The sequence below is a fragment of the Panthera leo genome, chromosome B2 (assembly GCF_018350215.1).
Source record: "Panthera leo isolate Ple1 chromosome B2, P.leo_Ple1_pat1.1, whole genome shotgun sequence".
NCBI classification, from domain to species: domain Eukaryota; kingdom Metazoa; phylum Chordata; class Mammalia; order Carnivora; family Felidae; genus Panthera; species Panthera leo.
Genome location: NC_056683.1, coordinates 40,436,177 through 40,639,858, shown reverse-complemented (window position 1 = coordinate 40,639,858; position 203,682 = coordinate 40,436,177). Strand labels below are relative to the sequence as shown.

Below are 203,682 nucleotides of genomic sequence, written 5' to 3'. Positions count from 1 at the left end.
CAACATTAAAAAGAAACAAAACACAACACAACTTCAGCGGCCAAGATGAAGGCCAGGAGCTGATTAAGGCACTCTCAAAACATCCAATTCCTACTGCCTTCTCTTTATGTAGATATCCTTTATTACTACATTTGTGGAATTTTCATTAAATGATTCCCAGTCTTAAAAAGGGAGCTACCCACTCTTTTAACACTCTTTGGTGCAAGTATAATTACCACCCGTTTTTAATCTCAAATCTCAAACTGTCGAGACGTCTCCATAAACCATCTAGCCTTCAGAGCGTTTATGTAAATGTTAATTATGATAGTGTGGATTGGGAAGGGGTGCCTTTGTGTCTAGGTTAATTATATTTACTTTTCCTGTAAATGCCCACAAAAATACAGTGGGGGTCTCGTTCTCTTTTAAATAAACATCAAGGGCAGGTAAACGATGGATTGGACGAGAATGGTGATTTGGATTTTTAAAAACTCCATATGTAAGCCCCAGAAATGTTCCAAATTCTTTTAAGTTAGTTTGTAATACATAGAGCAGTGGGAGTCCTGCGGATAAACAGAATATTCAGACCCATGTCCCCCAGATATTTGGTGAGTTTCAAATAACAATTATCTCTAGATTTAAATTAAGGGAAACTGTTTAGTTTCTATACCCCCTTAGGATTAAAAAACATAACACTAGTGCACCTTGCTTGCTTTTATAAGGATACTGTAACTAACCTATATTGCACAAGATAAAAATGTAAAGGTTGGCATACAATGTTGTCATATTCAAGATACAAAATCTTTTTAAAAAACAAACCACATCTTGCCCTAGTAACTGCTGTTCTGTCATTCACAATGTATGCTTTGTATTTGGACATGCCTTAAAAATATATTCAGTGATTTAGTATCACATAGTATCACCGAGGTGTTTTCTCAGAAAATGTGCTTCACATTCAGTCAGGGCCTTCCTGGAACAGTAGTCTTTGCATAAATTAGCATATTTCTCTACACTCGACAGTTGGACCAACCAGTTTTCTAATTGGCTTGGGAAATTTTTAAACATGTTTTAAAGTGCCCTTGGATTGGCTGGAATTTAATTATAATACCCATTCCGAAGAATTACATTTCAAAAGAGTTCATGGATTATTCATGGCAATTAGGGCCTACCAAGCAAGTTCTACAGCTGTTGCTCTACAGTTCCAATGAAATATTAATGGATTTCGGGAAGCTATTCCCCCGAGTCACCCAAAACCCCAAAGAAACACAACTTTGACTTTAAAAGATCGCCAAACAGAACTGAATTTATACACTTATAAAGAGTGTGGGGCATTGCAGGATTTTTAAAGAATGTCCAAAGTGTAAGAGCACCGACATTTCCTGGGAGCCTACTAAGTACCACCTACACACTTATATACATCATTGGCTAAACCTTCACACAAGCCTGTACAGTAAGGTTTAATCGTCCTGGTTTTGCAGCTAAGGCTCCCAATGATTTCAGTAATTTGCCTGGGGTCATCAATCTCATAAGGGCTGGTGGGGGACCCCAAGTCAGGTTGATGCTAAAACTCCCCCCTCTTCAAGGCCTGAAAAAGGATCTTGGGAACAAACCCTCCTTCCTGTTTTAAACAGAGTTCAATACTGTGGCACAGGCAGAGGGGACAGCCCTCTAATTTGTGACAACATACTTTGAGAATGTCAGCTGTCAAATCTAATTTTAAATTTTGGGGTGTGTTGCAAAATCCCAGAACAGCAGTGGGGAGAATCTCAGATTCACCAGATCACCACCAAAATGGACATCGTTAAATAATACAACAAAATAAAAACTTTATTTTTTCCCATGTGATTAAAAAAAAAAAACATTTTAAAATAAGGGATATGCCTTTATACATAAAATTTTAAACTGTGGTTTATATCAACAGGATTTTGGTATCTGAATGTACGATTTGGAAGCTTTTTAAGAGGAAAGTTCTTAGTGGCTTGACTATATACAAATCACTTTAATAGTACTGCCTGCAAAGTATGTACAATTTAAATGGTCATTCCTGTGATTCCCATCTCTGTGTGTGATTTAGAAAGAAGGGCAAGTGGACATAGGAAAAAAAAAAAGGAAGAAATTAAATTATAATTGAAATGTTCTAGCATGTGTTTGTGCCTCCAAATACATGTCATAAATAAAGGCTCCATGTCCACATAATACAAGGTGAAATACATGTCGTCGTCGTTGTTGTTTGTCTTTTCTCTCCAAATGTTCCCCTTGGTTGGTGGGCCATTCTCAGAAGGGGAAGAGTGCAAATGCTGAGAGTAAGTAGCGATATGCATGACCAGATGTGTCCTGATCACAGAAATACCAAAATATATCAGATGAGTAAGTGCTCTATAAAGTGTTTGTGAAATAAAAATTTTTAAATGGTCAATGTGTATAAATAAGGCATATACCTTTATTTGTACCTCTAGAAGTACTTATACTCTGGGGCTTAAGTGCGTTGGCTCTGTACTCAGGCTGACCTGGGTTCAAATTCTACCTTTGTCACATCCGAGGTATGTGGCTCTGGGCAACTCACGTCACCATTCAGAGCCTCTACTTCCTCATCTATAAAATGGAACAATTATAATCATGTCTGAGAGTTATTTTAGGGATTCAGGAACTAGTGCATGCAAAATGTGTAGCATGGTAGCTGAAAGGTATGAGAGGTCACAATATTTAGCTAATACCATGTTGCCTTATTTTAATTATGTATCAGTGATTTATTTTAGTACGTACCATGTAATTTCCCAACGGCCGTCTCCTATGATTCAACCTAATCTCTCTCTCATGTTCCTTCCTAGACGGGGAGCTCCTCAAGGGCTTACTATTTATTCTCTGAGGGCCTAGCAGAGTACTTTGTACGTAGTTAGCTCACAATCGGTACTTGTGGGATAAAAGAAAAACAGCCCAGTCTACAAGATGCATTAGAACACATGAAATCAATCTATAACTAGAGACCATATACATATCAAGGGAGTGCAGTAAGTCTCCTAGAACCACATAAAACCACTGCCCAATGGATCACAGGCAAAAGAAGCCAATGGTTCTTCCTCTCCCTCCTCCCACTCCCCACCACTCTCAAGAGTTAGAGCTCTATCACTGCCACTTTTTAGCCAAGTGATCTCTTTGCCTACTTTTCAAACTTCTCCTACCTTTGTTTCTTCATCTGTAACATGAAGGTAACATACCTATATCTCAGGTTGGTGGAGGGACAGTTAAATGATGTCAGGTGTACAAAATCCTTGCTTTAGAACCGGATATGTAGTGGGGCTCCTGGGTGGCTCAGTGGTTAAGCATCCGGCTTGGCTCCTGATTTTGGCGTAGGTCATGATCTCATGGTGCTTGAGATCGAGCCCCGTGCCAGGCTCTGCACTGACAGCTCAGAGCCTTCTTGGGATTTTGTCTCTCCCTCTCTCTACCCCTTCCCTGCTCATGCATGTGCACACACTGTCTCAAAATAGATAAACTTTGAAAAAGAACCTGATATATAGTAATATCCAATAATAGTTACCATTATTCTTGTGACTGTTAATACTATCATTAGAAGTAACGTGGAACTGTTTTCAAAGCAATCCCAAAACAAGCAATTTATTGGATTACAACTGTTTTCAAAACCTTGCCTACATTATTTGATACATGAATATAAACACTTTAAATCATCTTTGTAGAGACTAAGGCTATTCTAGTCATGACATATTTCAAGCTGGTTATTTTCCTTGACAGATTTTAAAAAGTCTGAACTCCTACAAGCTTCTAGTACAAGGATAAGGAGTATAACAGAACTGTAAAAAAAAAAAAAAAAAAAGGCATTCAGCACTCCCACTGGCCTTGCTGTCTTACACATCTAGCCTGCTTCCCCACAGAGTATGTGAGGGGGAGGACAGTCATCAGGTTAAGGAGGACATCACACGTGGCTGGAAGGCATGGCTGGGATGTGTCAGTCACCAACTCCCCAGCCTCTCTGGTGCTCTGCCGGCACTCCTAACCTCTCCTAAACAGAGCATTCTTTCCCCACCACCAGGCCCAGGAGGATGGTGAACTAGAGAGGCAGTAGAAGAGGAGTCTCATAGGCTTTAAGTTCCTGCTTTAAAGCACCCTCAGTGGGGCACCTGGGTGGCTCAGTCAGGTCATGATCTCACAGTTCGTGAGTTCCAGCCCTGCGTCTGGCTCTGTGCTGACAGCTCAGAACCTGGAGCCTGCTTCGGATTCTGTGTCTCCCTTTCTCTCTGTCCTTCCCCCCCCCCCCACCAAATATATAAGCGTTAAAAAAAATTAAAGCACCCTCAGAATCTGATGAGAAAGTCAGCCTCTAAGATAGAGGGAGTGTAGACACTGTAACCTCCACAAAGTATTTTGATCACTGAAGAGCCACATTCGTATTTGAGCACAGCAAAGTTAATCAGGCATTTTTAGAGCCCACATGCAACACTCTGCAAACCATACAATTCTCTCTCGCCTAAATCTTTTAAATACTGCTTCCATTCTCCAGGTATTTTGATACCCTGAACAAAGGCGTAAGTACTTTTACACCTGCAAATGTGTATACATCCCTCACTGTAAATCATACCGGTCAACCAGCAGTTGGGTGTGTATGTATCAGTCCCTTGTGAGTTAGATTAACCTGAGTCCACTCTAAGACAATCAGAAGGTTGTTCAGAGACAGGCAATCAGAGCAAAGGACGGATATGCTCTGAAGGTTCACATGGGGCATGGTGAAAACTGAATTGTTCCTGCCCTGCCATGGGCACAAACCAAAACTCCAGTAATCCTCTCCCCTTCTGAATGTGGTCTCTCTAGTCTCTGTGTTCATAGACCAACCCCCTAGATATTTTAGGATTATTTACGATTCCTTCTCATTCTCTTACTTCCCTTAGCTCATGCAACCCACCTCCAAAATCTCCCTCAAATGCAGCCCTTCTTCTCCAACTGCCTTCACCTCACTTCAGGTCCTCATCTCTGTCTCGCTTGGCCTCCCCATGTTACTTCCTTCCATTCAACCTTCTATCTAAATTACTACAAAAATCACCTCTGCAAACCTAGCGCTGGTTTCGTCACACCCCCATCAGCACCTCACTGCCCAGGGAAGCGTATTAGAAATACAGATTCCCAAGGCCAAACCCATTACCAGAGACTTGGAATTTCTGGGGAGGGCTGGGGTGCCAACATTTATATTGCCAAGTGGTCCATTAGTTACTCCACCTGCCTCCCAGAAGCACCTGCAGCCTCTCATCTCCCAGGACCCTGCGGTGCAGTCACGGGGAACATCCTGCCCCGGAACAGACTTGCCCAGTGTGGGCGTATGCTTTTCCCTCTGTAAGGAATGCCCTTCCTCTTTGGGGGCACGTCCACCATTCTCCAAAGCCCAGCTCAAATGCCACCTCCTCTGGGGGTGCCTTCTTCCATCCCCTACAAGCAGTGGTTTTCAAACATCTGTGCCTGACACTCCGAAGAAATAGATCTCACATTACCATGCAATAAATATGTAACTAAAACAAAGGTTTTGGGAAAAAATATCTAAATTTACCATGGAGGATGCAACTTGATACACAGTGGATCCCTGAACCACAAGGGTTTGAAGAGCATGCACGGGTCTACCGATATGCAGATTGTTTTATTGTACAGCACTGTAAACGGGTTTTCTCTTCCTGATGAATCTCTTTTCTTCCTTCCTTCCTTCCTTCCTTCCTTCCTTCCTTCCTTCCTTTCTTTCTTTCTTTTTCTTTCTTTCCTTTCTCTTTCCTTCCTCCCTCCTTCTTTCTTTCTTTCTTTCTTTCTTTCTTTCTTTCTTTCTTTCTTTCCTTCTTTCTTTCTTTCTTTCTCTTTCCTTCCTTCCTTCCTTCCTTTCTTTTATTTTTAAGTGGGGCTTGACCTAACAACCCCGAAATCAGATCAAGAGTCACATGCTCTACAGACTGAGCCAGCTGGGTGCCCCTCTTTCATATGAATTTTTTTTTGTTATTATTATTATTTTTTTAGAGAGAATGTGAGCAGAGGAGAGAGAGAGAGGAATCTTTAAAAAAATTTTTTTTAATGTTTATTTATTTTTGAGAGAGAAAGACAGAGCATGAGCAGGGGAGGAGCAGAGAGAGGGAGACACAGGATCCAGAGCAGGCTCCAGGCTCTGAGCTGTCAACACAAGCCTGACAGAGGCTTGAACCTACAAACTGTGAGATCATGACCCGAGCTGAAGTTGGACGCTCAACCGACTGAGCCACACAGGTACCCACTTTTTTTTTTTTAAGTTTATTTTATTTTGATAGAGTCAGAGTTAGCGGGGGACGGGCAGAGGGAGGAGGGGGCGGAGGATCCCAAGCAGGCTCAGGGCAAAGACAGCACAGAGTTGGATGCAGGGTTCGAACCTGAGAACTGCCAGATCATGACCTGATCCAAAATTCGACACTTAACCGACTGAGCCACCCCGGCACCCCCCCTTGTAGATTTCTTTATAAGATTTTCTTTTCTCTAGCTTACTTTACTGTCAGAATACAGCACGGTAAGGGACCCCTGGGTGGCTATCGGTTAAGTGGCTCACTTCTGCTCAGGTCACGATCTCACTGGTTCATGAGTTCGAGCCCTATATCGGGGTCTCTGATGTCTGCACAGAGCCCTCTTTGGATCCTCGGTCTCTCTCTCTCTCTCTCCCCTCACCCCCACCCCCCACTTGCTCTCTCTTTCTCTCTCTCAAAAATAAACATTAAAAAAAAAAACACCTTAAAAGAATACAGCACGTAATACATATAACATACCAAGTATGTGTTAATTGGCCATTTATGTTATCAGCAAGGCTTCCCATCAACAGTATGCTGTTAGTGGCTACGTTTTGGGGGAATCAGAAGTTATGCATGGATTTTTGACTACACATTGAAGGGTGTGGGGGAATTGGTGCCCCTAACCCCTGTGTTGTCAACTGTATTTCAGTCTAGTCTCTTTTAGAAATGTTATTAGCTACCAGGGCGCCTGGGTGGCTCCAACTTCAGCTCAGGACATGATCTCACAGTTCGTGGGTGCGAGCCCCGCATTGGGCTCTGTGCTGACAGCTCAGAGCCCGGAGCCTGCTTCAGATTCTGTGTCACCCACTCTCTCTGCTCCCCCCCCCCACCCCGCCCACTCTCTCTCTCTCTCCTAAAGATGAATAAACATTAAAAAAAAATTTTTTAAATACATAGAAATGCTATTAGCTACCTTGTAAATGGATTTCATGATCTACTAATAGAGGTGACCCTCATTTGAAAAATATTGCTGGGAGTAAATGACTCCCTTCTCTCTGCATGCAATACATACCTCTATTATTCTACTTCTCATACTCTACAGTAATAATCTGTTTACAGTCTGTCTTCACCCCTCACTTCCCTCCCCCAAATATGCACACACCATAACCAAGTCAACATATCCTTGGGCAGTTACAGCCGTTGGCAAATGCAGAAATGAGAATACTGGAGAAGGAATAATTTAATTGCTTTTGCTTATGTCTTTTTTTTTTTTTTTTTCTGGTTATGGCTCACAGAATGGTCTATCAGCAGCTCCCAAGAGGCTGGACCTAGGCATCTTACTGGCATCAACCCTTAAGTCAAAAGAAAACAGCCACTGTGTTTCAGTAGAATTTAACCAAGGTGTAGATTCTTTTCCCCCTCAAAAAAATAAAAACCACGTAAAGGCAAAACCAACCAGAAAATATTTTGTCAGGTTGCTACCCTGCCAAGATAGTGTAAATGTGGGCAAACAAATCTCTTTCTTAGATACTTAGAAGAAAATATTCAAAAACCTCAAAACCCTCCTTCCATACCACTTCAGAAAGGAAACCCTCCCCGCCCCCACCCCGCAGGGCGGGTGCAGATAGAGAGATCTTTCTATCTGTGCTGCCTGAAGCTCCATTTCTCACCAGGCTGTCCCTATCAACACAAACAAATGAAAAAAGCATATATTAAAAAAAAAGAAAGAAAGAGACCTGAGCAGCTAAAATGAACCGCGGCAATGAACCCCAGCGGCAAGTTCCGGTGCGACTTGTACCTGAGATGGACGCGCGGGCGAGACTGTGGCCCTCAGGGGGAGGGATCCTGTTTCTGCAAGCACGCGGCTCCATCAACAGGAAACCCACGTGCGCGACACCCTCCACCTGCACATCGCTCATTTGCAACATCATCATTTGTGTGATGCTAATTTGCTCCATGTCTTTCTACCTAAACATACTTTGGAGAGACTCCATGAAAATACATTGTAGACTCCGGGGCTGGCCCTAAAGCCGGACGGATAGTTACCAAGTGAAATGCTCTAGGGGCCAGAGGAGGGAGCAGGCAATTCTATCCAAGAAGAGAGGGGAAGAGGAGACACTTTCAAGCCTGGTTTTAAAGGATGAGTAAGAGCTCTCTAAATAGGAGAGAACTCCAGGGAGAGGAGCTTTATGCTGGGGGGCTTTGTAGCTCCTGGCAGGGAGTCTGGACGACTTTTTAGCCTGTTGCTTTCCACACTGCAGGTCACAATTCAGTAGGTTGTAAAATTCATGAGATTGTGACTCGCTTTCAGAAAAAAATGAAACAGCCTGGAATCGAAAATACCTGAATATATCACAGGTAGCGAGGTAAACTTTTTTTGTGAAATTTGTTTTCATTATAAATGCATCTATTATATGTGTTGGTTTGTGATAAAAAATAAATACGACATGAGAGTACAATGTACAGCATAGGAATATAGTTAATAATATGTAACAACTTTCTACGAGGACAGATGGTAGCTAGATTTACCCTGGTGATCGCTTCATAATGTATATAAATGGTGAATCACTGTGTTGTGCACCTGAAACTAATATAATACCATATGTCAACTACACTTCAATTAAAAATATATACAGTAAAACCTTGGGTTGCGAGTATCCTGTTCTGCGAGTGTTCCGCAAGACGAGCAAACATTTCTAATAAGTTTTAACTTGATAAATGAGCGAGGTCTTGCAATACGATTAGTACATGACGGCGAACATCACATGATCACAACTGAGCCAATGGTTCTTGAAATTCACGTTGATATACGAGTGCTTTGGATTACAAAGCATGTTTCCAGAATGAATTGTGCTCACGAACCAAGGTTTTACTGTGTATATTTCTTCTTGTGGCAATGATTAAAATTTCTCATTATTGGGGCGCCTGGGTGGCGCAGTCGGTTAAGCGTCCGACTTCAGCCAGGTCACGATCTCGCGGTCCGTGAGTTCGAGCCCCACGTCAGGCTCTGGGCTGATGGCTCGGAGCCTGGAGCCTGTTTCCGATTCTGTGTCTCCCTCTCTCTCTGCCCCTCCCCCGTTCATGCTCTGTCTCTCTCTGTCCCAAAAATAAATAAAAAACGTTGAAAAAAAAATTTAAAAAAAATTTTCTCATTTTTATTGCAGTATAGTTGACACAGTGTTACATTAATTTTAGGTGCACAACACAGTGATTTAACAACCGTGTATGTTATGCTATGCTCACCACAAGCGTAGCTCCTACCTCACCATACAATGCTCTTATGGTGACCATTGACTGTATTCCCTACGCTGTGTCCTTCATCCCTGTGACTTATTCTTTCTATAACTGGAAGCCGGTATCACCCACTCTTCTTCACCCATTTTGCCCATCCCTCCGTCCCCTTCCCCTCTGGCAACCCCCAGTTTGTTCTCTGTATTTATGGTTGTGTTTCTGTTTTTTGTTTCTTCATTTGTTTTGTTTTTTTAGATTCCACTCATAAGTGAAATCATATGGTATTTTGTCTTCCTACAGAAAAAAAAAAGTATTTGTTACTGTGGTGGTGATTAAAATCGAAAACAAAAACAAAACCTGTTTAGGCAAAAAGGGGACCCACTTGAGGATGCTTTCAATAAGAGGCTGATATGAACAGATTTGAATTTTATGAGGATAAGTATGCTGGCAGTGTGAAAGATGACTGGACAGCGGGGAGAGCTCAGGGGACACATGGTGGTCTGTTTTTCTAAGGCTTCCCCACACTAGACAGAGAGCCCCTCATGGATAGAAACTGTGTCACACAGCTCTGAATTCTTAGCACCTGGCACACAAGTAGATACTGAATAAGTGTCTGTTGACTGAGTGTGGTAACTAATCTTCAAGATGTCCCCAGGTAGACTCACCTCTTAGTATTCTCACCTTTATGCACCCCACCCACCTTGTACCGCGGTGACCAACAGAATAGGGCAGAAGTGATTGTTTACCACTTCTGAGGTGAGAATATAAAGGCAGCAGCTTCTATCTGAGGTGCTCTCTCTGGATCACACATTCTGGGGGAAGCCAGCTGCCATGTCCTAAGGACACTCAGTCTATGGAGAGACCCACATGGCCAGGAACTGGGGTCTCTAGCCAACAGTCAGTGAGGCACCAAGGCTTTCTGCCTATTGTGTAGGTAGATCGTCTCCCAGCCCGCACTTAATGTTACTGCAACCCCAGAGACCAGCTTGACTACAACCTCATGAGAGACCCTGAGGCAGAAACTCCCAGCTAAATGGTTCCCGGGGGTTCACTGGGATATAATAAATGCTTGTTGTTTTAAACTGCTAAATTTTGGGGGGGTCCTGGCTGACTCAGTTGGCAGAGCATGTGACTCTTGATTGTGGGGTTGAGTTTGAGCCCCATATTGGGTGTACAGATTGCTTAAAAAAATTTTTAAAAATTGCTAAATTTTGAGGTATTTTGTTATACAGCAATAGACAACTAATACACAGAGTCATTCATAAAGTCTGGCAGAGCTGAACATTAATACCAGAAATACTAGAGTTATCCATTATTTACCATCATTTTGTTTTTTGTCAAAGAATCTATCACATCACATCTTCAGCCTAACTAGATTGGGGAAAGACCCAGGACCAAACCTGGACCAATCGGATCCTCTCTGCTTGTATTAATACTTGGGACACAGAAACTGACTCAGCTGTGGGGAACAGACTACATGGCTGGAAAGACTAAGGGTCAAGGCCACAATTTTGGAGCAATTGTAATGGGGCCCATGCAAGGGGACGGGAATAGGAAGGTCGGTGTGTCAGGGAGAAGAAGAGATTCTCACTGGGTGTGGAGGGAGGGAAGAGGGCTGGAGAAAGTGCCTGATGATATTCTTTCTTCATTTTTTTAAATGTTTATTTATTTTGAGAGAGAGAGAGAGAGAGAGAGAGAGAGAGAGAGAGAGTGTGTGTGTGTGTGTGTGTGTGTGTGTGTGTGTGTGTGCAAGCTGGGGAGGAGCAGAGAGAGAGAATCCCAAGCAGGTTCCGTGCTGTTATCACAGAGCCTGATGTGGGGCTCGATCTCATGAACCATGAGACTGTGACCTGAGCCGAAAAGAAGAGTCAGATGCTTAAACGACTGAGCCCCCCAGGCACCCCTGCCTGATGATATTCTAAGCCCCACGAGACCTGGTTGCCTTTCTAGCATTTGGGTTAGAAGACTTTCCTTCCTTATAATTATTCCTCATTTTCCTTGCGCGCCTATGAGTGAGTTTCCTTTTTTGCAACCAAAAGATCCTGGTGGCTACCCACCAGCCTCTCTGCAGTGCTGGCCAGGAGAGCAGTGCCTCCGGCTGCAGCGGGCCAAGTATCTCTCCAGAGAAGAGTAACAACCCGCTGGAGACTGAGCTTTATTATTATTACTATACAAGAACTGCTATAGATTGAGTGAAAGGTCATTGCAGACCATCCAGCTCCTTTCGCCTTACCTCCATTTTCACCAAGTAATCCTTTGATTATTAATGTACTTCAATTTTAAAAGGTGTGCTCTGGCCAGCTGACCTAACCACTCCAGTGCCTGGGTAGGCTCGCGCCCATTATAAATTCACAGGTTGGCTGTGGAGTACAAATCATTCTTGAGTACCCTCCACTGCATTTCCACTGGCCTCGGTCAAGCCCTGTCACTCACCCAACGAACCATTGCAGTGGCCTCTGGCAGGTAATCTCCCCTGCTCCAATCCATTCTCATCAACTTCTCTTCCTAAAACACAAAGTGGATGCCTCGCTCCCTGCTCGAAACCTCCGAAGGGGCCCCAGTGACTTCGGGATGATGAAGGTGGGCTTCGGCCCATCATCCACCACATCCCTCTACCTTCCCTCCGACTACTCTCCACTCTTGCCACGTGGTGTTACTCCAAGCTCCTCAAATACTGCCGGTGCCTCTCCGGCTCTGCTCATGTTCTTGCCATGGCCCGGCACCCTTCCGTCTTTCCTTTGTACTTCCATGGAACTTCCTCTCTCCTTTGTAACGCACACTGCAGTTGGCTTGACTTATAATTAGTTGTCCTCATGTCCATCCCTTGGTCATGAGCCTCAAGGAGGCAAGGACTATGCTTTGGTCAATTAAGAAAAAAATTTTTTTAATGTTTATTTACATTTGAGAGGAGACAGAGCATGAGCTGGGGAGGGGCAGAGAGAGAGAGGGAGACACAGAACCCGAAGCAGGCTCCAGGCTCCGAGCTGTCAGCACAGAGCCCGATGCGGGGCTCAAACCCACTAGCTGTGAGATCATGACCTGGGCCAAAGTTAGACGCTTAATGGACTGAGCAGCTCAGCCGCCCCCTGTTTTGTTCATTTTTATACACACCCTCATCCCAGGGCCAACTATAGCATCTTGCGTCATTATATTATAGGAACATTTACTAAGTGTTTGCTGTTATTGGGGCGCCTGGGTGGCTCAGTCCATCAAGAGTTAAGGGTCGGTTAAGGTCCCACTTCGGATCCTGTCTCCCTTGCTCCCTGCCCCTCCCTTACTAGTGCTCACGCTCTCTCTCTCTCTCTCAAAAATAAATAAACATTTAAAATGAAAAAATAATGTCCTGTGTTACTGTACCAAGGTGCCTGGCTGGCGTTGGAGGCAGGAGGCACTCAACACATGGCCACAGGTGGTTGGGACGGTAGGGACAAGTTCTCCCTGGACCTAATCAATTTAGGTGAGGCGCCCACTCAGCCTCTGCATATGCAGAGCTGAGAAAGCAGAGGTGGACTCCTGGTGACATCTAAGGTACAGCATGACTGAATCTCAGCCCAACTTTTTTTTTTTTTTTTTTTTTTAATTTTTTTTAATGTTTTTATTTTTGAGACAGAGAGAGACAGAGCATGAGCAGGGGAGGAGCAGAGAGAGAGGGGGAGACACAGACTGGGAAGCAGGCTCTAGGCTCTGAGCTGTCAGCACAGAGCCCGACACGGGGCTCGAACTCACAAACCTTGAGATCGTGACCTGAGCCGAAGTCGGATGCTTAACCGACTGAGCCACCCAGGCCGCCCCCCCTTTTTTTTTAATAAAAAAGGAGGCACAATTTCTCATATCCTGATAAACCAACATGCTTCTCTCCTCTTCCTCTCTTTCCCCCTGCCTACGTTCCAACTGTGACTCATAGGCACATTATGGAATGCCAGCTTCAGGTCAACCAATACTGGAGAATGGGCAGTTACCCGGTTTATGTGTTTTCGAGGAAGGGCACGTGAGTCAACCCAGGAGTGACTTTATTGCAATGCTCTCAAAAGAGTCAGCATCTACATGTGAAGGTCCTGATTTGTCCACTGACGATCCCTGTCCTGTCCCCAACTGCTCCTCTCCCCTCCGGAGTGGCGGGAAGGCCTCAACTCTCAGCCAACCCGAGACAGGGAACACAGAATCCTAAAGAGCGTAACGACTTCAGGTACTATCCGAGAGCTTTACACACTCGTTCCCAAAGCAATCGATCCAGAAGCGCCGGCCAGTAAGCAGAAACCAAACAAAACCTATACACAAAACATACAATCTCTCCTCTTTTTAAACAAACATGAAAATTTCCACACACGAAGTTTCTATCTTTTAGAGGCTATACAGGAAATGAATACTGACTGGCTTAACCCCCCAGGTTCTAAAGAGGCAGGAAAGCATATGGCACAGCTTCCTCCTGAGACCTGGGGGGAATGACCAGCTTGTAGAACACAAGGATACCTGCAGCAGCTGTGGCTTTCTGGACACCCACACCTTTGTCAAGAAGCTGTCTTTCTTGACATGTCTTCACATCACAAGCTTCTCCTTTCACTTCATGGTCATTGTTCAGATGGAAACACCCCTTATTACCTGAAGGGAGTTATGCTCTTAAAAACAAAGACTAGAGGGGCGCCTGGGTGGCTCAGTGAGTTAAGCATCTGACTTCAGCTTCGGATTCTGTGTCTCCCTCTATCTCTGCCCCTCCCCTGCTCACATTCTGTCTCTCTCTCTCTCTCTCTCAAAAATAAATAAACATTAAAAAATCTTTTTTGAAATAATAAAACAATAGAAAAAATGGAGATGAAGGGCAGGGGGTGGGGCTCACTCATGAGTGAAATCACTATCTCCCTACCCATAGGCCTCCTAGGATGTACTCAGATTCGTGCCTCAGCAAATTTCGAGTTACTACATGGCAGGGACCCCTGGGTTCCCTTCCAGAGAGTAGAATTCACAACTGTTAGAGCCACAAAACCTCTCGCTGTAGCCTGTTACATATGCACATTCCTAAACTTTATATGCCATTGGTCCCTCATCCAAATCTTTCACTTTTTATGAGCAAACCTTCAGTATTTTTACAAATGAAAGGAGGAGAAAAGTATGTGCAGCACAAACAGGTCCCCACTTGACAAGACGTTCTGCAGGAAATTAGCTCAGCACCCATATTTCCTTATTGCCATCACTTGATAATGACACAAAAAAATGTCCCTTCATCCTTGCCAATGAATGCTTTTGAACACCATAATGTCAAGGCGTCATTCACAAAACCATTTTTTTCAAACTTTTTTGACTATAACCTATAAAAAGAAATACATTTTATCTGGCAAGTCATGTATATGTATACATAAAACATATATACATAATATAAACCCGTTTCTGCAACACAATGCATTCTGACATCTTCTGTTTCTTTTCCCTTTTTAAAGATTTTATTAAACACGTTTTTTAAGTTTATTTATTCTGAGAGACAGAGAAAGCATGGGGGAAGGGGGGGAAGAGAGAGAGAGAGAGAGAGAGAGAGAGAGAGAGAGAGAGAGAGAGAATCCCAACCAGGCTCTGTGCTTCCCAGCACAGAGACTGATGCGGGGCTCAATCCCGTAAACTGTGAGATCATGACCTGAGCCGAAATCAAGAGTTGGAGGCTTAACCAACTGAGCCACCCAGGTGCCCCTAAAGATTTTATTTTTAAGTAATCTCTACACCCAATGTGGGGCTCAAACTGATAACCCTGAGATCAAGAGTTGCATGGTCTACTGACTGAGTCAGCTAGGCAGCCTTCTTTTGCCATTTTTTTAACAATGCAGACCGCCATCTACTAAATGGATTTCATGACCTTATTGGGTTGGAACTTATGTCTTAATATAGTAGTTTGTAGCATTTCCCAGCAAAGTGGCATTTTACAGCAAATCATTAAGTCCTACTTAAGACCTTAAAAGTTCTAGGCAGAAGAGTTTTAGAGGAGTAAAACAAAAGCCTTTAAATTATCTCAAAACCTTGTGGGTCACTATTCCCTTCACACTGAAGAAGAAATGGAAGTAGAAAAGATACCCCCACCACCTCCGCCCCCCTCAATCTGTATTAAAAACTCAGATCTGTTTGGGAGTTAAAATTCAGCAATATCTTTTAAAAGAATCTTAAAACTGAGGGGCCTGGGTGGCTCAGTTGGTTAAGTATTGGACTCTTGATAGTGGCTCTGGTCATGATCTCAAGGTTCCTGAGATAGAGCCCTGTGTCAGGTCTGTGCTGACAGTATGAAGCCTGCTTGAGATTCTCTTTCTCTCTCTCTCTCTCTCTCTCTCTCTCTCTCTCTGCCCCTCCGTGAGTGCACACACTCTCTCTCTCAAAATAAATAAGTAAGCAAAACAACAACAAAAAAATGAATCTTAAAGTTGCTGTTGCTTCAAATTATTACCCTCCTGGCAAGGTTACCATGGAGATCAAATGAGATAATACAAGGGAAGTACCTGATGGCTCCTCCCTATCATTCAGGTTCCTGGGTTATCCTCTCTTGGATATGTCTCATCTCTGCATGACCAGGAGGCTCATTCACTTGCTGAGCACCTGCCCTGCTGGGCATTAGAGGAACAGAGTCCCTCAAGGAGTTTACTGGCTCCATCAATGAAAATAAATGTCATTAAAAACTAGGGTTCTATGCAAACTGGTGCAGCCACTCTGGGAAACAGTATGGAGATTCCTCAAAAAGTTAAAAATAGAACTACCCTACAATCCAGCAATCACGCTGCTAGATATTTACCCAAAGAGCACAAAAATACGAATTCAAAGGGATATATGCACCCTGACGTTTATAGCAGCATTATTCACAATAGCCAAATTATGGAAACAGCCCAAGTTGCCATTGACTGATGAATGGATGAAGAAGATGAGGTATATGTACAATGGAATATGTATGATTCAGCCGTAAAAAGAATGAAATCTTGGCATTTGCAGTGACATGGATGGAGCCAGAGAGTGCAATGCTGAGTCAGTTAGAAAGAGACAAATACCGTATCATTTCACTCATATGCGGAAATTCAGAAACAAACGAATGAGTAAAGGGACAAAAAAAGAAGAGAGAGCGGCAAACCAAGAAACAGACCCTTCACGGCAGAGAACAAACTGATGGTTACCAGAGGGGGGGTGGGCAGGGGGATGGGTAAAGTAAGTGATGGGGATTAAAGCGTGCACTTGTTGTGATGAGCACCAGATGTGGTACGAAGTGTTGAATCACTATATTGTACACCTGAAACGAATGTTACACTGTATGTTAACTAACTGGAATTTAAATAAAAACATTATAGGGGCGCCTGGATGGCTCAGTCGGTTAAGCATCCGACTTCAGCTCAGGTCACGATCTCGCGGTCCGTGGGTTCAAGCCCCGTGTCGGGCTCTGGGCTGACAGCTCGGAGCCTGGAGCCTGCTTCGGATTCTGTGTCTCCCTCTATCTCTGCCCCTCCCCCGTTCATGCTCTGTCTCTCTCTGTCTCAAAAATAAATAAACGTTAAAAAAAAATTTTTTTTAAATAAATAAATAAAAACATTATATACACACATATGTAATTTAAAAAGAAACTGGTTTTTGGATCTTGAAAAAAACACAAACAAAACCAAAAAACTAGGATTCTGAAGTGCCCGGGCTGAATAATTAATTTATTCCTCTGACAGATAATTATTGTGAGCCTTTCATGCCAAGCATGATGGGATTATGGAATAGAGAAAACGGTAGACACAACCGCAGCCCTTACGGTGTCTACAGAGAGTTTAGTGTTTGAGAAAATAGCCATTAATATTACATAACGTACAACAGTTTTACACTCCCTGTAAGGTGAGGTAAGATTAGATCAGTGGTTTCCCCAAAGTAAAGATTTCAGGTAGGTGATCGTAAAAGAAATACTTAAAAAACAGAGAGAGAAAAAAATGATATGATCTCTCAGTATAGTTCTTCAAACTGAATTAATTGTCATAAAAAAAAAAAAATCACCGTGGGGGTGCCTGGGTGGCTCAGTCGGTTAAGCAGCCGACTTCAGCTCAGGTCACGATCTCGCGCTCCGTGAGTTCGAGCCCCGCGTCGGGCTCTGGGCTGATGGCTCAGAGCCTGGAGCCTGCTTCCGATTCTGTGTCTCCCTCTCTCTCTGCTCCTTCCCCGTTCATGCTCTGTCTCTCTCTGTCTCAAAAATAAATAAAAAACGTTAAAAAAAAAATTAAAAAAAAAAATCACCGTGTATCCTTATTTTTTCCTTAAACTATAAGCTAGCTTTTGTCCTGGGTTTAAAGGGTCCAGCAGACCTTGTCCGGCTCCCTCTTTCTAGATTTCTCTGGTTTTCTTTTGCAGCACTATTTGCATGCAAAATCTGCCTAAACATGCCCCAGAATTGCAGAAAGGCTGGACATTAAAGGGCCCTTTCTGAGAAGGTCACATGCACATAGCACATTCTGGTCCCACTGCTCATCTAGAGGGCTGGGAAGTAGGTGCTAAGGAACAAAGGTCAGCAACCGGAAGGCAGAAAGGAACCTGGCAATTGTCGGGGGCCTACTACAGGCCTGGCCCAATACTTGGTACTTTTCCCACACATTATTTTATTACCTCATTTCACATCACGACAATCCTGGGAGAAATAGATCTTTCTTTCCCCCCACTTTACCGTTGGGGGAAATTGAGCTCAGAGAGGTTACGTACCACGCTCAACGTCACACAGCTAGTAATCAGAACTTAAACTCGGATCTGTCTACTTTTTACCATCACCCTACTTTACTGAGAGGAAGACACATAAGAGAAAGAACAGATGCAGGGAAGCTTTAAAAGATTGACATGCCTTTGCCACAAAAGGAATTCGAAATTATATTCAAAAGATAATTTTTTCCCCGAATTTTTATTTCAATTTCAGTTAGTTAACATATAGTGTAATATTGGTTTCAGGAGTAGAATTTAGTGATTCATCATTTACACAGAACACTCAATGCTCATCACAACAAGTACCCTCCTTTTTTCTTTTTTTTTTTTTTAAGTTTATTTATTTTGAGAAAGAGACAGAGCATGAGTGGGGGAGGGATAGAGAGAGAGAGGGAGAGAGAGAATCCCAAGCAGGCTCCACACCATCAGCACAGAGCCTGATGCCAGGCTGGAAGTCACAAACTGTGAGATCATGACATGAGCTGAAATCAGGAGTCGGATGCTTAACCGACTGAGCCACCCCGGCGCCCCAACAAGTGCCCTTCTTAATACCCATCCTGCATTTATTAAAAGACAATTTAGATAGCTGATTATATGTCTCTCTATTTTATAGTCAACAGTTTTGGTGCTTCTAACTCAGCCTCTTTACTGATCAGCTCAGCAAATACCCTCTTTTGCCCCTGGACTCTGTCTGTCTGTGCCTTACCCTAGAAATGAGAACCAGAAGCCCCTGACCCACTTCTAATCACAGTCCTAGGAGAACTCCTGTTTCTGACCCAGCTCTTTAGCCATCAACTCATCTATTTGACATCTATTTATCGTGCACTTCCTGTGTCCTGGGCACTCTGCTACGCAGACAGCATGGAATAAAACACTTCTGTGCTTGGAGAAGCCCAAGCTGTAGAATACATATCTGTAAATAGATACTGACTTCACAACCTGATAAACATTCATCCAGAGCCAATGGAAGGAATAATCCTGATAGGCTTCCTGGAAGAGGTGTGTAAAATAGGTCTCGTAGGAGGCGAGTGCTGTCAAATAGAGATTAAGCATAGGATCACAGGCAGCAGGACAAGAAAGCAAGCAGCAGGTCGCAAACGGACGTACCAGCTCTTTCCAAACATGATCTTCCCGGTTCACTGTCTCTTGTACTAGGATCACCATGGACCCAGCTCCTCAAGCCAGTACCTTCCACAATTCTCTGCCCTCCTTTATCCCTCACTTCCAGTGAGTCAGAGTCCTGTGTAGTCTCTTACATCTCTCACACGTTACCCCTTCCTTCTCTGTCCTCATCCATCACCATAGTCCCGTATCTCTACTTCTCCTGGGCTCCTGCAACAGCCTCCAAACTCATACTGTTACTTTTGCTCCAAGTGAATCTATTCCACACAGAGGATCCAGCCTGATCCTTGGTTAAAGAAAGAAAAAGAATCTGATTCTGCCATTACCCTGCTGAAATCCTTCACCAGTTCCCAGTGCTTTCAAGATTAAGCCAAAACAGCCTGACGGGATTTACAAGACCCTTGGCGGTCTGGCCCCTGCTCACTACTCTAACCTCAACTCTGATCTCCGCTTCCAGCTTCCATGGGCCACATGTAACGCGGTGGCTTACAACCCTGGCTGCCCACTAGAACCACATGGGGAGCTTCAAAAAATACCAGTGTATGGAGTGCCTGGGCGGCTCAGTCGGTTAAGCCTCAGCATCAGCTCAGGTCACGATCTCACGGCTCGTGGGTTCAAGCCCCGCGTCGGGCTCTGTGCTGACAGCTCAGAGCCTGGAGCCTGCTTTGGGTTCCATGTCTCCCTCTCTCTCTGTCCCTCCCCAGCTCGCACTCTATCTCTTTAAAAATAAAGCAACGTTAGAAAAAAAAGAAAAAAAACAGTGCCCATGTCTCACTCCCAGGGGTTACGACTGAACTATTCATGGGAAGGCCGTGGGCATCAGGATTTTGTAAAGCCTTCCATAGGTGCTAACGGGCAACCAGGGTTGAGGACGTTGCTCTTTTTCTCACGTCCAGGTTTGTTACACATGCCCTGTCTCTGTTGCTAGAGGCACTGGAGCTCTTCTAGCTTCCTGGCCATCAAGCCGGGGACTTTCTTTTTCACTGCTGTATTCCTAGTACCTAGAACGGTGCCCAGATCATAGTTGGCGCTCTATGAGTACCTGCGGAAAGGCATGCACGAGTGACTGCTTTCTCCCTTCTTCTGGCTGGAGATCACTCATTTTGCAGGATGCAGCTGCGGTTTACTAAAAGACATCCCCCCACCCCATTCCCCTGGTCTGGGTTAGGTTACTGTGTGTGATCTTAGTGCGCCCAAGATTTCCCGTTTTAGTATGTATCACACGACATTGTCTGTGTCCCTCGTTTAGGCTGTAAGCTCCAAGGGAGCCGTGTGTGTGTGTTCGGCACCTAGCAAAGGGCCAAGCCTACGGTCGGTGTTGATTAAGTAAGTGCGGCAGGTACAAATGGAAGCAGCGGGCATGGTGTGTAGGTGTCCTGGCAGGGTCTGGTGTGGCTGGAGTAAAGGCGACGGTGGGAGATGTGGCTGGGGAGGTACAGGGCTCGGAAGCCTACTGACGCGCTGTCAGTACAATCGGGTGTGGTATCATGATCAGACGGGTGGTGTTAAAAAGCTTGGACCCAGGAACCAGGCTGACCCACTTCGAATCTTAGCTCTACCACTTAGTAGCTCTTGGTCCCGAGGAAGTCACTGTCGCTTCTTCAGTTATCCATCTGTTAAATGGGGATAACAATAGTACCTACATCACGGGCATGTTTCAACTGAATGAGGTAATACATGCAGGTGTGCAGCCATCACCTGGCACACGGTAAATGCCATGTAAGATTTAACAAAACGACTTATATGTTTATACACACACACACAGCACGGTGGGTCGTCTGCAAAGATGGCTGCCAATCCCTTCCACCTGACCGACTGCTGTTCCACCCATCAAGAGGCGGAGTCTGTTTCTCCTCCTGTGGAATTGCGCTGGCCTTGTGATTTGCTTTGACCCCATGACTGCACTAGAAGTGACACGGTACCAATTCCGGTCCGAGCCTTAAGAGGCTCGTGGCATCTGCCTGTGCTCCCTTGGAAGCCAGCCAGCACGCAAAGCTTAAGCTCGAACTACCGCGTGCTAAGAGACCAAGCGTGAGAGAGAAGCCGAGCAGTGAGTTGCACCAGGCGACAGCCAGCACCAAGGCCCCAGACTTGGGAGTGAGGCAGTCTTGGGGCCTCCAGCCCCAGCTGAGCCCACAGAACTGTGAAAAATAATAAATTACTGTTAAGCCGGTGAGTTTGGGGATGGTCATGCAGCAAAATAGGATTGAAACTTACACACAGAAGAAAAAGGACACCACTGGGGCAATAAGGACTTCATTTTAGGCCATCTACTTAAGATGAGGTATTTTGGATAGAAGACAGTTACAAGGATAGTAAATGGTTACATGGCAATATCTAGAAAGGTACTGGCAGTTCAGGCTTGGGTTCAGGAGAGAGGTGGAGGAGGAGGTAAGCATCAGAGAGGTGGTCAGCACATGGACAGCAGGCCAAGGAGATGGTAAACTGGTCAAGGAGGTGAGACGAGTGAGAAGAGGGGTACTGGTAGAGAAACCTGGCTCAGTCGGTCTGACTCTTGATTTCAGCTGAGGTCAAGATCTCACTGTCCTTGAGAGATCCAGCCCCGCCTCTGGCTCCATGCTGCACTGGGCATGGAGCCTGCTTGGGATTCTGTTTCTCTCTCTCTCTCTCTCTGTCTGTCTCTCAGTCTGTCAGGGAGACAAGAAGCAGCAGTGATGTGGGGTGGACAGGGGACTAAGACAGAACCAGAGGCCGTGCTTCAAGAAGGGGTATTCGAGTGCTTTGAGCTACAAACAGCAATGGATTTGAAGGTAGGAGGGAGGTGGGCACTCTCACTTTCAAATAAAGTGGCAGAGGCAGAAGTCGTAGGGGAAGGGGCTGAGGAGGGAATGATAACTGAGAAACCAGTCATAGCAAATGTAGATAATGCTTTTAAAAGTCAGGGGGTGGAGGGATGGGTGAAGATGCTCAAAGGGTGCAAACTTCCAGGTATAAGATGGGTAAGTTCTGGAGACGTGATGTACAGCATGCTGATTATAGTTAATTGTATCATCTATTGAAAGTTGCTATGAGAGTAGATCTTTTGTTTTTATTATTTTAAAATTTTAAAATGTTTATTCATTTTTTGAGAGAAGGAGAGTGCGTGTGCACGGCGGGGGCTGGGGGAGTAGGAGGGAGACACAGAATCCGAAGCAGGCTCCAGGCTCTGAGCTGTCAGCACAGAGCCCAATGTGGCGCTCGAACCCACCCAACTGTGAGATCGTGACCTGAGCAGAAGTCAGATGCTTAATTGACTAAGTCACCCAGGCGCCTCGAGAGTAGATTTTAAAAGTTCTCACCAGACACATACACAAAAGGTAACTACGTGAGGTGATAGATATGTTAACTAAACTTATTGTGGTGATCACTTTGCAATATATATATTTCAAACCATCACGTTGTATATCTTAAATTCACACAGTGTTATTTATCAAATTATATGTCAATAAAGCTGGGGGGGGGGAATAAACCTAATTACCTATTACTCCCCCAATTTTGTTTCTTTTATAGACAGAGAGAAAGAAGGGGAGGGGCAGAGAGAGGGAGGGAGAGAGAGAATCCCAAGCAGGCTCCGAGCTGTCAGCGCAGAGCCCAAAGCGGGTTTCGAACTCAAGAACCTCAAGAACCATGAGATCATCACCTGAGCTATTTGGACACTTAACTGACTGAGCCACACAGGCGCCCCTCACTGCCCACTTTTACAGAGAACCCAGAAACCATCTGACTTATCTGCCAATTACCAAACATACAAATTTCCCTATAGCTGCACCCTCCCTGCTAATGTGGCATGTTTAAACTGCAGTTTAGGAGGTAGTGGGTGGCTTAGTTGGTCTGACTCTTGATTTCAGCTCAAGATCTCACTGTCTTTGAGAGACTGAGCCCACCTCTGGCTCCACGCTGCGCTGGGCATGGAGCCTGCTTGGGATTCTCTCCCCCCTGCCCTCCCCCAACCCCCCACCCCTTCCCTGCTCATGCTCTCTCTCTCAAAATAAATACATAAACCTTACAAAAGAAAAAACGCTGCAGTTTAATGTAGGGGGCCTTGATCAGCATTTTTGAAATGCAGTAAGTAGGACAGAAAATAGTATCTATTGCACACAGTAAGAGTATTTACTGTTTCTTAAAGCTTCTGTTTCAGTTACCATGTATCTGTGACTGTGGGTTGAGGTCAAAAAGTTTGTGTGTGTTGGGAAACATGCACAATAAAAAGTTAAAACAGCCTTGCAATAGAGAATCTGCCCCAGCTCTCTATCTAGGGCTGATCCTTGCACCTGTGCTTTGAATCCGACAGCCCCCACTCCCCACCCCAGCCCCCCTCTCCCCCCACCCCCGGCCCCCCTTCCCCCTGCCTCCACCAGCCTTTTCAGGATCCTTGTATTATGAACCTATGTTTTCTCTGTAAAAAGAACACCTCACTGGCTTCCTCCCAACCCCCAGCTAGTGGCCCTTCCCCCTCATGGTCAAACTTCTCCAAAGACTTATCTGTGTGTCACTAGCTCAGTTACGGCGTTCCATCCCTGCTCACACTCGTGTGGTATGCCTCCTGCCCACAGCAGTCCTCTGGCACAGCTCTCCACAAGGTCACCAGTGACTCCATGAGCCCGTACATCTAGAAGACACTTTCCAGTGTTCACTCACTTCTCCTTATCGATTCCTGGTCACCCTTCCAGCCTCAGCTCAACCCCCAAGGAAGCCTTCACCGACCTCCCCAGCAAGGTCAAACCTCCCCCTGGAGGCACTCACTGTTCTTCTTTTCCTCTGTAACACTGTCACTGTTACAATTTTACAATTTTACAATTTGTGCCTTTATCTGCCCAGGTTAGGCCTCCCCAAGAGGAAAGAGGCTATGCCTGTCTTTATTCACCTTGGCAGCCTGAGGGCCTTCCTGGGCTCGGTGGGGGAGGCGTGGGGCACAGTAAGTGCTTCATAAACTGATGCTGGCTTAATAAACGGTGCTAAAAGGTGCCAGCCTCTGGGCGAGGCATTAGATGCACAATGATGCAAAAAGTTCCAGAAAGAGAAGGGTTTTGAAGAGCATATGAGAGCCAGGGGCAAAGGTGGAAGGAAGGGGCCTGCTCCTGTCCTGCTTCCCGGACCAACGAGGTGTCTTTTCAAGGACAGCACATGCCTTCACACGGTCATCTTTCATGGTCCAGAAAGTTGGAAAATTTGCCTAACATTTGACACTTGCATGGAGAGCTCTTTAATGAGTGCTTTATATCCAATAGTCAACGTCTGCTGAAAGATACCACCTCTTTTGGAACTGAGCTACCAAAAAACGGCCTGGAACTGTTTATTTGCCTGGTATCTCTCATCCACACAGGGTCTCTGATAAACTCCACAGAACAGCAAAAGGACTTACTCCTGGCTGCCTAGACACCCAAAAACTGTTTTCTGTACGGAGATACTTTCATTTCCTGCAGCATAAATACATAAACATTCACTTTATGACATTACAAGATCAAATGAATACGACAAATACTTAACATCTAACACAGTATGGAGACATAACCAGCAAAATCCAGACTTGGGAAACTCTACTGAACTAATAACAATCAGGTTTTTCTAACAAAACAATTGGTAGGGGGGCAGGATTTAAAAGTGATTAAAAGTGATTTAAGGAACATATCAGCTAGACACATTATATGGAACTTTTTTGGCTCCTTACTCAATAAATAAGTTAAAATGGGGAAATTATAGGATAATCAAGGAAATATGAATATAGACTGGAGCTCTGATGATAAGGAAATATCACTACTTTTTTGGAGTGTGGTGATATGCGGTTATGGTTTTTTTTAATTTTTTTTTTTTAAATTTTTTTTTTTTAACTTTTATTTATTTTTCAGACAGAGAGAGAGAGACACAGCATGAACGGGGGAGGGGCAGAGAGAGAGGGAAACACAGAATCGGAAGCAGGCTCCAGGCTCTGAGCCATCAGCCCCAGAGCCCGACGCGGGGCATGAACCCGCGGACCGCGAGATCGTGACCTGAGCCGAAGTCCGACGCCTAACCGACTGATCCACCCAGGTGCCCCTTTTTAAATTATTTTTGAAAATGTTTTATTTATTTTTGAGAAACAGACAGAGTATGAGCAGGGGAGGCGCAGAGGGAGAGGGAGACACAGAATCCGAAGCAGGCTCCAGGCTCTGAGCTGTCAGCACAGAGCCCGATGCGGGGCTCGAACCCACGAACCATGAGATCATGGCCTGAGCTGACGTTAGACATTTAACCGACTGAGCCACCCACGCACTCCATATGTGGTTATGTTTTAAAAAGGTAGGGGCGCCTGAGTGGCTCAGTTGCTTTAAGCATCTGACTCTCAACTTCAGCTCAGGCCACGATCTCACTGTTCACAAGGTGAAGCCCCGCATTGGGTTCCACACTGCATGGAGCCTGCCTAGGATTCTCTCTCCCTCTGTCTCTGCCCCTTCCTGTGCGCACTCTCTTTCACTCTCTCAAAATAAATAAGTAAACTTTGAAAAGGTAGTCCTCATCATTTTGAGAGACATATTGAAATATTTATAGATTATGAAATATGAAATAATATAATGTTCGGGATTTGCTGTAAAATAATCAGGGTGATGGGGTGTGTAAGTGGTCAGAGATTCAGAAGAAATGGGACTGTCAGTTGGTAATTGTTGAAGCTTGGGTGATACATACACATCACCTCTACTGTCCCCTTTCCTATGCTTGAAAATTCCAGGATCTTCTTTTTTTTTTTTTTTTTTTTTTTTTTTTTTGAGAATAGTGGTTCTTTTTTTTTATTTTTTTTAATGTTTATTTATTTTTGAGACAGAGAGAGACAGAGCATGAACGGGGGAGGGGCAGAGAGAGAGGGAGACACAGAATCGGAAGCAGGCTCCAGGCTCTGACCCATCAGCCCAGAGCCTGACGCGGGGCTCGAACTCACGAACCGCGAGATCGTGACCTGAGCCGAAGTCGGACGCTCAACCGACTGAGCCACCCAGGCGCCCCCAGGATCTTCTTATAAAGTAAATCTAACAAATAGAACCATAAACCATAAATTTTTGTTAAATAATTTTTAAAGTCTGTAATACCTTAGAATTCTTTCAAGATGTCTAGAAGAGGGGTAGTACTTGATTCACAAACTCCTGAAGGTTATGAAAGTAGGATTCAGAACTCTCAAGCTGCTTGCCTTTTGCCACATTTCACATCGTTGTAATACATCACCCTCTTTCCTTCCACTCAACAGGCACTTACCTCCCAGGAGCTGGGATCCATTTCAAGGATGCACACTGAATTGTCTGCCCTCAAATGTCAGAAAAAAGACACAAATACAGTCTGGCACTGCTGGCAGTTTTATAACCCTCCTATTGCTTTTGAACATAGAAACGTAGCTTTATATTCATGTTCTGACCACCTACCTACCTTGGCTTGCAGCTGTGCTGGGGTCTGTAAAGAACAGTCAAGCCAATCCTTCATGATGACCACGCCACTGACCACGCAGGCCCAACATCGGTCTTTGAAACTGCCTCCAACAACCTGTCCCTTTTTGTCCTTTACCTCTTCTCATAAAAGTTTGAACTGCCCAACTTAAAATATTCAGAAACTTCCAAAGTCTCTTGGCCTCTATGCCAAAACCTGTTTGGGGGCAGAAATGAAGCTCTTGGGAAGGCTTAATGACATTCAATTCCACGTCTGATACAGACACTAACGACCACCCATAGTCCACTATGGCTAATGCAGAAATGTTGCCTCACTGCACCTGCAGCTCCAGTAAACCTCGGTTGGCTCCAAACTTGAGTGGGACAGATTCAATTGCTGAAAAACTTAAGGGAGGCAGGTCAGGTTTTTGTTTTTGGGGTCGTTCCCCCTAGCAAAATAAATCCTCTTTAAACCTTCCTTGGTTAAATCAACTCTTCATAAAATGAAGCAGCTATTGTACGCCTCCGTATGGCTTAGACAAGTTAACCAGCTATATTTCTTTCACCAGCCTCATAACCAAACCACACAAAAAGCCTCGTCTAGTCTGCACATGAAACAAAGCGAAGGAAAACGAAGAATATATACTACAAGCGTTAAGCACCGGATTTTTTCAGCACCCCGGTTCCCATCTGCTGCACACACAAACACCCGGGACCCCCACCCCTGTCCCCCGGGGCGCACAATTTGCCAAACAGTGCGATGTGTGCTTGCTTTCAGTGGAAAAATACGGGAATTTACGTGTGTTTTGCTGTTTTAAGTGGGAACGGAAAGAGGAGAGTGGGGCGTGAAAAACTGGAAATAAGTCGTAATTCTCTCGTTTCCTCCCATCTTTCTATGCATCAAAATGCAGGTGTATCAGTGAAATTTCAACGGACAGTTTCTTGGGCAAATACGCCAATTAGCAACGATGGGAGGCTGCGAACGGGGGTGGAGATCAGGGTGAAACCGAAGCCTGGGCAGGCGGGCGCGGTCAAAGGCGCGCCCTGCGCTCCCCGGGCTGCCCCGAGCACGCGAGGTTGCCGTGCGCCCGCAGCCCGCGGCGTCCCGGCTCTCAGCCGGCCGGTGGCCCTGCGTTTTGCTAGTGACTGCGCCGGCTTGGCTGCCCACTCACACCTCCGGCTGATCCCGACTTTAGGCTAGGCTCATTCACTTCCGGTGACAAATCCCTCCCACCACCCTAGAAATAATGTAACATTTCCCCCAACGCTTTCCTAAAGACCGACGGTCCCACGGGAGAGCAGCAGAACCCCGGGCTCGGGTCTCACCCCCGCGCGGCCAGCGGCGCGCAGCTGCAGAGCGACTGACCTCGAAGGGGGGGCGGACGTGGGAGGAAGAGGAAGGGGGTGTGGAATCTCACCCTCCCCCGCCCCCACCCCTCCGACTGCAGCAATTGGCCAAAAAAAATAGTAATCCGTTTTTAGACTGCCCCTGGGCCCCCGGAACCCGGTTGCAGTGAGAAACCCAGTCTCTCCCATCCCAGTGCCCCTCGCCTACTCCCGCCCCCGTAAGTGCCTGCGGGAATCCAGGAGACCCAGGCCACGCGGAACTGCAGCGGCTGAGGGGGGAAGGCGGGTAGAATGAGGGTTTGGGGGTGGCAGGAATGGGTTGGGGGAGGGGGTGGTGGAAGGGAAAAGAAAAAACCAGAGGCATGCAAGCGGCTCCCTAGCCAGCTGTTCCAGCTGCCGCTTCCTCCGACGCGGGCCGGGCGGTGCAATATTCCACCCCCCCCTCCATCTTTCTCACCACTACCTGTCCCCCCACCCACCATACGCACACATTCCCCCCACCAGTAGCGGATCTCCGGCCTGTAAGGGGGTAGTAGGGAGGAGCTGGGGGGAGGGGGAGGCCTGCGAGTTTCTAACCTTGTTCTTATAAACAAACCCACATGTGCAGCTGCCGCTGCTGCAACTCACCCCACAATCCCGGATATAAGTCCTGCCCCTTTAAGAGGAAAAAAAGCTTCCCCCTCCTGTCTCCCACCCCACCCATCCGCAAGGACCTTTGTCTCCCCACCCCCCTTGTCAATCGGCCCCGCCTCATATCCCCGCCCTCTCCGACGCGGAGGAGCCAATGGGCTAAGAAAATAAGGCCGGGGCTGACGTAAGCATGTCCGGCCAATCACAGGACGCGTTGGTGGGAGGCCTCTCGCAGGGCGCGCCAGGAGGAAGCAAGGCAGGAGAAAGGAAGCTTGAAGTCAAGATGGAGACTGCTAGTTGCTCCGCCGCTGCGGCGAATGGGGCCGTGGGGTCGCAGCGGGACCGGAGCCTGGTGCCTGAGCGGCTTCAGAGACGAGAGCAAGAGCGTCAACTGGAGGTGGAAAGGCGGAAGCAAAAGCGGCAGAACCAGGAGGTGGAGGAGGAGAAGAGCGACTTTTTCGCTGCCGCCTTCGCTCGGGAGCGAGCGGCCGTGGAAGAACTTCTGGAGGGCGGAGAATCCATGGAGCGGCTGGAGGAGGCGGCCGCTCGGCTCCAGGGCCTGCAGAAACTTGTCAACGACTCGGTTTTGTTCCTGGCCGCCTACGACCTGCGGCAGGGACAGGAGGCGCTGACGCGGCTACAGACGACCCTGGCCGAGCGGCGCCAGGAGCTGCAGCCCAAGAAGCGTTTCGCTTTCAAGACCCGGAGGAAGGACGCTGCTTCGGCCGCCAAAGTAGACTCCGCTCCTGGAGCCCCGGCGGCGGAAGGCATCCTGGCCTCCCCGCCGCCCTTGAAGGAGGAGGGAGGCATCGGCTCCAGCTGGGTCTTCGGCTTCTCCAACGTGGAGTCCCAAGTCTTGGAGAAGAGGGCAGAGGAGCTGCACCAGCGTGACGTTCTTTTGGCCGAACTGAGCAAATGCACAGTCAGACTGTATGGCAATCCCAACACCCTGCGGCTGGCCAAAGCCCGAAGTTGCACGGTGCTCTGCGGCCCGGTGTCCACCTCTGTGTTCCTGGAGGACTGCAGTGATTGCGTGCTGGCCGTGGCCTGCCAACAGCTGCGCGTACACACTACGAGAGACACCCGCATCTTCTTGCAGGTGACCAGCAGGGCCATCGTGGAAGACTGTAGCGGGATCCAGTTCGCCCCTTATACCTGGAGCTACCCGGGTATCGACAAGGACTTCGAGGGCTCTGGTTTAGATAGGAGCAAAAATAACTGGAACGACGTCGACGATTTTAACTGGCTGGCCCGGGATATGGCCTCCCCAAACTGGAGTATTCTTCCTGAAGAAGAGCGAATGGTCCAGTGGGACTAAGCAGTTGTCGCTATATTCTTCACTCCTACCAAAAACTTCCCATGTGGGACCGACTCCTGCTACTGGGATTTCAAAGTTTACTTACTGTTATCACGCTTTGTATGTTTTCGGTATTTTAAGGCTTGAGATTGTGTTAGGCTCCTACTTGTGATTTCCATTAAATTCACAACAGGTCTAACACTTCGAAGCATTTTTGCTCTTTTGGTAATGTGTAGTAGCTTTAATTAATTGACTATCATAGTTTGAAACAGTAAGAGGTAAAGAGTGTCCGTGTATGTTGGTTATTAATGCTTTGTGTATTTAAAACTTACTGCATGATAAAGTAGACCCTCAATAAATACTTAATAAATGAATTTGTAGGGCTCTAGTAGGAGGCAGTTAATGTGGAAGTATGTTATCAAACCTTAAAACACTAGCCCTTGAGAGCTCTTGACTTGAAACTTTCACTTCCATAGGTATTACTCAGCAGGGCGGTGGAAGGACTCTGGTCTTCAGGTACACATTAGCTTGGGCTTCCGGAATCCAGCTACTCATCGACTTGTTTGGATCCAAAGTTTTGGCATTGACCCCAGGAGACTCATGAGTCTTACCAACTGTGAAACCAAAATAATTCTAGCTACCAAATTTTTTGTTCACTTAAAAGGTTGTAGACACTGTTCTAAGCACCTTACTCATGTAAACATGACGTTTAGTCCAGAAAATCTTAGGTAGGTTCTGTTAACACCATTTTTCAAGCGAGGTAGGTGAGTTGCCAGAGTCACACAGCTCAAGGGGACTGGGAAACCAGGTGGTCTGGCTCCAGAGCCCACCTTCTCAGCCACTGGAACGTACTGATTTTGAATAGCGTTAGTTGGAAAGAGCTTTCCGGAGTCATTAAAGAGGGCAAATTGCTTTTCCTGAATTCTCAGGAATAAATGTTACATATCTTCACACAGAAACATATATAGCCGAGTCTTAATTTTTTCCACTCAAATTTTGCTGTGATTGTGTACTATTATAAATTTGGTTTTTGCTCTATGTTCTCACCCATATTCTTAAATGGAAAGTTCTAAGAGTTTCGAAAAGCTTTTTGGGGTCTAGTGCCTTGTATCTGTAGACATGATTTGAATTTAATAATGACCATACGTATTAAAGTGCTTATAGTACCTTAAGTATATGTTTAATGTTTATATGTTCTGGCTTGTTCCAAAAAAGGACTTAAGGTGGCTTTTTGGATGTGTGAAATGTAACAAGATAACAAATGAGAAGGAGCAACAAGGGTAGAGTCAATGAGGCAGAAATGAAGCCAGTAAAAAAATGTGGCCTGCCAAGCTCTATTCTTTAGATGGAGGTGAAACCAGAATTTTTTCCCCTCTCGGCTATTAGCTGACTTGAAACAGAATCCTAATCAGTTTCACAGTTTGCAACATCTCCAAAGAGGAGAGATTTAAAAAATCTATTGCTCAGGAGAATTAATGCTGGTAAGAAAAAGAGACAACATGTAATGAAATTCTCAAACATGTCTTCACATTAGAAAGAAACAGGGACTAGGAAAACTACGCTCCTAAAGACTGATAGTTTAACACCAGGTGCCCTTCAGGAAAAGCCATGCTTCTGGCACTAACGGGCTTGCGATTCATTTTTGTGGACTGCACTTTTATAGGACCGTTAACTAGTTGCATCTAAAAAAAATCCATGCAGTTTGTAATAGATAATAAAATCACAAAATCATGGCAGTTTGAGCCATAGTTAATGCTAGCTAATCTCAGCTGGGCTTTCCTGTATCTTTTCGAAGTTCTCTCTTTCCGACCTCCATAGCCTTGCTCCACACTGTTTCTCTTGCATTTTCCCCCGTCATTGTGATTCTGGTGACTTACAGCCCTTACTTGAGAGATGCCCAGGATTGTCGTTAGCTTCTTTGTGTCCATGCTCTCTAGAGCCTCAACTCTCAACCTACGTGGACAGTTCTGTCAGTGGGTTCATCAGCCTTTCAAATTCATATATTCTTAAAATCTCCATTTTCACTTCTTTCTTTCCCAAGTTCTGTTATTTCTTTTAATGATGTCGCCATTCTCCAGGCATTTGATGCTTACTAGGGCCCAGCAGGTAAAGTCAATGAGTAAGGCAGTTGGGAGAAAGTCAATAGGGAATGGGGGACCTGTGACTTGGAAGATAAATTTAGGCATTTTAAAAACATTGGACAAGCCAAGCAAAACTTTTTTGCAGTCTGCATCTGATCCTTGAGCTGGCCAGTTTGTAACATCAGACTTCCAGATCACGTCCATTCTATGCTTAGCAGGTCTTGCCTGTTCTTGTCCTCTCTAGTCTTTATGCCATTTCAGAAAGTTAGACTTTATTGTTTTCCCTAAACTTAAACTATGATGATTTCCTTAACTTTATTTATTTATTTTGAGAGATATAAAGACTGGGCAAGCGGGGGGTGGGTGCAGAGAGGGAGGGAGAGAGAATCCCAAGCAGGCTCTGCGCTGACAAGACACGAAACTCAAACTCACGAACCATGAGATCATGACCTAAGTCAAAATCAAGAGTTGGTCGCTTAATCAGCTGGGCCATCCAGGCGCCCTGGTTGTTTGTTTGTTTGTTTGTTTGTTTGTTTTGACAAAAAAATTATAGTCACACCTCTGAATTAAAAGCATTAATTAGAGGGTGCCTGGCTGGCTCAGTCACTAGAGCATGGTGACCCTTGATCTTGGGTGGTGAGTTCAATCCTGATGCTGGGTGTACAGATTACTTTTTTATTTTTAAAAAGATTTTTAAGTTTATTTATTTTTGAGAAAGAAAGCAAGAGCATAAAGGAGGGCAGGGGCAGAGAGAGGGAGAGAGAATCCCAAGCAGGTTCCATGCTGTCAGCACAAAGCCTGATGCAGGGCTCAAACCCACAAACCGTGAGGTCATGACCTGAGCCAAAATCAAGAGTCAGACACTTAACTAGCTAAGCTACCCAGGTGCCCCAAGATTACTTTTCAGAAAAGCATTAATTAGAGTTATTTTAGTAAGTTTTTTATTAAGCAAACGTAATGGTCATTACAATGAGAGCATATTGCACCAGTAAGTGTAAATACCATATATTTTCGTTAAAATCAACTCTAGGAAAGCAGTAAAACTGCACATTAGTTAAGCAATCAGAGTTTATTAAATTTCATTTATGATTGGCTTTGTTAGGCATAATTTAGTACAGTATTCCATCGTATCACTTCAGTCTCAACCCCTCTTAAATGAATAAGAGAAATGGCCAATATACATATAAATTCTAACGTTCAAGTTCTGATTGCAATGCAGAAGTTATTATTGCCAAAAAAGTTTTATTTGTATTAGGAAATGCACTAAAGCAGGACAATAAAAAGATTCAGCTTTGTAGGGTAATGTTACACGGTAATACAATGTGTTAGAAACAACATGCAATTACTCTAGCATCACAGAGGTTAAATTACATTGCGTTAAATTAAAAAGTCTCATCACCAACTCAAAAACTTCATCACATTATTTGACTATTTTTCTTCTCTTATGAAGAAAATAACTTGGCCACTGCAAGTAAGATGAGGGGAAATGAAGGGTCAATTATTTACCCAGCTTTAAGTTTCAAGAGGTGCAGGGGCAACATGACCGAAAGCCACGTTCAATTCAACTGAACACATATTTGAGCATCTACTATGCACCTGTTCAGCGCTGGGCACTAAGAATGCCATGGTAAACAAGCATGTGGTCTTCCTTTCTCAAGTGTACAGTCCAGATGAAGGTCAAATGAACGAAAGAACAATCACGAGAGAGAAATTCCGAGGACCCTGGTGGAGTAGTGCCCTATAACCTCTCCAGTTTAGAAGAGACCTGAAGTGGGGCACCTGGGTGGCTCAGTCGGCTGGGCAGCTGACTTCGGCTCAGGTCATAATCTCACAGCTCGTGAGTTCCAGCCCTGCGTCGGGCTCTGTGCTGACAGCTCAGAGCCTGGAGCCTGCTTCGGATTCTGTGTCTCCCTCTCTCTCTGCCCCTCCTCCACTCACACTCTGTCTCTCCCTCCTTCAAAAATAAATACACATTAAAAAAAAAAAATAAAAAGAAAAGAAAAGACAAGACCTGAAGTAAGGCATTTGTATCAACCACCCATCCAGGGTTTGAATTCCCTGACATCTCTGCCCACCACCTACTTGCATTAGCAACAGTCACAGAAGGAAGCAGTTATTGTTCAAAGGCCTGCCTTCCAATTTTGCAGATACTATTTACTCTGAACTTTAAGAACTGACAAGACCAAGGAAGACAATTCGAGTCCATTTACTTACCCGGTAAACAAGCTCAACATTCTGCTCAGGAATTCAAATGTTCTATTATAAAGTGTTTTTTAGTCGAATGCCTTTCAGTTGTGTGTTATTTCACCAAGGAAGCTATTCATGGTCTGGTTTTTAGAACTAATATTAAAACCTAGATACTTTATGCAGGGGTACAAAAAGATTAGAATAAAAAGTAAATCTTCCTCCTTCCTTTGACCCCAGCCATACAGTTCTCTTCAAAAAGCAACCGTCCTGTACTGGTTTCCTTTGTTCTTCTGGTCTTTGCATTTACAAACTTCAGTGCAAGATATCCTTTTATCCTCCCACCCAAATAGAAGCATATTGTGTATAGTATTAGGCACCTTACCTTTGTCACTAACGTTATATTTGGAGATCTTCCATGTGAGTACATATAGAGCCATTTCATTCTCTTTAACTGCTGCATAGTGTCCCCTTCCATGGACCGTGCCATACTTGCTGACCAGTCCCTAATTGATGGGCATTTACGTTGTTCCAGTCTTCAGCCATTAGGAAAATGCTACAACGAATAGCCTTCTACATAAATTATTTAAAAAAAATTTTTTTTTAACGTTTATTTATTTTTGAGACAGAGGGAGACAGAGTATGAACGGGGGAGAGGCAGAGAGAGAGGGAGACACAGAATCGGAAGCAGGCTCCAGGCTCTGAGCCATCAGCCCAGAGCCAGACGCGGGGCTTGAACTCACAGACCGCGAGATCGTGACCTGAGCTGAAGTCGGACGCTTAACCCACTGAGCCACGCAGGCGCCCCAATAAATTATTTAGTGTGTGTGCAGTATTACCTGTAGGCTAAATACCTAGAAGAGGAATTACTGGCTCAGTAGGTTACGAACATTTATAACATTGACAGATATGATCACGTTGCCTTCCAAAGAGGTGTATCAGTTTATGCCCTCACTGGCGATATCTGAGAGTGCTATTCCTCCACACCCTTATCAGCATGCTGCGCTGTCACATCTTTGGTGCTTGGCCAATCTGATAATCACAAAAGGTTACCTTCCTGTAATAGCAGTTGTAATCGTCTCCTAACTCATCTCCCCATCTCCGATTGCTAAACGCTTCTCCTGATCTAAAACCCCCTGAGGTTCCCATTGCCTGCTGCGCTCCCCGGCCTGGAAGACAGGCCCCTTCACCACCGCTCCCAGCCTACTGCGCCTAGGTGATGTTTCGCTGTTTCATCACACGCGCTTCATGCTCCAACTAGTCTGAACTAATACCCATTAATCAAACACATTGTATCAATCAGGGACCTGGCAGGAAACAGATGGCACACTCAAAATGGATAATTTGAGAAGAGCTTACTTAAATCAGGAGCTGTGTACACAGCTGTGGGTAGAGTTTAGAAACAGTAAGAGACGGGGCAATACCTGTTATCACTCATTCTTATGGCTGAAGGCACAAAACTGTCACCTGAACCCGGAGAGAGACAGCACTACCTGATAGGAGCTGCGGCCTTTGGTGGAGGGATGGGGGCTACTACGGGAATGAAAAAAATGCCACTGTCTTCTGTTGGTGCCCTTCATTGGCTGAGGCCAACTGGAAACTGCAGGGCAAGGAAGTCTGTTGGTACAGTCCACATCAGTCATCTGCCAGGACACAAGAACAGGGTGGAGGAAAGTGAAGAATGGATTTGGAGGAACAAATGGAAGAAACTCAGTACAAAACACCTGCCATACTTCCTGGCCTTTTCTCAAGCAGTTCTCACACTTGAGTCCATGTACAGTTGCCAAAATTATGCACAAGCCAAATGTCACCTCCTTTGGGAAGGCTTCCGGGATTTCCTCAGTTTCTTTGAAAAAGAATCAGGATATTTGGAGATGATAGAGCAAAAAAGAAAAGCGAATGAGATAATCTCTCAGGTCAAGCTGTTGCATTCTCTGTGAGGCACAATTTTTAAGGGAAAGAAAGATTTGAAGGAGGTGGGAAGTGTAGGCCAATTCAGCCAACATCCATGTGATAGCAAAACTTCAGAATGCATGTCAGCATAATTAGATACAGAGAATCCAGTATGTCTCCAAGTCAAGAAGTGATTTCAGCAAAATCACTGTCTCTTTGGAAACGTTCAAGAAAAGATGAGATATCAGAGGAGAAACTTCTCAGAAAGACCAAAGAATGACTTCTACAAGAAAAGAACAGGGTGGTGCACCTGGCTGGCTAAGTCAGTGGAGCATGTGACTATTGATGCTGGGGTCGTGAGTTCATGTTAGGCATAGAGCTTAAGTAAAAAAAAGAAAAAGAAAGAAAGAAAGAAAGAAAGAAAGAAAGAAAGAAAGAAAAGAAAGAAAGAGGAAGGAAGGAAGGAAGGAAGGAAGGAAGGAAGGAAGGAAGGAAGGGAAAAAAGAAAAAATAAACGAACAGGGGAAGCTTCCAATGTTAACATAAAAGTACCAAAGATTGGGGCATGTGGGTGGCTCAGTCGGTTCAGCGTCTGACTCTTGATTTCGGTTCAGGTCATGATCTCACTGTTCATGAGTGCGAGCCCTGCATGGGACTCTGCACTGATAGTGTGGAGCCTGCTCGGGATTCTCTCTCTGCCTCTCTCTCACAAAAATAAACACATTTTAAAAAGTAAATAAAAATAAAAGAACCAAAGGCTTACACAAAGGTCAGCCCTAGTCTTTGATGAGGAAATGAAGGAGGGAGGAGAGAGGGGCATTCATGTACATCTCATCAGTACTGGAAATTTCTCAGAAACATGACAGGAATGTTGAATGACTTTCAAGGTCCTTGAGCAATGAGAATGCTTATGGACATGTACCAGGAACATTCCACTGAAGCTGTGGTTTAAGAACCCTTAGTAGATCCAGTTTGTGCACAAAATTTCCCCCAAAGGAACAGTAACAATTTACCTTTTTTGGCTGCATACATATTTAGTTTATGTTTGTCATATATTTGCAGCCTACTTGATTTTCATTTCTCGTCATCTTCAACTTTGGTATTTGTATGGTATTAACTGTGTGTCCTGCATTTGGAAACACAAGTTATAACACAGCATCTCTAGGAAAGATGGGTTAGACTTGAAGCAGCCTGATGACATGTGACTGACAATAAGGAATCCACTAACGGTTCAGTCCAGCAGCACCTACGTGACAGATACGTCCCCGAGGGGGCTTTATAAAAAGTGCTGCTTGTTATTATGCATATTGGAAAATTTTTCCTAAGAGCACTTTCTATTATTTTTTTTTGAGAGAGAGAGAGAGAGCGAGTGCACGAACGAGCATGAGCGGGGGAAGGACAGATTCCACGCTGAGCGTGGGGCTCAATCTCATGACCCTAGGATCAGGACTGGAACCGAAATCAAGAGTCGGACGCTTAACCAACTGAGCCACCCAGGTGCCCCTCTATTATTTTAAGTAATAATAGTGTAACAGAGGGGGCCACTGACCACCTATATCTCTTGGACTTTTTATTGTGCCCCAGCAGGGCTATTGCAGGCTACTGGTGATATTTGGTGCCTGAAGGCTCTGGTTCCCAAGACTGTCCAAAGCCATCGTGCTGTCTTGTGTGGTGGGCCAAAAGAGCCAAAGAATTACTCCCTCGAAGCAGCCCTCAATAAAAGCTGGCCAGGAGTTAGGGAATAAACAAACACCTGGGCTCCCTCAGTGCACACGGGATAACTCGGAGGTGTTTCCTTTCGGATAGTCCCTCTGTGGCAGCTGGCCTGAGAGCACACTCTTTCGTGGCTGCCTTCCCTCCTGTATCACTTCTTCCCTCCCAATTGGTGTCACTTGAACTTCCCAAATTAACTACTTTCTCGCAGATCCTTGTCTTAGGGCGGTGTTTCTCAACTTTTCTTTTATTATCATCCCCTTAAGGAAACGTTTCAGACATTTTTATTTAATCACCTATGTAATCCCTGTCTATGTAATTTTAAGACCACAGATATACTACTGTATATTTGTGTGCTGGGCTTTATTATTTATTATGTATATCTGTGCTTTATCCATAAAGAGTACGGTTCTTTTTGCCCTTGAATTGTTTATAGAAGAAGAAAGTCTGAAGATTAATGAGCTAAGCATCTAGTTTAAGAAGTTAGAAAAACAAGGGGCGCTTGGGTGGCTCAGTTGGTTAAGCGTCCAACTCTTGGTTTGGGCTCAGGTCATGATCTCATGGTTTGTGAGTTTGAGCCCCACATCAGGCTCTGTGCTAACAGTGTGGAGCCTACTTGGGACTCTCTCTTTCTCTCTCTCTCTCTCTCCCTCTCTGTCCCTCCCCCATTCACTCTCTCTATGTCTCTCTCAAAAATAAATAAACTTAAAAAAAAAGAAGTTAGAAAAAGAATAGCAGAAATTGAAGAAAGGAAATACAGAGAAGAGCCAAAATCAATGACATAAACACAATACAGAGATTGAAAAACCAACAAATAGCCTTATCAGCTGATTCTTTGAAAAAATTAATAAAACTAACCAACCTCTGGCTTACTGGGTCACGAAATAAGAGAGAAGGCAAATATAAACCATAGAAGAAACCAAGGTGCTGCACATATTAGAAAGATAATGAGGAGATACTGTGAAGAGTTTTCTGCCAATAATTTCAAATCTAGGTGAAATGAATACGTTTCTTGAAAAATACAATTTGCCACGGAAGAAACAGAAAAACTGAGCAGTTCCATAACTATTCAAAAATTGGAGCCAAAATTGAAACTTTCCCACAAATCGAACATCAGCCCCAGGGGTTTTGACAGTAAATTCTATCAAACATGTAAGGAAGAAGTAATATCATCCTGGTACAAACTCTTCCAGAATATAGGAAAAGAAGGAATTTACCCCCATTCCATGGTATGAGTCTGCACAACCTTGAAACTCAAGTCAGACATGAACTTTATGAGAAGGGAAAATTATAGGCCAATCTAACTCAAATATATTTGTGAAGATTATAACATTATAGCAGTAGACCAAATCCAGAAGTATATAAGATGATAATGTACTAGGGTTTATTCTAGAAAGACAAGGCTAGTCTGATCTGAATTAATTTAGAAAAAGGACTGATTTAATTTATCACATTAAGAGATTAAGGGAAACATTCAGACAATTATCTCAGTAGAGGTAGAATAGCCTCCTATAAAAGTCAGCATCAAATTATGAGAACGCACTTTTGGCAAAGTAGAAATAGAAGGGAACTTCCTTAACTTGTTAAAGGTACCTGCTAAAACCTATAGCAGCCGTGATACTTAATGGTGAATCATTTAGAAGATCAAGATCAAAAGAAGGATCCCTGTTGTCATCATCTCTATTCAAATTGTACTGAAAATCTTAGTTGTTGGAGTAAAACAAAGGATTAAAAAAATTTTTTTATGTTTATTTATTTTTGAGAGAGAGAGAGAGAGAGAGAGAGAGAGAGCGCAAGTGAGGGAGGGGCAGAGAGAGAGGGAGAGACAGAATCTGAAGCAGACTCCAGGCTCTCAGCTGTCAGCACAGAGCCCAATGTGGGGCTCCAACTCAGGAACTAGGAGGGAGATCATGACCCGAGCCGGAGTCAGATACTTAACCGATTGAGCCACCCAGGCACCCCCAATTATGAGGATTTTAAAAGATGTAGCAAAAGTTACTTTTCGTGGGTTATATGGTCATACACATAAAAACTCCAAAATAAGCAACAGAGAAATTATTAGTGGTAATAAGAGCATGACATTTTAAATATTTTTTAAGTTCATTTATTTGTTTTGAGAGGGACAGAGAGTGCAAGTGGGGGAGGGGCAGAGAGAGAGAGGGAGAGAGAGAATCCCAAGTAGGCTATATACTGTCAGCACAGAGCCCCACGTGGGGCTCAGTCTCATGAAACTGTGAGATCATGACTGGAACGGAAACCAAGAATTGGGTGCTTAACCGACTGACCCACCCAGGTGCCCCAAGAGCAAAACATTTTTATACATCAGTTATAAGCAGGCAAGATATTATTGATGAAAAAGGAAAAGGTATGTTGTTGCCCTTTATCAGATATGAAGACTTATTTAATTAAAATGTTTGATGAAACATAAGAATAAATAAAACAATTGATGGGACAGAAGAGAGAAGTCAAAAATACATCTGTGCATGTATGGAAACCTAATTTAGGACTGGGCAGTGCAGACTGTTGGGGAAAGGACAGACTATTTCATAAACGGTGTGCTGGGATTATCCACAGGGAAGAAAATTAAATCACATCCCTTCATCATACCACACACACACATCTATTCCAAAAATGTTAAGATCTTATTATTTTTTTTGAGAGAGAGAGAGGGAGAGAGAGTGAGAGAAAGAGCAGGGTAGGGGAATGAGGGAGGGAGAGAGAGAATCTTAAGCAGCCTCCACAGTCAGCATGGAGCTCAACATGGGCTCAATCCCATGACTCTGGGATCATGACTTGAGCTGAAATCAAGAGTTGGACACTTAGGGGTGCCTGAGTGGCTCAGTCGGTTGAGCGTCTGACTTTGGCTCAGGTCATGATCTCACGGTTCATGACTTCGAATGCCGTGTCGGGCTCTGGGCTGACACCTCAGAGCCTGGAGCCCGCTTCAGATTCGGTGTCTCCCTCTGTCTGCCCCTCTGCTGCTTGCACTCTGTCTCTTGCATTGTCTCAAAAATAAATAAACATTAAAAAAAAAAAAAGAGTTGGACACTTAACTGAGTCACCCATGTGCCCTGAAAACATTAAAATCTTAAGAAGAGGGAAACGATTAACCTTCTAGAAGGCAATGGAGGATAATAGTATCTTTGTAGGGTGCAAGGAATAATTTCTAAAACAAGCACTAACCACAAAGGAAAAAATTGGAAAATTCTACCATTAAGAACTTATATGAAGGGCGCCTCTGTGGTTCAGTTGGTTAAGGGTCCAACTTTGGCTCAGGTTGTGAACTCGCGGTTTGCGGGTTTGGGCCCCACATCGGGCTCTGCTGTCGATGTGAAGCCTGCTTTGGATCCTGTGTCTCCCTCTCTCTCTGCCCCTCCCCTGCTCGTGCTCTCTCTCTCAAAAATAAACAAACATTAAAAAAAGATGAACGCTTAAAAAAAAGAACTTATATGAAATTTTACTAATAAGAACTTATGATCTTCGAAAGATGACATAAAGAGAGCAAAAAGTCAAGTCGCAATTAGGAGAAAATAATTGTGACAGGTATAAATGCCCAATAAATATTATATAGAAAAATATAAGTAAGTTCCACAAGTCAATCAGAAAAGCACCAACAAGCCCAATTTGCCCATTTTTCATTGGGCTTGTTGGTGTTTTTGTGATTGACTTGTGGAACTTACTTATATTGGCAAATAATTTATGACAAGTTACGCAAACTCATTAGTAACCAGGGATATGCAAATGAAGGCCACAATTACAATCAGAGAAACAGAAGTTAAGAAGTCTGACTCAATAGTAAGAGGAGGTGGCTCATATATTCACATCGGGAGAACAAATCAGCCCTGACTGCTTAAGGAAACCACTTTGGCATCACTGTGTTAAGGTGAGGATTCACACCCCCTCCTCTTCAACAGTTCTCTTAGGGTTATACCCCAGAGAAGCTTCGCTCAGCAGGAGACATGTACAAAATGTTCTAAGCAGCTCTGTTCATAAAAGCAACACAAGAAAAAAAAAAAGCCCCACTAAAAATCACCCATATATCTACCGACAGGAGAATGGTTCATATGTGGTATGATCTATACCACATAGATCATATGTGGTATGATCTAAACAGGCTACACTTATATGCAGCAACATGTATGATTCTTTAAAACAATTTTTTAAATGTTTTATTTATTTTTGAGAGAGAGAGAGAGAGAGAGAGAGAGAGAGAGAGAACTAGTGGGAGAGGAGTAGAGAAAGAAGGAGACACAGAATCTGCACTTGATCTTAGCCAAAAGGCGGAGAAGCAATAGGAGACACAGAATCTGAAGCAGGCTCCAGGCTCTGAGCTGTCAGCACAGAGCCCGACATGGGGCTCGACCTCAGGAACAACGAGATCATGACCTAGGCCAGAGTTGGAGGCTTAACCAACTGAGCCACCCAGGCGCCCCTACCAATGACATTTCTAATGTCTGTTTTTTCTCTTTGTTCCTTTCTAGACAATGGCCCCACTCTAGCTGGAGAGGGGAAATCTCCCCTTTTCCAAACAATGAAGTCATTCTATTTCTGGCCACCAGGGGGCATCCACAGACTAGCCCGGGGCTCCACTCTGTCCCTCCTCACGCTGTACAACTGATCAACTGAGGAGAAAGAGGCCCTTGGCTAATCGGGTTATCCCGGGGAGAACTATTTTTATATTTTTGTTTCTTGTTTCTACATTAATTTTTTTCTTTCTCTCCTTCCCTCTGATTTCTCTTGTCCACATGCGTGCTGTGTGCTGGAAAGGAGTTCCCTGAGATCGTTTCACTGTCACCCACACCCTTTTTCTCTCAGGACAGGCGTCTTCAGATTCTGTGTGTGTGACGCCTGAGTCCGGTCATGCTTCTGGTTGTCTGAACATTCTCTTTTGGGGGAAAAAAAACCCCCAAAAACAAGGCCAAACTCTGGAAACTGCAGTACATTCTTTTCAATGTTTCCGATGGTGAAGTGTTGAAATTCCTTGGAGAGGCAAAGCTTGTTTAGAAGCCAAGTCTTGGTTATTAGAAGAGTGATCACTCCGGATAATGTTGTTTTCAATCCAAAATGTGGTGTGACAATAAAACAATAAGACTAATTTTCCTGTGTGTCTTAGAACCTGGCCTTGGCCACTCCCAAAATAGAGTTCAAATTTGAGTGGAACAATGGAATAGCTGTTTTGTTCTCAGGTGACTGAGCTGGAGGGAAAAAAACGTACGTCTTATAGCTTTGTTCCATATGTCCCCTCTCTGGAGAAATACTCGTTTGATTCTTAGTAATTTGGAGATCTTAAAGAGGAGCATGCGAATAGTGGATGTAGTGGATCCAATTTTCCCCACATAAGGGAAGAAAGGAGGTTCCATGTGGGAGAGCTGAGCCACTTACTACCCTGAGCTGATGGGCAGCATGGTATTAGGTGGGCACAAATTTGAGGACAGACTTGGTTTGTTCTTAAAACTCCTTGTGCTTATGCATAGACTCTTTGAGAAGGGGCAGTGCTGAGTCATCGGGAATGTGTGTTTTAGATTTTAATGGAGATAGATAAATTACGCTCCAAAAAGTCACAGCCTAAAACAGCCCCAAAACCACCCGATTAAAAAGTGGGCAAAAGTCCTGGGCCAGAGGCCTCACCAAAGAAGACATATAAACATATGAAAAGATGCTCCGCATCATATGTTATCAGGGAAATGCAAATTAAAGCCACAGTGAGATGCCAAAAATCCAGAATGCTAACACCCAAAATGCTGGCGAGGTCGTGAAGCAACGGGAACTCTCCTCCATTGCTGGTAGGAATGCAAAATGGTACAGCCACTTTGGAGGATAATGTGGCAGTTTCTTACAAAGCTAAACATACTCTCACCATATGACCCAGCAATTGTACTCTTAGATATTTACCCGAATGAGTTTAAAAGTTCTGTCCACAGAAAAACCCACATACAAGGATTTATAGCAGTGTTTTATTTATAATTGCCCCAAATTGGAAGCAACCAAGATGCCCTTAAATAGGTGAATGGATAAACTGTGGTATATCCATATTAGTGGAATATTATTCAGCAATTAATAGAAATGAGCCATCAAGCCACAAAAAAGACATGAAGAGACACCAAGTGCATACTGCTAAGGGAAATAAATCAGTCTGAAAAGGCTATGATTCCAATTATATGACATTCTGGAAAAGGTAACACTGTAGAGCCTGGCTGCCCGGAGTTGGGAAGGGAGGAAAGGAGGAAGGAATAGGTGGAACATGAGATTGTTAACAGCAGTGAAATTTTCCTATCCGATTCTATATGATCTGATAATAGTGGATGTGTGACATTATGCATTTGGCAAAGCTCGCAGAATGTAAAATACAACAAGCAAGACCTAATGTAAACTATGGGCTTTAGTTAATAATAACAATAATACCAATATTTGTTCATTAGTTATAACAAATGTACCACACAGACGCAACATGGTAATTCTAGGGAAAACTGGTTGTGGGAAAGGAGTTTATGGGAATTCTCTGTACTTTCTTTTCAATTTTTTTCCAATTAAAAAATTTTAATGTTTGTTTTTGAGAGAGAGAGAGAGAGAGCATGCGAGCAGGGGAGGGGCAGAGAGAGAGGGAGACACAGAATCCGAAGCAGGCTCCAGGCTCTGAGCTGTTGGCACAGAGCCTGACGCGGGGCTTGAACTCACAAACCGTGAGACCATGACCTGAGCTGAAGTCGGATGCTTAACTGACCGAACCACCCAGGTGCCCCTCGAAAAAAAATTTTTTTTTGGTTTTGGTAAACCTAAAACTGCCTTAAGAAATAAAATCTGCTAATTAAAAAAAAAATTACAGACTCATCATTTCTATCTCCATTTCTATTATTTTTGTTTATACTGTTGGGTGACAGAATTTTGATAGATGCTCAATCCAATGGATCAAATTTGGTCTTTTATTATCTTACTTGCACTTCCCTGTGTTCTACTCAGATTGAACATCTTTTCCAGATTGGACTTTTCAAGTTTGTCTGCTATAAATCATCTGTTCCTGTCTTTTACTTGTTTTGCCAGTCAATTTTTGATCTTTTGACTGTGCAATTGTGGGGGTTTTAAAAAAACAAACGCTTACTAATTTTTTATTTTTTTACGTGTTGTAACTGTTTTCTTACAATCTGTCATTTCTTTTTCTAAATTTTTTTTTTCAACGTTTTTTATTTATTTTTGGGACAGAGAGAGACAGAGCATGAACAAGGGAGGGGCAGAGAGAGAGGGAGACACAGAATCGGAAACAGGCTCCAGGCTCCGAGCCATCAGCCCAGAGCCTGATGCGGGGCTCGAACTCACGGACCGCGAGATCGTGACCTGGCTGAAGTCGGACGCTTAACCGACTGCGCCACCCAGGCGCCCCTGTCATTTCTTTTTCAACTAGGATGACAATGTCTTTTGTCTCATAGAAAGTTTCAGATTTGAAGGAGTTTGGCCTGGAAACGGGCTTCTGGGGAGACCCGTGATCTGAGCCAGACCTCAGGGAGAGCCCATTCCCCTGGCCAGTCTTGTTTCTGTTCCTGATTCTTCATGTTGAACCCAGAGCTCTCTGCTCCGGGGCGTTCGTGGAAGCTCCTTCTGGCCATGTTCTGAAACTAGCACGGCTTTATCTAATGGGATGAAGCTGGCTAAAGAGATTAGCGTGAGGTCTTGTGGACCCCACTTTTAATCTGCAGCGTTCAGGCTCTCCCTCCTTGGCTGGGAAGGACGCTGCCGCAACACCGCGGAGACTGGCCCCTTCATGAGCGGCGACTCTGAGGCCCCTGTTACCACTACTGAGTTAACGGGGGTCCCGGGCTAAGGGGCTCAACATGGGCAGCTCCCGGAGCAGCTCCCTGAAGCGTGGGCCACCTGCTCCCTTCCCAAGGCCCTGAATCTTCAGCCCCGGGCTCACTAAGGTCAGGAGTGGTTGCTGTGTCCTGGGAAGCTGCCTAGACTGCACCCAGCAAGTATGGCGCTGCTGAAAGTCAAGTTTGACCAGAAGAAGCGGGTCAAGTTGGCCCAAGGGCTCTGGCTTATGAACTGGCTCTCCGTGTTGGCTGGCATCGTCATCTTCAGCCTAGGGCTGTTCCTTAAGATCGAGCTGAGGAAGAGGAGTGATGTGATGAATAATTCAGAGAGCCATTTTGTGCCCAACTCCTTGATAGGGATGGGGGTGCTGTCCTGCGTCTTCAACTCTCTGGCTGGCAAGATCTGCTATGACGCCCTGGACCCCTCCAAGTATGCCAAGTGGAAGCCCTGGCTGAAGTCGTATCTGGTCGTCTGTGTCCTCTTCAACATTGTCCTCTTCCTGGTGGCCCTCTGCTGCTTCCTAATGCGGGGCTCCCTGGAGAGCACCCTGGCCCACGGGCTCAAGAATGGCATGAAGTACTACCGAGACACAGACACCCCCGGCCGGTGTTTCATGAAGAAGACCATCGACCTGCTACAGATCGAGTTCAAATGCTGCGGCAACAATGGCTTTCGAGATTGGTTTGAGATTCAGTGGATCAGCAATCGTTACCTGGACTTCTCCTCCAAAGAAGTCAAAGAGTGAGTGCTCTCCAGTCCTGGGGTCAGAGCTAGCTGGGGACTCGGGAGGCCCATGGGGTGCTCTGTGTGCACGACTTAGTACTGTGTGTGTGAGGCTGGATTCAGCTGGCCCATATGAAATTGCCAATATGCTAACATTCTTGACCTATAAAGATGGCGGCATCACACACTCAACCTAATGTCCGGCTAAGGTGGGAGGAAGGTGTCAAGTTATATAAGTTGCTTGGACAGGAGTCTCCAGGGAGGAAGCCCCAGCCAGGCATGTGTGTCTACTTCATACCGTAGGGATGAGGCACTCATAGATGACATCTACTGAGACGTTATTTGGCTTTTTTGTCTTGTTCACTCGATGTTGATGGGTTCAGTCCCAGAAGCTTAAATTCCCTGGTGAGTTCCCTTGTTTTCCAACCTTCTGACACCAGCATCCACTCTCAAGGTGTTCGTCCTTGGGTGTGGTGGCAAGAGCAGAGGACAGGGCAGTCAGGAAGTCTAGGCTGTAGGTTTGGCTGTATAATTTGGCTGTAAATTAGCTTGTGATCTTGGGTGAGTGGCTTGCCACTCTGGATTCTTGCTTGCCCATTTAAAAAAAAATTTTTTTTTAGTGTTTATTTACTTTTGAGAGAGAGAGACAGACAGAGAGACAAAGCAGGAGAGGGGGAGTGACAGAGAGAGAAGGAGACACGGAATCTGAAGCAGGCTCCAGGCTCTGAGCTCTCAGCACAGAGCCCGATGTGGGGCTTGAACCCACAAACCGCAAGATCATGACCCAAGCTGAAGTTGGACGCCTAACGGACTGAGCCAACCAGGCGCCCCATTCCTTGCTCATCTTTAAAATGAAGGCATTGGAATAATTTTTTAAACTAATTATTTTTTTTAGTAATCTCTATACCCAACCTGGGGCTCAAACTCACGATCAAGAGTCCCGTGCTTCTCCAACTGAGCTGGCCAGGAACCCCTGGAACAGATAATCTTGGAGGTCACCTCCTAGCTCTGTCTAGCGTCTGGCATACAGCAAGTGCTTATTAAATGCCTGCTGGTGTTTATTTCTTGAATCATGATAGTGTGAGGCGATAAAGTTTCTGAAGTATTTGTGGTGTGTGTAAAAATAAAATCCTGAAGTGTGATGTAGGGAGGTACTGGTGAGGAACAGAGAAACTCATCCTTTGTGCTAGAGGTAATAGCGGCTCACTCCAGCACACTGTTCTTCCCAAGAGACTCGCCGTTGTGGGTCTCAGGTCATTTTCTAGGGAAAGGGCAGCCGGTCCTGATACACTGGCTTTTCTTTTACCTCTTCTTTCCATCCCGCTCAACCCCTTCCCTGGCTGAGGCGAGGGGTCCGAATGGCTTTCCTGAGTAAGGCGGGCAAGTCCAAGGGAACTTGCATGCAGGGTGCCGGGCATACTAACAGCAGGGCATGGCCAGAGCCCGGACAACACCCACGAAGCCCAGATGGCTAGCTTAGCTGCACCTCACATGGAAGGGAAGTCAGATTGAAGGTCATTGCTTGGGATTCTATTTTTTCCGTGGGTGAGGATTACTGTTACAAATCCCTAGTTAAGGAGAGGCTTATAAATGGCTCTGCCCTTCCGAGGTGACAGGCCTGCAGGGACGGCACAAGGTGGCATGATTTGCACAAGCTGCCCCAGGAGGGATGAGCAGAATTCCTGGGGATGGGGGTGGGAGAGGAGGAGAAGCTGAAGGTACAAACAGCCTTTGTGAGCAAATAAGAAAGAGCTATCATTTTTTTCCTGTCATGTTCCTTGATTGCCTTCTGCACCGATTTGTCATTGGAGAGACTTACAGAATCTCTCCGTAATCCCCAAATCTCCTTTTGTCCTAGAGCAGAGAAATTCTCCAGGTTGCTCTACTCTCAGTGGTTGGCAGGTCTAAATTTTCAGTCAAACCGTAAGCTTGATCAGAACCACCTCCATGCAGGGTAGCTGGCTGGTTCAATCGGAGCATGAGACTCTTTATCTCAGGGTGTAAGTTTGAGCCCCATGTTGAGTACAGAGATTACTTAAAAATAAAATCTTACAAACTAAAAGCAAAAAAAAAAAAAAAACACCCCCAAAACAAAACCCCCCACCTCCATGCTTCATACCAACTTGTTGGAGTGAAACTATCTTAACTCCAGTGACCTGAACAGTTTCTCTGTTACACAAGAAAATATGGTGACAACATTAAGAGAAACGAAAACAGGAAAAGGAATTCAAGCCAGGTTCTCACCCACAAAAAAGAAAATGGCTTTCATTTTTCCACATTCCTGTTCAGTCACCTGAACACTTACATAATAAATACTGTAACCATGGTATAAATACAACTGAGCACCCCATTTGGTAATCTGATAATATAGTATTTGCATAATGTCCAAAACAATTATGCACCCCCCCCACCCAGCTTTGTTTAAATATAATTGACAAGTAACATTATGTACGGTCAAGGTGCAGAAGGCATTAATTTGATACACTTATATTACCACCCTACCATTAGCTAATACTTGCATTACGGCACATAATTGCCATTGCTTTCTTGCGGCGAGAACATTCAAGGTCCACTCTCTTAGCGACTTTCAAGTACATAATACAGTATTGTTTTTTTTTTTAATTTTAGTTTTTTAAATTTACATCCAAATTAGTTGGCATCTAGTGCAACAATGATTTCAGGAGTAGATTCCTTAGTGCCTCTTACCCATTTAGCCCATCCCCCCTCCCACAACCCCTCCAGTAACCCTGTTTTTTTCTCCTTATTTATAAATCTCTTCTGTTTTGTCCCCCTCCCTGTTTTTATATTCTTTTTGTTTCCCTTCCCTTATGTTCATCTGTTTTATCTCTTAAAGTCCTCATATGAGTGAAGTCGTATGATTTTTGTCTTTCTCTGACTCACTAATTTCACTTAGCATCATACCCTCCAGTTCCATCCATGTAGTTGTAAATGGCAAGATTTCATTCTTTTTGATTGCCGAGGAATACTCCATGGTATATATATACCACATCTTCTTTATCCATTCATCCATCGATGGACATTTGGGCCCTTTCCATACTTTGGCTATTGTCGATAGTGCTGCTATAAACATGGGGTGCATGTGTCCCTTCGAAACAGCACACCTGTATCCCTTGGATAAATGCCTAGTGGTGCAATTGCTGGGTCGTAGGGTAGTTCTATTTTTAGTTTTTTCCATACTGTTTTCCAGAGTGGCTGCACCAGCTTGCATTCCCACATAATACGGTATTGTTAACTATGATCCCCAGGCCGTACATGAGATCCCCACAACTTACTCACCTTAAAACTGGAAGTTTGTAACCTTTGACCACTCTCTTCCCTTCCCTCTCCCTGCCCTCAGCGACTGCCATGCTAGCCTCTGTTTCTAGATGTTTGGCTTTTCAGATTTTACATGCAAGTGATGTCATCCAGGACTTGTCTAAAATGATCATGTTTAATTGGTGCATCATATTATACTCAGGGAGGACCTTAGGTTGTTCTTCTTTGCTTCTGTTAGAATACCAAGCTTCTTTTGAGGCTTTTGCCCCTCTGTCTCTCTCCTACTTCCCTTAGGCTAAGCTTCCGGGAAGAAACTGTACCTTGGTTTTAACTTGCCACAAAGCTGGTCTCAAGACACAATGGTAGACCTGAAATGCCTCACCTACAGTCACACTCCTGTGCTGCTGAGGGTACAGCCTGATAGGGTCACTGTTGCAGAGAGAGGACCACCTCACTGTGTCCCACAAACTCTCACATTAATGACAGTGGGCAACACCTGTAAGCGAGGGCAGGCTCCTCGGTGCTGTGTCTAGAAAGCTTCATGGGGCTGGATTTGCCTGAGGGCCAGCGCTGGCACAACCTTTATCTGTTGGTGGGAAGAAGGAAGGAAGAAATGAATGAGACAACGTGGAGAGGCACTTTTTCCCTCCCTTTCCCTGGACGCTCAAATTGTTTCCTGTTCTTATCTTCACTGCTTTACTTAGGAGGATTATTAAGTTTACCGGACAAAGCTGACTCCCCAAATCCTCCCCTGAACCATATAAAGTGTATTTCTTTCTTTTTTTTTTGAGAGGCCAAGCATTGAGAAGTGGTAAGCACTTACCTTTTTCTGGCTTTTCTCAGCAGCACCCTCAGGGCGAGGATCCAGGAGCAGAAGCAAAGAGAAGCAGGGGTGGGGCCTAGCAGGAGGGCAGGTTGAGGGAGTTGGGTCATTCTTCCACCAAGATTTTTTTTTTAATGTTTATTTGTTTTTGAGAGGGAGAGAGAGCATGAGCAGGGGAGGGGCAGAGAAAGAGAGGGAGACAGAATCTGAAGCAGGCTCCAGGCTCTGAGCTGTCAGCACAGAGCCCGATGCGGGGCTCGAACCCACAAATCGCGAGATCATGACCTGAGCTGAAGTTGGTCGCTCAACCAACTGAGCAACCCAGGCGCCCCTTCCACCAAGATTTTTTAAAAGTAATGCTTCAGGGGCGCCTGGGTGGCTCAGTCGGTTAAGCGCCGACTTCAGCTCAGGTCGCGATCTTGCGGTCTGTGAGTTCGAGCCCTGCATCGGGCTCTGGGCTGACGGCTCAGAGCCTGGAAACTGCTTCCGGTTCTGTCTCCCTCTCTCTCTGCCCCTCCCCGTTCATGCTCTATCTCTCTCTGTCTCAAAAATAAATAAACGTTAAAAAAAAAAAAATAAATAAAAGGAATGCTTAATCTTTTTCTCTTTTTCCTTTCACCACCAAGTTCAGAGAGGCCAACAAAGAGGCTGGGGTGGGCCTCAGTCTCCTGGTTGACCCTGAGGACTCTGGGAGGCGATCCCAGGAGCAGTGAGCTGGCCAGAGGGTGGGAAGTCTGCAGAAAATGCACCGAGATCCTCCAGTGACACTGGGCCTTCCGCGTGGGCAGTGCCTAGTGCCCATGACTTCTGGTCCTTCCTGCAGGCTGTGGGGGATCTCTTCCCATTTCACACCATGTACACCTCGCTGGACTGGGCTACAGGGAACATTTCCAGTCCAGCTCCTGAGAGCAGGGCTGGGTTCCTGCCCACAGGGCTCCCTAGGACCTCCTTAGGTATGCCCCCCACTACTGGTCCCCCAGGAAACTGAGCACGGAGCTTGTGGTCCCGACAAGCATGGAGGGGTGGCTGGTTTTTGGAGATTTCTCAAGGGAATCTTTAAGATCAAGGGCTGTTTCCTGAAGGCTCCTGATCTAAACAATATCAATTGAAGGCTTTTTATAAGAATTGACAACCTCCCCACCCCTCACCCCTCCAGTGGTCCCAGGTTCAAAAAGCCCAGTGGCCATCTCCCACCCCCCTATTCTGCCCCTTATCACTATATTGCCAGGTCCCACATTTATTCTGCACAAAACCCCTCTCTGGGGCGTCTGTAATTTTTGCAGGTATTGTCATCTCTATTTGATAGATAAAAGATCTGAGCCTCAGGTTAGATCTCACGGCAGGAAGCGGTGGGGGGGGGGTACACTTTTACAAACCAGCCTTATTGAGATACTCACATTCCTTACAACTCACTCATTTAAAGTGGATGATTCAATGGGTTTTGGCCTCTTCACAGAGCTGTGCCACTAGTCAATGCCACAGTCCACTTTAAAATGTGCTCATCACATGGCAGGGAAACCCTGTACCTTCCAGCTTTCACTCCCTAGCTTCCACGGCCCTGCTCTATAATCTCCTCTCTGTCTCTATAGACCTCCCTCTCCTGGACATCTCATTTGAATGAAATCACAGAATATTGGTCCTTTTGGGCTTGGCCTTAAAAAAAAATTTTTTTTAATGTTTATTTTTGAAAGAGAGAGAGGCAGAGAGAGAGGGAGAGAGAATCCAAAGCAGACTTCAAACTCAGCCATCAGCACAGATCCTGACATGGGGCTTGAACCCACAAACCGTCAGATCGTGACCTGAGCCGAAGTCAGAAGCTTCACCAACTGAGCCACCCAGGCGGCCCCAGGCTTGGCTTCTTTGACTTGGTATAACGTTTTCCAAGTTCAACCAGGTTGCCACATTTGTTAGAACTTCCTTCCTTTCGATGACAAAGAATCTCCCACTGTATGGAGTGCCAGGTTCTAATTCTGTTCCTCCCACTCTGCTGTGCTGCTTTGCAGCGATGTTAAAGTCACCTTGTACAGTTTCCTTGTTAAATGAATCTATGCCCTAACTGACCGAAACTTCAAATTCTCCAGGCCACTTTGGGGGTGGCGCCTCATTGTCCCCTCTCACCCCTTCTTGTCCTCCATGTTGTCCTCCTCCAGAGGGACACTGGAAGGTGTGGGCAGAGATGCTTGAGAAACTTCTGTGGATCGTGACTAGATTCCAGTGCTTCTGTGCCAGGGTCTCAGAAAATCACGAGGTAGCCGCATAGGAACCAGAGATCCCGCCCAGGCTCCCCACGGCCTTGGGCATGTGAGGCTGGGCTCTGCTCTGCCTTCTGTGTTTACTTTCTCACTGGCTCTGGTGTGGTGCTTCTGGGGGTGGGGAGATGCTCCCTTATAACTGGGGGAGGCCCTCGGAGGGAGGAGCAGAGTCCAGGGATGCTGCCTCCCTCAGCGACTGAATCTTCTTCAGAGCAAGTTATCGAGACACAGATTTGGAGTTCTCAGCCAGCGCTTCTTTTATTTTATTGGATTTCAACTTTTGTCATGGAAACTTTCAAGCATTCACAAAAGCGGAGAGATTATCCTGAATTTCCATGTACACCTTTCCTAGATTCAACAAATATGCACATTTTTGCTTTCTTGTTTCATCTATATCCCCCTTCCAAAGACACATTATCCCCTCTGAGTATCTTTTTTTTTTTTTTATTATTACTGATTTATTTTTTTAAATGTTTACTTTATTTTTTTAATGTTTATTTATTTTTGAGAGACAGAGAGAGAGAGAGAGCAGAGGAGGGGCAGAGTGAGGGAGACACAGAATCCAAGCAGGCTCCAGGCTCCAAGCTGTCAGCACAGAGCCTGACGTGGGACTCGAACTCATGAACCATGAGATCATGACCTGAGCTGAAGTCAGATGCTTAACCGACTGAGCCACCCAGGTGCCCCTTAAATGTTTATTTTTGAGAGGGAGAGAGAGAGAGAGAGAGAGAGAGAGAGAGAGAGAGAGAGAGAGATGGAGCATGAACAGAGGAGGAGCAGAGAGACAGAGACACAGAATCCCAAGCAGGCTCCAGGCTCTGAGCTGTCAGCACAGAGCCCGATACGGGGCTCAAACTCACGAACCGTGAGATCATGACTTGAGTCGAAGTCAGACGCCCAACCGATTGAGCCCTCCAGGCGCCCCTACCCTCTGAGTATCTTAAAGCAAATCCCGACCTTCATTTCCTTTCACCTATAAATACTTTAGGAGGCATTTCTAACAGGTACAGAGGATTTGCTTGTTTTTTGCTTTTTTGTTTTTGTTTGATATAAGCACAATAGTAATCATGCCCAACAAAACCAGCAGCAATCTCATCTAATATCTGGTCTGTTCAATTTTCTCTTATTGTTTTAAACTATCTTTTACAGTTGATTTGTTCAAATCAGGATCCAAACCAAGTCCACACTTTGCATTTGGTTCTCTGGTCTCTTTCATCTCTTTTTCTCTGTAACGGTTACTGTCCAGCCATGTGAGTACTGGAGGAACTGGGCCACTTGTTCTGAAGAGTTCATTCCTCACATTCTGGATTGAGCAGTTGCAGCCAAGTGGTGTCATCTAACTTGTTCTTCAGTCCCCTGTGTTTCCCCCACAAGCCAATAGTCAGGGCTGAGGTGTGCTTGGATTCAGGTTTGGTTTTGGCAAGAACACTTCCTAGGGTGCCCTGTGTATATCTTACTGCATCACATGAGGAGGGACATGAAGTCTTCAGCTAGTTTATGACAATTCCTTTCAAGGTCCCCATTGCTTTCTGGATAAGCAGAGCTTTAGTGTCTCGGGGTAAAAGGCCTTGGCACCAGAAACCGTCAGCCAGGAGGGCTTGGCCTCGAGCCCTCAGCCTGAGGGAAAAGCTGGCACCAAGCCCTCTCATTCTCATCCCACCCGGGGAACCTACAGGCTACAGGCTCCTTTCACTCTTCCTGACAATTTATAGACATCTCAAGAAGACTAGACCTTGGCTAGGAGCTCCCTGAGGGCTGGACTGTGTCTCCCCTCAGCTTGAGGCTCTCCAGGGGCAAGGCTGTGTCTCCCCTCAGACTGGGGCTCCCTGAGGCAGGGGTGTGTCTTCTCCTCAGCCTGGGGCTCCCTGAGGAGAAGACCCAGGTTAGCATGGGGGAGGCAGGCCTGGCTTCATGGAGGTTGTGGCTTCCCCGGACCCCCAGCCTGAGATCTGTTGGAGTCCCGCAATTCTAGAAATAGCCCTCCCTCTCCCGTAGAAGAATCACCTTGTTTACTCAGTGCTTGTCCTGGTTCTAACCACAGATTAAGGCCCCACTCACCCTCTTAAGACAAAGCTCCTTAGGTGGTGAGCTGGCTATTTATATCAGAGTATTTCCCAGGCTACAAATCTTGCTCTGCTCAGGGCTCACCAGGGCTTGTAAGGGTCTTGATTAAGGTAGGACCTGTTTTGGATATAAAGTACTGTAGGTATTGAGGGAGGACACAAACAGGAGACACAACTCTGCCCTCAGGGAGCCCCAGTCTGAGGCAGGAGACAACCCTGTCCTCAGGGAGCCTCAGTCTGAGGCAAGACAAGCCCTGACCTGAGGAATCCCCAGTCTGCGAGGGGGAGGTTGGGGGGGTGGGGGGGGAGACACGGCTCTGCCTTAAGGAGACTAGCAAGGTGGCTTCCCCATTTGGGGCAGTGAGTGAGGTGAGGTGGGAAGATAAGTGGTCTCCAGAAGGCCAGTCTGCAGAGTGAGGGTAGCTCAGAGCCTCTCCTGGCCTCAGCCCACACAACTGCAGGCCTGGCCTTCACTTCAGATACACATGTACTATGTATGGGGCAAGTCTGTAGGCTTTACCCCAGCTTAGGGACACCTGAGAGTGCATAAGGAGAGAGAATGGTGGACAGGAAAGGGCTTCTGGGACAGGGAACAAGGGAGGGAATCACGCTTTCTCACAAAGTTTAAATAGAAAAGCCAACACATAGGAGAGAGACCTGTGAGGCTCTGAAAAAACTCTGAGAGGAGGAGTGGGCAACTGCTGTGGGCTGGTCTTCCACTTCCTGTTTGGCTTTGGGTGAGGCTCCGCCCTGCCCTGCTCAGGGCACCACTTCTGCCTCCATAGAACAATCTGGTGGACTGCAAGGTCCTGCCCAGGTGGCTCTGCGTGGGGCCTTCTCTGAGGGCCTGTGTCAAGCACATTCCTCACACTGCCTCATTTAAAGCTCCCCACGGCTGCCGAGAGGGGGCTGTAGTTATCCCCACCTCACACAGGTCCAGAGGATGAAGTCCCACAGATCAGAAATGTAGATTTGCGACTCAAAGGCTGGCTCCTCCCACTATACCCACTCCTCTCATGGGGACATTGGGAATGGCCCAGGTGGGATGTTGTGGTGCTGGGAGCAGGCCCAAGGGACAGCCTGCAGGTCAGGCAGAGGGACGAAGAGCATCTGAGCTCGGAGACCCCAGCCTCAAAGAGGCCTGCCGGGGCTGGTCATCGGTGGGAGACTACTGTCTGCTGAGGTGTCCAGGGACTACTGGCCCCTCAAGAGGGGGGCAGGAGACCCAAACTGACAGCCCTTCTGCTTCAGTCCTCCCACCTGGGACCACCTCGGGCCCCGCCGCCAGGTGCCGAGTTACGGGCTGCAGGGGGAGAGCAGAGTGGTTTCTGCTCCCACCGTGCTCTTGGTGCACTCAGTTGGGCTCAAGTAAGTACTTCAGTAGCAACCACTTCAGCCAGTGACAAATGTCTGATACGGCCTCAGGCCAGGGGTGAGCTCTGCCCTCACAGACATGGTTGCTATCCTCACAGAAGGCTCTCAGAGCCTCTTCCTCACAGTTGGCAGAGACCCTGCCACCCGATCACAAGTGACTATTGCCCAGTGGTGTTGAATGGTCTGTTCCATTGCCACAGCTGTTGCCTGAGGGCACACGGAGCACATGTGAAGGCTCTCGTTCCTCCACCCTGCCCAGCCTCAGCCATGAGTTCACATTCGCTGTGCACTTATTATGTGCCAGCCACGTTTCTAAGACCTTTTACACACATCCCTTCATATGATCCTCATGTCAACTCCATTTTACAGATGAGGGAGCTGAGGCCCAGAGAGGGTAAGGACCTTGTCCAGAGGGATGAGCTGGGAGTAAGTTCAGGTGTCCTGTGCACCCAGGATCACCCATTCTCTCGGCTGGGGTCCTGTCTAGGAAGTAGAGGTCAGGGACTGCAGACCATTGGAAATATGGTCACCAGAACCCAGGTGAGGACTTTTCTGGAACCAAGGAGGCCACATTGTACAGAACCTTCCTAAAGTCCTAATCATACTGATCAACAGTTCACAGAAAAGGAACCACAAATGGCTCTTCGACATATCAGAAGATACTCAACTTCATTCATAATGAGAGAAATGGCAATTGAGACAACCCTGAGATACTATTTTTCATCTCTCAGGTTGGCAAAGATCAAAAATCGAACCCGTGTGGGTACAGCATGAAGGGTACGTTCTCTTGTGCATGTCTGTTGGGGGTATGATTCTACAAACGCCAGGGAGAAATATGGCAGGGATCTAGGGCAGTCACAGATGGATCCACACTTTGATGCAGGGATGTCCCCTCTAGGAATTTACCTTCTAGATATAGCCACTATATGCACAATGTTTAAATTAACAGGAGATTGGGAAAGCCCTAAACATCTATCAGTAGGGAACTGACTAGTGCCCCAGGACCATCTGTGCAACGGCAATACCGTGTACCTCATTAAAAACCTGGAGAATACTCTCTATTGATAGATATAAAAAATCTCTAAGATACTGCTAAGGGAAAAAAGAAAGGTTCAAGACAGGACGTTATCATTTGGGTAAAAAACAAGAAGAAAAAAAACATTTGCAGAATCTGTGTTTGCTTATCAGGTATGAAGTCTTTTTAGAAGGACAGACAGTTGGCTACAGTTTGGGGGGATCTGGAGGCCAAGGGACAAGAATGAGTTGGAGATTAAACATGGACATTTCGAAGCTAAACACTGCAATTATCATTTCAATGAATGTTGAAAACAGTTTCTATTATTTATGTTTATTATTGAGGTATAGTTTACATGCAACATTAGTTTTCGGATACAACATAATGATTTGCTATTTGCATATATTGCAAAATGAGCCCCACCATGCATCTAGTTAACATCTATCACTATACCAGGTTACAGAATTTTTTTTTCTTGTGGTAAGAAACTTTTAAGATTTATTCTCTTAGCAACTTTCAATACAGCATTATTAACTATAGTCACGATGCTGTGTATTACATCCCCAGGACTTTTGGCCACTTTCACCCATTCTGCCCATCTCCCACACCTGTCCTGGCAACCACAACTTTCTTTGGTTTGTTTTTAGATTCCACATGTAAGTGAGATCATATGGTATTTGTCTTTATTATTTCACTTAGCATAATGTACTCAAGATCCACCCACATTTTTGCAAATGGCAAGATTTCTTTTTATAGAGATGAATAATATTCCAGTGTGTGTGTGTGTGTGTGTGTGTGTGCACTTGCGTGTGCGTATGTGTGTGTATGTACCAAAGTTTCTTTATCCATTCACCTATCAATGGACACTTAAGTAGTTACCATGTCTTGACTTTTGTAAATAATGCTGCAATGAACACAGGGATGCATGTATCTTTTTGATTTAATGTTTTCTTTTTTTCTTCTTCAAGATTTTATTTTTAAGTAATTTCTATACCCAATGTGGGGCTCGAACTCACAACCCCGAGATCAAGTGTTGCATGCTTCACTGACTGAGCCAGCCAGTGCCCCTGAGGTTAATGTTTTCATTTTTTTCAGATAGATACCCAGAATTGGAATTATAGTTTCTATTTTAAATAATTACATTTCTATTCTTATACTTTCTACTCTCATGTTTGTAAAAGTCTGTGCAACTTAAAAAAACCTTGTGATTCAAGATAACATGCATACACTCAGGTGCACAAATCTTAAGTGTGCAGCTTGATGAATTCTGGTGCATAAAGACACCTGGGTAACCTCACTCAGGTCAGGTAGGACACACTCAGATGCCTGATGAGGATGGGGAGAACTTTCAGAGTAAAGATGTCTGCCCCTTTTGAATTCTGAACCCACATGAATGTATGGTGCACCCTAACCAAATATATACTTACAAATGGAAGTGCAAAAGTAATACAGGCTGCAGCCTTCAGGTGAGTAAGGAGATCCCACCTGGCTAGGGGCAGAGTTCACTGTGGACAGCAAGCAAGTTGAGGGCAAGGACTGTAACTGTTTCCAGTCTCATTCCCTGTCCCTGCACAGGCCCTGGGCTACAGCAGGCCTTCTGGAAATATATACTGAACAGAACCCATCTGGCCAGAGGGAGCCTTGGTCCCTAGTGACTTTTTAGAGGTAAGGTTGCAGAGGGGCTGGGGGGCAAAGGCTGTTGGCCACGAACGCTAGGCAGTCCTGTTCCAGTCACCACCTGTCCTACCAGGCTGACATGGTTCCAAGAAATTGCTGCATGCAGAGGCCTGGCAGTACAAAACGTGGTTGGATGCATTTCTGTATTCCTTATTTACTCGCTTCTTGGTTTATCATCTGTCTCAATCCTCAAGAACACAAACTCTAGGAAGTAGGGACATTGGTTCTCTAGTGTCATTTCTCCACCTTCAGCTTCTAGAACAGTGGCTGGCACATAGTAGGTGCCTTTATTATTTCACGAATGAATGGATGGATGGATGGATGAATGAATATTACAGCTTTTCAGAGCTGTGGGATGGGAGGAACTGGCCCCTGGTGAGAAGTCTGAGAAGCCCCTAATCTTTCTCCTCCAGTCGCATCAAGAGCAATGTGGATGGGCGATACCTGGTGGATGGTGTTCCCTTCAGCTGCTGCAACCCCAACTCGCCACGGCCCTGCATTCAGTACCAGCTCACCAACAATTCGGCTCACTACAGCTACAACCACCAGACAGAGGAGCTCAACCTGTGGGTGCGTGGCTGCAGGGCCGCCCTGCTAAGCTACTACGGCAGCCTCATGAACTCCATGGGTGCCGTCACACTCCTCGTCTGGCTCTTTGAGGTAGGCTCTGGGCCAGCTGGGGGCGAGGGGAATGGGGGTCACCTGCCCCTTTTGGATTTAATGGGTGGGGCCCAGCCTGGAGCGCTTGCCTCTCTCCTCAGAAGCAGCCCTCAGCCTTGCTGTGGGTGAGGCAGGCAGGCCTAAGTTTAAACCCCAGCACCTCTACTATTTTTTGTTTCTTTCCTGTCACTCAAAAAATAATTGATAGAGGTGAAATTCACAGAACAGAAAATGAACCATTTTAAAGTGAGCAATGTAATGGCATTTAGTACATTCACAATGTTGTACAACTACTACAACATCCGCTACCACCTCTATCTAGTTGTAAAACATTTCCATCACTCCCAAAGAGAAGCTCCTACCCATTAAGCAGTGTACTTCCCATCTCCCGCCCCCCTGCCTCCCACCCCTCCAGCCCCTGGAAACCATTAATCTGTGTTCCAGCTTTGTGGATTTATCCATCCTGGACAAAATTTTATATAAATGCCATGAAAATATGTGACCTTTTCTGTCTGCCTTCTTTCACTTTGCATGTTTTAGAGGTTCATCATGTGCCTTTGTTTTTTCAGTCTGGGGTCTTGGAAAGTTACTTAACATCTCTTTATATGGGACCGACAGCACTTAGCTTTGGGATTCCTGGGGGGGAACAGGGGGTGATATGTATTATGTCCAGGAAATGGGAGCTATTTGGATTTGTGCTTCTCTCAAGATTCTGGTAGCAATTTACCTGTTATTCGAACTATTTGTGGATTTATCTGATTTCACCTATAAGGCTTAATTCCTCTCTGTACAGAACTTGGGATGTAGCAAGATGTCATTCATTCATTTATCTGAGTTATTTCTTAAACACCTGAGTGCTGGGCGCTGTCCCGGGTGCTGAATGAGAGCAAGTGTTTGTGAGTGGTAAACCAAGGTGGTACAGAGGGTGACTCAGGGGCTCTGGCTTTCAGCTGGCAGCAGAAAATCCACTCCAAAATCCAGAAGTCCAAAACCAGAAATATCAGTGGGGAAAGTTTGCCCATTAGAGGAGATTCACTGAAAGTTTCCTTTAAGTAAGTCGCTCCCTTAGTGCTATGGAATTTAACATGTAGCTGTGCCCTGGGCTGAGATGACTACTTCTAACTCACCACATCACACTGCAGGTACTGTATTGTCTGGGGGTAGGCTGGCTGGGGAAGGGAGGGTTTCTTTTCATGTCAAGGCAAATGAATGACGTTTTACTGGTTGTTGACTACTTGAGGCACAGTCTTGGGAATGACTGGGTAGAGCGAGGTGAGAAGCTTACTGCTGGAAGGTCAGAAGCTCATGTACCCTGAAAACCCATGAAAAGACTGAAAGGCTAACAGTGGGAAAACAGGGTTCCACTGGCTGCCTCTCAGTTTCCTCGCCTTTCCAGGAAGCTAGTGACTGTATGAGATGAGGACCAGCTCACCGGGAACAGGGAGTAAATGCTCTTGACTTTTAGCTGAGGCCTTCAGTTAGCAGAGCTCTGTGATGGGCATGAGGATGGCTAAAGTAAGATAGGGCTCTGGCTTGAGCCTTGCTCTCCTGGGCCTCACAATCCAGTTAGGAGGTGACATCTAACTCATGAACCAAAGGGAGGACCATGACCAAGTGCAAAATTCATAATGCAGCAGTGGGCCTACTTCAGGAAAGGAGGAGGGAATCAGAGTAGGAGTATGTACACCAGGAGGACGTCCTGGAGGAGGTGAGTTTTTTCACCATAAACATTATAGTAAACTTTCAACGGACAATGACAATAACGAAAACCTAAAACATCAATCACTAATGTCATCCACCACTGCAATTATAAAGTGCTCCCATAGCATTCATTTAGTAGATGTTTACTGAAGCCCTACCACCACCGGGTGCTGTTCTATGGGCTGGGAGACTGAGTGAACAAGATGCATCGGGGGTGGACGGTCTCCATGAGCAGGCCTCGCCAGCTCAGAGTTTGTTATACCACGAAAGGAGAAATGTAAGAGAGTAAAGCGGGAATCTATGTAGAAACAAAGGGTAACACGATACATTGGAAAGATGCAAACAGTACTTACCACACTAATAACCAATTACAGCTGACACATCTATTCATCCTTACTGGGCACCACGTACAATGCTCTACACATCCTGACATGTCACAGCATGCACAAGAGGCAGGAGACACTCCATCTGAAAATTTGCAAACCACATGAGTAAACTGAGGTTTCTTACTCACATGGCTGGCTAAGTATCAGGACTGGGGTTTGAACCCAGGCATTTTGGCACCACAGCCTGCTACAGCGACTGCTAGTGAACAAACGCAAACAAATCACCCGCTCATCCCCACACTAATCAAAATAGCAGAAGTAGAAGGAAACCACATATGATAATATTGCTTGCCGAAAAGGAGGTGACTTTTTAATTCTGTCTAGCAAATAGTTTACCCAACACCTCATATGTGCCAAACAATGTGCTAGGAACGGGATGGGCGTGCAAGGAGGAGAAACCTAGGACTAATCCCCCCAGAACGGGTGAGACTGGAGAGAAAGAGGAGGCAGAATGGGTAGCAGGGTCACTCACTGAGGGCTGAAGCTGAATTGAAGGGGGAGCGTGGAGAGGAACATTTAAGGCAAACAACAAGAGGTAAAGGCTGGTGAGAAGAAAGTGTGGATGGGACCCAAAGAAGCCCAGGGTGGCCAGAAAGGCAGGAGAATAGGGCTGGAGATGAGGCTGGAGAAAAGACAGCTATTTTGAGCACCAGGCCAGGCTGGTGGGCAGGCCCTCACCAACCCAGACTCAGCAGAGCCTGTCACACTCGAAGGGCCCCCGGGGTGAAGAGGCTGGTGGCTTCCAGGGTTTCCTAACAACCTCAGTCCCCACCTACTTCTCCCAGACCTCCTCTAAGTCTCTTCTCCCCACCAGGTGTCCATCACAATTGGCCTACGCTACCTGCACACAGCACTGGAAAGTGTGTCGAACCCCGAAGACCTTGAGTGCGAGAGTGAGGGCTGGCTTCTGGAAAAGAGCGTGTCGGAGACTTGGAAGGCCTTTCTGGAGAGCTTGAAAAAGCTGGGCAAGAGTAACCAGGTGGAAGCCGAGGGTGCAGACGCAGGCCAGGCCCCAGAGGCTGGCTGATGGCCCTGGGCCCCCTCCCCTCCTGAACACTGAGAAGTAGCGGACTCCAAGAAAGCGGATACCCCACTTATCCAATCTGAATCTCCCAAGGAGGGCAGCCATCTTACTACAGAGACTCTTTCTGATGGTGGGATTTAAAGTTTAGGGTCCCTAAAACCATTTGGCAAAGATTTATTGAATGACTTAAAATATTAGTGAATGAGCCCCGGCTCAGGCCCACTACTTCCCGATATGCCCTCATGGTGGACTCAGGGCGCCTCTCAGTGGATCACTCTTCATAGCACATGAATTCAGTTCCACCCTGAGGCTACTACTGGCTGCACTGAGGGCAACTCCCCTTTTTAAGAGTTTGCCATTACAGGCTCCAAGTTGTTTCATTCTACATCCAAAGTGTCACTTGGTGCATAAGCACAGGAGTCTGAAAAATGTACTGGCCATGTCGTCATTCTTCTGTTTTTAAATGCCAAGACTGACAGGACAGCCATTTTGCTTGTGTAATTGTGCAGGGCGGGGGATAGTTATACTTTTCTAAGAGTAATGGGCTCTCCAAAGCACTGAGGGCCCACGAGAGGAATTCTTCAATCATGGGGCAAGAGAACTTAAAGACAGGGGATTATTTTCCTCACCAAAAACATAGTTAAAGGCTACTCTTGTGTCACATCCCCATGCCCTCGCTTAGCCTGGAGTGAGCTATGGGCTGAGGAAGTCAGGTTGTTGGCTGTTCCGGCAACATCACGCCCCTGAAGTGCCAGGTGACCTCCTTTGGCTTGTCGGTGGAAGCACTGGACTAGGTGGCTGCTCTTCACTGGAAGAGGAGTAACAATGAGACAAGAGTCTACCCTCTGGACACTGGGCCTCTCCTCTTAGACCCACACAGGTGGCCACAATAGCCCACACGGGTGACACTAATGGTCTACAGTGGAGGGCAAAGCATCCTCTGGAAGCTTCTTCCTGTTTCCTTCCCCAGATACCTATCCTGCAAAGCAGTATTTCTGGAATGCCTCTGTATTAAAGATTCTTTGAAACTCAGTCCATCTTCCTGAGCTAGTGACTCCAAGAGAAATTTTACCTTCTTTCAGGGAAGAGAGAAAAGGGAAGCTTTTAGGGGAAGGAGAGAACGGCTTCATTGTTGTGCTGAGTGTTCAGTGGGGAGACAATAAGACTTTGGGTGCTGCCTGGGGCATGTTCTGGGGCTCTCATTCTCCCAGGCATTAAAACATTTGGACACTCTTGCTCTTGGGGCACCTGGGTGGCTCAGTTAAGCATCTGACTTTGGTCATGATCTCACGGGTTCGTGAGTTCAAGCCTCGTGTTGGGCTCTGTGCTGACAGCTCAGAGCCTGAAGCCTGCTTCAGATTCTATGTCTCCCTCTCTCTCTGCCCCTCCCCCGTTCAGGCTCTGTCTGTGTCTCAAAAATATATAAATACTAAAAAAAAAACAACAACAAAAAAACCCCCCCAAAAAACCAAACCAGAACAAAACAAACATTTGGACACTCTCAGACTTTGGCCCCAGGTTTAATTTAATTAGACTTTGGAGTCTCCTTGAGACCAAAGAATGGTCCACATTGAAAATGCTGAGGTAGTCAGCCACCTCTGACAAGGGTCCTGGAACTCTCTCCCCTCGGGAGTGCTGAGAATCATCGAGAAAGTGCTGCTCTAGGCTCATGTGTAACTGTGCTGTTAACAGCTGTACGATAGACATTAAAAATTATATTGTGTGAAAATCACTTGTGTTGAACACTGTCTTAGCCTATTCGACTGTATGTTATCACATGATTCCCAATTCTAGCCAGTATTTGTTAACAAAACCCAACTGAACCTGACCCTAAAGGGAAGCATGGTTACCAGTCAGGGCATCACCTCTCCCTCTCACCATCTCATCTGCAAGAACACTGATTATAAGGCTATCCCAAATATTCTCCACATTGACCAGTTCAGACCAGAGCTGAATTTATTTAATATTTTCATGTGTGGAATCTTAGTTTAGTGATTTAAGCGAAAATTCCAAACCATTTTTCCCTGCTCTGGTCAAAACGTATTTTCCCAAACAAGGAAACACAAGTCTCTGTGGGGCCAGGTTATAGGGCAGATGTAAGCAACCTTAGAATCTGAGAGCTGCTGGGAGGACCAAGGGTGAACTGACCCTATGATAAATATCCCCAGTTGGTTTAAGCAGACGTAGGGTGAGCTGCACTTCACAGGGCTTCTCAGGTAGCGGCCAACAAGACTCTGACCTGGGTCTTCCTTGTGTCTAACCTCAGGCTTTCCTGGGACCAGTATAAATTCATTTCTCCCAGGGGACTCAACCAGGTTTTCAAGTCTGGCAGCCCTTCCTTGGGGCAGGGTGAGAGGTAAGACAGCACATTAGGCCTTTTCCACTTTTAAAACACTTTCTCCAGAGTGAAGAAGTAGGTACTAGCTGCTTATTTTGAACATTTAGGAAGACAAGTGTGCTGGAATCTGTGGCTTCAGTTCAAGAACCCATAGCTTCTTGCAACACGTTCAAGCCCAGGACTGAACCACCAGCAAATAAACCCCAAGTAACCTCAATATAGGTTAATAAGATTAGGTGCTTGCTCGGCACGCTCCCCTTTCCCTCCTTGTCCGGGCACCTGTAATGCTAGGCCAGCAGGTTTGCAGCTTAGCCAGGAGCAGGGCCGAGTGGGGGAGGGAAGGGAGACCAAGACAACTCAGGTCTCTGACTTGCTACTAGAGGAGAACACGGCTCCCGATGACAGGGTGGCCAGCCAGCAGCACCGTGTGTTAGGGACAGGAATGTGGGGGCGAATGGTATGGAAGACCAGGGGGAGAGGGATGCCTTCCTGGTCCTCAGTGGACAGGAGATTTGCTTGAAGGAGGGGGAAACATTAGTCTTTTAACTTCTGATGGTGTTTTGTCCTTCCAAACAGAGGATGAATATAAACAGCAAAGTTAGAGAATGTTGTGCAAAGACGGAATACAGCAGGTTAAGACAGAAGGAGAAAATTCCTAGCTATTTACCCAAGGGGAATGGAAATGTAGTTTCACACAAAAACCTGCACAATAATGTTTTCATTTTTTTCATAATCACCAAAAACCGCCCAAATGTCCTTCACACCTGATAACTGCATAAACATCTGCACAGTGGAACACCGCTCAGCAACCATAAGGAACACGGATGACTCTCCAATGCATTAGTCTTCTTAGAAATGCCAGGCTCAAAAGGCTACATGTGATACATATTTATAGGACATTCTGGAAGAGGCAAAACAAAGGGACAGGAAGATTAGTGGTTGTCTGGGGGTCAGGACCGGGGAAGAAGGTGACCACAAAAGGGGCTTGAGGGAACGTCCTGGGCAGACAAAACTGTTCTGTTTGATAGCAGTAGTTGTATGCCTTTGTTAAAATACATAAAACTGTCCATTAAAAAGGATGAATTTTACTATTTGTAAAATACCTTAATACACTTGACTTAAAAGAAACAAGAATAAGGACAGAGCAAGGAGTGTGTCAGAGGGCTTACTGACCCTTGGAACTGCTGACATTTGGACCAGGGAAGACAGTAAGCTGGGAGCAGCATTAAAAGCTAGAAGACAGGGAGAACACATGGAAACCTTGCTTTCTTAGTTTATGCCTTCTGTTTTAAGAGGATTTTGAAAAGCACAGCAGAGTTCTTGTAGGCAATGACTTTCCTGCAAATTAAGGACATAGCTTCCTTCCTCCACGTGTCTCTCATAAGCAGAGAATGTCTGGGGAGTGTGTAAGAACAAGGACCTGAAGATTACCAGGGAAGAAAGAGCAAGAAGAGTATAAACCTGAAGACAGGTCATATACCTGGAAGAGACTTTGAGTGCTCTGTTTCCCCAGTGATTCGAGGTTCAAAATGGTTCAGAAGTTCACGAGCTGTTGCAGCCAATGAATATGAAGCTTAATCAGCTGAAATGATGATCCAGCTTTCTCTGGTAAGGTCAAGTTGGTTTGGCTAATGGCCATAACTGACACTAATAATATAAGCCTCTTAATTTTCAAGCTAATAAAGATGTTCCACTTTATTTGTAGCAAGGTGACATGGGGAACATTTCCATGGCATTTAAGTGTGCGAAACAAAACAAAGAAAATGTAGGCAGACTCAAAGTAATGTCAACACCTAAAGCATTTATTTGGATATCTTTAAACTTTTTACATATGATACATTCCAAATTTTACAAGATGTCCACAGATATTAAAGTTATGGCCAATTTATTAAACAGATATGATTTTCCCTGATATGGAAAGGATGTTATATAAACATTTCTACAATAAACATAATACATGCGGAAAAAATCATAAAAACTAAGATGATTCATTAGGTAGGGAAGACAATTAGCTTAATGATGCACACACCAGAAACTGGAAGGGTGCGTGTGTTGCTGTTTCATGTAAATTCATCAGACTCCCTGACATTCTCAGAGAATGAAATCCAGGGACACCCTCTGCTAACAACAGACTTCTATGAAGTCATTCCTGAAAGCCAGAGGATTGTTATGATTTGGTAAAAATGTTTATAATCCATTTACAGAGAGGGAACCTGGACTTACTTTAAGCTTAGTGAAGATATGGAGAAAAGCCAAAAGAAGCTGGACTTAACGCTAAAGGAATGGGGATGTGAAAAAGGCCAAAATAAACATTAAAATCATTGTGCCATCCACAGCTTCAGATCTTATGAACAGAAGGCCAGAAAACGGGGGAGAGTGCTGGGTCCTAAGTTGGATTTTCTTCCTGTTGGTCCTCCTCTCAGCTGGGTGAGCCAGTCCCAAGCAAAAAGGGTTAAGGTCATCCTTTCAGAGGATGGGTTCCTGTCACACACTACCGTGGAAGAAGCAGTGAATGTGGCTTCTGCATTCCCACTTATTTTAGCCTAAAGTCTGGAATCCTGATCTTCCTCCTGGGTTTACTGCAGTGTATGCAAAGCTGAGTGGAACAGAACTTTTAGATGCAATTCAAAACGGACTGAGTGAAAGGGTTACTTTCATTGGCTAAAAAAATCCAAGACCCTCTTATGATTCATTTGTCCCTTAGCCCCACCTCGGAGAGGCTCAGAATGTATTCCTCCACTAAATCTGCCATCACTCTCCGTGGATATTCAAGCTCTCAGCACACATGTATCAAACGAGAGTGGCTGTGTAGTATTAAGAGTTAAAAGCTATTTTACTAAGTGGCTATCATTCTGGGAAGGCACCTCTTAGTAAGAACAATAATGTTTAAAAATAATAAAAAGCCTGGGCACACAGGCTGTCCCAGGAATGTACTAAGTGAGCCAGCAGGTAAACAGCAGTTCATCTATTCCAGGAAATGCTGGAAGGGGTAGGGAAACCTCAAAACACCGAGTTCTAATTTTTTCTCCTAGTGTTTGATTCAGGATGCATACAATCTCTCGGTTTAGTCTTTGAAATGGGAATATATTGTCTGAAAAATTAGGATATTCTAAGGTTTCAAAAAGCCCTTTAAAATGAGTTTTTCTCTCAAAGCCAAAAGTCTTGCCAAAAACAAAAAACAAAAACCAAAAAACCATGTAACAAAAAAACCCAACTTCTATAGCCCTGAAAACCACCCAGCATATGAAGCAAATGCCTCTCCCCTTCGTCCCACAGGTGCACACATGCCCCAACCCGCTCACAGCGATGGAGACAAGGGATTGCCGCTTTCAAGATCCACTGCTTTGCTCTTAGAGGTAGGGTCCCGTCAGCGGAGGGGACAGCGACCCAATCCCAGTGGTGAGAGTCACTGAAAGGGACCAAGAAGTGTGACCCCGAGAGACCACAGAGACTTTTTCCTGCCGCTGTCGAATCAGCTTCAGGCCTGGAGTTCCTTGTGATCAGTAATGTAACATGGCTCAGACTACTGGGAATGGTCAAACACAGTCACATGCCCACAAAGGGTCGTGCCCAGCTGGGGAAGAGAGTGCTTCTCGCTGGATCCTAAAACTCAAGCAGTTACGTTTGAGGGACACAGCAAACAGTGCAAGAAAATCCGCTGATGGAAGGTGATTTTCATCAGTCCCTGGAGCCAGAAACTATGAAAACAAAACTAGGAAGGAAAGCTTAAATAAAGAATTGATTTCCAAATTCAGTAGAATTTATTTCCTATTCTCTTTCTTGAAAAGCCAACTGGGTTATAAAACTCCAAGTTTCTGTTTTTGGTAGTGAAGTAATTATAAATGCTGCCAGTCGATGCCAACCAGTGTCTGATTTGCTTCCTGTGCATGTCCAATTTCCTCCGTGATACTGTGTTGGTGCCAAAGCTTCTGAATCTTCTTAAATCGCTCTTTGCACAAGTGTAAAGGATTTCCCCGTCTAGAAGGAAGACGCACGTCACTCAGGATGCATTCTGTTTATTCATCTATTACACCCCAACCTTTCCTGATTTAGGAACAGTTACAAGTACTGGTTTAAGATCCTCTGCAAAATTCCTGTTCTGCACGAGACCGTGGCTAATAACACATTAGCTCTGAAGGCTGGCTAGGAGCATCTGAAGGGAGCAAGTGCCGAAAAGAAGAGGAAAAACGCATGCGAGCTACACTTAACTCAGACTGGGGTGAGGGAAGGGAGGGTGGGCCTGGGCAGGAGGGTGTAGGGGGAGAAGCTAAAACTACCCATTCATCATCTACTTTGCTGCTAAAATGTTAAGTAAGAAGGGAGGAGGCAGGGGAGGGAATGGGAGGAAAATTGCAAGGGTAAAAATGTTCCCCGGAGTGCTGTCTTTCAGCCAGAGTCTAATAAGCAAAGCAGCCAAATGTGAATAATTTCTGGGTCTAATTTACCCAAAGCAAAGGTTTTGGTGAGTTCATGCTGGTGGCCTTTGCTCCTGCTTCAGGGCACACCGGTCCTCTCACTCGCTAACCAGGGCTCTTTATCGTATGAGCCCACGCTCCTTGGGGCAACAGGAGAACCAGCACCAGGTGGCATATGCGGGTAACCTTGCAGCTGAGCGCCCGGAGCAGCCCCCTACTTCTCTTGCTTTGGTTTCCAGGCGTTCATTTCCTCCGCCCCAAGGCTGGATGGTTCTGTCTAGGTTAAGACTTTCACCTCCTCTGGGCGAAAAGATGGTCTGAAAGAAGTTCTTTTATAGTGCTTGAGGGAAGTGTCATTAGCATTTTCTTATGATATAACAGAAGCAGCCAGAGGAGAAGTGATTAAGCCTCATATACTGTTGTCTTGTTTTGTATGTTCTCTTTGTTCCCAGGCTCTTAAGTTAATAAGATAAGCGCATCTCTCTCTCTCTTTTAAAGTAGGCTCCAAGCCCAATGTGGGGCTTGAACTCACAACCCTGAGGTCAAGTTCCATGCTCTACCGAGAGCCAGCCCCACACACATCTCTCATCAATTAAGATTTGCTCTTTTATATCACCTGAACAACACTGGGTCTCCTCATACAAAGCCACACAAGTCACAACAGGCTATCGCCACAGTGTTCTGATGCTGTGGATGCCACATGGCCATTTCAACGGTTCTCTGGGGTGATAAATGGAAAAAGTTGTACTCTCTCCTATTCTTTCCTCTTGTCTATTCTGATGGCCATCATGAAATTCTGAGGGCTGGGAAAGGTAATGGCGAGCGAGGCAGCCAGGGTGCCCTCCTTGGAAGAGTCCACCTCCACCAGAACAGAAGGTCTACAGCCCCTGGGCTGTTGGCAGGCAGACCTCACTCAGGCCTGCCACATTCACCAGGTACTGAAGGCTCTGGAGGCCCAGGGTCAGCCAACCCAGCCCCCCAGCATGGGCCCTTACCTGAGTCCCTGGTCAGTCTCCCCATAGTCATCAAGGTAAGGAGGAGAATAAAAACAGCCTTTGGTTTTGCCAGCTAAAAATAGCACCTGACATTCCCGTACTCTGTAGAGAGACCGTTTATACATTCTAGATTAGTAACGGATGTCTGGATTCAGTTCCTAATGGACTCGAGTCTTATAAAAATAAACAACACTAGTGCTGGAAGAGAAGAAACAGCATTTATAGCAGAGACACTTAAAGTATCAACACATCCACCCAAGTTTTAAAAGTAATTAAACTGATTGTATTGTAACCAGTAACGATTGCATTGTAAGGCAATACAGCAAGGGACATTTTGGGTTAGGAATCGATGACTCATATAACACTAGCATTTAAAAAATTAAGTGTGAGAAAGATCATTAACTTCTAAGCATAAAATAGTGACTGTTATTTTAACAGCTATTATGAAGAAACTGTTCATTGAAAAAATGTACAAAAACATTCTGAATTAGGTTGACTTGAAACACAACGCAACACTGTACATGACCAAAAGAATTTTGAAATATGCCAGAGAAGAGAAAATGCTACTTTTATATTTCTCCTAAGGGCTATTTAAAAATGGATCTCCCCAACCCTTTGAGAGGTTTGCCTGACCTTTTTTGTGTATTAATAATTCAGCTCAATTCAACGTTTATTGAGAACCTGTCATGTGTAAGAAGTTGTCAGGTACCAGGGGACTAAGATACCTAAGATACGGATATAATCTATGCCCCAGGGGAGCTTACACTCATGTCACTTCTCTCCTTCAAACCCTGAACTGGCTTCCATCTGACTCTGGTATGTCACCAGGACATAGCAGGCCCCACAATACTTCCCCTTGTGCACACTTCTCCAGCGACACTAGCCTCATTGCTGTTTCCTGAACACAGCAGGCACATTTCCCAGTAATTTTGCAATTGCTACTCCTGCCTAGAGTTTTCTTCCTACTTCTTTCGGTGTTTATTCAAAAGTCACCTTCTCAGGGAACCTTCCCTGGTTCCCTAACTAAAAATCCAACTCCTCGTCTGCCATCTCATATTTCTCTCCTTGCTTTACTTTTTGTCCTCTGAGTGTATCACTTTCTAAATTCGTATCAGCCTTATTTATTTTCTATCTCCCACACTAGAAAATGAGCTCCACAAAGGCAGAGATTTTTGTCTGTCTTGCTGACTACTGCATTCTCAAAGCCCACTACACAGTAGTCACTAATAAGTATTGGCTGTATATTGTCTAATATATACAACCATCGTTGACCCTAGAACAACACGGTGGTTAGGGGTGCCAACCTCCCCGTGCAGTTGAATATCTGTGTATAAGCTCTGACTCCCCCAAAATTTAACTACTAATAGTTCATTGTTGACTGGAAGCTTTACCGATAACATAGACAATGACTAACACACATCTTGCATGTTTTATGTATTATTTACTGTTTTCTTACAACAAAGCAAGCTAGAGAAAAGATGTTATCAGTTATGAAGAAACTCAGAAAGAAGATAAAATACATTTACAGTACTGTATTTACTGAAAAAAACTGACATATAAGTGGACTTGCATACAGTTCCAAACCGTGTTGTTCAAGGGTCAACAGTATATACGTCAGCCAGCGATATGTATGGATCCCAAGCCATAAGGAAACAAGGGAAGTAATTCTGATTGGATTTGGGCAGAAAATCAAGGACAGTTTCACATTAGAATGAGGCACAAAGAAAGCAGAACTGAATTGTCATGGAGGTGGGAAGGATGACCATGGAAGCAGCAGCAAAGAGACAGCATGAGCCAAATATGAGCTGTGACGAGAGGAAGCTCCCCTGTTCCTCGAATGAGTAAAACACAGGAGAACAGCAGTCTCAAAATTCTTTGCAACACAGTAGTTTCTTGTGCTGTCCCTCAACATTCATATACCATGGCAGATGCGAAGGAAAAAGTGCCCAGCGGGCCTCACCTGAGGAAGATGCCCACCCCAGAACCACAGGAGTAGGTGTGAGCGGTGCAGGCTCCCACGTCTTCCCCTTCCAGTTCCGTCTGACAGCAGTAGCTCTGGGAGCACAGCAGAGTTCCACACACAAGGCACAGAGTGGGGGCTCTGCTCTTATCACCACCTGATTTGGGGCACCTCCATGGGACAGAAAGCGCTCAAGTCATTGCTCTAACAAAGAGTGGTTAAAGAGCTGACAGTGGTAAAGCCATCCCAGAAAAATTTTGCAATATCAAGTAGAGCTAAAGAGGCCTATATTCTATGGCCCAGGCAAATTTATTTCTAAAATTGGGAACACCTCACGCAAAAACCATGGATGGGAAATAATCTATCAACAATTGGAGAAGCGGTAAGTAAAATCAATAGGAGAAAAAAACATGTAAATTCTGCTGTCCTGTGATGAAATACTACACAAGAGGGAGAAGTGATGAATTATAAGTTATGTATGTCGAATGTATAAAAACTCTTAACGAAGTTTTCTGAGTGACAAAAACTCTAGAGTATATACAGTAGAGTGCCATTTTAAAGCCTAGAACATGTGAAATAAATATATGCTGCTTGGGAATATAAACGTTTGCGGCTAACGTGTACATGCACAGGAAGGCTCAACACCTTGGGAGGACAGTAGATCTCTGTGAGGGGAGGAGGAAGCACCAGGGGAGAAATACACAAGGCAGCTTCAACCGTCTAGGTAACGTTCCATTTTTCATACTATGGATTATTATTTATACTGCTTCTATGTCAAACATTTAAAAACATTACCAAGGGCTCTTATTAAAGTGTAAATGGTTATTTAGATAACCCGTAGTGACATTTTGTCCCCCACTGCCCCGTTTCTCGTATCTTATTCTGGAGCGTGCTGGAATGATGCTGTTACAAGTCGGGCAGGGTAAAACTCTAACCAACGTTATAATTCCCCTACCCAAACGAGGCTGAACAACAACAAAATCCCTTAAATTCTGTGTAGAGAAGTGAGTGCTTCCAATGGTAGGAAAGGCTCAACACTTGAATATCAGAACTTACGAGAAATTAGATGCTTGATTAATGAGGCTGCTGTAATCCTCTGGAAGGTCTATTAATTTGTTGGATTCTCTTGGATAGCTAAAACAAAACAAAACACACCAACAAAAACACATAAAAAACAAGTTAGAAGTCCTATTATAACAATGACAGGTAACTCTTAGTTAAAAAAAAAAAAAAATGAACACTGAATCTGGGTGACTGGGTGTTACCACAGTGGCATGAGTGGTATGAGAAGCCATAGTCAGAAATTAAAACGGCACTCGGTTTTTTTGATGCAGTGTCTTTATTATTATTATCTTTTGTTTTTTTTAGGTAAGCTCTACACCCAACATGGGGTTTGAACTCACAACCCCGAGATCAAGAGTCCCATGCTCTCCCACTGAGCCAGCCAGGTGCCCCTAAAAAGGCCCTCTTAAATAACACAGGGCCCTAGGGTTTACATTTTTACTTGAAGAGCTCAGAATACATTATCGAGGTAGCAGACAGTACTTAGTACCTGCCCCATTAAAGTGAGAATGTGGGAAGCTCTGAGAAGGAAGGGAAGACACTCCTCCCTGGGCTTCTAAGGAAACAGCACAGTAATGGAGAGCCCAACCATACAATTCAGGGTAAGACACAAAAGATATGCTTACTAAGGGTGATCTTGAGGCAGAAATTAGTTGGAGGAGAGAAGGCAGTAGAAAACACAGACTTTCTTTAGCGATACCAGGCCCTGTTGGTTCTGTGACAAGTTAATTCAGGTAAAAGATCCAAATCCAACTGGTATGTGAGGACCTGCTCTCAGCGCTCACCTATGCCCAGCACACACTGTGCGACATGGCCTGCCCCTTCTGTCTCTACTGCAGGGACAGACAGCCGGGGGGGAGTTACTGAGACAGATCTTACTCCAGAGTCACCTGGGGGGAATTTTGGGGAGACACACATGTCAACTTTAGAGAAACTGGATTTGGTAGGTAGGAGCCTGGGTATTTTTATTTTAAGATTTAAAAATTTTTAAGTAATCTTTATTCCTAATGTGGGGCTTGGACTCATGACCCCAAGATTAAGAGTCTCATGCTCTACCGACTGAGTCAGCCAGGCACCTCTAGGCCTGAGTAAAAAGTTCCCAAAGTTATTATGATGTATACTTCAAGTAGAGAACTACTGTCCCACATGACAGTAGGGCTGAACCATATGAAACTGGCGATATTCAACCATTTTTGACTTATAACAATCAGAATTCCACATGGCTCAACCTATTAAAATTAGGGTGCTATCATCTCTAGATTTGGGACAGGCTATTTATAATATCAAAGAAATAGAACAGCCAATCTCCTCTGGCCTTCTGATTTTTATGGATGATGTATACAATAGAACCAAGGAGAGATTAACAGATGAAATACATTTGTCATCACCCAGGATAGCACACTTTACTATGGAATCAAAATAGAGCTAATGTCAAAAAGGAATGAAGGGGGTTAAAAAAAGTGAATGAAGAAAAAAAAAGGCATGATTTGATAATCACTGAAGCTGAGTGACAGGAATGTGGAGCCTCATATTATTCTTCATACTTTTGGATAGTTAAAAATTTTCCATAATAAAAGGGAAAAACAAAGCTAACAAAAACTTGGAAAAGGAGCTACATTTTAATTTTTATCTTATTTACTTTAATATTTAGTTTTTGGGAGAGTGCAAGTGCGGGAGGAGCAGAGAGAGGGGGAAAGAGGATCCAAGGAGGCTCTGTGCCGACAGGCTGACAGGAGCAAGCCTGATGTGGGGCTCGAACTTGCGAACCGTGAAATGATGACTCAAGCTGAAGTTGGACACTCAACCAACTGAGCCACTCAGGTGCATCAGGACCTACATTTTTAAAAAAGCTAACATTCTAAAACACAGTAACTTTGCTATTTGTTTCTTCTGCCAAGAATAATGCACTATACTTATATTCATAATTCTGATTTTTTTTTTTTTTTTTTAATGAGAGGGAGAGAAAGCATGCATGGGAGCGGGGGAAAGGGGCAGAAGGGGAGAGAGAGACAGAGAGAGAGAGAGAGACAGAGAGAGAATCCTAAGCAGGCTTCATGCTCAGCACAGAGCCCAATCTCAACAACCCTGGGATCATGACTTGAGCTGAAATCAAGAGCTGGACGCTCAACCGAATGAGCCACCCAGGCGCTCCTCATAAATCTGATTCTTTTATAAACTCTCGTTAGACTAAGAAGAAAAAAGTATGAAAGCAGGATGTTCTACCTCCTGGAATCACTTTATAAAGGTCTGGGAGGTCAATTTTAAAGGAATGGCACACTTACAACCTGCTTGTTGCCTACCTCTCACCACCCAACCAAGTCTTTGATAACCTTCTTTTTTTTTTGAGCGAGAGAGAGAGGGAGGGAGGGAGGGAGGGAGGGGCAAAGAGAGAGAGAGAGAATCCCAAGCAGGCTCTGTGCTCTCAGCACAGAGCCCGACGAGGGGCTCGAACTCACCAACTGTGAGATCATGTCCTGAGCCGAAATCAAGAGTTGGATACTTAACCGACTGAGCCACCCAGGTGCCCCCAATCTTTGATAATCTTTAACTTACCTTATAGCATCTCTTTCACCTTCTAGATATCTTTTAACTTCAATGTGATGACACCAACTTCAAAGTAAATAGAAAAAAAAAAACCACTTAACTTTTGAAGGGTTAGAACTAGAATTTTTTCCTCTCTAAATCCATTAAGAGAAAAATAAACCTTCTTGCCTTAATATATCTACTGCATCAAAAGAAGCTTGGAGGAATACACATTTTGCTTCAACTTCTAAAATCAGAAGAATATGACCTGTGATTTTCTAAAAGCCTAACTATCACCCCACTAATTTGGGACACTCTGGAAAAACCAGTATGAATTAACGACAACCTTTTAGTATTTGGAGTTAGAATACTCCTATTAAATTCTTTTTAAATTATGGCAAAATATACATGACATAAAACTTACCATTTTAACCATTTTTAAGTGTACAAGTCTATGGCATTAAGTACATTCACATTATTGGGCAACCATCACTACCATTCATCTCTAGAACTTTTTTTTAAATGTTTATTTACTTATTTAGAGAGAGACAGAGATAAGTAGAGAGAGGGGAAAACAGAGAATCCCAAGTAGGCTCCATGCTGTCACCACAGAGTCTGGTGAGGGGTGTGAACTCATGCACTGTGACCTCAGCGGAAATTAAGAGTTGGATGCTTAATCGACTGAGCCACCCAGGAGCCTGATCTCCAGAACTTTTTCAACTTTTCCAAATGAAATTCTATATTTGTTATTTTATTTATTTTATTTTATTTTGTTTTATTTTTTAACATTTATTTATTTTTGAGGCAGAGAGAGACAGAGCATGAACGGGGGAGGGTCAGAGAGAGGGAGACACAGAATCTGAAACAGGCTCCAGGCTCTGAGCTGTCTGCACAGAGCCTGACATGGGGCTCGAACTCATGGACCACGAGATCATGACCTGAGCCGAAGTCGGACACTTAACTGACTGAGCCACCCAGGCATCCTGAAATTCTGTATTTGTTAAACACCAGCCTGTTCCTCCCTTCCTCCAGCCTCTGGCAGCCACCATTCTATTTTCTGTCTCTACGAATTTGACTACTGTAGATACCTCATATAAGTGGAAACACACAGTATTTTTTCTTTTGTGACTGGCTTCTTTCACTTAGCATGTTTTTAAGATGAATTCATCCATGTTGTAGTAGGAGTCAGAATTTCCTTCCTTTTTAAGCTGAGTAATATTTCACTGTATGTAAACTACATATTATTTACCTACTCATCTGTTGTTGGACAATTAGGCTGCTCTACCTTTTGTCTCCCAAGAATAATGCTGCTCTGAACATGGTTGTACAAGTATCTATTTGAGTCTTTGTTTGAAATTCTTTTGCAATATATACCTAGAAGTTAAATTGTTGGATCATATGATAATTCTATGTTTAACTCTTTGAGGAACTGCCATATTATTTTCCAGAGCAGCTGTGCTATTTTCTATTCCTATCAGCAATGCACATGGATTTCAATTTATTGACATCCTCGCCAATCAACATGTGTTATTGTTGTCTGCCTTCTGATTATAGCCATCCTAATAGTTGTGAAGTAGTACCTCACTGTGGTTCTTTTTTGTGTTTCCATAATGACTAGTGCTGTTGAGCATGTTTTTGTGTGCTTAATTGGCCATTTGTGTATCTTCTCTGGAGAACTCCTTTGCTTCTATTTAAATGGGTAGTTGCTCTGGAGCACCTGAGTGGCTCAGTCTGTTGAGTGTCCAACTCTTGATTTGGGCTCAGGTCATGGTCTCACAGTTTGTGGGTTTGAGCCCTGGGTCGGGCTCCATGCTGACAGTACGGAGCCTGCTTGGGACTCTCTCCCTTTCTCTCTGCCCCTCCCTGGCTCGTGCTCTCTCTCTCTCAAAATAAATAAATAAACATTAAAAAAATGGGTAGTTGCTTTTTTGTTGGGATGTAAGAATTCTGGCCATATATTCATACATTCTGATACTAATCCTGTATCAGATATATGACTTGCCAATATTTCCCATTCTATGGGTAAAAGAGCCAAATTTTCATCTTAACTAACTTGACATGATTGACAAGTAACTTTCTCTAGACTTCAATTTTCTCGAATATAAAGTGAGGGTACTAGACTAGATAACCCTCAAGGTTTTTCAGTTCCAAAAATCTACACGACAGAATCCTTAACAAGTAAGTTAATATAAGGAAATAAACATTTCTACCACTACTCTCCTTCTAAACAAATCTGCTTATGCTGTTCACTAGCTTGGCAAAAACCTAACCACAAAGGTAAATTGTTAACTAAGAAGGCCTAATCATTATAGAATCATTATAGAATAAATCACACAGACTGATCGATCACACAGGCTCACTATCTGAGAATTTTGTAATATGTGATAAATCTAAGTTTGTTTCCTTAGAACTACTCAATCTAATGGAAGAAGAGTGTGTAATCATTACCTTTCAATCAGTAATTTTGTTATCTCATTGTTTTCTTGAAAAAGGCAAATGAGGTTGTTTGGCAGGGAAAGGTAGTTACACAAATGTTCAAAATGGCTTGTTCCAGAAACTGCAAATGGAGAAGAAAAGAGTGATGCATATAACAACTAAGAGTAGATCCTGTAGGAGAGTAAACAAGAGCAGAGCTTAAAGAAAAAAAAAAAAAGGGCACGATGAAAGAGTTTGAATTTACTAGATACATAACTGGTAGAAGTTCACAAGAGGGCACGTGGAAGGGGTCCACAGGAAATGACACAGCTGAGAGTGGAGCCAGACAACTCCCACGCCAAACTGGTCACCATTTCTTGGTAACTCAGTTTTGCCGTTTGCAAAATGGTGACCAGCACGATCTACCTCACTGGGGTTATGTGTGAGCATTAAGTGACAGTCATAACACACGGGTGCTCTGGAAAAGTAGAAAGCGGTGCAGAAACAGGAGATGATTTCATCATGAAAGATGGATTTAAGCACTGTCTTTAATCATTGCTGCAAATGATTAGGAAGTCTAGACTATTCATTGGATGAAGCTGCTGGTCAACGGACTTTGAGAGGGCAGCCTTACGTGAGGCTCCCCAGGCCCTGCGCCAGGCACTATGAGGTACAAAGACCATAAACTTCAAGTCTGCCTTTGTACTACACTTTTGTGAAATGAATCAAAACAGAACATAGGAATCAACTGAAAATAGCAAATGAATTCCTACATTAAAATCACATATGCGTAATTAGGGGTATTCTGAACATTAATGCCACACATTTCAAGTCAAGAAACGTTTGACGTTGTGAGTTTTCCTCTTTTATTATCTGAAGAACCCAGGTTACAAGTAACATAAAATTGAACATTTTAACATCTGAAAGCCAAACGAATGTATTGTACACGTAAATGTACAAAAATAGGACAAAATAATGTACAAAAATAGTACACTTACTGAGATCCAAATAAAATCAGACCTATACATAAGTATGCATTTTTATTCTATAATGGTGCACATCACCACAGTCAATTAGCTACGTTCTGAGTTTTCATTTTGATAAGGCACCTTAATTATAAACTGCTGGAGTGAAAGACTACATACCTTTCTCACACTTTGAAAGAAAGTAGAAATTACCTTGAATTTCAGGTGGGGAAGGAACTCCATTTAAGTAATGAAAAAACAAAGCAGAACACTTCAGGAATGGCATGATTCCATTTCTGACATTCCTCCACAGATGCCAGCCAGACGGTGTTTCTCTCAAGGCACTAAAAAGAGAAAAATAATTGGGAAACCTAATGAGAAAAGGTCATTTTAGTTTTGGAACAGTATGAGAACAGGGACAACTGCTATTTGGCATCAGTGGAACAGAGGCTTAAAAAAGTGGGCAGCCCCATTACAGGATGTCTGGTATAAATAATGCTATAGCCTCCAATGCTGTTATTAAAATTTATAAAAGTAGGGGCGCCTGGGTGGCTCAGTTGGTTAAGCGTCCGACTCTTGATGTTTGTGAGATCGAGGCCTGCATTGGCTCCGTGCTGACAGTGAGAGCCTGCTTAGGATTCTGTCTCTTTCTCTCTACCCCTTCCCTGCTTGTGCTCTCTCTCAAAATAAATAAACATTAAAAAAATTTTTATGAAAGTAATATAGCTATATAGACAGAATACCTGAAATAAAAAACTATCCACTATTCTAGAACCTTTTATCAACACTATCATTCTGGCAAACTATTTTCACACTCATTTATGTCTTACATAGCTCTAACTGTAACATATAAAATTTAAAATTAGCTTGTTTTTCAGAACATCATAAACCATAACTGTTTTTAGAATTGTAATATTCTGGAATACATAACCTACAGCAAATTATTCCTCTGCAAGCAAACACTGCAATTGCTTTAAATTCTTTGCTAATATAACAATATCAGAGTGTACATCTTTATGCCTATAGGTTTTTCTTTTTTCTTTTTTTTTTTTATGTTTATTTATTATTGAGAGACAGAGAGACACAGAGTGTGAGCAGGGGAGGGGCAGAGAGAGAGGGAGACACAGAATCTGAAGCAGGCTCCAGGCTCTCAGGTGTCAGCACAGAGCCCAACAAGGGGCTCGAACCCACGAACGGTGAGATCATGACCTGAGCTGAAATCGGTCACTTAACCAACTGAGCCACCCAGGCGCCCCGCCTATAGGTTTTTCTATATATTGAATTATTAGCATTATTCTCATAATACATTATTAGCATGTATTCTCAGAAATGGGATAACTCAGTCCAAGAATAAACATCAGGGTTCTTGGCATACATTTTTTTTAGTGTTTATTTTTCAGAGAGAGAGAGAGAGAGAGCGCGCGCGCACATATGCAAGCAGGGGAGGGGCAGAGAGAGGGGGACAGAGGATCTGAAGCGGGCTCTGTGCTGACAGTAGTGAGCCTGATGTGGGGCTCAAGCTCACAAACCATGAGATTATGACCTGTTTAACAGACACTGTTAAAAAGCTAAGGAAACTGCTGTAACAAGTCACAATGACTCCAACAATACGTGGATTTCTAATAATTCCCTTGCACTCTGGCCAGTCCTACATATTAGTTTAAAAATATCTGGGGTGCCTGGGTGGCTCACTTGGTTAAGCGTCCAACTTCGGCTCAGGTCATGATCTCGTGGTGAGTTCAAGCCCTGCGTCAGGCTCTGTGCTGACAGCTGGGAGCCTGGAGCCTGCTTCAGATTCTGTGTCTCCCTCTCTCTGCACCTCCCCCGCTCGCTTGGTCTCTCTCAACAATAAACATTTAAAAAAATAAAATAAAATTCCTAACAAGACAACATATACTTTAGAATAGTACTTTGCCAGATCCTCTGAGCAAAAGAAGGTTCCGTGGCCAAATACATGTGGGAAGCTCTGCATGTTACTCCTTTCTCAGTGACTTCCAATCACATTAGTATATTAAAATTTCTTGGGGTGCCTGGATGGCTCAGTTGGTTAAGCGTCCGACTTCGGCTCAGGTCACGATCTCATGGTTCGTGGGTTTGAGCCCTGCATTGGGCTCTGTGCTGACAGCCCAGAGCCTGGAGCCTGCTTCAGATTCTGTGCCCCTCTCTCTCTCTCTGCCCCTCCCCGGCTCGCACTCTCTCTCAAAAATAAACATTAAAAAAAAAAAAAAAAGTAAAAAAAAATTTTAGAAGTCCTGGGGTTCACTTCTTCATCTTCTCTTTTAAACATGTCAACAGGCAGCAATTTCCCTTTTTTTAACAAATGAATTCCGTTTTCATGCTATCACCTACTCATATTTGGGGAACTGTTATCATGTAAGGATTATGACCTCACCTTCCTGTGCACTGGTGAAGTGTTTTATACAAAGCAAGAACTGCTGATTCTTCTTCACCGGCAGGATTTTCTTGTTCCATGCCATTCTCTTCTGAAACATATGGAAATATCAGTACTCCGTATCTGCTTATTAAACGGATGAATGACCACATTATTTCAGCACTCACATATATTCATGCACTTAACACATACATGAAAATCTGTGCACAAAATACAAAGAACTTTAATCCCTCGGGTGTGAGCAGCGTCACTCTCCGTCCTGACGAGGAGCCAGTAGGCTTTAGGAGAGGAAGCCGATGTACTTCAGCGTGCCAGGCAGCAGGCTGTGAGTAAAATCAGCTAAACAATTCTGTGGCACTCAACTATTAGCTAAACTTATGAAATAAAGAGTAAGTGAAAACAGTCACATTGCTAGGGGATTTTAATAGGAGAAAGGAATTTGTTTGAAAACTTTCCCCATGAGGGTGAACAGCAAAAAGAAGTAGCCTAATTATAATCTACGCATTATTCTCACCGAGGCACCTCTTCCTCTTCTTTTTTCTGTTTAATCGAGAAAGCTCAAGTACTTCCTCCTTCAAGAATCTGACAAAGAGGAGTTACCTGTACACGAGGTAAGTAAGATCTGTACGATGTGTGCCATAGTGACCAGATGGAAAATGTGAAGGTCTCCAGTGCCAAGGCCGATCCCAGAAAAATCCTGACACTGCAACGCGGGGAAAGCGAGCACCAAGCCCACCTAGATACCAGATGCCGATGGTCAGACAGGTCACCTTTCCTTCCATGGCTGAAGACATTTCCAGTTTCTTAACATGATCCCCTTCAGAGCTCAGCCCCCTGCACCCGCAACCCGCCCCCCCCCCCCCCCCCCCGGCAGAAATCGTTGTTCTTAAAGGGTACACATCTTAGAAATTCCACTGGGACTGGCGAAATGAAATGACATACAGACTAATAGGCTCTTCACAAGCACCATCATTTCACAGGCCCAGTGATTCCCTAATACCGACCTTATTAGTAGTAATAAAGGTAACACTTGAAATCTTTCTAGGGAGTAAGTAGTGGAAAAAAACACGGATTTGAGATATACAAAAATCTAGATATGAATCCCAGCTCTTTTTATGAGCTTTTTAGATAACACCTTGAGCCTCAGTTTCCCTGCAGGTAAACTAGAGATAACATATATATGTTTTTAATACCACAGCAGTAAGGATATAAGGGCTGAGAATGGATGTGAAAACGGTCAGGTACAGTAGATGCTAGTTCTCTTGTTAGCCTCCTGCTGCCCAGACGAGTGGTGCTAGTGGTGGTGGTCTTCACAGGAGCAATGGAAACAGTAACAATGGCTAACAATTACTAAGGACACCTTGTTCTAGGCTCTTCACATTGCTCCTTCCATTGAGTTCGGACACAATCATATGAGATAGGTACTAACCAACTTAAAGGTTCAGAATCTGATGCCCCAAAAGGTTAAGGGGACAGCACGTGGGGTTGCTATGTGTGGGGGTGCACTCAGTGTCCCATGTAAGGGGACCCAGTTGAGGTGGGGCTGAAAGTGAGCCACCCACTGCTTGGCTAGTGGTGTGCCTCGGTACTAGACTGCACCTGCTCAGAAGAAATAGCTCTCCTTAAATCACAAAAAAGGGCTGTCTGTTGCTAAGTAACGTGACCACAGGATTCATCTGCCCCAAAACACTGTATGGGTCAGCAGCAGCCTGACCTTACATTACTAGTGTTACTTCTATTTCTTTATAGGTTAAAAACATAACGAGGTCAAATTACTGACCTCAGTTACAAAGCAAAATAAGAGAGGTCAAGCCTCTCAACTACATTCCTTAACATTTTCTTTTGGAAAAGAATTATACTCAGAAGTAGTAAGAATGACAGATGACAACTTCTCCTGTCTGCCTTTACACTACTCACCAAATCTAAGATATAATTATATAGTAAGATAAAGAACTTCAAACACAAGTCACAAGATACCCACCAACAAATGAAACATGTCGATATCTAATATGCATGGAAGGTCTCCATGGCTGTCATCTGGCACCAATGCTAAATGGTTAAAGAAAAATACATTAGCACACCTCATATGCCAACATAAGCATTACATTATTTTTAAAATGCATATACCCTAGTTTATATTCATCTCTTTATAAGATATATATGAACTTATAAGCTAGAACTTGTACATAAGGCAAACAGTATTACCAAAATATTTTTCATAATGGAGAAAGTTGCACCACCAAAAATGAAATCACAGATGAGAAATTACTGTAACATATATGGTACACATGTTAATACTCACATGCAAAAAGTTTACAAAAGTGTCTCTGAACCACTGAAAGTGATGCCACTGTCCAATGTGCTGCAGCAAACCTTGTTAGTGACCTAAGACAGTCATCCTGAAATAAAGAGATAGATGCAATTAACAAAGAAGCCAGCATATGAAGTACGTTTGATCCCTTGAACAATGTGGGGATTGGGGGAGTTGAACCACGTTCCCCCCATAGTTGAAACCTGCATATAACTTGTCACTGTCCCAAAACTTAACAACTAATAGCCTACTGTTGACTAGAAGCCTTACTGATAACATAAACAGTTGATTAACACATTTCTGTATGTGTTATATACACATTTTGTATGTGTTTATACGTATATATATATATACTGTATATGTATGTGTATACGTATGTATGTATGTTAAAAAACCATGTATAAGTGAACCTGTTCAGTTCAAACCCATGTTGTCAAGGGTCAACTATAATTCTCTCCTTTCAGGAATCCTAGTTCAAAGCACAGCTAGTCAAAGCAAAGCTGGATTCACATGAGATCTCTCTAGGATCGTTCTAACTGGTATGGCACAGAATCCGTGACATCTGTAATGACCTGTCTCTAACATGGAATGAATGGAATGGGGAATATCTAATTGTATGCAGAATAAACCAAAGCTACCTCCTTACAACCAAGCTGCTGGTTCTCTATGGAAAAGGATACATGCATCAAAACAAATAGTAAACAACAAAGACTCTCAAGAATGTGATGCAGTATTTCTCTATATTTATTCTAAAGAGATGCTGGAAAATGTGGGAAATCCTCTAAATACTGGGAAGACTATGGGCAAGAAGATGGATGTAACAAATCAAGGTGTCTGCAACCATCAAAAACTGTTAGGGGGACTAGGCAGCAGCAATGAGAAAATTCTTGATGTGAAGTGCAGAATACAGCTGGAACAAAATTAATCAAGTTTAGACACACTAATGAAAAAGACAAGTGGTGTGTTGATAGTTTTTTTCCTGCTTCATTCTCTATTTTCTAATTTTTTTGTAATGCTGTTTGGTTCAACAGGTATTGAGGACCTGTTATGCATTAGTCTTGGTTTTGAGGATCTTAAAATGAAAACTCACCCCACTCCTCCTGCACTCAAGGAGCTACAGCCCTGGCTGGAGGGGGAGGAATGTGTGTGTGGGGGGGACTAGAGAGGAAGGGGAAGGAAAGGGGGAAGAGACAACTGAAGGAGGCAGTACCACAGAAGAGGGATATCCCACTCACAGAGCATGGCTCTGAGGTTTCCCAGGGAAGCCAAAGCTTGAAGAGCCATCATAAAGAGGAGGAGTCTGCTGAGGGCACTGTAGCAGAGGTGAAGACTCTCCAGAGTCTCTCCAGAGACTCTAATTTAATTGACCCATGTAGAGCCTAGGCATTTTTTAATCTCCCCAGGTGGACTACATGAATAAATTGATATGATTTTGTTCTTAAGGGCAGTTTTATGATTTTAAACTTGAATAGCTGGCAGTGATACTAACTACACAGTAAAAATTAGCAAGCTTTGTATATTCCTTCCTCATCTTTCTCAGCATTAACTATACTGTTTTGACATTAATCTGTACTTATTTACATGTTGCTCATAAAAGGCAGTCAAATGTGGTAGAGGGTGTGTTCTGTTTTATATTTCTAATTACAGCATTAAAAATTCAAGAACTAGAATGGTTTTTAGTTTTTTCCCACTTTTCATGTATTTAACTAAGATCTCTGGATGAAAAGAGCTCAACTCTGTTTAAAAGAAAATCATAAAGAATTCTTGTATCATTATAAAGAAATGGGTTTTAAGAGACTCTTAAAAACTGAGAACAAACTGAGGGTTGATGGGAGGTGGGAGGGAGGGGAGGGTGGGTGATGGGTATTGAGGAGGGTACCTTTTGGGATGAGCACTGGGTGTTGTATGGAAACCAATTTGACAATAAACTTCATATATTGAAAAAAAAATAAAATAAAATAAACGTACTAAAAAAAAAATTAAAAAATGGGTTTTACTATGAAAGAAGTGAACCTATCCTTAAACAACCAGTTCAAGTTCTTCAGATTACAGACAAGCAGAACCACTGAATTCCCACTCCCCCACTCTGTGCACTGAGTAAACCAAAAACTCACCAGTCTGCAAGGCAAAGGACCAAATAATGGTTTATCTTCATCACTTAAAATTCTTTCTGTGGATTAAAAATGGTTAAGATGATAAATCTGATGTTATGCATGTTTGAAAGCACGATATTGTCAGGTTGTGAAATCTTTAAGTCGTTTCACAAGAATTAACTCTGGATGAAAAAGTAAAAATGAAAACACAACCCCTCAACCAACAAGAAGCTATAACCACCACCAAAATGAGTTCTCTGTTGCTGTGCTTAATTTATAAACTATCAGTCTAATGGTTTGTCAGTATACACTGCCTGCTTCGAAATCTTTATGCCGTTTCTTCATGCTGTTGCCACTTTAAACACCTCATTTAAATACAGGCTCTTACACATAATGCATCTTAGCGTACACTTGTGACTTACAGCAAGACACAACTATAAATCTCTTACCTATGCTTTGGATGGTGTATGCACAACTACCCCAACACATTATGGGTACACGGGGATCCTCCTCATTGGGATGAACCTTCAGTCCCACCTTGTAAGTAGCAGTTCCAAATGTTGTTAGCATTTCTTTTATGCTCTCAGAATAGGGGTTCCTGCAGTGAACATGTATATAATTAGTTCAAAATAATGTGCTCACGTTAATTAAATGGTTTAGTTTCTTTTTACTTTTTTTTTAATGTTTATTTATTTTTGAGAGACACAGAGAGAGTGAGAGAGAGACAGCGTGCTAGCAGGGGGAGGGGCAGAGAGAGAGGGAGACACAGAATCTGAAGTAGGCTCCAGGCTCTGAGCTATCAGCATGTTAAAAGCATGACACAGGGCTCGAACCCACGAACCATGAGATCATGACCTGAGACAGATGCTTAACTGACTGAGCCACCCAGACACCCCTCAAATGGTTTAGTTTCTTAACAGCCATTTGCTATGTTGGAATTGAACCACTTAAACTATTTAGAAATAGTGTGTGCAAAGCAGGAATTAAAGACATGCAAACTATCCCTGTGTGAGAGGAGTTATACTTTATTGTGGTTGGCAGGGGTGAGGCCCAGGGCTGAAAACAAGGTATTTGGTGAAAGTCTACATACTGAATCTTAAAAAAGGACCCTTGACCTCTTTCTCCATCATAAGCACATTGGCAATGCATACCCACTGCCATAGATTTTAGTTTCTCCAGTAAAGAATCCTCAGGGGGAAGCCATTGTACACATTGGCATTTGGGGATCCCACACAAAAGACTGGTGGGGGCCTGATCATTTCACTGTGAAGTTTACAGGTCAGCAAATTTCAACCTGCCCACCAGGTATCCAATGAGCTTTTCAGTGACTTATTCTTGAATAGTCACCCGAGGACCAGTAAACATTTAAGGAAAGAATCAAAGACCAAAGAGATAAACCAAAACAAACCGGTAGAAAAAAAAGAATGCACAGATAACAAAGACAGTATAGAAACCAGCAAACTTGCAAGATAAATTTCTTAGAGGATCAGTCCAAGAGGGTCAACAGAGAGCTAACAGCAGGACTATCTCAAAGAACAGAAAAATCAAAAGGAGAAAATTGTCTAAGAAATATAGAACAATTCTCGTAACTGAAGGATATGTATCTTCAGAGTCTACTGAAAATGAAGCAAAATGAGTGAAAAAAAGATTCATATACCAAGGAACATCACAGAAAAATTTTAGAGCACTGGGAATTAAAGGGAAGATCCCAACAGTTTCCAGAAGTCATAGTTACAAAGGAACAGGAATTAGAATAATGTTAATTTCTCGACAGATGGCTAGAATTTAGAAAACAATGCCTTCAAAATCTAGATGAAAAATTACTTCTAACCTACAATTCTATACCCTAGCCATAAACTAAGCATCTGGATAAGTAAGTGTATTTTCAGACATGAAAATTTAATACCCAGGCACTCTTTCTTAGGAATCTGCTGGAGAGTGCACCTATGCAAAACAAGGGAGTAAATTAAGAGGGGCATGGCCAGGGGAAGTCTCAGGGTGACAGCTGTGCCTTGTCCTGATCAGTGCAGGCAGACAGAGGCTCCGGGAGGGGGTGGGGGTAGGCTGGGGGGAGGAAGTTCTAGGATAGAAGATCATCTGATGCACCTGAGCAGTTACAAAAGCTACTGCTAGACATTTGACAGATCTATTACACTATGGGTAGGGGGCAGGGGTGGGAAGTAATACACACATAGAAAACCAAGTACATGAAAAAAATAAGGTGATCATTAACCACCAGAAAGAGACAATTATATAAAAGAAAGGAAATAAAATAACAACACGTATCTTCTACCAGTAGAAATAATTATAATGTAAAACTGCCAACTGATTTAACTAAAAATCATGAAATAACTACTTGGACACCGGTGAAGAGCAGTAGACAGGGCAGAGGTAAGAGATGAATTCTAAATTGCCAGGCAACAGAAAGAAAACTGCTTAAAAATGATCAGTCAAGAATCAGTCAACTACGCATTTTAACTAGATATATGGAAGTAAATGGTGGAAGAAACAAACAAATCATAGGACTGGCGATGGGGGTGAGGGTAGGGGAAGTAGGAGGCAAAGAAATAATGTTTTCTCTATTTAAGCTTTTTAGTACTATTTTTTTTTTCTTCAAGTTTACGTGTCTTTATTATATGTTTATTCAAAGCTAAACTAGTTGTCTTAAGTTTTATTTTTTAAAATTTTTTATATAATTTATTGTCAAATTGGTTTCCATAGAACACCCAGCGCTCATCCCAACAGGTGCCCTCCTCAATGCCCATCACCCACTTTCCCCTTCCCCGCCCATCAACCCTCAGAGTTTGTTCTCAGTATTTAAGTCTCTTCTGGTTTGCCTCCCTCCCTCTCGGTAACTTCCCTGCCCCTTGCCCTTCCCCATGGTCTTCTGTTAAGTTTCTCAGGATCCACATATGAGTGAAAACATATGGTATCTGTCTTTCTCTGCCTGACTTATTTCACTTAGCATAACACTCTCCAGTTCCATCCACGTTGCTACAAATGGCCAGTTTTCATTCTTTCTCATTGCCAAGTAGTATTCCATTGTGTATATAAACGACATCTTCTTTACCCATTAGTCAGTTAGTGGACATTTAGGCTCTTTCCATAATTTGGCTACTGTTGAAAGTGCTGCTATAAACATTGGGGTACAAGTAGTGCCCCTATGCATCAACACTCCTGCAGTACTGTTTTTCTTGAGTTACTATGCCAGGGACAGCATCCAGGTGGCTTTACATGTATTATGTCACAACACTTATGAGATAGATATTAGTACTTGTACTTTACAGATGAGGAAACTAAGGTACACAGAAGTCAAGCAATTTGAAAAAAGTCACCCAGCTTGTAAGTAGTGCTGCTGGGAATTGAATCAAGCAGTCTAGCTCCAGAATTTACACTTTACTGGTTTCTATCAATAAACTCACAATAAATATCATGTAATGCTTAAACCTCAGATTTCAAGATCAATGTCCCATAATATTTTGCTCCCTAGCTTGACAAATCATATTCTAACCACTATATTTTTCACTTCAAGTGGAACAAATTTAAAAGAAATAAAATAATATACTCACTTAGGATGAAAATCAGGCCTAAACCCTTCAGGAAGCTGTAATTCATCTAGATTTTCTGAATTCTTTGAAGAAGCAGTATCTAGACAGAAATAAGCATTTTACATTATTATTTATCAGTCAACAGCATTTCTATAAATGTTACTCATAAGTTTTATTCTGAATATAGGTCAAAGAAATTTAAAAAATGACAGGAAAAATTTCCATTAATAAAGACTGGCACGAGATACATTCAGAGCATGAGAAATACTATTGTTGATTAACCAAGGCACCTTCTGTGATCAACTACACTTTTCCTAATATTATAGCCACCAGAACACAGCTAGGGAAGGTAAGGAGAGTATGTTGTTTTGTTTCTATAAAAACCAATGGTATAAATTCTGCTCAGATGGCTTTCGCACAGGTCGTTAAGTGCAGTACATGTTTATGAAACTTGGGAGGTCTTTGGTAATGCCAACAATAAAGTGAGTCAGTCCACCAAGAACCACAGCTGGCTCTGCAATACTCAGTTATATTCCCCACCCCCAGAAGCTCTTCAATAAAATGGGGGAAGAAGTGAAAAGTATTTATGTTGAATGTCCGACTCTTGATGTAAGCTCAGGTCATGATCCCCTGGGGTCATGGGATTGAGTCCTGCATCGGGATCTGCACTAAGCACGGAGCTTGCTTAAGATTCTCACACACACACTCTCTCTTTCCCTCTGCCCCTCAATTCTGCTCATGTGCTCTCACTCTAAAAAAAAGGGGGGGGGGGATAAGTCAAATTTTAAGATGAGAAGTTTCACTTTTAAAATATTCTTAAATAGGGGTGCCTAGCTGGCTCAGCTGGTAGGCCATGAGACTCTTGATCTCAGGGTCATGAGTTCAAGCCCCATGTTGGGCATGGAGTCTACTTAAAATAAAATATTCTTTTTTTTTTTTTTTTTTGTAAGCTATCTCAATGTTTATTTTTGAGAGAGAGAGAGAAAGAGAGAGAGACAGAGCATGAGCGGGATAGGATCAGAGAGAGAGGGAGACACAGAATCCGAAGAAGGCTCTAGGCACAGAGCCCAACACGGGGCTCAAACTCACAACCTGTGACATCATGACCTGAGCTGAAGTCGGACACTTAACCAACTGAGCCACCCAGGTTGCCCCAAAATGAAATATTCTTAAATAGTTTCTTCTGAAACTACATTTTCCAATAATCTCAGACTTTAGGGGAAAAATGAAAGCAAGTTATCAGAACTTACTAGGAGTACTTTCTTCTTTCCTAAGAACCTGTAATGCTTTTATTTGCTGAGATATTGTTCTAATCCACTGAGTCAGTTTTGGTTGGTCTGAAATATTTAACCTGCTAGAAAAGATTATACAGACTGTTTAGTATTCTGTTGTTGTTGCTTAGTTTATTACACAAAAAGATTCTTTAAATGATCATGGACCTAATAATTTAAACACACTTCAAATAAAAAAAAAAAAAAAAAAAAAAAGCTAGGGGGAAATTAGTTGCCTTAAAAAAATAAGAATAGTTACCTGCCAATGGAAATGAAAATGTATTATCTGTCACTATGATGCTAATAACACTATTTGTCAAAAATTTCTTTTTTCACAATACTGGAATTTGCTAATATTTCTTAAACAGCACAATTACAGTACCACCACTAGTATTTACTGAGTGTTTAACATATGAAACTTAACAAGCATTTTACAGTATTAGAATTAATCCTCACAATAATCTTATGAAACAGGTTACATTATTTTCCCTACTTTACAGATGAGGAAATTGAGGTTGAGAGCTATGAAACTTGACTAAGGCCACACAGAGGACAGATCTGGCATTCAAACCCAGGTATATCAGACTCCAAAAAAGCCTGTGTTCTTCATGACTACGTTGTAATTGACCTTCATGGGATGGGTAAAACACAACAAAGGTAATTTTTTTCTTTTTATGTGCATTAATCTAATAATGATTAATTTTTCAGTTCAAAGGCAGATTAGTTCACCATGATATTCTGTTATGATTAAAAAGTAGGAGCTTACACTCAAATCTAATAGCATTTTAAGAAGATTTTGTGGTAGCATAAACTAAGACACCATAGTTTGAATCCTAAAATTGAAAAGAACTTCATTTTGAATTGAATCCACATAGCACAGAAATTAACAGTTGATTCATGTTCACAAAACTTGAATCAGTATTTGTGCATGTAAGGTAGACAGCACAATTCTAAACTGGTAAATAAAAACCAGATTTGAATAGCAGACGGTATTGAATTCACATCTGAAATGACAATGCCCAACGCTTCTATTAACAAGAAGAACCCTAGAGATTATGAAATAACAAAAATGTTCCATTTTAATACATTAGTAGATTTGCATTTATCAGACCAACTCCTCAGGGTGTACTGTCAGCCAAAAGATTGTAAAAAATTATATTTAACTGTTAGAGTAGTCAATAAAGTCAATTTGAGCAGTTCCTCTATTGCCTATCAATTTCCTGGGCATTTCTTGCAAAGTATGAGGAAAATATTTAAAGTAGGCTCCTAGAAACAAAAGAGACAGTTTTCATAAACACACAGGAATTTTATACCTTCTATAATGTACATGGATGACAAAGAAACTACAAAATGTTGGCCCGTTTCTTTTTAAAAACCAAAATCTTATTTCATTGGTCTACCAGAAGAAATGACTAAATAAAAAAGTATCTGGACAACATTATGCAATTACCTAGAGTGATTTTTCCCCCACCCTGGTTTAATTATCTCATTATCTTCAAAGGAAACTACTGCTTAAATACAAAGGTTTTACGAGCCCAAACTTACCTGTTAAAAATATTTCTCGGAGGAAGCAGCAGAGGAATAACAGTATTACTCAAACACTCACAAAGGGGACAGAGGAATTCTCCGTTTTCTACATCATAGCTTGTATGTAAGCGTAATCTCTGTTGCCTTCGCTGTTCTTTAGCTTGAACGGAATCAAAATACCTTTACAATTAGAGAACATGAGGTATCAAAAACAACGGTAATTCTTTTCAATGAGAGCCACAAGCTTCAACGTTTTAACTAATTTGTTTCCACAATACAAGAATTTACATCTCCAAATTTCTTGGTCCCTGTGCTGTCTTGTCACTTCCCCAGGGCTGGTGGCTACTTCTTAGAGGAAGTACATGATAATTCAATGAGCACAGTGCCAGAATAATCATACTGATTTGCTGGTTTTGCAGAAGCATAGAAAGTACCAAAGTAGAGCAAATTCAAGGTGATCCCATCTTAGTTCGGGGAGCCACGACAATCTCAGGAAGTAACAAGGCAAGTTACTAACACCTTTAGAATCAAGAGTGCACACCCTGGGAAGACACTACTCATCTAGGGTTTATGCCACCAGATTTTTTATGCCACAAGAAAAATCTTGTTCTTCATCCAGTTTGTTAGGTCACACAGATCCCCATATTAAAAGATATAGCTGATATACTATGAAGCTTCTAAGTCACTCCTTTAACACATATGACAAAGCAACTCAGTTTTGTTATCAGGCAGTGATACACAGTTTTTCCTTTACCATCTTTAGTTCTTTCTCCCTTTCTCTAGAATGAAATTTCCTTTATTTAAAAAGTTAATTTTGAGCCTTCGGATAAGCTTCTCTTGACTAATATTAAGAATATAAATTACCTTTGCCAACAATGGGCATGCATAATGTGCCCACAGCTACCAGTGTGTGTTCCGCAAGACAGATCAGGGTGCATGAATAATGGATCATATTTTTCTGCATTACAAAACAAACAAAAAACAAAACAAAACAAAACAAACCAAGCATTTAATCTTCCTATAACAAATGTACAACTTTAAATTGTGAAATCCTTGATATGGGGTCGCATACTTGAAATGGAATGCTAGTTTATTCCTTTGAGATACTAGTAATTTATGCAAGACCCTGGATTATTGAGAAAGCAAGACTCTAATTTTCATCATCCTGAGCAAATTAAACATCCCTGAATTATTAACTGAAACTGGAGTTCTGTATTATGTACATCCAATCTTCTGAACATTCCACGCTTTCAGGGCACTGAGAGACTCCCATTCCCTCCAAAAGCCCTGAGCTGGTAAGAGGAATATTCTTCACTGGGCTGCCTTTAATACTTTAGGACACCTGGGTCACAGTAAAGGTGTTGTGGCAGCAATGAGGCGCCCCCTAGGGGAGAGTCTGCCTAAATACACTAATGCAAAGGAGAGTCACAAATGAGAGCCAAAGGGGGAGCAAAATGTCCAGGACAGCAGCCCAGATGGGAAAGAGAGTAATTCAGACAGAGCCTTCCATTCTGGTGCTAATTTTTTATATTCAAAGGAGATGAAAACATGAATATAAACATAAGATGGGTGCCTGGCTGCTTTTGGAATTTTTGGAATTCTCTATGTAAATTAGTAATCTTAGAAATTCTACAACATTCTACAAACAATTACTCAAGTTTCAGTTTGGCTTATATACCAGAACAGTGCAAATGTCACAGCATAAATACAATCTTTTCTGATATAAATTGTGAAAGCATTTGGAAAACCTGCTTATAGACAGCCCAAGTTTTTTCTTCACAAAATAACTAATTAAATAAAATTGATAATTTTATCTTTGGCCTAGAATGAAATTTATAAACCGCTTAGTTGAAATGATCATTTTTTAAGATGAAGCAGATCAGTCTTTCTCAACTAGGTGCTTGAGATCCACACTGTGAAGACTTTCCTTATGGAGAAGAGGCTATCCTATAAGTGGGCTTTCAATTCTACAATGTAAAAGGCACTTGCTAAATAAGCGTTTTGCAAATTCCTAAGACACAGCTCCTACTCTCAAGAAGTTTACTGGAAGTCTTGAGGCATATGCACATAGAAACAAATCTAAGAGTATTGATATCAAAGTGTCTGTGATGGAAACAATAATGTGCAGCTTAGATGCCCCTGGAGGAATGAATGGCCTACTCGTTCCTCAGCAGTTGGAAGAGGGCACTTAATTGTTATTCCTCTTTAAGGGACAACTGCTTCACTCAAAGTCACACCTCTTTCCAGAGGTGGCCCACAACCAGTCACTGATCAGTGTTGGGGTTTAAAGACCAGTCCCCCTCGCTCCAACTCAGGACACCTCCAAAGGGCCATCCAGCTCCAGAGTTCCCATAGGGTAGGAAGAGGCCTTTGGGGGACTGCATTGAAGCTCACCTTTTCCCTTTGCCCAAACCTGCTTCCCTCCTCTCCATCCAGAGATGTTGATTCCAAGGCTCTTCCAAGCAAATGCCTTGCACGGTAATCTCTACTTCAAGAATCTGCTTTCTGGGGAACGCTATCCGTGATATTATCACTACTTCACATCAGAATCTGGCTCAAGGACTGCTTCTCACATACGTAACTCACACAACCGTTCCCAAGAGGTTCCATTTTGGATCGATCCATGAGACAAAATTATTATTATTTCAGTGTGCCAACTAATTACTAGGACTTTACAAGTGTGCTAAAGAATGGGAAAGACTGTTAAGTACCAAGTATGTTAATGTTCTATCACAAAGAAAAGCTTTTTTTTGAATCTCTGTTATTTACCAGCTATGTAATTCAGGACTGATAGTTAACCTTCTGGAGTGTTTCCACATCTGTCAACTGGAAAATTTCTGCCTACGGTAAAGCTGCCTAAGACACCACCAACACTACAGAGTTATTATTAGATTAATAAAATTTCTGTGTCACACCTGAGTGGCAGTCATTAAGGGGGAGGAGAGGATCTAGCTTTGAATGACTTACCTGGATCCTGAATGAATTTACTCCTGTTTTTTGATAATACAGTTGATCTTTGAACAAATGCTGCCAGGACCATTGCCTTGCTTTCCACCTTCACCTCTTGCTCCTCTTGACACAATATACAGGTAACAAACTGTCTCTGTTCAGGGACCTGAGTTTGTGCTGGGCCCAATGCTGTAAGTGTCGTATCTGAAACCATAGGGCTGCAATAAAAAGTGTACGAGTTTCATCAATGAGCCTAAGAAGTTTCCATTTAATCATAAAACAGTGGACTCCAGATAGGTACATATTCCACACATGTGGTTTTGATGATCTGAGCGGCAGAAGTCTTTCACATAGATCAAACCATCTCCTGTAATCCTCACAGCAATCCAATATGCAACACAGAAGCCAGACACTCACTTAACTGACCCTAGTGCACTCATTCTTTTATGACTGTCAAGGGTGTTCTGTGTGACCCATCATCCTGAGCAGAAACATGGTATCTATAGTCAGATATATATGTATAAACATATCAATAAATTCAAATTCTAAGAGTAATTCCTATAATTGGAAGCTGTAAAATTTACCTACCAACCCTTCTAAATTACTTCAGGGTTCAAAGTGTACTTCTTTAAAAAAAAAAAAAAAAAAAAAAAAAAAAAAAAAAAATATATATATATATATATATATATATATATATATATATATATATACACACATATATATATTATGTTTATTTATTTAAAAAATTTTTTTAAAAAAATGTTTATTTATTTTTGAGACAGAGAGACACACAGCATGAGCAGGGAAGGGGCAGAGAGAGGGAGACACAGAATGTGAAGCAGGCTCCAGGCTCTGAGCTGTCAGCACAGAGCCCGACGCGGGGCTCGAACTCACGAACTGTGAGATCATGACCTGAGCTGAAGTCAGACGCTCAACCGACTGAGCCACCCAGGCGCCCCTATTTTATGTTTATTTTTGAGAGAGTGTACAAGCGGGAGAGGGGCAGAGAGAGAGGGAGACACAGAATCCAAAGCAGGCTCCAGGCTCCAAGCTGTCAGCACAGAGCCTGAGCAGGGCCCGAACCCACGAACCACGAGATCATGACCTGAGTTGAAGTCAGACGCTTAACCAACTGAGCCACCCAGGCGCCTCAAAAATATACTTCTAAGGAAGAAAAGCAACATCTTTTCTAGTTGAGAAACCAATGGTCAAGAGATTAAAAAATGTTGATTATTTTTTACCTATTATCAAGAACAGCAGAGGCAGAGGCATCCAGTTCTAAAGTCTGCTGAAAGAGTTCTTTGTTCTCATCAATAAAGTGCCGTTGCATCTCAGACATCTGGGCCATGATCTTTTCTCTGCGGAGCCTGGCAATCTCGGCTTTTCTCTTCCTCTCAGCTTTGTCTTTGTCTCTTGAACTCTGAAATTATGCTTCATTTAATTAGACCATTAGATGCTAAATGCACATTTTTACCCCAAGGGAGAACTATCTTTATTGTAAATACTGGTTAAAAACTATTTTATAATCTCATTTATCTAAACAAGAGAAAAGATTTTTTTAACCTGTTAAAAAAAAGGCAGAGCAAAAAAAATTGCTACAATAAATAAAGATAAACAAATAGTGGCACGTTTCTTGGAATTCACATTTTTTGTGAATATCAACTACCAACTTATTGCAGACAAATTAAATTACTTATAGTGAACTTGCTACAATGCTGCAGTAGGACCACATGCTGCCTCTTATACCTCCTCCATTATGGTTCCTTCAGTCTCTGCCACGGGACTGGTGGACGAACTCTCTCTCATCTTCTTAATAGCATTAAAAGTCTATGACAAAAAGGATCAGTTATTTGGAAGCTATGAGATATTATCAAAATTTAAAGATAACAAACACTGAATGTTTCTTGCAAAAAAGCAGAGCGATGCAGGAAATTTTACCTTTAATATCCACCTAATCATGTCTTTGTGGACGTCTAGGTAGGGAGCGTTCTGTAGTGTTTCCAGCATAGCCAGTATGCTAGGAGAGTTGTTTGGGGCTTCACCAGGTTCTAAGGCAGAAAAAAGAAAACTCACGATAACAACAGCTACCACTTCACAGTGCTTATTACTGTGCATGAGAAGATAAATAAAGTTGCTTATAACATCATCTGCCCATCATTTAATTACAGCTCTGCTTTTTAGAGATTTTCAGTATTTCTTAAAAATGTAATATATCTGTACTTTTCAAACAAATTGTTAACTAGAATGCTTTCATCATTCAAAACGGACATCTTACACCAAATGATTATTTTAACATAGCTTTTAGCAAGATTAAATAAAAACCCAGCTGAAAGGACTACCTCAGATTTTACAAAGTCTAAGAAAAGAGCTGGATTACAGGTGTGTGTGTGTGTGTGTGTGTGTGTGTGTGTGTGTGTGTGTAAAAATATATCAATGTGTTTTGGTCTTTTAATAAAACCTAGATTCAAAATAAAATCCATTTCTCTCTCTGTAAGTTATTTTTTATTTGAGGGAAAGACATACATGTCAAGTCCATAATCTCAAGAGTATACTTAATCTAATGTTAGCTGATTTAGTTTTATAGTCAGAAATGTCCAGTTCTTGATTTTCTTTAAGTGCTGCCATTTAGGCAAAATATTCCTAGGAGGGGAAGAGACTAAACTATGCGCTCTTTAATATTCTTTCAGATCTAAAGTTCTGTGGCTATAGTTTAGGGATTTGACTCTAAACAGTGTGGTTTCTTTTTTTAATTTTTTTTTTTTTAATGTATATTATTTTTGAGACAGAGAGAGACAGAGCATGAACAGGGGAGGGTCAGAGAGCGAGGGAGACTCAGAATCTGAAACAAGCTCCAGGCTCTGAGCCGTCAGCACAGAGCCTGACGCGGGGCCAGAACTCACGGACTGTGAGATCATGACCTGAGCCGAAGTCGGACACTTAACCGACTGAGCCACCCAGGCGCCCCTAAACAGTGTGTTTTAATTATATAAAATGTTTAAAGAAAAATATAAGGAGGGGCGCCTGGGTGGCTCAGTTGGTTAAGCGCCCGACTTTGGCTCAGGTCATGATCTCGTAGTTCATGGGTTGGAACCCCGTGTCGGGCTCTGTGCTGACAGCTGAGAGCCTGGAGCCTGCTTTGGATTCTGTGTCTCCCTCTCTCTCTGTATCTCTCCTGCTCACGCTATGTCTCTCTCTCTCTCAAAAATAAATAAAAACATTTAAAAAAATTTAAAGAGAAATATAAAGAATGTTCAGAGAAAATGATGATTATTGAAAAGAAAGACAAAAAGAGAAACAGAATCTGAGATTGTATAGTGATGAGTGGATGAAATTAGGGAGTTTTCTGTGTGGTTATCCTGAAGTAAAAAAAAAAAAAGATGGCACAAGATACAATGCTAATCCACAGAAAGAAATACTGACAGAGAAAAGAATAGGGAAAGGCTGGCACCTAACAACATAGTCTTCAGTGGGCAAAGGCAGTTTCCTGTCTTCCTCCCACTTTCCTGGATGAGGGCAAAAGGGGAAAAATAGAGAACTAGCAGCAAATAAGACCACTCCTATCATAACACCTACTGGCACTCTCAGGATACCACCACAAATTCTTTAAAATACCTCAGCAAATGGATGATTGTAGGTCTGGGGCAGGGAAAGCACAAATGCGCCTGGGGCATCTTTTGTGCCAGAAAGCAATGTGGTGCGCAAATACTAATGGGCTTGGGTCAAAAGAACAGTGAAGCCAATTGAATAGATTCCCAGTGACCAAGATTGGCAGTTTAAGCTTCAAAAAGAAACTATTTTAAAAAGGAAATCTTGATATGTGACTATAAAACACTGAATAAATAAAAATCAAAGAATAGTATTTTTTTCTTTTTTTAGAGAGAGAAAATGAGCATGTGAGCAGGGGAGAGGGGCAAAGGGAGAGAGGGAAAGAGACTCTTAAGCAGACTCCACGCTCAGTGCGGAGCCCGACACGGGGCTCAATCCCAAAGCCCTGGGATCATGACCTGAGCTGAAATCAAGGGTTGGTCAGTCAACAGACTGAACCACCCAGGTGCCCTCCAAGAGTAATATTAAAAACCAAAAACACAACCATCCTAAGCAAACAAAAAAGATTTACAGTTGTCACCACTGAAGGCAACTTTAGACCAACTGCTTATTTTGAAAATCAGTAAAGGAAAACCTTTTCCTTAGAGAAGAAACACGATGGCTAAAACAAATGGTTTTAAAAAGTGCGCAAATATTAAAGTAAATATAGCAAAGTACTAATTACTGAATCTAAGTGGTAGGTACATGGATGTTTACTGTACCAACTCTTGCCTGTATGTTTAAAATTTTTAATAATAAAAAGCTAGTAAAGAGGTGCCTGGGTGGCTCAGTCAGTTAAGTGTCTGACTCTTGATTTTGGCACAGGTCATGATCTCAAGTTGGGGAGACTGAGCCCTGCGTTAGGCTCTATGCTGACAGTGTGGGGCCTGATTGGGATTCTCTCTCTCTCACTCCCTGCCCCTTCCCTCATGCACACGCTCTCTCAAAATAAATAAACATTAAAAAAAAAAAAAAAGCTAGAAAAAAAGTCTCCTGGCCTTTGAGAAAAAAATCACATTACTTTATATAAAATGATACACTAATTCCCTATAGCACATTTTCTTCTTTTCAGTGTCTTTATAAGGTAATAGCAATAATGTAGAAGTGAAATCCTGATAGCATACTTTGTGTTTTCAAAAGCATATGTGAGAATTTAAATGTATGCACTATATTGATTTCAAACTAAGGACTCCTCATTAAGGTTTTCAGTTTATAAATTAAAATTTATGTATTTTAAGTATGCACAGTCCCTAAGTATTTTTATGAATATATATCAGGATCTGATATAGTACCTTTAACACACAGATGAATACATACAGCCTCAGAAATTTGGATCCATTATAACCTGTTTAGAATTTACATGAGCAAATAAGAGGTTATATTCCATATTTAAAATCACTGGTATCTTGAATTAGTTTAGTAAAAAGTGTATATACATACTTGATATCTTCTGAGTGAAGGTAAATGTTACTACATGCTCTTCTGTGACACTGTCCAAATGCTGTTTTTCTTCCTGAAGTGCCATTCCAATTAAATGTAACACCTCAAATAAAATATTTTGTAACTTTTAGTAAATCAAAAACCAAGTACATATTTTTGTAAGAAATAACAAAAATGTTCATTATTGAGAAAAGATAAAGCAAACCACTGAAGACCAAGTGCAGTAAAAAAACAGGCTGAAGTACTAATTTTTATTAAATTCAAACTCTGACCAACCATTCATATAATATATACTTTTCAGTTTTATGCTATCCCTATACTATGGTCTTAAAAAAATCTTCAAAGAATCTCAGTGGCCAAATAATTAGAGCTGAAAGCATCTATCATGTAATGAGCTAGTCTACAATACTCTCTAGTTAAATTTCTCTAAGGACTAAAAATCTTAATCATCTCAGAAAGACAGATACTTTTATTTCTAATGCCACGTAACTTATAATGATGTTAACAGTTCTTCTTTATATCTCGCAAAAAATTCCTTACCAGGCTTCTAAGAAAATATAAAATTACACCGAGTCTATTTGCATTTTTACTGCTCTTATCCTGCTCCTCAATTTTTGAAGGAGATGTATGTAGGGCGTCTGTTCGTTTCCCCACACAAAGAGCTACTGTGGCTGTTGGAGACTTGGATGAATTAGGTTAGCTTGAATGACACAAAGCAAATGTACACAAAAGGTAAATAGCCTTCACTCTTTTTTTTTCTCCATCATTTCCGACAAATCTTTTGCTCAGATAATACTGATGGTCTCTAGTAGAACATAGCTTTGTGCTTTTACGTTTTAAGCATATTTATAAATGGGAGGGGGTATAAGTATACACACATCTTAGCCAATGAGATACTTGAGGCTGCTGAGACAATGGAAAAAGTAGCTTTGGAAGAAGGCTCTGGAAGAATGCTCACTTTCATTTGTATCCTGGCTTCACTGCTTTCAAGCTACATGGCTTCAGGGAATCCCTCTGAGCCTAATTTCATCATCTTTAAAATGGAAAAAACCAGTTTCCCTTTAGAGTTCTGAAGATTGCAAATATTGTACGTAAAAGTACTTAGCACAGAATAAGGTACAGAGTAGGCTAAGTCTATTAACTGAATAATTACTATTATGTTATTTACTAATTGAGTGACACGCACAAGCTGACTGAATCTCACTGAAAACTGACTTGCTCATCTACATAATGGAAAAAGTTGTATCTACCCAAAAGGGATGTTGTGTGAATTCAATAAATAAATAATTCAAGAATGACTTACATCAAAGCTATAAAGTAAAATACCAACAAGGTTCTAGACATGTCACTTACTAGCTATAAGACCATTAGTCTGTGAGTTTCAATTTCTTCAACTGCAAAATACAGATACTGATGAACCCACGGGGGTTTTGAGGGAATTAAATAAAAAACACAGGTCAAAGATAACACATTATACAAACGTCAGAGTACTGCATAAACAAAGACATATCACCAACAATCAATGAGAAGCAGATAGGCCAACAAGAAAAGGGAACCACAACCATGTGGTACAAAAACATATCTGCCTGGCTATCATTTTCACTGTCAGACACAAAAAACAGTAATAATATTACTATATTTCAAATTAAGGTAACATGGCATTTTGTGCTAAGTTGTCTGTATATAGATATGGACAAGAATATTCTGGCTTTTACCAAAAACACACAGAAATATAAGTAATAAATGTCTTCAAACCTACCCTTTGCAGCATGGACTCAGACCAGGCATATCCATTATGTTCTACAGCCCACTGCAGTATTGTCCTCATGATGCACAACATCACGTCTGACTGCAAAATGTTTACCAGACTTGCAAACAGAGGGCAAAATGGAGGCAGAACTGGAGGTGGAAGTGCTGCACAAATAAAGTTATTATTGGTTTCTTTGTAGAACATGCTTAAAAAAAAAAAAAACAAAACCAAACAAACCTATCCCTGTATTAGATACTTTTGATAGGTCTTCATTCAAAGAATATCCACTAATACACGTTAAAACTATATTTTACCTTCTCAAGGTCAAATGCATAAAAACAGCTACAAAAATAGAAGCAGTACAGAGGAAAGCTTTGTTTTCCCTAGAAATGTCTTAGGATCTGAGACAAAATCAGTAACCCAAAGGTGACTCAGTACTAATTATTCCTATATTTGCATATTTATTAGCCTTGAATGTTCCCTCGGAAAGCATATATTTAAATCTTTCACTTCATCAAGGATAATCATTATAGTCGATAGAAAACGTTTAACAAGGAGAAGAGACTGACAAGAGAGTTTTAGAAAGATTAAAAGTACCTGTATCTTCCCTATTTTGTCTTTTCAATTTCCGTTGAGCTTCCTCTGCCTAATAAGAAAGGAAGACATTTGGACAGGGAATTAGCAATGCACAACCACCTAATACCCAAAACTACTAAGTTAGTCTTTGTCATATCATCTTCTGATTTCATTTTACTTATTTATTTACTTTATTATTTTTTTTTGTTGGCGGGGGTGGGGGGAGAGGTGGAGGCGGAAAACTGAGGATCTGAAGCAGGCTCCATGCTAACAGCAGAGAGCCCAATGATGGGCTCGAACTCATGAACCATGAGATCATGATCTGAGCCGAAGTCAGATGCTTAACTGACTAAGCCATCCAGGTGCCTCTCATCTTCTGATTTTAGAAGAGATTTACCCTTAGTTTTATATATAGTCCCCCCCTCCCCACACCGACACATCAAGGTTATTTTTTTCCCCACTAACCATCCCCCCCACCCCCCAAACCCCAAGGAGTTCTTTCTTATTTTAAAAAGCAGGGGAAACATATACAAACCAAAACCAAAAAAGTTATTTGGGTCTGAGCTCTGCAACATGCATCTAAAAGTAAACAAAAGCTTCATGTTCAAGTTTAATTAACGCCATCTACTGAAAAAGTATTTTAAGAGTAGACTGCTAAAAGACAAAATTTGACTAAGACTCATGAGGAAAATTCCATAAATTTCTATGGGAAAACATGTTAAGCAGTAGCAATTCTGAAATGAACATAAAATGGCTTAACTGACTATTACATAGGTTGACAATCTGTCTTCAAAAGCCAGTAAAATACAATTACATATGTGTGGTTATGTATATAATTATATAGATCTTATGTATGTAGCAAACATGGGGAGGGGGAACCCAAAATGTTAGGAAGTGATATTTTAGGTAATCTATACTTTCCTTCATTATACTTTTTATATTTTTCAAATTTCCTATAATAAAAATGTATCCTTTTTCAGTCTCTGAAAAGCAGTAAAAGTTGTTTAGGAAAAACAAAGAAACACAGCTCTTCCTCAGTACACTTTTAATTTTCCCAATTACCTTGGACTGCTCTGCCCTTGAAAAGTGATAGAAATACAAATTGAACTCTTTGGTGCACTCTGGTTTCAGTTCGTACATGCCTCGTCCTGTTAATCCAGGTTTTCTATGGAAAAAAAGTCCTTAAAATATTATTACTAAAGTCATACACTAATTTATGACACAAGCTTAGATAACAGAATAAAAAATCAAAGCTCTCATTTACTTCTGGTGGATGTAAGCTGTTACTATTTTCTATGGGTTAATTTGGCAATCTACAGCAAAGCTCTATGTACATCATTTTGCCCGAAACATCCACTTTGAATTAATCCTAACTGGACAGGTGAATGTGATGGTCATTGTAGTGACAATTCAAAGTCTAACTATACGGAATAGGTTATGCACATTACGACACCTCTAAACAGTTGAACATCACTGAAAGTAATAATAATTTTTAAATTTTGACATATAAAGATATCTCTGATAAGTTCTACTTATCAGAGTAGAAGTGGAAAAAAGTAGGTACAATTTTAAGGTTTAGAGAATCTTTTATATATATATATATATGTGTGTGTGTATATATATATATATATATATATACACCTTTTATATATATTATATATATATTTCTGTATTTTCTCTAAAAGCAAGTGTTGTATCTTTTAATTTAATTTAATTTAATTTAATTTAATTTAATTTAATTTTAGTCTTCACACCCAATGCAGAGCCCAACGCAGGGCTTGAACTCATGACCCCAAGATCAAGACCTGAGCTGAGATCAAGAGTCAATGTTTAACTGGCTGAGCCACCCAGATGTCCCCATATATTGTATCTTTATAATCAACAAAAATAAAGACATTACTGTTGGGGTGGGAGCAAGGAAAAAGCAGCATTGAGAAGCTGCCTCAACAACCTTAGTGGGGATAAACTGGTTTACTGACTGGGCAATGCACTGGAAGAGTGAAGGCAGTATTCAAAGGCCATCCCATAACTTAGGAGGCACATTCAAATGAAAACGAAGAAAGCAGTTTTAAGAAAGCTCAATGCACTGCCTTAGGTCATCTGTTCAGTTTAATGTCAATTATCTGAAACTATCAGCTATGAACACTGGTTCTGAGCACAGCGAACATTCTCATAAATCAATTTTAGTTACTGAGTGAAGAGCTAGATCAGAAGAGTGAAAGGACAGTGAGAAATCTAGTTCAGAATTATGTATCTGAAAAGGCTGTCACTCTCTGAAGGCAACAATTTCATTCTCAGTTCCATCAAAGGAAACGCCAAGAAAAATTAATATATTAAAAACAACTGAACTGGAAACAACAGGAAGTAAACTCACTTGAAATGCGCAACTGCTTCAATTACGCTCTCCATGCCAGTCTCCTTGTTCTCCTAACAGTATGAGAAACAAGTGTGTTTCATGTTAATTGTGTATCTGCTAGCACTTTAAACATTGTGCTTTTCTCTCTCTCTTTTTTAACTTTTATTTTTGAGAGAGAGAGACAGAACGTGAGCAACGAGGGGCAGAGAGAGAGAGGGAGACACAGAAGCAGGGTCCAGGCTCTGAGCTGTCAGCACAGAGTCCAATGCAGGGCTCAAACCCACAAACCATGAGATCGTGATCTGAGCTGAAGCTGGATGCTTAACCCACTGAGCCACCCAGGTGCCCCTGTGCTGTTCTCTTCTTAAGCCTTACACAGCAACTCTATGAAGCGGCTATACTATTATCCCAGTTTTTATAGCTGAGGATTCCATAGTAAACATAATTATTAATACATAACAAGGGAAATTTAGTTGATAAGCTAACATTCATTCAAACTCATACAGTTAAAAATAAGTCACTATCCTACAGTTTCAAGGTGACAGCTTTCAAAAGGAATTAACTTAAAAGCACAAAGTACACATAACATTTAAAATTTACGTAAGATATTTAGCATTTCGTGAAGGTTACACTAATTTCTTATCTATTTTTGGTAAAACAGCATTTCCGAAATCATATCCTATTCATAACAAGATGTAAATAGGAATTCTAATTAAAGAATTCTCTGGTCAAAAATGTTTGGCAAATATAGTTGCCATTACTTTGTACAAGATGTATTTTAAAATGCTGTTTTAAATTGTATTCTTCTTTATTCTAAAGTCGAAGTGAAACTGTAATCGCTTTCTCATCTAGCAACTCAGGATTCGTTTCCTGTATTAAAAAAGCACAAGTAATTTTTATCCTGACTAGATATCTAGTGGTATTAAGAAATTATTAATTATTGTTCTTTTAGGTGTGATCGTGGCATACGGATAGACAAGTTTTCCTAAAAGTCCTTTTGGACCAGTTTCTCCATGTTGGCCCTGACATCTAGAGCAGACAATTCTTTGCTATGGGGGTTCTGTCCTGTGCATTGCAGGATATTCAGCTGCACCTCTGGCTTCTGCTCACTGGATGCCAGGAGCACCATACGACCCTGCCCTGAGTGGTGATCTGGCCAAATGTCTCGTGGGGGCAAAGTTGTCCCTGGCCGAGAACCATTGTTTTACACACATACAATTCTATTTATAGATGAAATGGTAAATCTGGTATTCTGGGCTTTTTGTTCGTTTGTTTTGTTTTGTTTTGTTTTGGTTAGAACAGCTCAGCAAAATAAAATTCTGGATTACTGTTGTACAACAGTACACCTACATCAAACAGCCCAAAAAAATAAATAAAACAGCACAGACAAAAAAGGAAAAAAATGAAATCTTTTACCTTTGGCCCTTTTAACCATCTCATACAAACCAACTACTTATAGTACAGCTAAGTACATACATAAAAAAAGTTACTGGAATGCTCGGAATTAAGACTGTTTGTTGTTGTTGTTGTTTCTGTTTGTTTTTTTTTTTTCAAAGTTTTTTTTTTCTCCTTTGGAATTATAACGAACATGGTCCACCACAAGTAAAGTCAGAAGTAGAACAGAGAACACTCCAAAGGCTGGTTTGGTCATCTGAGATCATTAAAAATGGTTGACCCCTAACAATACATACAAAAAATATTAAATGTAAATAAAAAACACAAATGAATTTTCCTTTTTCAAGTACTTTTAAGAAAAAAACCAGGGCCTTGGAAGTTTTGACTCTTTTTTTTCCCTCCCCTGTTGCAAACTCACGCTGTGGTTTTGGTTGGATGGTGGAGAGCGTGTATGGTCATCTGTGGCTTAACTTGACATTCTTAACAAAATAATCCGGGGGTGGGAGGGGCAGGGATTCATGGTTGGGGTAAACATAAAACAAGACTAGTTGAAACTGGAGATGGGTTCTGTTATGTTTTCTATTTCTATAGATATTTGAAATTTTTCATAATGCAAAGTTTAAAGGAAGTATTACTATGAAACAAATAGGGGTTTAAATCCCAGAAGAATGACCATTAAGGTTGAAAGTTTTGATCTATGTTTCAAATTTGGGGAAACATTTTGAAAAGCCTCAAGGAAATAAGGACCACTCCTAACCATAAGTGTTGGTTATCTATCTGAAAAACCCTGTGGCTGAAAAATAGGTGGCCAAAGACCTTGAGATCCTAGAGGAGAAACAGTTATAATTAGCCTCTGAATGCCCGTGAACATTATTTTACATTCACTAGAAGGAAAAGAGATGGCTCCCTAAGAAGAGTTTTTGAATGCTTCAGAAGGAAAAAGCTCTGGAAAATTTCAGTTTGCTCAACACAGCCGGGCAGGTATTTTCTCACTTCCTTCTCCAATACACTAGGTTAAACATTACACCACCCATGGCAACTTTGTAGTAAAGACTCTATAACAAGCCCTTATCTACTGGATACATAAATTCAGTTCTCAAGACCAGGTTTACTTTTTTTTTTTTAATGTTTATTTATTTTGAGAGAGAGAGAGAGACACAGAGTGTGAGCGGGGGAGGGGCAGAGAGAGAAGAAGACAGAACCCGAAGCAGGGCCTAGGCTCTGAGCTGTCAGCACAGAGCCTAACGCGGGGCTCGAACTCATGAACCACGAGATCATGACCTGAACTGAAGTTGGACGTTCAACCGACTGAGCCACCAGGCGCCCCAAGACCAGGTTTACTTTTATTTAGCATCCTTATCTCTTCTAAGAATTCCCTGTAAGAGATTCTACTTCTATGCTCTTTTCTATCCCCCATCCCTAGTAGTCTCTTTTTTTTTTCAGCATTAAAACATTTTTTTTAAAGTCATCTCTATGCCCAACATGGGGATCAAACCCATGACCCCAAGTTCAAGAGTCACATGCTCTGCAACTGAGCCAGCCAAGCACCCTTCTAATAATTTCTAGTAAGAGCGACTAGTAGGAGTTATACATGTCCTAGAACTGTAGTCTTTATCACTGGAAAAGGTATACAGAAGTAATCTCTACACACTAGCCTGACAGGGAGGGAAGAATTTCTAAATTTCTTTTTTAAGGTATAGGTACTTACATCTTCAGGTAAAGACTTCACCAGTTCACTATGAGCCATAGGTTTGATGCTTAATTGATGGATAATCTCTCGCTTAATTTCATCTGTAGCATTTACCTGTCCAACTCCAGGACTAAATCTCTCTCCTGTCAATGCAAAAGTACATATCCACACATTTAACATAACCAGCATACTTAAGCAGTATATACTTATAATTCATGCAACACAATATATTTTTCTTTCTATGCAATGGGAAGGTAGCAACTGGCTTGGCAACAAGCTAGGGTGAGAGCAGCTCTTAACCTCTGAGGCTCAGACACAACAAGTGAGTGCAGGGTTTGGGCAAAGGAGAGAAAACTCTGGTTGCTGTTTTGAAAGAATGGGATCAGAAGGCAGGAAGGAACTGGATGTAGTAGAAAAGTGGTACAGCAGTAGTTGAACCAGTAGCCTCGGAAACTGCTTTCCCGCCATGTGGCACATGGTAGCAGGGAGGGGAGCCTTCCTTTGTCCTTCTATCTAGTGGCAAATAAGATATCACCTCCTGACAGTAGCCAGGATTCTCTGTTCTACGACCTAACAGAGTCTAAAATAGCAGAGGAGGTGGGGAAGGTATAGGATAAAAGAATAGGAAAGATGGAGGTGACAAGACTGAAAATACAGGCAGTAAGAAAAGAAACCTGCATCTATTAGCCACATGTCTCTATTAATTTATTATTATTATTATTGTATCTAAAGCCAAGATAACAGTTTTGTGACACAAAACCATGGGAGGAAACATCCCTAAGATATAAAGTAACAGTAAATAGATCCTAAATATCCTATTCTTGCTTGCTCTTCTGTTTCCCTTCTTTCTCCTCAGACAAGGAGCCTTTCAGATAATTCTACTTCAGTGGGTCTACTCTCTTGTTCCAAATTGCCACAGGACCATCACTCTCGGTGCTACGGTAACCAGAGGGGAGAAAGACGTGGATGCTCTAACCTTCCCCCCAAACTGAAGAACCGCTCAACTAAAAGAAACATAGCTCAGAAATTCTGAACTATTTGCCACCACAAAAGCCAATGTAATTTATAAAGGTCGCAAACAATCCAAACTTACCAACAAGCATTATGATGAGGTATAGCATTTCTTCTATTAGAGTATTATTTTGCTGAACTACATCCTGTAGCAAGTGGGGGAGAGAAAGTTCAGAGATAAGAATACCAGTAGTGTATTATCTCAGGTGATGAATGTACCCCAAAAGAATGGAAGATACTTCTTTAAATGAGGCTTATAAACGGGCTTATAAAACATGCTCTTACCTTATGGGTAATCTCTGAGCTAAATCTCTTCCCATAGTCTGGAGTACTGAAAATCTGATAAAGTTCAAAGCGGCTGAGCATTATCATCAGGAAATGATTCGGATCCATCATAGAGACACCTGTCTTTTTTTTTTTTTTTTTTAATGTTTGAGATAAAGGAAAAGAGGGAGGTCAAAAGGGTTACTAAATAATTAGTGAAAGATATTTTGGGTTGCATAGGTGAAAACAGCTTAGTCACCAATCCCAATACAAGATGAAAACCCATTTAGCCCAATTCCCTACTTGTGGAAGCTACAAGTGTGGACAAGAATCTAAGTTGGTAAAACAAAATGAAATAGAAACAAAACAACCCTCCCCTAAACCAACACATCTGAGTAACATGGACTATAGGTTCTCTTTCCTTTTAATGCTTTGAATTACTTGCAACCCCATGAATTCAGTTCTTAAGTTTTATTTCAGCATTCTCCTGTCACCGTCTAGTATGTGGACTCAGAGAGAAATGTGATATGGCAATTAAGCTTCTAGTACTTTTTATATACATGATATTAGACTGTTACCAAGAACTCTCAAACTAATTTTTGCTGATAAAAACTATACTAACTGAAGTAACAGCTTTTAAGTATTAGTTTAATTCTCCTTTAATTTCATCTGTATAAATTCTAAATCAACTTGGATTTTAATTTATTTTGAACCAATCATTTTTGGAATTTATATTCCATAACTTTTCTATAATTTTTCAATCCACAGCAATAATATGGAAAAACTACTATGTGATAAGTATTGTGCTATGCACAACAGACAAACAGGGACTAAGATATAGTTGCCATGATTTAGTGGAGGGGACAAAAAGTAAATAGGCAACCACAATCCAGAGCTATGAAAGCTACGCTGGGGATGAGCACCATGCTATGGGCCTTCCCAAATGGGATACGTAGCCACATTATTGTGTGTCTGCAATGGCTTTCTGGAGAAAGTGACCCTGAACACTTAGACATGCAGGAAAACAAGTTACTAGGTAAATGGAAAAGGAAGGAGGTAGGGTGGGCAAACTAGGGAGCAAAAGAAAGAAATGTGCAGAGTTTAAGACTTAAGACAGAGCATGGCAATTTCAGAGAATTTTAAGAAAGGTCAGTTTCACAAGCCTTGGAAATCAAATCAGTTTAAGGGGGTTGGGGCTTTAAGGGGGTTGGGGACAATGAAAAAAGGACGGCTTTCAGGTTTCTGACTCTAACAACTATATACACTGTTGAACAATACACGCAAGATAGGAAACACAAGATAGGAGGAAGGTATGGAGGAAATAAGAGTAGTTTGAATATGTTAAATCTGAGATGTGTCCAGGAAATCTAGATGAAAATGTTCTACAGGCTCTTAGTCATATGAGTTTGGAGCTCAGTAGACAAGGCTAGGCTAAAGTTACAGATTTGGAAGTAATCCTAAGTGACTGGGTTCTGTAGAAATAACAAGGAAAACAATTCCCAATGAACTGTAAGTTTAATGCTTTTAATTCATTACCTGAAGCATTACTATATCCTTGTCAAACATTTCACGCCTGCATTTCACATTATGGTAGTAATAAATCTAAAAAAAAAAAAAAAAATAATTACATTGGGCAAATAGGTTTTTATTTGTGCAGGTCCCTCCTCTCCCCAATCCCCAAGAGCACATGGGTTCAATGCAAGTGTGAATGTGTGTGTGTGCACACGCACCAACACACAATGTGGCTTCCTCAACAGTTAATGCTATCTTAGCAGAGATTAATTAATTAGAAATTTTGAGATTTCAGTGTTCACTGTATGGTTCACATTTTGCAGCTAACTTTCTGGTTCTCCCAAGAAAGTTACTTCTGTAAGGTTTATAGCTACGAAAAATGGGGGGAAAACCTTATCTATACCAAGACTTGATGAAGTCTAAAACTTAAAACCTCAATTTCAGAGCTAATTACTATAGAGCTTTTTTTGATTGAAGTAGAGTCGACACACAATGTTACATGAGTTTCAGGTGTACAAGACAGTGATCGGACAAGTCTACACGTTACGCTGTGCTCACAAGTATAGGTACCATCTGTCACCATATAACACTATTAAAATACCATTGACTCTATTCCCTATGCTGTGCCTCTCATCCTGACTCCAAAATAAGAAACCTATACCTCCCACTCAGCTTCACCCATTTTACCCATCCTCCGACTCCCTCCCCTCTGACAACCATCTAACAGAACTTTTACCACAATTTAAAGGGATGAAATCTGAATTATTATATTACATTTGTTGTTCTAAAAAATGATCTCAAGTTAAATATCAAGAAAATTAAGTTCATTTGTACTTTTGATATTGTTTCTTGACAAAGTATGAATAAAAGTTCCAAGAAACATTTTGATTTAACATTACATTTATCTTCTTGAACAATTTTAATATAGTTACTCAACTTTCAATGACTTAAGTATGTTGAAAATTACAACCTTCACAGAAGTCAAAGGAATGGATGAAAACTATTCATAAACTAAAAATACACTTACCTGGTTTACTAAAGAGAACCCATTTCTTCTCCACATTCCTGCATGTACTTGGGCACATAAAACAAGACATCTAAGAGGGTGTTCTATCAACATGGGTGGGCTAAGTTCACTCTGTAAAGACAAAAAATAAAACAAAAAAAAAATACTCAAAAATCTCAACTCTATAAAGAAGACTGGTTGATAGGGATGGAAACTTTATATAAAACAGTAGTTAAAATTACTCAAAGTATGTTCGTGTGACGGTTAATTTTATGTGTCAACTTGGATAGGCCATGGTACCGTTTTTGATTAACACCAGTTAATGTTGCTGTGACGGTATTTTGTAGACGTGATTAATTTTTAAATCAGTAGACTCTGAGTGAAGCAGATTACTCTCCATAATGTGGGTGGACCTCATCCAATTAGTTCAAGGCCTTAAGAGAAAACACAGGATGAAGAAATTCTGCTTCCAGATTGCCTTTGGTCCTCAGACTACATCAACTCTTCCTTGGGTCCTCAGCCTGCCATGCCAGACCGCCAGGCAGGCATATTTCACACTTGTCAGGCCCATAAGTGCATGAGCCAATTCCTTACAATAAATCCATTTTTTTTCTGTCCCTTTCTTTCTCCATACTTACATACCCATGTGCACATGCATGTGGATACACTCTTCCACTGGTTCTGTTTTTCTGGAGAACTCTTGTTTAATAAAGTTTGTTTCAAACTGATTTCAAATACATGGAACATAATACATAGGTATTTACTTTTAAATGTTAGTACTACTTACTAGAGGTAGTAGCTCTGGAAATTTATATGCCACTTCACTTTTGCTTAATAATACATGTAAACCTGCATGGAAGAATAAACAAAAAAGTATTTCTACAACTGCAAGTCACTTAGAAAAAAGTCCTAAATATTCACTCAACTTTGTATCTAACTTCTTTTCTCTTTTTCTTTGGGAACTTATCCCATTACAAATTAAGATAGAAAATGAATTGCATCCATAAATGAAGCTTTTTAATTGATATTCTAATGAACCTCTGGATCAAAGGCACATTTAGAACCACAGTCTTAATTACATGTACTGATATACACGGATGACATTTTATGGAGATAAATGTTAGACATACAAACACACAAAAGCAGTTATAGAACTATTAAAGCAATTTATATATGTTATGCCAACTTGAAGGTCATGTTTCATTGGGCTATGGAGTCTGTTCCCATTTAAAGTATAGTAGGAGAGATCCTTCTGGCAAGTGAACAGGGAAACTGGTTCTGGGATTCATGGTCTGCGTGGATCCTGATCTCAGAATTAAGTTCCCCAGAACTTCCAGTTTAAGATCAAAGCCTCTTAAATTCCTGACTGCAAAGGGCTGTTGTATAGCTCCACCTTAGTTAATTCTGTTACTTAAGAATTAATTATCCTGTTTATGTTGTCTAAACAGGGAATGGTTTTTATAATCTTATCAGTGGATGTTGGCCATGTGGGTCAAGCCTGGCTTAAGGCTTTTGTCACCCGAGAAGACCTACATTTTGAGTCTCATTCTGACACTCTGACACTCAACCTCCATTAGTACACACTCCAAGTTGTTCTTGAACTATTTTGTATGTGTGTCCTTAGCTCTTCAATTAGATTATAAGCATTCAGGCCAAGCTTTATCAACAGTGAGTAGAATGCTCAAAAATGTTCACTGAGAAGGTCTGAGAGCGGTAGACACCTAGGCAGAAATTAGTACATCTGAAGGGTACTATTTTCCTTGTGGGTAACTATCAGCATCAGCCTCCATCATACAACCAGATTTTTAAAGGCAGCAAAGATCAGCAGCTGAGCAGTAAACAGGACCAACGTTCCTGCACTCCAGCTGAATACTCTTCCACAACACCACGCTGTTACCTGCTCATATTGACTATCAACAGGTTCAGGATGCTCAAAGCACTCACAGAAACACAACTGGGCCTGAACAAGTTACAGAAATAAGAGATTTCTTCCCACAATCATAATTTCATACTAAGTGCTTTTTTGTTGTTCCATTTGTTTTTTTGGTTGTTGTTCCATTTGTTGTACTACCGATATCCAGGTGGCTAAGTTATCTTAAATCTTCACGACTTCCAGAAGACTATTCTAATGCTAGGCTCTAGCAGGAGGAAGATGGGATAATGGTCAGAACAATGAAAAATTGCCTTCAGAAAACAGGGATTATTAGTCCTGATCCCATGGACATTAAAAGAATAAAGGAATACCAGGAATGGCCCTATGCCCACAAATTTGATAACTTAGATGAAATGTACCCGTTTCTTGAAAAACACAAACTACCAAAACTCATACAAGGAGAAACAGATAACTAGAATTAACTTACATCCATTAAAGAAATGGAATCAGTAGTTAATAACCTTCCAAAAAAGAAAGTATCAGGTTCTTATGGCTTCACTGACAAACTCTACCAAACGTTTAAGGAAGAAATGGTATCAGTTCTCTACAATTTCTTACACACATACACACACGCACCCCACTTTCACGTCATATTAGGTTACTGAGCCATACACTTAAGATGAATTACAAATGCTGCAATGAGTAAAAATAGCTACCTTTAGAACTTCTTTCTACTCTCTCAGTTAAAAATGGAACTAAAGGGAACAACAGTATGTGAGCAGGATAAGATTTCCTACAATTAAAAAAAAAGAATCCCTGCAATCAAGAAATACAGAAGGAAGCTACACTGAAATGAGTCTGCAGAGATGGACGAATGTATATTCAAAGTTTTTGGTTGCTGCAAGGTGGCAGCCTCAAATATCGTACCAAATATAAATGACTTGTAAATCAACCACTCATGATTAAAAAACTATCCCTAAAAAGGTTATCAATAAATAAGCTTGGAGGGAGAGAAAAAAATTTGGGGGTGGTTTCAGTTTACCAGCAATCACTTAAGTGATACAGCAATTTGAATTTAACAACACAGACCTTGAATCTGGGTTGAGTTAAGCAGTAACAACAGGTGATTAAGTGCAGTGAAGAAGTCTGAAGGGGGCGCACCTGGGTGGCTCAGGTTAAGCCTCTAACTCTTGACTTCGGCTCATGTCATCATCTCATGGTTTGTGAGTTGAAGCTTTGCATTGGGCTCCGTGCTGACAGTGCAGAGCCTGCTTGGGATTCTCTCTCCCTCTGCCTCTCTGCCCTTCCCTCATGCATGTTCTCTCTCTCTCTCTCTCTCTCTCTCTCTCAAAAAAAAAAAGTCTGAAGAAGTGCTATGGTATGGTTGTTATAAAGATGGCTTCTGGTGCCAAACCACCTCACAATCCCCACTCTCTTTCTCGCCGCATAACATTAAGCAAGTCACCTCTGTGTCTCAGTCTTCCCATCCGTGAAGGAAATTCAATAACAATACCTACCTCACAGGCGGATGGTGATCAAGTCAATGCTTAGCAGACTCTCAGTATAATGTGTACTAAGTGCTCAATAAATATTAGTCACAAACAACAATTTAAAAAATGATTTCAGGGTCCTTTGGGGGGGGGGGGAGGGGAGAAATGCTTTACCTGCAAGTAAGCGAGAAACTGGGAGGTGAATGCTAACTTTTTCTTGGGAAACACAGTATCTGATAGTTTCCACTGAATGTCCACAAATGCTTAACGTGATTGGCTGTTCACCATCAGTGAAACCACCATGACACTGCATCAATACAGCAAGGCATTTCTTGTAAGCTTCAATTAACACTTTTTCCTAAAAAAGAGGGTTTTCTGTAAGTTATTCAAAAGGCTGGGTTTCTACAACATTGAATAAGCACCTCAAATTCGACGAAGAGTAAGTACGTAAGTACCTCAAATATCAATATAGGCAACACCAAATTCAATCTTCCCTCCCCCAACTCTCCCTCTTCCAGTGCCCTGTCTCAGTGAATGACATCTCCATACAGCTGTGGAAATCTAGAAGTTATTCCAATACTCTCCTTTCCCTCATTTCCCACTGTCCAATCTATTCCCAAACCAGCAATTTCACCTTCTAAATTTCTCTCAAACCTGGCCACTGATCACCTCCAGTAACTCAAAGGAAAGCCAACCATCTATTAAATCTATTTTTGCCCTCCTCCATCTATTCTCCACACAGAATAACTTTAAAAAACATGTAAACTGGGTTATGTCACTTTTTCTGCTTGGTAGCCGCTAGTGGCATCTCAATTTGTTAGAATAAAACCCAAATTTCTTTCCAAGGCCCTGCGAAGTCAGGCACCTGTCCACTTTTCTACCTTCAACCTCTGTGCTCCAACCTGAGCCTTCTCATAGCTTCTGGACCAACCATACTCTTTCTCATCACAGAGCATGATGCAGCTGTCTCTCAGCCAGGAATATGTTTTACTCTTTGACCAGTTAACTCTGACACATAGTTCAGATCTCACAGAAGTCTTCTCTTACCTCTCAACTTACACAGGCTCTCATCTAGACTTTATAGCCAAAGGAAAGCAAAATAATTTTAAGACAGGACAAATGTAACAATTGTAAAGCTTTACTTTTGGATAAATTTCTAAACTCTTTTTATATGCTCAAAATCTAGATGGGATTATAGAAAAAATTAAGATAGTAACATAAGAGAAGAGAGAGAGTGGATTATTTCTTCCTCTATTTTCCAATTTTTTCCTGAGGATTCAGAATTTTAACTTTTATGGAATTTATAGGTAAGAGGAAAATATGCTGTTTTATGAGTTAAGTATCACTACTACCCTCTCCAGATCTCCTCAGAATTTACTGAGGAATTTATTTCCCCCCCTCCATTTATCGCCTTACCCCCTACCCCTAGAGGAAACTCACGTCTAAAGCACACCAGTCTTGCATCATTGAAATGACATGTGTTAATTTCATTTGTAGTGTGAAGGCTGCCTCCCACTCTGGTTCCATTTCAATATGCTGTCCTACTTGACGTGTAATTGGGTCCATCCCCTTAAAGGAAGCAAAAAGATTTAAAATGGATTAAAATTATATTTATTCTCTTACATGGGCACTTAAGAAATAATATAGAAGAAATATATATTGATTACAAAAACATACAAAATAGAAGTTTTAACAAGAATAAGTAGTGTAAGTCCAACTCTAAATTACATATTTATATAACAGTCTCTAAAATATAAATTAAAAATCCCAGTATAAAACAAATTATTTGAGGCAATTTTTTTTATGTTTTAAACAATAAAATGTATATTTCACTGCAACAATCCTTCAAATTATTTTTAACCCTATCATCTACAGACCAAACTATTAGAAGAAATTGGATAGGCTTTTAAAATGTTACTGAATTTATAAATATATTTTACAATATACTGCAACAAAATTTTTATACTTATTCTGAATCTGCAACTAAAATTTCTCAGACACTAAAAGAAAGCAAAACATGGGGTGCCTGAGTGGCTCAGTTGGTTAAGTGTCCAACTTCGGCTCAGTTTTGAGCCCTGCATCGGGCTCTGCACTGACAGCTCAGAGCCTGGAGCCTGCTTTGGATTCTGTGTCTCCCTCTCTCTCTGCCCCTCCCCTGCTTGAGCTCTGTCTCTCTCTCTCTCTCTCTTTCTCTCTCTCTCTCTCAAAAATAAACATTAAAAAAAAAGAAAGAAAAAAAAGCAAAACGAAAACAAAAGAAAAACAGAAAGTAAAATATTATTTCATACGAATATACATTTTTGAAAGAATCTTAATTAAGAACATAATTTTTTAGGGGCTCCTGGGGGCTCAGCCAGTTAAGTGTCCAACTTTGGCTCAGGTCATGATCTCGCGCTTCATGAGTTGAAGCTCTGTGTTGGGCTCTGTGCTGACAGATCAAACCTGGAGCTTGCTTCAGATTCTGTGTGTCTCTCTCTCTGCCCCTCCCCAACTTGTGCTCTGTCTCTGTCTCTCAAAAATAAATAAAAACATTAAAAAATTAAAAAAAAAGAATATCATTTTTTAGAACCTAGCCTAACTACTCTTGGTGTGTCAGAACTGATTAAATAACAGAAAATAGAGGATACTAAAGTATTTAAAATGACCAAAGTGGGGGCGCCTGGGTGGCTCAAGTCGGTTGAGCGCCTGACTTCAGCTCAGGTCATGATCTCACACTCCATGAGTTCGAGCCCCACATCGGGCTCTGTGCTGACAGCTCAGAGCCTGGAGCCTGCTTCGGATTCTGTGTCTCCCTCTCTCTCTGCCCCTCCCCTGCTCATACTCTGTCTCTGTTTCAAAAATAAATAAAAACATTTAAAAAATAAATAAAATGACCAAAGTAGATATTGTTTCTACAGATATAAGAAAAAACACAGAAGTATTATAATAAACTAAACATCATGAACCACCACCCAACACAGAAACTAGAATGTCTTCCAAAAATGATCAGTCAATTTTGCTATTTCTTGCTTACGAAAGCTGGATAGCTATTAAAAGAATCATAACGGTGCAGCTCAGATATTTTGGGATATCATCTACCTTCTTACAGTTAAAACTGGTTAAATACACCAGTTGGCTTCTGTTTCTAGATTCTGTTCTGTATATGGGGGTGTTTCCAAAGAAGAGAATTAAACATAGGGGAATAAGATCTATACTGTATTATACAAATATCACATCAAGGAGAGAAAAAGAAATATGGAAACATTAAAACTAAAAAATCAAACATTATAGTTTCTTAAATAATTAACTTGACAATGCTTCCACGTAAGCCTAATATTAAAAAGATTGTAATTGTAAAATTGTAGAATATTGTAATTGTAAAATTACAATCCCCAAAGAGAATGTTAATGGTAACCAAAAGAATAACCAAAAAAAAAAAAAAAAAAAACAAACAAAAAACCAACACAGCAGATGCCAGAACTTCTGCTGGGATCTCATTCATTCTACACCTTGCTAAGAGTTTCTAATTAAAGAGGAGCTTCTTGGTCCAAATTGTAGTCACCCAAATTATTCTTTTAGAAATGTGTCCCAAATGAAAAGAATATAAAAAGATGTTCAGGTCAATGAACCAAAAAAAAAAAAAAGAAAGAAAGAAAAGTGTTTCCTTTTATTTTTGAAAAATTTTTTTAGAGATTATTTATTTTGAGAGAGAGAGGCAGAGAGAGAATCCTAAGCAGGCTTCATACTATCAGTGAGGAGCCTGATGTGGGGCTTGAACTCACGAACCATGAGATCATGACCTGAGCCAAAGTCAGACGCTTGATCAGCTGAGACACCCAGGTGCCCCCAGTGTTTCCCTTTAAAATGTGTCAGTTTATACATACCTGCATACATTTGAGTAATTCCAAAAAGGCATCAAATCCTTCTAGGAACTTCTGCCTCAGGTCATCTGACCATTCAGTTGGTTTGCTAATTAACACATACCTGAACAAGATAAAAATAGCAATGAATATATGGGTAAACACTGACATTTTATAAATTGCAAGTGGTTGGATAATTCAACAAAAGCTTACTTGAGATCTAAAATAAGGCTCTGAACTCTCCTAAACTTGAAGGCTTGTAAAGCAGTATATCGTTCAAACTGAAATCTGCCCTGGGCATCTCGATGTCTCAAATGGTCCATAAAAGTCTTAATGATAATGGTCATTAGGTTTTCCTCTGTGATGAGCATCCGAGCCTAGGACGAAGTATATCAGAGTACATGGTAATCAAAACCCATTTACTAGAAATCTAAAAAAAAGTCACCAATATTGGTTAGCTCTTTGAAGTTTAAACCTTTTTCAGTGCAAACATATAATATCATAAATGCATTACTGTGTATTTCTAAATAACAATTACTTACTCCAATTGCCATGTGTATGAAGCAACAATTATATCACGGAGAAAGATGCCAGAATGTTAGGAGACATATCCATGGCTCATTATTCAAAGACAACTCGGGGTGAGGGGGTCTGAACCAGGCTGCAAATTTTCCTTAACTGAGACATTTAGATACCTATAATGGTATGGTATAATTATTCTAGGATCCAGAGGTTCATATCACAGATTCTGTAGAACTCAGTATGAAACTATATTTCTTCTTAATCTCCTTTTTAAAATTTATTTTTGTTCTTGTTTCTATGTATAGATATACATATCTATGTATTTTTGAGTAAGCAAATACATTTAAATGATACACACACACACACACACACACACACACACACACACACACACACACAGATAAAAGTCTCCTAGCTCCCAAGGTCCCCCTTGCAAAGGCAGTCTGTTAGTTTTCCTGCATATTCTTCTAGAGATGGTGCATGTGTATATACTACATACATATATGCATATACACACACATATATACATTTATACTATATGGGTTAGATGTTACTAAGTAGATAGAAGTATGCACATATTTAATTACATCTATCTTTCCCCCTCAAAAGACAGCATATTATAAACACTGTTCCGCACTTGTTTTTTCACTTCATATATTTTAGAGATTGTCCCATATCAGTTCATATAAATTCCCTCATTCTTTTTTTTTTGTCTAATTTTTTAATGTTTATTTTTTAAAGAGACAGAGAGACAGCAAGCAGGGGAGGGGCATAAGGAGAGGGAGACACAGAATATGAAGCAGGCTCCAGGCTCTGAGCTGTCAGCATAGAGCCAACGTGGGGCTGAAACTCACGGACTGTGAGATCATGACCTGAGCCGAAGCTGGAGGCTTAACTGACCTGAGCCACCCAGGCGATCCCCCCTCATTCCTTATATCTATCATTAGGTATTCTTTTCTATCACACTTTATTTAACCAGGCAGGCCCTCACCAGTGAGACATGAGACATTAGGGCTTTTTCTAGTCCTATGCTATTTATTACAAAAGATGTTGCAACAAATATCAACTGTGTACCACTGGAAGGATGTATGAATAGTATAATTTCTTAGAAGTGGATTACTGGGTTAAAGTGTATGTACATTATAAATTTTGACTGATACCAACAAATTGTTTCCACAAAGAAGCTCACCAATTTATATGTCCATCTACAGTGTGTACATTTCCTCTCATGCCTTCAATAACACAACTTCAAACATTAAAAAAAAATTTTATTTTCTTAAAAAAAATATTTTTGAGAGACACAGAGTGTGAGTGGGGGAGGGGCAGAGAGAGAGGGAGACAACGATCCAAAGCAGGCTCCAGGCTCTGAGCTGTCAGCAGAGAGCCCGATGTGGGGCTCGAACTCATGGAGTGTGAGATCATGACCTGAGCTGAAGTCGGACACTTAACCGACTGAGCCACCCAGGTGCCCCAGTAAGTAGTTTTAAATAAAAATAAAGGCAGACAGAGAGAGAGAATCCCAAGCAGGCTTCGCGATGTCCATGTAGAGCTGGATGAGGGGCTCGAACTCCTGAACTGTGAGATCATGACCTAAGCTGAGATCGAGTCGGATGCTTCACCGACTGAGCCACCCAGGTGCCCCCAGAAGATCTAGTATTATTTGAATGCCTCATTATTACTCTTCCACAATGGATCATACTTTTCTAGACTAACTAGGTTCAAGTTATTATTGGTGCTGGGGGACTATATAACTAGGTCTCTCATTAAGCATTTAACAATGTAGAAAGTTGCACCAAAAAGTAGGACAAAAAAGTACAGAAGACAGAAGTCTAAGAATATAGTAAAGTTGTGTTCTCAATGTAAAGGTTAAGTTCTGAGGTCATCAGATAAAGAGAAAATCTATAAAGTTAAATATTCCTTTGAAAAACTCAAAAGTCATCATCACGTTGCCAAGAGTTAGGGTCTAAGAACCTCAAAAGTCAACAGGATTAACTTCTGTTCAGTTTCCTACACAGTAAAGACAAAAGTCCAGCTTGAAAAAGAGAAGGTACTGATAGGTTAAGATAAAAGGATATTCTTTGTTGGTTTTTTGTTTGCTCCATTAGGGGATTTGGGAACACTTAAATTTCACTGACTTACAAAAACTCTGTAGAGCTTGCTGGTAAGATTTATAACCAAAAATTGATGGAAGTTTGGTAGAGACAATTTAATATTCATGGAGTGTGTATCTCACCAACAAAGGCATTTATTTAGCATTTTCAGTTTCAGATGAATGTTAAAAAGAGTTTATCCAGCGCATAATTTTGGATTGGATTCTAACTGTCGTGGGTGCCAAATTAAAAAAAATCAATTAAGGCAGCTAGCCCATTAGTACTGTCCCATTAAAATAGGGGAGTTATGGGGCACCTGGGTGGCTCAGTTGGTTAAGTGTCCGACTTTGGCTCAGGTCATGATCTTGTGGTTCATGAGTTTGAACCCCGTGTTGGCTCTGTGCTGACAGCTCGGAGCCTGGAGCTTGGAGCCTGGAGCCTGCTTTGGATTCTGTGTCTCCCTCTCTCTCTCTCTGTGCCTCCCCTGCTTGTGCTCTCGCTGTCTCTCAAAAATAAATAAACATTAAAAGAAAAATTTAACAGATGAAACAAAATGGGAGTTATTCAGGCATTTCTATTTCTAAAAAGAAAACTTCAGAAAGCATATTTTCCAAGGTTCCAACAGAAAAGAAGGACAAATAGTTGGTGCTTGGCTTTATCACCTCATGCCTAGATTGTTGCTAACCTTTCAAGGTAATTTTTAACATTAAATATCTAACATTATTATACAGTTCCAGTACTGCTTACCACTCACCCTAAAACACTGCTTGATTTTTATATGCCTACAATTCACTTTGCTTTAAAATATATTACTGCTACTTACCTTAACTACAGTTTTATTCATTTTATGTAGTTTATATTCAATTTTGTGTTGTAAGGCTCATTACATATCTAACAGCATATTCAAAATGGGCCAACATTCCCCCTAAGACTCTGAAAAACTTTACTGAATAATAATGGCCCGTGCACACACTTTTAATTAAACTAAATATGATAGAGCATACAGGGGTAATGCTGACTATAAATCAGGGTACATTTGATCAAAACAAGTTAGAACAAGTAAGATAGTCTTGTCACTTGAATTAGTACTGGCTCTTGAGCAAACTATTTAAAAATGAAGACTGAATTTTCAGTTAACCCAAAAGACCAATAAATGGGATTCTATCACTCATATGAAACATTTCACTAATATCTAGGGCAAGTGGTTTTTAAGCAGGGATATGCATATGTATTACTAATGGTGCTTTTTCAAGAAACTATTACATGCATTCTTCCAGTCATGATGGGATAAGCTTGAGGCGGACCAACACTTCCACCAAGAACAACCAGAAAAGATCAACTAGAATAAAAAGTCTGAAATCATTAGAGACCCCCTGAGGCCACAAGGGTTCAAGGGGATAAAACCTTCGAGAAGGGGAGCGGCACAGGGAGGTGAGCCAACATCCTGCAGCTGCTTTTCCCTCAGCATCTCCCTCTTCTGGGAGTGTGGCAAAATGGGACTGAAGATCCCAGGAAAGAGTCTGCCAGAGCTGCTAATAATGGGGAGAAGACCCTGAGATTTTAGCTGTCCCATGGTGTGAGGAGCCCAGGATTCTAGCAAGAACACAAGGGTGGGAATGGAGTCCAACTTTCTTCCAGTTTTCCCCTTAAGACATTTGCAAAATTCTGAAGCTGTGCAGGACAGAAGTCTAAGGGCAGAAAGTCTAGAAGGGCAAAGGAGTGATGTGGCAGCCTCAGCAAGCTGAGGAAACAAAACTTGAGTTCAGGAGCCTAGAGAGGGGAGGAACTCTAGTGAGCACTCCAGGCTCTAAAGTGGGAGCCCTCCCAGGGCAACGTTGCGGGATGAGGATGGACCAGAAGACAGAGCCTTGCCAAAACAACCTGGAGTCACGGCAATCCCGCAGTGGACTGATGGGCCTCACTCTATCTGCCTCACAGTAAGGGGACTATTCTTGGGAGGAAGATATTACACAGAGTCATAAGATTTTCTAATGAACACCATCCTGTCGGAAGGCAATGAGAAAGAGAATGGGGCAGAAACCATATGTGAATGACTACAAAATTTCCCAAACCGAGAAAGCCACCGGCCTAGAGATACAGTATCTACAAACTCCAATATCTATAAATATAAAGAAAACCAAACCTACATAAATCATAGCAAGACTGCTGAAACCTAAGACAAAATGCCAATAAAAAGTTATTAAGCATTCCAATTGACTAAAAAAACCAAAAGGGGTAAAATATTACAAAAAAATTAAATCGGAATAGAATACAAATGATCTAGATAATGACATTATAAGACCATGACACAGCTAAGATTTACATGTTCAGAAAATTGAGGAAAAAATGGAGGATTTTACCAGAAAACTGGAATCTTAAAAAAAAAAAAAAGAGTGGATTTTTGCTTCAGGAATCAGGCAAGAGAGAGTAGATGTACTTTTCTCTAGTCCTCCCACTAAGTACACCATGTCCAAAATTCTGGACATCATATGCAAAAGACCACCACAAGATTCAGAATGGTGGCCAGAAGAAGGCAGACTGGCTAGGGACCTCAGAGACCTCAAGAAAAGACACAGCAGAGAGATCTAAGAAGCTGGCAACCTGAAAATGCCAATGGGCACAGGCTTTTTTTAAAAAGCCCCAATAAAAGCCTGCTCTGTCAGCCACAGGAAAAAAGTAACTCAGCAGGACAGAAAACTTTCCGACAATAACCCCTCCACTCTAGCCAACCGCTACGGAAAAAACTGTAGCTCTATCCCCATCTACACCAGCAAAGGCTGAATGGTGAAGTCCAGACTTCCACTCTTCAGGGGCTGAAATACGGTACCTGCTTGCAATATCAGGGGTGCACGTCCTAACTTCAAGGGCAGTGCTACTGAAAGCTACTCCGTGGACCAGTGGCCTGCCAACTGCTTGCTGCCAGTTGTGACAAGAAGGCAAATCAACTACTTGTAACAGTTTAATTTAGCTGACATTTGTTTCTCACAGCAGGAGTTTTGCTGAGAGCAACAGTGTGTTGGTTCACATTCTGGTCCAAACCTTTTATCCTGTCATTACTGACACTTTGAGTAAAACTGCTGTTGAGTCACCCTTAAGAGAATACTAAGTGAATGTACAACTAACAAGTTAATAGGGGGGAAAAGAAATAACAATTATTTAATCTAAAAGAAGGTAAGAGAGAAGGGGAAAACACAAAACAGGTGGGTTCAAACAGGAAAAAAAAAAAACACAAGATGGCAAATACAAAGCCAAATACACCAGTAATTACATTAAATGGGCAGTAACCTGCTTACATCATTAGGAGTGATGTAATTTGTTGGATAAACAACAAATCCGAAATACATGCTTTTAAAAAATGATACAAGTTTAATTTAAGGGCACATAAAACTTAAAAATGTAACAATGGAGAAGACATACAATACAAACACTAACCAAAAAAAAAAAAAGGAGTTGTTGCTATAATATTAGATAAATTACTCCAAGGAAACAAAATTTGAAAGTATTGGAGCGCCTGGGTGGCTCAGTTGGTTAAGCGTCCGACTTCACCTCAGGTCATGATCTCATGGTTTGTGAGTTCAAGCCCCATGTCGGGCTCTGTGCTGAGAGCTCAGAGCCTGGAGCCTGCTTCAGATTCTGTGTCTCCCTCTCTCTCTCTATCTCTGCCCCTCCACTGCTCACACTCTGTCTCTCTCTCTCTCTCTCAAAAATAAATAAACATTAAAAAAAACCAAAACAAAAAACAAAAAGAGAAAGACAAATCCAACAATCACTGTGGGAGACTTATAGCCCATCTTATAGATGCTTCAATAGTTGACGGAACAGACAGAAAATTAGTATGTATATAAAAGATTTACAAAAAGAAAAAAACAAAACAAAAAAAGATTTACACAATGAAAATGAACACACTTGACCTAAGTGACATATAGAAACACTGCACCCAATGATAAAGGAGAATATACATTATTTTCAAGTCCACATTGGACATTTACCAAAAATGAAAAAATTCTGGGCCACAAAGCTACACTCAACAGAGGACTGAAATCAGAGCATGTTCTCTGATCACAGTGAAATTAAGCTAGAATTCATAACAAAATAATTAGAAAATGCCCAAGTGTTTTAAAATTTAGCAATATATTTCTAAGACATTTAATCACGAAGAAAAAATGGGTCAAGAAAGAGATCACTAAGGAACTCAGTGAAGTTTTTGAACTGTATAATAAAAATAGGACATAACAAAACTATGAAATACAGCTTACATTGTGCTTAGATAGAAACTTAAGCCTTATATCAGCAAAGAAAGGCTGAAAGTCAATGACTTAAACATCTATCTCAAGAAATTACAGAAAGAATGGCAGTCTACCATGTGGTGAATAAAAGCAGGAATCTTTCTCATTCTTAATCTCAGGGGGAAAGCTTTAAATACCATTAAGTACAATGTTTGCTTTAGGTTTCTGTTTTTTGTTTTGTTCTTAGGTACTCTATTAAAAGTTTTCTCTCATTCCTACTTTGCTATGAGGTATTTTTGTTTTAAATTATGAATGAATGTTGAATTTTTATGAATTCCGGGAAAGCATTTGATACAATTTTTTTCTTTTCATGTTAATAATGCCAGCTGATTTCCCCTCCAAATGCTATACTGCTCTTGCATTAAGGAAAAAGACCAAATGGGGTTGTGATGTATTATCCTTTTTCTATAATGCTTGATTTGATTTATGCAACATCATATGTGAGAGAGATTAGACGGTAATTTCCTTCTTTTTTAATTTTTTAATTTTTGAGAGAGAGAGAGCGAGCAGGGGAGGGGCAGAGAGAGAGGGAGACACAGAATCTGAAGCAGGCTCCAGGCTCGAGCCCAAGTGGGGCTCAAACTCATGAACCGGAACCGTGAGATCATGACCTGAGCTGAAGTCAGATGCTCAACCAACTGAGCCAGTCAGGTGCCCCAGTAATTTTCTTTTCTTGTAATGAATGCCCTGTTGAGTTTTGGTATCAAGATTACAGAAAACTCAATTAAACTGGCCAGTATATTCTCCTTCTCTGTTTTCTGGAAAAATTTATGTAAGACCAGTGTTATTTCTTTCTCAAACGTTTGGAAGAATTCTCCAGTGTAGCCATTTGGGCCCGGAGACTTCTTTGTGAGAAAATTTTTATTATAACTAAAGATTCTGTTTCTTGTTTCTCTTTTAATAACCTGTGGATTTTCTTAGGAATCTGTTCATTTCATCCAAATTTCCAAATATATTAATTTAAGTTGGTCCCAATATTGCCTTTTCTCCTTAATATCTGTAAAAATCTGTTTTTTTTTTTTTAATCGGTGATTTTTTTGTAGTCCTTTTTAAAATTAAATTTTTTGGGGCGCCTGGGTGGCTCAGTCGGTTAAGCGTCCGACTTCAGCTCAGGTCACGATCTCGCGGTCCGTGAGTTCAAGCCCCACGTCGGGCTCTGGGCTGATGGCTCAGAGCCTGGATCCTGCTTCCGATTCTGTGTCTCCCTCTCTCTCTGCCCCTCCCCCGTTCATGCTCTGTCTCTCTCTGTCCCAAAAATAAATAAACGTAAAAAATAAAAAAAAAATTAAATTAAATTTTTCTACTTTTCCTATTAGACTTTCTAGAAATCTATTCCTTTTCTTTGGTCTTTTTTTTTTTTTTAACGTTTATTTTTGAGACAGAGAGAGAGCATGAACGGGGGAGGGTTAGAGAGAGGGAGACACAGAATCCGAAGCAGGCTCCAGACTCTGAGCTGTCAGCACAGAGCCCAACGTGGAGCTCGAACTCACGGACCGTGAGATCATGACCTGAGCTGAAGTCGGACGCTCAAACAACTGAGCCACTCAGGCGCCCTTCTTTGGTCTTTTCAAAGAACCAACTTTTCTGGTTGTATTGATTTTTCTCATGTATATTTGCTTTGTTTTATTAATTTCTGCTCTTTATTATTTGCCTTCTTCTACTTTCTTCAGGCAAAAGACCTAAGCTCTTGCAATGGTCTTACCCACTGCATCTTCACCCCTATCCCTAAACTCAGTGAGGTCACTGACCATTCATTTATCTAGCAACTCTGGCCTGTTTGGGGTTCCTTCTTCCAAAATGCCAAGTGCACATTCATCTCAGATGAATTCATCTTCCACCAGTTAGCCACACGACTCATCTCCCACTTCCTTCAGTTTCCTGTTCAAAAACCACTTCTCTGAGCGGCCTTCTGATATGTATACAATATGAGCACCCCCCCCCCCCCCCCCCCCCCCCCCCCCCCCCCCCCCCGCACTGTCACTCTGCCCCGCACTGTCACTCGATCCCCTTAACCTGCTTTTCTACTTCATAGCACTTACCAATGCTTGATTTATAAACAGTATGCAAATGTTTGTGTATCTGTTTCTTCTCAGCCTATAAATTCCGTGGTAACAGGGACTTTTGTCTGCTTTGTTTACTGCAATGCTTACCTCCAGGGCCCAAAACAGTACCTACTCAATAAAGGTGCTAAATAAATGAGCTCTGAGTAAATGAACACATACACTATTTTTTTCTAGCGTTTCTAAGTAAAGGAATCACACAAGAAGTAAAAATTAAAAGTTGAAATATTAGAAGGAACAAAAATTACTTGTAGATTATTAGAAATCCCAAAGAATCAGCACAAAATGTTAGAAGAAATGTTAATAAGAGGGCCAGATACAAGATGAATCTACAAATATCAGTACTTTTTCTACATACAAGCCATAGCCAAATTAAAAATGTGTATGACCTAACAAGAGAACAATAAAGTTTGTACTAAGAGCATAAAATAAAACCTCACACATGAGGACAAATTATGTTCCTGGATGGAGATATTTAATATTGCAAAGATATCAGCTCTTCGCAAAGAATCTATAAATACAATACCTTTCCAATCAAAATCCTAATGTGTCTTTCTTTTTCGGGGCGGTGGGGGAGGGAAGAATTGACAAACTGATTTTAGTTCATCTTTAATACTAAAGGATTTAGCTCTAGAAGATATCAAAATAGAATATTAAGCTAAAATTATTAAAACTGGGTTCTGACATGGAAATAGACAAAAAGATCAACGGAGGAAACATCTGGATACACATGGGATTATCTCAGGGGCTTCTCAAACATCCCTGACTAAAATGAAAGCATCACTCTTTCTCTTCATAAATCCTACTCATTCTCCAACCCCCCCTGTGCAAGTGGCACAACACTTATTGGGCTGCAAGTTACAAACCTGGGAATCATCTTTACACTTTCCCTTGAATCTAACAACCAATCACCAACTGACCCCTCAAACCCAAGTCTGGCCGGTCCTATAGATTTTACTACCTAAATCTCTCTCACCACTCATATCTGCTGCCACGATCCCAGCTCAAGTTGCCACCAACTCTGGTCTGGATCATTGCATCAGGTTCTAATGAGGTTCCCCACACTCGCTTTTACCCGCCGGTCAATCTGTTCTCCAAATTACAAACAGCATGATCTTTTAAAAAATCACAAACGTGATGATGTAAATGTTACCACTTAAAACTCTTCACTGCCTTCCCATAGTCTTCAAATAAAAACCAAAATCTTTAATTTGGCCTATAATATCTCATTAGTGGATAAACAGACTTCAGATAGCTTCAACTGTACTAAATGAACATAAAGGTAATTTGGGGGGAAAAATGCTCATTAAAGACAAATAAACAAAAAAAACTGGAAAAGGTACCTGGTTAGAACCACACAGTACTCTTAATTCTATACGATCTGGCACCCACCACCTTCATTTCTGGTCACATTTTTTTCCATGTTCAAGAATCTTCAACTGTGCTGGCTTTCCTTCTGTTTCCTGTATAGGAACTTTCCTACCTCACCAGACTTTCTCAAGTGCTGGTTCCTTTAAATGAACTTTCCTTCATGACTCCACATAAAGGTGCCTTACCTACAGAATCTGTCTCTGAACTTTGGGAAAAGGTCAGATCTATTATTCTCTCTCAAAACAACCAAATTATGTTTTAAAATTTTATTTATTTTTTAATGTTTATTTTTATTTTTTGAGAGAGAGCGAGTGGGGGAGGGGTAAGGAAAGAGGGGGACAGGATCCAAAACGGGTTCTGCACTGACAGCAGTGAGCCTACACAGGGCTTGAACTCGTGAACTGTGAGCTCACGATCTGAGCCACACAGGCACCCCAAAACAACCAAATTCTTGAGTTTTCATTATAATTTTAATTAATGAATTCTGTGAGTCTTTCCCATTATTTTAAGTTCCATGAGGCCAAGGACAGCATCAGTTTTTGTTCACTATGGTGTTCCCAAAGCCTAGAACTGTGCCTGATAAATCATGGATGCTCAATACACTTTTGTTAAGTAAATGAAATATGAATTTTAATTTCTGTATAGCACTAAAACATAGTGATGCCTTCCTGAGCAACTAGTGAAACTTAGTACAAGACCACCCACAGTCATTGTAATTCAGTTGCCTTAGCTATCCTTTCCCTTACGGGGATGGGGGAGGGAGCTTCTCAAAATGTGAGTTTGTATACAATATGCTGTTTCTAATGGATGCATGTGTTAAACCACTCAGTTTAATTTTTAACTCATCCGTTCAAAACCTCAGGGAAGTAGTATGAGAAAGTAGAGAGATTAAGCTTAAATGATTTCTTCTCTTTAGATTACATACTGAAGGATATGTTCTAAAATGGGTGAAGGTGCCTAACGTCCTATCATCCACTAATAAAATATTATTCTATTCAGGAATATACAGATCTTCATTCTCTATTATTTTAAGGCTTTACTTCTGTCAATGGAAAACAAGAAAGTTCTTCTTAATCTTTTCGTACTTACAAGTGAAGGAACCGTGAATATCTGAACCGAGAGGTCTGCGATTGAAAACTCTCTGTCGTGGTCATCTGTCACATAATCACTCTGCAAACGCTCATAGTTCTATTAAGAAGGCAAAAAAAGGCAAGGAGTGCCAGCTATCAGTTACAAAGAAAAGGCAAGCACTACTCACCAGAGTAGGTGCAGTGAAGAACTGGACAGACAGAGCAGTCACGGACACTGCTCGCTCGTGATCATCCTCCATAAAATCTCTCTGCAACTGCTGGTAATTCTAAACAACAAGGGGGAGATTCACCTCTAATCCACATTGACCAAATGTTTAAGGATTATAATGAAAAGTCAGTGCTGGAGGAATCAATTAAGATAACACTGCTATGAGAATGATAACTGAAATGACTTCTACCAATTAAATTTTGTATAAATACCGGTTCACTATACAATCTTCTCACACACAATGGAAATTTATGAGCTCAAATAGGAGCAATAGCTTCTAAAATGCTGGGATGTTATTGCATACTGGCAGGGCTAAACCACAGCAGCGTTACATGGTCTCTGATGAAACCAGACTTTCCTTTCTTATGGATGTATATCAGAATCACCTGATGGCTCTTTCAAAGGACACATGCTTAGACACCATTCTTGGTGAATCTGCTTTTCAGCAAGTTTAAGAATGATACACAAATATATATATATATATATTTTTTTTTTTTTTTGAAAGAGCTCCCCAAATGATCCTCATATGCTTCCTTAAGAATTCCTAATTCAGGTGAAAACAAAAAAACAAGCACATACTATGGAAAGGGAGAACATACTTCAACAATATCAACAACCAAGAGTTGACGGTTCTTCTTCTTTTTTTTTAAGTTTTATTTATTTTAAGTAATCTCCACACCCAACATAGGGCTCCAGCACATGACCCTGAGATAGTCACATACTCTTCTGATTGAGCCAGCCAGGAACTCCAAGAATTCATGATTCTTAAAATCACATCCATATATCCATGCCATTTCAGCTAAGATGATCTTTTCCTTATACAAATCTCAATGAGAATAATACCATAATTCGCCACGGCATAAGTTTAAATTCTTCATTTATCATTTTAGATCATACACATTTCACAGTTGGATATTTGTATTATCGCGGCAGGTGATGAACAAGAAAAGTCTTACAGCTAGAATTTTACTCTATTGATAAAAGATAAAAAGATCACTTACAAAGTTTCTTAGGATTTAAAATGAACAAGCAACATATTATTATTAGTTGCTAATATTACAAAGCCTGGATATAATCACAGGTTATATTTATTCCATATATAACCTATTTTGTTAAATTTCAAAACTGAGAAACTACTTACCTTTGCAAATCGAACAGCAAACAGTTTCTTATATTTCAAATCCATAAGTAGACTGCTCATGAACAACTGATGATACACACTCCTAGCACCTTTTATGAAAAGAGCAGATGTAAAATAAGGATATATCAAACAAACCAAAAATTACATTTCCAAAGTATTTATGTGAACAATTGTTTTTTAAGTCTCAAGGGCAAAACTGTACATGTTATTCAGTATAAAATATTTGCAATCTACTTTTTTTTTTTAATGTTTATTTATTAATTGGGGGGGACAGAGCAGAGAGAGACAGAGAGAGAGAGAATCCCAAGCAGGCTCTGTGCTATCAATACAGCGCCCGGCACAGGGCTTTATCTCATGAACCATGAGATCATGACCTGAGCTGAAATCCAGAGTTAGATGCTCAACTGACTGAGCCACCCAGGCACCCTGCAATCTGCTTCTCAAAAAATTGGTTTTTCTAAAAATGGTTTTCTTTTTTTTTTTTTTTTTTTTAATTTTTTTTTTTCCAACGTTTTTTATTTATTTTTTTGGGACAGAGAGAGACAGAGCATGAACGGGGGAGGGTCAGAGAGAGAGGGAGACACAGAATCGGAAACAGGCTCCAGGCTCCGAGCCATCAGCCCAGAGCCTGACGCGGGGCTCGAACTCACGGACCGTGAGATCGTGACCTGGCTGAAGTCGGACGCTTAACCGACTGCGCCACCCAGGCACCCCTAAAAATGGTTTTCTAACAAAATATAAAGGTTATTTAATTTAGGTCTTAGACTCCAAAATCTGTTTTTGTTTCTTCCAGAGAACAAGACTACATGTACTTATTCTAAAAACCGTAAGTATATTTATTAAATACCTTCCCAAATGAAAAAAAAAAGTTTCCCAATTACCTATTTAAGGTTCCCCTATACCTTGAAAGTAGTTAAAAGACTACCTTTCCACAATTTGGAATCATTAAGCATCAATCTATCCACCAGAGAAGAGTTTTCACCATCTGGCCCTTCTTGTAAACCGACTTGACATAAAATTCGGCGAAGCCCATCTAAAACAGGAAGAAAAGTAGTCATGAAATAGTAACTTTAAGTATTAAAATAAAATGACATTTTAATAGAAATGTTCTAACGAATCTATAGAATTTTACATGTTTACTAAAGGTCAAATTTATTCAGAAAAGGTAAATATATTAACTATTTTATTAACATTTTCACAAAAAGGAGGAAAATTCTAAATCCTGCATTATATACCAATTCTTATTCGAGAATACCAAAATATAAGTCTATCAGAAAGTCAACGATCTCTTATGTTGTAAACAATTTAAATACTGTTCTTTAAGGACCTATGCTAATTAAACCAGATTATAGCAAAACTGTTACATCCCATGATAACTGAAGGTAGGTGTAATATAGAATTGTGCTACCATTAAAAAAAAAATGTATAGCCTCTGTACTATATCTGAGTCCATTTATTAGTGTTCTGCAAAATGCTTCCATTCATTAAACAAATGTTCCCTGTGTACCTATGTGTACCTACTATGAAGAGGTCCTGGAAGACAAATTGCTACATCTTCTAAATGCTGAACTTAAAAAAAAAAAAAAAAGTTTTTCAAATATGAACATAAGCATTAACATATAGCCAAAACTTCAATAACCTTTTTGTTTCATACTTTATAATTAAAATTACTGTTTTTAGTCTTCTAGAAGCATGCAAAATAATCAGGTAAAAATGGAGTAATTTTAAAATTTAGTTCCAAAAGTCACTGAATAGAAATTTGTTACAAGGCTAAAAAGAAACACTTACATAAATATTAAATAAAAGATAAAGTCTTTCAATTATTTCAAGTAAATATCTCAAAAAATTTCTTGGCAGAAAATTGCTTCCATGATACTACTATTCATTACTACTGTAGCACAGAATTTGGCACACAGGTATCCAATAGGAAACACCAAAACTCAAATATACGAGGATAACAAAAATAACTGGAGAGACATTTATTTAAAAGGCAAGCAAACATGGTCTCCTAAATTTCCACACCTCAATATTTTCAACTGTCAGTTCACAATGTGGCAATGTTCTTTTAAGATAAATATTTTAGAAATTCTCTTTATAATAAACCTCAGAATGTCATTTATCCAAACCACCTCTCTTGCCTGAAAAACAGTATGACAAACAGCTTAGATGTATTCCTGTTTTTCTCTTTTGTGTTATATTTTATACGCCAAACTTGTACTTTTGGCATTAGACATGAGAGTTCTTTGTTCTGTTACCACCACGTTAGAAAGATGATTTAATTTGTGGACTGTGGAAAGACAAAGACAGTAAATACAAATCAGTAACTTCAAATTTGCAAGTGTTCAGAGCTGCAAATTATTAGTAACCAAAATCTGGAGGAGTCAAAACAAAAATTTCAACATTAGTGTTGTATCCTCTAAACTGGTAATCATTTAGGTTTTATTTACACTTGTATTCTCCAGCTTGCTCAGTGGAACAGAGTTCCACAGAATGTTGTTTAAAAAAAAAAGTTCTTGTATCAAGTCTGTGAGATTTAGATTTCATTAGCGGACTAATGTCATTTACCACTGTTTAATCCAATATTTCCTGCATTTATTTGAGGACAGAATCCTTTGTATGCATATAAAAAATCCTGTGGATCAAAATATGGGAAATGTGGGTTTTTCTGTGCATAAAGATATTCTGAGATGGTATTTTAAAATGTGAAATTAAAGCAAGAAATTATTTCACTTGATTTTTTTTTCCCAAAATAGTTTTTTTGAACCTACCTGAATATCCAATAATACTTCCCAGCCAAGACAAAAGTTTCAAACCAAAATTCTGATGTGCCACAATAGACGAATGCATAACTTGAACTTTGAGTGGCTTTGTCTGTCTACTGGTATTTCTCTTAAAAAGAAATGGTAGAATGAAAAAACAAACTTAAAAAGGCTATCTTATAGAAAAAAGCTAATATTTTTATTTAATGAAACTACACTCTCATCATTATAGGAGAATTTTTCATGTATGTGTGTAAGAAAAATACCATTTGGCTTGCCTTACTCAGATCCTAATTTTCTAGAAAGAATCTTAGGATTCTTACAACAAAGTAAGAAGTTACAGCTTATGAGTAACCTGAATCTTTGGTCCTATATTTGAAAATCTGCCCCACCATTAGAATTTATTTAAAAGCTTACATTTGTTTTAGGTCTTTAATTTCTTAAATGCAATTACACGTTTATTTAAATAATTTGCTTTACTGCACAGAAGTGATGTTATTGATACTTCAAAAAAAAAAACTACAATTTCCAACGTAACTGTTTCTCAGTGTACAGTTCAGAAGTGTTAAGTACATTCACACTGTAGAGTAACCAATCCCCAGAACTCTCTTCATCTTGCAAAACCCAAACTCTATACCTACCAAACTCTAGAGGTATCATATAAACAGAATCATGCAATATTTATCTTTTTGTGACTGGCTTATTTCTCTAAGCATAACGTCCTCAAGGTTCATCCAGGTTGTATGTAGCATGTGTCAGAATCTTCTTCCTTTTTAAGGCTGAATGATATTCTATTGTATGTATATAGATTTTATTTTATCCATTCACCCATCAATAGACACTTGCGTTGCTTCTATCATTTGTCTATTGTGAATGATAATGCTGTTATGAACATAGCTGTGCAAATGTCTCTGAGCCTCTGCTTTCCATTCTTTTGTGTATATATCAGAAGTAAAACTGCTGGATTATATGGTAATTCTATTTTTTTTTAAAGGAACCACCATACAGTTTTCCATAGTGGCTGTACCATTTTACATTCCCACCGGCAGTGTGCACAAGGGTTGTAATTCGTCCATATCCCTACCAACACTTGCGATGTTGTGCTATTGTTTTTGTTTATAACGGCAATCCTAACGGGTTTCAGGTGGTATCTCATCATGGTTTTTATTTGCATTTCCCTAACGATTAGTAATGTTGAGCATGTTTCCGTATGTTTATTGGTAATTTATATACTTTCTTTGAAGAAATGTCTATTTAAGTCTAACACAATTTTTAATTTTTATTCCCCCTTCTCATTTTTTTGTTTGGAGCATCCTTCTACCCCAACTTCATTCCATCCCCATAACCCACATTAAGACAGTACATCTGGAGAAACGGGAACCCTCTTGCACTGTTGGTGGGAATGCAAACTGGTGCAGCCACTCTGGAAAACAGTGTGGAGGTTCCTTAAAAAATTAAAAATAGATCTACCCTATGACCCAACAATAGTACTGCTAGGAATTTACCCAAGGGATACAGGGGTGCTGATGCATAGGGGCACTTGTACCCCAATGTTTATAGCAGCACTCTCAACAATAGCCAAATTATGGGAAGTGTCTAAATGTCCATCAACTGATGAATGGGTAAAGAAATTGTGGTTTATATACACAATGGAATACTACTTGGCAATGAGAAAGAATGAAATCTGGCCTTTTGTAGCAACGTGGATGGAACTGGAGAGTGTTATGCTAAGTGAAATAAGTCATACAGAGAAAGACAGATACCATATGTTTTCACTCTTATGTGGATCCTGAGAAACTTAACAGAAGACCATGGGGGAGGGGAAGTAAAAAAAAAAAAAAAAAAGTTAGAGAGGGAGGGAGTCAAACCATAAGAGACTCTTAAAAACTGAGAACAATCTGAGGGTTAATGGGGGGTGGGAGGGAGGCGAGGGTGGGTGATGGGTATTGAGGAGGGCACCTGTTGTGATAAGCACTGGGTATTGTATGGAAACCAATTTGACAATAAATTTCATATTAAAAAAAAAGACAGTACATCTTTGCCTATTTTCTCTATCTCTATATATTATGTATGTATACATTTATAAAGATTTTTATTTGATTTATAAAAATGGGATACTATATATACTCTTGTGCATCTTTGCATTAACTGATTTTTTTTTTTGTTAATGACTCATGATATTCTGTGGTGTGGATTTATTCAAACATCCTCTAGAGAAGGACATTCATATTCCCTTTGTTTCAGTCTTCTGTTGACTCCAAAAAAAGCAGTACTGAACATCTTTGTACACACACTTCTAGTGCTTACATTTCTATGGGATAAATTCCTAGGAAAGGTAACTTTCATAGATGCTACTAGATTATTTTCTTAAAATGCTGTAGCAATTTAGTTTTACACAAGTATTCCTATTCTCTGCATCTCTGTCAGTAAGATATTTTATAACTCTAATTTCTCCATTCTGATGAGTATGAAATCTCCTTGTCATTTTACTGATTACTAACAAATGAGTCTCTTCATATACACTGACCGCCTAGATTTTCTCTCCTGTGACTGCCTTTTCATATCCTATGTCCAATTTTCTATTTTGTTCCTACTCGATAATCTATGAGTGCTCTGTTTATCCTAAACATTAAATGAAAAAAATTGGTAAAGGGTACGAATAGGAAATTCAAAGAAAACATAAATAAACATGAAGTAAGGTACTCAATAATTAAGGCAATGCAAACTTAATTGATGAGATGCCATTCATACACATTAAATTGGCAAAAGTTAAAAAATCTGACAACATACAGTTTTGACAAAGCTGTGGAGAAATGGGAACTCTCTATACACTGTTGGTGGGAATGTATATTAGTACCACTGTTTTGGAGACTAACTTGGCAAAATCTAATAAACATGAAAATGCTGATATCCTAACAACTCAGAAATTCCATTTCTTGGTATATACCCTACAGAAACCTTTGCATCTATGCAAGAAGGAGACAAAACAATGTCCATAAAAGGACTGTTAATGATGGGGGCAGGGGGGAATTATCCTAACTGTCCATCAGCAGGAGAACGGAAAAAGTATGGTAAAGTTATCAATGGAACACTTCACAGGTACATGCATCAACACACATAAATGTAGAACCAACACTGAAATGAAAAGTTGCAGTATAATACATCCAGTATGAAGCTTGTTATATAATGTTTAAAGGCCTCCAAATCAATACATATAATGTTGACAGATTTAATAAATGGAAGTATAGAGGCACACACAAGAATGAACAAATGAATTAATGAAAGTACTTATCCCTAGGGTAGGAGAAAAGGGAGCAAGATTAAAGGAATAATACTGGGTACTCTGTATTATTTTATTTACATAAAATTTTATTTACATAAAGTATGAGGAAATGTTGTATAATGTGGGCATACAGGTGTTTACTGTGTCATTTCTGTTTTTATCTGTATATTTAAAATATTTCACAATACACAAAATTATTTTTTAAAAGGACATTTACATAAAATGCATTTACATGAAATAGTTTAAAATAATTCTTACTTTTTAAAAATAAATATAAACATGGGAAATAGTTTTCTTTTAGAGAAATAATACACTAAGTGCTATTATATATGCAGCATACCTTGCTATAAGTTACCAAGAAACAACTTCCCTTGAATTCTAATCTTGGTGCTAAAGGCCAGTTTAAGTCCTAAAAAGTAACGTGACACCCTATCAAAAACAAAACAACAATGAAACACTTTCTAAGATGTCTCTGATAGAGAAATAGGAAGGCAGAAAATATATCTCATGTAAACATTCATTTTCTTTTTTTTTTTTTTTTTTTTTTAATTTTTTTTTTCAACGTTTATTTTATTTTTGGGACAGAGAGAGACAGAGCATGAACGGGGGAGGGACAGAGAGAGAGGGAGACACAGAATCGGAAACAGGCTCCAGGCTCCGAGCCATCAGCCCAGAGCCCGACGCGGGGCTCGAACTCACGGACCGTGAGATCGTGACCTGGCTGAAGTCGGACGCTTAACCGACTGCGCCACCCAGGCGCCCCTCATTTTCTATATTAATCTTACACAGCTTAAAAAAACTAGATAAAGCAATAATACAATGTTCGAGAAAATATTAAATATGACTTTTGGTTGATGCTGGCTTTACCTTCATGAAAGCAGAAAAATGCGTTCGTAAATGACAAAATACAGAACTAGTTTTAAATAAAAAAAATAATACTGTGGGCATGTTTCTAAATTACTTACCACAATTACTGATTTTGCTTGTTCACAATGCTGGAAATCTCCATATCGAACAGACCTACGTCCCTGGTAAATGAAAAAATTTTAAATTAACATGTAAAAATATTATATTCAGTAGTAAAACTGTTCAACCAGTAAACAAATAAACATATTTATGCATATAACAGTTCTGGCCAATTTTAATATTTATAACATTCATTCTATTCAATGATGAAAAGTAAATTAAAATATTTTCCTTCAAAACCATCCTAACATTTTCAAGCCATTAATAAGTATAGTTCCTTAAACAATACGACATTTATTCTTCTAGGCTGCTATACTTTCTATTTTCATAACTGACTATTTCTAATCACTGGGTAGAATGAGGACAACTGTATCTACATTTCCTCCTAAACTTTCTATGGAATAACAGATTACAGTAATACCCAGTATGTATTTGGGCCAATATTAAAATGAAATAAAAAAATAGACTAGACATATATACCTCTAACTCAATATTCCCAGAATAATTTATCTGTAATGAAAGTTCAATTTATTATCTGACATCAATATAATGAAATTACTTACATCTCGATCTACTGTAGTTGCAAAGCCAATGGCTTCTTTTTGTGTACAGTTAACAGCTTTCTGAAGGGTATAAATAACTTGTTCATAGGTATGCACCTCATCATTAAACAGCATGCAATAGTAGGTATCACTCTTCTCTCTGTGACATAAAACATTAATTATATATTATCTAATTGCATATTCTCTAGCTCCAGGCTGATTTAGTAAGAGCATACTTTGCTCTAGGGAATGTGCTAGGTACTGGGCACATATCTATGGCAAAGTCATCTGCGGTCCCCATGCTCTATGACATTACCATCTGATGGGGAAGATATATATTAGACATGTAATTCTAACTGAACTAGCTTTTATCAAGAAGAACAGAATGCTGCCGTTGGACAAAACAGGTCTGGGACTTCAGAGAAGAACTGCCACAGAAGTCATCTGACGCCTAAAGTCAGAATTGGCTATCAGTGGTTCTCAACTAGAGGCAATTCTCTGTCCCCCACAGAGGACTATTTGGCAATGTCTGGAGACATTTTTTGTTGTCATGACCAGGGCAGGAATGTCACTGGCATCTAGTGTATAAGGGCCAGGGATGCTGCTAAATATTCTACAATCCACTGGGCACCTGATGGGCTCAGTTGGAAGAGCATGTGACTCTTGACCTCAGGGTTGTGAGTTCGAGCCCCATGCTGGGGGTAGAGATTACTAAAAAAATAAATTAATAAAACAAAAAAATTCTACAATGCACTGGACAGCCCTTATAACAAAGAACTAATCTGGTCCTAAATGCCAACAGTTGAGAAACCTGGGCTAGAGGAGGGTGAATGCAAAGGTCCTGAGGTGGCAAAGGGAAGTATTAGGAACTGGAACACAGGGAGGGAGAAGATTAGGTTGGAGAGAGGCAGAAATCTTGAAGACCTTACAATGGAAATTGATATTGCCATTCTAAGGGCATTGAAGGATTTAAAATAGGAGATATAGTCAGATTTGCCTTAAAGTTCACTGTGCTACAGTGTGAATGAATCTTAAGGGACAAGAATAGATATGGCAGTTCAGTTAGGGAGGCCATGTTGCTGAATGATTAATTAATCTGGACTAGGATAGTAGTAATAGAGAGGAACAGAAGTAGAATGTTTTTTTTTTTAACACTTATTTATTTTTGAGACAGAGAGAGACAGAGCATGAACAGGGGAGGGTCAGAGAGAGAGGGAGACACAGAATCTGAAGCAGGCTCCAGGCTCTGAGCTGTCAGCACAGAGCCCCACACGGGGCTCGAACTCACGGACTGTGAGATCATGACCTTAGCCGAAGTCGGACGCTTAACCGACTAAGCCACCCAGGCAGGCCAGAAGTAGAATGGTTTGATGGAGGGAGAACCAGCTGGACTTGAAATCTAAATGGGTATAGGTGATTCAGGTTTCTGGGTAGTTTACTAACATGGGAAAACATTATAAAAGAAGCAAGTTAGATTCTTTTCCCTTATATATTGGTAGACTTGAACCTACAATGGAACAAAAAGGTAAAAACAAAACTCTTCTGAGGTGCCTGGGTGGCTCAGTCGGTTAAGTGTCTGACTTCGGCTCAGGTCATGATCTCACAGGTCATTGAGTTCAAGCCTTGCATCAGGCTCTGTGCTGACAGCTCAGAGCCTGGAGCCTGCTTCAGATTTTGTGTCTCCCTCTCTTTCTGCCCCTCCTCTGCTCTCACTGTCTCTATCTTTCTCAAAAATAAATAAACATTAAAAAAAATTAAAAAACAAAACTCTTCTATGCTCTAGGGTCTAAATTTGGGCTTTCGATCAATGGCTCCCAACTTGAAGTACAGGCACATCTTGTTTTATTGTGCTTTACAAATACTGTGGGGTTTTGTTTATTTGTTTTTACAAATTGAAGGTTTGTGGCAACCCTATGTTGAGCAAGCCTATCAATGCCATCTTTCCAACAGCATTTGCTCATGTCCCGTCTCTACATCACATTTTGGTAATTCTTACAATATTTCAAATTTTTTTTTAATCATTACTATATTTCTTATGGCGATTTGTGATCACTGATCTTTGATGTTACTATCCTAATTGTTTTGGGGCACTCGGAATCATATTCACATAAGATTGCAAACTTAATTGATAAATGTTGTGTGTGTTCTTACTGCTCCACCCACCAGCTGTTTCCCCGTCTGTCTTCCTCTCCTGGGGCCTCCCTGTTCCCTGAGACACAATATTGAAAGTAGGCCAATTAATAACCCTATAATGGCCTCTAAGTGTTCAAGTGAAAAAAGAGTCAGTTGATGTGGCGAACTTTATTGCAGTGGTCTGGACCCAACCTACAAAACCCACAAGGTACACCTGTATGGGAAGACAAGTTCCTGAGGTACCATTTTCAACATTTCCAAAAAGATACAGCTAACACCTTACTTTAAAAAAAAAAAAACAACCCACAACCTAATTATCCAGAATACTACTGAAAAGCAAAACAGAAACCAGCAATGTTCATCAGACCCTCACTTCAACTTGTAATCAACCTTAAATATGAATACAATTCCAACAATCTTGGTTAGATTTAAAGAGACTGTTGCTTGAGGCAAGCACATCACATGGAAAAGGAAGCCCTTAAAACAGCTATGGCCGAATCCAGCTCTCTGGTCACATGTTCGCAACCTCCTCAATAATCTAAGTACAAATGGTAAAAATATTGGAGTTACCAGTTTTATCACACGAAGAACAGAAAACTGCCTGTGCCTGAAACCAGGGGCAGAGCCCTGACATGGCTTAACTAAACCAATCAATTAACAGGGAGAAACCTCTACCAACTAAGTGGATCACACATATTTAAAAGCTATAAAATAAAAGAGTTGTTCTGTGGGAAAGTAATTATTACAAAAGAAAAGATTATGCTCTATCCTTCTATCCTTGCTCCAACTCAATTTGAGGAATTAGAATCAAAATGGTTAAAACTGAGTTTGAGCAAATACGAATATGAAGAATAAATGTGTCACACTTACACCATCTCTAAATCTGCTGGCAGTTCACTTTCTTTTTCCCAGGTTAGTATCTCGACTGCATATCGAAACATAATAGCAAAAATGTTGTAGGTTCTTGCTATCACATCTTCTGATAAATGCACAAGAGGATCCTGAAAGAACAGAAAAAAAAAAAAAAAAACAAAACGCAACCATCTTAAATGCACATTAATTCTCATCTTCCCTTACCTCAAAATACTAATGTAAACAGCTGGCTGATCTTCCAGCTTCGGCTTCTCTTCGGTTTGAGCCTGTACATTACATCCTACCAAATCCAGTTTCCTAAAACACTTTGTTCATAATGATCCCAATTACTGAATCAAAAACGTTCAATGGCACCCCAATGCCTAATGCATAAATCTAAACATTTTAGAATGGCATTCCAAGATCTTTAAAACTTAACATCAAACCATCTTTATGGCTTCGTATCCTCCTAATCCCAATTTCCAGAATAAACAAAGGAATGTTATCCAAGGGCAGACCAGCAATATTTAGTTTTACAGGTATGAAGGAGAGCCTGATTTTGAGGATTCTAAAGGGAAGAAATCAACAAAGTCTGAAAACTACCCCTTGATTCCCTTGTCTACTTTATTTCATCAGGGCACGTTGAGTATGCATGGAACAGGGAACTTTGCATCTTATACTTAACTGGGAGTATGTCACAAAATTTCTAGGTTATGTGAAAAAGTATTACTATAAACATACACTGAGTTTATCATACCTTTTAGGCAAAATGTTTTACACGATTTTAATCTTTATGCTTTATCTTAAATCTAAACATGTTATTTAGCTTAATGGCTAGTTAGTGTTCTATTCATTTCTCAAATAAGAAAATCAGTATGTTCCAACATCATAGAATAGGAATCAACACATTCTTGCAAATATACATGAAGGATACAGACATTTTTGCACATCCTCACCAAAGATAAGCCTAGTAGAACTGACACAAAACAAATGGAGAGGAGGAATAAAAAGAATGGGGGAAAAACAAGACAAAGATTCCTAAAGGAGATGGGTGTGGAGCTTGAAGAACAGAAGAAAAAGTAAGAAGAGTAAGAAGACTTTTCAAAGTCTCACAGCACTTTTTTAACCTACACAACTCTTCTCAATGGATTGCTTTATATGTCCCATGTAAGAAAATTTTTTTATCCTACCAGCATAGTTTATTTGACTATTTCTTATAGAGGCTAGAAATGATTAACATAGTGAAACAATCCATACAAAGAAGGAACCAAACTGGGGATTCATAAAAGTATGGGTATTAATAACAATATGAACCTCATGCTACACCAAAATAGAAAGTAGAAAATTCAGTTTCCTTGGTGATATTATCTTACAATTATTCCATTTCTCACAATTATGTCCCACGTTACAAGACATCAGAGGATGAAACAATTACAACAAACAAGATTTATAAGCACGGAACAGATCCTGAAAGAGAAATTGCTGCCAATTCTTGAGAATCCAGGCCAGTAGTGTTCAAACTGTTGTACAAAATCCCAGGACCTGGTAGAGCTGTTTCCTGTTTGAATTGTACATCAGTTTAAAAATATATAATTATCTGTATTTTAAAATAGTAATGTAAAAATATACTCTAAAATGTGTTATATTACATATTGGGGATCACCAACTGGTAACTTTGCTATTACATTGGCCAAATTTGGGGCAGGCCTAGGAATATGCTATTACATTGGCCAAATTTGGGGCAGGCCTAGGAATACAGATTTTTCTGCTATTTTTGGATACACATGTCAACTTCTTGAAAAATGATCACTGATTAAAAAGAATTATTTCTGCAGTGAAAGGATACTAGGCTGTGCAAGTCTACTCATATGTACAATAGTAAATTAAACACTAAGAAAGACTTCTGCTCAAATTGCTCTTATGAGAGCGTAAGTCAGTTGGAATGAGTAAATAAATGACCATCTCATCCTATGTTGTATTATCAACTATGACTAATAACTAGTTCTTTGAGTATGTTTATTTTAGAAAATACACATCTTTGTCAGTGAGTCAACTTGAGTTATTCTTCTTTCAAACCAGAAGAATACAAGGCATATTGTTAAAAAGATCATCTGTGCTTATGTTAGAAGGCAGTGGGGGTTATGGAAAACTAGTCTTTTATGTGATACACTACTATAATGTTTGAATTTTAAAAAATGTTGTTAATGTTTATTTATTTTTGGGAGAGAGAGAAAGAGACAGAGCATGAGCAGGGGAGGGACAGAGAGAAAGGGAGACACAGAATCCAAAGTAGGCTCCAGGGTCTGAGCTGTCAGCACAGAGCCCGACGTGGGGCTCAAACTCACGAACCTCAAGACCATGACCTGAGTCGAAGTTGGATGCCCAGTCGACTGAGCCACCTAGGTGCCCCATTGAATTTTTTTTAATGTAAGCATATACTGTCTTATAATAATAATTTTAACTCTTATCATACGCAAATAAGCTATGGATACGGAAAAATTACATTTCTCTATACTGCCCAACTAAAACTAGTAATAAACTAGAAATCAGTCATCAAAACAACCTCGCTTATTTCACAAGTTGACTTTCTAACAAGTAACTAATACACAATTCAACTTATAAAAAATAAATTCATTAATAATACCACTTTTAGTGACCACTGATAGGATAAAGATGTGGCATATGTATACAATGGAATTATTACTCAGCCATAAAAAAGAATAAAATCTTGCCATTTGAAACAATGTGTATGAATCTATAAGTTATAATGCTAAGTGAAGTAAGTCAGGCAGAGAAAGACAAATACCATATGATTTCACTCATATGTGGAATTTTTTTTTTTTTAAGTTTGAGAGAAAGAGAGAGAGCACAAGCAAGGGAGGGGTAGAGAGAGAGGAAGAGAGAGAGAGAATCCCAAGCAGTCTCCATGCTGTCAGCATGGAGCCAATACAGGGCTTGAACTCAGAAACCATGAGATCATGACCTGAGCTGAAACCAAGAGTCAGCCACTTAACTGACTGAGCCACCCAGGTGCCCCTCATATGTGGAATTTAAGAAACAACTGAACAAAGAAAAAAGGACAAACAAAAGACAGACTCTGAAATATAGGGAATCAAATTGTTAGTTACCAGAGGGGAAGTGGGTGGGGGGACATGTGAAAATAGGTGAAGGGGATTAAGAGTACACTTAATCATGAGGAGCACTGAGTAATGTGTAGGATTGTTGAAACACTATATGGCACACCTGAAGCTAATATAACACTGTATGCTAATTATACAGGAATAAAAAAATAATACCACTTTTATCTGTTACTATTAAGATTTTTAAATTAGACTTTTATTAAAAAAAAAGTCCACTGCTAAAAATTACTTTAAAAATCAGTGCAATGTAGCATCATCAACAATAGCCAAATTATGAAAGAAGCCCAAATGTCTATCCACTGGTGAATGGAAAAAATGCGGTATATGTATATGTATATGTATGCATGTGTGCGCGCACACGCGCACACACACACACACACTGGAATATTACTCAGCCATAAAAAAGAATGAAATCTTACCATTTGTAACAATGTGGATGGAGCTAGAGAGTATTATGCTAATGGAAATAAGTTAGTCAAAGACAAATACCATACGATTTCACTAACATGTAGAATTTAAGAAACAAAACAAATGAACAGGGGGCAGGAATAAAGACAGGCAAACCAAGAAACAGACTTTAAAAAAAAATTTTTTTTAAGTTTATTTACTTATTTTGAGAGAGACAGAGACAGCACAAGTGGGGAAGGGACAGAGAGACAGGGAGAGAGAAACCCAAGCAGGCTCTGTGCTGTCAACTGAGAGCCCAATGTGGGGCTCGAACTTACAAAATGTGAGATCATGACCTGAGCTGAAACCGGAGTCAGATGCTCAACTGACTGAGCCACCCAGGTGCCCCACCAAGAAACAGACTCTTAACCATAGAGAACAAACTGATGGTTACTAGAGAAGAGGTAGGTGAGGGATGGGGTAAATAGGTAATGAGTATTAAGGAGGACACTTGCTATGATGACCACTGGGTGTTGTATGTAAGTGATGAATCACTATGAATCACTAAAATCTATACCCGAAGCTAATATTCCACTGGCTAACTAACTGGAATTTAAATAAAAATTTGGAGAAAAAAATAAAATCAGGGCAATACACTGTTAAAGAGTTCCATTACTGGAGTTCAAATTACCATTAAGACGCTCTGGGTGGCACCTGGGTGGTTCAGTTGGTTAAGTGTCTGAGTCTTGATTTCAGTGAAGGTCATGATCTCATGGTTCGTGGGTTCGAGCCCCACATCGGGCTCTGTACTGACAGAGCTGAGCCTGCTTGGGATTCTCTCTCTGCCCCTCCCCTTCTCGCATTCTTGCATGTGCTCTCTCTCTCAAAATAAACTTAAAAAAAAAAAAAGACTTTGGGCAAGTTTTTAAATCTCTCTAAAACCCAAGCTTCTGTGGCTATAAAATCTCTGTAACAGCAGTACTTATCTAACAGGACTGTTCTGAGAATTAAATGAGATAAACAAAGTATAGTACTTGGTATAATTTTTAGCTATTAATAATCACAAATCTGCATTCATTTGAGATGAGAGCAGTATCGATAAGGGAAAATTTCAGGTAAAAAAAAGTCTTCACTGAGGTCGTTCATTCAGTGCATTAGTTACTGAATTAAATTTCATTCCAAAAAGGTTTTACAGCAACTTAAGAATACATCAGTGTAATGAGACAGTATTAAAAAAAATAGATGTACAAAGTGGGCAAAACCAGAATAAAGGTAGGAAAATTAGGTGATAATATGTTTACTGTAAAGGCAGATCATATAAATTTCCAAATAGCTACTACACACAGGCACTGTTTCCAAACATTTGGCTCTGTTTCCCAGAAGCCTCAACAAAAGGAAACGGAGTCAGTTACCAGACCCATAGCAAGAGAAACATAACACTTCCTAATGCAGAGACGGAAGAGAAACTTCTTATAGGTCCTATGAAGATGATCAAAAGAGACAGTCCAGACTCCCTACTTATCCCCATGCCCAAAGGGCCCATTGGAAACCTGGCTGGGCATTTACTGTTGCCACAGTGATGGGAGATGCTACTGCCAGTTAGTGAGTGGGAAATAAGTAAACACAATGCTTCTGACAGCATGTATCTGGGGTCAGCAAACTTTTCCTGTGAAGAGTCAGATACTAAGTCTTTTAGTTTTTGTAGTCTACAGGGTATTTGTTACAGCTGCTCAATTTTGCTGTTGCAGTGGAAAAGCAGTTATAGACAATGCACAATTAAAAATACCTGTGTTGCAGTACAGTTTTGTTTATAGACACCAAAATCTGAATTTCCTACCATTTTCACATGCCACAGACACCATCCTATTGATTTTTTCCAAATATTTAAAAATATAAAAACCATTCTTAGTTTATGATGGTGCCAGTAACGGGCCTCTATGGGGCCATAGTTTGCTGATCCCTGGCCTATATAACAACAACAAAAGTCCCATCCCAAATGCCAAGAGTTGAGAAGATCCATGGAACTGCTAAACATTATCCCTAGAGAAGTGTATTATCAAGTATATACTTGATAATATACAGGTATATTTTTTCCAACTTTTTTCTTAAGATGCAGGCTAAATGTATAATAAAAAATTACATTCAATAAAAACAATTCTATGACAGACTAAAAAAGTACATTGCAAATATTTTATAGCTTTCTTCCATTTTAAGCATAAAAGATAAAAAAAACCTAGATATATGTATAAATTTACTGAGTGGGGACCAGGAATGCTAAACAAAATGCTATTTTAAAAATAGCTTCTCTTACAGTTTTATCCTTGAGGACTTCATTTCTCTTAACTGAATTCTTAAATTGGAATTAAATGGCAGAGTGTGGAGGTTTATTCTCTGTCAAGTTGCTGCAGTATAGATTCTCCAGGCAGAACCATATAACTTAAGCCAGGCAGGCAATCTTGCTAACATCTTCCTAACAGGAAATTAACTCAAGTCGTCAATATTTGATAGCTACCCAACTTATGTACGAGTATAAAGTCAACAGAGTAACTGCAAGCAAATTTTATTCAAAAATTATTTTCAGTCTATCTGAAACAAAGATTAAAAGGTAACAAAAGTCCTAAGATTTTTCTAAGTAATTTATTGAGGTGAAATTCACAGAACAGAAACCTAACCATTTTAAAGTAAACTAATTGGTGGTATTTAGTACATTCATAATATTGTACCACTACCGCCTTTCTATAGTTCCAAAACATTTCTATTACTTCAAAGTAAAACCCCCTACCCATTAAGCAGTTTTTGCCATTCTCCCCTTCCCCAGCCCTTGGCAACCACCAGTGTGTGTTTTGTCTACAAGTTTACCTATTTTGGGTATTTTATATAAATGGAATCAGACAATACGTGTTCTTTTGTGTCTGGCTTCCTTCACTTAGAATAATGTTTCGGAGGTTCATCCAAGTTGTACCAGGGATCAGTATTTCATTCCTTTCTATGTCTGAGTAATAGTACGTTATCTGTACACCACAATTTGTCTATCCATTCATCTACTGATAGACATTACAGTTGATACTCATTTGAACACCTGCTTCCAGTGCTTTTGGGTATATACCTAACAGTGAAACTACAGGCTCATATGGCAATTCTATGTTTAATCTTTGGAGGAATAGTCAAACTGTTCCACGGCTCTGAATTATTTTGCATCCCCTTTAGGCATGTACCCTGCAGGGCTCCACTTTTTCTACATCTTCACCAACACATACATTCCTTTTTTTCTGATTATAGCCATCTTAGTGGGTGTGAAGTGGTTTCAATTTGCATTTCCCTAATAACTAATGATGCTGACTATGTTTTCATATGTTTGTTGGTCATATGTATTATATCTTCTTTGGAGAAATGTCTATTCAAGTCCTTTGCCCATTTTTGTGTTGTTTGTGGTTCTGTTGTTGAGTTGTAAGATATATACCCTGAATACAAAACCTTTCTCAGATACATTAAGTCCCCCCTTAGCCATGGTTTTGGTCACCACCAGGTCAGTTGGGAGACTGGAAGCAGATACTCTTTCTTCTGAGGCATGGTCAGAAGGTCAACAGTAGCCTAACTTTATGTCACAATGCCTATGGCCTTCACCTCACTTCATCTCAACAAAGTAGGCATTTTATCATCTCACATCATCACAAGAAAGGTAGGTACAGTACAATATTATGAGAGCAAGTGAGTGAGCGCTCACTCACCTAACTTCTATTATGATATACTGTTATAATTGTCCTATTTTATTATTAGTTATTACCAGTCTCTTACTGACAAAAAATTAGACTTTATAAATTAAACCTTATCATAGGTATGTATGAATAAGAAAAAAAATAGTATCTATAGGGTTCAGTACTATCCACAACTTCAGATATCAACAGGGGGTCTTGGAACACACCCTCCGTGGATAAGGTGGGACTACTGTATATGATTTGCAAATGTCTTCTCCCATAGTTTTATACCAGTCTTCATTTTTTTTTTTTTTTAATTTTTTTTAACGTTTATTTATTTTTGGGACAGAGAGAGACAGAGCATGAATGGGGGAGGGGCAGAGAGAGAGGGAGACACAGAATCGGAAGCAGGCTCCAGGCTCTGAGCCATCAGCCCAGAGCCTGACGCGGGGCTCGAACTCACGGACCGCGAGATTGTGACCTGAGCTGAAGTCGGACGCTTAACCGACGGAGCCACCCAGGCGCCCCCCAGTCTTCATTTTTTTAAATTAAAAGTACAGCTCTTTTTGTCAAATATTTGTCTTGTATTTTTACAAATGGAAATCCAATCCAATATATAAAAGAGATAAAAATGGAGCTCCTCCAATAGAAGTGGAGAAATCTGAAACTCTAATCACTGGGTGTCTGTTGCAAATCCTACACCACATTTGCGTTACACGAGGCAAATGAAACACAAAGTATATGTTTTTCATAGCACTCAATCATTTCACACAAATTTTAATCTGTCCTAAGCACAGTGGAACACAGTCTAAAAGACTCTGTCCTGCACCATAAAGTGCAGGTCAAATATTTGAGACTTGTAAGGTATGAGGACCAGGAAGTACTATTAATGTTCACTTGCCCCAAATCTGTAGCAGAGCTGCTAACGATGCATAAGTACTTTGAATGTATCTACTTCTCTATCATTTAAAAATAAAATCTGAAATGAGGGTGTTGAATCAAACATCAAACTGTCAGAAATAGCAGCAGAGATTTAAGTATTTATTTAGTAAGAGCCTACTATATCATTACAAATATCATTTAGAGAAAATAATGCAGAATCAAGAATTTTAAAAAGCACATATTTACAGCTGGAGTGACTGTAATTTGTACTTTGCTATTTATACTTGGTCTCATCACATATCCAATGACACTGATATGCCAGATGGTGATTAGAATTGGCTCCCACGTATAGTTACAGAAAAGAAGGGTACCTGGCCTACAAAATCTTAGTCACAACACAAATATACAAAAAACAACAAAATTAATCTATACACATAGGAAAAATAATCTTTCAGTAATAAATGAGGACTTAAAACAAAACCTCAAATAGAAGTCCAAATTAAATTAAACTTCCAGAATGACAAGTGAGTACTAATAGCAACGGTATGACATCCATAAAATGTAAAAGACCTTTCAAAGTAGGTCTAGTCACTGGTAAGAGCGACAGGACTATTTTGCTTATTCATTTCTCATAACCTAGTTCCTATGTCTGAAAATATTTCAAACTTGTGGTTAAAACAGTATTTCCTTAAAAACAACTTTGTGAAAACGTTTTTACCTCTTCTTCCTCAATTTCAGAGGTGTTAAGTTCATGTTTTTGACAGTAAGGACCCTCTTTCCAAGCTTCAGTATCACCACAGTCACAGAAACCTCCACCTCCTGACGTTGTCATCTTGAAAAAAAATTGTAAAGTATCTTGTCAATAAGTATTTACTGAGGGCTATCAGATTATAAATGAGAATAGCAAGTGCTAAGGAAATAACATCGCTAAAATGTTTCATTTCTTTTGAGGAGTAAAATGAAATAAAATGCCAAACCTCTTGATGTTTTAAAGCTTAAATAAGCCTAAATTAAGTGATTCTGAAATCACTTAATCAAACTAGCTGAAATAAGCTACTTTGTAGTGTCTAGTCTAGTTTAAAGAGGTAAAATGTGCCTACCTACATGACTTCCTTAATTAGGAAAACCAACAGGGTTTTCCTGCTGGGCTTTGGTACAATGTTGGTATTAATGTCACCTGGTTACAGTGCTCTAATGTAATATAACAGATTCAAGAGCTGTAAAGACTACTATGGTTATTTTTCCCTAGAAGATTGTTGCATCTGATAAGAGAAAGTCACCAACAAAACCTACAGAAATAGTTTGTTTTTCTTTTTCTAACACCCTCTAAATAGCATTCTTGGACAAGGAAAGCAGCTCAGGAAATGTAAAGTGGATTGTCTGGTCAGAAAAGGTTTTCACCATCTGCAGGGTTCAAGAATTATTCATACTTCCCTAAGATATGGCAATGATTCAAGGAATCTAGCAAGATACAACTCATTAATTATAGGAAACTCTACCTTAAAAAAATACTGCACGAGAGAGTTTTAGGAGTGGGTATTTGCTGCAAATTTCAGAACGAGCCCTATTACATACTGTCCAAAGAAAGTATCTGTTATATATAAAAATATAATTAATGTAAATCCACAAGTGACAATTATTCCCAGGGGCTGCAGGGATATATGCCAAAACACAAACAAACAAACAAAAAAACCCCACAAAAAACCCACAAACCATGAGGAGGCAGCCATTTGGAAAATGATAACCCTATAGTTTTTATTCTTCTTCTGGTTACCCGAGATATAGATAGAACAGCTTAAAGAAAACTGGGATTCTCTTACTGACTTCTGAAAATAAAAACATACAAAGACACAAGGGGTCTTAATTTTGTAGCTGCTTTAGTTCATTATTAGCAATACTCGGGTAGAGTGAAAAAAAACAAACAGGAGGAAAAGTCCTGAGCCAACAGGGCTCCTGAATTAATAATAAGATTGCAATATTCCCTCTACTATTTCATTTGAGGGTGAAAAGTTCCAGCTACTAACACTTCCTTAACTTTTGAATGCTCACGGCTTTGCCTTCAATTTCTAGTAGAGGAACCAGGACAGGCTTAGGACAGGCTTAGCATAAACTGTCTTTGTTCATATCCTTGATTTAAAAGCAAACATACCTGACTTTTTGCAAAGTACTGACTGCATTATAGCAGTAGAAAAATAATAAAATAGGTGGGTCTTATGTTCTGGAGTTGGGCCCTCTTCCGCGATGTAGTAGATGCCTCTTTAATATTAAGAAATGACAAATCTTCTGTAGACAATGACCAACAAAGCATTTCTTAAATGTATAATCCTGACACTTCCTTACTCCTTTTCACCCATGTCCTTCCCTTTCCTTTACCTCTCATCTTTATCCTCTAATTTTTGATAACCTTCTGCATAAACCTAGAATTATGAAGATAATAAACAATAAGAAAATAGCAAAACAAACTAGCTGAAAAGCAATATGCAGGAGCTGATATCTGTGCTGTCTTTCCTAAACCATGTATTCAGGAAGCCTGGATTCATAATTCATTTCTACACTGCTATCATATGTTTAATGGTGTTAAAACAACACATTTCTTAAACCAGTCTCCCCCATTTTAGTGTTAAATCTTGGAATTTAAAAAAGACAGAAAAGGTATCTAATATAAAATTTAATAGTGGGTATGGTTATTATCTGGGCATTACTAACCCTATATCGATGGTCTCTGTGAATACTTCCCAAAAAGCACTCCATGCATAAAACACAAGTTGGATCAACTGCACAGTCTCTGTAAAGTTAAAGAAAAAAAAAATCAGAGTGTCATAAAATAACTGTATATATCACAACATAATATTTCAATTGGAATCCATCCTAGAAGAGCCAGAATAGGGAAGTGCTTTGGTGTTAGAAGGAAATATTATTCTCAAAGATCTGTGAGATCTTTGAGCAATGAAGTCAGCTTAAGAACCTGCTTCTCATTCTGGATATGTAGATGTGTAGATCTCACACTAGATTTGGGGATATCAAATTCCCATTTCATTTCAGTCGTTTCATTTCCTTTCATCATACTGCCAGCTAGACACATTTACAGATCATATCCTACACAAAAGAATCCCTACACTTCCATGAAATGAGATGGGGAGTTAGGAACATCTTTAAATTTCACCTTAGCCTAGTTCCTGTATCCTGATAGGCAACCATTCTACTGTGCTTATTGTGTGCCCTTTTAGTTGTATGTGTTTTTGCAAAATGTATTTGAGTGCATGTATTTTTTTTTTTTTTTTTTTGGTGCAAAAAGGTGATTTTATTAAAGCACAGGACAGGACCCGTGTTGGCAGGAAAAGCTGCCTGAGTGCATGTATTTTTAATGCATGTTAACTCTCATTGTGTTATATATCTCATCGTTACATTTACACGTCTGTAACATAATCCATTCATTTTGTATGTGTACATCTGATTTGCTGTTTCCAATGGCTACATAGTATGCTATGTCATGTACCCAAAATATTTTCTCTCTCTACTCTCCCTGCACTGGACACCTGGACAACCTCCAATGCCTTTCTACTATACAATGCTGTAATAAGCATCGTGTAAATGTTCTCTTAACAGATATGTCTGCGACGTTCTTTGGCATATAAACTCAAGAGCAGAATTTCTGGGTCATAATTCATGTTAAGTTCTTATTCTGAGTGCCATGCTACAGTCCAGAGTGGCTACATACCCCCATCAGTGTATGAGGGTTTTTATAGCCCTGCATCTTCATCAGCATTTGGTTTTATCTGGTTTTCTAATATGTGCAAGGCCAACATATTTGAAATAATGTCATATTGTTTTAATCTGCATGTCCCTGGTCGCTAGTATCTTTGAGCAACTCTTTATATGCTTATTACTTTTGGGGCTTCCTTTTCTATAAATTGTCTTTGCCCATTTTTCTGCTGGGATTGCTTTCTTTTATCTTATTTGCAGAATCTAATCTAAAGGATAATGGCACCTGGCAATATTAAACATTGCAAATATTGTCTCCTGTTTGTCACTTGTGTATTAATTTTGCTTATGGGGTCCTTTGTTAAATAGTACTACCTATTCTGATGCAATTAAATTCACATACACACACATGCAATTGGTTTGTACTGTGAGGTTTTAGGAAGTTCTTTCCCCAACCCCAAGTCACAAAAATATTCCTCTTTTTCTTCTATTCATCTTTTGGTTTTATCTTCCACATTTAGGTGGAATACAACTGTACCTTTGTATATCATGTAGAATAAGGTTTTATTTCTCAATATATACTGAGCTATTTTTTTCCAACACCATCTACTAAATGATTTAACTTTTATCTATTGGTTATGGGGTCATCTTTATAAAGCTCCCACATCTCCTTTGGTCTATAAGCTCTCTAATATGTGTCAGTGATTTATTTGTTCTTACACCATGCCAAACTGTATTACTATGGCTTTGTAGTAGGTCTTAATATCTGGCAGGTTAAGTTCCCTTTTATTCTCTTTCGAAAATGCTGGCTCAGCTATTCACAAACTCTTCTTTATTCTTCGACACATTACTGAGGATAAGTGTATAGAGTGCCTCAAAAATATCCAGCTAAAATTTTGACAGAGATTACTTAGAATTTATTGATAAGCTTCAAGAGTAAGAACATCATTATAAGAGTAAATTATCACATCCATGATTCTTTCTTAAGTCTTTTACTGAAGTTGTAAAGTTTTCTTTATATGAATCCTTATATTCTTGATTAGACTAATATCTAGGTACTCTCTAGGTTTTATTTTAAATAAGTATTTTTTCAAAATCTCATTTTCTAGGCAGTCTCTCCTTTGCTGTCCTGCCCACTGCTCCCTTGTGGTGTATTCAATAAACTTCCAATCTCCTTTAAAAAAAAAAACAACTCATTTTCTAGTTGCTTAAGGATGATGAAAAGAAACAGTATTGATTTTTAGTATCCTTGATGAACTCAAGGCAGTTCTAATAGTTTGTTGATTCTGTTTTGTTTTCTCCCGGAGTAAGTGAGTATACAGCCTGTATGTAATGACAATTTTCTCTTTCCTTACAATCTTTACACCGTTTTGTTTTTCTTCTTTTATGCTGTTGACAAGAACCTCCAGTAATATATTAAACAGCAGTAATAGTAGGCATCTTCGCCTTACTTTAAATATTAAAGTAAAACATCTCTAAAGGGTATCCATTAGTATTATGTTCCCAGTAGGTTTACAAAGAAAGTGCTCTTCTACAAAAAAATCAGGAATATATCTTGCCTTTCCTATATAAACTTCAAGCTAATCAAAGGAATGAGGAGGGACTGTTTTTCTTCTATAGAAGACAAGCTAACAGACAAAAAACTAAGAATATTTTTCTACCCCCTCATAAAAAATAATGATCTAGACAACAAGCATCAGTGACTGCTAAAACATTAGATAAAAAGGATAACGAAGACCTTTATAATGGTTGCATCTGCAAGATACCTAAACCCACTGATCATCTTAAACAAAAAAACCAGACAAGCATAATGTGCTTCCTGACATGAAGAATTAAGAAGTTACACATCAGTATTCATGAAGTTAGTATTCATACCCCCCTCCAATACTACATAACAATTTAATTATGCCTAAATACCTGTTCAGAGGAAATACAGGGCATAAAGAAACATGTTAAGCAACACCATGGGGACACAACAAACAAATCCAGAATGTGGAAAATTCCACAGAACAAATGACCCATTTTCTTAGGGACATAACTGGAAAAGAAAAGAAAAGGGAAAAAAAAAAAAAAAAAAAAAAAGAGGGAGAGAAGCTATTACAGATTAAAAGAAAAAATGAGGAATAACAGCCAAATGCAAGTGTGAACTTTGAATCCACATTTATGAGTCAATCAGGACAATTTCCACTCAGGCTAGATATTAGACAATGTTAAGGAATTAGTGTTAATTTTTTAGGATGTTAATCGTTGTAGAGAAAAAAAGCTATATTCTGAGGACTCATAAGAAGACATGCAGTCTGGAATTTGCTTTAAAATAATCCGGCAGGGCAAGAAAAAAAAGTGTGTGTGTGTATACGTGTGTGTATAAAAAGAGTTGCCATATTATTGGTGATTGCTGAAGCTGAGCAATGAGTACATGTCAGATCTATAACATCATTCACTCTATTTTTAATATGTTTGAAAATGTCCATAATAAAGCTTCTAAAAATCTAACACCCAAATATTCAATAGTTTTATATATACTTTGCTCAGAATTTATATCATAAACAATTACTGAAGTTTATAAAATGCTTTATAGAATCAAATCAGGAAAACATTTTTTTCTTCTCTCAACTATTAAAATGGTGAATTACATTAATAATTGTTTTAAAGATGAACTGTCTGGATTCCTGAACTAAACACCATTTGATTACGATGCATCACTCTTCTAGAATATTCTTAGATGCAGACAAGCTGATATTTTATTCAGGATCCTTTCAGCTACATTAATGAAAAAAACGGTTTTATGTCTTGAATTTATCAGGGATTGAAATCAAGATTATATTAGCCTCATGAAGAGTTAAGGCAGTTTTCACTCTTTTTCCATTTTCTGTAGTAACTTGTGTAAGAGAGGAATTTTCCTTTGAAATTGTTAGAACTTACCTATAAAGTCATCTAGGTATGGGGTTTGTGGGAGGGAAGATATTTGATTACCATTCTAATGTTTCTCATACTGTATTCAAGTTGCCTATCATTTTTCTATGAATTTATCCATTTCATCTAGGTTTTTAAAATTTTTGAAGAACTTAGTTGTTCATAATTCTCATATTTCAAAGGTTAACAAACTTTCTTGGTTCATGGCACCTTCAGTGTCTCTATATTTCTTTTTTTTCAGGGTACCCTTTGACTAAAAGAAACATGTAATTGTTCTGCTCATCAAATAGACTCAAACAACTTAGTACCTATTGGGTACTAGACAATTTTTCAACTCCTAGAATCAAATTGTGGACACTGCAACCTTCATTGCCTGTTCCACGAAGTATCTGCTTCCAATCACAGCAATGTAGAGGACCTAGCTTGGCAAGATATGATATCATCAAAAGAAACGCAGTATGATTTTCAATTTTCATTTTGAATCTTATGTACTACATTCTCTTTTTCTTACTCAGTCTTGCAAGAAAAATGGCATAACAATTCCAGAGTCAGTACATCTTTTTTTAATTAAAAAAAATTTTTTTAACATTTATTTATTATTGAGAGACAGAGAGAGACAGAGCGTGAGCAGGGGAGGGGCAGAGAGAGAGGGAGACACAGAATCTGAAGCAGGCTCCAGGATCTGAGCTGTCGGCACAGAGCCCCGACATAGGGCTCGAACTCACAAACTGTGAGATCATGACCTGAGCCGAAGTCGGACGCCACCCAGGCGCCCTGAGAGTCAGTACATCTTTTATCTTCTGAACTTTTTCTCTTCTTCTTTTTCCTTTGAGTATACTCAATTGTTCTTCTAACTTACTGAGCTCAATGTTTACCCTGTATATTTTTATTTTTTGTCTCTGAAATAATTTTACTCATAAAGTTGCAAAAATAGTACAGAGTTCCTTTATACCCTTACCAAATTTTTCCCAAGGTTAACAATACAAAGAAATTAATATTGGCACAGTATTATGAACTACAGCCCTTATTCAAAAGTCATCAGTTTTCCCACTATGATCCTTTTTTCTCTCTCAGGATACAATACAGGATCCCACATTGCATTAGACGTCATGTTTCCTTAGTCTCCTCCAAGTTCTAACAGCTCCTCAGTCTTTTCTCCATTTTTGTGACCATAACCTTTTGAAGAGTACTTGTCACAGTTATTTTGCAGAGGTCACACAATTTGGGTTTGACGTTTTCACGATTAGATTGAGTTATGCATTTCTGGCAAGAATACCACAGAAGTGATGTCACAGAAGTGGTGCTTTGCCCTTCTCAGTACATCAAACAGGGGGCACATGATGCTGATTCGATAGGTCTTAGTACTGGTGGCGTTAACATTGCTTACTTTGTTAAGGTGGTGTCTGTCAGATTTCTTCACTACAAAGTTACTATTGTATCTTTTGCAACTAAATCTATTTGGGGAGAGATACTTTGAGACTATGCAAATAGTCTATTTCTCAAACTTTCAGCCACTCGTTTTAGCATCAACCAATGGATCTTGTCTACAATTACTGCTGTGTTATTTGCCTAATGGTGACTTTCTATTTCCCTCCTTCCTATTTTATTAATTGTAATTTTCAGTATGGAAAAACTACTGAAAACATCCCTTCTCTCCCATTTATTTATTTATTTATGCAAATACTTAGTTATATCAGTGTGCTCACTGCTTCAGGAGTTCCATTGTTTCTAGGCCCTTTCAGCAGACAGAGCCAGGAATGATAGGTGTGTACAGCCTTTTTAAAAAATCATTTTATTTTTCTTTTTTTCATCATGATAAGTGTACTCTTTAATTCCCATCACCTATTTCCCCTATCCCCCACCAACTTACCCTTTGGTAACCCATCAGTTTGTTCTCTACAGTTAAGAGTCTGTTTCTGGGGCACCTGGGTAGCTTAGTTGGTTGAGCCTTGGATTCATGGTCTCGGCTCAAGTCATGATCTCACAGTCTGTGGGATCGAGCTCTGAGCTGGGTTCCGTGCTGACAGCATGAAGCCTGCTTGGGATTCTTTCTCCCTCTCTCTCTGCCCCTCCCCTGCTATCTCTTGCTCAAAATAAATAAGCTTAAAAAAAAAAAAAAGTCTGTTTCTCGGTTTGTCTATTTTCTTCCTTTGCTTGTATTTTAAATTCCGTATGAGTGAGATCATATGGTATGTCTTTCTCTGACTGACTTATTTCACTTAGCATTATACTCTTTAGCTCTATCCATATTGTTGCAAATGGCAAGATTTCATTCCGTTTTATGGCTGAATAATATTCCATTGTGTAATATATACCACGTCTTTTTAAAAAAATTTTTTAAATGTTTATTTTTGAGGGGGGGGGGCAAAGTGCGAGTGGTGGAGGGGGCAGAAAGAGAGGGAGACACAGAATCCAAAGTAGGCTCCAGCCTCTGAGCTGTCAGCACAGAACCTGACGTGGGGCTCAAACTCATGAACTGCGAGACCATGACCTGAGACGAAGTTGGATGCTTAACTGACTGAGCCACTCAGGCACCCCATATACCACATCTTCTTTACCTGCTCATCTATCAATGGACACTTGGACGGCCTCCATAGTTTGGCTATTGTGAATAATGCTGCAATAAAAATACGGAGCATATATCCCTTTGAATTAGTGTTTTTGTATTTTGGGGGTAAATATCCAGTGGTGTGATTACTGGATCACAGGTTAGTTCTATTATTTTTAATATTTTGAGGAACCTCAATATCATTTTCCATAGTGGCTGCATTCCCACCAACAGTGTATGAGGGTTCCTTTCTCTCCATGTCCTCAATAATACTTGGTTGTTTCTTGTTTTGATTTTAGCCATTCTGACAGGTTTATGGTGGTATCTCACTGCAATTTTAATTTACATTTCCCTGATGATGAGTGATGTTGAGCATCTTTTCATGTGTCTATTGGCCCCATCGGTCTATCTTCTTTGGAGAAATGTCTGTTCGTGTCTTTGCCCATTTTTTAACTGGATTATTTGTTTTTTAGGTATTCAGTATATCAGTTCTTTATATATTTTGGATACTAACCCTTTATCAGATAAGTCATTTGCAAATATTTTCTCTCATTCAGAAGACTGTCTTCTAGCTTTACTGATTGTTTCTTTCATTGCACAGAAAATTTTTACTTTGATGTAGTCCCAACAGTTTATTTTTGCTTTTATTTCCCACGCCTCAGGAGACATATCTAGAAAAATGTTGCTATGGCCAATGTCAGAGAGATTACTGCCTGTGCTTTCTTCAAGGATTTTTCTGGTTTCAGATCTCACATTTAGGTCTTTAATAAATTTTGAATTTATTTCTGTGTATGATGAAAGAAAAGTGATCCTCTTTTTCCAACACCATTCATTGAAGAGACTGTCTTTTCCTATTGTATATTCATTCCTCCTTTGTTGAGGATTAACTGACCATATAGTTGTGGGTTTATTTCTGGGTTTTCTATTCTGTTCCATTGCTCTATGTGTCTATTTATGCCAGTACCATACTGTTTTAATTACTACCGCTTTGTAATACAACTTGAAATCTGGAATTGTGATGCCTCCATTTTTGTTTTTCTTAGGGCTTGAACTCACAACCCTAAGATCAAGGGTCACATGCTCTTCCAATTAAGCCAGCCAGGCACCCCTCCATTTCTTCTAAGTTGTCCAATTTGTTGGCATATAGGTTTTCATAATATTCTGTAAAAACTGTTTGTATTTCTATGGTGTTGGTTGTTATTTCTTTTACTAGTGACTTTGTTATTTGGGTCTTCTCTCTTTAAATAAATCTTGCTAGAGGTTTATCAATTTTGTTGATCTTTTCAAAGAACCACATCCTGGTTTCACTGATCTGTTCTATTTGGTTTTTTTGTTTCTATATCATTTATTTCTGCTCTAATCTTTATTATTTCCCTCCTTTGGGTTTGAATTTTGTTTGTTTTCCAGCTCCTTTAGGTGTAAGGTTCGGTTGTGTATTTAAGATTTTTCTTGCTTCTTGAGGTAGGCCTGTGTTGGTATAAACTTCCCTCTTAGAACTACTTTTGCTGCATCCCAAAGATTTTGGATTGTTGTGTTTTCATTTTCATTTATTTCCACTGTATTGGCTATCTTTATTTTTTCTTAGCAAATAATTTAAAGGTATATATATCCTTCTAAATACTCCTTTAGCTATGTCCCAAAAATTTCAACACACAATGTTTCTATCATTCAGTTCCATTTCTAAATTTCCTTAGTGATTTCAGTGATATCTGTTTACTTAACATTAGCAATGTTAGTTTCTAAACATACTTAACCTACCCTTTTGCTGTTTCTAATTTTAACTATAGTGGGAGAACAATCTGTACAGCTCTGAGCTGGGAATTAACTGAAGTTTCCCTTAAGGCCAAATACACAGATTGCTTTTTAATTTTTTTTTAATGTTTTATTTATTTTTGAGAGAGAGACAGGGTGCGAGTGGGGGAGGGGCAGAGAGCGAGGGAGACAGAGAATCCGAAGCAGGCTCCAGGCTCTGAACCGTGAGCACAGAACCTGATGCGGAGCTCGAACCCATGAACCATGAGATCATGACCTGAGCCGAAGTCGGACGCTTAACCAACTGAGCCACCCAAGCACCCTTATACAGATTGCTTTTTAAAAATTGAGATGTAACTCACATACAATTCATCTTTTCAAAAGTGTCCAACTTAGGGCACCTGGTTGGCTCAGTCAGTAGAACATGTTACTCTTGATCTTGGGGTCATGAATTCAAGCCCTACGGTGACCGCAGGGCTTATGTTAAAAAAACAAAACAAAACAATGCAATGGCTTGTTAAGAAAAAAAAGTGTCCAACTTAGTAGTTTGTAGTATCACAAGGTTGTACAAAAATAACCAATAAGAACATGTGGAGATATGGCTATTCAGATTCTTTGCCCATTTTTTAATTTGGTTGCCTTTTTGTGTCTTTTATGCTTTCTACCATAAATTCTATTTGTCAGATATGAAAACTGCTATTCCAGCTCTCTTTTGTATCATATGAATATGATACATAACATACATACGTTATCTTTTGGCTGGGATATTTTTCTCCAGTGCTTCTCCTATTTTTGGTGACTTCCAGTTTTACTTTGCCTGTCATAGCATTTTTGGATTCCTAAAAATCAACTAGAGAGCCAATGTCTTTATGTTTTTACATAATTATATAGAAAAGTAAAGCCAGATCCTTGTTCTCTAGGAGCCTATCTTTAACAGAAAGACAAATGTGTACAGTTAAGGATCAGTTGTTAATTGTCATATTAAAGGTATACTGGTTTGGTGGAAGTACACACAGATTCCTGAGATTTTTAGGGCTTTAGTGAAAGCAGCCATCTCCAAACTCTCTTGGGTCATGCATCTCTCATTAAAATGTTTAGACTATGCACTATCTATGTAAATATATTCATAATACACACATATATTCACAGCAACTTTACATATATTTATAAGTTATATATATGCGCTACTATGTGGTTCTAATTAGTCCTTCAATTATACTACTGTGTAACTGGAGTCCCAGGAATGGAAAAAATGCAGAAAATATATTTGAAAAAGTAATAATCTAAACTTCCCAAATTTGGTTCAAGCCATCAACTTATGCTCCAAGAAACTCAAGGAACCTCATGAGGACAAAAACAAAGAATGCACAGCTAGACGTACCACAGTCACACTGCTAAAATCCAAAGACAGGAGTGCCTGGGTGGCTCAGTTGGTTAAGCATCTGACTCTTGATTTTGGCGCAGGTCATGATCTCATCGTTGTGGGATCAAGCCCTGTGTTGGGTGCTCACTGTGCATGGAGCCTACTTAAGATTCTCTCTCCCTCTCTTTCTCTGCCTCCCTCGCTCGTGCTCTCTCCCTCTCTCAAAAGAAAAGAAAAATAAAAAGTAAAAATCTCAAAGGCAGCTAGAGGAAACCAGCACATTTCACACAAAGCACCATAGATATGCTAATAAAAAGCTGACATTATCAGAAACAACAGAGGTCAGAGGACAACGGAACATCCTTAAAATGTTGAAAAGGAAAAAAAAATTATCAACCCAGAATTCTATATGCAGGAAAATATCCTTAAAATTGAACGCAGACTTCCAGTTTCCAGTCCAGCATGTACAAAGTTTGGAGGTTACCACACTGTCCTAACAAGTAAAAAGCTAAACAAACTGAAAAATCAATAAGTATTCCTAGATTTACAAAAGAAGTGAGGTCACAGGACAAACTGCTACCCCCAAAATTGTAGAGACCAACAGATGAATACAGAGAATACTGACTTGTGAGACCAGAAACCAACAAACACAAACCTCTATAGGTACCACTGGTGAGGTAGGAAACCTGAACTGTACCTGACAAATTGCTGGAGGCTCAGTTCAGTGTGAACATCGGAGAGATTAAAAACTTCAGTCACTGGGCACTGGAGAGTGACCCAGTCATCAGGGCCTCACGTTTGGTGAGTTTTATTTCCTGGAGTTCTACTAGTTCTCACAGTGAACATCAGAGAAAAATCCTCTCCTGTTTCCAGCAGGGGTTAAAAAAAAAAAAAAAAAAAAAAAAAAAAGGAACCATTGTGAAATATGCAAGGGCATTCTGTTCTTAAAAACTCTGCACTGGGCTCTGCGCTGAAAGTGCAATGCCTGCTTGAGATCCTCTTTCTCACTCTCTCTCATTCTCTGTGTACCCCTCCCACTCAAAAATAAATAAATAAACTTAAAAAATAATAATAGTCTGCCCTCAGAAGAAACTGTAATCACAGCCTAACCTGCTAGGGTTTTATCAGAGTCTAACGGGCCTGGGAAAGAGAAATATCCAATTCCAGCCCACTCTAGCCATCCTGCCCCACAGAAAGACAGATGAGGATGGGGGCAGTGTTGAGAAGCACATTTGAAGTTCTGAGTCCAGAGGTACAGGCTCACTAGAAGACTGAGATCTAATCATAGGACTCTATAATGTTTGCCCTTCCCCATGCCTTACTACCACATCACTAAAGGCCTATGGAGTTCCTTTTACCTAGTATATCATATGCCTGGCTATCAAAACATACTAAAAGTCAAAAAATACAATTTAAAGAGACAGAGCAAGCATCAGAATCAGAGTCAGATATGTCAGAAATGGTGGAATTATCCGACCTGAAATTTAAAACAACTGTGATTAATATGTTACGGGCTCTAATGGCTACAGCAGACAGCATACAAGAACAGATGGGCAATGTAAGCAGAGCTGGAAATTTTTTTTTTTTAACTTTTATTTATGTTTATTTATTTTTGAGAGAAAGAGAGACAGAGAGACACAGAAAGAAAAACAGAGACAGTGTGAGCAGGGGCAGGAGAAGGTCAGAGAGACAGGAAGTCACAGAACTCGAAGCAGGCTCCAGGCTCTGAGCTGTCAGCACAGAGCCCGATGCAGGGTTTGAACCCACGAACCGTGAGATTATGACCTGAGCTGAAGTCAGACACTTAACCGAATGAGCCACCCAGGCGCCCCCTGAAATCTTAAGAGAAAACCAAAAAGAAATGCTAGAGATTAAAACACTATAACAGAATGAAGTATGCCTTTAATGGGCTTATTAGTAGACTGGACGTGGCTAAGCAAAGAATCCTTGAGCTTGAGAATATCTCAACAATCTGAAAAGCAAACAGAAAAAAGACTGGAAGAAAAACAGAACAAACTATCCATGAAATGTGAGACACCTACAAAAAATATAATGTATGTGTAACAGGAATACCAGAGAAGAGAAAGAGAAGAAAGAGAAAGGAACAGAAAAAAACACCTGAAACAATAATTACTGAGAATTTCCCTAAATTAATGTCAGATACCAAGCCAAGATTCAGAGAACATCAAGTATGATAAATGCCAAAAAACCCTATTCCTAGGCATATCATTCTCAGATTACAGAAAATGACAGATAAAGAAGCCAGAGAAGAAAAACATCATATCTATAGAGGAACAAAGATAAGAATTATATCTGGACTTCTCCTCAGAAACCATGCAAGCAAGAAGAGAGTAGAGTGGAATATTTAAAATATTGAAGGAAAAACCTCATCAACCTAGAATTCTGTACCTGTAAAATTATTCTTCAGAAGTGAAGAAGCAAGAAAAACTTTCTCAGACAAAGTAAACTTGGATTGATTGTAAATATATACTGCAAACTCTAGGGCAACCACAGAATAAAGTAAAAAACCCCAGAAGTATAATGGATATGCTGTGATAGGTAGGAATGGTTATATTGACATCTGATAAAATAGGCCTGGAACAAGGAATATTACCAGAATTAATAAAGGATACTGACAATTCATAATGACAAAAGGATCAATACATCAGGAAGTCACAGAAATTATAAATATCTATGTGTGGCTAATAAGAGTTGATAACTGAAACATAAACGGACAGAAGAAATAAATAAATCCACAATCACATCTGAATATTTTAATACCCCTTTCTCAGTAACTGATAAAAAAACTAGTCATAATAAAAATCAATAAATAAGCATATAGAAGACCTGAATGGCAGTACCCATCACCTTGTCCTAATTGACATTTATAGAATATTATATCCAACAACTGCAGAACACAACTTTTAAGTGCATATGGAACATTCAAGACTGAGTTATAAAACAAGTCTCAATAAATTTCGAGACCAAAACCTTATAGAACATTGTGTTAGAAATCAGTTACAATGTATCTAGAAAAGCTTCAAGTATTTGGAAATTAAGCAATACTTCTAAATAACTGACAGATTAAAGAATAAAATATAAGCATATTAAACCTAAAGTAAGCAAAAAGAAGAGTAACAGTAAGAGCAGAAATCAGTGAAACAGAACAGATAAAAGAGAATATTAACAAAGCGAAAGTCAGATTCTTTGAAAAGATTCATCAATCTGATTGAAGAGAGAAAAACACAAATTACTAACATCAGGAATGAAAAAGAGGACCTCACTATAGATACCACAGACATCAACAGCATAAGCAAATATTATGTATGACTTTAGTATCAATAAATTTAACATTATACAATGAAACACATTCCTTGATACAAAATAAAGTTCTGAATAACTGTAAAAAGTATCAAAGAAATTTGTTATCAAAAACTTCCTTCAAAGAAAATACCAGGCCTTGATAGTTTGTTTAATTGGCAAATTCTATCAAACATTTAAGCAAGAAATCATATCAATTTTACATAGATTCTTCAGAAAGTATAGAAAAAATACTTCCTAATTCATTTTATAAGGCCAGCATTAACTCTGATATCAAAACCAAAGACATTACAAGAAAATGACAGACAACACAACATTAGCAAACTGAATCCAGTAATATATGAAAGTTAATACACGATAATCAAGCTCTGCTTATCTCAGTAATGAAAAAACATTTGAAAAATCAATCAATGCAATCACTAATAAATAAAAAAGGAAAACTATAATGGGGTGCCTGGGTGGCTCAGTTGGTTAAGCACCTGACTCTTGGTTTCGGCTCAGGTCATTATCTCACTGTTCATGGGACTGAGCCCCACAGTGGGCTCTGCGCTGACAGCATGGAGCCTTGGGATTCTCCCCCTCTCTCTCTGCCCCCCTCCCCCAAAATAAAGAAATAAACCTTTAAAAAAAAAAAGGAAAACTATGACAATCCCAAAAGCTGCAACATAAAAGCAGTGAACAATATTCAATAGTGATTTGTAATATTTTTTAAAAACTCTGCAAACTAGAAATAGAAGGGAACTTCTTTTTTTTTTTTTTTAAATGTTTATTTATTTTTGAGACAGAGAGAGACAGAGCATGAACGGGGGAGGGTCAGAGAGAGAGGGAGACACAGAATCTGAAGCAGGCTCCAGGCTCCGAGCTGTCAGCACAGAGCCTGACGCGGGGCTCGAACTCACAAACCATGAGATCATGACCTGAGCCGAAGTCGGACACTTAACCGACTGAGCCACCCAGGCGCCCCAGAAGGGAACTTCTTCAATGAGATCAAGGGTATGTAAGAGAAAACTATATCCAACATTATACTTAATAGTGAAAGACTGAATATATCCCCTAAGACTGGGAACAAGGCAAGAATGTCCTACTTTCACCAAGGCAGTAAGGCACAAAAAAGAAATAAAAAGCTGGAAAGGAAAAAATAAAACTGTCCCCATTCAGAAATGACCTGATTATATAAAAATCCTAAGGAACAAAAAACAACAAAACCTGTAAGCCAATTGCAAGGTTACAAGACATAAGTTCAATTATCAGAAACAAACTGTATTTCTTTATACTCACAGAAAAAAAATGGGAAACTAAGAAAAAAATATACCACCATAAAATACCTAGGAATAAACATAACCAAAAGCATGCACAACTTCTACATAAATCCTGTAAGACACTGCTAAAGAGATTAAAGAAGACCTTAATAGGGGCTCCTGGGTGGCTCAGTTGGTTAAGCATCTGACTTCGGCTCAGGTCATGATCTCACAGTTCATGAGTTCAAGCCCCACATTGGGCTGTGTTGACAGCTCAGAGACTGGATGGAGTTCTGTGTCTCCCTCTCTCCCTGCCCTTCCCCCACTCATGCTGTCTCTCTTTCTCAAAAATAAATAAAAAATTTTTTAAAATATAAAGAAGACTTTAATAAGTGGAGAAATATGATGTTCAAGGACTACAAACCTCATTGTTAAAACGTCAATTCTCCCCAACTGATCCACAGATTAAACACAATCCTAATCATAACCTAGGCAGTCTTTCTTAAAAATAACAACTGAAAAACTGTAATTCTAAAATTCACAAAGTGCAAATGACCTGAAATAGACAAAAGAAAATTTAAAGGCACAGAAATTTAAGATTTATAGTAACCAATTCAAGGCTAGCTACAAACCTACGGTGAGCAAGAAAATGCGGTTATTGCAGTAAGAATAGCCATCTCAGCGAATGGACTACAGCAGCTCCCCCTTATCTGCAGTTTCACTTTCAGCAATTAGTTACCTGTGGTCAGCTATAGTCTGGAAGCAGATGATCATCTTTCTGATGCATGGTCAGAGGGCTAAAAATAGCCTAAAGCTGGTTCATAATGTTTATGTCATTCCCCTAACTTCATCTCATCATGTAGGCATTTTATCATCTCATTATCATCACCAAAAGGGTGAATACATTGTAAGAAGATATTTTGAGAGAGACCACATTCACATAACTTTTATACAGCATACTGTTATAACCATTGCTTTGTTATTAGTTATTGCTGTTAATCTGTTACGGTGCCTAATTTATAAATTAAACTTGATCACAGGTGTGTATGTACAGCAAAAAACATAGTATATACAGGGTTTGGTACTATGCATGGTTTCAGGCATCCACTGGGGGACTTGGAATATATCCCTTGTGGATAAAAAGGGGCTACTGTAGGTTAGAGTGTTCTGAAATAGACCCATACTTATATGGTCAAATGGTTTTTGTTTTTGTTTTTGTTTTTTAACATTTATTTATTTTTGAGACAGAGAGAGACAGAGCATGAACAGGGGAGGAGCAGAGAGGGAGGGAGACACAGAATCTGAAACAGGCTCCAGGCTCTGAGCTGTCAGCACAGAGCCCGACGCAGGGCTCAAACTCACGGACCGTGAGATCGTGACCCGAGCCGAAGTCGGACGCTTAACTGACCAAGCCACCAGGTGCCCCGGTCAAATGGATTTTGATAAGGTACGAAAGCAATTCAAAGGGGAAAATAACAAGTGGTACTGGAACAAGTGCACATCCACATATAAATAAATGCAGCTCAACCCCTACCTTAAGCCATATAAAAAATTAGTCTGAGACAGATCATAAACCCAGACATAAAATCTACAATAGAAAAGCCGATAAAAGAAAACTTAGAGAAGAACACAGACAATCTTTGCTACCTGGGGGAAGGCAGACATTTCTTAAACATAGGAAACAATCATTCAAAAAGAAAAAAACTGGTAAATTGGCATCACAATTAAAAACTTCTGTCATCAAGACACCATATAGACAAGTCACAGGCTAGGAGAAACTACTCACAAAACATGTCTGACAAAAAGGACTCGTATCCGCAGTATATAAAGAACTCCAAAACTCAATAATAAAAGGACAAACAGTTCAATAAAAAATAGACAAAAGACTGGAACAAACACTTTAGAAGTTAGATGAATGAGCAATAAGTACGTGTAAAATTGCACCAACATCATTAGTCATTAGGGATAATTAAAAGCATAATGAGATACCACTACACAGAATAGCAAAAATTTAAAAAAATGACAACATCAAATGTTGGGGAGGATATGGAGCAAGTGGAACTTTCAGACATCACTGGTGGGAACAAAAAACCATTTCAGAGAAAAGTTTTGGAAGTTTCTTAAGTTCAACATATACTTGCCCTCTGACCCAGCAATTCTGCTCCTAAGGATTTATCCATGAAAAATTAAACATAAGTCCATTAAAAATACTTGTTTGCAAATGGTAACAGCCAGCAATTAATGTATCAGCTAAGAATGTTCACTGTATTAGATTACTGTCTAGAAAGGTCTATTTTTTTTTTTTTTTAATTTTTTTTTTTGACGTTTATTTATTTTTGAGACAGAGAGAGAGCATGAACAGGGGAGGAGCAGAGAGAGAGGGAGACACAGAATTTGAAACAGGCTCCAGGCTCTGAGCTGTCAGCACAGAGCCCGACGCGGGGCTCGAACTCACGAACCATGAGATCATGACCTGAGCCGAAGTCGGACGCTCAACCGACCAAGCCACCCAGGCGCCCCAAGAAAGGTCTATTTTAATGGTATCTTAATATTCCTAAAATGTGTCATAAAAAGCTGAAGATTTAAAAAAAACTTTTTTTAAATGTTTATTTATTTTTAAGAGAGACAGAGCACGAGTCAGGGAGGGGCAGAGAGAGAGAGAGAGAGAGAGAGAGAGACAGAATACGAAACAGGCTCCAGACTCTACACAGAGGCGGATGCGAGGCTCAAACCCACACCATGGGATCCTGACCTGAGCCGAAGTCAGACGTCCAACGGTTGACTGAGCCACCCAGACAACCCAAAAGCTGAAGATTTTTAATGGAGGAAGATTTGTGTTATTTGGTATATTAAAACACACAGAAGTAGAGTTAAGTAAAGGATAATAACACTTAGTACTTTAATATGTTGTATTTAAAACAACGCTGGCATAAACTGATATGATTTATGAAATAAATTACCATTTTCTTTCCTTTAAATTAAAATTTTTTTCACTAAAAAAATAGAATTGTTAAAAAAAAAAAAAAAGGTCATAGAGGCTTTCTTTATTCATGATAGCCTCAAACTGGAAACAACCTAAAATGTTTACCTATAGGACAATGGATTATGGGCAACTATAGTACATTCATACAATAGACTACTACTCAGCAATTAAAATGAAACCCAATTTCCAGTAATCATAACCACGTGGATAAATCTGATAGATATTATGTGAGTAAAACCAGGCACAAAAGAGTGATTTCATTTTTATGAAGTTCTATAACAGGTAAAACTAATCTAAGTTGAAATTATCAGAATAGTGGTCACCTAGGGGCTAGAGCTACTAAGAAGGAAATTTCTAGTCAGATGGAAATCTATCTTGAAGGGATGTGAGTTACATGAGGTTAACTATTATCAAAAATGTACAATTAAGATTTGTGCCTTTTGAAATATACAAATTTTCCCTTTAAAAAAAAAAGAACTCAATTGGGTACAAAGAGGAAAATTCTAGTGATATAAATCTGATTTTCCTTACCTGAAAGGATCAGCCCATAGTAATCTAGTCATAGTTCTACTATTTCCTAACATCTAGACAAAGGCATGCATATAAAGTTGATATTATATGCCAGGTACTCCTGTTTGATCCTGCAACAAACTGGTAACAGTAAACAAAAATGATCTCAAATCTGTAAACCAAGAATGTAAGACTCCTTTCAGACAACTACAGGAATCTCAATTACCTAGGAAATATCAACTGCCCTCTCCCTGTCATCTTCCAGGGCAGAGAGAGCAGTGCAGACAAGGGGATTTCCAACATACTAAAGCTCACAGTGACAACACACAGCATTGAAATTCTATTTCTAGGCATTTATCTTGAAAAATACTGAGACAGGAGCACCTGGGAAGCTCAGTTGGTTAAGTGTCTGACTCTTGATTTCAGCTCAGGTCACAATCTCACTGTTTGTGAGTTTGAGCCCCATGTCGAGCTCTGTGCTGACAGCACAAAGCCTGCTTGGGGTTCTGTCTCCCTCTCTCTCTGCCCCACCCCCACTTGCTATCTCTCTCTCAAAATAAATAAAAATAAACTTAAAAGAAAAACACTGAGACGTGTAAAAAGAGATGTGTACAAATATGTACAGAGTGTTTTTTGCACTCTAGTTTATTATAGGAAAAAGCCCTCGAAGTACCCATTTCTAATTTCATTAACAGAGCAATCAAATAAATTATGGCCTGAACTTACTATCAAAATACAGCATTTAAAAGAATGATGATTTATATATACTGTCAGAGAACGATCTCCAAGACAAATTGTTAAATGGAAAAAAAGCCACAACTGCAATATATACAGTATAATTTCATTCCTGTTGCATATCCATAATTAGAGATAACTAATATATATAATTTATAGAATACATTATACATATATAACATGTATTATATATAAAATATGTATTATATATAATATGTATAATATATAATACATGTTATATATAACATATTATATATTGTGTAAATATATATGTTATATATAACATATATATGTGTAAGTTATATATGTAAATCATATATATACTATAATGTTATATACATTATATATAAATACATATAACATATATTACATGTATTATGTATAATATATATGTTATATGTATATTGTATATATATTTTAATTGTTTTAAATGTTTATTTTAGTTTATTTTTGGGGAGAGAAAGAGTGAGAGCGGAGGAGGAGCAGACAGAGAGAGAGAGAGAGAGAGAGAGAGAGAGAGAGGGAGGGAGACACAGAATCTGAAGCAAGCTCCAGGCTCTGAGCTGTCAGCACAGAGCTTGATGCGAGGCTTGAACCTGCAAGATGTGAGATCATGACCTGAGCCAAAGTTGGACACTTAAACGACTGAGCCACCCAGGCACCCCTAATATATACATATTTTTTAATGTTTGTTTATTTATTTTCAAGAGAGAGCACAAACGGCGGGGGTGGGGGGGGGGGGGAGGAGGCGGGGGAGAGAGACAGAGAGAGACAGAGACAGAGAGAGGCAGAATCCGAAGTAGGCTTCAGGCTGAGTTGTCAGCACAGAGCCTGACATGGGGCTCGAACCCACAAACCATGAGATCATGACCTGAGCCAAAGTTGGATGCTCAACCGACTGAGAGCCACCCAGGCGCCCCAGAGGTAACTAAAAGTTTTTAAACTAACACAGCATTGATTTCAATCTCTGGAGTATTCACGTCAAAAAGAAAGTCTTAAAATAGAAGTCAGCTTTTTAAAAAGAGATCAAGTTTTCAAGTTTTTTAAAAAACCAAGAAACTAAACAAACTCTTCTTACTAGAAATAAGAGGTTCATTCTTCCACATTAGAGCTTTATATTTCCACACAGAGTATGTTTACCCCTCTGCTTGATGTATTACTCATGGCTCAGTAACTCATCTGAAGACTCAGTGTTTGGTTGAAAATTTTTTTACATATATAAATATAGTTCTGCAAGTACTTTATTTATATAGATTACCTCATTTTATCATAACTACTCTGGGAGGAAGGAAAAACAACTCCATAGCCCTAAAAAATCATTGAAGAGACTTCTAATGTTCAGCCACAGAGTTTGCATCTCTTCCAGACACCCTGTTTTGCAGTTGGACAGAGAGGCCTTCTGATTAGTCCTGACTAAAGGGATATGGGCAGGGTGGCTAATCCCGAGCTGGTGCAATTTCTTTGCTGGGCAAGACCCTCTGGCTCTACTCTTCCCTTGCTGTGCTGGACCCTAAAAAGCATGATGCTAAGTTTATGGAGATGTAACATGCTATTAAGCAACTAACCAGAGCAGAACCCTCCACTCACTGCCCTCACTGATCTAAACGGGTCACACAGTCTGAGTAATGTATTTTGGATAGTTAAAGTCTTCAAAAATGTAGGGTTTTTAGTAGTTTTAGCATAACTTCATCTGTCAAGACCAACAAAATCAGAGTTAAAAAAAAAAAAGTTAAACTTGAGCAAAACCATTTAATAGTTTACAGTAAAGCATAATAAGGTACTACCTGGAAACATGCTAAGAATATTCCTGATGGGAGCATTAACTCCCAACCATAACCTTTGGTTATCTATAACATTCACGCAGTAAGTTTTTAAATAGTTAAAAAAAATAAAGTAAAATGTTGTCAGGCCTCCTGCTGACTCACTCAGATGAACATGAAACTCTCAATCTCGGGGTCATGAGTTTGAGTCCCATGCCAGGTGTAGAGATTACTTAAATAAATAAAAATCTAATAATAATAAAAAAGTTCTCAATTTAACTATACAAAGAAAACAATGGAATGAAACCTAACTTCTTTACATCTAATAGAAGCGTTAAACTCAAAATTTATACCACACTAAGTATTTCATATTCTACTAATATTTTATTTTTCTTAATGGTTATCAAATGGCAAAACAGAGTTATGATCAAAATCAGCACTAAGATTATTGCCTCTAAGAACAACCATCTCTAGGGGCGCCTGGGTGGCTCAGTCGGTTAAGCGTCCGACTTCAGCTCAGGTCACGATCTCACGGTCCGTGAGTTCGAGCCTCGCGTCGGGCTCTGGACTGATGGCTCGGAGCCCGGAGCCTGCTTCTGATTCTGTGTCTCCCTATCTCTCTGCCCCTCCCCCGTTCATGCTCTGTCTCTCTCTGTCTCAAAAATAAATAAAACGTTAAAAAAAAAAAAAAAGAACAACCATCTCTATTTAGAAAGGAATAACAAGTGTTAAAATTTTTTTCTAATGTTTATTTATTTTTGAGAGAGAGTGCAAGTGGGAAAGGGGCAGCGAGAGGGGGACTGAGGATCCGAAGCGGCTCTGTCCTGACAGTGGTGAGCCCCAATGTGGGGCTCAAATCCACGAACTGTGAGATTATGACCGGAGCCAGAGTTGGACGCTCAACTGACTGAGCCACCCAGGTGCCCCAACAAGTGTTAAATTTGACTATACTTTTCCTAATAGCTAACTAAGTACAGACAAATATCATAAATATTAGCCTACTGCCTGACAACAGATAGCTTCTTCTGACAAAAATAATTTATGACCTACACAAGTTTAGAAATTATGAACCAGTAACTGCAGAAAAACCAACCTAAAGCCCTTCACAAATCCCCTTCCTACGAACCACACATAAAAGACTCCTGAATATCATTTTTTCTAGTTTAAGAAAATCTCTATCCTATACACATAAACCACTTTTATCTCTCAAGGATCTAGTTTAGAAACTCACCTAGAATTCCAATAACTATATTTCATCTTTCCAAGTGATACGCTCCATGTCATTTTACCAGGGCACTGGGTTTTATAGGAATACATGAGACATGGGACTAACAAGGAGCCGTTCATCCGCAGGACCCCAGCATGGCCATTTACTAAGAGTTTACCTTGTGCTCAAAATATTGGAAAGCAATACACAAAGGATCTCATTTACTTTCTCAACAACTGTGGAATTAAAGAATTTGGCTGGCTTTTGTCCTAGTTCCTGGGAGGGAACTCTAAATCCTTAGAATTTCCCCTGTGATAGGAGTATCTTTGTTACTATGCTGCCCCTCCCACCTGATAGTTTATTATACTAATGAATGACACAGAGTGGGGATTGGCTATTCCAGAAAGACAAACCATATGAATGGAGGGTTGGGGCTTTCAGCCACGTAATATTAGCCCTACATCTGGGAAGGGAAGTGGAGCTGGACATTAAGTCCTGTGGGCAATGATTCGGTTAGTCATGCCTACCTGATGAAACTCCAATAAAAATTCTGGACACCAGGGCCTGGGTGAGATTCCCTGGTTGCCAATACTGTTTGTGTACTGTCATGCATTAATGTGCCAGGAAAATAATGTGCCCCTGAGGACAACAGAAGCTTTGCATTCAGAAATCTTGCCTATGTATCTCTTTGGCTGATTCTGATTTGTATCTTTTCGCTGTGATAAAACTTCAGTCTTAAGTACAGCATTTTCCTCAGTTCTAGGAGTTGTTCTAGTGAATTATGCAATCTAAAGTAGTCTGTGGAGACACCCAAAATTTGCAGCCAGCTGATCAGAATTGAGGGTGTCCCTGAGAATCTCTAAACTTGCAGTTGTATCTTGGATAGTCTTGTTGTGAAGGACAGAGCGTTTAACCCAGAGTGTGGCCAACTTCAGGTAACAGCAAAGTTTAGAAAGAGCTGTTAAGAGTGTGGTCCAAATTTAGGCCCTATAGGGCCCTTTATAGATTAAATTTTTCTCTCCCACCCCAGGCTACTTATCTGTCTATATGCAGGTCACCAGACGCTGCTTTCTTTCTTCCACAGTTCAGATAACTGGCCAATCTGCCTCCTCTTTCTGGTTGCCACATTCTAGCCGGTACTTTCTGGTTTCTTCTCCCTATAAGGCTAGCTAGAAGACAGATTTTCCAAACTTTCCCAACACACACCCATTGTAGTTTCTGTTGTTTGTCCCTCATATTGATTCTCTTCCTCAAACTAGCACATCATCTCCTTTTCATTTCGTCTCCAGTTTTTACTGCTGGTCTGAAAAGAGAAATAAATGTATCCATCCTTTGACCTAGAAATTTTACTTTTAGGAATGTATCCTGTGGATCTACATCTATATATGCACAAAGACATACAAAGATATTCAGTGCAGTATTATTTATACTACTAGAAACAACCGAAACGTCTACTAATAGAAGGCTAGTAAGTAAAGGATAGGATATTCATTCAATAATAATCAGCCATTAAAAACATAAGTGAGCACGTTCTCTCTCTATATAATATTATATAACAATTTTAAGGACAAATTTTAAATAAGATAAGCAAGGTGGAAACAGTTTATGTCATATTCTAGCGTTTACTGAATAATATATAAATGCTTTGCATCGGGAAGAATACACAGAAACTACTAGCAGTGATCACTTCTGGATAAGAAAACGGGGAAATTAAGGGATGGAGAAGGAAGGTTATTTTTCACGGCATACACTTTTGTACCTTTGGAAAGATACAGCCAAATGTATGTTTTGTGTCTATTATTACAAAAATTTTTTTCTAATGTTTATTTATTTAGAGAGAAAAAGAGAGAGCAAGCAGGGGAGGGGCAGAGAGAGGGGGAGACACAATCCCAAGCAAGCTCTGCACCATCAGCACAGAGCCCGATGCTGGGCTAGAACTCACACACTGCAAGACCATGAACTGAGCTGAAATCAAGAGTCGGATGCTTAAATTCATTTCACTACAGTGTGACGGTTTAGGTTAATCTATTCATCCCAGTTCTGGATATTCTAACTGTATAGTTAGAGGATATATATGATCAATGAAAAGGAAGGCACCATCAGTAGGAGAACACCTCATGTTGTGACGAGAAAATTTGTACTTTGTTGACATCTAAAGAGAGTCAAGGGTATAGTAAGGGTATATTAAGGACAGAAACACAAAGAACAGCCTCAGCTATTGCTTTTTAGAAATTGACTTCAGGGCACCTGGGTGGCTCAGCCAATTAAGTGTCCTACTTCTTGTGGGTTTGAGACCCACGTCAGGCTCTGTGCTGACAGCTCAGAGCCTAGAGCCTGGAGCCTGCTTCGGATTCTGTGTCTCCCTTTCTCTCTACCTGTCCCCTATTCGCACTCTGTCTCTGTCTCTCTCTCTCTCTCTCTCTCTCAAAAACAAATAAACATTTAAAAAAAAAAAAAAAGACAGTAAGATACTTCTTACTTGATCTTCTGTTAATGGAAGATCCAGAACTCTTGACAATTTAAGGAAGGCCTCCATATAAAGCATTCAAACCTGTACCTAACCTCTTCTCCTCTGGATGGACCCACACAGACATATATGAAATTCCTGGGACTAACAAAATTCCTGAATACTGTGCCTATGGTTAGAAGATTAAATGAGATAGCAATAAATTCATAAGAGAGATCAATGTGTTGTGTACATGTAGCACCAGCTGCCCTATTAATTAATTGGCTGGGTGTAACTGAATATTTGAAGTTAAAAATCTCGAGTGGGAAGGATTTTTTGTACAGAATCACGAATAACATCTCCCAAAGTAGCTGGCTTACGATAAACAGGATATTGCCACTGGACAGGTATGGAAATGGGCAAAAATTAGAAATACTCAAGCAATTTAACTCACATAGGAATAGCAAATTAATACCTTTAAAACTGTCCTCCGTACTTTGAACAACGTAATAGACATTTCCTCAACAAGTATTTGCTGAGCATCTAATACGCATGAGACTTTTGTAAGTGCCAAACATCTCTCATCAGGAAAGAGTACCTTACAGACTAGTCTAACCAAGGATAATGAGGGAGTAAAGGATTCAGGCCAAGTTCACAATACTGTCACCAAAAGCTCTGTCTCCAGCCCAAATATTTTGATTTACTATTCTTTGCCGTACTTTGTAGTACAGAAGACAGTACTGGAATGTAACTTGATTTTCTGCTTAGGAAACAAGAGCCTTACTGGGTAATTACTACTACTGCTAGTAGTAGTTCCCAGATTTCTGAGTTTCAGGGGCCAGGAGAATGACCACAAAAAGGGCTGGGTTTTTTTTTTTTTTTCCTAAAAATATGAAAAAGCAAAACTACCTGGTTTATGACTGCAGGTTAAGTCACTTAACCACTCTGAGCCTCAGTTTCCTCAGGGATATTATCTCAGAAGTTTATGGAAGGATTAAACGTAACTTTACATGAAGTACTTGGCATTAAATCTGGCACCTAGAAGGTGTTCAACAAACATAAGCAACTTTCTTTGTTAAAATAAATATTGGGACTTTCACTTCCGGTTGTAACAGAACCAGACTCCTACTGTACACAAGCACAAAACCATATGAATACATGAGGATCTCCCACTCAGGGTGTGAATTCCCACCTGTGGCACAGTGAGCTAGAATCTAAGTGTTGCAGGAAGGTCCCAATGAGCTGAGACTACATCAATGTTTGGAGCAGATAAAACAGATAGCAGCCTTGAGTCAGGGTACCAGAGAGGCAATATGTGCAGATCAAGTAACCAGGAAGGGACAGAAGTATATGTGGGGGTCACCTGTGGATGAGTTCTTGGCTAAGGGCTGGGCTGCACATGCAGAGTTTATTTACCAGACTTGTCTCCAAGTTTACCAGAGAATGGCCACTATGGAATCAAAAGTGGCACAGAGATACTTGAGGTCCAGTAAGCAGTGCTAGAGGACTGTGGAGTTTCAGTCAAGAGAGACACCCAGCTGATTTAGCACAAGGGCCATGACCATGCATCTTTTTTTTTTTTTTAGTTTATTTATTTTGAGAGAGAGAGCATGCAAGCACGAGAGAGGGGGAAGGGCAGAGAAAGAGGGGGAGAGGTTCTGAACTGTTAGTGCAGAGCCCGATGCAGGGGCTCAAACTCACAGAACTGTGAGATCATTACCTGTGCCAAAATCAAGAGTCAGATGCTTAACCAACTGAGCCCCCATGACCATGCATCTTAAAGTAAGACTTCTTCTTTTAGATCTGCCCTAACAAGGGTGGGGGAAGGCCACCATAGCCCAGAATAGCATATGAAGCCCAAATGGGGGAAGGAGGGCGATTATGCAGAGCTGGATGGCAATGGCCACAGCAGCAAAAGAATGGTTGCACAGAAGGAAGTGATCAAATAAGTAAATATATTTAGGATAATGAGAAGCAGATTCATCAGAGAAGTTACAAATATGCAAAGGGAGAAAACGAGAGAAGCCTGTGGTATTGGATTGGAACTGGAGAGATTATTGTAAATGCCTGGTTTTCAATATTTCTTTCAGTATGTTATCTATAGACAGATATAAAATATAGATCCACTGAGAGGGCCTGGAATTAGTGACATACCAATAGCAACAAGCACACCTAGTATCTTATTTCTTACCACTAATCTCTACTAAAATGGAACCAGGCTCCTTAGAGAAATGATTAATTTCAGGTCTAGAGCAGAGGAAAGTCCAAGACGTGCCCTAAACATCTCTGATGGAACAAGGAATTGTTCAAAGAATGATGAGGACATGAAAATAACAAAGCCTGAAGGGACTCCCAAGAGTCAAAGCTAGAACTATTCGAGCACAGGAATAATGGGCCTCCATGAATACATACTGATATAAACAAATGAATAAATTGAATGTGTGATAGGGAACAGGATATTTAATAGCTTAGAGTACCTCCCCACAAAATACTTATTGATTATAAAGAGTAAAAGAGTAACTTCACATTAGAGAAGTCTTGTAGACATCACCTTAATCAAGTGATCAAAACTAACATCACCATCAAACAAATCAAAATCACATACCACTTGGTAAGGTATAATGAAAACATGTGAGTTCTATGATATTCCTGTGAAAGATGCAACCTGAGTCCAATCATAAAGTGAATCAGATAGACCAAACGGGCAGACATTTAAAAAATAACTGGCTGGTAATCTTCAAAAGTATCAAGATCATGGAAAAAAAACCCTGAGAAAACATTCCAGACTGAAAATGAAAAGATACAACATTCAAATACAAGTGTTGGAACTGGATCCCTTTGCTACAAAAGGACATTACTGGAACAAGTGTATCTCAGTTTCCTCATCTGTACATCATGAAGTAGATTTATTGTTTCCAATATCAATAGAGAACTCAAAGAAGTTTTTATAAAGACAAACAAAAAACTAGAACAGTATTTCAAAATATAAAAAGATCTCCATTGGTATTCTGACCATGCTTATAAAGACAACCATAGACAGCTACAGTCCTTAACCAAAATTGAATTCATTAGACTTTAAGGAAAAAGTGTTAAGGAAAAAAATGTTACATAATGCCTCTACAAATTGTACAATCACACAATGCAATATTTAATCTAGCAATATCAGCTGATATGGACAGAAGTCAAGATTTTGTTAAACAGAGAAAGGAAAATTTAGCCCAGTATATATAACACATATTCCCTTTTGTATGTGTGGTTGCATATATGTGTAAGATAGCCATATATATGGGCCTGCATATGCAGAGGAAATTTCTGGAAGGATACATAGGAAACTGTTGACAACGACTAGTTCTGTGAAATAGGAATAGATGGTCTTAAAGGAAATAGGACACTTTCCTCTCCATCTTCTACTTGTACACTCAGTTCTCAACAAGAAATAACAAAAAAAAAAAGGTAAAGTTATCCTTGGCAAGTAAGTACATAGAGCACCCAGATAATGGTTTCTAACTACCATTCCTACCTTAAATGAAACTCCTGGTAGAAATGGCTGATTCTACATGTGGATCGGAGTTAAGTACAAAGTGAGCTGTGGACATCTTGTGCCAGAAAGCAAAGAAGCACTCAAAAACTAAGGCAGCAATGTGCAAAGGACGATGCTAGTGTGATAGGGATCCAACTGGCCAAATGTGAGATACCTTGAACATTAGTAAGAGACACCGGAACTAAAGAAACTAACAAGAAAAGCAAAGAAGTTATTATTACAAGAGCCAGGGCAGCAGTTAATTACAGGGGAGGGAGAAAGCACACAGTGGTTTGCTGGAATGCTGATGATGTTCTATTTCTTGACCTGGAAAATAATTACATGAATATCTGTTTCATTATTAGTTAAGAGACCATACATATTTGTTGTGTCCACTTCTTAGTATGTATGTATTTCCCTAATTTAAAAACAAAAACATAAGGTTTCAGGGGAAAAAAGGTAAAAACAGGCTTTTAGAAAGAAAATTACACTATGTTACCTGCAAGAGTATGTAGGTTCTCCTACTTTAAAAACACGACCACAAAGATGAGAAGGTTTGTTTGCTTGCTCAAGTTTTGGAAATCCAAACGCAGGATCTTCACCACAAAGGTACCATTCCATTGGTCCCAACAAAAGATGCTGTGCCAGCATGTCTTCCTTCTGTGGATAAGGGTTGGGACCCCTGCAGTAGATTTTGGGTACATAGTGGGCTAAATGCTGGTACACTTCTCTAGTGAGGTCAGTTGCTTGCAGCCATTTCTTTAAAAAAGAAAAAAGAAAAAGTAGGCTTACACAATGTCAAACTGCTCATTTGAATAAACCCACTCTCTATTCTTTTAGGCACAAAAATAAGGATAAAAAGAGTCCTATAAATTATTTCGTTGGCGTCACTCATAACTGTATACTCTTTCCAAAAAGGGCAAAATTCATTAGAACTTGATAAAAATGCCAAGTATTTCAGAATTCTACTTAGAGTAAAATGATCCCCTCTCCTCAAAATGACTCTTACAGCAATCTTCTGTAGGCAGTTCACATGCAAATGACCACCACAGATCATCATGACACTAGCCAATGAGCCCATCTGACTTCCTTTCTACTGTTTTGCTCAAATGATATACTGATTGTCTTCTGAATTCTCTTGTCAGTTTGCTGATAGGAAGAGTATGCAGTGAACATGAATAGCCAATATGCCACTTACACTTCTCATTGATTAATAAACCAGTCTCATGAGTATCAGTCTACCAGAAGAGGCTTTGCTCTATCAATTATGCCTTCTTTCCCTGATCAAACTCTCTATAAGCCCTTTTCCCTTCGCTCTCCCTGATGGAAACAAACAAAAGCCACTTTTCTGTTCTAAACTTTTAGGTCCAACTACCTGGATAATTATACTTAGATATCTAACAGATACTGTGATATCATGATTTATAGTAAGAAATACATATTTGGTCTTCTTCCCATTCCTGGCACAGAGCTCCTAAAATTTCTGAAATTTCCTAAGTGGTAAGGATATAAAGATGAAAGGAGTATCTTTTATTATTCATAACAATCTCCTTTCAACCAAGCTAGAGCTGAGGTTAATGAAGTGACTTTTGGAAAACCCCTAAAGATGGACAGCTGGTTACCAGAGGGAACGAAACATGTGATAAGGTTGGAAATGACAGCTTCCACCCCGAAACGTGGGGAGGTGAGAGGGGCTGGAAGATGCACTAATCATTAATGGCCAATGATTTAATCAATTGCACTTATGTAATGAAGCCCCCATAACAAAGTGTCTATATGTCGGGGTTCAAAGAGCTTCCGGGTTGGTGAGCACTCGTAAGTCCTGGTGCATTCAGAGACAGCATGGTAGCTCCGTTCCCCTTCCCACATACCTTGCTCTGCGCATCTCCTCCATCTGCTATTCCTAAGCTACAGAATTTTACAATAAGCCAGTAATCTAGTAAATAAACCATTTCCCTGAGTTCTGTGAGCCTTCTAGCAAATTATTGAACTCGAAGGCAGGGTCACGGTAACCCTCGATTTGTAGCCAAGTCAGACAGAAGTTCTGGGCAACCTGAGGACCCACTGCTTGTGACTGGCAGCTTAAGTAGTGGGGGGCAGTGTTGTGGGACTGAGCCCTTAACCTGTGGGATCTGATGCTAACTCCAGGTGCATAGTGTCAGAAGTGAATTGAATTGTAGGACACCCACTTGGTGTCTGTAGAGAATTAGGGAATTGCTAGGTATGGGGGGAAAACTCACATTTGGTGGCCAGAAGTATTGGTAAGCGTAGAGAGAAACAGAAGAAACAGCTACTCCTGATTCAAACACCAACTCACTATGTCTAAAACTGAACTCATGATTTCCACTACCTTTCTCAAAAACCGGCATTTTCCCCACTTCCCTATTTTACATACCAGCATCTACCTAAGTATCCACACCAGGAAAACCTGAAAATCTTCCTTCTTCCTCAACCCGACATCCAATTAATCATGTCTTGTCTACTAGGCTTCCTAAATAATCTGATGAATCCATCTCATTTCTTTATCTATCCATCTCCACAGGCACTACCTCTGCTACTCTATCCCAAAACCCCCCACTCCCATCTTTCACCATTATTAATGCAAGAAGGTCCTAACTGGTCATTTCCACTAAGCTTGCCCTTGTACAGTCCATTTTCCAGCCTCCCTACTAGCATGATTCTTGCAAAATGTCAATGAGATCATGTCATTCAGCTTCCCCTTGTATTTAGCATCCAGTCAATTCCCTCAACGTGGTTTATAAGGTCCTTTGTCTTGTATCATACTTGTTTCCTCCTCCTGACTTGTACTGCTTCTCTCTCTGCTTTTCAGGCTACTTTCTACTCATTCTTCAGTTCTTAGTTTATGTTTCACTTTCTCTAAGATGCCTTTCTCAGCCCATTCCTCACTCCCTCTGCCTTTCCCACTTCCCCTGGGTCTAACACATAACCTGGCTGCAGTGGGCATTTAGTAAAATCTGTTACCTGAATGACTATAAATATGTTTATACTACTTACTGTCCTATAACATTGACACTGCAGAAAGATGTTCTACGTAGCTTTAATGAAAGCAGAGATAAACTAGATCCAGGCCTGCAGTCTCTAAAAACCAAACCAAATAAGCCCTAGATAAGGCATCCTTCAAACTACCTCCTTTCTTTTCCCTTTGTGTTTCCTTACATCTTAAGTCTTTCCCCTATATTGTCATTTATCCCTGCCAATTCTGCAATGTTTCTTTGTCCCCCATGTTGCTTTGTGTAATTGCAACTTATTCTGGCTCTCAACCAGGTAAGCATTTAAAATCAGAATACATGAAAGCACTCACTTCTACAAAAATGCAGTTAACTGAACTGCTAACTCATAGGTCCAATGTTTACTTATGGATTACAACTAAAGTTCATGTACATCCTTGTTAAGAGTTTACATTCTAGTAAGGTCTAACACCATAAGACAACAGTATAAGGTCTTCGTTTTAACTATTACTTGTACAATCTTTACCCACTCCCTTCCCTCTAAAAATAACTACATATAGATATTTTAAATATACATGAGGACATATATATTAACTTTCTAATCAACCTCATATTTTCATGTGTACTAAAAATGTAAAAACTTTGTTAGTTAAGGGATTAAATTGAAGCTTGTAACAGAACACAGTGGAAAAACTTTTCACCCCTAAACTGAAACTATCTTTTCCAAATGTTACCAACTTAGTTGTGTTTGCTTTATGCAACTAAGAGACTAAATTACTCTTAAAACAACAGCACAGGATTAAGGATTCTCTCTGTTTAGAGAAGTAACTTGAAATCAAAATTACACACACACACACACACACACACACACACACACACACACACAGAGGTCCTTAATTATAAAAAGGGCTAGTTAAAAAAAACAGTAGTCGGGGCGCCTGGGTGGCGCAGTCGGTTAAGCGTCCGACTTCAGCCAGGTCACGATCTCACGGTCCGTGAGCTTGAGCCCCGAGTCAGGCTCTGGGCTGATGGCTCGGAGCCTGGAGCCTGTTTCCGATTCTGTGTCTCCCTCTCTCTCTGACCCTCCCCCGTTCATGCTCTGTCTCTCTCTGTCCCAAAAATTAAAAAAAAAAAAAAAAAGTGCAACTCTAAAAAAAAAAAAACAAAACAGTAGTCAATAGTAAAAGGCAAAGAGGCATCAACCAACAAGCAAACTTGAATCTAATTCTTTGAGCTAAAAAAACATTTTTTTTTTGGCCATATCTAAGGGTAAATGTCTAGTTTTTCACCCATTATCAGAAACCCTATTTCAAAACATGAATGAAGATAATCCATTTGTCCTAAGAAATTTACTGTTTATGGATAAAAAATTAAGCTTTATGATTCAAAGAATTTACTCCTATGATCCTAGGAAGTTATGTTTCAGGCAATTTTAATTTATAATACATTTAAAGCTTTTATTTTAACAACAATTTTTGTTTTTCTTATGTTTTATGTTCCAATTTTTCTTTTCTTCTTTTTTTTTTTTTTACATTTTTTTTAACGTTTATTCATTTTTGAGAGACGGAGAGAGAGCACAAGCAGAGCAGGGGCAGAGAGAGAGGGAGACACAAAATCTGAAGCAAACTCCAGGTTCAGAGCTGTCAGCACAGAGCCCCACGCAAAGCTCAAACTCACAGACCACGAGATCATGACTTAAGCCAAAGTTGGACGCTTAACCGACTGAGCCACCCAGGAGTCCCTATGTTCCTATTTTTCTTGAAGCCACTTTTGCAGGATTTTAATCCAGGGAGAATAAAAGGTGATACTTTCTAAAAGAAATTATGTGCTCTGTGGCCCCAACAACACTGATAGGTCAAATCTGTTCATAGATTTCTTCCTCCCTCCCTTCCTTCCTTTCTTCGGCTCCATGCCCAATGTGGGGCTTGAACTCATGACCCCTCAGATTGAGAGCTGCATGCTCTATCAAATGGGCCAGCCAGGCACCCCTCTATTTATAGAGTTCTTGAACAAAAAATTCAGAAACTAATATCAGCTACTGATTAAGAAAAAAAATCAGCAAATTTTATAGACTATGCTATTTTATATATTATAATATTATGTATGCTATTACATATTTATCAATATATAATACCATAATATTTAATACAGTATATATAACATAATATACATTACTGTATATAATTTGTACTGATATTATATTACAAATTATTAGTAGAGCATTTCATCCTAAATACAGTTTATAATATATTATTATAAATTATTAAGAAGATTTGCATATCTGGCTCAAGAAAAGCAGGCATATGCTCCAAATTTAAAACCACCTAACAGATTTGGGATCTATTATAAGCATTTTTAACTTCATTAAATTTAAACACTTAATATATAAAACAAGAGAATCACATAAGAATTCTATACCAGAAATATTCAATTAGTGACTGGCAACAATATAGATTGAAAAAAAAAATTATGAAAAACTGAACAGGAGGAAAAAATTTTTTGGCTGCCTTCCACAATAATGGCTCACATGTATCTCAGAAGAATGAAATCAACAGCTTTTCTTATTAGCTCTAACTAACATAAGCTAACTGTAACTGTTTCCTCATCATGACCAACTATTGAGATTTGTAATTTGACTGCATGTTAATTTGTCCTTCAGACACTGTGGCTGTCAAACCAGTGTGCACAACAAATAAGCACCTATCTTATTAGAAGTCATCCATAAAGGAAGTGAAGAAACTGTCAACTCACTCCACTAAAGTAAACATGTTACGACAACGGACAATGACAACGTTTTCAGGAGCTTTCCTTTTTTGAATGCTAAATTTAAGCCTTGGGATAAAGAGCAAGTGTAATAAACACAAAAATGAAAGACTCCCTAGAGGTTAGCCTTTTATTACAGCATCTGATTATTATTCTAGTCCCCAATTCAAATTGTATCCTTTATGGGTTGTAGGGGGATGGGCTAAATGGGTATGGGGCATTAAGGAATCTACTCCTGAAATCATTGTTGCACTATATGCTAACTTGGATGTAAATTAAAAAGTTAATTAATTAATTGAAAAACGTTTTTAAAATTTTTTTAAAAAACTGTATCCTTTAACCATATCTGATTTTGTTTTCAAACAAGGATGATCAACATGTAAGTTAATTATAAAACAACAGTCTCATTAGTACCAAAATGAAGTTTTCAAGACTCTGTTAAGAAAAATCTTAAACGAATCTTATAATTAGAGTTCTAGAAATGAAGTAAAAGCATTCACAAATCAAATACAGAAACTCAATAATAAAAGAGAAAAAAAATCTAATTTAAAAATAGTTAAAAGGTCTGAATTGACACTTCCAAAGATGTACAGATGGCCAATAAGCTCATGAAAAGATATTCAGCACCTACAGTCATGAAGGAAATACAAGTCAAAACTGCAATGAGATAGCACTTCACACTCAACAGATATTGGAGAAATTCACTGGAACGCTCACATACTGCTGGTGAAAACATAAAATGATGCAGTCATTTTGGAAAACAGTTCCCCAAAACATTAAGCATAGAATTACCATAGACCCCAGCAATTACATGCCTGGGTATATGCTCAAAAAAAACCAAAAACCAAAACCAAAACCAAAAAAACAAAAACAAAAAACAAAAAAAAGAAACGGATGTCCCCACAAAAATGCACACAAGTGTTCACAGCAACACGATTCATAATATCCAAAAAATGGAAACAACCCAAATGTCATCAACCGATGATAAATAAAATATGGTATATCCATACAATGGAATATCATTTGGCAATAAAACAAAATGGTGTGTTGATACATACTACAACAAGGACACACCTTGACAACATTTGCTAAGTGAAAGAAACTAGTCAAAAAGACAACATAGTGTTATTATTCCATTCATATGAAATTTCCAGACTAGGCAAATCTATGGAGACAGAAAATAGGTAAGTAATTGTCTAGAGTTCAGGAGTTTAGGGGAAAACGGGAAGTGACTGCTAATAGGTATAGGATTTTTTGGGGGGTGATGAGAATGTTCTAAAATTATGGTGATACTCAACTCTATGAATATACTAAAAACCACTGAATTGAATTTACATATGTAAATTATATACAAAACTGTCAAAATTTTAAAGCAAAAAATATCCAATATAGACATAAAACTCTACATAAAACTTCTATAATGAGAAGGTCTATTCTACTTGGGGAAAAACAATATATATACTTCTTAAGTCACAATCACCCAATGGAGCACATTATAATAATATCCATGGAGCAAAAAATGTAGATAGATTAGACATGCTAGAAAAATCAAAACTTGTGGAATCAATTCTACCAAGAAAAAGAAAACTGAGAAGAGAGGACTACTTTAATATCCTAAGCTTACAATTATCGAAAAGAGCACATAACTGCTTTTGTGAGGCAAGCTTGTTAGGATACATACCTTCCTCCTCATAATAGGAATGTAAAAAGCAGTATGTAAATAAAGTGTGGGAAAGATGACACTAAGCTTATTAAGCTATTTTAAATGGATGTGATCCCAGAAATTATCAGTAACAAAGGTCTAAAGGCTGAAATAACCGCTCTGTTTACCCTCTCTAAAATTTGCTTTTAATCTGAGAAAGCTTTTTTAATTCATTTTAATTTGTGATGAAGGGGTGTGCTATAGACCAAGTTGAAAGAACAGTTTTAAGTGTTATGTGGTTTTAACAAATACAGACCCCTCACAAAGTAAGGCCAGATTATATAGCTGGAAGAATCTTGTATTTTAATATTAGTTTAAAAATTTTTGATTTTATAATTAAAAAAATTTTTTTGAATGTTTTTATTTATTTTTGAGACACAGAGAGACAGAGCATGAACAGGGGAGGGGAAGAGAGAGGAGGAGACACAGAATCTGAAGCAGGGTCCAGGCTCTGAGCTGAGCACAGAGCCCGACGCGGGGCTCGAACTACAGACTGTGAGATCATGACCTGAGCTGAAGTCAGATGTCCAACCGACTGAGCCACCCAGGTGCCCCTTAATTTTATAATTTTAATTTTAATATCCTAGTAGTCTTCTTTTGGGAATTTTGTTGGCCTTTAGACCAAAAACTTTTTCATCTTATTGTTCAGAAAGCCATTTAAAAGTAAACAGAGCAAACGTAAAATGTAGCTCAGACTGGGACTGTCACAAACTCAAATTAAGTCCAAATTAATAAATTTCAATTGCTTTTCCCTTAATTTCTCCCACTATATCTGCTTGAGAATTTCACTACACAGGAATTATTACATTGGTCTCTAGTACCAGTTTTAGAACTGGTTTCCACAACAAGTTGGAGAAACTCCAATCACTTGATAGCTTTCAGGGCTGGAGAAACGCAATCACTTGCACTTTCAGAGCTGGAAAAATCTGGCACACAGCCTGTATCTCGGAGCCAAGCCACACAAAATTCAGTGGGAATAAAACAACAACAACAACAACAACAACAACAACAAAACTTTGAGGCAGACAACAAATGTAATGTCAATATGGATACTGACATGACGACATTGGGAATAGCTGTCACCTTGACTATTTTACTGCTTCCTTGTAACACTGTTCTCTTTGATAAATGAAAGGCAGATGGGGGCGGAAAATCCTTGGGTTGTTGCAATATTAAACAGAAAGTAAATGAAAACAGAGCTAAACAAGTTGACTTAAAAAAAAATTCAACAGTCATCATTCAACAATGTATCACTTTAAACTTTTCACCTCTACTCCTGTCATTGACTTCCACTCTTGACAATTCACACACAGTAACCCCTCACCACCAGCAGCTGCACGGTGCCCCACTAAAATTTTGCTCATAAAGATTATTAACATGTGTTCAAAGGTCACCCCCTCCCTAAAATCAGAGGCCTGAGAAGTGAGGCCTAGGTTGTTTTGGTCCATTCATAATCATCCTGGACAGTCTGTTCTAATGAGTGCTCCCTGTCCTTCTTGAGGAAAGATGGCATCAAGTTTATTAAAGTAATCATTTTACAACTCTGCAACTTACACGAGCATATTCCTATGACGCTTTCATTACAGTACTGGGTTTGAACGGTTTACGTTTGGGGGTTAACTGCTCCCCACTGTGCAGTGACCAAACCTCACATTATTAGTTTCTATTTGTTGAAAGTTACTCTCTCAAAGTTATATAACATTTATTTTCCATCCAACTATGCCCAACTCCTAGAAAAATTATTTTTTTTAATCTCCCAGCCTCCACCACTGCTTTCTCACACTCAGTAACATGCCCAGACGCTACTTTCCGCACATTTACCAACGATGTGGACTGACCAAACCTGGGCAAAAACGCACTGACGAGGGAGGCGGGGGGGGGGGGGGGGGGGGGGGGGGGGCTGATACAGGGAAAACAGTGTCGTTTGCATCCTTTGGTGCCTAAGGGTAGTCCCAGAAACAAAGTGAGGAACCGGTTAGGGTAGCATGTTCTGGTGGAGGAGGCAACGCTCCACTAACCTGAGGAAAAGGAATTAGGCAGATAAAGCAGGGCGATTACACCCCCAAATCAGGAAGCGTCTTCCTCTCCCCTCTGCCAAGAGCTGGCATAAAGGGCAAAGGCCCCTGTGCTGGGGACTTCTTGGGAGTGGAGGGGTAAGGAGGAATAATGGAAAGGCAGTCGGTTCTCCCAGGCAAAAAGGGAATGTAAAGGCGGCCAGCGGACAGAGCGGCTCTGCGGGCTATTTGAGGATAAAGAAGGAGGGCGAGGGGCAGGCTCGGTGGCCTCCCCGGACCATTGCCCACACGGCGAGGCTAGAGAGCCCCGCGAGGTCGTTACCCCAAGTCAGAGCTGGGCTGCTCCGAGATTTCCAGGAGTCAGTTCCTCCCCCCGGGCGCGGCCTGCGAGGGCCGGACGTCCCCGCCCGGGTCCCGGCACTCACCCCTGCGGTCTCCTCAGCCGAACATTCCAGCAAACTCCGGTCGATGGCCTGCACCTCGGGCTCCAGCTCCGACGCCATCTTCCCTCCTCTTCCTCCCCAGAGCTGACGCCGCTACCGCCGCCCCGAGGGCCGCGGCCTCGCCACAGCCCCGGCTGCAGAGACTGCCACCCGTGTCCCAGGTAGTCGGTCCGGAGTCGTCCAAGCGGCCGCGGGTGAGGAAGAAGAATAGTGGTGTGAGGTGAGCTGGACAGGAGGGAAGACGGCCTCCTGCGCTCCCTCCCGGGCTCGGCGCCCAAGAGTCAAGTCACTGCCTCGTCCCTGCCCGGGAGAAGGACACAGAAAACCCAGGACCTGGCACTCTCGCTCGCTTCTACCGCGTCCGGCACCGGGAAAGGAGCAATAACACCCAAGAGAGGAAGCAGAGCAGTCTGGGAACTGTAGTCCCGCTTGACCGGACTGGGAAGCAGGTGGAACCCTTCTAGCGTGCCCCCCGAAGGCATTGTGGGAGTTGTAGTCCATCTTCTAACGAGAGCGTGGGCAAATGGCAGATAAGCAGGTGGGGCTTTCCTGTACAACTAGAATCCTGGGAAGAGACTAGCGGAAAGAAGCTCCCACCTGGGAAGAGGCAGAAGAGCACGTCATTGTGGGAACTGTAGTTTTATTCCCCCCAACTCCGTTTGTTCATGTTTGTATCCCCAGATCCTAGAACGGTGCCTGGCACGTGGTAGATGCTCAAGTACTTTTCAAAGCCTAGCATATGGTAGGCCGACAGATGGTCGCGAAAGAACGAAAGAATTACGTTTTATTCCTATAGTTCTATGACCCTGCCATTCATCGTGCCTTCATCTTTTAGACTGTAACCGAGATGGACATTACCCAGATGTTTTGAGATTTTAAAATATATGTAAGTATTGTTAAAGAAAACGTTTACAAGTAATTTAGTGATGACCACTTATCAAAATGTATTATAAATATTGCTGCTGCAAAGGAAAAGGAGCCTACCAATTAAGTCTATCAAGATCCACTCTTGGGGTGCCTGGGTGGCTCAGTCAGTTAAGCCTCCAACTTCAGCTCAGGTCACGATCTGGCAGTTCGTGGGTTCTAGCCCCGCATCAGGCTCTGTGCTGACAGCTCAGAGTCTGGAGCCTGCTTCCAGTTCTGTGTCTCCCATTCCCTCTGCCCCACCCCCACTTGCCTCTCTGTCTTTCTCTCAAAAATCAATAAATATTTAAAAAAATTTTAAATTTTTTAAAAGAAGATTTGCTCTTGTTATGGACATTTTATAAAAATAGATTAGGTACAAAAGAAAATTGTGTTTGATTAGAGGTAATTAGGCTCTTGACTCACAGTTGGATGAGTAGGTTTCTTAGAACCAGTCTTCAGTTCCTTTAGAAGTTATCAGAAAATTTACACATTTTATCAGACATGCTAATTTACTCCCAGAAGGAGATTGTGAATTACATTAGGAAAAAAAAAAAAAGAAAGAAAAAAAAAGAAGAAAGAAAGAAAGAAAGAAAAAACAAAAGAAAAAAAAAGATCTGATCTAATCCAGGTCTGGACATGTTTTTGTGGTTGTTATTGTTTTTAACAATAATATTAACCATGTGTTTTGTTTGTTTTGCCTCTTTTTAATCAGGAAATAAAAATTACCCATAATCTCATAGTTCAAATAAGTCTTTTATCACTTTTAGAAAGAAAAGTGATATAAGACTAGAAATCCAAACTTAATAGGATTTATTTATTTATTTATTTATTTATTTATTTATTTATTTTTGAAATAAGCTCTGTTCCCAACATGGAGCTTGAACTCACAACCCTGAGATCAAGAGTCACGTGGTCTCTGGTTGAGCCAGCCAGGCACCCATGTAGGAATATTTTAAAAGGAAAAATGACGGGGCACCCAGGTGGGTCAGTTAGTTAAGCGTCTGACTCTTGATTTTGACTCGGGTCATGATCTCACAGTTCATGAGTCTGAGCCCCATGTTGGGCTCTGTGCTGTCAGCACAGAGCCTGCTTAGGATTCTCTCTCTGTCCCTCCCCTGCTTGTGCTCTCTCACTCTCTCTCTAAAAATAAATAAACGTTAAAAAAAAAAAGGAAAAATGAATATGACTCTACCTACCCCAAGTCCCTCCTCCCCAAAGAAACCCATTTTTAATACTTTCTTATGACTCTATAGAAAGAAAAAATGCATATATCTGCATAGATATCTAGAATGTGGTATCTTGAAATGTTGTTCTATGTGTTACTTTCTTCTTTGCCCAACTTCCTTGCACAGATACACTACCGAGTCAGAGTCAAGCTGGAGGAAAACTGGGATTGTTTCAACCTGAAAGCAAAGATAATGCTTCTTTAAGGGTCCTAATATAGAAATAAAGCTATTAAAATAGATTGTAAAGAAGATTTCTGCTGTTAACAGTATTTCCTTCCATTACTTTTAGACTGACTTTAAAACCTTTTCTAAAAGTTTTTTAATCTTTATTTATTTTTGAGAGAGAGAGACAGAGTGCAAGTGGGGAGGAACAGAGAGAGAGAGAGACAGAATCTGAAGCAGGCTCAAGTCTCCGAGCCCTACACAGGGCTCAAACTCACAAACTGCAAGACCATGACCTGAGCTGAAGTCAGACGCTTAACTGACTGAGCCATCCAGGTGCTCCTACTTTTAAATTGATTTTAATGTTCTTTTTCTAATAGTTGAGTTGGATGTTTACTATTAATATTTCTCTTTTATTCCCTCCAATATATACATTTAAGGCAGTGGTTCACAAACTTAAGCATACATCAGAATCACCTGGAGGTCTTGATAAAAATACAGATTTCTAGATTTCCACCTTCAAAATTTCTAATTCAATAGGTTTTAGGTGGAGACAGAAAATGGCATTTCTATCAGGTTCCTGGGTCATAGTGCTGGCCTGGGGACCAACTGTAGAGTCATAGATTTATTATGGCAATACATTTCCATTATATACTGCATTCCACAAATTTTGGTATATAGTAACCTCGTTATCATTCATTGCTAAATATTTTCTATTTTTATTGTGATTTCTTCTTTGACCCATGTAGTATGGTTTAAAATTTTCAAATGTGTATGGTACTGTTATCTTTTGTTACTGGTGTCACATTGTATCATACTGTGGGCAGAGGACAGGGTTTATATGATCTGCTACATTCTTTAGTATAAAAGGACATTCACTGTGGACTGAAGTGTATGAGTGAGAGACTAAGAGAAAAATTACCAGGTGTACTCACAACTGCAAAGAAAAGACCTCCCCCCCCCCACCCCCCCACCCCCCCCCCCCCCCCCCCCCCCCCCCCGCCGTTCCAGGAACCAACCAGGGTGTGCCCGGTTGTGGTCTGACCTAAAGGCGGGAACCAATCAAGTTCTGCTGAGTGGTTTGAAAAAAAGGCGGGAACCAATCAAGTTCTGGTGAGTGTTCAAATTTAAATGTCAACCAATAACAGCTCTGTAACCGCAAAAAATCCCTAACTTGTTTGTGCCTGTCTATAAAACAAGCTGTAAGATCCTCCTCAGGGCCTCTTAGCGTCACCGGCAACGAGTGCGCGGAGGACCGGGTTCGAACCTGCAATAAACGACCCTTGCCGCTTGGCTTTGACTCTGGACTCTGGTGGTTTGTTTTCGGGGGGTCTCTCGAATCGGGGCATATCATGAGCAACAAATTCTTCAAAGCCATTATTTCTTCAAATATGATCTTTCTTGCATTCTGTCTATTCTCTCCTTCTGGTACTCCTGTTTGACTTGCTTTTCTATTATCTATTAATCTTTTTCATTTTTCTACGCTTTTAACTGTCCATCCTGCATTCTGGGTATATCTTCTGTGTGCAACCTCTCCCTTCAGCTCTGTCTAATCTGATATTGAACTATCTACTGAGTGTTTATTTTCAACAATTTCATGTGTCATTCCTAAAAATTATATTTAATTCATTCCAAACATTCCTGTCATTAAAAAAATTTTTTTTTTGTTTAATGTTTATTTATTTTTGAGAGAGAGAAAGAGACAGAGCGCGAGCAGGGGAGGGGCAGAGAGAGAGGGAGACAGAATTTGAAGCAGGCTTCAGGCTCTGAGCTGTCAGTACAGAGCCCAATGTGAGGCTCAAAATCATGAACTGTGAGATCATGACCTGAGCCGAAGTCAGACACTCAACCGACTGAGCCACCCAGGCGCCCCATCAAAGATTCCTGTTCTTCTTTCATAATATCTTGTTACTTATTTATATAAGTGGTTCTAAATCTTTGCCTTATATCTTTAATACTATTTTATTTTATTTTATTTTATTTTATCTTATTTTATTTTTTATTCATTTTTTTGAGAGACAGAGAGAGAGTGAGTGGGGGATGGTCAGAGAGAGACACACACACACACAGAATCCAAACCAGGCTCCCGGTTCTCAGCTATCAGCACAGAGCCCGATGTGGGGCTCAAACTCACAAACCATGAGATCATGACATGGGCTGCTTAACCAACTGAGCCACCCAGGCACCTCTATCTTTAATACTTTTAAATATTTATATTCAGTAGTGCTTATTAGATTGTTGTACTTGTGAAGATCGTGGGAATCTAATCTTACTCTTTGTGTGTGTGTTAATCATTTAAATGATTATTTTCTTTCTGCCTTGTAATTATGAATTTTGAGATCATCTTCATTTAACATTAGCTGTAGGCAACTTGAGTGGCCTGTGTTGAGAGCATGTACCTTCAAAGTAGTTTTCCATTTGCCTCTGCAAGGCCAAGCATTTTTGAAGCATCATACACTCAGGACCAGGCACTCTGGGAGGATCATACACATAGAACCAATTTTCATGTCAGTTTCTTGGCTTCTGATTCCCTAATAACACAAATTGAATTGTGTGGCATTGTCCCTGTTTATAAACTTTTTAAAGTTTATTTTTATTTCTTTTGAGGGGGGAGCAGCAGAGAGGGGGGAGAAAGAGAATCCCAAGCAGGCTCCGCGCTGTCAGCACAGAGCCTGATGTGGGGCTCAAATTCATGAACTGTGAGATCGTGACCTGAGCCAAAGTTAAGAGTCAGATGCTTAACCAACTGAGCCACCCAGGTGCCCTTGTTTATAAATTTTTAAGGGAGAATAATATTTTTTCCTACTCACAGTCAAGGTAAAAGTTTCCTTGTCGTTTCCTCTCAGCAAGTCAGTGAGTGTTTTTCTAGTCTATCCTTTCTAGTCTATACTTTCCTTTGAAAGCCCTGGCTTTATGTGGGGATCACAGTTTTAATTCATGTTTCTTGTATCCACGGTCTTGTCTTACATTCTTATGTGGGCATTAAAACGTCCAGTTAGGGGCATGTTTCTCTGAGAGTGGGTGAAGATGATGCTAAAAACAGGAATATCATTTGAAAGTTTGTACAGCAAGAAATTAGATCACCCCATCTTCCACCCTGGAAGAAGACTGGAGGCTTTTCCTCTAGAGAGGCTGCACCTGAGGTCTTTGGACTGCGCAACACCAGGCACAGCTAAGGACAGGGACATTGTGCTAAATGCTAGGGCATTAATTCAAAGTCTATATACTGAACAGACTCATTCCAGTGCATTCCCCATCTTGGCTCTGAGAACACCAGTGGCTGGCTTATAACTCCCAGGCAGGAGTTTGAGAGCATCCAGAGGGACCGACCAGCCCAAAAGAAAGAAAGTCTATCAGAGGGGTGGGACTCTATATTAGATTGCTTGGGTGGCTTAAATACCAGAAATTTATTTTCTCATAGTTCTAGAGTCTGGAAGTCTAAGACAAAAGTGCCAGCAGGGTTGGTTTCTGGTGAAACTTCTCTTCTTGGCTTCCAGATGGCTACCTTCTCACTATGGCTTTTCTTCTTTGTATCACAAAAACAGGTCTCTGGTGTCTCTTCCTCAGTACTATTGGATTATGGTCCCATTCTTATGACCTCATTTAACCTTGATTACCTCAAGGACCCCACCCCCAATACAGTCACTTCAACTTGGGGATTAGGGCTTCAACTCATGAATTTGGGGAGAGGGACCCAAGAGACCCCAACAAAATGATGCACTTGGGCTACCTCACCCTTGTATGAAAAGCTTCCAATCATCTTTTTAGTGACACATTCTTAAATATAAGCAGACAAGCAATTGTATAGAGATATTTGAGCAAAATCTATAAAAGACTAAAATATAAGAAAGATGAGGAAACAAGTCAGAGAGTTGGAAAAAGCCTTTTTAAATGTTATTGGGATTCTTGGGAATAAGAGAAGATTTTGCACTCATTAAAGAATAGGACACTGGGGTGGAGAAACATTCAAGAACAAAAAAGTGCTCTTAGATACTTAAAATGTAAAATCTCTGAATAAAAAAAAACAAACCCTGAATAGTAGGAGTTCTAGAAAGAACAACAACAAAAATGGATGAGTATAAATTATCAAGGAAATTTTTCAAGAAAACTTGTAAGAATGGAAATATATGAGATTCTAGACTGAGGAAGCCCAGCCACAGAGCCGAAATTTGAACTCTCCAAGGCCAAGGCTCATGTTCTTTCCAAGCTATGTTGCTTCCTCCATGGACCCATTTCTAGGGAAATACATTTATTAGGGTTTTTTTTCATAATTAAAATAAACAAACTCATGCACAGTGGGTCAAAACCCAGTCTCCTTTTTCCTTGACAGACCTTAAAATAATTAATCGACCCTTCTTAAAGGCCATGAGTAAAAGATTGAGAACTTTTGTCCTTGAATTACTTCAACACATTGAACTGAGATCTTCCTCTCTTAGGAGGGTCATACCAGGATGGGTCCATCTATGATTACGACTGTGGTTACATGCTCTGCTTTTCTTGGGGACAAGGTTATCCACTTCCCTCTTTCATACTGAGATAACTGACAGTGATAACAGCCAATTGCAACTTTTTTTTTTCTCGCTTGTGGTGTTGAGAGTGGGTTTCCTCCAGCCTCTAAAAAAATGTTATAAAGCAGCCAGTATGTAAAGAGTCCTCAGGCAATAAAAAAGTAAACATACAAGTATGTTATATAAAGAGACAAATAAATACAGATTTTGAAGAATATTTCATTTTTTCTGTATTTATTGTCACTGATGTAAATTATCTCTTGGGAATGGAACACTAGGCGTCTTGTGGTTTTCTGCTCCCTGAAGTCAGCTTATCAAGGCCATCTTTTTTTTCCAGATATGGGAAGGATGGCATACTGTGAGGCGCAATTGTCCAGCTAGCACATTCCACCCTTTCCAATTATTATTTCATTGGGTGTAGTGAGGTGTGTGACAAAGACTGTGTCTTTGACCTACCTCTAGTCAGGCTACTCTGAGTCCTCTTTTTGACCAGGCCTTGGGATCTGTTCCTGGCCTGCTTATTCTAGCTTAGAAAGAATCATGCTGAGTCCGTTTAGCAGAAAAATTTCCACCTTTGGTCTGGTCATCTTGATATTTGATCAAGATACTTGTGTACTAACCCTTTATCTGATATGTCATTTGCAAATATCTTCTCCCATTCTGTTGGTTGCCTTTTAGTTTTGCTGATTGTTTCCTTCGCTGTGCAGAAGGTTTTTATTTTGATGAGGTCCCAGTAGTTCATTTTTGCTTTTGTTTCCCTTGCCTCCGGAGACGTGTTGAGTAAGAAGTTGCTGCGGCCAAGATCAAAGAGGTTTTTGGCTGCTTTCTCCTCGAGGGTTTTGATGGCTTCCTGTCTTACATTTAGGTCTTTCATCCATTTTGAGTTTACTTTTGTGTATGCTGTAAGAAAGTGGTCCAGGTTCATTCTTCTGCATGTCGCTGTCCAGTTTTCCCAGCACCACTTGCTGAAGAGACTGTCTTTATTCCATTGGATATTCTTTCCTGCTTTGTCAAAGATTGGTTGGCCATACATTTGTGGGTCCATTTCTGGGTTCTCTATTCTGTTCCATTGATCTGAGTGTCTGTTCTTATGCCAATACCATACTGTCTTGATGATTACAGCTTTGTAGCATAACTTGAAGTCTGGGATTGTGATGCCTTCTGCTTTGGTTTTCTTTTTCAAGATTTCTTTGGCTATTTGGGGTCTTTTCTGGTTCCGTACAAATTTTAAGATTATTTGTTCTAGCTCTGTGAAGAATGCTGCTGTTACTTTGATAGGGATTGCATTGCATATGTAGATTGCTTTGAGTAGTATCAACTTTTTAACAATATTTGTTCTTCCTATCCAGGAGCATGGAATCTTTTTCCATTTTTTTTGTGTCTTCTTCAATTTCTTTCATAAGTTTTCTATAGTTTTCCAGTGTAGAGATTTTTCACCTCTTTGGTTAGATTTATTCCTAAGTATTTTATGGGTTTTTGAGCAACTGTAAATGAGATCGATTCCTTGATTTCTCCTTCTGTTACTTCATTGTTGGTGTATAGGAATGCAACCAATTTCTGTGCATTGAGTTTATCTCCTGGAACTTTGCTGAATTCATGAATCAATTCAAGCAGTTTTTTTGTGGAATCTTTTGGGTTTTCCATATAGAGTATCATGTCATCTGCAAAGAGTGAAAGTTTGACCTCCGCCTGGTCGATTTGGATGCCTTTTATTTCTTCACGTTGTCTGATTGCAGAGGCTAAGACTTCCAATACTATGTTGAATAACAGTGGCAAGAGTGGACATCCCTGTCTTGTTCCTGACCTTAGGGGGAAAGCTCTCAGTTTTTCCCTATTGAGGATGATATTAGCGTTGGGTCGTTCATATATGGCTTTTATGATCTCGAGGTATGATCCTTCTATCCGTACTTTCTTGAGGGTTTTCATCAAGAAAGGATGCTGTATTTTGTCAAATGCTTTCTCTGCATCTATTGAAAGGATTGTACGGTTCTTGTCCTTTCTTTTATTGATGTGATGAACCACATTAATTGTTTTGCAGATATTGAACCAGCCTTGCATCCCAGGTATAAATCCTGCTTGGTCGTGGTGAATAATTTTTTAATGTATTGTTGGATCCGGTTGGCTAATATCTTGTTGAGGATTTTTGCATCCATGTTCATCAGGGACATTGGTCTAAAGTTCTCCTTTTTAGTGTTGTCTCTGTCTGGTTTTGGAATCAAGGTAATGCTGGCTTCATAGAAAGAGTTTGGAAGTTTTCCTTCCATTTCTATTTTTTGGAACAGTTTCAAGAGAATAGGTGTTAACTCTTCCTTAAATGTTTGGTAGAATTCTCCTGGAAAGCCATCTGGCCCTGGACTCTTGTTTTTTTGGCAGATTTTTGATTACTAATTCGATTTCCTTACTGGTTATAGGTCTGTTAAAATTTTCTATTTCTTCCTGTTTCAGTTTTGGTAGTGCATGTTTCTAGGAATTTGTCCATTTCTTCCAGATTACCCATTTTATTAGCATATACTTGCTCATAATATTCTCTTATTATTGTTTTTATTTCTGTTATGTTGGTTGTGATCTCTCCTCTTTCATTCTTGATTTTATTTATTTGGGTCCTTTCCTTTTTCTTTTTGATCAAACTGATCAATTTTGTTAATTCTTTCAAAGAACCAGCTTCTGGTTTCGTTGATCTGTTCTACTGTGTTTTTGCTTTCGATAGCATTAATTTCTGCTCTAATATTTATTATTTCCTGTCTTCTGCTGGTTTGGGGTTTTATTTGCTGTTCTTTTTCCAGCTCCTTAAGGCGTAAGGTTAGGTTGTGTATCTGAGATCTTTCTTCCTTCTTTAGGAAGGCCTGGATTGCTATATACTTTTTCTTATGACCATCTTTGCTGCGTCCCAGCAGTTTTGGGTTGTGGTGTTATCATTTTCATTGACTTCCATATACTTTTTAATTTCCTCTTTAACTGCTTGGTGAGCCCATTCATTCTTTAGTAGGATGTTCTTCAGTCTCCAAATATTTGTTACCTTTCCAAATTTTTTCTTGTGGTTGATTTCAAGTTTCATAGCATTGTGGTCTGAAAATATGCACGGTATGATCTCGATCTTTTTGTACTTACTTAGGGCTGATTTGTGTCCTACTATGTGGTCTATTCTGGAGAACGTTCCATGTGCACTGGAGAAGAATGTATATGCTGCTGCTTTAGGATGAAATGTTCTGAATATATCTGTTAAGTCCATCTGGTCCAGTGTGTCATTCAAAGCCATTGTTTCCTTGTTGATTTTTTGATTAGATGATCTGTCCATTGCTGTGAGTGGGGTGTTGAAGTCTCTTACTATTATGGTATTACTATCGATGAGTTTCTTTATGTTTGTAATTAATTGATTTATATATTTGGGTGCTTTCACATTTGGCACATAAATGTTTACAATTGTTAGGTCTTCTTGGTGGATAGACCCCTTGAATATGATATAATGCCCTTCTGCATCTCTTGATACAGTCTTTATTTTAAAGTCTAGATTGTCTGATATAAGTATGACTACTCTGCCTTTCTTTTGTTGACCATTAGAATGATGGATGGTTCTCCATCCCCTTACTTTCAATCTGAAGGTGTCTTTAGGTCTCTTGTAAGAAGCAGATAGATGGATCTTGTTTTCTTATCCATTCTGTTACCCTATGTCTTTTGATTGGAGCATTGAGTCCATTGACATTTAGAGTGAGTACTGAAAGACATGAATTTATTGCCATTATGATGCTTGTAGAGTTGGAGTTTCTGGTGGTGTTCTCTCGTCCTTTCTAATATATATATACATGCATATATATATATGTATATGTATATATATGTATATATGTATGTATATATGTATATATATGTATATATATATATATATACATATATATATGTATGTGTATATATATATATATACATATATATATATATATATGTATATATATATATATATACATATTTTTTTTTTTTTTTCCCCATCTGTTCTCCCCTCAGAGAGTCCCTGTAAAATTTCTTGCAGGGCTGGTTTAGTGATCACAAACTCCTTTGATTTTTGTTTGTCTGGGAAACTCTTTATCTCTCCTTCCATTTTGAATGACAGCCTTGCTGGATAAAGAATTCTTGGCTGCATATTTTTCTTTTATTTTTTAATTTTTAAAATTTTTATTTTTGAGAGAGTGAGAGAGAGTGTGAGTGGGGTAGGGGCAAAGAGAGAGGGAGACACAAAATCTGAAGCAGGCTCCAGGCTCTGAGCTTTCAGCACAGAGCCCGATGTGGGGCTTGAACTCACGAACTGCAAGATCAGGACCTGAGACGAAGTCAGATGCCCAACCGACTGAGCCACCCAAGCACCCCCCTTTTTAAAAAATTAAAAAAAAAAAATCTTTGGCTGCATATTTTTCTGATTCAGCACCCTGTATATATCCTGCCACTCCTTTCTGGCCTGCCAATTTCTGTGGCTAGGTCTGCTGCAAACCTGATCTGTCTTTCCTTGTATGTTAGGGACTTTTTTTTCCCTTGCTGCTTTCATGATTCTCTCCTTGCCTGAGTATTTTGTGAATTTGACTATGATATGCCTTGTTGATGGTCGGTTTTTGTTTAATCTAATGGGGGTCCTCTGTGCTTCCTGGATTTTGTTGTCTGTGTCTTTACCCAGGTTAGGAAAGTTTTCTGCTATGATTTGCTCACATAACACTTCTACCCCTATTTCTCTCTCTTCCTCTTCTGGGACCCCTATGATACTGATGTTATTCCTTTTTAATGAGCCACTGATTTCCCTAATTCTTAAATCGTGCTCTTTTGCCTTAATCTCCCTCTTTTTTCTGCTTTATTATTCTCTATAAGTTTGTCCTCTATGTCGCTGATTCTCTGTTCTGCCTCATCCATCCTTGCCACCACTGTATCCATCCGTGATTGCAGCTCGGTTATAGCTTTTTTAATTTCATTCTGGCTATTTTTTACTTCTTTTATCTCTGCAGAAAAGGATTCTAATCTATTTTTGACTCCAGCTAGTATTCTTATTATCGTGATTCTAAATTCTGGTTCAGACATCTTTCTTGTATCTGTGTTGCTTAAATCCCTGGCTGTCATTTCTTCGTGCTCTTTATTTTGGGGTGAATTCCGTCGTTTTGCCATTTTGAAGGGAGAAAAAGAATTAATGAGGTAGAAAAATTGAAATTAAAAAATATTAAAATTAAAAAATATTAAAATTAAAAATTAAAAACACACCCCCGCACACAAATCAAATAGATGATGCTAGATCCTAGGTGTGTTTTGGTCTGGGTGTTGAAAATGGTTTGACAGATTAGAGAAAAAAAAGGCGGGGGAAGGAAATCATTTGAGAATTTGAAAAAATGAATACACTGAAGTAGACTAAAATGAGATGACGGGGGTAAAATAGAATTTGAAAAAACATGCACAGAAGTAAAGAATATAGTAGAAAAAAATTAAAGAAAAATATTTTTGATAAAAATAAAAAAATAAATATGAGTTTTTTCTTTTTCTGTATTTAAGAAAAAAGAAAAGACATGAAAAAAGTAAAAAGATTAAAAAAAGAAATCGTTTGAAAATTTGAAAAAGTGAATACACTGTAGTAGACTAAAATAAAATGATGGAAGGAAAATAGAATTTGAAAAAATTTACATAAAAGCAAAAAATATAGTAAAAAATTAAATACAAATATTTTTAATAGAAATTGAAAGTAAAAATGAAGTTTTTCTCTTTCTGCATTCAAGAAAAAGAAAAGAAACGAATCAAGAAAAAGAAAAGAAACAAAAAAGAAAAAAGAAAAGGAAAGAAAAAAAGAAATTGTTTGAAAATTTGAAAAGGTGAATACACTGAAGTAGACTAAAATAACATGATGGAAGTGAAATAGAATTTGAAAAAATTTATACAAAAGTAAAAAATACAGTCATAAAAATTAAAGAAAAATATTTTTAATAAAAATTGAAAATAAAAATGAATTTTTTCTCTTTCTGTATTCAAGAAAAAGAAAGAGTGTAAAAGAGAAAAAAAAGAAAGTTGAATAGATGAACCTGCTAACAGATTGAAGTAGGACTGAAATTTCTTCGTTTTCCCCTAGAAGTCGGTCTATGTAGCGCTTTATAGTCCATAAACTAAGCCGGCAGCGAGACTTCTGTTCTTGAAGAGCGAAGTTGGCCCAGTTGGGCGGGGCTCAGTGTAACAGCTCCGCTCTCCACTAGATGGTGCTGCTAGCCTACTGGGGTGGATTGTTGCGGCGCTAGTAGGTGCGTATGCGCATGTGCAGGAGGGGGAAAATGGCGACACCCAGCTACCCAGTCTGTTCTCCCAGATGAGCGATCGAGCACCTACCCTCTGTCTTCAGCTCTTGTCCACTCGCTGCTTTTTCACTCTCCATGACTAGGCCCCAGGCAGTACCTCTCCCGAATTTTGTCTCAGATGCGGCTGTTTTCCCTGGCCCCTTACTTCCGAAGGACTGTGGCTTTGACCCATTCCACCCCTCTACAG

At 40.3% G+C, this 203,682-nt stretch overlaps 3 protein-coding genes across 15 annotated transcripts; 2 read left to right on the top strand and 1 right to left on the bottom strand.

The window, feature by feature from the left end:
* Positions 1-28,132: 28,132 nt before the first annotated feature.
* TBCC (tubulin folding cofactor C) lies at positions 28,133-31,069 on the top strand. The gene is made up of 2 exons (XM_042938794.1): positions 28,133-28,188; positions 28,809-31,069. Exon 2 carries the CDS (start codon positions 28,884-28,886, stop codon positions 29,916-29,918), a length of 1,035 nt encoding a protein of 344 aa, XP_042794728.1. The 5' UTR covers positions 28,133-28,188; positions 28,809-28,883; the 3' UTR covers positions 29,919-31,069.
* Positions 31,070-45,672: 14,603 nt separating this feature from the next.
* Positions 45,673-63,166, top strand: PRPH2 (peripherin 2). Its single transcript, XM_042938789.1, has 3 exons — positions 45,673-46,312; positions 59,188-59,434; positions 62,336-63,166. The coding sequence occupies exons 1-3, from the start codon at positions 45,732-45,734 to the stop codon at positions 62,546-62,548; spliced, it is 1,041 nt and encodes a 346-aa protein (XP_042794723.1). The 5' UTR covers positions 45,673-45,731; the 3' UTR covers positions 62,549-63,166.
* Positions 63,167-66,664: 3,498 nt separating this feature from the next.
* UBR2 (ubiquitin protein ligase E3 component n-recognin 2) lies at positions 66,665-191,167 on the bottom strand. 13 transcript variants are annotated; one of them, XM_042938777.1, is made up of 47 exons: positions 190,377-191,167; positions 181,002-181,261; positions 153,211-153,289; positions 151,223-151,336; positions 142,419-142,549; positions 139,437-139,575; positions 138,873-138,935; positions 134,634-134,754; positions 132,791-132,898; positions 131,866-131,954; positions 130,684-130,782; positions 119,310-119,473; positions 119,121-119,220; positions 116,698-116,826; positions 115,432-115,615; positions 112,682-112,743; positions 111,916-112,026; positions 110,913-110,978; positions 109,398-109,520; positions 109,195-109,258; positions 108,120-108,244; positions 105,035-105,087; positions 103,723-103,825; positions 102,682-102,730; positions 102,094-102,248; positions 100,335-100,437; positions 97,248-97,357; positions 97,056-97,136; positions 96,551-96,729; positions 95,328-95,527; positions 93,225-93,318; positions 92,379-92,540; positions 90,813-90,916; positions 89,584-89,662; positions 86,464-86,612; positions 86,036-86,091; positions 83,913-84,009; positions 83,592-83,659; positions 82,211-82,346; positions 81,611-81,701; positions 79,432-79,562; positions 78,287-78,395; positions 75,869-75,925; positions 73,310-73,387; positions 72,254-72,424; positions 70,294-70,395; positions 66,665-68,861 (listed from the first exon to the last, which is right to left on the bottom strand). In XM_042938777.1, exons 1-47 carry the CDS (start codon positions 190,452-190,454, stop codon positions 68,720-68,722), a joined length of 5,268 nt encoding a protein of 1,755 aa, XP_042794711.1. In that variant the 5' UTR covers positions 190,455-191,167; the 3' UTR covers positions 66,665-68,719. The 13 variants fall into 13 exon arrangements, with proteins under 13 accessions (XP_042794711.1, XP_042794709.1, XP_042794712.1 ...); XM_042938775.1 differs by lacking the exon at positions 130,684-130,782 and adding an exon at positions 130,515-130,613; XM_042938778.1 differs by lacking the exon at positions 130,684-130,782 and adding an exon at positions 130,515-130,613 and having other exon boundaries at positions 81,611-81,698.
* Between the last annotated feature and the right edge of the window lie 12,515 nt (positions 191,168-203,682).

What these genes read in the sequence shown, in the direction of transcription:
- UBR2 (XM_042938777.1), bottom strand. Translation starts at nt 190,454, where the DNA reads ATGGCGTCGGAGCTGGAGCCCGAGGTGCAGGCCATCGACCGGAGTTTG. An exon ending in CCTCATCATAATGCTTGTTG is followed by an intron (nt 108,245 to 109,194) that starts GTAAGTTTGGAT and finishes TTGCATTGACAG; the next exon opens with GAGAGAGATTTAGTCCTGGA. An exon ending in CAAGGGCAGAGCAGTCCAAG is followed by an intron (nt 102,731 to 103,722) that starts GTAATTGGGAAA and finishes CTTTCTTATTAG; the next exon opens with GCAGAGGAAGCTCAACGGAA.
- TBCC (XM_042938794.1), top strand. Translation starts at nt 28,884, where the DNA reads ATGGAGACTGCTAGTTGCTCCGCCGCTGCGGCGAATGGGGCCGTGGGG.
- PRPH2 (XM_042938789.1), top strand. Translation starts at nt 45,732, where the DNA reads ATGGCGCTGCTGAAAGTCAAGTTTGACCAGAAGAAGCGGGTCAAGTTG. An exon ending in TCCTCCAAAGAAGTCAAAGA is followed by an intron (nt 46,313 to 59,187) that starts GTGAGTGCTCTC and finishes TTTCTCCTCCAG; the next exon opens with TCGCATCAAGAGCAATGTGG. An exon ending in TCCTCGTCTGGCTCTTTGAG is followed by an intron (nt 59,435 to 62,335) that starts GTAGGCTCTGGG and finishes TCTCCCCACCAG; the next exon opens with GTGTCCATCACAATTGGCCT.